The sequence below is a fragment of the Mustela putorius genome, unplaced genomic scaffold (assembly GCF_011764305.1).
Source record: "Mustela putorius furo isolate JIRA1106 unplaced genomic scaffold, ASM1176430v1.1 tig00000743_pilon_pilon_pilon, whole genome shotgun sequence".
NCBI lineage: Eukaryota > Metazoa > Chordata > Mammalia > Carnivora > Mustelidae > Mustela > Mustela putorius.
Window position 1 is genome coordinate 2,191,657 of NW_025421464.1, and position 283,780 is coordinate 2,475,436.

General features: G+C 50.9%; 2 protein-coding genes, 1 long non-coding RNA gene, 1 other non-coding gene and 1 pseudogene across 15 annotated transcripts; 1 reads left to right on the forward strand and 4 right to left on the reverse strand.

Annotated features, from left to right (window-relative positions):
- Positions 1-8,149: 8,149 nt before the first annotated feature.
- On the forward strand, positions 8,150-86,938 carry ASXL1 (ASXL transcriptional regulator 1). 6 transcript variants are annotated; one of them, XM_045084056.1, is made up of 13 exons: positions 8,570-8,725; positions 14,169-14,251; positions 14,979-14,981; positions 16,771-16,879; positions 76,932-77,052; positions 77,131-77,228; positions 77,753-77,846; positions 78,300-78,452; positions 79,727-79,890; positions 79,986-80,082; positions 81,431-81,536; positions 81,823-82,456; positions 82,994-86,938. In XM_045084056.1, exons 1-13 carry the CDS (start codon positions 8,669-8,671, stop codon positions 85,910-85,912), a joined length of 4,638 nt encoding a protein of 1,545 aa, XP_044939991.1. In that variant the 5' UTR covers positions 8,570-8,668; the 3' UTR covers positions 85,913-86,938. The 6 variants fall into 6 exon arrangements, with proteins under 6 accessions (XP_044939995.1, XP_044939996.1, XP_044939991.1 ...); XM_013053414.2 differs by lacking the exon at positions 8,570-8,725 and adding an exon at positions 8,947-9,223; XM_045084059.1 differs by lacking the exon at positions 78,300-78,452.
- On the reverse strand, positions 61,929-65,021 carry LOC106005244 (annotated as a pseudogene).
- A 4,379-nt stretch (positions 86,939-91,317) lies between the features above and the next one.
- On the reverse strand, positions 91,318-222,006 carry NOL4L (nucleolar protein 4 like). 6 transcript variants are annotated; one of them, XM_045084062.1, is made up of 11 exons: positions 221,519-222,006; positions 172,049-172,204; positions 165,785-165,896; positions 156,414-156,523; positions 119,113-119,254; positions 103,384-103,661; positions 101,279-101,464; positions 101,010-101,201; positions 100,643-100,765; positions 100,107-100,308; positions 91,318-95,958 (listed from the first exon to the last, which is right to left on the reverse strand). In XM_045084062.1, the coding sequence occupies exons 1-11, from the start codon at positions 221,837-221,839 to the stop codon at positions 95,738-95,740; spliced, it is 2,043 nt and encodes a 680-aa protein (XP_044939997.1). In that variant the 5' UTR covers positions 221,840-222,006; the 3' UTR covers positions 91,318-95,737. The 6 variants fall into 6 exon arrangements, with proteins under 6 accessions (XP_044939997.1, XP_004746704.1, XP_044939998.1 ...); XM_004746647.3 differs by lacking the exon at positions 221,519-222,006 and adding an exon at positions 180,225-180,239; XM_045084063.1 differs by lacking the exons at positions 156,414-156,523; positions 165,785-165,896; positions 172,049-172,204; positions 221,519-222,006 and adding an exon at positions 127,449-127,614.
- Positions 222,007-256,341: 34,335 nt separating this feature from the next.
- LOC101691924 lies at positions 256,342-271,132 on the reverse strand. Of its 2 annotated transcripts, XR_006607855.1 has the most exons (4): positions 271,089-271,132; positions 257,244-257,490; positions 256,877-257,057; positions 256,342-256,642 (listed from the first exon to the last, which is right to left on the reverse strand). It is a non-coding gene; the product is annotated as an uncharacterized LOC101691924 (long non-coding RNA). The 2 variants fall into 2 exon arrangements; XR_199059.3 differs by lacking the exon at positions 271,089-271,132 and having other exon boundaries at positions 257,244-259,181.
- A 1,113-nt stretch (positions 271,133-272,245) lies between these two features.
- LOC101691651 lies at positions 272,246-276,074 on the reverse strand. The gene is made up of 3 exons (XR_006607878.1): positions 276,043-276,074; positions 274,316-274,419; positions 272,246-274,003 (listed from the first exon to the last, which is right to left on the reverse strand). It is a non-coding gene; the product is annotated as an uncharacterized protein C20orf203 (transcript).
- Between the last annotated feature and the right edge of the window lie 7,706 nt (positions 276,075-283,780).

A 283,780-nucleotide genomic window follows, 5' to 3' on the forward strand; every position in this document is an offset into this window, starting at 1 on the left:
AATCTATCGATTTCACTTGATGGATCTTCTTTTAATTTGTATAGCATGTTTAGAAATACCTCCAGTTCCAGGATTATAAAAATATTCACTTTTTTTCCCCTTTCAATGCTTTGTTTCTTTCACGACATATAAATCTTTGATGGAGGTGGATTTTTTTCTCCAAATGGCTACCCAGTGGTCCTATGCTGCTTATTGCCATCCAGCTTCTCTCCATCAATTTGAAATGTTACTTTTATCATACGCTACAGTTCCTTATACACTTGGTTCTATTTCCATACCCTGTTCCGTTTAATTGGTTTGCTTTTTTTCATTTGTCAAAATTGCACTGTTCAGTTGGCATAGCTACCCAACACATTTTAACATCTGGTAGAACAAGTGCCAACTCACTAATCTTCAAACTTTTGGGGGTCAGTAGGGCAGAGTGGTTCAATTCATGGAGCTTGGGTTCATTCAGCCAGCCCTGAGCTTTTTTTTTTTTTTTTTTTTAAAGATTTTATTTATTTATTTGACAGAGAGAAATCACAAGTAGATGGAGAGGCAGGCAGAGAGAGAGAGGGAAGCAGGCTCCCTGCTGAGCAGAGAGCCCGATGCGGGACTCGATCCCAGGACCCTGAGATCATGACCTGAGCCGAAGGCAGCGGCTTAACCCACTGAGCCACCCAGGCGCCCCAGCCCTGAGCTTTAATTCCAGGTCAGCTGCTCACTAGCTGTGTGATCTTGGGCAAGTTATTTCCTTCCCTTTGAACCTCTCCTTCCTCATCTGCATAATGTTGATAGTAATGGTACCTACCTTATGGTATTTTTGTGAAGATGAGCTGAAATGAGGCATAGCAAGTTCATGGGATAGGGTCTGGGACGTGATAAATGGTCAGTAAATGTTAGTTCCTTTTGTTATGAAAATAATGCACCCGTCTTTCCCATTGAATTTTAGGACCACTAGGATCTTGACTGGGGTGACATTTACTTGATAGGCTAATTTGGGGATAATTGATATCCACATGTTACAGGGTCTTCCAGTCTAAGGCCAGCTGTGATCTTTCCCAGTTCAGACTTCATGCGCCTTTGTAAGGTTTGTAGCTTTCTCCATATGAGATGTGCACAATTTCTGTTAACTTTATTTCCAAATGGTTGAAGTTTTTTTGTTATTGTTACTGTTCTTGTGAATGGGATCTTTTATCCACCGTTCTGTTCAAATGGAATTATTGCTGGTCCATAAGGAAGTTATTCATTTTTCAAAATTGAGATACAACTGACACATAACATTGTATTCATTTCAGGAATGCAACACAAGGACTTGGTATTTGTACACATTGAGAGACAATGACAATGAGTCTAGTCGGCCTCCATTACCACACAGGTACAGATCTGTTTTGTTCTTAGGATGAGAATTTTTAAACTTTTTAACTTAGCAACTTTCAAATATACAGCAGAGTATTGTTAACTGTAGTCACCATGCTGTACACTGCGTCCCCATGTCTCTGTAACTGGAAGTTTGTCACCTTTACCCATTATGCCTACCTCTCAACCCCCGCCTCTGGCAGCCACCAATTGTTCTCTGTATTTGGTTATTCATTTCTCAATGTTTATTTTGCACCCTAAGTAACTGTAAATGTTGAGTTAGGAAACAATTTCTCCCCTACACAGTGTCGGCTTTGGGGGCATCCTCTTCCTTCAGCTCCAAGAAGCCTCCCTCTTCTGCCCCACCCCCGGCTCCTATCGCCTGGGTTCCTACCGCATTGTTTTGCCATCGCTTGTAATCCAAGCTATGTAATGCAGAACGGTGCCCCACTGAGCTGTTAGTCCCCAGGGCTCAGCACAGAGTTCGCATCCCTGTAGAAGCTTATGGCGGCAATGAAAGAAGGTGCTCCATAACGTATTTACTGTTTTCTGGGTTAGAGGAGCCTCTCTTCTGGGGCACAGCACAGGGCAATAAACAGGCCTACGGTACCTGACCTCGTCTGGCTGGCAGTCTAATTCAGAAGCAGACACTGAAGATTTCATCATCAACGTCAAGAGCAAATTCTATTTTCCCTCATGATAGTTTGAAGGCAGCATTGGGTACTGTGGGACCATGAAAGACTCAAGGAGCATGGAAAGCCTTGCTGAAGAAATAGTCAGGGAGGCATCCAGGATGACTCTGCACAGCTCTCTTGCTCCTCTTCCACTGTGGACCGGCCTTAGCACCCAGTCCCACTTGACTACATCCATTTGGCAATCTAAGAGCCCCCTACTCGGTATCAGGCCCTGTGTTGTTGGGTCTGGGTAAAATTTATCTGGAAAGGGGGTCCTTTGCTTTTTAGTAGACTTCACAAAATGTAAGGGCCACTCAGAAGGAAGGTACTATGTCTGTGGTAGTTACCTACTGTTGTGTAACAGATTACCTCAAAATGTCATGCCTTAAGATAGTAAATATTTATTACTTCATATAGTTTCTGTGGGTCAGGAATCCAGAAGTACTGTATTTGGGTGATTTGGGCTCTGGATCTCTCATGAGGTTGCTGTAAGGATGTTGGCTAGGGCTGAAGTCATTTGAAAGCTTGTCTGGGGTTACTGCCTTGTGTCTGGGACCGCTTATGTGTCCTCATGACACGGTGGCTGGCTTCCTCCAGAGAACAAAGTCATGTCTTTCATGACCTAGCACCAGAAGCCCCCCACAGTTATTTCCAAAATATTCTTTTTGGAATATTTTTGGGTCCACAGTTCAGCCCTCTTCCAAGGGGAACTAAAAAGAATGTGAATAATCAGGATTGGGAATCACCAGGGGCCATTTTGGAGACTGGCTACCAGTGCCTTAAGAGGTTGGAATGAGGAATTTGAGTCTAAGTCTTGACGGCCGCACAACTAACTGTGGGATCTTGGGAAAGCTCCTTTGTTCTACTGGCCCTGCCATTTTACTTATTCTTCCTCACATGGCAGTTGTGATACAGCTAAGTCTGTGAAAGCCATTTATCTGAGCCTTTAACTTCACACACAGACACTGGTGATCCTTAAAGAAGGGGAGAAAGAAAAGCCAATTGGTGGCAGGGTATAAGCTGTTTTCATTATAAAACACTGAAAAGGAAGAAATAATATCAATCTATCAGTCATCACATTAGCACTACCACTTTTAGAATTTTGATGTTAAAATGCCCTTTAAGGTTTCTTTTCCTTCTTTGCAGAGCAAGGTGAAATGGCTTAAATTGAGACCAGAAAGATTTATGGTAGGAAGGAGTACATCTCTCTGGCATTAAGAGAGATTAAAAATGGGGATGGGCTCCTCAGTGAGGTCTTGAAATCTCCATCTGCAGGGGGATGATATTTTCCACAGTTTTGGTAAAAACTAGGTCAGGTCATCCTTTGAGGCCATTTTTAGGGGGTCCCACAAATCTTCTTAAGTAAAATGAAAGGAAGAATTATTATTAAAGATGGTCTCACACTGTTGAGCATTAAAATTTTAATTTTTCAACGTACTCATATGAGTGGCACATACTCATTCTAGAAGATCTGTAAAATACAGACAGGCATAAAGAAGTGAAAAACATTACATCTGCCACCATAACCTAAATGCTCTGTTTTGTGGTTAAATAAAAAATATTTTTTTAAAAAAAATATTTTTTCAATTAAAAAATATGTAATACTTTGTAGGAAAAAAAGAAAAAACAAAAACTGACCTCAGTCTTACAACCCAGATGTAATCCTTATTAACATTTTGGTGGGCTAAATGAAATTTAAAGACCTTTTTTAGTCTCATGGGAGATTGAAAAAAAGGAGTGGACTTAAATGATGGAGAATGGCAGGTAAGCTGAGTTAGGGCTCCCCATCATGGGGGCCAATTCTGTGTCCAAAGACAACAGGGAGGTCAGGAAGTCTTTATTCCTGAGCATCTTTACAATTTGCATAGATATGTTTGGGTGAAAACTTGCCTCAGTCTTTCCCAGTTCTGCTTGGGCATGTTCCAAATAACTATTTCAGGCTCTTCAGTGGGAAATAAATCCTCAGGGATTTTGTCCAATAAAGTAATTATTGAGTAAGTTCATTCATTCAACAGAGTGAGTGCCTGCCGTGTGCCAAGACTGTGCCAGATGTTGGGAGTGTGTGTGATGATGAACCCAAGATGCTAGCTAACATGAGCACAGACATTACACCAAAAATCATACAAGGAAATGAAATGTGGGAGGGACAGGAAAGATACACATCTTTCGATCATCTGCTGTTCTGGAAGTTTAGTAAATGTGATCTCATGTAATCATCTGGGACCCGGAGGAGGGAATTTGCCTCTGAACCTCAACTTCACTTGAAAATGGAGACAGAATTATTGGAAGAGAACCTTCATTAGAGTGACAAACTCTATTCCGGAGTTTAGTTCGCTGAAGTATAAAAATGAGGCATTTTTTCTGCTTCAGACTGAACCTTCTCCGAGGCAAAGAGAGCTGGCATTTAGTGAGTCTACTGTATGCTAGGCACTTTACAAAGATCCTACTTAATCCCAGTTCTACCTTTGAGTTTATGTGTCATGTTGTTCAAATGATGGCATTGAGTCAGAGAGGTTTCAGAACTTGACCAAGGCCAGTTAGCTGGAGAATGAACAGCAAGAAGATTCAGACTCAGGACTGCTGAGGTCAAAAGCCCCTGGCAGTCCATTAGCTCACAGTGAGGTTCAAGAGGTGTTTTTGCCCTTTTGGGAATTCCTGGGTCTGCTAGCGGTGTGTTATTCAAATTCCTGAATGTGTGCGCTGCTCATAACTGTTCAGTTTGAAAACAGTGACTCATCCCCAAACAGAGCAGGGTTGAATACAGACCTGTTTATCTTAGACGGTCCTGCGGCACCTGTGTTGATTTCAAAGATAATTTGTAATCAAAGCACTGTGATTAAAAACAACACACACCAAAAAAAAAAAAAAAAAAAAGTATAGGTTTATGTTTTGGTGCTTCTGACAACAGAAATTTGAGTCTCATTCATTTAAAAAAAAAATCACATAATAAAAATAGTTCATTTTGGGGCTTCCCGTGATCTTTGTTCTCTCAGGAACATTCCGATGTAATAAAATGTTATTTTGTATAAAAAAATAAAATCACAGCTCTTTAAGGTTTAATGACTAAAATCAATTTTTCAACGTATTTTGTATAGTCCTCCGAACATACTCTTTTCACACTTTACCTATGATGTCAGTAGTTTCTGTTTGATTGTGTAAGGGCAGGGACCTTGAAATAGTCACATCTGGATTCCCCCATGGTTTGACCCAACTGTGAGAAAGCCAATCCTATTGTCTGAAAGAATTAAAGACATTTCCAGTGTATTAGCTTTTTAAAATTTTATTTTATCTTTTTTGCCACTGTAAGAAGTTACCACAGATTTAGTGGCTTAAAACAAAATCCATTTATATCTTACACTTTCTGTGGGCCAGAAGTCCATATATAGTATGGTTCAGTTGGTTTTCTGATAAGACTAAAATCAAGGTGTTGGCAGGATTGCATTCTTCTGCAGACTTGGCAGGAGTGGGCTGGTGACTACCCTGCTTGCAAGCTCATTCAGGTTGAGAGAGTCCTGTTTCATGAAGTTCTAGAACTGAGATCATGTTACTGGCTGGCAGGGCTTTGAGTTACTGGCTTCCAAAGGCTGCCTACATTGCCTGGCTACTGGCCCCCTGCAAAGCCAGCAACACTGGGTTGAGGTCCTCTCAAGCTTCAAATCTAATTCTTCTGCTCTGTCCAAAGCATCTTGTCTTGTGTTCTTCTCCTGCTTTTAAGGGCCCACGTGATTATACAGGGCTCACCTACATCATACAGGATAATCATGCTGTTTTATAGCCTTTGATTTTAGCTTCAAAGTCAATTTCCCAATAGAATGTAACATAGTGACAGGTTTCAGGGACCAGGGCATAGATGGTTTGGGTGGTGTGTGTTGGAGAGGACATTATTCTGCCCTCAGGGTCTGTACTAAACATGTAACTTAAAAAAAATATTTTATTTATTTGACAGAGATCACAAATAGAGAGAGGCAGGAAGAGAGAGGGGGAAGCAGGTTCCCCACCAAGCAGAGAGCCCGATGCGGGACTCGATCCCAGGACCCTGAGATCATGACCTGAGCCAAAAGCAGAGGCTCAATCCACTGAGCCACCCAGGCACCCTTAAACATATAAAGAGTGAATCTTTTCTAGTTACTCCTTGGAGGTCAGAGAAGGGTGAAACTACTCAAGAAGAAAACAGTTGAAACAAGTCAAATGACTTGTCAAAGGTAACTGTGTCAGCTGCAGACTAAAAAAACAACTTTTGCAAAACAAAAAGAATCAGGTGAAACAATTTTGTGGTGGTGATGGTAGGGGATTATTATTCCTTTCCTCCTTCTTGGGGTGAAGAAAGGGAGAAAGATTTTATTTTTTTAACTTTCTACAGTCTATTTACTTTGCAATATTTTATTTACTGGGCATGGACATCTGTGTGATGAGCATCAAAGCAGGAGCACTAGCTTCCATGGTGTTAGGACTAGACAGCACAGTAGGGGTCTTCTCTAACTCTGGCTCTTCCATGTGCTAACATCAGGGAGAAGGTTCTTTCCTCACCCAGGGAAACCTTTCAAACGTGGCCTTTGATTCTGTCTTTCTAATTTCGAAGAGCTGCTTATTAATCCAGCTTAAAACTGGGTGCCTGGGTGGCTCAGTGGGTTAAAGCCTCTGCCTTCGGCTTAGGTCATGATCCCAGGGTCCTGAGATTGAGTCCCCAAATCAGGCTCTCTGCTCAGCAGGGAGCCTGCTTCCTCCTCTCTTTCTGTCTACCTCTCTGCCTACTTGTGATCTCTGTCTGGCAAATAAATAAATAAAATCTTTAAAAAAAAAAGAATTTCTGGACAAATAAGTACAGAAAACCTATGTGTTCAGTACTCTGAACCTCATTTCATTTCATACTCTGCAACCAAGGCTCAGAGGGGCTCAAGGTTTCATACTCTGCAACCACTGGCTCTCAGCTTATACTAATTATTAAACACTTGTTCTATACCAGGAGCCACATTATATGGACCTAATGTCAAGGTCCCGCTTCACACCCTCTTCAAGTCTACCAAGTGTTTTATGTTAATTTTAATCCTAATAGTGCTGTGAAGTATTAGACTAATGTAGATTTTAAAAATTGAGGCTCAGGGCACCTGGGTGGCTCAGTGAGTTAAGGCCCCTGCCTTCTGCTCAGGTCATGATCCCAGGGTCCTGGGATTGAGCCCCACATGGGGAATCTCTGCTTGGCAGGGATCCTTCCTCTCTCTCTGCCTACTTGTGATCTCTGTCAAATAAATAAATAAAATCTTAAAAAAAAAATTGAGGCTCAGAGTAGTTGAACCCTTAGTTTTAGGTACCCAGGGGGTGACTTAGCCAGGATTCCAGCATAGGTCTACTTGACTCCAGGGCCTGTGTTTTCCTCAGGGTACCACCTCTAAAAAGGCCTCAATTGCATTCTGGTCAGTATGGTCCGAAAGTCCAAGTTCTTTACGCCTCATTATCACGAAGTTTGCCAAATGGTTAAGAATGCTCTAGGCTGCGGAAGCAACTTCTGCAAACATATAGTGGTATTAGCAGCATGAAAACACAGGAGGAAATGGGGAACTGTTTAGGTCCATCAAACGTGGAATAACCGTTTTACTGGTATGAGTGTCTCATTGTCTCATTATTATTCAGCGGTGAGTCATTTAGGGCAGGACCAAAAGGGAAAGTCCTGTCCCTTGTCATCTCTATGAAGTGTCGGTGAAAACCGTTTATGCGGGGAAAGGCACAAAGAGCGCACTGGGAGTCGAACTACCACCAGTTCTCTATCTCCACCCTTAACCGCCCAGGGGCCGGGATGCGAGAAGCTCCGAAAGGGTTAAGCATAGCTGGGGAGTCCAGCCACCGCCCCTTCCCAGCATCGCCTCCCAGAATGCCTCAGGCTCCCAGCCAGTTCCCGCACATCGCGAGACTCCGCCCAGTCTCTTCCCCGAACTACTGCCCGTCGGTCTTCTTTACCGAGCTCTGTATGAGGGGGAGGAAAGTAGGGGAGGGCGGAAAAGAGCCGCGAGGCACGCCGGGAAGTGTGGTCCAAGCGTTTCATGCAGCCATATTCTTCCGGAGCGGGGGAGGCCAGAGAAGCAGCCGGGACTACGATTCCCAGCCGCCCTTTCGGTTTGTTTTTGTTCAAAAAAAAAAAAAAACCCACACTCCCCCTCCTCACTCTTCACACACACTCACACACACACACACCCACGGCGGACACGCACACACCCGGGCGCCGAAGGGAAAGCCGCGTCTCGCCTTCCTGCCCCACCGCTAGTCCTGTCTTGGCCCCTCAGCAAAGCGGGAAAGCGGAGGCTGGAGCCGTGACCTCTGACCCCGTGGTTATGCGGAGCCGCCGCATTCCTTAGCGATCGCGGGGCTGCCGCCGCTGCCGCCGCCGCCGCCGCCGTGGGCGACTGACGCAGCGCGGGTGCGTGGAGCCGCCGCCACCCCTCCCCCACCGCCGCCCTCGCGCCGGGTCTCGCGCCAGCCGGTCCCCGGGCGCCCGCCCCCTCTCCCCGGCCGCACCCGAGTCCTCGCGCGTCGCCGCTGCCGCCGCCACGCGCCCCCCGCCGCCGCCGCCGCCACCGCTGCCCCAGCCCCAGCCCCGCGCCGCCGCCACCCGCCCCGCCCGGAGGTCCCGCGTGGAGCCGCCGCCGCCGCCGGGGAGGAGGAGGATGAAGGACAAACAGAAGAGGAAGAAGGAGCGCACGTGGGCCGAGGCCGCGCGCCTGGTGAGGCGGGCCGCCGAGGGGGCTCAGTGGGGGACGCGGGGGGGGGTGGGCTAGCAGAGCCCCCTCCGCGGGTAGGGGGAGGGGCGAGGCCCTGCCCACTGCAGGAGGGGGCGGGGCCACCATTTCTCTAGGAAAGGGGCAGCTTCCCCCACACCCCAGGCGTTGGGTGGGGGAGAGGTCCCCCGCCGGTCGGATGTGGCGCCTTTTTCTGCAGCTCCCCCACCCCCTAAATTCCTGCGGAGGGGCGAGCTGGCAGGCCGGCTCCTCCCCCTCTGGGCGGCGGGGCCTCAGCCTCCCCTCCCCCACTATTTGGCAGCGTCTGGGGGTCTGGGGAAGCTTCGTTTATGCACTCGGGGGAGTTAGGTTTCCGGGAAGGGTCGGAAGCTCCTCCCTCGCTTCCTGGTGGGCCATGGGGTGTGTGTTTGACTCCAGGGGTCGGAAAACACCCCCGATTTTAAGGACGCGAATGACATTTTGAGCTTTGCCAATCTAAACCAGGTGTGTGGAGGGAAGCAAGTGCTTACTCCCAGGTGGAACTTGGGAACTTTAGTGTATTGTTGGGGACACCTGGGAGGTTTTCAAGAATGTTAGTCCTGAAGTCGTAGTTAAGATCTGAGTCTGAAATTCAGACTTGAGTAGGGACCCTCAGTGTCTTCATTTTAACCAGCTTGCCATGTTGAGTGTAATGCAGGTGGCCCGGGACCACACTTTGAGAAACGCTGACTAGAGCGTTTTACTTCATAAGCTATACTGGAGATAGGCACTCTGCAGAGAACTGACTCTACTTTGCAAAGGATGTATGTGTGTGTCCTCCTCTCCTTAGTGTCCTGGTGCGTGTTTTACATGAAGTGTTGGACAAAGACCAAGTATCTGTGAAGATTCTGCTGAGGACTTAGCAAAGGAGGGAGTAATTTGAGTGTTGAAGCTGCGGTATGAGGAGGGTTGTGTGTTTTGCTTTCATAGCGTCAGAGGACTTGTAAGCGAAATACCTTCCTTTTGGATTTGCACCCACAAAGCTAAGACACTGGGAGACATGTTCTTATAAAATATTGGCAGGTGCCAATAGTAACTTCTCCCAAAGATGTCACTTCCTCAAGAGCTACGTACAGAGTAGGGTTATAGTGTGGATAGCGTACTTGTCTCTTCACACCTTGTAGTTTATATATAATTGCTATAATTCACTTTTAATGATGAATGAAGCTTTACTTTACTTTCTGATCTTTTACTTTATTGGGAAGTGAGGTTCCTTCCTCACAAGTGTTGCGCAAAGAGATGACTGTTGTGTTGGGGGTCGTTATAGCTCCATGGTACACCTTTTCTTTCTTGGAGCATGTAGAATTCAGTTATTCACTTAAAAGAACTGTTTGGTTTACAAGAGAGTGTTCACTGGTATTCCTGATTGTCTTCCCCAGGCACTTGTTGCCCAATGAACAGAAATAGCAAGTGTCTGCTCAAGTTTCATGCTTCAGTTCACTTGTTTTAGTTCGGCATATGAAATTTGAAGATTTTGAAATTCTAAATATTTTTTGACTCAGTCAAAATTGGAAGCTTTGGCTAACTTTGAGATCTCTTGGAAATTTTAGGATTTCTCCAGTGTTGTCACACCTGGAAACAAATTTAGGCCTGAAGGAGAGGAGGGGAGAGCCAAAGAATGTGCTTGCTTTCCTTTTCCTCAAGCTGAGTCTTGGGTGTTCATTGAAATTTTCTAAACTCCTGGTATGCAGGTGTTTATGACTCTGGACACCAAAAGGAAATTTGCCTGCTAGAGTTTTACTTGTTAGAGGTAGGTGAAAGTGCCTTTAAATCCCGTGTTATGTTCTAACAGAATTCTAAAGTTTATTTGTCTCAAAGCTCTTTTGGCTCTTACAAGTTGAAAGACTAGGAATTCAGTGTCCACTGTTCTGTTCAGCCGCTTTAGGTTCTTGAACTTACTGTGATCTGAACTCCAGTATCCAGGTTGTTAGCTTTGTCACTGGGTGAACTTCATGTCAGTTTATCTGAGTAAGTTATTTCTCTCTTTGTTTTATGGCTCTTCTTTAAAAAATAATAGGAACAGGAATGACTTTGTAGTCCCCTTAAACATGTGAAAGACAACTTGTGGAAATGTGGCATGTAATTGTGCATATCTTTTATTGTTTTTTATAAGAATTTTCTGTCCCTTTAGACAAGACCATTTGATGGGTGAGAGGCAACTTTTTAGAGTCATCTCCCCATTTAAAGAAAACTGCTGCAACACCCAAGTACTGGGGAGTTTGAGAGAGCTTATGCTGGACAGAGCAGCTTGACTAAAGAAAGCCTTAAGGGGAGGGCAGGCGATTAAATCTACTCTTCAGACAGGTGAATTTGGAGTGCTTGCCCTGGCAATTAGATGCACTTGCTTTGGGGTGGTTTCATATTGCTCCTGACCTTGCTTAGATTGGTGGCTAGAGTGATACTGGGAATTCTAAAAAAACTATTTTGGTAGGAAAGAGACTTCTGGAGAATTTTAGTCATGTAGTATATCCCAGGAGGTTGGCTTTTGCAGATGTTAATTATGTTGTTGAGAAGTAGATACTCTTCTTTCAAACATTTTGTAGTATTGTCTTTCCTAGATATAAGAGGTAGACTTTAGAGGGTTGGATGGTATAAATCCTACTCCTTGTTAGGAACGATTTGTTTGGGAGAAATAGCCAAGGGGATTTCCCTTTAAATTGAATGTCCTTAAATGGATTCTCCCTCGCTTTGAGAAATTCTTCATTGTCCTTTTTATCTTTCACTTTGATTGAGGACTGACCATTCTTACATCAAACATTTTTTTTTCTCTTTGAAGTAGGAGAAGAGATACTTTTTTTTTTTTTAAAGTGTGCTAGAAAGACAAGGACTAGAAATAGAACACTGCTGAATTGTTCTTACACTAAAAGCTGGAGGCATATACAATTATAATAAAAGTGAATACTTTGTATCTTTTGATGTAACTTCCTTTTAGAGAAGTTAGATTCTCAGGCTGTAGATTCTCTTAGATTCTCAGGCTCTTCCCTACTGCTGTTTAAATAATTGGTAACTAATTTTTCAGAGTCATACTGCTGCTTAAAAAAAATTACGGCACAAAAATTCGCTAGCTCAGCTCTCATTTAGAGAGAAGTGCTGTCTGTGGCAGTGAATATTAGTAGCTTCTAACGGTTTGTTGTGGGTTTGTTCAAGTCAACACTGTTTAACTTGGCACTCAGGTTCTTAGAATACAAAGATGGATAAGATTTGCTCTTGAGGAACTTATGGTCTTCTGGGAATGGAAGGTCTAGACCCATGAATAGAATTTTACTACATTCATGATAAGTGCCATCATAGATGTATGTATAATAAACAGACATCCTGGTTCAGGCTTATTGTCCAGGCTTCATTATGACTGGTTCCTCCTTGCACTCAAAAGTGTCCTACTTTGGAAGGCAAATTAACATGTGTTGTGGACTACAAGAACACTGAAAAGAGACATTTAACTCTGCCTGGCAGAGGACAACTTCCTGGAGGAAGTTGCTTTTCAAACTGAATCTTGAAGGGTGAGTAGAAATTAGGCGCCTCACGGAGGATGTTAGGAGCTGGTGAGAAGGAGCTGGTGGTGTGTGTGTGTGTTTGTGTGTGCACGCTTGTGCACAGGCAGGGTGGAGAGTGTGGGAATTGGGTAGAAGAACTACCCATAGTTATTGGAATGTGAAGTTGTGGAGTATCAGTTTGGTATTCAGGTAGAGAGACAGGCAGAGACCAGATTCCAAGGGCCTTGTGTGCCAGGCCCGTGAGCACATATTTATGCTGGGCACCAGAGGCACACACTTCCACGGTCGGTTATTTGTAAAACAGCTCTTACAAGAAGACAGCAATATTCTTCCATCATAAGTCAGGCCACTGAGGCTCAGGTTGGGTAGGTAACTTGGCCAAGTTTGGAGGGCTAGCATTTAAATCCAGGTCCGTCTGGTTCTAAAGCCTGTGCTTTTCCAGTGAGCTGGTGAGTTCTTCTTAGAAAGCTTTGGCCTTTGCTGTATGTGATTAGATTGCTGTTGAAGAATTTTAAAACGGGGAAAGTGACGAGGGCAGATTTATTTTGTTGGGTTGACCTCAGGCTATAGCAGGTAAGTTCTGCAAGAGCAGGGATTTGGTCTTTTTTACTGTTGAATTCTAGAATTGTTCCTGGCACGGGGAAGTATTTCATGTATTTGTGGAGTGAAGGATGGTGGTGGAGAAAGGATCGATTTGAAGAAAGCAGGGCTGGTTGCAGGGATATTAGCCAAGGGGCTGTGTGTTGGGTGAGGGAAGGAACTGGGGGACAGGTGAGAGAGTGAAGGGTGCTGCCTAGGTTTCTGCATTAGGTGCTGGAGGAAGAAGGGCAAAGAATTGGAGTTGCAGGTTAGATGAATTACAGCAGATGATGGGGGGGATATGGGTCCAGAAGTGAATATTTGAGTCAGAAGCTGGGTAGGCTAGAGGTGGATATTTGGGAGTTAGCAGACTATAGGTAGTAGTTGAAGCTATAGTTGAAGTTGAGAGGTGATAATACTACTTGAAGAGAATGTAGAATTGAGAGAGGCTAACAATGGGACCATGGTAAATAGGGGCTTGATTTCAGCATCTGCTTCTCCAAAGCTTGACTTCCTTTAGTGCTGGGGGCTCGTGTTCTTCTGCCAGGAGACCCTTTAGCAGCAGTCCTTGTCAGACTTGCTTCACATTTTCTTTGTGACAAAGCGGCGCTTCACTTAGTTGTTACAGTTGTAAAGGGACTGCAAGATGATGTGTGGAGTAGCCTCAGCAGCTGATGGTAGAGACAGTGCAGAGATACTGACAGCTTTCCTCCTCCCTTAGAAGGATAGCATTTCTAAAACATCTCCGCTCCATCCCGTGAGAGAGCTGCAGTTGCTCGCTGGAAAACTGCTGCCATGACTTTGTTGGAGACGATGCTAACACAAATGGGACGTTCTGTTTCTTGTTGCTTTGCCTGCACCAGTCATACAGAATCAGAGCCTCATGTTGCCAAATGGAAATATGTACTGTGGCAGTTAACACCAAAATTTCACAACACAGTGGCGAAACCATCACTTAAAAATATGGGCACTAATGAGACTTCTATGTCGGAGTGCATTTCTGTCTTGTCATTATTTTGTAGCTTGTGTATTCTGTGCTTTAGTCATGTGAACAATATGAAGTTAAGCAGTAACCAATGTTGCTAAGGCCCAGCCCCCATATCATAGCACGTGTGCTAAGAGGATGGGTGTTTTTAGAATTAAGAGTTAGAATATTTATGCTAATTTTGGTCACTTTTAGCAGCATCTTAGATAGATATGTAATTTGGTTTTTGAAGCAGGATTAACTCTGGAAAAACGAAATTGATAGCCGTGGTGCCTCACAGCAGAACAGGATATGGACTGATGGATATAAATGGAAATTGTGCACTAAAATCGGAACATTTATATTTCTTCAGGTACTAGAAAACTACTCGGATGCCCCAATGACACCAAAACAGATTCTGCAGGTCATAGAGGCAGAAGGACTAAAGGAAATGAGGTTTGTATTGTTCTTATTGTTCAAAAGCATTTCATAGGGCAGAGGCCTATCTGTAGATAGTGACATGATTAAGTGTGTAATATGCCTTCTCTCTCTATGTGTCTCTTCATCTCTCCACCCCCCCGCACTCCCCTACCCGTCCCCGGTTTGGTGTAAAGAACTCTTCTCCCAGGTGTGTGTCCTCTGAGTGGCAGGTGGGAGTGGGTGAACATCCATTTGTTTTCTTTAGAGATGCAGTGGCTTTCCCTATTTTTGTTCTCCCTTAAATCTTGACATTGAGTTTGTTCTTTGTGTACAGAATCCACGCGTTTTCTTTTGTATTCTCTTGCACATTTTAGTAGAGAAGGGGCAGACTCTGATAGACTCTTTCTTGTTTAAAACTTCCCTTCTTTCTATATCCCTGAAGTTCTTTGTTTTAGGATCAAGAGAAGGGTGGTTTCATCACCGTAACACCACTGGCTTTTTTTCCTCCCTACTGATTCTAGCCATTCATCATAGGAATATACTAAAGTTTAGCGTGACCTTGATTTTATTCTCCTATGATGTAGTTTTCCTAGAGAAGCAACAAGTTAGAGACAAAAAGAATTTCAGGCATGAAAATCAGTGGTTGGTTTGATTCTTCTCTCTTCACTCTCACCCCAGCTTCCCTCTTCTTCTTTTTTTTTTTTTTAAAGATTTTATTTATTTACTTGAGAGAGAGATAGTGAGAGAGAGCATGAACGAGGAGAAGGTCAGAGAGAGAAGCAGACTCCCCATGGAGCTGGGAGTCCGATGCGGGACTCGATCCCGGGACTCCAGGATCATGACCTGAGCCGAAGGCAGTCGTCTAACCAACTGAGCCACCCAGGCGTCCCAGCTTCCCTCTTCTTTAATGTAAATGAAAGAGGAGAGCACAACGCGTTCTCCTTCTTGGGACTTAGAACAAATTGCACATGCTTTTGCTGGTTAAGCTTTAGCTGCTTGAAATTGACCTTTTAGGGTCAAAAGATCCTCACTTTCCAGTTATCAGTTCAAACAGTCTTAAGCTGACGGTTCGTGGGGAGGGAAGATCAGGATTGTGTAGATCACATTCATTTAAATAGTACCTATGCACTGTGTAGTGTTATAATTGTGCTTTATTTTTGTTTTTATGGGCTATTTCCCATCATGCTGCTGTCTGCACTGCTGTTGGACCACTATACCTATAGAAGGTAAATTAGTCCCTTTGGGACAGATAAAATTGAGAACTTCAATTTGTTTCTGATTCTTGCTCTTACAGGAATTAATGAAGCAGTCGTGATGGCTCATGATGAGTGAGCGAGCAGTTCTGTAATTTGTAGACAGAGGTATAGTGTGTAGGAGTCACACTGTTCTGCTGAAGGACTCTGCCAGCATGCTGTCCCCCCTTGTAGCAGAGATGTTAGCACACCCACTTGATACTCCAGATACTGCACAAAGATTCTTGTAGAGATTGGTTCTTGGTGAAAATTTTTTTTAGCATCAGTGTGTTCCAAAGCAGAATAAGTAATAGGGTTTTTTTTTTTAATGGCTTTTTTAGACTCAGAATTTATTTTTAACACTGCATAAATTAAGGCTTCTGGTTCTGAAAGATCTTAAGGGGCTTTACTTAAGATATTTATGTATTTTTAACATACTTGGGAGAGGGACGAGAAGGTGCACAGGTGAATCTTAGTACTAACATACTAGTGCCAAACTCAGTTAATATTAATAATGGACATTTGTCTGTGTTTTTGACAGCTGTTCTATTTTAAGTTTCAGTAGATGGCCTTTGATTCACTGAGTTACTGTTTTGCAACCAACTGCTGCAGCAGGGAGTGTGAACTATCTTAATGAGCCATCTTTTTTTCATTATTGGGTACCAGATCCATTTGGCTGGATTTTTTTTTTTTTTTAAGTTGAAATTTAAGTGATTGCTCCTGACTAGATATAGAATAAACCCATTCTCTTCCTTTCCCAACAGAGAAAAAGCAAATGAAATATTCTTTTTGTGTGCTTATTAGCAAATATTTAACTGGGGATGAAAAGGTGTGCTTGTTTTCTTGGGACAGTACCATTGGTTCTGTGGTCTTTGTGTTCATAATGTTTTGTGGCAGTTTCTGAGCATTATATATATAAGTCAAAATACAGAGGCTAGGAAACACAGTTTTGTTTTTAATTAATATTAAAATTTAATAAAAATATTGTGTAATATGTATTTTTAAAACTCCCTGAATTTGAATATTGTGTACTTTTTCTAAATCTCTTTAAGAACTTGGTTGATATTGTCACAAGGCACTAAGGAAGTGTCGGGTGTGGAACAGGGGAATCACATACCATGTCCTACCTGGGTGTGATTGATGGGGATTTCATTCGTTGCCCTGTATTACTTTCAGAGTGGACTTGTCATCATGGGCTCTTTTCTGCTGTATTTCTTGCTCTTCTGCTTCTTGATTTAAGAATGAGTTGGAGGGTATTGGATCTTTGAGTAAGCAGGCATATAGATTTCTGTAACACTCATCTATCCTTGTATGTTTTTACAGCGGGACATCCCCTCTTGCGTGTCTCAATGCCATGCTACATTCCAATTCAAGAGGAGGAGAGGGGCTGTTTTATAAACTGCCTGGCCGAATCAGCCTGTTCACACTCAAGGTAAGTAATATCAACTCTGTTCTTAAACTTTTAGTATGAGAGTTACCTGGTATAGGTCTGGGATGAGACCCCTGAATTTGCATTTCTAATAAGCAGGCCGGTGATGATGATGGTGTTGGTCCTAAACAGTACTTTGAGATATTCTAGGGTGAACAGGGTAGTAGGAGTTCTTTAGTCATATCAGCTATTTTGTGTTTTCAGAAAGTCATATCAGCTATTCATCTTTTCTTTGTTTATATCTTTGCAGATGGTAGGCAGTAGTGGGATAAGGATGTGTGTGGGTAACTGCAAATGTGTTGTAATTAGGATTTTGTTTGTAATAGTACCATGAAAGATAAATTACTGGGCAGCTAAAATAAGACCTACTCTGTGGAATATAACTGATATGTGAACATCCTTGTGGAAAGTCAAAAACTCCTTAGCTTTTTCTAAGTGGCACTAATTACAAAGGAAGAGAACTTAAATCAGAGGTCACAGTAAAGCTTAAAAAGAGCTGAAATGAATAGACTAATTATTTTTTTATTATTTGATATAAATGGTTATCATTTAAACCAGGGGTTGGCAAACTTTCTGTAAAGGGCCAGTAATAAATATTTTAGGTTTTGTGGACCCTGCTGTGTCTATTATAATTATTTATCTCTGCCACTGTAGCAGGAAGGCAGGCATAGACAAATCATAAATAAGTGGGCAAGGTTGTGTTCCAATAAAACTTTATGTCCAAAGACGGTGAGAGGGCCAGATTTGGTTTGGGACTGTGGTTTGCTGACCTGATTTAGACAGGATGATGATGAGGAAGCAGAATTTGATGCTGACTCTTCTACTCATCCATAATGGGTTTATAAATTTTAGTAGTACACAACTTTTCCCTTTTATTTTCTTGATAGACTTACTTTCTTTAATTCACAATTAAGCACTTGAGCAAATACCACAGTGTCCATAACCTGTAGTCATAAAACTTGATGTTATGTATACTTCAAATGTATCTTATATTCAGATGTCTTTGCTGTTTTCTATATTGTATCTATTTCTAGTATTTTGGACTTCTTTTGTTAAGAGGCTGCATAATGTAATGTCAGGAACCAAACTTTGGGGAGAAATAGAGCCCTGAGTTCCAAACCTACCTTTATAACGTGGGACAGGTTTAAGCTTTCTTTGGGGTGGTATATACATTTCTAACACAGAGTCAGTCCTTAATAAATGGTAGCCTTTTTGGTATTCCTTTAGGTTCTTTATTGTCAATTGCTTGCTAATGACATTTTCCCATTGCATTTACACATTGTTGTATATAACATAGTGGTACATAGTTACATATGATTATAATTGTATTATGTATATTACAAATATGCATATTGACGACCTATTTCTATTTTAAGGGGGAGGAGAAATACGTTTTTCTGTGAACATATTGAGAGTAGGAACTGAGTTTCATTTGTCTTTATGACTTTGCCGCAGTTTGCTTTATACCTCTCTTCCATACTTTAGAATGAATGTTTTAAGAACAAGTACATTATTCTGCATAACCATAATCTTATTTTCATATTCAAGAAAATTAACATTGATACAGTAGTATATAATATAGTCCACAGTCAAATTGTCTCTGGTTCCACAAATATTCTTTATAGCTTATTTTATCAGTCGAGCATCCAATCAAGAATCATGTATTTCAAAAATAAGATAAAAACAGAGAAGGGGGCAAACCCTAAGAAAGTCTTAACTCTAGGAAACAAACGGAGGGTTCCTGGAGGGGAGGTAAGTTGGGGAATGGGGTAACTGGGTGATGGACAATAAGGAGGGCGCTTGATGTAATGAGCACTGGGTGTTCTATGCAACTGATGAATCACTAAACTCTACCTCTGAAACTAATACGCTATATGTTAATTAATTGAATTTAAATAAAAAAAATAAGAATGCTGCATTTCATTTGGTTGTCATGTCTCTTTAATCTTTGTTAATGTACAATAGTTCCCATGCCTTGTTTTGTCTTTTATGGCATTGATATTTTTGAATAGTTCAGGGCAGTTGTTTTGTGGGATTAAATACATTTTTAAAGGACTAATAAAAGTGTAGAAATCTTAGTTATCTCCAGGCTTCTTTCTATTTGCACTGCTAGATCATGTCCACTCCCCAGGCTGTAGCACAGAGCCACTCAGCAGTGAAGGATGGAACTGATGCGATGTATGGTATTAGTGGTAGTTTGGTCTGGGTCTTGCCTGTAATAAGGGCCAGGAAGGCACAAGTCATTTAATTTAATTAATCTGGAAAATGCACCTCTGAAATCCTGTGGCATTTTCTTTGCCTACCTTATCTCTCATGTGTTAAGAAAAAGCATGTGCAGAATGCCTTGTAGTTTTTCTGCCCCCTGTTTGGAAATCTCTTCTAGTGGACAATCAAGGTCAGAATTCTGTTTATTCATGTGATTTTGCTACTTAGTTGACAACAGGATTTTTTTTCAGTTCTGGATACATTTATGTGGCTTTATCTATGATTACTAAAGGTTTACAGATAAGCTGGCATCTTTTGGGGCATGCCACAGGGTTCCTTCTCTGATAAAAAGTTGTTTTGGGGAATGCGACGGTACATTTGACATTTTATATATAGATGCTTGCATCAGTCCCCAGAGCTAGTTCTCAAGGATGGACGGGATAGATGAAATCTAACCATGCTTTGAATTCTTGATTTGAATTGCTTTCCTTAGGCCTTTCTTGAAGTCATCTGTCAGTGTCCATCATTGTCTGGTTAGAGGTAGGATTCATAATCGTTTTTTACACTTGGGATTTCCCATTCTTACAAAACCACTCTGAGTTTCTTTGTAGTGTTCTACATTTTTAGGACTTTGATGCTGAACTACTATGCTTTTTCGACTTAGTGGTTGTGTCACTGGTGAGTTTAGCCTGTATTGGTCTTTGCAGTGCTCACTGTCAGGCATAACTGCAGTCATGTGAATGTCGTGCATTATTATTGTGGAATGATTCTCACATGGGTATGTCACTTACATGACTTCTGGCTCTTTCCACTTTATTGCATCTCATCTATGATACAGGGCTCAGCCTTCAACGTCTTTTAGCTCAATTTAACTAGCCACATTGGATTTTTTAAAATATATAGAATATTTTTATAAAAGTGTGAAAAACCTCTTTTTGGTAAAAGAAATAGATGACTGTACTTGAAGTATCCGTACATTAAAATCCAGTCGGCAGATAAAAGAAAGGAAAAAGCAAATGGAGGAAGAGAGGGAGGTAATTATTGCAGTCCCACAATGTTATTTTTATAACTATAATTAAAATATTCACGTACAACTCCATACTTACAGCAATTTCAAAGCTATTTATGTTACTGTTAAATACTGAGAGGAACAAAGGAAATAAGCCTAGACTTAGAGACAATAAAATCATGGAGTCTATCATTTGAAAGGCAGTATCAGAGAAGATTCTGATTTTTTTTTTTTAAGACTTCATTTATTTATTTGAGAGAGAGCACACAGGGAGAGGGGGAAGCCAACTCCCCCCAGAGCAGGAAGCCTGATGTGGGGCTGGATCCCAGGACCCCAGGATCACGACCTGAGCTGAAGGCAGATGCTTAACTGACTGAGCCACCTTGGTGCCCCAACATTTTGACTTTTGGTATGTGCACAGCAAGTAGGGTGGTCTTCCCCACCACCCATGATTTTATTTATTTATTTTTAAAAATTTTATTTATTTATTTGACAGAGAGAGATCACAAGTAGGCAGAGGCAGGCAGAGAGAGAGTGGGAAGCAGGCTCTGCTGAGCAAAGAGCCAGATGCGGGGCTTGATCCCAGGACCCTGAGATCATGACCTGAGCCGAAGGCAGAGGCTTAACGACTGAGCCACCCAGGCGCCCCATGATTTTATTTATTTGTCAGAGCGAGTGCACACAGGCGTGGGGAGCAGCAGGTGGGGGAAAAGCAAGCTCCCTGATGAGCAAGGAGCCCAACATGGTACTCGATCCCAGGGCCCTGGCATCATGACCTGAGCTGAAGGCAGATGCTCAACTGACTGAGCTACCCAGGTGTCCCAGGGTAGTCTTTTATTTATCTATTTTTAAAAAAAGATTTATTTATTTATTTGACAGAGAGAGAGAGAGATAACAGGTAGGCAGAGGCAGGCAGAGAGAGCAGGGGAAGCGGGCTCCCTCCTGAGCAGAAAGCCAGATGCGGGGCTCGATCCCAGGACCCTGAGATCATGACCTGAGCCGAAGGCAGAGGCTTTAACCCACTGAGCCACCCAGGCTCCCCCTAGAGTGGTCTTTTAAAAATGTAAATCACATCATGTCACTATCCTGTGTAGCCCTTGCCTACTTCTGTAATCTGTTCTAGCACTTTCCCCTTGGTCATTCTACTAAAGCCACTCTGGTCTTCACTTTGTTTTTCAGACACCTCCACTTTGTGTCCACTTGCTAGTCCCTCTGCCTAGAAAGCTCTGTGGTCACTTCTTGTCGTTTGGTTCTTAATCCAAAAGTATCTTTTTCAGTGAACATTATTTCTACCCATCTAATTCTACAACATTAGGAGGGTTTTTGTTTGTTTCATAACCCTACCTGTATCAGAAACTACTTCGTAGTTAGCCTCTTTGCACTAGTGTAGGAGTGCAGGGACTTTGTTTTAACTGTATCCCCTGTGGCACACAGTAGGTACTTGGGTGTTGGCTGGATGAGAAGTAGTTGATTAGGTTTCATCAAAATCTTAGCTAGTCGATTCTCCTTGTAATTCGCGTTTCTTCTATATCAGTTTTATTATGGAATATGCATATTTTGATTTTTCCTTTTTTTTTTGCCTGCTCAGCAAGTTGACTTCTAAGAATCCTTTTTTTTTCCCTTGCCCTCTTTAGAGCAGTTCTACATAAATCTGTGCAAGAATCTGCTGACACTAGAAGTAAAAATCTGTCTGTGACTGTGGCCATAATCTGGTTCCTCTTAATTGCTACAGGCAGAAACTGAGCCATTAGATACAGTTTAAACATTTTAGGTATGTTTCAGATAAAATGTTATTATTCCTTTTAGAGTTTTGAACTTTGATCATCTTGTTAGAAAATAGAATCTCTAAACAGTAGTGACATTTTAAGACAATGTCTTTGATAGTCTGTTAGCCTTAACAAATATATGATCTTTTAAAATGCTTAGAATCTTAAAATTTTAGTGTGGGAGGGGCTCTCAAATCATCCAGTTCATTTTCCTTTTGCAGTTAGATAACTGAGCTTCTAACAGGTTAAATGATGTATCTGTGATTATACATCTGTGAGACAGATGCATATAGCCAAGTTGGGACTAGAATCCAGGACCCACACCTTTGGATTTAATTTCTTTTCATTATGCTAATTTAGAATAAAGAGTTTTCCTGTAGGTTTTATGACCTTTGGTCATTTCATCTTTTTGAAGCATCTTGTGAGTTTTTTGATAATGTCTTGAAATGTCAGTTTTACTCTCTTTAGTGAAAAAATCCGAAATGTCAGTTTTACTCTCTTTAGTGAAAAAATCCTTATGATTGTTAAGCCAAGTAGGTTTTCATGTCCTTAGATATGACTCTTTAGTCATGACTGGTTGAATTTCTGCACTCTGCATTAATTATGTTGGCATTTTGGGTCGTAGGTGTTCTTTTCTGTATTAGAATAAGAGGTATGTTGTGGACTAGGTAGGAGTCAAGGTCTGGGTTCCAGTATAGGACCTCATGTCTTACTGATTATCTCCATTTATACTTCATTGTCCCTAACTCTCAGAAGTTGAAATAGATTGGTCATTTAAATACTTGAGGTGTAAAATCCTTTTATGTCATGAAATGGAGCTCCAAAATACGAATAGAGGCTGTGAAACTGCTCTGGTTGAAGCAAGTTGTGAGGGACCACCTGCTCCATCTTTTGTGAAATTTTGCTGTCCCCACCCCTGCCTCAAGCAGTGGAGGATCTTTCCTATACCCTGGAACTCTGTTGAAAACCTTCTAGGTAAAAATGCAGTAAAAATCCTTCCCATGCTCCCATTCTAGCATCTAGACTATGTTGTATGAAGAGTCAGCACGGGATATTTTTCTTTTTTGTTCTTTTGTGATGCATTTGGTATTTCCTGGAAGCAGACAGTTTTATTGTGAGCCCTGTTCCACTCTGAACTGTAGGAGGTCTGCACAGAAGGCCCAGTTAGTAGAGCAGTACCATTTGCTCTGGTTAATAGTAGCAGCAGTTTGGTTTTGATGGAGGCTTTTGACCTCTCTGTTGGTAAAAGCTTCCTTATTTGTTTGAATAATTCTCAAGGGATGTCTGGATCCGCCTGTGGAAAAGGGGGGTATTCTGTTGTTTGACAGGATTTCCAGCCAGCTCAGGGAGAAGAGAGAACTTGATTGTTCTTAGAGCCCTAGTCAGACTCTGGTTTCATGACTAAGAGATGAGCTGCCTTTTGTCCTCTTCTACTTCCTGAAGTTCAAAGCCCTGTAATAATGAAGTATGGTAAAGGTCAGGTACCAGAGGTTTTGAAAGCACTGCCACTGGAATGATTTTTGTGGTTGTTCAGGGGGGTGGGCAGGATGATAATTTCAGGAGTGCTAAAGTGATGTGTATTTTTAAAACAAAAAGGTTATACTTTTAAAGTGTGATTTTTAAGGCACCAGGGTTCTAGGAAAATGAAATTGTTCCAGGCTTCCTTGGGATTGTGTTTGAAAAAACACTTTTCTTTGGATCACCCAGTCTGAAAACAGTATGATCTCTTCTCAGTCCTTCAGATCAGACTTTTTGGGAGAGTTATTTGAGGAGCTTGTTTAGTCTAAGAAAGTTTACTTCTTCTAGCTTAGCTAAATCTGGAAGGAAAGCTGGAAACTGATGTTTGAGTGCTAACTGTATCCAAGACAGTCATCATACTTGTCACATTGGTCTGAAACATAAATATGTCTCCTGCTCCTGTAATAATGGGGAAGCAACCCAAGAGAGTTTAAGTAAAAGGGACCAAGTCATATTTTTTTGATTGTTCGAGAGATTTGTATTCAACACATGGAAGACAGGTTTAGGAGATTTGAAGTTTTGACTATATGAGTTGGTTCTCAAATGTTTGGGAGCAATTTTTAAATTCTGTGTGTATCACAAGGTAGGAAAGGGATAAGGGATGGGGAGCAAAAAAGATGTCTGTCTTCTGTTCCGGGAAATGTTTTTGATTTACATGTACTAGATGGGCTTTTATATGTGTGCCTTTATGTGTCAGCTAATCCTTTCTGTTTTAGTCTCTTTGACTCTGCGTGCCAGTTTTTCTTGGGTCAGTTAACTCTGGACAATACTCCTTTGACTTCTGACTTCTTGTACTTTTTTTGGTCTCCATTCCCATTGCAACCACCTTACTCTTAAGTTACGCTCATAGGCTGGATACCAAAACAACTCTTGCCTGGGCCCCTTGCTTTCACGTTTGCCCCCTCAGCATCATGTTTGCCCACTTTGCTCCTTGGTAATTTACACAGTAGCCACTGGGATTTTTTTTTTTTTTTTAAATCATGATTTGACCATGACACATTTCTGTTTAGTGTCTCTTAATGGCTTCCTATGGCATTTACCAAAAAAATTCAAACCTTGCCCAGCCACACTGCGCATCTTTCTGTTCTTTGAATTTCTTAAGCTCTTTCAAGTTTTAGTGTCTCCCATTTGGAACTGTCTTCTCCTTTTTGCTGGTTACAGGTCTCAAGTTAAATGTCAGTACCTCGGAAACTTTATCTCTAAATTGGATTTTCGTGTTGTGCTCCAAACTTTACTTCTGGTCACTTACGAGTTAATGATTACTTAATTATTTAGGTAATTGTTTGATAGATCTCTTCTGACTAGACCTTGGGGTAGAGAATAAGTATTATTTTGTCTTTGGCTGTGTCCTCAGCGTCTGTCGTAAGAGGTGCGCAATAACTGTTGGACAAATGCAGTGGAGGGGCACCTGGGTGGCTCAGTGGGTTAAAGCCTCTGCCTTTGGTTCGGATCATGATCCCAGGGTCCTGGGATCAAGCCCCGAATCAGACATCATCAGGCTCTCTGCTCAGTTGGGAGCCTGCTTCCTCGAACTCTCATTCTCTGCCTGCCTCTCTGCCTACTTGTGATCTCTGTCTGTCAAATAAATAAAATCTTCAAAAAAAAAAATGCGGTGGAAAAACTCGTAGGAGAACGTTACTCCTTGACTGGTAGTAGTTCTCTTTGACAAACAGTTGAATTGGTTTAGGACAGTAATTTTTAGTATCAAAGTTGAAACATATAGTAGTATGGAATGTTCATCAGCATCTCTTTTCTGTAAAATGAAATATTTGAAAATCTCCAAAATATAAGCTTTATTTTCTCAAAAAAAAAAAAATTAAGGTCCAGTGTTGTTTTTGAAATTCATTGCCGATTTGATTAGTGCTCTCCCTGCCCTTGCCCCTCGCCCTATTTTCTACCTCCTGTCTCTCAGAGTTTTCAGAATCTTTTCCATGAGTATATCCTTTAGTGTAGGTCATTTTTCACCCTATGGGCCTTACCCAAATGTCTGATGATCTTGGTTGAGGGACTGTTCTTTACTTAAGAGTCAGGCTCTTAAACACTAGTGGGAAATTCCGCACATCGTGGTCTTTGTGGCTTCACTTGTCTCCTGCAGCAGTGAGAGTGGCTGTTGCTTAAATGCGTGGTGCTGGAGTAAGTATGGATGTCTCCTCCTGATGTACACTTCTTTTTTTTTTTTTTTTTTTTTTTTTTTTTTTTTTTTTTTTTTTTTTTTTTTTTTTTTTTTTTTTTTATTTATTTATTTGACAGAGAGAAATCACATGTAGATGGAGAGGCAGGCAGAGAGAGAGAGGGAAGCAGGCTCTCCGCTGAGCAGAGAGCCCGATGCGGGACTCGATCCCAGGACCCTGAGATCATGACCTGAGCCGAAGGCAGCGGCCCAACCCACTGAGCCACCCAGGCGCCCCTGATGTACACTTCTAATAATCCCCATATTCTCAATCCCCTACCTCATCTTTGCCGTGTTTAAATTCTGAGCCTTTCTGGAATTTAGGGGATAAATCCACTTGGTTCTTTTCAGTACCTCTCTCTCTGTAATTCTTAGATTTCATCTTCCTTTGTTTTGGTAACTTGTTTCCTTTGCCTGTTTCTTTGTGACCGACAACTTCCAAAGTATTTCTCCACCCTGAATATTTTTCCCTGGACATTAAACTTGTATCTCTCCAGGTGTCTGTTCAGTATTTCTGTTGGGATACTGATGGCATCTTAGAACTAACATACACAAAACCGATTTTGATTTTCCCACCCCAAACCTTTCACCCTTGTCTTGCCTATATCACCTAGGGGGAATTCCATGTTCTAAGTTGCTTAGTTAGAAATCTTTGAGTTGTCTTTGACTCCTTTCTTTTGTTCTCATGGCACATGTAATCATCAGTAAACCCTGTTTGCTTAACTTTCAGAATATGTCCATTTTATCCGCTACCCCGGGCCACTTTCCTGGTTTAAACCACCAATCATCTTTCTCCTTTCTCCTAGATTTTTTTTTTTTTTAAAGATTTTATTTTATTTATTTATTTGACAGAGATCACAAGCAGGCAGAGGCAGGCAGAGGGAGAGGAGGAAACAGGCTCCCCGCTGAGCAGAGAGCCCGATGCGGGACTCGATCCCAGGACCCTGAGATCATGACCTGAGCCGAAGGCAGCGGCTTAACCCACTGAGCCACCCAGGCGCCCATCTCCTAGATTTTTATAGTAACTTCTGAACTGGTCTCCTTGCTTTCCACTCCTGTCACTCTCCTCAGCCCTGGAGCCAGGAAGATCCGCCCCCCCCCCCTCCCACTAGGAGTAGAGCCCATTATGGGCTTGAACTCACAGCCTTAAGATCAAGATCTGGGCCAAGATCAGGATTTGGATGCTTAACCAACCAAGCCACTCAAGTTCCCCAGGAAGATTTTTTTTTTTTAATGTCAGGTCATGTCATTCCTCTGCTCAAAACCATCTAGTGTTTACCCCTCACCCCCTTCGGTAGGCTGAAAACCTTAGAGTTGCTTGCAGGACCCTGATGAGATTTGCCTCCCCCCTCTCTCCTCCTACTATCTTCCCAGGTTCACTCTGCTGGATAAACACAGTGGCCTCCTTGGTGGTCCTTGAACAACACACTGCCACTGTACTCTCTCAGGGCTTATGTCCTTGCTATTTCAGCTGTCTGCCATGCTTTCTCCCCACAACATGCCTTGCTCCCCCACCACCTTCAGGTCTTGCTCAGATCGCACCCTAACCCCTCTGTACCCCTCAGCATTCCCCTCTTCCCTGCCCTATCTTTTTCTTCTTGGTATTTATAACTGTCTGATAATCTGTGTATCATTTGCTATATACTTATTGCTATTGTCTGTCTGTCTCCTTTGACTAGGACATAGACTCTCTTGGGGGGGGTTAATTTTAGTTACTGTTGTCTCTCAGTAAATAATTTGTGTGAACAAAGGTATCATTTGATTTGGTAAAACAGTGTATTATATTAATAGATTTTTTTTCCCAGTGCTCAAATATCCTTGTATTCCTAGGATAAATGTCACTTCGACCTGGGTTTCTTTTTGAACATGCATTGGATTTAGTATGAATCATTATTTAGAATTTTTATATCTGTATTCGTAAGTGATCTGTGATACTTGGATTTCAAACCTTACTCTGTTTTGGTATCAAAACAAGCTGTGCTGGTTTCCTGCTCTTAATATGCTGTATTAGTTTAAGACAGAGATTTGTTCTGTTAGAATACACATACAGGACCTACTGGGCATGTTGAGAATATATTGCTTTTACTTTTTTTTTTTTTTTTTTTTTATCGTGAAGTATATAATTTACCCAAAAGAAAGTATGTAGTTTGTGGTAAAGAATAGCTGAAAAATAAACCGCATACTCCTATACTTACCAGCCAGCTCAGGAACAGAATACCTTTTACATTCTCTGAAGCCTCTGAGCATATCCTTTTCTGTCTCTGCTGAAGATAACCAATATTCTGATTTCATTGGTAATCATTTCCTTGCATTTGTTTCTGGGTTTGGCCATAGATCTGTATTGCTGTACTTGCCTTTTATTTTATTTTTTAAGATTTTTAAAAAGATTTTATTTATTTATTTGACAGAGATCACTAGTAGGCAGAGAGGCGGGGGTGGTGGTGGTGGTGGTGGTGGTGGTGTGTGTGGGGGGGGGGCGAGGGCGGGGGCGGGGCAGAAGCAAGCTCCCTGCTGAGCAGGGAACCCGATGCAGGGCTGCATCCCAGGACCCTGGGATCATGACCCGAGCTGAAAGCAGAGGCTTTAACCCACTGAGCCACCCAGGCGCCCCTCATTTGATTTTTTTTAGTTCATATTTGTTTTGAGATTTTATTGGGTTATTTAAAGGTATGCTGTAGTGGTTGAATGCAGTTGCTCCAGGAAATGTTGGGTATTAACATGCTTCTTTCTCCCGTAAAAATTCATCTTCACATTCACATACAGAAAAATTCACCCTTTTTAGGTTATAGTCCTTTGAGTTTTGACAAAATTGTATCATAATTGGCATTTAGAACAGTAGTACCCCCCCCCCCCGGAAACTGCCCCCCTGCCTCGTCCTTTTGTAGTCAGTTCCTCTCCACCCCAGCTCTTGGCAGCCATTGATTGGTTTTCTATCCTTGCAGTTTTGCCTTTTCCAGAATGTCATATAAATGGAAGCATACATTATGTAGCCTTTTGAGTCTGGCTTCCTTTGCTTTGTATGAGGTATTTGAGATTTAACCATCTTGTAAGATATATCAACAGGTGGTTCCTTTTTTATTGCTGCATGAAGTCCCACTGTGTGGACCTACCACATTTTGCTTATCCATTTCTCAGTTGATGGACATTTGGATTGTTTCCTCCTTGTGGTTATTAAGAATAATGCTGGGGCACCTGGGTGCCTCAGTTGGTTAGGCGACTGCCTTTGGCTTGGGTCAAGATCCTGGAGTCCCCAGATTGAGTCCCACATAGGGCTCCCTGCTTGGCCAGGGGTCTGCTTCTCCCTCTGACCTCTCCCCTCTCATTCTTACTCTCTCTCAAATAAATAAAATCTTTGAGAAGAAGAAGAAGAAAAGAGTAATGCTATGAACATTTGTGTACAAGTCTTTCTGTGGACATTTTCATTTTTCTTCGGTAGATACCTTGGAGTAGAATTGCTGGGTTGTGTTGTATTATTATTATTATTTTTTAAAGATTTTATTTATTCATTTGACAGAGCTGACACAAGCAGAGGGGGAGCGGGAGAGGGAGAAGCAGGCTCCCTACTGAGCAGGGAACACAATGTGAGGACTCAATCCCAGGGCTCTATGATCATGACCTGAGCTGAAGGCAGATGTTAACTGACTGAGCCACCCAGGTGCTCTAATTTCTGCTCATTTAAGTTTTTTTTTTTTTTTTAATTCTTTAGTAAAGTTTCTTCTTTTTTCCTTTAGCAGTTCATTTTTCTTTCTTTCTGAAATTGATTTTGCTATTGACAAAGGTGATCCAGCTATTTCAAAATCAGTTTCTGCATGTTACATTTTTCCCCATCCTTTTGCTGTTAACTTGTGTCTTTGTGTCTAAGGTTTCTTTATATTTCTAGTTGGGTCGTGATTATTTTTTTTTCCAGAATAATAATTTCTGCCATTTATTTATCAATCAATCAATCAGTCAGTCATTTGACAGACATAGTGAAGGAGGGAACACAAGCCAAGGGGAGTGGGAGAGGGAGAGGGAGAAGCAGGCTCCCTGCTAAGCAGGGAGCCTGATTTGGGGCTCGATCCCAGGACCCTGGGATCATGACCTGAGCCAAAGGCAGATGCTTAACAAGTCTCCTAGGTGCCCCAATTTCTGCCTTCTAATTGGGATGTTTGGACTATGTATGTTTAATGTAATGACTGATATGGTTAGATTAAGTCTCCTGTCTAGCTAGCTGTTTGTTTCCTTTTTGTCCTGTGTGTTCTTTTCTTTTTCCTTCTTTTCCTATCTTCTTTTGGTTTATTTTTTAATATTCCCTTTTATTACCACTGTTAGCTTATTAGATATATTTCTTTGTTTTCAGAGGTTGCTTTATCTTTTACAAAATGCATCTTTAGCTTAAATAGGATTAAATAGAATTACAGCCCCTGAAACAAATAATATGTTATATGTTAATAAAAAAAATAGGATTACAGCATTTCACATGGGATACAAGATTCTTAGGTTGCTGTTCTTCTGCTTACCCCCTTCTTGCCTTTGTGCTATGCTTTTCATACATTTTACTTTCTATATTTTGAAAAAGATTATTAATACCTTTATTTTAAGCTGTTCTCTTAAATTTTTAAATGAGAGGAAAACCTTATTTTTACCCATGTTTACCATTTCTGGAGTTCTTTATTCTCTTCGTCTTCCAGGTTTCCATATGTTACTACTTTCCTTTCTTTGGAAGAACCTTCTTTAACACTTGAACGCTTGTGCAGATCTGCTGTGACGAGTTCTCTTAGTTTTGCTTCATTTGACAGAGTCTTTATATTTGCCTTGAAGGCTATTTTAGCTAAACACCGATTTCTAGGTATAAAAAGCAACCCCCTATAGATAGATGTCTATTCTTTGTCTTCTGGTTTGCATAGTCCTGACAAGTTTGTGGCAATTTTTACGTTTTTTTCCTGTCGTTTCTGTTGAAGTCTTTAAGATTCTTCTCTGTATCCTAGGTTTTGACAATTTGATGGTTGTCATGTACCATGGTGAACTCAGATTTGAGTCAAATCTGAAAATTTGAAAAATTTTTAAAGATTTTATTTATTCATTTGAGAGAGAGAGAGAGAGAGAGAGAGAGAGCTCAAGTAGGGAGAGAGGCAGTAAGAGAGGTAAAAGACTCCCCGCCAAGCTGGGAGCCTGACATGGGGCTTGATCTCAGGACCTGGAGATCATAACCTGAGCCAAAGGCAGAGGCTTAACCATCTGAGCCATGCAGGTGCCTCAAGTCTGAAAAAATTTTAACCATTATTTCTTCATTTTTTTCCCTGTTGTCCTGTTTCTTCTGGGATACATGTATGTTTGACCGTTTTTTATTGTCCCATAGATCTCTGAGGGTCTTTTAATTTTTCCAGCCTTATTTTTCTCTGAGCTTCATTTTGGATACTTTCTGTTGCTACTGGCCTTTTCTTCTGCAGTATCTAAATTGCTGTTCATCTCAGCCAGTGAAATTTTCATTAGATACGGTATTTTTTATCTTTAGAAATTCCATTTGTTTCTTTTTCTGTATCTTTCATTCTCTCATGTTGTCTCCTTTAGTCCTAGATCATACTGCATGCGTTGTAGTAGCTGTTTTAAGTCTTTGTCTTTTAATTCCATTTCCTCTGTTATTTCTCAGTCTGTTGGTGTTGACTGACTGTTCTCCTCCTTATTAGTCACGTTTTCCTGTTTCCTGGCATATCTAAGTAGTTTTGTTTGGGTGTGAACAATGTGAAATTTACATTTGGGGGGCTATACTGTATCTTCCTTTTAAGAGTGTTGTGTTTTATTTTGGGGGGTGGTTAGGTTACAGTCTTGGAAGCTTGCTTTTAAGCTTTGTGCAGGTTTAACCTTTAAGGATAGTTTAACTCTACTACTAAGGGATTTCCCTTCTGGGGTCTATCCTATAAATGCCTCAGATGTTTAACAATGGCCCTCCCCTCTGGCTGGTTTTAACTTTGTCCCTGGGCTTTCTGCTCTTGGAATTATTCATTGGCCTCCCTGTTTCAACGTATACATATGCAGATTTATGGAGGTCTTTTCCTGCTTCTCTTCCTGCCGCCTGTAATTCTGCTGTGCAGCTTTCAGCCATCTCAGCCTTACCGAACTCTGGTCCCTGTCAGCTCTGCTTTGCATGGAATCCGCATTCTCTCTGTTGTCTGCATTGTACCTGTAGGCAGAAAGTCAGAGCAATGGTAGGACTCAGTTTGTTTTTCTTAAAAATCCGTCTTCAGTGCCTGTTTTCTAATGTTGAAAACGGTTATTTGATGTGCTCTGTCCACTTTTTTAGTTGTTTATGGTTAGAGTGTAAGTTTGGCAACTCTTAGTCTAGTGTGGCCCAGAGCAAACATTTGCTTCCTTACTTAAACATGTATAAATGTCTGTATGTGTGTGTATATGTATATATATATATTTTTTTAAATCTTTTTTTTTTTTTTAAATTTTATTTGACAGAGAGAGAGATCACAAGTAGGCAGAGAGGCAAGCAGAGATAGAGGGGGAAGCAGGCTCCCTGCTGAGCAGAAAGCCCGATGCGGGGCTCGATCCCAGGACCTGAGATCATGACCTGAGCCGAAGGCAGCAGCTTAATCCACTGAGCCACCCAGGCGCCCCTATATATTTTTTTTTTTTAAATGCAAAATATTTAATGAATTCTTACTGATAATCCCGATTGAAATTCAAGACTGTAGGTTTTTGCTTGAACTTTTTCAGTCTCACATACGTACCTCCTTTATCTCATGTGGAAGTTCTGGTTGGTGGTGAAACCACATACTCCCTCATTTGCTTCTTCCAGCAGTTTCAGAACAACAATACCAGCAGCACCGACATCAGCAATATGATTCTCTAAAGTGGTTTTGTTGTTGTTATTGGCCTTAGGGTATATATCTCATGAGACTACAGTTTAAAATCGAAATAATTCATTTGTGGTTATGCCATCAACTTGATACTCAGTTTGATATATATATATATATATATATATTTTAAAGATACTTATTTATTGGGACGCCTGGGTGGCTCAGTTGGTTAAGCAGCTGCCTTCGGCTCGGGTCATGATCCCAGCGTCCTGGGATCGAGTCCCACATCGGGCTCCTTGCTCGGCAGGGAGCCTGCTTCTCCCTCTGCCTCTGCCTGCCTCTTTGTCTGCCTGTGCTCGCTCTCTCTCCCTCTGTCTCTGGCAAATAAATAAATAAAATCTTAAAAAAAAAAGATATTTATTTATTTGAGAGAGTGAGAGAGAGAGCATGAGAGGGGAGCCTGTTAGAAGGAGAAGCAGACTCCCCGCCGAGCAGGGAGCCTGATGCGGAACTCCGTCCTGGGACTCCAGGATCATGACCTGAGTGGAAGGCAGTTGCTTAACCAACTGAGCCACCAGGCGCCCTGGTATATTATTTCTATCTACTTTTTGTTTGTTTTGTAGGGTGGGAGGGATTGCTTTTATAAATTTTAATTTTGGGGCATCTGCGTGGCTCTGTTGGTTAAGCACCTGAGTCTTGATTTTGGCTCAGATCATGATCTCAGGGCCGTGGCATAGAGCCCAGCATCATCAGGCTCTGCACTCAGCAAGGAGTCTTCTTGAGAGCCTCTCTGTCTACCCCACCCCCTTTTGTGTGTGTGTACTTTATTCCTCTAAAATAAATAAATCTTTAAAAAAATTTTAATTTTGCTTTATTATGATGTAAAATGTTTATGTGTGGTTAGATACATTCCACATTCCACAGTCTTTATCCAGTGAAGTCTAGCTCCTATCCTATCCCTTGCACATGTTCCTTCTTCTATAATTAAGCATTTTATTATTTTATTGTTTTTTATTTCTTTCCTTTTTAGAAATCTAAACAACACATTGTATTTGTATCTTTTTCTTTTCTTGGAATGGTACTGTGGGAGAAAAAATAAATTTCCCTCTCTCCTTCTACATTCTTAGCTGAGACACTCTGTAATAAAGGAGAGATTAATAGGAGGAAAGCTAATTTAATTTAGCTTTTGGTCAAAAGTGACCAAAGGATGGCAGCTTTTGATACTTTTAAGACAAAGAAGCAATGTATTTGTGAAGAATTGACAACACAAAGAAATTTGGACCTAGGGTAGCAAATTAATGAAGAAGTAACACAGTTTGTTTATATAGCCTCTGGGCCCTGAATTTCCTATCTCTGGTGATAAGGATGCCTCTGCCCTCCAGATGCCAGAAGGTTAACCTTCACTTGGGGAATTTATTTCCTGCTTTCAGGGGTACAGAGGTGAATGGTGGATTAGTGTGTCCTTTTTGCACCTTTGTCAAGTAACTTTAGTCAGAGTGGTCCACATGCCAGGCACATCCTGGTCACCTGCCCGTTGGCAACAACACATTTTCCCCCATTTTACTTTTTTCACTTAGTGGTATGTCCAGATTACCACTGGCGGTATAGAGTCTTCATTCCTCGGTGTAATGGTATTGTACTATATTTTGTGGGTTTACCATTGTCAGTGCTAATCAAAGTGTGATCCATAGACCAGTGTCCGTTTGTAAACTTTCATTCCTGTCTGTGTTAAGTACAGAAATTGGGAGTATTTAGAAACTTCTATTACAGTTTGGCATTGCTACAACATATGAGCATGATTAGTGGACTTAACTCTCCTCTAGAACAGGGTGTAGATCAGCTTGGGGAATTTTCAAGCTTGCACAGTGAGTCACGTGTACTGGTCAAGTGCCAGTACGACCACATGCTGATCTTTGATGGGTCGGGAGAAACCCCAGACTGATGATTTAACCCAGAGAGACTGAGGAGGAGTATATTTACTCTGTATACCCTGTTGGTGGACATGCCCCACCAGTTTTGACATGTATGCTTTTATATTTTTCCAGTTCTAAGTATTTTGGGATTTCTATTATGAAATCTCATTTAATTCCTGAATTGAAGTTTGTTTGTTTGCTTGTTTAAATTTTTATAGGTATATTGTGTCACTCTCCCATTTTACCCATTTTATGAAATCATTGTCAAAGAAATGATGTGTGTGTGTGTGTGTGTGTGTGTGTGTGTGTGTGTTGGATTCTGTTGAAACGTCTTTTCTGGCTTAATACATGGTTGGGTTTTGGGGCACCTGGGTGGCTCAGTGGGTCTGCCTTCAGCTCAGGTCATGATCTCAGTCAGGATCCTGGAATGGAGCCCTTCATCTGGGCTCTCTGCTCAGCAGGGAGCCTGCTTATCCCCCTTCCCCTGCCTGCCTCTGCCTACTTGTGATCTCTGTCAAATAAATAAATAAAATCTCAAAAAAAAAAAAAATATATGGTTGGGTTTTTAAGTGTTTAAGATAAGCTTTAATGGTATTTGTAGTTTGCACTTCTTCATCACAGTATTTTATATATGTATTATCAGTCAGTTTTTAAGTTTTTAGATTTCTGTCTTTAATTTTTAATCTGCTTTATGTATCAGTTTGAGAGATCGCCCCCTTTAATTATGGATTTGCTAATTTCTCCTTGAGATCAGATAGTTCTTCCTTTATATATTTTGAGACCATGTGATTTGTTTTGGTTATGTATTATGGTATAGTAAACCGCACCAAAGCTCAGTGTCTTAGGACAATAACCATTTTGATCATGTCTCATGAGTCTGTGGATTTACTGGTCTCAGTAGAGTGGTTCTTTGGCTCTATGTGATGTCAGGCTGGTGTTACAGACATGTGGGACTTGTATTAGGCTGAAATGTCCAAAACAGCTATCATGTTTGGCAGCTTGGCAGTGTTTGATGGAAGACCGGGCTTAGCTTGGATGGCTAAACTTTCTTTCCATGTGGGTTAGGGCTTTTCCCTCTTCCCCAGTCCTTTCTATGCTGTTTCCCCAGCTGGGGTAGCCAGCTTTTTTCCATGGTAGCTCAGGGCTCTCAAAAGTACAAAAGTAGGAGTTGCTAGGCATTTGTAAGACTCGGGCCAGAACTGGCATAGGGCCACTTCCACTACCACATTCTGTTGTGCAAAGCATATCAAGGGATCAGGCTCAGATTCAATAGGAGGGGACTGTCCAAGGACAGAAATACCAGGCGACTTCATTCATTGGGGCCATTTTTGGAGACTAGCTACCAGAGTGTGCGTCCCGATGATTATCACACTTTTGGATTGCTTTGTGTGTTGCTAAAAAATTCACCTCTTTATCCACAATAATTTTTTTTTAAGATTTTATTTATTTATTTGACAGATCACAAGTAGGCAGAGAGACAGGCAGAGAGAGAGGAAGCAGGCTCCCCACTGAGCAGAGGGCCCTATGCGGGGCTTCATCCCAGGACCCTGAGACCATGTATGACCTGAGCCAAAGGCAGAGGCTTAACCCACTGAGCCCCCCAGGTGCCCCCACAATAATGTTTTTTGCTTTAAATTCTTTTGTCTTTTGAATGGAATATGTTTGCCATATCCTCTTCTTTTACTTTGGACTTTTTTGTTACTGTTTTGCTGTCCTTTTTAAAAAAAAATTTACTGGGAGAGTGAGTGAGAACATGAGAGGGGAGGGGAGGAGGGAGAAGCAGACTCCCTACTGAGCAGGGCCCAATGTGGGGCTCAATTCCAGGACCCTGGCATCATGACCTCAGCCGAAGGTAGATGCTTAACCGATTGAGCCACTCAGATGCCCCTTCTGTTCCTTTTAAAAAGCTTATAGCTGAGGGGTGCCTGGGTGGCCTAGGGGTTAAGTGTCTGACTCTTGCTTTCTGTTCAGGTTGTGAGATCGAGCCCCCACATTGGGTTCTGTGCTGAGCGTGGTATCTGCTTAAGACTTTTTTTTTCTCTCCATCTGTGCCCCCCCTCCCCGGGATGTGTGCATGCATGCCCTCTCTTTCTCAAATCCTTAAAAAACTTACTGCGGAATTAAAATATTTAGTTTGGAATTTATGTATTTTAGTAAGTGAATTATTGTGAATGCTGTTATATTTTTATTTTCTGTCTTCTTTTAAAAGCTACTTAACGGTGCTCTTACATTGTTGCTCTTTCTTACTTAAAAAAATGTTATTGTTGGGGTGCCTGGGTGGCTCAGTAGCTGAAGCATCTGCCTTTGTCTCAGGTCATGGTCCCAGGGTCCTGGGATTGAGCCTCCCATTAGGCTTCCTGCTCAGCGGGGAGTCTGCTTCTCCCTCTATCTCTTCCCCCAGCTTATGCTCATTGGGTCTTTTTCCCTCAAATAAACAAAATCTTTTTTTTTTTTTTTTTTTTAAAGATTTTATTTATTTATTTGACAGAGAGAAATCACAAGTAGATGGAGAGGCAGGCAGAGAGAGAGAGAGGGAAGCAGGCTCCCTGCTGAGCAGAGAGCCCGATGCGGGACTCGATCCCAGGACCCTGAGATCATGACCTGAGCCGAAGGCAGCGGCCCAACCCACTGAGCCACCCAGGCGCCCAAACAAAATCTTTTTGAAAAAGTCATTTCTCTTTTATACATAACACAATATAAACAATTTTAACCTTTTTTTGGGTGGGGGTTACTTTTTTTTTTTTTTTAAATAAGTGTACTCTCTGGGAGTCTGGCTGGCTCATTTGGAAGAGCATGTGACTTGATTTCACAGTCATGGGTTCAAGCCCCACATTGAGTGTAAGAGATTATTTAAATAAATAAAAACTTATAAGGTATTTTTTTAAAGATTTTGTTTATTTATTTGAGAGAGAGCAAGTGAGCATGAGTGGGATGATGAGCAGAGGGAGAGGGCATGGGAGAGAATCTCAAGCAGACTCCACACTGAGCTTGATAATGGAGCTGGATCCAACCCTGAGATCATGACCTGAGCCGAAACCAAGAGTTGGTTGCTTAACTGACTGAGCCACCCAGACACCCTGATAAGTGTAGTCTTAATCTCCTTTAAATATTTCACCAGTCCTCCGACCCACCTCTCTTCTGGTAACCATCAGTTAGTTCTCTATAGTTAAGAATCTTTCTTTTGGTTTGTCTCTTTTTTTTTTTCCCTTTGTTTTGTGCCTCAGATTCCACATATGAGTAAAATCATATGATATTTGTCTTTCTCTGACTCTTTTCACTTAGCAGTATACTCTTTAGTTCTCTTCATGTTGTAGCAAATGGCACGATTTCATTCTTTTTTATGGCTGAGTAATATTTCTGTGTGTGTGTGTGTGTGTGTGTGTGTGTGCCTCCATTCATAAATCAGACATTTGGGCTGCCTCCATAATTTGGCTAATACAAATAATGCTGCAGTGAACATAGCTGTGCATATATCCTTTCAAATTAGTGTTTTTGTATTCTTTGGATAAATAGAAGTGTGAGTGTAATTTTTTGAGGAACCTCCATACTGTTTTCCGGTGTGGCTGTACCAGTTTACATTCCCACCAACAGTGCGTGAGGGTTCCTTTTTCTCCACATCCTTGCCAACATAAGTTTCTTGGTGATTTTAATTTTAGCCAATCTCACAGGTGTGGGGTGATAATCTCATTGTGGTTTTGATTTGCATTTCCCTGATGAGTGAATTGAGCATCATTTAATGTCTCTATTGGCCATCTGCATGTTATCTCTGGAGAAATGTCCTTATCTTATGACCATTTTAATCTGATTATTTGGGTTTTGGTGTTGACTTCTATAAATTCTTTATATATTTTGAAATACTCATTCTTTATCATATATGTCATTTGCAGGTATCTTGTCCCATTCAGTAGCTTGTCCTTTAGTTTTGTTGATCGTTTCCTGTGCTGTGCAGAAGCATTTTATCTTGATGTAGTTCTAGTCGTTTTTTATTTTGTTTCTTATGCCTCAGGAGACATATCTAGAGAAGTGTTGGTACAGCTGATGTTAGAGAAATTACTGCCTCTGCTCTTTCTAGGATTTTTATGGTTTTAGGCTTCACATTTTTGTCCTTAATCCATTTAGAGTTTGTTTTTGTATGGTGTAAGAAAGTGGTCTAGTTTCATTCTTTTGCATGTAGCTGTCCAGTTTTCCCACCACCATTTCCCCCTTGTGTATTCTTGCCTCCTTTGTCAAAGATAAATGGACTATATGGTTGTGGGTCTATTTCTGGGCTTTTCTGTTCTATTCCATTGATCTGTGTGTCTGTTTTTGTGCCAGTACCATACTGTTTTGATTATTGCAGCTTTGTAGCATAACTTGAAGTCTGGAAATGTGATACCTCCAGCTTTGTTTTTTTTTCTTTTTCTAGATTGCTTTGGCTCTTCGGGGTCCTTGGTGGTTGCACAAAAATTTTAGGATTGTTTATCCTAGTTCTATGAAAAATGCTCTTGGTATTTTGCTAGGGATTACATTAAATCTGTAGATTGCTTTGGGTAGTAAGACCATTTTGACAATATTTGTTTTTCCAATCATGAGTATGGGTTATTTTTCCCTTTTACTTTTCTTTTTTTTCCTTTTTTTAAAGTAGGTTCCATGCCCAGGTTGGAGCCCAGTGCAGGGATTGAATTCACGACTGTGAGATTGAGACCTGACCTGAGATGAAGAGTTGGTCACTTAACCAGCTGAGCCACCCAGGCACCCCTGTTATATCTTTCTTATTGTGTTGGGTCGAGTTTCTTTCCTCATTGTTTTATAGTTTTCAAAATGCAGGTCTTCACCCCCTTGGTTAAGTTTATTCCTAAATATCCTGTTTCTTTTCTTAATTTCTCTTTCTCCTGCTTAGTATATAGAAATGAAACAGATTTCCGTACATTGATTTTGTATCTTGCGACCTTACTGAATTCATTTATCAGTTCTAACAGTTTTTTGGTAGAATCTTTAGGGCTTTTTAAAAATTAATCTTCTAGAATATTTTTTGAGTTTATTTTTTTAGTAATCTCTACACCCAGTGTGGGGCTCAAACTTGCAACCCTGAGGATCAAATTGAGTGCTTCTCTGACTGAGCCAGCCAGGCTCTGCTAGGGCTTTCTGTATGTAGTGTCATGTCATCTGCAAATAGTGTAAGTTCGTTTTCCTCCTTACCAGCTTGGATCCTTTCATTCCTCCTCTTTGTCTGATTGCTGTGGCCAGGACTTCCAGTATCATGTTGAATACAAGTGATAAGAATAGACATCCCTGCCTTGTTCTTAACTTTAGGGGGGAAACCTCAGTTTTTTGTTTTTTGTTTTTTGTTTTTTTAAACCATTGAGTATGGTGTTAGCTGTGGCTTTTCACATATGGTCTTTATTATGATGAGGATTGTTCCTCCTAAACCTGCTTTGTTATGGTTTTTTTTAGATTCTATTTATTTATTTATTTGACAGGTAGAGATCACAAGAAAGCAGAGAGGCAGGCAGAGAGAGAGAGAGAGGGAAGCAGGCTCCCCACTGAGCAGAGAGCCCGATGTGGGGCTCGATCCCAGGACCCTGAGATCATGACCCGAGCTGAAGGCAGCAGCTTAACCCACTGAGCCACCCAGGCGCCCCGCTTTGTTATGGGTTTTAATCATGAATGGATGTTATACTTTGTTGAATGCTTTTACTGCATTTATTGAAATGGTTGTATGGTTTTTCTCCTTTCTCTTATTGATATGATATGCCATATTGACTGTTTGGTGAATATTGAACCACGCTTGCATCTCGGGAATAAATCCCACTTGATTGAAGTGAATGGTTTTTCTAATGGGTAGATTCAGTTCACTGATATTTTGTTGAGGATTTTTGTATCTATGTTCATTGGAGATAATGGGCTGGAGTTCTCTTTTCTTTGTAGTATTTTTAACTTGTTTTTGTATCAGGGTCCATTCTAACCATTTTTAAGTATTCATTTTTGTGGCATCAGTAAGTACACTCACATTGATGTGCCACAATCACCACCATCTATCTCCCGAACTGTTCCCAACTGAAACTCTACCCATTAAACACTAACTCCTCATTCCCTCCTCCCCCAAGTCCCAGGCAACCACCATTTTATTTTGTGTTCACAAATTTGGCCTCTCTAGTACTTCATGGAAGTGGAATCGTACAGTATTTATTCTTTGTGACAGGCTTATTTCACTACCGTAATGCCATTAAGGTTCATCCATGTTGTAGCATGGAATCATTTTATAAATTTCCCTTTCTTAATAAAGACTCTGATGGCTTGGAAGTTATTTATTGTATTTCTGTCACACTGGTTACCTTTACATTTTTCAGTTGAATAATTACAATCTAAGCTGAATGTCTGTCTCTCCTCATGAACAATAGGTGCATTTTTAAAGTGTTTTAATTCTGAATATTTCACATCTTCCATACTCTTCTCTAGTTTTGAAGTTCTGCCTTTTAAATCTGTAAAAGTTGGGCATTAATAAAAGTGTTTAGAAGTTAATATTTATGATGATAGCCCGATGCGGGGCTCAATCCCAGGACCCTGGGATCATGACCTGAGCCAAAGGCAGAGGCTTTAACCCCCCAAGCCACCCAGGCGCCCCTGAGATCTAGCCCCGCATCAGGCTCTTGGCTCAGCAGGGAGCCTGCTTCCCTTCCTCTCTCTCTCTGCAGGTCTCTCTGTCTACTTGTGATCTCTCTCAAATAAAATCTTTAAAAATATAAATATATATATATATTTATGTTGATAAGTTTCTTGGTTTACCATTCTTGCATCCCATTCCTTCATTCTGTTTTCTTTTGTACTGATACATATCATTTATCAAAATCTTTCTGTATGGATCTGTAAGTTATAAATTACTTCTGTATGTATATCTTCAGGCCTCTGTGTTACCCTTCCTCTTAAGTGGCATTTTAGCTTTGTAATGATGTGTAGTTGACTGTTCTTTTCCCTCCTAGGAAGAGGTTGCTCCCTTGTTTTCTGGCAACTGTTGTTCCATTTGACAAGTCTGAGGTCTAATTATTCGTACTTGGTAATGATTCTTTTTCTTTTCGGTTGCTCTTACTATTTTTTTGTATGTCTCTAATCTGCAGTTTTACTCTGGCAGTTTGAAGACTAATGTCTTCAATTTTGGCTAATATGTCTTTTTTTTTTTCTAAGATTTTTTCTTTATTTATCTGACAGAGATCACAAGTAGGCAGAGAGGCAGGCAGAGAGAGAGGAGGAAGCAGGCTCCCTGCAGCGCAGAGAGCCCGATGTGGGGCTCAATCCCAGGACCCTGGGATCATGACCTGAGCCGAAGGCAGAGGCTTAACCCACTGAGCCACCCAGGTGCCCCTAATATGTCTTTTTAAAATTATTTTATTATTATTATTATTTTTTAAAAATTTTGAGTGGGGAGGGAGGGGCAGAGAGAGAATCTTAAGCTGGGTCCATGCTCAGTACAGAGCCTAACATGGGGCTCAGTCTCACAACCCTGAGATCATGACCTGAACCAAAATTGGGAGTCAGGTACTTAACTGCCTGAGCCACTCAAGCGGCCTCTGCCAATATGTCTTTGAATGTTACTTTTCCTGCTTCCTCTTCTGATACTAGTATTTCACCGTGTTAAAAGCTTCTCCTGGTGTGTTCCATACTTCTCTTTCATATTTTCCAGCTGTTTATCTTTTTGTGCTAAATTCTGTGAGATTATTTCAGAACAAGAATACAGTTTACTAATAATCTAGCTTTTACTAAATGCTCTGCTTTTTAAAAAATTTTTTATATATTTTATTTATTTGAGGCAGAGTGAGTAAGAGAGCAAGCCTGCGTACACATATGTGAGTGGGGTCGGGGGAGAGGGAGAAACAGACTCCCCGCTGAGCATGGAGCCTGTGACTTGGGACTCCACCTCAGGACTGAGGGACCTGAGCCAAAGACAGACACTTAACCGACTGAGCCACCCAGGCACCCCAATGTTCTGTTCTTTAATCACATAATTTTAATTCTAGATTTTCTACTTGATTGTTTTTAAAATTTGTCTATTCTTTTCTCTTTCTCTCTCTCTTCTTGCCTTTTCTTGTGCTGTGGGCTTTTTTTTTTTTAAGTTTTATTTCATTTTACTATTTATTATATATTATTTGTATCTTTTATTTATTTTACTTAAGTAAACTCTATTCCCTATGTGGGGGCTTGAACCAACAACCCTGAGATCAAGAGTTGCAGACTGAGCCAGCCTGTCTTGTGTTGCCTTTTTTTTTTCTTCCAAGTTTTTATTTAAATTCACGTAAACATATAGTGTAGTATTGGTTTCAGGAGTAGAATTTACTGATTCATCACTTATATGTTAACATCCACTACTCATCACAGGTGCCTTCCTTAATGCCCATCACCCAGTTAGCCCATCCATCAACCCTCAGTTTGTTCTTCATAGTAAGAGTCTCTTATGGTTTGCGTCCCTGTTTTTATCTTGTTCTATTTTTCCTTTTCTTCCCCTGTGTTCATCTGGTTAGCTTCTTAAATTTCACATTTATATAAAATCATATGGTTTTTGCCTTTCTCTGGTTTATTTGGCTTAGCATGATACATTCTAATTCCATCCATGTTGTTGCAAATGGCATGATTTCATTGTTTTTGTTGGCTGAGTAATATTCCATTGTGTGTGTCACATCTTCATCCTTTCTTCAGTTGATGAACATTTTGGCTTTTCATAATATGGCTGTTGTTGATTGTGCTCCTGGAAACATTGGGGTGCATGGGCCCCTTTGAATCTGTGTTTTTTATCCTTTAGATAAATGCCTAGTCATGCAATTGCTAGGTTGTAGGGTAGTTCTGTTTTTAACTGTTTGAGGAACTTCCGTAATGTTTTCCAGAGCAACTGTACCAGTTTGTATTCCCGCCAATAGTAGAAGAGTGTTCTCCTTTCTCAGCATCCTCGCCAACATCTGTAGTTTCCCAAGTTAATTTTAGTTATTCTGGCAAGTGTGAGGTGGTGTCTCATTGTGGTTTTGATTTTTATTTCCCTGATGATGAGTGATGTTGAGTATCTCTTCATGTGTCTGTTGGCCATTTGTATGTATTCTTTGGAGAAAAGTCTGTTCGTGTGTTCTGCCCATTTTTAAACTGGTTTATGTTTTGGGTCTTGAGTTTGTTAAGTTTTTTTTTTTAAGATTTTGGATATTAGCCCTTTATCCTGTGTGTCATTTTCGGATGTCTTCTCCCATTCCACAGGTTGCCTTTTAGTTTTGTTGATTGTTTCCTTTGCTGTGCAGAAGCTCCTTTTTTTTTTTTTTTTTTTTAAAGATTTATTTCTTTTAGAGAGAGAGAACATGGGAGGGAGGGGTAGAGGGAGAGAGGGAGAGCAGATTCCACACGGAGTGTGGAGCCTGATGTGGGGCTTGATACCACAACCCCCAGGATCAGGACCTGAGCTGAAACCAAGAGTTGGACGCTCAACCGGCTGTGCCACTCTGGTGCCCCCAGAAGTTGTGTTTTTGGTGGAGTCTCAATAGTTCATTTTTGCTTGTGGTTTTTATTTCTAACTTCATTTCTGCATTTAAAAAGTTTATTTTATTTTATTTTTTTCAAGTCCAACTTGGGGATCAGATTCACAGCCGACTGAGCTCAAGAGTTCCATGCTGTGCTGACTGAACGAGCCCTGACTGAACTCAAGAGTTCCATGCTGTACATTTTAAATATGATTATTTTAAAGCCTCTTTATTATTCTGCTGTATCTGTGTTTTGAGGTCTGAGTTTGCCTAGTAGTTGTATCTGTTAAAAACCCCCTCCTCTTTCAATAGTTCCATTCTTCATATACTTTTTTAAAATTAACATATAATGTATTATTTGCCCCAGGGGTACAGGTCTGTGAGTCATCAGGCTTATACACTTCACAGCACTCACCATAGCACATACCCTCCCCAATGTCCATAACCCAATCACCCTCTCCATACCCCCCAACCCCCCAGCAACCCTCAGTTTGTTTCCTGAGATTAAGAGTCTCTTATGGTTTTTCTCCCTCCCCAGTACCATCTTGTTTCATTTTTCTCCCTCCCTACCCCCCCTCAGAATTCCTCATATCAGAGAGATCATATGATAATCGTCTGTCTCTGATTATTTCGCTCAGCATTATACCCTCTAGTTCCATGCACATTGCTGCAAATGGCAAGATTTCATTTTTTTAATGGCTGCTTAATATTCCATTGTATACATGTATATACCACATCTTCTTTATCCATTCATCTGTTGTTGAACATCTAGGTTCTTTCCATAGTTTCACTATTGTGGACATTGCTCCTGTAAACATTCGGGTGCACGTGCCCCTTTGGATCCCTGCATTTGTATCTTTAGGGTAAATACCCGGTAGTGCAATTGCTGGGTTGTAGGGTAGCTCTATTTTCAACTTTTTGAGGAACCTCCATGCTGTTTTCCAGAGTGGCAGCACCAGCTTGCATTACCACCAACGGTGTAGGATGGTTCCCCTTTCTCTGTATCCTCGCCAACATCTGTCGTTTCTTTACTTGTTAATTTTAGCCATTCTGACTGGTTTGAGGTGGTATCTCACTGTGGTTTTGATTTGGATTTTCCTGATGCCAAGTGATGTGGAGCACTTTTTCCTGTGTCTTTTGGCCATTGGAATGTCATCTTTGCAGAAATGTCTGTTTTTGTCTTCTTCCCATTTCTTCTGTGGGTGTCGAGTTTGATAAGTTCTTTATAGATTTTGAATATTAGCCCTTTATCTGATAATGTCATTTGCAAGTATCTTCTCCCATTATGTCAGTTGTCTTTTGGTTTTGTTGACTGTTTCCTTTGCTCTGCAAAAGCTTTTTATCTTGATAAAGTCGCAGTAGTTCATTTTTGTCCTTGCTTCCCTTACCTTTGGTGATGTTTCTAGGAAGAAGTTGCTGCGGCTGAGGTAGAAGAGGTTGCTGCCTGTGTTCTCAAGGATTTTGAGTTTATTTTTGTGTGTGATGTAAGGAAACTGTCCAGTTCTGCATGTGGCTGTCCAGTTCTCCCAACACCGTTTGTTGAAGAGACTGTCTTTTTTCTATTGGACATTCTTTCCTGCTTTGTTGAAGATTATTTGATCATAGAGTTGAGGGTCTGTTTCTGGGCTCTCTGTTCTGTTCCACTGATCTGTGTGTCTGTTTCTGTGCCAGTACCGTACTGTCTTGATGGTTACAGCTTTGTAATAGAGCTTGAAGTCTGGAATTGTGATGCTGCCACCTTTGGTTTTCTTTTTCAACATTCCTCTGGCTATTTGGGGCCTTTTCTGGTTCCATATAAATTTTAGGATTATTTGTTCCATTTCTTTGAAGAAAATTGATGGTATTTTAATAAGGATCACATTAAATATGTGGATTGCTTTAGGTAGCATGGACATTTCCACAATATTTGTTCTTTCAATCCATGAGCATGAACGTTTTTCCATTTCTTTGTGTTCCTCAGTTTCTTTCATGAGTATTTTTTTTTTTTAAAGATTTTATTTATTTATTTGACAGAGAGAAACCACAAGTAGACTGAGAGGCAGGCAGAGAGAGAGAGAGGGAAGTAGACTCCCTGCTGAGCAGAAAGCCCGATGCGGGACTCGATCCCAGGACCCTGAGATCATGACCTGAGCCGAAGGCAGCGGCTTAACCCACTGAGCCACCCAGGCGCCCCTTTCATGAGTATTTTATAGTTTTCTGAGTACAGATTCTCTGCCTCTTTGGTTAGGTTTATTCCTAGGTATCTTACGGTTTTTGGTACAGTTGTAAATGGGATCAACTCCTTAATTTCTCTTTCTTCTGTCTTACTGTTGGTGTATAGAAATGCAACTGATTTCTGTGCATTGATTTTACATCCTGATACTTTATCATAGCAGTAAGAGGCTCCATTTTTGATTGCACCTCATTAACAGCTTTTTTTAATTTCAAGTTCTTTCATTGCTCCAGAGAGGGATTTTCTAGTATCTTCCATGCTTTTTTTGAGCCCAGCTAGCACCTTGATAATCGTCATTCTGAACTCTAGTTCTGACATCTTACTAAAGTCCATATTCATTAGGTCCCACACACTTGATTTTTGGGTGTATTTTGGTTAGAAGAAACTACCTCCCAAAATTTTAAAGAAGAAAAACATATGTATACAAAAATAAGGGTAAACACAATGAAGGGATAGAATATGGCTATAAAGATGAAAATTTAAAAAGATTCTATAAAAGGAATTGATAAGATAGAGGAGTTGGTTGATACAAGAGAAAAAAAAGAGGAAAGAATATCAGGCTGGAGACTAGAACAAAGCCATGTGCTAGATTTAGAGTATATTTTGATTATTAGAAGAAACAGTATCCCAAAATTTTAAAGGAAGAAAAACTTATATGTATAGAAAAAATAAGGTTAAATACAATGAAGGGATAGAATATGACTATTACAATGAAAATTTTAAAAGATATTTAAAAAGGTATTGATAAGATAAAATAGTTAAAAACTGTTAAAATAAAAAAGAGGAAAAATTTATTTAAAAAAATAGAATAAGAAATAAAATTTTAAAAATTTAACTTTGGAAGACTAAAGAATCAAGGGGGGAAAGCTGTGAATTCTGTGTGTTGCTTTCCCCTCGCCCTGGAGTTCTGCAGTTCTCATTGATGGGTGAACTTGTTGGCTGGATATTCTTGCTCATCTTCTGGGGGTGGGGCCTGTTGCCATGATTCTCAAAAGTCTTTGCCCAATGCAGAATTGCACCACCCTTGCCAGGGGCCAGACTAAAAAATCTGCTTGGGTTCGCTCTTGGTAGTTTTTGTTGCGTGAACGCTTTCTGTATAGCTTTTGAGAATGGGAGTGAAGATGGTGGCCTCCTAATCTCCGGCCCCATAGAAGCCAAGAGCTCAGGGTCCCACTCTTCAGTGCACCCTCAGAGAAAAGCAGTCACTCCTGTCTCCCTGGTCTCCAGCTGCACTCGGAGCTCTCCCGGCTTATGACTGAGTGTTTCTGTTTCTGGCGCATGGCCCCGTTTGGAGTCTCCAAACCCAGCAGATTCCTGCAGCACGCTCCCACGCCACTCCTTGTGGAGGAGGCAGGAGGGAGGGGTCTTCCCAGATCTGCCACTTGTGGGGTCCCTGCTTGAAGGGCAGTGTTCTGACTGTGCCTTGGATCACGGTTTAAGGTAACCCCTAACTGAGAGCCCCTTCTCGGCTCCATCTCTGCAGCCAGCTTCCCCGCTTCATACCTGGGAGCTCTGCCACACTCTGCCACCCCTGGTCTTTCTGTGTCTGTATGGGTCCTGAGACTACACTGTCCCCAGGAGGGCTCCACCCCCTGCCCAGCCTCTGGAATGATGTCCCTCAGTGGAGCAGACTTCTAAAAGTCCCAGTTTTGTGCTCTGCTGCTTGCTGGGAGCTGGCCCCTACCCCTGCGGTCTATCTTCCCACACATCCTCCCTTCCAGAAAGTGGTTACTTTTCTGTTCCTAGCATTGCAGCTCTTCTTCAATCTCCTATTAAGTTTGTAGGTCTTCAGAATGGTTTGATAACTGTGTAGCTGATCTCCTGGGACCTGATGACATTTCGGTCTCCTACTCCTCCTCCATCTTGCTCCTCTCCTTTGTATACTTGTAAATTTAGGCTTACATTAAGTTTATCATCTGTAGGATTTATTTTTTATGTGATTCAGGTTGTGGAGGTATCCCTCTGGGGAGATTTTAAAGTTTGTGCTGAACCTGAGAGGTTTCCTTAGTGACATACCTACTTGTTCTTAGGCTAATTTCTTGGCTTGGAGTTTATGAACCACTTGGGTAGAGTGATTTTGGAAGCGATATCTGTGATAAAGGAGTTTCACTTTTTCAGAGGTAAAACCTTTTTTTGTGGGCTGGAAATTGGAGTTCATGTTATTCCTGTGTAGTTCTTTATGGCTTTTTGATATTTTAATGCATCTAAGTAATTTTCAATTTTTGGTCTCTTAGTTTCTTGCAGGCATTAAGAAAAAACACCTGTCTCAAGCTCTAAGACCTGCATCTGGTTTAGGTAGCCCTGAGAGTTACCTGGACTTGAGTAGCTTAAGTGTTTCTAGCATCAGGAAATTTCCCTTTCTTGCTTTTGGGCTTGCCTATTTGCGTGGGTTACATTTGCCTACCTTTTCTATGCATTTGTACTGGGAGTTGAGTGCTTCTGTATCTGTCTGCCATATTCCCTGTGCGATCTATGATACATTTGCTTGCTTACTTGCAGGTACATCCTGTAAAACAGGTGTAACTCCCTAGAACCTTAAAATGCGTGAGTTTGGGGGCACCTGGGTGTCTGAGTTGGTTAAGCATCTGCCTTTAGCTCAGATCCTGATCCTGGAGTCCTGGGATTGAGCTCTGCTCAGTGGAGAGCCTGCTTCTCCAGCTCCGCCTCTCACCCTGATTATGCTCTGTCTCTTTCTTTGTCTCTCTCAAATAAATAAAATCTTTAAAAAAAAAGTGCCTGAGTTTTGTCATAACTCACCTGCTGCTGGTGGTGTAGCTGTGATGTCCCTAAGATTGTTATCTCTTGCCCATAAAGCATTGTGTGAGGCTGCAAGGATTTATCAGGTGACATCACAAATGGGTCCTTTGCAGCTTGATAGATCATAGTGCCTAAGGCACAACTCTTTCTCATCAGCAGTTCTTATGGGAAAGAGTTGCTGCAGTAGCCATCTTGTTTTCTTCTCTTTTCTTTTTTAAAAGATTTTATTTATTTATTTGACAGAGAGAGATTACAGGTAGGCAGAGAAGCAGGCAGAGGGGGAAGTAGGCTTCCTGCCAAGCAGAGAGCCCTATATGTGGGGCTTGATCCCAGGACTATGAGATCATGACCTGAGCTGAAGGCAGAGGCTTAACCCACTGAGCCACCCAGGTGCCCCACCATCTTGTTTTCTGAGGAGTTTAGGTATACCTGGGGATAGAGAAAAGATTCCTCATCTTTTCCTGTAATGTTCTAATCTTTAGGTATCCTTCCTGAGTAGGCAGATGCCTAAATCTCTGTCTCTAATTCCTGTACTCCAGATCTACATATCCAGTAGGACATTTCCCCTCAAAGATTCCACTGGTATCAAAAATTCACCTCTTCCTTCATTTATTGTCATCATCGTTGTCGTTGTCTTCTTTTTAAAGATTTTATTTATTTGAGAGAGCAAGTGCTGTACCAGCAGTGGTGAGGGACGGAGCTCGGAGAGGGAGAAGCAGATGTGCTGAACAGGGAGCCTGATGTGAGGCTCGATCCCAGGACCCTGAGATCACCACCCAAGGTGAAGGGAGATGCTTAACCACTGAGCCACCCAGGTGCCCCATTCTGCTGTCTTCTTATTGATATCACAAGTCAGCCCTTCCTCTTAGATTTCATGTTTCTGTCTGTTTTGTCCCTGTCTCCTCAGTAACTCAGATGCAAAACCTGACTTACTCCAGACTGCTTTTTCCCCCTTCTGTGTGCAGTCAGCTGCTAAATCATATTACTACTTTACATAGAAGTCCTAGCCTTTCTCTTTCCATGACAGCATCAGGGTGGCATATTCCAGATTAAAATCTCATTCTCTCTCCTAATGTCCCTCTCTGATGAGTCTGTCTGTCTACTATATATCTGCTTACTCAAACCAAGTCCTACCTTCTTATTCTCCTTTCTCATCCTAAACTTTTGGTGAAATTCCACAAAATGTCTTGTTTGTGTGGTTGGGATATTTTTTCTTTAGGAATATTAGGACATAACTAGAAAAAGAACCAGAAATTTATTACCTGTTTTGTCCTGTTTTAAACAAGTTAGTGAGCTGTTGTTACGAAGTTGTGTGTGTGCTGGTTGGGGTGGGGGAAAGGCTGATCCTAGAGACTTGAGTTTTAGTCATTAACTAACAGAGTAACTTGGGTAAATTAATGATATTCTCTGAGCCTCAGTTTCATCATCTATAATACGAGGGGTTGAATTAAGTGATTATTATAGTTAGCATTTATTGAGCTTTTAATTTGTTCCAGGAACTGGGCTAATAGCTTTTCATGTATTGTCAGTTTTTTTAAACTCTATTTGGAAATAATTCTCAATTCACAGAAAAGTTGCAAGGGTAAAACAAAGTAGTATAAAACATTCTTACTCCATTTACCCAGATTCAAAAATTGTTAATACTTAACATTGGTTATCATGGATATTGTTTTTTTTTTTTTTTTTTTGAAATGCATTGTCTGTATCTACTGAGGTGAATATTTTTTCACTTTTAGTCTGAATGTTAAAGTAACCTCTGGGATAAAATACATTTATTATGATACATTGTCCTTTTTATGAAATATTACTGGATTTGATTTGTTAAACTTATTAACAATTTTTATATCTATATTCATGACGTATTACAGTATAGTTCTCTTGTAATATATTCGCCTGATTTTCATGAACGTAAAAGTAATGCTGTCCTTGTTGAATGAATTGGTGTCTTAATCTGTTTGGGTTGCTGTAACAAAGTACCACAAACTGGGAGCTTACAACAATAGAAATTTTTTCCTCAATCTGGAAGCTGGAATTCCAGGGTTAAGGTGCAGCATGGTCAGTTGTAGACTTCTTTTGTTAACTCACCTTAGTTGTAACCTCTGTCGAATTTTTTTTGTAAGAGCACTAATCTACCCTCATGATCTAATCACCCCTAAAGGCCCCACTTTCTAACACCATTGCATCAAGCCTAAGGACCTGTGAATTTGGGGGGGATACGTTCAGACCATAGCAATTGGGAAATACTTCTTCCTTTTAGATTTTCTGAAAGAGTCTTTATTAAATTTAATTACTTCTTCCTTTAATGCTTAATTAAATTCACTAGTGAAGCCATCTCAGCCTGGAAATTTTTAATTTCAGATTCAGTTTATTCTACAGATATAGAGGTGTTTAGGTTATCTGTTTATTTTGGGGTGAGTTTCAGTTTCTGTCCACTTCATCTAAATTGTCACAAGTGTAAGGATATTCATGGAGTCTGTAATAATATCTGTGCTCTCTTCCTTTTATCAATGATTTGTGCCTTCTGTCTTTACCTGATTACTCTGGCTAGTGGTCCATTCATTTTAGTGATCACCTCAAAAATCAGCTGTGGATTTCAGTGATATCTCTTGTTGTCTGTTTTATTGATCTCTGTTTTTATTTTTGTTATTTTCTCTATTTATGCTTGAATTGGGTTTAATTTGCTCCTTTTCTCTTTTCCAGTTTCTCATTATAGAAGCCTTTCCATTTTTCCAAGATAAGCATTTAACATGTACAACAAAATTTGATATGTTGTATTTTTATTTTCATTCAATTCAAAATACCATTCTAGTTTTTCTTTTGATTCCTTCTTTTTTTTAAAAAGATTTTATTTGAGAGGGAGAGAGAGAGAGTGTACACACACATGCACACGAATTGGAGGAAGGTAAAAGGGAGGGGGACAAGCAGACTCTCTGGTGAGTGTGGAGCTTGACATGGGGCTCCATCCCAGGACCCTAGGATCATGACCTGAGCTGAAGTTAGGTGCTTAACTGAATGAGCCATCTAGGTGCCCTGATTTCTTCTTTATTGGCTATTTAAAAGTATGACATTTAGCTTCCCTATATTTGGGAAAGAGAACTTTTCTGCTGTTGATTTCTAATGTAAATCCATTGTGGTGAGATAATATACCTTGTATGATTTGATCCTTTAGAATTTTCTGAAGCTTGTTTTATGGCTCAGAATAAGGTCTGTCTTGAAAAATTTTCCATGTGTACTTGAAAAGAATTTGTATTCTGTTGTCACATGGTGTTGATTAGTTTGTTGGTTATAGCATTGTTCCAATCTTATGTGTTTTTTTTTTTTTTTTAAGATTTTATTTAATTATTTCACAGAGAGATAGTACAAGTAGGCAGAGTGGCAGGCAGAGGGAGCCTGATATGAACCTTGGGATCGTGACCTGAACCAAAGGCAGCTGCTTAACCAACTGAGCCACCCAGGCGCTCCCAATCTTCTGTATTTTTATTGATTTTTTAATCTACTTTTTCAGTTATAGAGAAAATTGACTAATTGTGGATTTAATTCTTGTTTTAGTTTTACCCAATTTTACTTCATGTATTTATCTTGCAGTTAACTTAAAAGGTACATAGACATTTAAGATTGTCTTCCTCCTCATAACCTGACTCCTTTGGCATTTTGAAATGACTTTCTTTAACCCTGGTAATATTCTTTGATCTGAAATCTACTTTCTCTTATAATAACACAGCCCCTTCTGCTCTCATTCAGTTCATATTTGCGTGATACATAGTTCCGTCCTTTTATATTTCAAGTGGACTTTGTTTGCAGGCATCATATAGTTGGATCTTGCTTTTTTTTATTTAAAAAAAATTTTTTTTTTTTATTTGATAGAGTGAGATCACAAGTAGGCAGAGAGGCAGGCAGAGAGAGAGGTGGGGAAGCAGGCTTCCTGCTGAGCAGAGAGCCCAACGTGGGGCTCGATCCCAGGACCCTGAGATCATGATCTGAGCCGAAGGCAGAGGTTTAATCCACTGCGCCACCCAGGCACCCCTGGATCTTGCTTTTAACCAATTTGATAATCTCTGCCTTTTTGTTGGGGTATATAGACCATTTACATTTAAAGTGATTACCATGGACACTGGGGATGGTATGTGTTGTGGTAAGTGCTCTGTGTTGTATAAGTCGGATGAATCACAGACCTGTACCCTGAAACAAATAATATATGTTAATAATAAAAAAAATTTTTAAGTGATTACTGATGTTGTAGAGTTTAAATCTACCATCATGTTACTTGTTTTCTTTTTGTCCCATCTGTTTTTTTGTTTTTTGTCTTATTTTTCTGCCTTCTTTTGGATTAAGGATTTTTTTTTTTTTTTTTAAAGATTTTGTTTATTTATTTGACAGAGAGAAATCACAAGTAGTCAGAGAGGCAGGCAGAGAGAGATAGGGAAGCAGGCTCCCTGCTGAGCAGAGAGCCCGATGCGGGACTCGATCCCAGGACCCTGAGATCATGACCTGAGCCGAAGGCAGTGGCCCAACCCACTGAGCCACCCAGGCGCCCCTGGATTAAGGATTTTTAAAAAATATTTTCAGTTCCCTTTTTGTCTCTTGTTGTTCTATTTCTTGCTTTAGTGTTTACTAAGGCAAGATATTTAATTTATCACAATCTGTCTTCAGATAATATCCTATCACTTTACCTGTAATAAGAACCTTACCATATAGTACACTTCTATATTCCATCCTCAGTCTTTGTGCTGTAGTCGTACACCTCACTTCCACGTTTTAAACCCTGCAATACATTATTATTTTTCATTTAAACAGTCCATTATCTTCTCAAGATATTTAAGAAATCAGAAAAAAGTTTTACTTGTACCTGTATATTTTCCATTTTTGGTGCTCTTCATTGCCTGTGGGTTATATCCCGATTCCCATATGGTATCATTTTCATTCTGATAGAAGGACTTTTCTCTAATATTTCCTGTCATGCTGTGTACCTCTGATAGTATTTGATTGTTTGATTAGAGAACACATGAGCCAGAGGGGCAGAGGGAGAGAGTCTCAAGCAGACTCTGCACTGAGCTCAGAGCCCTACTTGGGATCTTAGAACCCTGAGATCACAACCTGAACTGAAACCAAGAGTTGGTCACCTGACTGTGCCACCCAGGTTCCCCCTACTGGTGATAGTATTTTAAAGTGTTTGTATATCTGAAAAATAATTTTCTCTTTTTAAAATAATTTTCTTTTTATATTCTCTTATTTTAAAAATTATTTTTCTCTTTTTAAAAATTATTTTCTCTTTGTAAAGTGTTTTATATCTGAAAGATTTTCTCTTTTTCCTCTCTTTAAAAAGATAGTTCCTTGATACAGAAATCTGGGTTGACTGTTCTTTCTTCCTTTATTTAAGGAGTTGCTCTACTGTGTCTAGCTTGCATTATTTCTGATGAGATATCTGCTGTTATTTTATGTTCCTTAGTGAGTAACGGGGCTTTTTTCTCCTCCTTTCCGGCAACTTTTAAGATTTTCTTTTTGTCATTATGTTTCAGCAGTTTGATTATAATGTACTTTGATGTAGCTTGCTTTCATGCTGCTTGTGCCTAGGTTTTGTTCAGCTTCTTGGATCAAATTTGGTAAATATTTAGCCATTACTTTTTCAAATATTTTTCTCCTACCCCTTCCCTCTCCCTTTGGGACTGTAATTACATGTATGTTTTGCCACTTAAAGTTGTAGCTTACTGATGTGCTGTTCATATTTTTTCAATCTTTATACTCTATTTTGGGTGGTGTCTACTGGTATATCTAAATGCTCACTCATCTTTTCTTCTGCAGGGTTCAGTTTGTTGTTAATCCAGACATTGTATTTTTTTTTTTCATCTCTAGAAGCTCTGTTTGGGTATTGTTTAATATTTTACATGTCTCTGCTTAATGTGTTCAGTGTTCAGCACATGAAATACAGATACAAGACTTTTTTTTTTTTGAAGACTTTATTTTTATTTATTCAACAGAGAGAGAGCGATCACAAGCAGGCAGAGAGGCAGGCAGAGAGAGAAGGGGAAGGGAAGCAGGCTCCCCACTGAGCAGAGAGCCCTATGTGGGGGTCAGTCCCAGGACCCTGGGATCATGACCTGAGCTGAAGACAGAGGCTTAACCCACTGAGCCATCTATGTACCCCCAGATACCAGAACTTTTTAAACCATCTTCTAGTTCTGTCATTTGTGTCAGTTTTCGATCTGTTTCTTTTTTCTTGTCAGTATGGGTTAAATTTTTTGGTTCTTTGCATTCCTAATTTTTGATTGAATGAGAGACATTTGTATTTTACTTTGGATTCTATATATTTTGGTACTTACGTCACTATTTTTGAGCTTTGTTCTGGAATGCAGATAAAATTACTTGGAACTATATCCTTTTGAGTCTTGCGTTTTAAAACTGTTAGATGGTGTTTATCCTTACTGTGTCTATAAAGCTATACAGATATATGTTTTTTAATTTCCTTTTCTTTCTTTTACAAAAATAGCTTTTATGTGTTCTTTTCATTCATTCTTTCTTAAATGCTCATCACAGTCTTTTTCCTTACAGTTCTGACATTTTTTTTTTTCTTTTCAGTTTTGACATTCTTACTCAGGCAGTAATTACTTCTAGCCTGACTACAGCATTAGTCTCTTAATGTTTGTCTGGTTTTCACATTCTCTGCATCTCTGATGCAGTGTTCAGACTGCTGTTAGAATGATGCTAAAGCACAATTCTGATAACTAACAACTTTCAATGCCAGCGGCAGTGGGATTCACGGTTTACGAATTATTCCCCTGGGGCATCTGGGTATCTCAGTTGGTTGGGCATCTGACTCTTGGTTTTGGCTCTAGTGATGATCTTAGGGTTGTGGGATGGAGCCCATGCTTGGCTCCGCACTCAGTGCGGAATATGCTTGGGATTCTCTTCTCTTCTCTCTCTGTCCATCTCTTCACTCGTGCATGTGCCCGTGCACTCTTCTCTCAAATAAATAATCTTTAAAAAAATTATCCCCCTAATGGCAATAAAAGTATTTTGAGTTTTACACTTGTTTATACATCATAACTGGAAATAAGTCAGCATATAGTCTTCTATAATTTGTTCACTGAGAAATATACTCTAAAACAAATTTAAAAATATTTTAAAATTATAGTATATTTTAAAAATAATTTGTTAACAAAAGTGTATTCATGATAGAGGATATATTATGTTTCAGTTAGTCTTACCTACTTTTGAATAGTTTGATCTAATTTCTTTTCAGATCTTATATACTCATTGATTTTACCTTGTAACATACCTGATGAAGAGTTGATATATTCGGTGTAAAAATGGAAGCCCTGCTGTTTTTTTTGGTGTCCTTTGTATTCGTTTCATCATCATCACTCACATTTTTCATGTTCTCTCAGATCTGCCATTTTTTATGGTAATGTTTTTAAGCCTGATTAAAATTAGATAAGAAAGTTGTTTATCTAACAAGGCATATGAAACATGTTGAGAACAAATAAGTAAATTTCAGAATACTGAATGTGAAGTTGAAATGACCTACGAATTGAGAAAGGGCAGCAATGTCAATCCATATACCAAATAGATGAAGCTTAATTTAGTTTTAGATTAAAAGTACGTGTGTGAGGGTCTGTGGGTGGCTCAGATGATCGGGCGTCTGCCTTTGGCTTGGGTCATGGTCTCGGGGTCCTGGACTCAAGCCCCATGTTTGGCTCCCAGCTCAGCAGGGAGTTTGCTTCTCCCTCTGCTTGGTATTCCCCCTGCTTGTGCTCACTCTCTCCCTCTCAAGTGAATAAAATCTTTAAAAATAAAAAACAAAAAAATTTAAAAATGCACGTGTGTGTGTGTGTGTGTGTGTGTGTGTGTGGCATTACTGGCCCCATCAGTAGATTCATTCCTGCCTGAATAATCCCTCCTGATTATTCCGTATGGTTAAGTATTTCATCCGTGCTGTATCCGTTAGCTTTTACTGTATAACAGATCATCCCAAAACTTAGTGCCTTAAAATAATTGTATACTTAATTCACAGTTCCTTGTGAGAATTGGTTGGATGGGCTTTTTGTTTGGTCTGGCCTGGGTCAGATTATCTAAGATGATCTAGGCTGGGTTCTCCTGTATCTGGTCAGCTGGAGGGATGGCTGGTGGCTAGATATGTTAAGCAGAATTCTAAGATGATCCCTGATAACCTGTTCCTTTTATCTCTTTATCTGTCATGGGGGTGAGAACTTCCATTTGCTTCTCACAATAAATATGGCAAAGGTAAGGAGATTTTACAGGTGTAATTAAAGTCCCTGGTCAGATGACTTTAAGTTAACTCAGAAGGATTATCTTGAGTTGGCCTGACCCAGTTGGGCAAGCCCTTTAAAAGAGGACCTGGAGGTCTGAGATGGAATAATTGAGCAATTCTTGCTTACTCTGAAGAAGCAAAGTGCCATATTGTGAGAGGGCCATATCACAAGAACTATGGGGAGCCTTAGGAGGTGACTTCAGGCCCCAGCTGACAGCCAGTAAGAAATTGACCTTAGTCCTACAACCGTAAGAGATCGTTTCCTGCCAATAGCTCGGTGAGCTTGGAAAAGAACCCTGAGCTGTAGAAAAGGAAAGTAGCTTGGTTAACACTTTGATTTGAAACTTAATGAGCACCTGAGCAGATGACCCAGCTAAACCATGCTCAGATTCCTCACCTCTGGAAACTTGAGATAGTAATAAATGTGTGTTGTTTTAAACCACTAACTTCGTGGTAATTTGTTACATGACAATATAAAATTAATCTGCTGGATAGTTTAGGATAGCCTTATATTACAATTTTATACTTTTCAGAATGTAGTAGAATCATATAATGTGTTCCCCTTTGAGACTGGTGTTTTTCACTCATCATAGTACTTGGGATCCATCCAAGTTGTTGTGTTTATCAGTACCATTTCCTTTATTGTTGAACTGGTATTCCATTTTACGAGTATACCACAGGTTGTATATCCATTCTTCCATTGAGGAACATTTGAGTTGTTATTAGTTTGGGGCTATTAAATATAAAGATACTGAAAATTCATATACAGGTTTCAGTGTGAAAATGTTTTTATCTCTAGGATAAATACCTATGATTGGAATTGCTGGGTGATATCCATGTTTAGCTCTGTGAGAAATTGCCAGTGGGAAAGGTATCATCTGCTAGGCTTAATCACCATGAAACTCTGTTCCCATGTCTTCTAAATTTCAGTTTATTTAGGGGCACCTGGGTGGCTCAGTGGGTTAATCCTCTGCCTTTGGCTCGGGTCATGATCTCAGGGTCCTCGGATTGAGCCCTGCATTGGGCTCTCTGCTCGGCTGGGGGCCTGCTTCCTCCTCTCTGCCTATGTCTCTGTCTGTCAAATAAATAAACAAAATCTTAAAAAAAAAAAATTCAGTTTATTTAGATCTACATAAAATTGTGGCTTTTTATTTTATTCAGTGTGTTATAATCTATTATTTATTTAGCTGTTCAAATTGTTCCTAATTTGGCTGCTAGGGATTTTGTCAGTCTGGCTTCTGTGTCCCTTTGACATATTCCCATCATTCTTGGAGTGCTATTGCCAGAAAGGTGATATAGGTTCACTGTGTACTGTGTACTTTCCTTGTTCCAGCCCTTAGTATTAGTCATTCCTCCATGGAGCCCTGGTTCTTTGAGTATATAATAATATTCAGAATCCATGATTTGGGTGCTAGATGTGCTTGCTGCTATTGGGGTGTTCTGACACCAGTTCTTCCCAGTGACAAGAGTCTAAGGAAAATTTGGGTGTATTTACGTAAATATATGTATATGCACTTACATCTATATTTATGTTTAGCTTTATCTGAGCATGTTAAAAGCCACGAGTTTACACCAGTACCGCAAATTCCAATGCAAGCCCAGAGGGTTCTTTTCTAAAGTTTTCTCCTTTTCCATATTTGTAACTATCTTCTCCAAAAGTAAGAGATCTAGCTCCTGTTTTTCCTTTTATTTAATGTATTTACTTGTTTAACCCTCCCATCCTCTTATATAATTAATCTCCTCCCCCATCACTACTGCTGTCTTTCCCTGACAAAAATGTCCTCTTTATCCCTCTCGGTCTCCCAACACCCTGTATTGGACTGGTTCCCTGGGGTTGATTGCCTCACCTGCTTCAGGCTCTGATTGCCTGCACCAATGCCCTCATATAAATGCCCTCCTCACCCAGCTTGGCTTTGATACCCTGCCCCTTGTCATTCCTTGTTGGGGCATTTTACCCTTGAACTCCAACTCAACACCATGCCACCCTTTTGTGCTCCACTCGGGGTCTGATACCCTACTGTCAGTCACCAGGGCTCCTCTTCTCCCTCTGGTGTAAGGAAAGATTAGTTTGGGGAAGAATATGGCAGCTTCCTCCTTTTAAAAAAGAATAGTTTGCCCTAGGCATCTGGGTGGCTCAGTCAGTAAGGTGGTAAACTTTTGGTTTCAGCTCAGATCTTGATCTCACAGTCATGGGATGGAGCCCTGTGTCTGATTCTGAGCTCAGTTCGGAGTCTGCTTCAGATTCTCTCTCCCTTTCTCTCTCTGACTCACTCTTTCTCTTTCTCAAATAAATAAATACAATCTTTTTAAAAGTTTGTCTTTTTGTTTGTTATTTATAGAATTTTTTAAAAAATAAACTTTCGATGCAAGTCCTTTGTCAGATATATGTATTGCAGATATTTTTTTCCAGTTTGTTGGCTGCCTTTTCATTTTTATTTTTTATTTATTTTTTAAAGATTTTATTAATTTATTTGACAGAGATCACAGGTAGGCGGTGGTGTGGGTGAGGGGGCCACAAAGCAGGCTCCCTGTTGAGCAGAGAGCCCTATGATCCCAGAACCCTGAGACCATGACCTGAGCTGAAGGCGGAGGCTTAAACCACTGAGCCACCCAGGTGCCCCTGCCTTTTTATTTTTATTAAGGTGTCTGTGATTAGAAGTTTTCTTTTTCTTTTTATTTTCTTCTTTTTTTTTTTTTTTTAAAGATTTCATTTATTTATTCAACAGAGATCACATGCAAGCAGAGAGGCAGAGTGCTGGGGGGGTGGTGGGAAGCAGGCTCCCTGCAGAGCAGAGAGCCCAGCATGGGGCTCAATTACGACCCCAGGTTTACGACCTGAGCCGAAGGCAGAGGCCTCAACCCACTGAGCAACCCAGGCAACCCTATAAGTTTTCAGTTTTGAAAAATTTTATCACATTAAGAAATACATAGTTAATGTTTTTAGAAAACTGTCCAGTAACACTGATTAATTAGTTAAAATAGTCTTCATGCCCATCATGTAGCCCAATGCAGGAACCCTGAGATCAAGACCTGAGCTGAGATATAGAATTAGACACTTAACTAACTGAGCCACTCTGGTGCCCCAACAGAGAAATACTGTATTATATTTCCTTCTAGAAATTTTATATTTTTGGCTCTTACATTGAGGTTTGTGATCCAAAGTAATTGTCGAGTATAATTGGAGATAGTGGTTCAAGTTGTGTTTCTGTTTATCTAGTTGTTTCAGCTTCATTTAATGACTTACCTTCTCCATTGAATAGTGTTGGTGTCTTTGTCCAAAATTGACTATGTATATGTAGATATGTTTTTGTACTCTGTTCCACTGGTCTGTTTATCTTTATACCAATATCATATCCTCTTGATTTTAATAAGTCACAAAATCATGTGGTGTTGTTAGTAGCATGAGTCTGCTAACTTTTTCGAGATTGTTTTGACTGTTCCTGGTCCTTTAAATTTTCATATAAACTTTAAAAGCATCTTGTCAGTTTTTACCAAAACAATGCCTATTGGGGTTGCATTGACTCTATAGTAATCAGTTTGCAGAAAATTAACATTTTAACATTAATTTTCTCCCCCAATCCATGAACATGGTATGTCTTTCCATTGATTTAGGTCTTCTTTGATTTTTTTTTTTTCCTTTTTAGCAGTGTTTTATAGTTTCCATTCATGTCTTGCCTGTCTTCTGAAATTTTTTAAGTTTCTTTAAATTTTGATGCTATTGCAAGTGGAAATGATTTTCAAATACTTTGTTTTTTTCTTTAATGTATTCAGTTGATCCTTTAAAAAAAAACTGCAAAAGTTCTTACATTATCATATTTGCTTTGTGATTCTTTCCATATTATTTGTTCTGTACCAGAGTAAGCTGCAGACATAATGTCCCTTTATCTCTAAATACCTACTAAAAACAAGGAAATTCTCTTTATAACCACATTGCAGTTATCAGAATCAATTAACATTGATAAAGTACTGCTTGTTGGCTAATCTGCATACTTAATTCAAATTTTGCCTATTGTTTTACTAATGCTGATTATAAAATTCTGTTTGAGGGCACATCCAGTCCTGGATCACATGGTGCAATTTTTTTGGTCAAGTCTCTTTCATTTCCTTTAATCTGGAAAAGTTCCCACAAATTTTGTCTTTGGTGACCTTTGTATTTTTTTAGTACAGACTACTTAACTTACTTTTTTTTTCCCCCTTAAACAGGAAGTTTATTTAAACAAAATGCTTGACTTGAAGGGAAAATGATGTAGGAATCATTTCTTTTAGAGTAATTTATCCTTGCTTAAAGACAGATTGCCATATGTAACAGCTATGTACAGAAATGTTATAAAATTGTTTTTGGTTTTACAATGATAAGTGAAAAACATTAAAATTCTACAACATGAACAAGGAGTGCGAGGATTTTTATGTTCTTTTTTTGTTGTTTTAACAGAGCAAAATAACTTACTGGAATATAAAGATAAGAGCTGAATGAGCATGCTACTAATGGAGAAAGGGGTATTCTCACAGAAGCAGTATTTTCCTCTACCCCATCTGTACTTTATATTGATCAAAATAAACCATTAGCCATTTAGTTAAACCAACAACAACAATAATGTGCTTGTGCACATACATGGTTACTGTATGTATAATAAGGAATGGGGAAGGGGACAATGAAAGAATCAAGAAAACTATACTGTAGTAGTCAGGATATGTGGACCCAAATTGCAGCTTTCTCATTGAGAATGTCGTCTTGGTCTGTAGGAAGAGGTTTTTTTTGTTGATTTTTGAAGATTTTACATATTCATTTGAGAGGGAGAGAGACATAGCACAAACAGACAAGAGGGAGAGGGAGAAGCAGGCTTCTCGCTAAGCTTGGAGCCCCATGTGGGGCTCAATCCCAGAGCCTGGAGATCATGACCCGAGTTGAAGGCACATGCCCAACCATCTGAGCCATCCAGGTGCTCAGAAACAGAGTTTTAGAATAAAGTAGCACATTCCGTTCTTAGTAGACACCTGTCTGCTGCTGGAGTACATCCAGCATTTTTTGGTTTGGTCATTCTCCATTTCCAACTGTGCAGGTATGTCTGTCTCATTGACTGGATGCCCATCGAATCGGAACCTGATCTGCTGCATAGACAAACCCTGTTATTGACAATGGGCTTTCATGAGTTTACTGAGTGGTGGTGTGTGCCTTTTAAGCTGCGCTATAGAACTGTCCTGCTTTGTCACCTTGAAGTTAATAGGATTGTTGTTCTCAGTCTTGACTCCATTCCTTGGGCTTTTCAGTGGTCCTGGTGAGTGCCAGAGTCTCAGGTGTCACTTGACCAAAGATGTGTCCCCGGTCTTCCCTGAGCGAGCACCCAAGCAGCACCAGGAGTGGCAGAAGAAGGGCCATTTACTTTCTAGAAAGCTCCCCAGGTGGAGCTTTCTAGAAAGCTCCCCTGGGTGGCTTAGTGAGTTAAGCCTTTGCCTTCAGTTTAGGTCATGATCTCAGGGTCCTGAGATCGAGCCCTGCATTGGGCGCTCTGCTCAGCAGGGAGCCTGGCCCCTACCTGCCTGCCTCTGCCTAGTTATGATCACTCTCTCTGTCAAATAAATACATAAAATGTTAAAATACATATATAAAAATTCATTTGATATTTATGAATTGGTGTTCTGCAGTAAGGAAAAGCCACCTTTTTTCCGTCATTTGTTTATTCATTATGGATTTGTGTATTCTTACTTTACTATTGAGTTGTTACTGTTAATAGCTTTATTTTTTATTTATTTATTTTTTAAAGGATTTATTTAACAGACAAGATCACAAGTAGGCAGAGAGGCAGGCAGAGAGAGAGGAGGAAGTAGGCTTCCTGCGGAGCAAAGAGCCCAGTGTGGGGCTCCATCCCAGGACCCTGGGATCATGACCTGAGCTGAAGGCAGAGGCTTTAACCCACTGAGCCACCCAGGCGCCTCCTGTTGATAGCTTTAATGCATGAAATTGTGCAAAGGCGGCCCACTGGACTCCCTTCACTATGGCTTTTGTGTCCTGACAGGTTCCCCCTTATTCCACACATTTTTTTACTTTTTTGCTTTCTGGCCCAGCAAGATGTCTGGGCTTACTAGCTTACATTTTCCAGCCCCAGCTTTGGAATCAACCATATTGCCAGGGAACTCAGGATCCTCTTAGTTCAGAATAGTGTACCTGTATACATCTATGTTTGTTTTTGTAGTTGTCTGTCTTTACATATTGGTTCAGAGTAATACCTTCAGTTCTAGTCTCTTAACGGCAGGGTTCATCCGAGCTTTACCCCTTTCCATATTTATGATTTGCTGCTCCAACTGGTGAAAATCCTGGCTCTCATTGTCTACTTTGTATCTTATCATTTGCTTAGTTCAGAATAAACATTTAATAGTTTCGTAATTTCAGGCCAATTCCACTGTGAAAAACAAATCTGTTAAAAGGAGGGCTCACTGTTTATGGTTTATTTAGTTCTTGAACCCAGTGTATGTAGTTAAAATAGTGTGTTCACAAGTTACTTTGGGCTAGGTCCATCCCTTCCCTCCTGCAGTGTGCTTATATTAGTCATTTGAAACACTTTAAAGTTTTCTGCTAGTGCCACAGTACTTTGTCTTCTCAAGGGTCTGGGAAAACAGGTACTCCTAATATATTGCTGTTAGGAATATAAATCCATGCAGCATTTTTTGAGGGGGATTTGGCATTGTTAACAAAATTAGTGTTTACATTTCACCTTTAACGCCTTTCACCTTTCTACTACAGGAACTTACCGTGAAGATAGACCTTTAACAATACAAAAGTAGAGATTCACGAGGTTATTCAATACAGTATTTCTGGGGCACCTGGGTGGCTCAGTCATCAAGCATCTGCCTTCTACTCAGGTCATCAGGGAGAAGGAGAAGCAGGCTTCCCATAGAGCAGGGAGCCTGACGCGGGGCTCCATCCCAGGACCCTGGGATCAGGATCTGAGCCGCAGGCAGAAGCTTCACGAGCAACCCAGACGCCCCAATAAATAAAATCTTTAAAAAAAAAAAAAGGCAGTATTTTTATTTGTGAAATGTTAAAAGCCACCTAAATGCCAGTCCATGGGTGAATGGGTGTGTAAATAAACTTTGGTATCTGCATCATGGAATTTTATGCAGCTGAGAATGAGTGAAGACTATCTATGAAATGATAGAGTGATTTGAAGGATATATGGTTACATGAAAAAAGCAAGTGCAAAATAGTGTGTATGGCATCCAGTTTGTCAAAGGAGAAATAAAATAGATGTGTATATAATCATCTGTGCAAAAAGAACCCCAAAAAGAAACCAGAAACTAATGAAACTGGTTACCCAGCAGGGGGGGTGGGTAAGAGTGGAGTGCGCAGTTGGGGTTAAGGTGGGAAGAGAAGGGGTGAGGGCAGCGTCAGTTCTCTGAACCTAACCTTCTGTGTAGTTTGGGCTTTTATAACCATGCTGTGTCTCATACTTAAAAATTAAGTAAAACAAAAAAGATGAGTAAAAACCAAAAAGGTTTACAAACAGAAAAGATGAAGCTAATACTGTTAATGGTGATAAAATGCTTGCTATGATCAGACACATCAGTTTCAGTCTTCCTTCTGAAGGTTGGTGTGGGAGCCATCCTTTCTTCTGTTGTTTCTCCTGGTCTGTTTGTGTGTGTGTGTGTGTTGGGGGCAACTGTCCTGAGAAATTTCCTGGGGCACAGAACTGTTAGTGCTAAAACTGGCAAAGTCCCAGACAAATTGGGGTGAGTTGGTTACCCTGTTTGACCTACATCTGTCAGTTTTCAGGGGCTTTCCCTTTATCACCACCTTGGGAGTTCTTTTCAACTATCTTCTGTGATGAGGTTTCTCTTCTAGATCTTGTGTCGATTTAATTTTTGTTTTAGTTTAGTTAGGTTTGTTTATTGTTGTTATTATTTGTGGAACAGATTCACCAGTTACTTCTAGGAGGTAAATTATTTGAAATGTTACATATCTTTATCCTGTGTTCCATGCTGGATTATTGGTTTGACTTAAGAATTTTAGAAGAAGGGTGCCTGGCTTGTCCAGTCGAAAGAGCGTGTGACTCAGTCTTGGAGGCATGGGCTTGAGCATCATGTTGGGTGTAGAGATTACTTAAATAAACCTTAAAAAAAAAAAAAAAGAATTTTAGAAATTAATACATTCTGGGGTGCCAGGGTAGTACAGTCAGTTAAACGTCTGACTCCTGCTTTTGGCTCAGGTCGTGATCTCAGGGTCATGAGATCGAGCCCTACGTTGGACTCTGTGCCCATTGAGGAGTTTGCTTGAAACTTTTCTCACCCTCCTTCTGCCCCTCCCCACCCCCACTGACACATACTCTCTCTCTAAAATAAATTAAAACAACAACAACAACAAAAAACAACTACATTCTCCGAAACTGCTCTTGAGAAGCGTGATGCCATTCTGATTCCTTGGTGAAATGTTCTCTCTGAATGGAAGATTTTAGGATATCTTTTTCAATTCTCTTTCTGAAATTTCATGGTGCAGTGCTGTGGAATGGGTCTTTTTTCATTCATTGTGAGGGCATTTTGCCTTATTGAATCTGGAAACTCAGATTCATTCCTCAAACTCATTTGGGGAAAACATCTTGTATTTTGGCCTTTTCTGTTTTCTTAGAACTTCTGTTTGTTGTGAGACTTTCTTTCTTCTTTTAAAGATTTTTATATATTTTTCAGAGAGAGAGAGCACAGGCAGAGTGGCAGGCAGAGGCAGAGAGAGAAGCAGGCTCCCGGTGAGCAAGGAGCCAGATCCCAGGACCCTGGGATCATGACCTGAGCCGAAGGCAGCAGCTTAACTGACTGAGCCATCCAGGCGTCTCATGTTGTGGGACTTTCTTAATGCAGCCTATTTTCTTTTTCTTCTGAGTCAGTTCTTTGGAATATTACCTATTTGTTGTTGTTTCTGGGAGTTTTGTTTTGTATCATTTTGTGTTGCTAGTGGATTGCTCACATTCACTGATGTTCCTTTATTTCTTATTATTTTTTAAAATAATCTGTACTTTTTGTTTTGGGGCTGTCTCTTTGAGAACATTTACTGTGAAATCTTCATTATCTCTGTTTCCTTTCATGTCTTTTGGTTTTGGTTGCTGTTTAATCTGACAGTTGTGCTATTTGGTGGCCCTTGATAGGTCGTTCAGGGGAGAGAACTGGCAGATTCTGTGCTTGCGGGCACTGTTGTTGGATGTGATGGAGAAGGGAGACCCAGATCCCTTTTGTTTGTTTGTTTTCTTTTTTGAATCCCCAATTCTCTGCCAGAAGGTGTTTCCTCTTAGGCTGGTCACTTTTTCTGGGAAGAGAAATCCTTTCCTCTCTTACTAGCAAGCTGAGAGCAGGCTACGGATGAGGTTGTAGGGCTGCCACTGTGCAGAGAGCTTTGGGAGCCAGATTGGAAAAGGGAGCTGTTGGTGTTACTGTTTTTTATGTCATCTTTGACTTACTGGTCCTTTTTAGAGCAAGGCATCTCACATCCTCCCTCATTCCTTGACCTGGTATCTTCTATTCTGGACCCTTTCTGGTTCAGTACAACCAGAATTAAATCTCCTATTTTTTTCTGAGGCTAGAGGTGGATATTGCCTGATTGTTTGGGGACAGAGAGGAGACCTTGAGGGGTCTTAACTTCCGGCTCACACTTCCAACAAGTTCTCCTATTTTCATTCCCGTGTCTTGTCCCTGTGTGCAGTGATTCCTGGACCTTTAATCACTGTCCTCTTGAGCGTTTTGCAGTACTCACTGGCCATATTTTTGGCTTTTCCCTCTGTAGCCTCAGACTTCAGTTTTTCCCTGCTGAGTCAGTTACTACCTGTCTTCCTGCTATCCGTTTTCCAAAATTCTGTTGACGTATCTCACCTGCCTTTTCCTCCCCCTTTCCCTTTTCCATCTATACCTTTATTATTCCCTTAGAGTCATTCTTTTTTTTTTTTTTTTTTTTTAAAGATTTTATTTATTTCTTTGACAGAGAGAGATCACAAGTAGGCAGAGAGGCAGGCAGAGAGAGAGAGAGAGGAGGAAGCAGGCTCCCTGCCGAGCAGAGAGCCCGATGCGGGACTCGATCCCAGGACCCTGAGATCATGACCTGAGCCGAAGGCAGCGGCTTAACCCACTGAGCCACCCAGGCGCCCCTCCCTTAGAGTCATTCTAAAGAGGCTTCAGGAAAGTGCAGAGAATTGTGTCCATTTCACCAATGTTTAAATGGAAATTCAGGCCTTTGTGCAAAGAAAATGAGTAACGACTTCGACTTCCACACCACCACACCAGAACCTACCCTACTCCTGTCCCTTCACCTGCCACCCAGACCTGTGGCCCTTGTTCTTTCCCAGTAGCAACCACTATCATCAATGTGTATCCTTCCTAGTCATGTAGATCCATTAAAGATGTGTAGTCTGTTTATTAGGCATATTTTAATTTCTTTCAATTACTGTTTTCAGTAGTGTATCATACCAATATACCTGATGTTATTTATCCAGTCCCCTCTTATGGATGTTTAGGTTTTTTGTTTGTTTGTTTTTACTATTACAAATACTACTACAATAATCTCCGTTTACTTTTGTAGTCACCATTTGCAGATGAGTAAGAGTTTTTCCAGAGAACTGTTTCCTTAACATTTTTAATGGGTAAAATGGAGATGATTTAGAGGCTTTCTTTGAGGCTTGATGAAAACATTTCACTGATTTTAAAAAGGGGGGATTTATTTATTTATGTATTTGAGAGAAAGCACACATAAACAGGAGTGGGGGGAGGAAAAGAGGAAGAGGGTGGGGAAAGGAATCTCAAGTGGACTCAGTGCTGAGCTTGGAGCCCAGTGAGAGTCTCCATCCCACAACCCTGAGATCATGACCAGAGCTGAAACCTAGAGTCAGATGCTTAACTGCCTGAACCACCCAGGTGCTTCTGCAACCATCATTTTTGACCACAATTTGATTTTATCCTATAAAGTTGAAGATATGCCTCCCCTCACATTCAGTAATTCTACTCTTAGGTATATAACCTAAGGAAATTCTTACATATACAAGGAAGTTCATAATCTCATTGTTTGTAATAGCAAAACATAATAAACAATATATTGTAAGCAACTAATATCCATCGGACAAAAGAATGGTAAATAAATTGTGGTGTATCTATAGAATGAATAACAGAAATGGAAAGAAATGCACTTGTATGTATCAATAGGTAGGGAGGTCAGGAACATAGAATTGGATAAACAGCAAGTCTCAGAAGAGTATGTAAGAGTATGTACAGTATGCTGTTGATACAAAGCTAATTCAAAAGCATGTAAAATTTAAAAATATGTTATTTAAGAATCTATACATATCTAGTTGAACCATTACAAAAAATAAAAGTCAAACGCAAAATTCAGAAAACTCATTAGCTGCGGAGAAGAGAGGATAGAATCCAAAGTGGCAACCAGGAGGATTGATGGGATTGGTAATGTTGTACTTATTAAGGTGGGTTTTTATTGTTCTTTATCCTTTAGTTACGTTTTTTTTTTGGGTTTTATTTTAATTTAAATTTAAGTAATTAACGTATAGTATATTATTAGCTTCAGAGGTAGAGGGCAGTGTTTCCTCAGTCTCACAGAATACCCAGTGCTCATTACATTTATGGGCCCTCCTTAGTGTCCATCACCCAGTTACCCTATCACAACCTCTCCCCTCCAGCAACCCTCAGTTTGTTTCCTAGGTCATTAATATTTTTTTAAATTTTATTTTGTACCTGTGATGAGAAAAGTAGAATTCTGAAACTTCCAGATCTCTTCAAAAATTTTACTGAGAGACATGTTTTCTCTATCGTCCGTAATCTCTTTAACAATTCTGAAATCTAAAATATATTTTTTAAGGATTTATTTCATAGAGAGAGTGCTCATACGCACTGGGAAAGGAGCTGGAGAGGGAGAGAGAAAGAAGCAGACTCCCTGCTGAGCACAGAGCCCAACTTGGGGCTCCATCCCATGATCCTGAGATCCCAGCCTGAGCTGAAACCAAGAGTCAGAGGTGAAACCAACCAACTGAGCTACCCAGGCATCCCTAAAATCTAAAATATTTTGAGAACTGAAAAAAATTTTTCCTAACTCATTTGGCAGTAAAACCTGTCTTGTACTAAACTCATTTGGTGGCAGAACTCTGATCCGGACTGACAAGGCAATTTATTTTAGTTGATATATGCATACATGTTATTTGAAAAAAATGTTAAAGAGTGTTTAATATATGATATATTAAAACTATATGCACTGTATTCACCCCCCAAATTCAAGAAATCCTGAATTCTAAAGCACATCTAGATCCAAGGGTTTCAGAGGAGGGCTCATAGACCTGTGGTCATATCACCATTGACTAGAAACTTTGCAGTGATGGGTGACAAATCATAGATGAGAATTTGTTTTATTTCTGGTTGATGGAAGCTTCTTTTTTGTCTTTAAGAAGACAAAAAACTCAGTTTTTTTTTTCTTTTTAAACTGTATTCCAAGAGTGTGTTCATTTTTAAAATAACAGCTCTTTTCTTTCTTTGACAGCTATAATGACTGCTTGTGATAATGCAAGTGAAGTTCAAATTCAGTAGAACTTTTTAAACATTAAGTATTTTTTAAAATGAAGTCTTTTCTAAACCATACACAGGTTGTTTTGCTAGTTTTAATTCCTCTTCAGGATTCATATAATAAAATCAAAGCATCACTTATGGACCATTTTCTTCCATTGTCCAAAGTTGAAGTTTACCCTTGGATCTGTAAACTTTTTGTACACATTAATAGTTTGTTTTTTTTTTAAAGATTTTATTTATTTATTTGACAGAGATCACAAGGAGGCAGAAACAGGCAGAGAGGGAGGGGTGGGGAAGCAGGCTCCCTGCTGAGCAGAGAGCCGGATGTGGGGCTCAGTCCCAAGACCCTGAGATCATGACCAGGCGCCCCACATTAATAGTTTTTATGTGGTTTTTACAAATTCTGATTAAATTCGCTATGTTTTCAGAACTGTCAAATTCGGTAAGGCATTTTTAACCCAGCTTTATTAGGATGGAACTCACAGAAAGTGTACAGTTCAATGGCTCTTAGTGTATTCAAAAGTCATGTAGTCATCGCTATAATCTGATCCCAGAACATTTTCATCACTCCCAAAAGAAACCCCATATCCTTTAGTGGTTACTTTCTGTTCCTCTTTTATCCTGTTCTCTTGTTGCTCAATTACTAGAGCTTTCTAAAAAAGTGGGTCCTCTCTTTTTCTTTTCTTTTTTTCAAGAGTGTCTTGGTTCTTGTGGCCCTTTGCAGAGTCAGATTGTATTAAAAAAAAAGTTTCACTGAGATTTTACTGAATTTACAAATCATTTTGGGGAGAATTGGCATCTTTACAATGTTGAGTTTTGTAATACAGAAAATGGTGTGGCTCTTTTTAAAGTTTAAACCTTTCTTTATAAAGTTTTGTTTTCTTCATAAGATGATTGTATTTCTTTTGTGAAATTTGTCCTTGAGTATCTTATATTCTTATATATTACATTTTCTAATTGGTGATGTTATTGCTGAGTTTTTAATGCGCTCTTGAATCTCACAACCTTGCTGAATTTCTTACTAGGTCTGAATCTCTTGGCTCTTCAGTGTAGATAATTATACTGTCTGGAAAGGAGAACACTTTCTCTTTTAATCTCTCTCTCTCTTTTTTTTTTTTTTAAGATTTTATTTATTTATTTGAGAGAGAGAATTCTGGTATACTGTTGAATAGTTGGCATGCTCTTAGTTTTTAATAATTTATACTCAATAGCTCTCAGATCAGCCTTCCCTAAGAAGCCATATGCATTTCTTGCTCTGAATTTGTTTTATCAGCTCGACAAAGAAAGAAAAGGCATAGCTGAGATTTATTTTATCTGTTTTTCCAGTTTAGAATCTAATCTTGGGCAATTGAAATTTCATCCATTGAAATTTTAGTGTTCGGGTCTATTCATATTTGGGGCTTGTTACGTTCACAGGGCCTTTTATTATTGTTTTTTAAAAATATCTGACTTGGGGGGGGCCACCAAGTGGGTGGCTCAGTTAAGCATCTGCATTCTGCCTTAGGCTCAGGTCATGATCCTGGGGTCCTGGTATCTAGCCCTGTGTTGGGCTCCCTGCTCATGTTTTTTCCTCTCACGGCTGCTCCCCCATTTGTGCTGTCTCTCTGTCAAATAAAATCTTTGAAAAAACGATCTTTTAAAAAAAAATTTGCAAACCTGACTGGGGATACCTGGCTGGCTTAGTTGGTAGAGCATGCGACTCTTGATCTTGGGATTGTAAATTTGAGCCCTATGTTGGGTGTAAAGATTACTTAAAAATAAAATCTTGAAAAAAATCTGACTTAGGGGAAAATATTCAGGTTTATTTATTTAGTAGTAGTATTTTCATCAGTAGCTTCTTTTCCAGTTGCCTTGCCAAACTAATATACTTTGTATATTTTAAGAACACTTACTTGTGTTAGGGGGTGAATATGGGTAAAAAGTATAGGCAAGTATTCTTTGTGCTGCTTTTACTCTTCCAGCTTTTCTGTAAATACGAAATTATTTCCAAAGAAAGTGTTTAAAATGTATTTGTTTTGTAAAAGTAACACATGCCCATGATCAATATTTAAAAGGATACAGAACAAAGAACTCCTGCAACTGGGGGCACCTGGGTGGCTCAGTGGGTTAATAAGCCTTTGCCTTTGGCTCAGGTCATGATCTCAGGGTCCTGGGATTGAGTCCCACATCGAGGGCTCTCTGCTGAGTGGGGAGTTTGCTTCCCCCCCTCTCTCTGCCTGCCGCTCTGCCTACTTGTGATCTCTGTCAAATAAATAAATAAAATCTTAAACAAACAAACAAAAAGACTCAATTTAAAGATGTGCAAAAGACTTGAACAGATACTTCAAAAAGGAAGATAAGAGAATGGCCAGTAAGCATATGAAAAAGTGCTCGATATCTTTAGTTATCAGAAAAATGAAAAATAAAACCCCCATGAGATACCAGTGGATCTCCTGGCATGGCTACATATGATGAGGATTTGGAGCATCTGGAACTCCATACTGTGCTGCTGGGAGTGGAAATCTTTGGAAACCGCTGGACGTTTTTTTCTTGTTTATTTTATTCTATTAAGATTTGTTGAATGTTGAATGTCATCAACATTAGACTGACACAAAAGAATATACCGTATGATTCCATAAAGGCCATAAATAGGCAAAATGAATTTTTTGTGATAGAAATAAGAACAATTGTCTCAGTGGGGTGGTAGGGCAGTGTAGAGTCGGGGTTGACTAGAAAGGGGAACAGTGGAACTTTTAGGGATGTTGGACATGTTCTATATCTTGATAAGCACTTGTCAGACTCATCAGATAGTGTATTTAAGATCTGTGCATTTTACTTTATAAAGTTATACCTTATTTTTAAAAGTAAGAAAAAGGATGCACGGGGTATACATTGATCCAAGAGCATTCCCCTATATAAGTGCAATATAATTATCACACTCAGGAAATTTAGCATTAATTGCAACCCTTCTCTATCTACTATGCAGTTACATTTAAATTCCCCAGTATTGTCTTTCATAACATTTTATATCAGGTTTCAACAAAGGATCACTCACTACCTATTAACTTTTTTAAAAAAGTTTCTTGATAGAAAATACCCTTGCAAAAAAATCGACGTCTTGAGTTTGAGAGCATAGTACGTGATTCCTACAATTCTCAGTAGCCCATTTCATTTGTTTCAGATGTCTACAGTTAATGTTTGGAAATTTATGATATCAGATGTCTAAAGTTTATATGGAAAGATTAAGGATCTTTAAAAAGGCAGAATTAGAATTGCAGATCTTGCTTTCATTTTCTTAAATGTTTTGTTCTGTTTGCTTTTTACTGAAAATACATGGCTTTGGAAATTTGGGGTAGCTTGAATTGCAAACAAGTGGGCAGTATTTCTGTTCAATAATGAGATTTGTAGTCAACACTAGGTTCCCCTAGACTCTCTGGGACCTAAAGAATGGAAATTTGCTTTTGTGTTTAGTGACTTAGCTGTCAAAGAAGCAGTTAGTATTATAATTGTTTAAATGTTATTTTTTGATCACAAAAGAATATACATTAATTGTAGAGAATACCCCAAACAAAAAGAAAGCCCTCACAACTCTGCCACCTAGAGGTGCAGTGGCTAACACACGTGAGGAGTATCCCTCTTGTCTTTTGTCTGCACACATGCTTACACAATTTTGTTTTTTAAATAGATGATGTAATCATAATGTATGAATTTAGCTGCTTAATTCACTTGGTGCATCAACAGCATTTCTCATTAAATAGTCTACAGTTTTACTTCAAATGACTGTCCATAGTAGTGTTAAAAATTCTGGAGTTACTTTTTATTTTAAAACTTTTTTATCGTAAAAATGTAAGAGTAAAATACATGCAGCATAAGTGTTCAGCTTAATGAATGTCATAAAGTAAAACACCCTCATACCTGCCCCTCGTACACTTTCCCATTCACAGCGCCCTTCTTCCCTTAAAGGTTGGCTACCATTCTGTTTCAAAGTTCTGTTCTTGGCTTTTCTTGATTGCTTCCCAGCTGTGTTTGCATCCCCAGCAGTGTAGTTTAGTTTTGCCTGTTTTTGAACTTCTTACAAATGGAGTCATTACAGTGTGCATTCTTCTGTGTCTGGCTTCTTCCAGGCAGCATTTTGTTTTTCACATTCATTTATATTGCTGTAGTTCTTTTTTTTTAGATTTTATTTATTTATTTGACAGAGAGATATCACAAGTACGCAGAGAGGCAGGCAGAAAGAGATGGGGAAGAAGCAGGTCCTCTGCTGAGCAGGGAGCCCGATACAGGACTCGTTCCCAGGACCCTGAGATCATGACCTGAGATGAAGGCAGAGGCTTAACCCACTGAGCCACCCAGGCATCCGCAGTTTATTTTTTATTGTGTGCTACCATGTTTTGATTCTGCTGATGGTGGGCACTTTGGTTGTATATGGTGCAGGTTTTATAGATGTCGCTGCCATGAACACCGGCTGTGCTTTGAGGTGTGTGTGTATGTATGTGTGCACGTGCATGCATGCATTTCTCTAGGGAATCCAACTGTAGGATTGACATTGCTGGGTTTTAGGCTGTTTCTGCCTTCAGCTGTGCCAGATGACGCCAAACTATTCTCAAACGGTTGGATCCATTTTCTGTGTACCTGTTTCTCATCCTCATTAGCGCTACTTGGTATTGTTTTTAAACCTTCTTTAAAATTTTTATTTATTTATTTAATTTATTTGACAGAGAGAGAGACAGAGAGGGAATACAAGCAGGGGAAGCGGGAGAGGGAGAGGCAGGCTTCCCTCGGAACAGGGAGCCCGGTGTGGGGCTCGATCCCAGGATGCTGGGATCATGACCTAAGCCAAAAGCAGACGCTCAACTATTGAGCCACCCAGCCACCCACTGCTTGGTATTGTTAAACTTTAATTTTAGCTGTTCTTACGGATGTAGTCATATCTCCTTGTGGCTTCATTTGCCTTATAGTGTGTTCTCCTTATATTGTTCGTCACGTTAAATAGGTTTATATGTGAATGTCAGCCATTTGGATATCCTGTTTGGCGCAGTACTTAATTCATGGTCTTTTGCCTCTTCTTTTCCTGGGTTTCCTTTTTCTTATTGATTTATGTAGTTTAGATACATGATCTTTATCAGTTACATGAGTTGCAGATACCTTCTCCAACATTGTAGGTAGCTTGCCCTTTTTACTCCATTAATGGTGTCTTGTACAGAACAGAGGATCTTAATTTTAATGTAGTTCTGTTGATTGACTTTCTCCTTTCAGAGATTAATGCTTTCCATGTCCTGTGTGAGTCTTAGAAATGGAAGTGTTGGCTTAAGAGGTTTTTAGATTTTCACTTACAATGTACTGTACTCTGCCACTGGCAGTGCGTGAACCTTTGTGTTGGCTTAAGAGGTTTTTAGATTTTCACTTACAATGTACTGTACTCTGCCACTGGCAGTGCGTGAACCTTTTGATACCATTTTCACTCTCCCTGACAGTGTGGGCGTGACTCCCCCACCTTCTCCCCGGAACTGGAGTGCTTTGTCTGTTCATTAATAAGTATTGTATCTTAGTTTGCTACTGAGGCTCAAAGAATGAGTTTGTTGCATCATTCTGTGCACATGGCAGCCACTAAGCTTAGTTTCAAGGTTAATACTAAAAACATTCTTTAACTTTTGATTCTGAGGAACATTTACAGCTGGTAGGAAAAGATATAAAGATCCAAAAAGCTGTTTTCTTTTTCTTAATTTAAGTCAGCATGATTTGGGTTTAAATTAATGACAGTAAATTAATGAAGACTTAATATAGTGGATCATGGGACCCATGAAATTGATGAGTTAGAATTTTGTAGATTTCCTTTTTAAATTCCTGCTGTGTTTGTAAGAGGTAGAATATGACTTTATCTACTCTTCTTCACACCTTTTATTTTTTTTTATTATTTTTTTAAGATTTTATTTATTTATTTGACAGACAGAGATCACAAGTAGGCAGAGAGGCAGGTAGACAGAGGGGCAAGGGGACGCAGGAGCAGAGAGCCCGATGCGGGGCTCGATCCCAGGACCCTGAGATCATGACCTGAGCCGAAGGCAAAGGCTTATTAACCCACTGAGCCACCCAGGCACCCTTCACACCTTTTATTAAAGAAGACATTCTTAGGGCGCCTGGATGGCTCAGTGGGTTAAGCCTCTGCCTTCGACTCAGGTCATGATCTCAGCATCCTGGGATGGAATTCCGCATCTGGCTTTCTGCTCAGCGGGGAGCCTGCTTCCTCTTCTCTCTCTCTCTCTACCTGCATCTCAGCCGACTTGTGATCTCTGTGAAAATGAATAAATAAAATCTTAAAAAAGAAGAAGAAGAAGAGGAGGAGGAAGAAGAAGACAGTTCTTACCCTGACTTATCTCTGCTTCTCCTCTCCCACCCCTTAATATTCAGAGTCCTTTCTAATTGCAAGGTGGGAGGTGGCCCCTTGGTTTTCCCTGGGAATGGGTGGAGTTGAACTCAGACTGCCACAGAGCCCATTGGAAGGAGTTTCTTTTAGGAGATGAAATCTGGAGTGGTGCTTTCCTGCACCCTCACCTGCTTTCCTCTGTCTTCCAGTTTGGGTTGCTGGCACTTTCCCGGGCCTCAAAGATACTCAGAATCTTAGGCCCCCAGCACAGTGTCTCACCATCTATCCCGCTGTTCAGTCTTGACCCTCAGGCGCCTAGGGTCCCTGATGAAATCTGCAATTTCCTTGTATTTGGAATGTTCTTCCACATTTGTTTATCCCTTTATCTAGAACTCCCTCTGCTCCTGTCTGCTCCTGCCAAGCTATCCACCTGCTATCTAACTTCTTTTAAAACTCAGTTTAAGGGGCACCTGGGTGGCTCAGTGGGTTAAAGCCTCTGCCTTCGGCTCAGGTCTTGATCTCAGGGTCCTGGGATTGAGCCCTGCATCGGGCTCTCTGCTCCGCGCGGAGCCTGCGTCCCCTTGCCCCTCTGTCTACCTGCCTCTCTGCCTACTTGTGATCTCTGTCTGTCAAATAAATAAATAAAATCTTTAAAATAAAATAAAACTCAGTTTAAGCAGCACATCTCTCTTCAGGCCTTAGCCCCATGCCCTCTTTTCTCCAGCTCACTGAGTTAGCTGTTCCCCTTCCGGACTGCTGCAGCTCTCTCTGTAACTCTGTTGCTGTGCTTTGTATTGTCATAGATTTGGTCTTCTTTCTTACTCAGTTGAACTCCCCGATTTCCACCTTCTGTCTCGCAGCCAGGAACTAGCATGATGTAGCTTATAGGAGGCACTCCATAAACATTTACTGAGTGGACTGAATGGGAAATTATGTCTAACTTTTGTGATGTACATGTGAAAAGATTTTGCAGAGAAAGAGGTCAATTAGAAGAGGGATAGGAACTTACCAGTATTCCAAACCTCTTCTAAAGCAGCGTGCATTTAGGAGTGACTGCTGTGCCTGTGGGATCTGTCAGGTTTTGCTCACCTGAGTTGTGCCTTGCTGTCACAGAAGGATGCCCTGCAGTGGTCTCGCAGTCCGGCTGCAGTGGAAGGAGAGGAGCCAGAGGACACAGCCGACGTGGAGAGCTGTGGGTCTAATGAAGCCAGCACTGTGAGCGGTGAAAACGATGGTAAGTACGTCTCTCACAGGATGGGCCGAGAGCCACAGGCGGCTATTGGAGACTAACCTATATTTCCCTCTCTGCCAGTTTCTCTTGACGAAACATCTTCGAATGCATCCTGTTCTGCAGAATCTCAGAGTCGGCCTCTTTCCAGTCCCAGGGACAGCCACAGGGCTTCTTCACAGGTAGGGAGGAGAGTTGGTGGCTAGGCTGGGGTAGGTAAGGCAGGTATGAGACAGGACTCTGCCTGTGCAGCTGACTGTGAGCATGTTGGAGGGGGCGTGGTGGTGGAGCAAATCATTGTGGTCTCCACCTGTTAGTACAGTTAAGATGGGCAGTGGATCTGAGAGCAGAGTGATTGGTTTTTCCTCATTACCACAGATGGATAGTTTTGCTCTTACATCCGACAAACACGGAACGTGGATAGAACAGTGCAGAGTAGGGGGCATGCAAGCTTGGGAATCAGCACTTGGAATGATGGCCTTGGCGCTCGGTAGCTTTGGGATCATGGGCAAATTCCTTATTTGTAAAACAGGGGCCAGCGCCTGCTCAGTGACATGAGTCCGTGCTGCTCTTGGCAGGACCCTCTTGAGCGGGTTGAGTATGAACTCTGTTGTAGCAAACAGTGGCTGGGGACATAGTGGAGAGGGACTGCTCGTGCAGCCCTGCAGGGGATTCAGGCTCCTTTTGTAATCCCTCGGGCCTCTAGGCAAACAAGCAAAAGAAAAAGACTGGGGTGATGCTGCCACGAGTTGTCCTGACTCCTCTGAAGGTAAACGGGGCCCACGTGGAATCGGCGTCAGGTACGTGCAAACTTGTGATGTGAGGCTTCTTCCTCAGGTCTTGGGGCCTGCCCCCATCTGGCAGCAGCGTGTGACCTAGGTGGCGCAGTGCCCGTCAAGCCAGGAGGCCCTCCTAGTGGGCAGCACGCTGCGGTGGTGAGGCCTGAGCTCAGTGCTGGGCTCTGCCGTGCGCATTGCCCTTGGCCTCGCAGGGCAGCGTGAGGGTCCTATGGAGGAGTGTGCAGGAGCTTGGTAAAGGTGCAGTGCTGTACAAATGAAGATGGCGGTTTGGCGTTCTCACGGGATAATGTAAAGCCAGACCGTGAGGTGGTGATCTCTGACAGCCCAAGTTGGGCCACGGAAGCACCGGCTATTGCTGGCAGTGTCTCAGGGAGAGCTGGGAGAAGTAAGCTTGTCTGAGAGCCCTGGGCGCGGCGGGTGATGCTTTTGACCAGTGGAATGCTGTGCCTTCAGGGTTCTCGGGCCGCCACGCCGATGGCGAGAGCGGCAGCCCGTCCAGCAGCAGCAGCGGCTCTCTGGCCCTGGGCAGCGCTGCTACTCGTGGCCAGGCCGAGGTCGCCCGGGACCCTGCCCCGCTCCTGAGAGGCTTCCGGAAGCCGGCCACAGGTGAGTGGCTTGGCACTCATTTCCCTGCCTGTAAGGGGGGCCCCTGCAGGCTTAGTTAGAAGACACAGTCCTCTGTTCCACTTCCTTTACCAGTTTATTTTGACCTCTTGGGTGGCCCTCTGTTTTTTTTGTTTGTTTGTTTCTTACCTTATATTTTGGTTATTTCACATGTTAGATCTTCTCTGCTAGACTGTGAGGGAACTTGTGGGCAGAGATGGTGCCACATTGTTCCTTGTATATCCCTGCAAAGCATGGCCTGTGCCTGCCTTGGTACTGCTTAGTAAGTGTTTGGGGTGAGTGAAAATTGCTTTTGAGCTTCTCAGTGAAGAATTCCAGGATCCATTTTCTTTCTTTGGTAGCATCCTGTCACATTTGTTCTTAACATCCAAAGTTTCGGTCAGGCACCCTTTTTTCTAGTCTTGTCATAACGTTGAGTGGAAGGAAGCCTTTGTTGAATTTGAGGTTGCAAGCAAATTCAGTGGCATGCTCCTCCCTGTTCTCAGTAGGGCTATTTGCAAGGCCACAATGCTGCCTGCTAGTTCAAGATTTATTTCTCAAAACCCACAGTCTGGTTATTTGTGGATGGGCCACATGAAACCATTAAGAAGACTGGCCTTGGCTTCTGAAAGTTAGAATTAACCATTGCCTGAGTAGGAACAGGGTTTTCCGTCTTACTGCTTTTCCAACTCATCAGCAGCGCTTAACCTTTAGGTCTTCGTTCTTAGTGATTTTTTTCAAATAAAAGTAACATCTACTGAGGTTTCTGTGAGAGAGTTATATTGACATCTCAGTGGCTTTAAACAGCCTAGTACCTTTCTGTGTGGAGATCATAGCTCTCCATCCTGGTCAGGGAAGGCTTCTGCAGAGTGTTCTGTAGTATACTAACTAGATTCGCTTTTAGACAACTTCCATTGTTTCTCCAGTTGGCTTTGTGGAGCCTGTTCTTCTGCTTTGGAGGGACACTCACAGCCTGCCCCCCCCCCCGCCCGCCTGCTTTTCTTTGGGAAGAGTGTCCTCTTCAGCCTGTGTCACAGCTTGGTACAGTCTTCTCTGAGAGGATGCAGGCCCAAGTGTTCTCTTGGGTTGGATGGAAACAGCAGTAACCTGGACAGAATAATTGTGACATGTAGGTTAGGGTGGACTGGATTTGTGTGCAGATAAGTTCTGGGTAGTTTGGGTGCTGCCACTAAAATTTTTCCCTCAGTTGGCATTTGCTCTTTTGCTTTGAAAAGCTGAAAATCTATACCTTGCTTCTTGCTGCTTCAAAATCACAGGTCAGATGAAGCGCAACAGAGGGGAAGAGATAGATTTTGAGACGCCTGGGTCCATTCTTGTCAACACCAACCTCCGGGCCCTGATAAACTCTCGGACCTTCCATGCCCTGCCAGCCCACTTCCAGCAGCAGCTCCTCTTCCTCCTGCCTGAAGTGGACAGACAGGTGCAGATGGGTAGCCACCTCTTTGCCTCTCTCTGGGTGGGCTTCTGTTCTCTTTCTGAGTTTCTTTATTGTGCTTTTCGCCTTGATCCTTCTAGGTGGGGACAGATGGCCTCTTGCGTCTCAGCAGCAGCGCACTGAATAACGAGTTTTTCACTCATGCGGCTCAGAGCTGGCGGGAGCGCTTGGCTGATGGTGAGTGGATGTTCTCAGATGGCTTGAGAGGCACCTGCCATGTGTGGCGGCACTTGTCCTGGGTATTTAGAACCTACACATTCATTTTGCACCAATCTCCCCCCCCCCCACCAGGGTTATTTAATAATATAAGGCAGGCTTTCCTCACTATACCGATGAATGTGGTGGGTGTTACTGTGTCTGTAGCTTTAAAGAAGGTACAGAGTGTTTGGGCTTTTGCTGTTTTGAGTTTATGTATCCACCTGCATCACCTCATCACCATTATAGCTCCAGACTCACGGTCTTCCCAGTAATGCTGGCGCTGTCTAGATGGGTGGAGGAGAGGGCGCCATGGCACGGACTTACACGTTGAGTTCTACCAGGTGCTCTTAGACATTGCCATTTGGAGTGGAGTGATAGTCAGCTGCTCTTAATTTAATTTTATGGGGAAGCTATGTGGGGAGTGTGCTGGGAGGTCCCTAAGGCAACTTCTAGGTTTGATGATTCACTGGGAGGCCTCACAGGACTGCTCCTGCAGCTGTACTCATGGCTATGACTTATCACAGTGAAGGAATACAGAGCAAAATCAGCAAAGGGAAAAGGTGCTTGGGGTGAGGTCCAGAGAAACCCGGCGCAAGCTTCCAACGTCCTCTGTTAGAGGAGGCACACAGGATGTGCCCACGTCTCCCAACAGTGAGTTGTGACAGCACATGTGAAATGTAATCTGTAGGGGAAGCTCAGTAAGACTCGGTACCCAGGTTTTTTTTTTTTTTTTTCTTTTTACTCCGAGCTGATTGTGTGGGAAACCTCTGCCTGGCACATAACTACATTCCAGATTCCCTGAAGGAAAGCAGGTGCTTGCTGTAAACCATCTTGTTTGCATAAACAGTTTAGGCACAGTGAGCCATTCATGTTAGTTAAGGGGCTGGGAACCCTCCTGAAATCCAAGCTCCCAGATGTCAGCCAAGGGCCAACCTTGTAAGCAGGCCTTTCCAAGAACAAGCCATCAGGCCTGCTCTGTGAGCCTGGTTCTGCACAGGGAGTAAGAATGGTTCTTTTCTTCATTTGTTTCTGTTTTGATTTTCTGATCGATCGATGTGTTACTTGTCGAAGACTGATTATCCGAGGGAAAAGTCAATTTCCCTCATCATGGAACTGTTCTGTCATGACCGTGAACATGATGTGGCTCTGGAGAAGACAGGAATAAATGTGAAGAAGACAGCGTTAAAAGGAAAAAGAGCTCCACACCCACCAAAGTCCTGTGTATTTTGAAAAGTCCTGATGTGGTGGAATTGTAAGCGTTGGCTTTCTGTAAGACAGACCTTAGCATCCTGAATGCACACACTCCAGAAACTTTATTTCTCTTTAGGCGAATTCACTCATGAGATGCAAGTCAGGATCCGACAGGAAATGGAAAAGGAAAAGAAGGTGGAACAGTGGAAGGAAAAGTTCTTTGAAGACTACTATGGACAGAAGTAAGGCCCTGGTGCTGCGAGTCCTGGTCTGGGCTTTGGGGGGCAGAGAGGCAGATGCTGTCTGAGTTCTGAGTTGCACTTGCCAACATGTGGGGTGAGAACAGGTTGGCCACCGTGGTTTACCCGGCTTGTTAAGCTTAACGCCATTCGTAGGAAAGCTAACATACATTTTTCTGTGGTTAGTGCTTGTGTAGCATGCAGATTTATTTTGTTCTGATTTAACAGCTACACTAAAATAGGCATGCTCTCTCTGCCCTGTAACTGATGGTGTGAGTTTGGTTTGCAGATTGGGTTTGACCAAAGAAGAGTCGTTGCATCAGAACGTGGGCCATGAGGAGGCTGACATCAAGAGTGACTTGCGTGTCCCGGGAGAATCAGCACGGCCACAACGTGGTCCAGCCACCCGGCAGCGAGATGGGCATTTCAAGAAACGCTCTCGTCCAGATCTCCGAACCAGAGCCAGAAGGAATCTGTACAAAAAGCAGGAGCCAGAACAAGCAGGGGTCGCTAAAGACACACAGTCTGTTGCCCCAGACATTCCTGTCTATAAGGATGGGGAGGCTGAGAGTGACTCAGCAGAGGCAGGCAGCCCGCATCTGCCTGGCACAGCCTCTGTAGTACCTGACCCAGAGAGTCCTGAATTCCTGACCCAACCGGTGGCTTCCCGGACGCAGACTGATCCAGGCGACCTGGCACGGGCCTCTGTGTCTCCAGACAGGATTCCCAGCTTGCCTCAGGAGACTGCGGATCAGGAGCCCAAGGATCAGAAGAGGAAGTCCTTTGAGCAGGCGGCCTCCGCATCCTTTCCCGAAAAGAAGCCGCGGCTTGAAGATCGTCAGTCCTTTCGTAACACAATTGAAAGTGTTCACGCCGAAAAGCCACAGCCCACCAAAGAGGAGCCCAAAGTCCCGCCCATCCGGGTAGGCAGCTGTTTGATTCCTGGCTGTCCTGTGGCCAGGTTCCCTTCAAGGGTCAGGATATGTGCAGAGCCCCTTTGCAGAGACAGAAGTCTCCAGGTGCTTGTGTTAATTACATGAGAGTGTAGAGCCCTGTACAAGAGAGCCATTCATGAGCCTGACTTGATGGCCGGGGGATAAGGTTCTTTTCTTCCTCACTGCTTTGTTCACTCTGTTGAAGTTCTCTCTGGAGGTCAGAATCCTTTGCGGTTTTTAAATCTTTTATTAGGTGGTGTAGATTCTTTGTGCAGTGACTCACATAGTCCCACCAGAAATTAAATTTAGATAGAAGCGTGGCATATGACAGCCCTTGAGTGGAGTCGTCTAAGAATGGTGTGGTGTCACGGACAGCCATTTTACTGCCAGTATTTCATTTTTAAAGGAAATTATTTGATTCTTAAGTTCATGCCCCCTAAGCTACTAGAACCTTGGTTTAGTTTTACAGTTCCTAAGTCGGATCACCCAGTCAACTAAAACTGTTTTCCCATTCCTCTCTTGCAGATTCAACTTTCACGTATCAAACCACCCTGGGTGGTTAAAGGTCAGCCCACTTACCAGATTTGCCCCCGCATCGTCCCCATCACGGAGTCCTCCTGCCGGGGCTGGACTGGTGCCAGGACCCTCGCAGACATTAAAGCCCGTGCTCTGCAAGTCCGAGGGGCGAGAGGCCACCACTGTCATCGAGAGGCGGCCACCACTGCCATCGGAGGGGGGGGTGGCCCGGGTGGAGGTGGCGGCGGGGCCACCGATGAGGGAGGTGGCAGAGGCGGCAGCAGTAGTGATGGTGGTGAGGCCTGTGCCCACCCTGAGCCCAGCGGAGCCCCGGGTACCCCTGGAGAGTGTGCGTCAGATCTACAGCGAACACAACTACTGCCGCCTCGTCCTCTGAATGGGGAGCATATCCAGGCTGGGACTGCCATGTCCAGAGCCAGGAGAGAGGACCTGATTGCTCTTAGAAAGGAGGAGAGCTGCCCACGGCAGAGGGTTCCAGATGTCCTCACAAGTGGGCTAGAAGATGCTTCCCAACTCCCCATTGCTCCAACTGGGGACCAGCCCTGCCAGGCTTTGCCCCCACTGTCCTCCCAAACCCCAGCCCCAGAGAGATTAGTTGAGCAGCCTGCTTTGCATCTAGATGTTAGAACTGAACATGAGCCTGGTACCACTTCCTGGGAAAGTGATGATGAGGATCGTGGACCCTCTCTTCCCCCAGACAGTGGTCCTGTGCAGTCTCTACTAGGGGATGTTGTATTGGAAGGAGGACCTGGCCAGGCTCTAGACCGAGACGATCACCCCACCATGAAGGATCCTGTGAATGTGACTCCTAGTTCCACCACTGTATTGCCATTGGCTGGTTGCCCGCAGGATAGACGGTGTGATGAGGAATTGGGACTTGGTGATTCATGCCCACCCACGAGGGAAAGTGCTACTAGACAAGAAGACTTGACAACTGAGGCCCTCGTCTCTGATGGTGCTGCTCCTTGGGTGCTTGGCCTGTCAAAGGATGAGGCAGTGGGACAGCCTGGACCAGACTTGAGGGAACGTGTCCCATCTGTTGAGCCCCAGGCTGTAGAAGAGTGGGAGAAAGCTGTGCCCATCATTCCTGCGTTACCTGGGGAGTTGACAGCTGGGGAAGGGCTAGACCCCCCTAACCACTTTCCTTTGCTCTGGACAGTGCCGTCTCAGGGGTGTGCTGATGATGGCGCTGGCAGCGACCGCAACCCAGTGGAAGGTGAAAAGTTGAGAATCAATGGAGACTCGGAGGCACTGAGTCCTCATGGCGAGTCCACAGATACAGCTTCTGACTTTGAAGGCCACCTGTCTGAGGACAGCAGCGAGGCTGACTCCAGCGAGGCCACCATCGTGAAGAGACCCTTGGTGGTGGACACGGATGAGAAACACTCTTGGAACCACTCTGCCTCACTCTCCAAAATGAATGGTAACCGGAGTCTGGTTACAAGGACAGACAGCATGGCTACTCCTCAGAGCTGGGTGTCTCGTGTATGTGCAGCCCCCCAAAAGATTCCAGATTCCCTGCTGCTGGCTAGCACCGAGTACCAGCCGAGGCTCATGTCTCTGGGCAGGCCTGGGTCCTCACTGGAGGCCACTAACCCACTTGTGATGCAGTTGCTGCAGGGTAACTTGCCCCTAGAAAAGGTTCTTCCTCCAGCCCAAGGCACCGGCAGACCAGAATCCCCACGACTCCCACTTATGAAAGAGCAGAACCTTGGCGGCTCCCTGGGAGTGCGATCTTTGCAGGATTCGGCAGAAAACAGTTGTGTGGTTGGCAAGAGCAGCTCCCGCCCTGTAAGAGCTTCAAAGGAGCCTCTTCTATCTGAGAGCCGTGAAACAAGCCTTGGTCTTGCCAGGCTGGAGCCCAGCCAGGCTCCTGGAGCACCCCAGAAGATTTCCAAGACAGTCCCAGGTCTGGACTCCCTCTATGCAGGGACACAGCTGACGGCTGCCTCTGGGAAAGCTGAAGTGGATTCCAAAGAGCAGTTTTCTCCTGCTAGTTTGGAAGATAAGGAAGCCAGTGACGTGTCCCAGTGCAGTAATTTGAATGCTACCCCAGCCAGAAGCCCCGGAAATCTCACTACCTCGAGAGCCCCTTGTTTCTCATCTCCAAATGCAGTCTCCCTGGATCCCGATCAGACAGGTCGGGCCCTGGGTAGTCAGAACAGTGCTGGAGGCCAAGGGAAGAAGCTCTTTGGCCCCAGGAATGAGGCTGCAGCCCTTCAGCGCCCCAGACCTGTGGAACCAATGCCACTGCCCGCTGATGCCCCTCCTGGTTTTCCCAGTCGGAAGTTGGGGCCAAGCAAAAACTCTGTGTCTGGTGGGGTACAGACCGCCAGAGAAGACTGGGCTCCAAAGCCACCACCTGTCTCTGTTGGTGGCATCAAGAGCGAAAAGACTTCTGGGGGGAGTCCTCTCAAGGCAAATGCCGAGAACAGAAATGCCACTGGGCCTGGTCCTCGGGAGCTAGTGGATCAGTTGCAAGGGATGCCCTTTGTCCTTGACCTGCCCTTCTGGAAATTACCCCGAGAGCCTGGGAAAGGGCCTGGGCAGCCTCTGGAGCCTTCCTCCATCCCCTCCCAACTCAATATCAAACAGGCATTTTATGGGAAGCTTTCCAAACTCCAGCTAAGTTCCACCAGCTTTAATTATTCCTCCAGCTCCCCCACCTTTCCCAAAGGCCTTGCTGGAAGTGTGGTGCAGCTGAGCCACAAAGCAAACTTCAGTGCGAGCCACAGCACATCCCTTTCCTTGCAGATGTTCGCCGACAGCAGCACCGTGGAAAGCATCTCGCTCCAGTGTGCGTGCAGCCTGAAAGCCATGATCATGTGTCAGGGCTGTGGCGCATTCTGTCATGACGACTGTATCGGACCCTCCAAACTCTGTGTATTGTGCCTTGTGGTGAGATAATAAATTATGGCCATGGGAAAAGTTGTATATTTAGTGTGCGTATTTTGATAATGATTGATCTTACATCTGTATACAGGATATCATTGATATAATAGACTCTGTTTCTCCAGGCAAGAACACTCTTGCCCCTCCCTAAGATTTGTAGTGCTAAAGCCCCTCTGTCACTTACCAACTCTTCTGGGTCTGCTGGAAGGGTTTCCTGTGGGGCAAGGCATTGGGCTGCCCAAGGTCAGCCGGCCAGCTTGAGCTCTTGTGCAGACAGAGTCTGGTGTGGTGTGGGGAGCCAGCCTTGACACCCAGAGGGACTTGAAACTGAAGAAAGACGGTTGTGTTCTCCATCAAGGGAACTAACCTGCTTGAACTGAGTAGGCATGTCAGTCTTCCACTGCCCCCTCCCTGCCATCTTCCCTTCTGCTGCTCCCTCTGGGGGAGCCCATGGCTGGGGAAGCCAACACAGGGTTAAAGTAACTCCCAGCAGTGCCCACTAGGGGGCCCAAGCACCTGCTGACCTCAGGGTCACAGTTCAGTCATTTGACAGTTGACAGGAGCCAGTTTGACCTTTGGTTCTGTTGCTGAAGCAAATTTGAGACCTTGCTGTCTCAGTACAATTCACTGGCCTGCAGGAGCTTTTGGAACCTTGAATAGACTTGCTCGGACAATGGGGTTGGGCATAGGGTTGTCTTTCCTTTTAAAATGCCACCTGTAGACCTTGTGAGGCAGATGTCCAGACGTTTGGCAGGTGAATTCCTCTGCTTAACATACTCCCTGTCACTTTGGACTCGATGGGAGTGGGCATCTCCACGCACCTGTGTATGTGAAAGTCATTTTACATTTCAAAGCAGTGTGTGTTTCTTATTTTTATATTTTTAACTCTTTATCCTTGGATGTATAAAGTGAATTTTTTGGCTTCTGTAAGTATGCTCTATGCACCTCTAATGTTTTATCATGTATTTATATGTTGTACACAGTACTGGCCGATTCTGTAAATGGATGTATTGTACAGAGAACACAAGTATGTCTCCCTTATTAACCGTCTCCGGCGTCATCTCATTAAAGTGGCGCGTTTCTTTCCGCTGGTGTCAGAGCCACCACGTGCTGTGCTGCCTGACAGGAGGGCGGAGCAACTGACGTGTGATCTGCCAGCGCAGCCCCGTGCCCTGTCCTGGTCGCCCAGTGGACCCGCCATGGCCTGCAGAACTGCGGCCAGCCCTCCCGCATTCTGCCGAGCAGACATGTCTCGCCCCTCACGTCTCTTCTCTTCTGACCTTCCACTGGCCGCTCACTGCCATACGTGACAAATCACCGCCACCAGTGTTAAGTGCTCTGGAGTCAAGGGTGAGTGCTGTGGGTGGCCCCAGGCAGGGCTATCCAGATCTGGCTCCGGGGTTCCCACCTTCAGCAATATCTGCCATATCATGCACTTCTGACAGCAGGTTGGGGAAGAAGCAGTCACACCTGTTGCCTTCCTCTCTCTCCACACACCTCCAGCGCATAGACATCTCCGTAGTTGTCTGCCCTGGCCTTGCTTCCTGCCTGATTTCTTATACCTTGACTTGTTTCAGAGTTGAGAGCTCTCCTTTTTGACTTTGGTTTCCCTGTGTGAGTGCTTCAGTGTGAAGTAGAAAATCAGTGTGACCTCAGCAAGTCTCGTTTTACCTGAAAAACCTCCCCCACCCCCATTTCATCTGCTTTGGCATTTTTGTCATTGGAAGCGTGGGTGAGAAGGTTGGCAGTCACGTGGTGGTGTCAACGCAGTATTGGCCCCATCTGAGTTGTCAGTTTTCAGAGTCTGTTTACCAAAGACAGGGAGCTGAGGCTCAGGTGTGTTTGATCCTCTTCCTTCTGCTGGGACCTTCGGCGGCATCTAGGCTACAGGTGGAAACAGTTCTGGTCCATCAGGCTGCCCAGGGAAAGCACTATTCTTGTACGTCTCTTGTGGTTTTGGAAAAATAAACCTGTACAGCCAGCGCTTGTGGTCTCCCATCATCTTGCGTGGCCGCCCCACTGGGCTGGGAAGGAAGGCCAGGAGCACAGAAGCTAGCTTGCTTCACCTTGCTTCCTGAGCCCGTGTTCTCGGCCTGGATGCTGTATTGTGAGGTTAGTGCTGAAGGCCCAACTTGCCACTTTCTGTGGTCTTTAGATGCTGGGTGTGGCGGCATGGACCGGGAGCAGAAATCTCACGAGAGTGGTGAGGGCACTCATCCCAGCTGCAGTCCCCAAGAGATTCCTGATGGCTGGTGATCGCTGGGGGTGGTGACCTGTTCCAACAGGAAAAACCTGTCAGTATAAGTGCCTTGTCTCCCTGCACAGCAGGCAGCTGGGAGGGGGCTGCTGGCATCGGAGGTTACCTGTGGAGGGGGCCTGAGGGTGACAGGCTGCAGTCCCAGACTTACTGGAGTACTTATGTGCACGATTCTGGGCTTAGCAGAAACTACCTTAGCATAGAAATAACACGTTGAAAAAACACACTGGAAGTATTGGTGAATGCAAATACATTCCTGTTAGCTTGTGGCCTGTGAACTGGTGAAAGTAGACTCTCTCTGGTGCCTGAGCTTCTGGGGAGCTGTTTGCTGCTGGTGGTGGTGCTGTGTGTGTACTGTTGCCGTTGTGGCGCGGCCCATTTGCTGGTCCTTGGGAGCTTTATGTTCGGATCCGGGGCTGGTTACTTGTCAAGGAGGCAGCAGAATACAGGGCGGTTGCATGCAGGCCTTGCTTCCCACCAGCTCTGTGGCCCCAGGTGGGGCAGCCTCTCTGAATGGGGACAGTAATTCCTGCTTCATCGTTAGCACCTTGCACGTAGAAAGTAGCCCAGACTGTTCGCTTGCACCTGGTCAGTAGCTGCCCAAACTTGGAGTAGAAGTCTGCATGGCTCCTGACCCCTGCCTGTCCCTTGGCCCAGAGGACGGCTGTGGAGGGGTGGGCCTCATGCACTGAGGGGTGATGCGGCCTCTCAACGGACATCTGGCTTTTGACCTCACGCTTTGGTTGTTGAATATGCGGTCCTCTAAGTTTAGAGATTGAGTTCCTTGCAGGGGAGACTGTTTTAACTCATGATCTGAAGGATGAGGAAACCCTAATAATGTTCAGAATAGGGAAAGGATATTATTCTACTGGCCTGGTGAGCATCGTGACTATTACGTCCATCCTGCTCTTAAGTCAGATCCTGCTTGAGAGGGATGTGTGGGTTGGGTGTGTGTGAGCTTAATAGAGTAGCCGATGATGATTGGGGCCTTGGGGGACCAGAGCCTTTGCCTGCTTGCCTCCCAAGAGGAGGTGGCACAGGCTGTGTTGTGCTTCTGTGTGGGCACCGACTAAACTGATGGGGAAAGTGAGTTTGTGACCTTGGAGACGAGGACTTGAAACCAAATGTTGACAGTGCCCCATGCTTCCTCTTGTCTTGGTGCATCAATTTGAAAGCCTGTACTAACTACCAAAAGATGTAGATGAAAGCCCTACAAGGAAAGTAACAGTGAAAAAGAGACAGCTGTCTGTGCAGTGGCCCTTAACCTTTCTGGGAACACAGACTCCTTGGAGAGCCCGATGGGTACTCCAGACCTTCTCCCCCAGGAAGGCACATCCACATGAAGTTGGGCAAACTATTTCAGAAGGCTCATCGGCTCCTGAGGCAGCTGGGACCCCGCATTTAAGAGCCCCCTGACTGGTAATAAACTTCATAAAATCTGGGTTTATACAATAGATCCAGGAGGGGAGTGAGGACTTTGCAAAGGATTCTTAGGTTTCTGGTAAACTGGGCTTCCCTAGTGCATGATCATTTTATTTTTTTTAAATTTAAGTTCAGTTAATGAATATTAGTTTCAGAGGTAAATTTCAGTGATTCATCAGTCTCATGTAACACCAGTGCTCTTTCCATCACGTGCCGTCCTTAATGCCCTCGCCCAGCTACCCATGCCCCTACCCCTTCCCCTCCAGCAGCCTTGTTTGTTGAGTTCAGTGTTTCTCAAAATTTGTCTGATTTCATCTAATTTTATTTTTCCCTCTTTCCCTATGCTCCTCCATTTTGTTTCTTAAATTCCACATGAATGTGATAATTGTCTTTCTTGGATTTATTTCGCTTAGCATAATAATACTCTTCATCATTACTTTAAAATTGCACTTAGGTGCATGTTCTCCCCTTCCCCTCCCTGAGTACAGGGAGGTTTGCCTGTTTTTTGTCACCGAATAAATTTTAGTTCACCATTCCTGTGGGGGCATTCCTGTTTGATGATGTCCTGTCCACTGCTGACAGCGGTGGTCCTGGGGCCCCATGTAAAGAAGCCAGGGATCAAGCAACGCTTCTCCGTCCTTGAGGAATGTCTCCTCCTCATCTTCGATCCTGGAGCTTCTGTCCCATCCCATCCTGTCCTGTCCGGTGGAGCTGCCAGTCCTTCATCTGGAGGTAAGTGCTTTCCTGGCGCCGGTGAGCTCTGCGGGCAGTGGGGCTGGGCATCTGATACGCTGGCCCAGGTCCTGGGGTTTTCATGGTCCCTTGGTGATTCTCAGCGGGGATAGTTTGGGTTAGGACAGTCGTTTCATGAAATCACTGAGGCATTGCTGCCCTTGGTCCCTACATTGTTTGAAGAGAGGCACATAGCTGCTGTTTTTGGCTTTAAGGTTCCTGCTCATCTTAAGAACCTTGGCCCCACACTGTGTTCCCTGGCTGTGGTGGCTTCAAGCCACCGCCCCTCTCTTTTTATCTATTTCATATATTAGGGTATTGTATAGAGTTTGAAAGATTCTGCCACTACAAAAAACAAACATCGTAAAAACTGCAATGTAATGTATGTCTGTGTATTTGAACACACAATTTTAAAACTAACCTTTATGCTTGTAACTTGCAGAATTGTTTTTTCAAACTCAATGACAGGTTTGCCCCCAGCCATATTCCTGGAAGTTATCCTCAAGGTGTAGCCTAAATGATATATGCAGGATAAAAAAAAGTCTGTGTACAAGTAAACAGCCCTTTTCCCTTAAGGAGGGCTCAGGAGTTTTGGGACAAACGGAACATCAAGTGTTGCAGGTTAACAGCCCTCAGTCTTCCAAGCCAGCACTGAGGGGCCGGTGCGCATGAGCCTGGTTTCAGTGGGGCCGGAGGAGCAGGGGGGGCGCATGTCTGCAGGGGTACTGGTGGGCATCCCCGGGAATGGGCCACCTGCGCCTGCCACCCGGCAAGAGTTAGTAAAGTTTCGTTTCCTTCTCTTTCCAATGGGCTAGGTGTGAAAAGAAATGACAGGCTTACTCATTTGAGGAAAGTTTACCGAGGGCCTTCCATGGTGGGCTAGCGCGCCGGCTGGGAAAGGTGGTCTCCTTACTAGCAGAAGGGCAGGTCGGTGCCGCCCTCCACAGGTGTGCAAGGAAGAGAGCTGGCTGGCGGGGCTGTTGAGAGGACACGGTGGGAATGAAGCATCTGGTTTGTTATTCAGTGTTTATTAAGTAGATTCAGTCTTATATATGATATACAGATTCAAAAGAAAAAGGATTCCACATACTTATGAAATCAGTGCATTTAGCAAGTAATACCATGGAGATAACAGCTCGATTAACAGCTCATTGGTCTTTTGTTAAGTGAGGGAGAGGGACTTGGCCTGTGCTAGTCATTCCACAAACAAACAGAATTTAGTTGCATCACATAGAGAAGACACATTCTAAGAATTAAAATATTAAGCCACATTTACTGGAAAAAACTCACTATATAGAACACAATTTTTATAGAGCATCGAGGAGGAAGTCATCACCTGCTTAGAAGAGCCACGTTAAGTTGCATAGGTGCGTATCTGTAAAAATATAATTTAGAGGTGTAGCCTTTGATTAAGTAATAAAGAGTCACCTTTAAAAGTTGGTGCCATCCGCGGTTTGTCTTAAGTGCCATATGCTTACCGTCTGGAGCCCCCTGCCCCTCCTCAGAGGTCAGGCTTCCAGAGCAAGCTGCCTCCAGGGGGGAACCCTGAAGGAATGCTTGTACCATCTGCACGGGGAAGTCCTAAAACCTCATCTCCAATAAGAAACTCACACTCTCCCCAAACATGTCTAATTTATACTGGAGGATTGACAGCCTCTTGGGTTATCCCTAAATCCTAGGTGGCTTGACCCTGAAGGTCCCCACGAGTCACCTCGAACCACCTCCCTACCCCCACCCCCACACCCCAGCCAAACTGCTGGGAGACCTCCACTACCCCACAGCTCTGCCGTGAAGTCCTGCTTGCATGCTCCTGGAGTCCACACAGGTCCCCCCGCCCCCCGCAGCTGCTGGGACATCTCGGCGCTGCCCCCTGCTCCTAACGGACCACACCACAAAGGCATATGGGCCATCTGCCGCACGGAGATTTTTCTGAGCTTAGAAAAAGTATTTTTCAGCAAATCTTGAGTTCTGTGTGGTGTAGGGTTTTCGTTTTTGTTTTTAGGTGGAAACACAGGTAAAAAGAGAGGTTTTTGTTTTGTGGCTTTGCTAAGCAGATGAGCTTAGTGAGGTGCACCTTCCTCCTCAAGAGCGAGTCTTGCAGAACACACAGGGACTGGGGCGTCTGTACATGTAAACAGTACACTTTCACTGAGTCCAAAATTAGGAGCAAAAATACAAAGGTTCACATTGGTCTTAGGTAGATACAGGCGAAAAAGGATTGAGCTGTTTAGCTCAGAAACAACAAAAACAAAGTTTCTAAAGCACCACTAAATTATATAAAAATCAGACCATGGACGGATTGAAACTGGTATTCTGGTGAAATACTTTACTATCTTGTAAAAAGTTTTACAAAAAATTACAAATTAAAAGTATCAACCCTCTGAGTTCAAAGCAGCATTTTGAAAATGAACTGGTAGTTAATCCTGTAACCACCCCTGGAGTCGTAAGTGGCCCTTAGGAATAGGGATGGCCGGGTTCCACCTGTTTGAAATCCTTGAAAACCCTGCTAGCCCCCTCCTGTCCCCCTCCCGCCCAACACGGTCCTGGGGTACAGACTGTACTGGAGGTGACGGTAAAATGAATTTCAGATGGGTCACACCATTACTGGTCTATAGATGTCTACCATGAAGACCAAATTCCCATTTCTCCTGATTCTACCCTTCTGCTGGATTTAGCCCCCTGCAAAGACTGAATTGGTGTCTTCTACTCTTGAGTTACCTTTTAGCTTAGGATCCCCAATGGAGAATTTGTGCCCTGAGGCCCTCTGTGAGAATTTCAAATGGCTGTGGGGCAGGGCGTTGGAAGCTCCCTTTGGGAGAAGGCAGTCCCTGGGGTGAGGGTGAGGACTGGGATGGGGGTGGGACAGCAGTGAGCTAGGTCCTGCAGACCCAGCTCTTCGGTGCTCTCCAAGTCAGGAGCAGCGGGGAGGGGTCGAAACTGCATCTTTGAAAACTGAAGCAAAACAGAACAAGTTCCCTGACTGAAAGAACTAACAGAGTACTGTTTGCACACAGTGACTTGCTCCTGATTCTGCCGTCACGGGGAAGGAGCCCACAGAGGTGGCAAGGGCACTGTGGCAGAATCCACTGTCCCAGAGGGGCCGTGGGGAGCCCCGGCCCGCAAGGCCTTCCTCTCACACCAGTGCGCCTGCGCAGGCTGAGGTGGCCTGCTCAGGAAAGCGGGACTCTCACACCAACATTTAGGATGATCTTGCGATCTAATCCCTCCTGTGGGGTGGTGGCAGCAGCCCCTCCCAGCCCTTCTCACTCCAGTCTGTGAGGAAAGCACTGCATCCTAGCCTGGCTAGGGAGCCTGTTTCTGGGAGGGGGAATGACAAGTTAAGCAGTTGGTATCAAGAATTCTAAGGTGGCGATTGTCTCTGCCAGTTTTTAACATTAAGATTCTCACAAATTGCCTGGGGTAACATTTTGCAAAAGACCTACTGATTACTTTGTAGTATTGTTCACACACACAAATATTTACATAAATTGAGACGTCCGGGAGTAGCACTGAGCAGGTGGGGCTGAATGTGTGGATGGTTGGGGTGGGGGACAGGCCTTGGGCACTGGAGCTTGTGCTGTGCTAAGGGGGGAGACTCGGGTGTCCTGGTCCTGACCAGAGAGGCCTGGAGATTGGTCAGATGGAAGGCAGAGGTGGTGTGGCTGGGTGGGGCGTTGGAGGCCACTTGAGAAAGACCGCCCCCAACTACTGGGGGCTGGAAGCAAGCACGGGGAGGGGCACCCTACCTTTCAGTGACTCCAAGGCCCACAGCTCAGGCATGGGTCTGAGGCGGGGTGGGGCATCCATGCAGGAGCCCCTCCCTGGCCCTCCTGAGGGTGGTCTGCCATAGTGCTGGGGAGCAGGTAGCTGCAGGAAGCTGGTTTGGGAAGGGGTACCTGCTCTGGGGTCTAGTGGCTGTGGCCGTCCTAGGGTCCACGCAGCCCTGGCTCCCCTGGGGCCTCTTTGCTCTGAGGGAGGAAAGGCAACAGAGGGCTTCTGCTGGCTCTGGGCAGGGGCGGGCAGCAGAGAGCTGCTGCCATGGCTACGGAGTGTTGCATGGAGAGGCCCCGGGGGCCTTCTGAGGTCCGGGTGAGTCCCTGGTTTTAGCAGCACTGGTAGGTATTGCACTGAGCAAGAGGAAGTGCCTACTGGGGAGGAAGGAAACCAGGCCAGCCTTTTCTTTCTGCCCTTTTTCACACTCCAGGGATTGTGGGTTTCTTCCAGGACTGGCCCCTGCAGAAGGGCAGGTCCTCGGAGAACCCAAGTGGCTTCTCTACTTCTATCGATGTTCCCTTTACTCCAGCTCTGGGGGCAGAGGACAGGAGTTGCAGTCCGACCAGGAGCTTACAGCTGCTTTTCCTATTCGGTGGCTGCATGACAGCTGGGGGCCCACCCTGAAGAAACAGGCCCTTTCTGGCAGGTGTCTGAGGGCCCTGGGTCTGTGTGGAGAAGTGTTCAGACCTGGCTCCCTGGGGGCAGGTGAGAGCAAGGGCCCTGCGGAGCAGCTGCTCTCCCCCAGCACTCTGTCCTGCCGAGCAGCCAGGAGGGTTGGGGCCAAGGGGCTGCAAGTTGCTGCTTGTGAGGGTCGCAGCCCTCTCTGGGCTCCAGGTCCTGGCCACCCCTTTGGACTTACCTCCCAGGCAGACACCTTGTGTGGGGGAGTCGGGAGATAGATAGCCATTCAGAACGGGCTCAGGGCACATCCTGGAAAAAGCCCACGCTGGAGTGTGAGGTAGAATACAGGAGACCATGTGACTGGGGCATCTGTGGAATGGGGGTACGGGAGCCATTTTTGTCTTTGCTTCGCATTGGGTGTGGGTGAGGTCCTCCGGCTTGGCGGTGCTGGGCACGCGGGAGGACAGCCCGCTCGGCGCCTGCCTCCCCGCACCCCGCCCTGCTGGCCCCCAGCCCATGCCAGTGTAGTGATACGGAATGTTAGGGCACAGGGATACATCCTTCTGATCAGACAGACATAGACTGGCAATCTGTACAAACACAAAAGAATCCATTTTCAGAAAAATAAATTACTAAGGGGAGAGGAAGAAAGGGTCCACTTTGTTTTTCTCAATAAATATGCAATTCTGCTCACCTAAGACTTGAAAGGTAATTATCTGGGGGTGGGATTCTAACATCAGGGTCCACGAAGATGATTCTAAATAGAGCTGCGTCCCCAGCGCCTTGTCAGGGGAGCCCCAGCCCTTCCAAAGCTGCCCCATTGGCCTCTTCCAAGCAGGTCAGAGCACCCGTGTGGTGAGATTCCAAAAAAAAGTGTCCTTGTGCCCAAAGTCGCAGGTGCTTGGTGTGTGGCTAGAAACAGCTCTTTTGGATCCCACCTCTTTCAAAAAAACAAAATATACCAAGTGGTGAGGCAAGAAGCCGGGCCGGGACAGCCTCCTTCCCCAGGGTAGTGCACTCCACGTGCCGCGGGGTCAGTTCTGCTGTAAAATGAGGTTTTCCAGTTCGTCCGCGGAGCGCAGCAGGAAGGCGGCAGACTCTCGGTAGCCGGCGATGAGCTGCCGCACGGCGCTGATCTCTGTGGGGCTGAGCTGGGCAGCGGGCATGGTCCTGCTGGTGCTGTTGCTGGAGGGCGTGGGCGTGGGTGTGCTGGAGGCCGTGGTGGCCCCGCCTTTCATGCTGAGGTCGGTGGGCCCTGTGGAGAGGAGAGCGTAGGTGAGGAGGGGAGCTGAACACTCACATGGCATCCGGGAGGGGATGTCCCTCTGTGTGTCGTCTTGGGGGCCTGCTGTGGCTCAGGTGCTCTGGCCTCAGCAGCTGAACCCTAGTGCCTAGAATGGGGCCTGGTACCAGCAGATGAGACGTGGGGTTCTCTGCGAACCCTCAGGGCAGTCCGGCGGGGAAGGAGACCTTATGGTCGATAGGTGGAAGTTGGGGAGGCCTGGTGGTGGGAGGTTTGCCCTGGGTCACATGAGCAGGGTGGCCCGTGGCCAGGGGCTCTGACTCTAGCTCCCTGGCCCCACTCATACCTCTGCTTACAACTGTGGAGCTTTCTGAGGACCGCAGGTGGACGGTGCTCCCCAGACTCCCCTCCCTGGGGTAAAGCAGAGCTTCCCGTGGGAGCTGGCGGCAGCTGAGGGAAGTGTGGGCCCGACCCCGTGAGAAGGGCCCTTGGTGGTGGCCTGTGCCGTGCAGATGGCTGTGTGCTGTTGGTCCCCTGACGGGGTGGCTTTCCAGGGAGAGGGTATTCAGGACACCTGCAGGTAAGCAGGCACCTCACCCCAAGAGGCATGAGTGAGTGGAAAGCTCTAGAGGCCAGAGTGGAACCACAGAAGACTGGGAAAAGAAATAGCAGTGTGTGTGCTCAGAAAAGGGAGGGGAGAAGAAATGCCAGGTGCCTTGCTTGGCTGGGGAGAGGTTAGGGCTAGGCCAGCCGGAGAGTGACTACATTCTGAGGGGGAGTGACTGGGAGTGCCAGGTTGGGGGAAGGGGCCGTGGATGCTAAGCCTGTTTCTGATGAACCATGGCACCCTGAAATCTCCCCCACCCTCCTCTGAGGGGGTCTTCCATGGCCGAGTGAGGGGAAGGCTGATGCGGTGGGGCAGGTGTGTGAGGGCGGGGGTGGTCAGGACAGGACCCAGGGGTGCTATCTGGAGAAGTCCCCTCTGGCCTCTGAATGATGGCAGCAGCAAAGGAGCCCAAAGTCTTCTGAAACATCCTAGGAGTGTGTGTGGCAGGGGACCACCAGGTTGTCTCCCTTTGCCCCTCCCAGGCTGCTCCATAGCTGCATGGCAGGCTTTGGATTGGGACCCTGAACTCAAGGCCTGCTCTGGCACGCTGCAGGCACCTGTTCGACATCCCCGAGTCTTGGAACTCGAGGAGGCTGCTGGGGACTGAGCCAGGCCTGTGAAACTCAGCACGGCTGGGAGCTGCCAGGCCCACAGGGAACGGGCTTCCAGACAGGTTTTAGGGCTTTCTGAATGGGCGCCCAGGAGGCTCCTAGAATTTGAAACACATTCTTTTGAGGTGTTGAGCCAGGACACAGCCAAAGAAGAGCATGTCTGGGGGTGTGGGAGCTGGAGCATCCTCGGGGAGACCGTCTGCCCACGGCTGCCCATGCTCCCTAGCCGTCTCCCCACGACCCCTTGGGTTCAGGCGGCCAGTGCCACTACTCACTCTTGCATCTACAGGGGCACTACAGGGGCCCTCTATGCCACTACAGAGAGAGATGGATGAGCTCTGGTCACTGGAGGCCGCTAGGCTGGAAGCCTCACGCTGGGAGAGACCGTGGAAAAAACTGTCGCTGAAAAGAGCTGATGCAGCCCCTCGTGGGGAAGTCTGGAGTCTGCGATGGGCCCATCCATCACCGCGGCTGTTTCCTCTCTGGCCAGAGCACATGGACATCAAGGAGGAAGCCTTGGAAACGGCTTGCTAAGTAAGGGATGTCCTTGGAATTGAGAGTCAAGGGAGCAGCTAAGTCTGTTAAAATGAAATGCAAGTGGAAGGAACAGGGCTGTGATTTGGCTGGAAACAGCAGCCAAGCAGGCGGTAAATTCCTCTTTGGGTGGCCAAAGGGCCACAGGGACAGGCTGGGAGCAGGGGTGCCTCTGCCAACTCTTGGATGCTGCAGGGCTGGCCCCGGGGTGGCTCCTCCAGACACCAGAGGAGGGCTGAAGCCACCTGCCGTAGATGGTGTGAACCAATACTGGGGTTCCTCTTTCCCTGATCCCCAAGCCTTGTCCTCTTCCGCCCTGTGCTCAAAGCTGTCCTTCTGTCTCTCTTGGATGGTAGCTCGGGCCTGGGCAGGAGACTCCCTATCTCCCGCAGCTCATCTGCTCTGGAGCCGCCATCCTGCAGGCTTGGGTGCTGACATTCAGGGGTGGTTGCTGGAGGAGTGGGAGGGGGCGCAAGTTGCCCAGCATCCCCAGGAAAGGCAGGCCAAACAGATTCTGTGGAAGCTCAGATGGATCTCCCACTGACCGCCACCGATGAGCACAGTAAGGTGCTCTGGGCCACTAGCAGGGCGGCCCTGTAAAAGCGGCAGTGTGACTGAAGGATGGCTGATGGGGCTGATGGCCGCAGGACTGGGACAGCCACCGGCGGTCTTCCTCCAGCTGCTGGTCTGTGAGCCAGTGCTCCCAGGACAGGGGCTGCCCCAGGTGAATGAGCAGATGCCTGCCTTAGTGACTTCCCTGCCCACATCTAAGGAAGCAGGGTGCTTACACAAGGCAGCAGAAGCCCTGGGAAGCACAGAGCAGAGCCAGCTGCCTCCCTAAAAAGGGAGAGCCGGGCGCTGTTGGAGCCTCTCTGGCAGGTGTGAATAGGGCCCAGAGGGCAGCAGGCCCACAACCTTCCCTGGCGGCTGCAGCCCTGAGACAGGCCGTGCTGTGGGGCACCGGGCGGGGCGGGGGGCTGTGGTCCCCATCGCTTGTGGCCTGGGAAGTGTGAAGCCTCAGGCTCGCCATGTCGGTCCAGGGGCCCTATCCTCCCTGCTCTGGGGCCTGTCTTCGGATACTCATAACAGGGTCCCCTTTCGGCAGGGCTGTCAGATGGCTCTTGTTCCTGGAAGAAAAGCAGCCCTTCTGGGACAGCTGTCCCTGTTCTTGCTGCGGCTGGTCGCTCTGGCTTCAGCTTCGGGGATTAAGGCCAGGCAGCCTCTTATTTTAGGTTAAGAGGCATTAGGAAGGGATGAGAAGTTAAACCCAGGCAGGAGTCTTCCAGGGACCTGCACACACTTCCTGGTGGTAGGGGGCAAGGTGAGCAGAGGGGGCTTTGGGCTTTCTGCCATGGGTAGGGGGCCAGCCTCTCCCTTGATGCCCAGGAATAGTGAGGGGTCTCCTGCAGCCAGTGACAAGGGCTTAAGAGGAACTCTCAGGCACGTTCAGCTAAGACCTCAAACCAATGTTTCCTGGCCTGTGAGCAGCACCTTCTTCCAACCTACTCAGGCAACCTGAGGTCACCCTCAGCTCTCCTCCTCACCCCCCTTCGTCTTTGAATGACTCTCCATGCATATAACTTCTGCTTCCTGTCCTTCCGATTCCAATCTCATCACGGGGGCAGGCAGAGTGCAGTTCACAGCCTCCTTTGCTTAAAACCTATCAGCGGCTCCCATCATACACGCAACAGAATCCAGCTCAGCCCAAGAGGCCCTGAGTTCATCCCCACCCACCCCAAACTCCAGAGGGGCCCACTCTAGTTCCCACTCAGGGCAGCACCTGATACCACAGGGAGGTCTGTGTCCCATCTGCATCAGTGGCACCTGGGAAGTACCATGGGGAGCATCCAGGGTATCACCAGCTTCAGGGGGTGGAGTAGGGAGAACGGATGGTTCACTGAGGCCCCAGGGGACCTAGAGGGGGCTCCACAGTGCAGGGGCATGAGCTCAGGCCTGGAGAAGGCAGTGACCTGCCCAGAGCCACTCGGGTGCGCCCTCTTCCCCACCCCCCCCGCCCCCGCCCCCCGCCAGGCCACAGCGGAACTGGGCTGTACCTGGGCTAGACGCTGGCTCTGCCACCAATTCCCAGTGACCACCTCACTAAGCCTTGGTCATCGTGGGTAAAGCAAGGGTGTGGAGAGGATGCAGCTCAGGTAGAGCAGGGCTTTGGCTGCAACTCGGGGCTCATGGTGGCCCTCGAGGAGCTGAGGCAGGGAGAGGCCCGGCAGGGCATCCACTCCAGCACTGGAGCTAGCTGCCTCGGAAACAAGAAAGGACGGGCAGGCTTTGTGTTTTAACCGCTTGAAGTTTTCCTCACCTTCCCATCTGGCCTCCGCTTCCCTGCCTGCCTGGCCCCCTTCCCTGAGGCTGTGCTGTGTACCCAGACAGCCTGGGTCCCCAACACTCACCGTTACTGTGATTTCCTGTTTGGAGGGAGGCAGGGGGCTGCAGGTTGCTGCCCAAGGCCCCGTACCCGCGGTAACTGTAGTTGAGGCCGCCGTTGACGTACACGGGATCCTGGGAGTAGGAGGAGGCTGGCAGTGAGTAGGTGGAGTGGGTGATGGCTGCGGAGTCCCGGGAGTGCTGCTTGTCCAGGGCGATGGGCTCGTCCTGCAGAGGGGGCAGAAAGCGTGAACGAATCAGAGGGGTGGCAGGTCCTGACCCTTGTCGCTGGGACCCTGCGCCATGCCCTGTAGAACTCTGCTCATGTGTCTGGGGGCCAGAGTTGATCTGTTCCCACCCAGCTAAAAACACCTGGAGGCCACACTTCCGAGGCCTGCAGGGCCTGTGTGCCGGGCGCATTCACCCCACCACCGTTCTGTCTGTCCGTCTGGCTCTGAGGATCGCCCGCCGTCCCTCCCCACTCCCCCGCACTCGGCTGGCCTGGCTGGGGGTCTGCAGCATGACTGCCGGCCGCGCCCTCACCCTGCTGGAGAGCAGGTACCTGGGAGGACTGGTAGATCTCCAGGCGCATCCTTTTGGCTGCTTTTCTCGTCTCGCTCTCACAGGCAGCTGCCAGGATGTTTTCTGCCATGGCCGAGGTCAGGTGGGGAGGTGTGGGTCTAGTCTGCAGGCAGAACAGGGAAAGATCCTGAGTCAGGGCTGACCTAGACCCTTGCCCTAACGAGTGCTGACACAGGGCTGGGCTGTGGGCTCTGGGCCCGTAATCTCTGTAGCGGAGTAGCTGTTCTGGGCCCCAGCTCCCTGTGTGTGTCCGGGATCGCTGGATGGAGGGCAGTTGTCTGGCCCAGGGGCCACCCAGGGGCCCTGGGGCTTGGCTGGAGGCCCGCAGGAAGGGAGGAGGGGCTCACCATTTCCATGCCGTTCTTCTTCATGCGCCGGCAGGACTTGAGGTACGTGCGGATGCGCTTGCGGGCCCGCTCCTGGAACTCGGGAAACTGCCGGCTACAGGACTCGATGATGGCCTGGATCTTCTCCTTGGGCTGCTTGGAGATGGGCACCATGCGGTCCAAGTTCTCATCCACAAAGAGCCGCACGAACATCTGTGGGAGACATGGGCTGTGGGAAGGGCTGGCCGTGGCTGTGGTCCCCACCCTGCCCATCCCTCACCGGTGCTCACATTGAAGGCCTTGAGGCGCTCAGGGTCCATGCCCTCAGAGTCATTCATCTTGTCATTGTCCTCGTGGTCATCATGGTCGTCATCGTCGTCATCTGCTGTGGGGGCCCGGCCGACTGTCAGGTCCTCAGGGCAGCCACTGACCTCAGTCTTAATAGAATCATAGCTCCCAGAGCTGTAAGGGGGCGACTGAGAGAGGCAAGGGCCAGAGGGTCAGACTGGGCCCGCTTTCCGTCTGACCACCATGGTGAGCTTAAGGGACTGGGATGGTGAGCACACCTGGCTGCCGCACAAGCCACAGTTTCGAGGGCCTGTGTCGCCTCCCCTCCCTGCGTGGCCAGAGGCAGGACTGCCTGCCCACAGCAGTGCCAGCAGAGGCCCGGGGCCCCGGAGGCGCCAAGCAGGGGTGTCAGCGCTGTCCTGGGCAGCTGTGCCCACACCAGGACCCACCACATCATGCAGGGAACAGGCAGACACAGGAAGGGGTCCCACCACCAGCCAGCCTCTTCTGGTTCTGCCAAGAATGGTTCTGGCTTTAGGGTTTTCCTCCCTGATCCCAAGGGGCGGCAACCCTGAGCTGGCAACCGAGCTGTCACGCAGGCGGCAAGCATGCTGTCAGGGAGGAGGAGCAGATGGGCTGGGAGAAGGAACCAGCCAAGGCGACAGGTCCATTAGGCAGAGTACATTCCCGAAGCTCCCAGGCTGGGGTTCTCCTGTCTGTTGCCGCCCCCCAGGGAGCCCTGTGAGGCCCCACACAGAGGGTGTGTGGAGGAAGGGGGAGTGGGAACCAGGCTTGGCCCACCAGCAGAGAAACCCTGCTGTCTTTTCCCACCACGGGAACTCCTCCCAGAATAAGCCTCTTCTGGGGAACACCGCTCTTGCTGTAGAGCAAACAAATGAAGATGGACATGGACAGGCGCCCAGACCCACAGTAGCTGCCACCATCGGGCTTCCTGTGACTGTCCACAAGGGGTCAGCCCTCCCAGGGCCCCAGGCCTGGTGCTCAGCTCTTGATCTGTACACAGAGACACCCAGGTCCTCCAGCCTCCTGCTGGATCATGCCAGACTTGCCGTGGAAGGTCAGAAGACCTCCCGGGCCTTGGGCAAGTCACATTCCCAAGCCATTCCCTAGCCAAGCCTCTGCTGGGGCCAGAGGAGACAGAACCACAAGACACAAGCTGCGGGTGGCACCGATGCCCCTTCTTATTTCCGTGGCCCACATGTGGCCTGAGGTCATGGCAGCGGACTCCCCCTCTGCAGCCCTCTGCTCAGTGCAGGGAGCGGCCTGGTCTGCGCCTGCTCCGTGGCCTGAGCTCAGACACACAGTGACAACTGAACACGCACTCATCTGTAAAGAATTCTCCCGTGAAACAGGCCATCAGAGGCAAGGCCTGGCCCCCACCTCATGCTCTCTGCAGCAGCAGGCGGCCCAGGGAAGGGGAGGAAACTGTGTAGGGGTACATGGCTGGGTACAGGGGTGCAGGGCTCCCAAAGTCACCTCTGGCCCTGCAGCCCTGGCAGGAGAAAACTGCTGAGAGAGTACCTGTGCCCAGTGCTTCAGCGTACCACTGCAGGAAACCTTAGTGGCCCAGAGGCAGCTTGCAGAAGTGTGGGGGAGGGCCTGAAGGCAGGGGGGAGTGCTTGGTGGGGGGGAGCACCGGCATTGGCCGCCCTTCCCCCATGTGTACCCATCAGCCTGATCTACCTAATTTCAAACAGTCACATCCCTGGGGCTTCAGAGGCCTTGTTCTTTCTCTGCACCATCTGCAAAACGGGGAAAAACATGCAAAGTAGCCACGAAAGGCAGGGCCTCCGTGCTCAGTACAGCCCCATGCTGCCGAATTTGCAGCCGACTTTGTTCTGGGATAGAGGGGACAGGCCACACATCACCCACCACCTCCACTAAGGCTTCTTCACAGCTGGTGACACATGCTTAAAGAAGGTCACACCCTGTGTGATCTCATTCCAGAGCCTCCACAGAACACAGGGCATAGCAGCCTCGGCATCACAGCTCTGGACACAGATGATTTCATGTCAGCCTCCACCACTCTGCCCTGCACGGGAAGGAGGAGGCTCATGGTTCTGGGGGGGCCCACAGCCCCACACACCTCAGGGGTGGTCTTCACCCCATACTTGACACGGCTCCGCAGTCCATCGGTGCCGCAGCCATCGGAGGGGTAGGAGGGTGTGCCGAGCGCCGTGCCTGGAGGGAGCTTGTCGCACAGATTGATGGGTTGATCTTCGGAGGTGGCGGTGAAGTCCATGGGGGCCACAGCGCCGTTGCCATTCATCTCTGGGAAGGCAGGGTCGCCCTGCGTGCTGCTCGAGGTGGATGGGTTCAGGGTGGAGGAACCATTGCCACTGCCACTCTCAGAGGAGGAGTCATCTGGAACGAGAGGCCTGGGTATAAGGCTCCAGCGCAGCACCTACTGTCCCCTAAAGCCCCCAGGGGTGTCATGGCCACAGCAGCCACAGGGAATACTGGCCCCATCTTGTCTACACCAGCATCTCTGGGTAGGAGGTGAGCACAGCGGTCCCCTTTAGGGGCTCCGAGCAGCTAGCTCTGCCCCCACCTGATGCAGGATCCCCCTGCCCAGGTCGTCAGGGCAGGAGCAGCCATGGGGGGTGCAGGCCATGCTGGTCTCCCACACTCCACCCCCACGCCACTACACCCAGGCTCCAGGGAGGCCCAGCTTCCAGGGCCTAGCCATGAGTGGCTGCAGCCTCAAGTCCGACCAGCCTGCTGCTTGCCAGAGGTCCTTGGACTCCCCAGAGGTCGCTTGGGGCCGGACCAGCACCACCGCTTCCTTTAACTCACCACTGCCTCGCCCCTTCACACCCTCTCCCCCAAGCAGGCTTGCTAAGGAGAAAGGGTTAATGCCCCACTGTGCGCCCCACCCCTCAGTTACCCACTCCATGCTGCAAGCAGGCCCAGTAGTCCTGCCAGCCTACCCACACACAGCCTGTCCCCCACAGCCGCCTCTGGTGCCAGGCCATGTGGCCTTGGACAGCCCCAGCCAGGGCTGCAGTGTCTGGGGTCTGCATTCCCTGGACCTCAGTGGGCCACCACTGCCTTCCAGAGGTGACAGCCCAACAAAGCTCTGCTGCGGGCGCCCCCTGCTGTGGAGAGCACAGCACTGCCTGGGGAATCCGGAGAGACAAACTTGAACGAAGGGGCTAGACATTTTCCGATAAAATTCCAGGCCCCTCTCCCGAGTCCAGGCCCAGCCTCCTGCTTGATCAGCTGAGACGGCAGAGGCAGAGGCCAAAGCTCCTCGAGCTCCCGGGGTCACTGTCAGGTGAGTACCGCGTGGTTCCCGGTGGCGCCCAGGTGCCCAGGCTACTCGGCACCAGCACCCAGGGTGGCTGGGGGAGGGGCTGCCACGGCGAGACCTGACCGCCTCCCAGGCCACCCCTTCCCCCAGGCCAGGGTCGCTCAAGACCCCACCCCCACTCTCCCAGGCAGCAGATTATGAAGATTTAGTCCCCGGGGTTGGGCATTGGGCACGCGCACCGCCAGAGTGTCCCCATGGCGACCGAGCGGCTCTAGCGCCCCAACCAATCGCTGGGCTCCCGGCCGCCCGGGGGCGGGGCCGAGCTGCCCATCAAGCCGCCGAGCCCCGGGCAGAGGGGGATGGGAAAGGCCGCGGTGAAGTGGCACCCCTCCCCCTCAGCTGCCGCAGGTCCCCTGGGCCAGGCTGCCCCTCCTCCTCCTTCTCCTCTTCTTCCTCTGGGCAGCCACTGCTCCCCGCATCCTCCTGCAGGTCAGCTTCAGGCTCACCGCCCCACAGCTTCCCTGCTGGCCCCGCTTCACCCCAGAGTCCGTCCCCACCCTACGCCCGGCCTGCAACCTCTGGGCCCTCACCACCCATCCGCCTCCCCCTTCTCCTCCATCACAGAAGTGCCAGGTTCTCCTCCCGCAGCATCTCCAGCGACCGAGCTAGATGGCTGTGGAATGAACAAATTACTCAGCAGCATTTACTGAGCACCTACTGCAGGCTGGTCCAGTCCCAGTCCCAGGCTGGGAAACAGAGTCATGATGACAACCCAGGTGCCAGCCCTCCTGGAGGGACCAAGGAACGTTACTGAACCACAGGGGAGTCAGCGGCTGCCCTCCCTCCCCTCAGCCCCACTCAGGTCTCCACCCCACCTTTTTCATCACCCCAAAACCTTCCTGTTCTCCACAGCCCAGAGTAATACACAACAACATAGGACAGACTCCCGGCCCGCTGAGTTCTTAGTCCCAGGACTTCTGAAGCCCTGTCCCCCTCTGCTGGTCACCGCAGGGCCTCGAGTCTCCAGGCCTCTGCTTGGGCTCTGCTGTCTGCCTGCATATATTGCTTCCAGCTCAGAACATTTGAGTCTGCTTTCTAGGCCTGGCTCAATGCTGCCTCCTCAGAGTAGGCTTCCTCCACTGTCCCTAGGAAGGAAGCAGTCACAGCCCTGAGGAAGCTGGTGTCCCTCCCTCCTGGGGATACTTCAGGCCTCCTTAGCCTGGCCTGGGCTGAGTCCTGACAGCTGCCCACCTCCCACCAGGACAGGATCTGGTGCTGGAGAAGCCTTCTGGAGCTGAGGAGTTGGAAGGCCAGGACGGACACCCAGACTGGCTGATCACATGAGCTCCTGTTTGCTCTAGCAGGAGCCCATTCTTAGCCCACCCTGGAGCTGAGACTTCACGCCCGGCACCATCTCCAATAGGCCAGCTATTTGACCTTGGAGGGCTTCGTCCTCCTCCAAGAGAAGGGGTTACTAGGAGGGCACCGGGCCTGGCACACAGTGAGCCAATGTCCCAGCGCTCAGCATGGGCATTGGGCTCACAGCCTCTCATAGTGCCCCACCCCTGTACAGGCTCAGAAGTGGCCTTCCAACCGCCTGCCACCCTGACCACCTTACCTCCTGGGAAGAGGTAACTTCCTTGCCCTAAACCTCTCTGGGAGGGGGTGGGGGACAGAGGAGGGATGCCTACTCCCCAGCCTCTTGCAGCTCAGGAGCCCAGGGTGGTCAGCAATCTTGGAGCTGCGGAGCCCCTCACCCCGGGACTGTGCACCTGTGTTGCTCAGCCGGCCAGCCCCAGGTATGAGCTCTGCTCGGAGCACCCTGCTTCCCTCTGCTCAGATGCTGCCCTCGGCTAGGCAGGGAAGTGGCCGGGCAGGTAGGACCGTGAGCTACCAGGAAACCAGATCATGCATTCCCAGTGTTTAGAAGAAACCGGAAATCTGCACCATTCTGTAAATATCCAGATTGTAAACGATTAATGACTGACTTACATTGTTTACATTCTGAAAAACCTCACCAAGTAAATGGACAAAACAAGATGGGGTCTTATGCGTGCACTGAAATATCACTTAGACATAAAAAGGAATGAAGTGCTGACATGTGCTACACCATGGAGAAACTTGGAAAACATCACACCAAGCGAAAGAGGTACAACAGGAGGGACACAGACGGTCTGCTTCCACGCAGTGTCTAGAATAGGCACCTTCCCAGAGACAGGGAACATCTGAGGGCTCCCCGGGGCAGGGAGGAGTGGGAACGGGGAGCTGCTGCCTCATGGATGTCGAGTTTGGGGTGATGAAAACCGCATTTTGGAAATAATGGGGCTGCTCGCACAACACCGTCAAGGTACTTAATGCTGCTGAATTATATACGGAAAAAAAAATGGCAATTTTTACATTATACTTATTTACCACAAAAATCCCCCCAAACAAAAAAACCACCCAAGACCTTGAGCAGGCCACCGCTCTCCTGCCTCCACACCACAGCTGGGCCGGGGAAAGCCAGCCACACGCAGGGCTCACCGGAGGGACAGAAGAGTCACAGCGCATGTGCCCCCAGTCACTCTGCTCAGGCCACCTCAGCCTAGCATGCCCACCGCGTGTCTACACTGCCTGCCCAGGCACCGGCTGCTCACGGCGCTGCAAAAAACTTGGGTCCACTTTCTGCCAACCAGAGAGGCTGCGGATTTTAGGCAGAATGCAGACGGGATGGGGAGTGGGGCGGACAGGGGCTATGTGAACTTGCAGATGCCACTTTATATCCCTGAGCCTCAGTTTCCTTTCCAAAGGGGTGTCATGCCAGTAAAATAGGATTTATAAGGTATAAATACCTGGTATAAAGAGTAGGTGCTAGGAAAAAAAATAAAAGCTAGTTCTCTACACCCCACACTCTCTCACTTCATCACGCATCTACACACACACACACACACACACACACACACACACACACACGGGCCTCCCTGGGCCCCCCAGAGCCCCTCATAGTCCAGCCCTGCGGGAAGGAGTGAGATCTGGGGTGGGCACAGTGAGGGGGAGGAGGGAGCGGGCAGCGCCTGGAAGATGCCCGGCCTCCCGGCCCATGCAGGACACGGGGACACAACAATGAAGAGAGGAGTGGTCGCTGTCCTGGGGGCTCAGACTCCAGGGGTTCTGGAAGAGATGGCTCCAAAAGGAGAGTTGTGAGCTTTCCGGCCTTTGATCCCTGCTCCTTTGCCCCCAGCCCCGAGGCAGGGCCCTTCTCCAGAACTCACCCTGAGGAGGGCCGGACACGGAAGCGGAAGCGGAGAAGACCCCGTGGGGGCAAAGGTGCTGCTGGGGAGGGTGAGGTGGGGGGAGTGGATCTGTCCTTCAGCCCCCAAGGCAGTGGCAGCTGCAGGGACTGAGTTCAAACCCTAATCAGGCACCAGACTCCCTCCAGAGGCAGCCCCCTTGCTGTCACCCGACTCCAGACTCCAGCTGTACATCTTTCCACCTGCTCTTCCCTCGAGGACACTGTCCCCCGCGCTCTTTCTGGTGCATCCCCTCCACTCCAGGGATTTGCTTCAAGGTCACCTTCTCAGTTAGACCTCCCCACCCCCACTCTGACATGCTGACCCCTTTACCTACTTTTTTCCAGAGCCATTTTAATCACCTTCTCACATACTGTGTCTGTGGCCTGTGCCCCGCCCCCTCTCCCCTTGCAGACCCAGACCGAGTAGGGCTGTATTGGGGGTGGGGGGTGCAGCAGGTGATTCCTGCCTCTCCAGAAACCATACCCTTTCCTCCAGTGAGGGCACCTTGCATCTTCCAGGGTGACCACATGCCCCACACCTGGCCAGTCAGTCCAGCTTATCCCAGTGATCAGCAGGCATCTGACCAAGTGGGACACACAGAAGTCAGTCCTGGGCTCTGGCTGAAATGTCTGGAGAGAAGTGCTCCTCTGCACCCCCCCAGGGCCGCCCAGTCCGCGGGGCAGAGCTGATAGCTGGCTCGGACAAATCCCACCAGCCCCACCCCCACGTCCATCTGTGCCCCAAGCCAAGGGACACCTAGTCTTTCTGGTTATAGGAGCCAACGGTTTCCTTAGTGGAAGCAGGTTTGCATCACTTGTGTCTGGTTTGGTCTCTGAGTGGTCCATAATCTTCCCTCTGGGAGGAGTGGAGGGACTGGTGCCCGAGCCAGGAGCCAGGCCCACCACAGGCCCCGGGTCTGCTCCCCTGGCTCCGTCCCGAGGTGACTGACACCCCCAGGAAGGTCTGGTGGCAGCGCGTGGCACTGTTCAGGGAAAGAAGGAAGAGCGAGCAGGGTCAGCACCCCAGGCTGAGGCTCCCGTCCACTCTGAATCCTTTCCTCCTCCCCACCCCTTCCAAAAAAGTGGGACTTAAAGGAGCTATAGACGGTACTCAAAGCCCAGTGAGAGCAGCAGGGGGGTGGGGGAAGCAGGTGCGGGGCCTCACTGTCTCCCGACCTTGGGCACAGCCCGTCTCCTTGGCTCCTCTTATCTGCAGTCCAGGGAGTTGCCGCTGACGCCCTCTTGGGCTCTGACACTTTATGACCCTGTGAAAGCACCCAGCTGGCCCCATGGGTAGTGGGGCCCGACCTGCAGGGTGCAGGAGTTGGGCCTCCCTGGGCACAGGCCTCCGGCCATGAGACTCTCTGGGCAGGGCCGTGTGCCAGTTGAACCCACCCCACGCCCAGCTGGAAGGGACCCTCTCATCTCTGCCCCGGCCTCATTGGGGCTGCCGTGCCAGGAGGCCCCTTGGGGACGGGCAACCCGCCCGAGGCCAGGCTGTTGGAGCCTAGAACAATACCGGCGGGGACAAGACTGCCCCCCACCTGGGACTGTCTTAAGTGACGGAGAAAAGGGTATGCTGGGCGGCCACGGGGAAGCAGCTGGGGAATGCATCCCTTCTGAACATTTCCCCCCAGCCAGGCCTCCCCAGCTCTGGCAGAGGGCAACACCCCGATCTGGGCAGGACACAGAGCCCACCACCTGTGCCCAGAGTGCCCAGGGCAGGGAAGGACTGCGGTGCCCGTCTATTTACCGTGGGGCAATGTGCTGCTATTCAAATGGGGGAATTAGTGATGAATGGGGGAAATTGTTCCTCCTTCTGTCCCGTCTCCAGAAGGAGACAAAAACCCCTTTTACCTCGGCAAACAATGCCCTTATGTGGGCGCCAGTGCCCCGCAGCCCGCACAAGCCCGGCTCTGTGCGAGCCGCCAATCGCCACACCGGGCTCTGGGGCCCCCCGGCCAGCGGCGCCCTCTCCCTGTGGGTGACCCATACCAGCTCCCACCGTGGCCTGGGCCAAGGTGGGAAGACACACCGTGCCGGGGGCCGGGCACACAGCCCAGGGCAGGCTCCTCCTGGGGCCAGCGGTGCCGCACCTCCTGTACTGGGGGCTGCCCTCGGCGGGGCAGCCCTGCCTGGCTGGGGAGGGGGCATCAGTAATTCACACATGAGAGCCCGACAGGCTAGACTTAGGGACGGAGGAGGGAGGGCAGAGTGCTGGAGCCGGGGGCCCTAGGGCCCCTGCTGTGGGCCGGGAAGTGGAGATACCAGGCCTGGGAGACAAGCTTCAGAAGAGCAGCCCTTCCTGCTTCTGGGCTGCGGGAGGCTCTGGGCTGCAGTCGGGCAGTGCACCGCACCGTACCGCACCGGGGCCGGGGCTCGCCTGCTCTGACAAAGGCCAGCGGCTCAGGCCCTGTTTACATGATGCATAGTTCCCAGGAGCACCAGGCTCCTGGCAGGCTACCCTGCTCTTCCTCCCGGAAGGAAGGGGGAGGGCCTCAGGGTCAAACGGGGGACACGGAGGAGCTGGAGGCAGCAGTACCCCCGGGATCCCACTCTTCCCACATGATGGGGCCACACTGGGTGCCCAGCTCATCGTCTGGTGTTCAGGACCCGGCTGCCCACCCTGCGGGGCCCTCCGCCCTCATGCTTCCTGTGGAGGGCTGGCCCCTGCTCCCCACCAGGCTCCTGGGGCCACCGGCCCAGGGACGCCAGCACCTCTACGCCACAGCCCCCAGCTTCCTGCCCTACCAAAGGCTGGTGGCCCCCTGAGCAGCACGGACACCCAGACCCCCGGGCGCTCAGAGCCGCGAGCAGAGACCACAAGTCACACACGGATCTCCTACTTCCTAGTGGCCACAGTTAAAAAGTGAAAAGAAACAGGAAGAATTTTAATAATCTATTTTATTTAACCCAATATATTCAAAATCTTATTTCAACAAGTGAACGATACTGTGCTCAAACGGAGCTATTTGACCTTCTTCTTCCTAGGAAGTCTCTGACACCCAGCGCGCCCCCGACACGCAGCACACCCCGTCCCAGAGCCTCTGCACCGGCTGTCCGCGGCCACAGCACCACAGTGCAGACCTAGGCTTTCCAGATTCTCCCCTAAAACTGAAACCCTTTCTCTCAGAGCAGGAACCCTGGATCCAACCCAAAGAGGAGTCTGGGTGCCGGGAGTCGGTGGCCAGCACCCCCCGGGCAGCAGGATGGATACTGAGTGGGTGTCAGAGGCTGGGCACACTCATTGTCCCTGACTCTGGGGGAACCAGAGGTTCCCTGAGGGAAGTCACTGCTGTCACACAGAGTGAGTGGCAGAGCCTGGATGGGCCCCTCATTCCCCAAAGCACCCACCCTCTTTCTTCTCTCGGCCTCCATTTGCCCATCTATGCTATGGGCTGGCCCCACCTCTACCACTGCCCTGTTTCCGACTGCTTCTCCCCCAACACACACTGGTCCAAACTCCCCCCCCACCCGCCCCGGGAAGAAATGCTCCCACTCTGGACAGGCTGGGTCTGTGTCTTCCCAGGCCCTACATCTCCCTGGCCCCACCCTCTAAGTCAAGCTCAGGCAGCGAGAAATCAATGTTAATTCAATGAACAAAGCTCTAGCCAAGATGCTCCCTGCACCCTCCCCTCCCCCCCAAAACAAATCATGTGTTCTGAGAGCAAACAGAGCCACTCCAGGCGACCGTGTGAATGATTCACGGGGCAGGGCCTGGGCCCCAGAGCCCATGTGTGCCCATGTGCTGTCTGTGGGCCCCGGCAGGTCCTACTCCAGCCCTCCCGGAAGCCAGCCCCAGGGCTGGTGCATCCCAGTCCTTAGGTCAGAATGATGACGCCAGCGTGGCTCCGGTCACTTCCTGGTTCCTGGGAAGGTTGTCCTTGGACAGGCCAGGGGTGGCAGTGTCTCTCCTGCATGTCCCCCCTGCCAACAGCCCTGGGCCTTCTCTCCAGCACAGTGGGGGTTGTGTCCGCAGAGGGTCAACAGGAAGCTGGGGGCTAATGACTCCTAGACTGCGGGGCGGGAGCAGCGGGAGGATTCCTACTTCCTCACCCAGCAGACCCAGGCACATCTTCCAGGTGGATGTGTGGTGGGGGGACGTGGGGGGGTCTCACTCTTCCCTTCTTAGCAGGTGAGCCTCACCTCAGGCTCTGGAGCCTGTCTTACTCTAATGTCCTCCCCCGGCATCTGGGGGCCCAAGACCCTAGCAGCCTGCACAAGGCCCGGCCTAAGCCAGGGAATAAAGGGATCTCTCGGTGCTATCTCCCAGCCTCTCCTATCCCTCAGTGGCCAGAGGCCAGGACAGCCTAGCATTGTCCGTACAGCCTGCAGCGCAGCTGATGATGGATACTTTCCTGTGACCCGGGACTGCCAGGGTGGCCCATGGCCAATAACCGGAAGGACTTGGGGCCCAGTTCTGTGCCTTGGGGGAGGGCAGGGCACAGGGAACATTCGGTGAAGTTGTCTGGAGCCTTGAATAGGAACAAATAGCTCTTGCTCTGGAGGGAGGGGGTATGACCTGTAGCCAGAGACCAAGGCCCAGACCCACCTTCCAGCCTCACCTTAGACAGGTAGGGTTGGAGGCGGGGGGAGGGGCAGGGTGAAGATCAACAGTATGGAAGAGAAAAAGCTCAGTATAAAAGCTCACTGCTGGGAAGGTCCCTTAGAAGCCATCCCTGGGAGGCCAAGGTTAAGGGGCCATAATCCTCCCCCTGGACAGGACGGTGAGCAGGGTGGGTACCCAACCTTGAACGTGGGGTCCACGGGGAGTCAGTTGCTGGCCCTGGAGCTCTAACCCCAGCCATGGGCCTGTGGGAGGGCAGGTGCCACCTACAAAGAACACTAAGAATCCAGGGCTCGGGGTAGTGCCGGTGACCGAGCCTGTGTGGCCTGGTCCCGGCTCCTCTGCACCCCCAGCCCCCTCGCATGAACAGCATCCCCCCTGCCACCCGCCAAGAACACGCCTGTGGCATCCTCGGCGGCCCACACAGCAGCTGGGACACAGGCGGCAAGCGGCTGCCCAGAAGCCTTTTCCCTGGACAGCAGAATGATCTCACAGTGGCCTGCTCAGCGGCCTGCCCGTGTGGAGGCCTGGGCTGCAGGCGGCCGGATCCAGAAGTGGGGTCCTGGCGCACATGGGTGGGGTGTGGGAAAGGAACTCACAAAAGGCCAGGACCCGTGGTGAGTACCTGCCCTCCCGTTCCAGCCCTCACCCAAGAAGCAAGACTGGGGCCCGGCCGGGGGGAGGGGGAGAACAGGAGCTGTTCTTCTGTTCTCTGGGGATACTGGTGTGATGTAAGGACCACCCAGGGGTCCCAGGGCAGAGGGGACCTAGAGGGACCTGAACAGAGAAAGACACAGGACTGGACTGAGTGGAGCTCAGGAAGGGTCGGGGAACAGGGAGCAGTGCGGAGGAGACCCCCCAGCCTGCGCATGCCAGCTGAGAGCAGGGAGCGGGCCCCGGTTGCCCAGTACCACTCTCGGCACCGGGCTGGCCACTGACGAGGAAACGCCCCAAGACCACGCATCGCGCCTCCCGGTCACAGGCGTGTGCGGAACCGGCCGTGTGGCAGGGGGAGCGATCCGCCCTAGGCCCCAGAGCAAGGAGTAAGGAGCAAGCTGAGGCAGGACTGAGTCTGGGGCCAGGGCAGCGTGGCCATGCCGGCCCACTTCCCCGGCACATGGCCCTGCGGGGACAGGGGAGGTGCTTGGGGAGAGGCACAGGCCGGTGAGGAAAAGAGGGACGGCCCCTGCCGCCCAGGCTGCCTTTCTGGCCAGCGGAGGGCCCTACCCAAGGCCACAAGAGCCAGCCGGCAGGAAGCCTTGGGCTTCTCACAAAGAACTCCCAAGGACCCCAGGCTCGATGGTCACAGTCACCAGGCTACAGTCAGCGGAGCCGGGAATCGGAGTGAACAACTCGCTGAAGACCATCTTGCGGGGCCCGGGCAGGGCAGGCCAGAACCAGCTCACATACCCCAGGCCTGCCTGCAGGGAGCCGTGTCCAGCCGGGACCTGGCCCACAGAGGTGACCCCACCTCACTCCATCCTCCTGGCTGCGGCCCTCTCTGCTCCAGCTCTCCTGTTTGGAGCTAGGAGTCAAAGGGAGCTTCTAGAGATGCAGAATGCAGGCAATCCCCAGCCCAGACATCCAGCGTCTTCTTCCCTGCCCATCCCGCACCGGACCGGCTCCCTGAGCTTCCCGGGCATGCCTTGGGCCCACTCTGCCTGCCTTCAACATCACAGCAAACACAGCCTGCCCAGGGGACTCCGCTGGCCCCCTGGCTCTGCCCCTGGCCACTGGAAGGCCATCTGTGGAGCACCTACTCCACGGTCGGGACTGGGGAGAGAGCCCAGAAGAGGACACTTGGGCAGGTGCAGGGCCTCGGCCCCAGGGAGGCCCCCTGTGGCTCCGATTGTGGTAATGAAAAAGAGGGACTTGCATGTCCTTCCCACAAATGACCCTAACGCCAGCTGCAGGGTCAGAGAGACCCTTGTGGTCGCTTGCAGTCTGGGCAAGGCACTTCCCCTTAGGAGAGGACATGTCCTTCCCTGTAGGAAAGGCTCGGTCAGAGCTCCAAGCACTCGGCTGGCTTGGGGATGGGGATTCCAGCCACTGGGATGACTGGGCATCTTTAAAAAGCGCCACATCACCGACAGGAGAGGCAAATGACATTAGGAGGAAAAAGGGGGTTGCAACACGACACGATCTCCCTGCCTTTTTTTTTTTTTTTTAAAGAAAACAAGACTTTTATTATATCCACAGAAAAGACTGAGAAAAAGATGCCCCAGATATTGGTCATTTTGATTTTTTTTTTTTGCTCCTTTTTTTCCTAAATTTTCTACACTAAATCTAACACTTGTGAAACCAGGGGAAACAGAAAATACATTTCTCCAGAGGCACACCTGCCCTCAGGCAGCTTCAAGCCCACCCGGATCCTGGGTCTTTGCCCCTATCCCTCTCTGTCCCAAAGGCAGAACAGGGCTTATCAGCCTTCGCATGACAAAACCGATTAAGAGCCCCAAGAGAACCAAAGGCCCCTCATGGCCTGGTAATCGGCACAGGAGGAGAGGCAGGAAGGGCTGGCACCCGGCACTGGAGGGAGGGAAGGGGGAAGTGGGGGGTGGTCCCAAAGGCCTGGAGGAGTGGTCTCATCTCAGAGGCACAAACCAGAGGCTGTGAAAGGAAGGCCCCAGGACAGCCCAGGGATCCGGCCCAGCCAACCCCACCCCCAAGGCCCTGCAGGAAGACGACAGTGCAGGAAGAGGGAAGCGGGACCCTCTGCTCTCCCCTGGCGCTGGCTTCCTGTCTGCCGGGGAGGTGAGTAATGTCCGCTCCCCACCCCCTCGCATCCCTTCTGGAGGCCAGGCCTCACATTTTCCGTTCAGGAAGGGGCAGAACAAGAGGCCAGTGGAGCACATCAAGGGGAAATCAAGGAGTGGGCCCTCGGCTGGCTCTGCCAGCAGCAGCCCCAGAGCCGGGCCTAGCCCCGCAGGTAAAGTCCAGGACACCTGCTGGCTCACCGCACAGGCGCTTTTCTATTCACTCATTCATTCAACAGACACTTCCCCCCACCTGCTCTGTGCCAGGCTCTGTGCTGGGCGCTGGGGTCCTAGCTTCCAGGGAGCTGTGCTCTCGTGGAGAGGTGGACATCACACAGATAATCCCAAAGACCGGGTATAATCGCAGACAGACCTACCATCTGGTCCCAAGTCAATGCTAGACTACAGTGTCTCTGGACAAAGTCCCAACAGTTGGCTTCTCCCAGGCATTCTCTCTCTGCCCCCAGAAGGCAGCCCCAGGGCCAAGTATTTTTCTAGGCACTGAAGATGTGCACAGAGTTCCGCTTGGACTCAAAGCCCAAAGCCTCAGATAGGTAGGGCTGAGCAGCAGGTCTGGAAAATGTCTGGCCCCACATGGGCAAGAATCAGCAAGAAAAGCCTGGTGCTCTGAGTGCATGAGGGAGACCCCTGTGGCTCCCAGGGGGCCCTGCCGGTCTCTGGGGAACTACATGGCCGACACCTACCAAGGCGGAAAGAGGAAGGCCGCCCCGGCGCCACCTCCTGAGTTTGGTCCGATCACCCCCATTGGCTTCATCTCCCACATCTTGGAGGACAAGAGTGATGTGCGCCCCCCGCGGCAGCTACAGCCCCCAGGGAGGAAGCCCCGTGCGTGGGGTTCTCCCCAGCCCCAGGCCTGCTGCTATGATGCTGGGGGGCCGTGAATGGCACCCTCATGAGAGACCCGTGGTGTGGAGGCTTGCCAGACGTGGGGGAGGAGGCACAGCTGCGTGGGGCTTAGGGCAGGACACTCCCACTCCAGGGGAGCCAGAGACAAGCCCCCCCGGGGTGGGGGGCGGTGGGGAGGAGCGGGGGCACCAATTCATTTCTGGTCCCTGCCAGACTTCATCTGCATTTGTCACAGTTTGAAAACTGGGGGGTGGGGGGGCCGCCGGGGAGGAGGAAGAGGAGGAGAGCCAGAAGAAGGATGGAGAAAGAGGAGGGCCCCAACACATCTGCCAACAGGTGTGAGTCATGTACAAACCACCTGCCTTCCTGAGATGCTTCTGGGCCAGAGGGGGTTACTCCCTGGCACAGCCCTGGGGGCCCCCACACTTTCTCGCTAAGGGAAAAGAGACCCAGGTACTCAGACTGGGGATGTCTTTAGGAACAAAGAACCCAACTTGTCCCCAACAAAGGGTGGACCTATGTCCCCTCTGGATGGTACACAGGGGGGCAGGTCTGGATAAATGTTTCTTTCTCCATTCAGGCAACAACGGTCAGTGGGCCCCTGTAGTGTGCCAAGCATGCAGCTGAAGTCACTGGGGACAGAGCAGAGAGCAAGACTGACATGGGCTGTGCCTTGCAGAACTCACAATGGGGGCTTCAGACCTCATCTTTCCAATTTGCCAGTTCCGCAGAGGACTGATGGCCAGAGACCACACAGCAAGCCGCCCCAGAGCACTGCTGGTTGGGTTCGGAGTACACGGTCAACCTGAGCCCCTGCCAGGCCTGCCCCCACCCCAGCCCATCATTAACAACAGGGGGACATGAGAACACTCTGCAGTCTGGCGGTCTCCCGTCAACTCAGTGATGGGAGCCGGATCTCGGCCTGTGTCCACAGCGTGAGGAGCTGATTATATGCCTCCCTGGGGCCTGGAGGGTGGGACGAAGACTCTGGGCCAGCTCTGGACCCAGCCAAAACCCTGCAGGAACCCACTGCGCTGGAGAAACACCGCAGTCACCTACAGCTCTAGAACCAGAAGGGGCAGCAGAGACCAGGCTGGACAGCTGGGCCTTCTCAAGCCCTGTGACCCCCTGTGCCGGGTTTAGGTCCGCCTCTGGCCTGCCCATCAGTCCACAGCCTCCAGACACAGACTCTGATTAAATAATTAAATTGATGGTATCACAGTCAACACCAACCTCCCTGTCTCTAGCTCTGGCTGCCCGCCCTGATAAACACCCTGGTCCTGAAGGCAGGCCAGCCTGCCTCAGCCCTGGGACCAGCAGGGGGACATGCAGGACCACGCCCAGGCGGACCCCGGTCTGAAGCTCCCATGGAACTGGCCACAGGATGCGCTGCCCACTCCCACCACCCCCACCCCCAGCTCCGCAGTCTCACGGCTTCTCTCCACTTCATCTTCCCGATCAACCAAGCCCCAGACAGCTGGGAAACTGATGCTGAGGAAGCCGTGACCCCCACAGAAGCACTCCCTTCTGCTACCTGATCCTGGTAGACCAGGAGACCACCACCCACCACCACCCAAAGTGCCAAATCTCCCTGGGAAGTGTCTCCAACAGAGATCAGACTCCCAAAAGGTGGTTTTGAGCAACAATAACTTAAGAACTTTTTAAAAGAATGAGTTGAAGAAATATGGCCCCCATTCAGTCCTATTACTCAGGTTTTTAAAAAAATGTTCTGGATCCTTCTTGGGAAGGTCTAACCCTATGCCCTTGGCTGAGCTCTGCAGGCTTGGCTCTTGGTGTGGCCTTCGCTCAGCTCAGATGAGGAAGGAGGTCAGCTGCCGGGCACTTTGCAGCCCTGAGCCCCCAGCAGCATGTGGCTGCCTCCACCCGTGGGAATAATGGGAGGTGGTATTGGTCTGGGACGCTCTGGTGGGGAGGCTCACAGCACGAGGGGGTCGTGCTGACCTCACGAGGTGTCAGGGCACAAAAGTCTTTTCTTTCCCAGCAGCCTTGTACCCCAGTCCTGGCAAAACCACCCTCTGGGCTCCCCAGCCCCTGGCCCAGCTTCCCCAGCTGCCTCCAGGCTCCGTCTCCTCCCAGACAAAGCCGGATTCAGGCCTGCGAGGGCAGGAGGGAGGCAGGCGCGGGTTCTGCCATGGAGACGAACTTTGACCCAAACTGCAAGGCTCCTACCCCTTATTTACTCTTTAAGGCTAACCCGTTTCCCAGAGTTAACATTACACCCCTTTTTAACACTGCACTTCCCTCCGGCATTCCAGGCCCCAACCTTTGACCCCTCCTAATTGCAGACTCTACACCCCACATCTCTGAGGCTCAGCCCTGGGCTCATCCCCCACCCCCATCACCTCCCTGGAAACCAGACGGAGCCCCACCACAGACGCTGACCACGGGTGCCACCCCACGCCCATGACTGCCTATAACTGACAGAAGGCGTTGGTCCCCGCAGAGCCCTGGCCCCCTGGGGGCTCTACAGAGGCCCTCCAGAATGGACCCCCCTGGGATCTGAGTTCTGAGCCCAACTCTCCCTATCCCAAGGAGAAAGCGTCTGTTCTGAGAGAGGCCAGAGGAGTTTGCCTGGCCAGTTCTGGAGGGCAGGGGGGCCAGAGCTTGGGGAAGCTCCTCAGCCAGGCCACTTCCTATCCTAAGAGGCTGGGAACACACAGTGGACAAGTGCATTGCCTGCTGGCTTACAGGTGACAGGCACGGAACCTGTCCTACAGCCTCACATCTTCCTTTCACTGCTGGGCGGCTGGACTCTTCCGGGTCCCTGGCTAATGACCTTCCCAGCCCCGAACTGGGGTAACATCCACATCCGACATCCGTATTCCACCAGCCTGCGAGCATCAGGATACACAGACAGGACACCTGCCGGGCTGCGGGCCCCCAAGAGCTCTATCCTGATCCCTTCAGGAGGACTTGCTCCCCTGGCACCAGGGGCTGGGGCACTGGCGGAGATACCAGGACACCAAGGGCAGCTGGAAGCCACCCCTAGAGCCCCCAGCCCAGATTCCACTACCCTAGATTCTAGGCCTCCGGGTCCCAGGTGCGGCCCCTTCCCCCACCGGCCACCAAGGGACACTCACCATCCTCTTGGCTGTGGAGGTTCTGAGGGCTCCGCATCCTCTCGTCCTGGCTGGGACTCAGGCTGGAGGCCAGGTGTGGGTCAGCTGACATCCATGTGGAGTCGTTCATATCAAAATCTTCACTGCTCACAGAAGTTTCATCCTGATCGGGGACAAAGAAGGCGGATGTGCAACAGGCCCGGGCCTGATGCAGCCCCAGAGCAGCCCCAGAGCAGCAATCTGGCTGAGCCCTGTGGGCTGTGGGCTTTGGAAATGCCCAAAGGCCACAGGGAGCCCCCAAACCTTGCAGTAGGGCTGGGTGGCTCCCTTTACCCCCCATGGAAGTGGTTTGGGCTCTGGTTCCTGTTGGAAGCCAGGGCTGAGGGCCGGCGCTGTCTGTAATTGAAGACAATTATGAGGTCTTGCATCCTGTGAGGGCGGATAGCAGGGCCTGGCTCTTACCCTTGTGAGCCAAGGTTGAGACAAGCGCTGTACACAAGGGCCACCGCTCCCCACTGGCGGCCCACAGCCGGGAGAAGAGAGCTCACTGTACGCAGGGCCCGGCGGCCAGAAGGCGAGGCAGGACCAGCTCGCACTGCCGAGGCCAGGCCGATCGCCCCCACTAGGACTCCCGTTCCCGGGGAGCGTGCATGGAATTCCTTTCTCCCACTCCCCCAACCCAGAGGACATTTCTGTCTTCCTCCTTCCTAACCTTTGCTGTGCTTCAAAGATATGCTCTTGGGCAGCTTCCAGGGCTGAAAAGGCCAGGCCCAGAAGTGCAGAGAAGGAAGGGGGTGGGGCAGGCGAGGAGGGTTCGAATCAGACCGCAAAGGGGGTTTGGCTCAAGGACCTGGGGGGCCGCCAGGGCCTTCCAAACAGCCGGAGGGCTTGCTGGAGAGGACCACGCCTGCCTCCTCTCCCCTGGCTGGCTTCAGTGAGCCCCTGGCCAGTCATCTGGGAACCCCCAGGGCGGGGCCCCTGCGATCCAGCAATCCAGCCCTCCGGCGGGAAGGGACCCCACCTCCTACTTGGCCCAGCCTCTTTCAGGAGCTTCGAGCAACTGTGTTTGGGAGTTGGCTGTAAATCGCAAGAAAGATGACCCAGCAGCTCCCACACCCCGAGCTAGCTTTGCCCCCTCCCCTCTCCCCTCTAGCAAAATACAATGGCATTTGTGGGCCCCCAGCAAGGACCTCTGGCAGAGCCCCCCTAGTTCCTCCTCCAAAAAAAGCCTCCCCTCCAGGGCCCCCTCACAGACAACTCTTTTATAACGAGCAAACACACTTTGGTTGGAACTTTTCTTCGGAGGCTGTCCCTGAGGCAGACACATCTGTTCTCCAAGTGCGAGGGAACCAGCGTGGATTAGCCTCCGCCCCTCCCCCGCCACGCTGGGCTGGCAGGGAGTTTCCTGGAATTTACAGCTTCTGTGCAGCAGCCAGTGTGCCCTCGGTGGCTAGACCTGGTTCTCGTGGCTGGACCTGGTCCTCGCGACTGGACCTGGGGCACGTGAGCCGGGCCACCACGCTGGCTCTGCCCAGCTCAGGGGTCCCCACGAGGCCTACCTGGAGCCTCAGGGGACAGAGGCCATGTGTCCTCTTGTGCCCTCTCCCCCTCCTGCCCACACCCACACTTATACTCGGCCTGCCTTCCCCAGGCTGCCCTGCTCCCTACACATAAACACAACCGCCCTGGGGTTCCTGGGGTGAAAACACACTCACTCGTGTTCGCTCAGACCCTGTTCTACACCCGGAGGGACACACGTGTTCTGCACAAAGGGACAACAAAACTTTCCCCTGTACTCCCAGGATGGACCCTAAGAGTGAGGGGGAGGCTGGCAGGAGAGAGCACCCTGGGAGGTACAGAGGCCACCCAGGCTCTGGGAGCCAGGAACAGGGCATCCTTGCTTGGGCACCTTGCTCCTTCCTGGCTGCCCAGGGCACACCGCGCTCAGGGTCAGCGCTGAGGGAGGGAGGCCCTCTCCTGGCTCTGGGGTGTTGCTGAAGCACTCAGGATCTAAAAGACTGAATCCATTAGCACCGGAAGCCCCACTGAGTCAAGGCGCTTTCTGCCTTCAGTCCACAGGAATTTACTGAGCACTTACTATGAGCCCAGCACTTGCTAGGTGCTGGGTAGGACAGAATCCTGGCCCTCGCTGCCCAGCAGGAGAGGGGATGACAATCAGCAGAAAAACACATCAGCCCTGTGGGGAGGAGGGACCAGAGCAGGACAAAGCAGAGGCACTGGGAGAGGGGCCCGTGGCTGGGGAGGGCCTTGCTGCTTAGGAAACACCTGAGCGGAAGCCCATGGGAAGTGAGGAAGGTTGCCCTGGAGGGGGAGGGTTCTATACAGGGAGACTTCTGGGCACCAGCACGTGCCGGTGGGGAAGTGGGGGGTCTGAGGAGCAGCCTGGAGGCCACTGTGGCCAGGGGCTAGGCTGGGGGCAGTGGAGCCTCATGGGAGGGTCCCCAGCCCATCACCCCGGGTGGGGCTGTCTGCAGCCCAGAGAAAGGCTTGTGGACAGTTCCACCAAACATCATGTCCTCACGGAGGAGCAGGGAAGAGGCAGAACGGCTGGGTGCAGTGCTCCCGGTGCCCGCGCTCTGCCCACACTCAGCCAAGTGAAAACAGTCACAGACGCCAAGTTCGTCAGGTGCCAAGTGCTCCCCTTGGCCCCTCCTCTCATCTCCCCTGCAGGCCCACCAGGTAGGTGTACTTATCAGCCCCATCACACGGGCGAGAAACTGAGGCTCTGAGGGATTAAGGCACTTGCCCAAGGTCACAAGCTTACAAACTGCGCAGCCAGAGGTGTTCAAACCTGAAGGCCCAGACACCTTCCTTCCGGCCGCCCAGGCTCCGCCCCCCTGTCCCCCTCAGCTGGAGTACCGCCCTCCTGTGGCACTCCACAACCCAAGTTCTGAACACACACCTGTCTCCCCCACCAGCTCCGGCTGCGGCCTCAGCTTTCATTCTCACAGCATGGAGGCGCCCGACCCCCCTCCCGACAGCTGCGCCGTGTCAACCCACGGTGGGGCTCTGCCCTATCTGTCCCTGGATGATCTCAAGTCCTTCCAGGGGTGGGGAGGAGGCTGGAGGTTTCCCAGACCCCCCCATGCAGCCTGTGAGACGCGGTGGAGTGGCGGAGACACCTGGCATGGTGCTGGTGTGGAAGGAGGACGTGGCCCGAGTTTGACAAGTGGGGACCCGGTCCCACGGCACACAGCTCCTGAGCGGAGACCAGAGGAACAGCCAGGCAGGGTCTCCCTGCTGTGCCTGTCTCCACCCCTGCACTGCCGCCACACTGCAGAGCCTGGGGTTTCTCCTCCTGTGGCCAGCCACCAAGATGACCCCCTCCACCCTTCCCTGCCCGGAGAAGTCTAATTGGGAAGAGGTGAGCTGCATTTCCCACTGACTTCCCAATCACCCGATAATGAAGAACACCAAGGTCCACACACAAGGGCCTTTGGGACAAGGGTTTTAGGAGAATTCCTCACAACTGCTCCGTAACAAACCAACCAACCAACCAAAAACTAAACTAAATAAAACAAAACAGAACCAAACGGCGGGCACCCACGTCAGGCCTGCCCCTTGGAGACCTGTCCCGGCCGCATAAGGGCCCCATGGCGAGTGGAAGAGTAGGGCTCCGGAGGCTGGCGGTCTGTGCCCAGAGCCCACCCCACAGTACTGCCACACCTCTGCCCTCCGACCGAGAGAGCCAGGCTCCTGAGCGACACAGTGTCTCAGGGTGAGAACCAAAGCACACTCAAGGGAGATGAAGCTGTATTTACACACACTCCCTCAATGAGGCTGCACACATTTAGTGAGCATCTACTATGTGCTCATGTTGTGCTGGGGACAAAGATGACTGAGGTTCCTTCCCTCTAGGACCTTGTTACCTAGAGAGAGACACCAGCGAAAACCTGTGACCTGCTGGTAAGGGCCGAGAGACGGGGCTGTGCACGCTTTCCCCAGTTACCCACGGACTCTCAAGCAGGTCCCAGAGAGTGCCCCCCCGCCTGGGACTCTGCTCCATGAACCCTGACTTGGAAGGCGGAGGTTCTAGTCCACATTTTGACATTACTGCTATGGCCATTTTTTCCAAGAAATCAAGTGTGGTCAACCCGACTTACCAGCAGAAAAAGAGCAAAGTCCCGGCCGAACTTACACAGCGGCCACAACTGGACTTTCGGGGTGGTCTTGGAAGAGAAGCATGCCCAGACCCCTCTGCCAGCGGCCTGCGACAGCACAGCCCACAGCTGCGGAGGGCAGACGGAAACCTCACCCACTCCCACGGAGCCAGGGCTTGGGGAACGGGCTAATTACACAGGCAATTACCAGCACTCACAGCGGCGAGCCCATCAGTGGCTGCGCAGCACGGGTAGGGGGAGACGCTAGAGTCTGGGCGGGAAGCTGCGGGAAGCAGCCAGCACAGGCTTGCGAGTGGTGGGGTCTCAGGCCCTGACCTAGGGTGCTCTCCTTGCTCAGCCAGAGGTCCCGAGTCAGGCACCTCTTGCTTTGGCCTCCTGGACACTCAAGGGAACTTGGTCTACTCATTTCTGCCTTTCCATTCGCAAACTTCAGTAACATTATCATTAGAAAATTAGAGTATATCTGATCCCCTATTTCTGGGCCCTCTCTCCCCAGTGACCAGGCAGTCGCTCCTCTTACCTCTGCCCTCAGACACCTTGAAGCCTACAGCCTTGCCACCTGTTGATAAAAGTCCCTCATTCAGCCCCCAAAGGGCCTGAGCCATTGTGGGTCTCAAGGTGACAGCAACAACTGGCTTCCTGAAAAGGGAACTCCAGAATGTGTGCGGAGCAGGCGGGCAGCACCCAGCCAGCTGCTGGGACACACCCCAGTCTGGGAGCCCTGACTCTGGGCAGAAGGAGAGGAACCGACCGAACCCTCCCTGCTCTTATCTGCAGTCCAAAATTCATGGGCAGGTTCAGTTTCTCTCCACCCAGGTTCTGCGGCCCTTCCTTCTCTGCAGGCAAACCAGCACCAACCACTGCCCAGCCTAGGAGGAGGAGAAAATGGGAGAGCAGAGGGAAAATGGTGGAAACGCGCCTGTATCCATGGCGGGTAACTAGGAGCAGGTGCTATCAGTAACCTGATTATTTTACAACTGGGGTCAATTTCTTGGGAACTAGGTTCCTGGTGCCTCTGAAGCTGAGCCATTTGCATCCTCCAGAACAGGGATCCTGGGGCGTGCCTCACACAACATTTTCCAGGCCTTTCCTCTGAGCTGTAATTCTATCTCTACCACTTGCTTTGGCGGGGGTGGGGGGGAGGATTTGCTGAGAATTTCGTGCAATTCTAACCCCTAAGCCCTGACCAGGAGCCCTGGGTGTGTATTTCAGGGAAGGGGTGGGAGGGAGGGCAGGGATGTGCTGGAGGTGTTTCTGGGCCAGGCAGGAGACCCCTCTGTCTCACCCCTGCAGTCTGTTTGATGAGACGCTGAAGCTCTTGCCAGAAAGATCACCAGGCTGGGACAGTTGCCCCGGCACTAGCTCTACCCCAAGTAGGCGGGCACCAAGATGTAGAAAGTGAGCACCTCCTTCTGGAACACCTGCAGGCTCCTTCCAGGCCCTGGAAATTCTTCAGTACAAGGCAATTCCTCCCCCTGTCTCCATGTCAGCAAGCATTACACACACACAGCCTGAGCGTGCCAAGAAGGTACTGAACCGCATTTGACCCCAACTTAACCACTTCGGCTCATCAGATGGCTTATTAATGGAAGACGAAAAACCCCCAGGATTGAAAGCAACAAGGGCTCAAATCCCCGTAGTGAAAGGATTGCACAAATGAAATCTTAGGGTGGTCTGAGCAGTAGCTCCCGGGAGCTGTGGGGTCGTCCCGAGGCAGCAGCTTCTTGCTACACTCCAAGCCCACCTGACCACCAGAGGAGGCGTTCAGCCTCTCAGGGACACTCCCTGCACAATTCCACTCCTTCCTGCTAACAGACCTCCTCTGCTCACCAGTCCTAAGTCATACAGGCCCTTCTGGGAAATGCGGAGAGGGGAGGGCTGAGACAGCCAATCACCTACCACCTTCTAGGTGTTCTCAATCACACACATAGGGTCTGTCAGAAACACACGTATCTGTGGGGATGCTCTGTTGTCCTTGCTGTCAGGAACGCCTGAATGCTGGGAGTGAGCATTTTCAACACCTTCCTACTAGTGTATCGAGTGTAAAATGGGCTTTTGTTTCCTAGGCAAAGGCAACTGGCTGTTTTCCCAGCACTCCGCACCAAGAGGGCCTCACTGACACCCCAGGCCCTGGCATTAACAGGGGTCTCTTTAAGAGGGTGGCTGGAGAGATGAGCTACAGCAGACGGGGTTGTCCCAGCCAAAAGGAGGGCTGGAGAGGAACCACTCTGAGCTAATCCCCTGCAGGAGTTTCCTTCCAAGAAAAGGACCCAGACAAGACAAAAAAGTTCTTGAGCAACTCGGGGTGGCCCGGCTCCACAGGGGCCAAGGGTGGCTGAGGCCACAGAAGTTCCCCCAGATCCACCTCCCTAGCTGGGAGGAAAGCTTCCGGGGGGTGCTGTGCTCCTGCTGTTCTGCAGGAAAGTGCTGAACGGGGTCGTGTCACCCAGCCAGGGTCCAGTGGGTGTGGGAGGAGGTGCTGTCTTAAAACCTACTCTATAAAACAAGGCCAGCTTGAGCTGGGATTAGACAAGAGCTTGATATTATTTAAAGACACATTTAGGCCCTAATGGTTTTCCAATGAAGGGGTAATTTACTATGTAAGGACTAAACTGCCACTGGGGCCTGGGCCATCCACGGGACCCGCAGACCAAACTACAGCCCAGAAGCAGGGGGCAAGATGGCACCCCAGTCCCATCACACAGTCGCTTCTCCCCAGAGGAGCTGTGATAGCCCCACACACTTCTCCCCACAACCCCTACCTGGTAGGCTGGGGGCCCCAGGCTGGGGTTTCCAGCTGATTCTGGGATAAGTAGGGCTTTATCTCAAGGGAGAATCTATTTCAAGCCACAATCCTTCTCAGAAAGAGGAGGAAATCACAGAGTCCAAACACCATTTCAGGTGAAATCAGGAGGTTATTAATCTCCCCTCAGAGCAGACAGAAAGAAAAATCAATGTTTTAGAGGGGGGAAAAAAGGTTCCATTTGAATTAATGGGTTTGTGGCTTCTCCATTGATCTGCGCCTCTTCACACTTTCTTTTTGTGCTTTTGTGCTCTTGGGGAGGGGGAAGGGAGAAGGGAATAGGGAGGAGGGGGGTGGGCCTCCTGGTAAGGAAAAGGACGGTCTAACCTTAACCTTTCTCCAGGAATAATGCTAATTAGCCAGGCTTAATGAGAACTTCCCCCAGGAAGCGTGGCCCAGTAGGGGCGGCCGGACTCTGGCAAACGCCGCTCCAGGTGTGTGTGTGTGGGGGGGGGGGGTCACTTCTGAACTCTAGCAGCTGGAATAAAAAATGTGGACTGCACACCCCCACCCTGCCCCACGAGAAAGTGTCCGGTCCGGGAGGGCTAGGTGGAGGAGGCTGGAGAGCGGAGAGCGGCAGGCGGAGGTGCAAATCCAACTTAACCCGGACGCGCGCCCTCACTCGGGACAGCTGCCCCCGCCCCCACGCGTCCACTTCATTAAGGAATGCCCCCTCGCCAGGGGCCGTCGCCGCCCCCGGCTTCTGCTCCCGTGGTACACCTGAGAACGGCAGCCGGTCCCCTCCGGGGAGGGACAGGGGCCTGCAGAAGTGGGCTCAACTCTGCAAACCCCGTCTCAACTCTCCGCGCCGAGGCAGGGAGCCCCTCCCAGCCACTCAACGCTTCCCGTCCTCAGATCCCCAAACACAGTCCACTTCCCTTCTCGAGGCGGCCGCGGTGGCGGCAACCCGAGCCCGGCCCCCACCCCGCCGCGGGCGAACGCCTTCCTCCCCGGGACGCGGTGCCCAGCCCGCTGCAAACAGTGTGGCCGCCGCACAATACCGCGGCGCGGCGCACACAATCACCGCCCCCCAGGACCGGCGGCGCGCACCGCCGGGTAGTGGGGTGCGCCCAGCTGCCCCCGGCACTCGCGGCCAGGCACACCTCTCGGGCACCCCACGGCCCCCAGAGTGCACCTCCTCTGCCGGTGCCCCCCCCCACGCAGCCGCCGCCGCCGCCGCTCGGTCACACTCACCCGCCCCCCGCCCCAGCCCACTCCGCCCAGGGCGCAGCCGCTTCCCTGCGCCCCCCTCCTCAGCCCCAGCGCAGGAAGCTTCCCCCCCGGTCCCCCTCCCCAGAACCCCCCAGCCCCCCCACCCCCTAACCGCAGCTCAACGGCCGGCTGCAGGAGGGGGGCGGCGACCGGGGGCCCGGAAACGGCTCGATCGCGGGGATCCGGGCCGGACTCCGTACCTGGGCGGGAGGCGAGGCGGAGACGGGCGGTCAGGCTCGGCGAGTGAGCGGGGCGGGCGGCAGTGACAGCCCCACAGCTCCAGCTGCTGCTGCTGCTGCTGCCGCCGCGGCCGCCGGGGGAGAGGGGCTGGCACCGCCGCGGCGCGTCACTGCCCGGCCCGGGGGCGGGGGTGGCCAGGGGGAGGGCCCAGGCGAGCGGCGGCGGCAGCGGCGGCGGCGCCGCGGCCGGGAGGGAGGAAGGGGGGGGCACCGGGCACGGGGAGGCGGGGGACGGGGGGAGGGACCGGGCACGGGGCGGGGGCCTGGGGGGGAGGGGAGCGCAGGGAGGGCGCACGCTGGGGGAGTAGGAGGAGCAGCAGGAGGAGGAGGTGGAGGGGCTGACGAGCGGGAGGAGTGGGCACAGGGGGGAGGGGGAGAGAGAGGAAAAGGAGGCACCCTGAGAGAGGAGAAAGGAGGGAGAGGCCGGGAGGCGGGGAGAGGGGAGAGGAGGTGGAAGGAGGGGGTGCTGGGCCAGGTAGTGGGGGAGGGATGAGGGCGCACTGGACGCGCTGCAGGGCGCTCCGGGGGGAGAGCGCTCTTAAGGGGGAAGCGCTTCGAGGAAGCTTCTTGCCCGGGGCTGAGCCCTGAAAAGGAGGCGGTGGGGTCTGTGCCTGCCCCTCGCTCCCCGGAGGCCGCAGTCTACGGGTCGGAGGGTGGGGGTTGGGGGGGCACCCGGCCCGTCAGCTCTCCGCGTTCAGGCCGGGAGAGGAGAGACTTGGCCCAAAGAAAGTGACTCAGGCACCATTAGGAACTCTCTGCGCCCTGGGGCCTTCGGGCAGCCCTGGACCCCCTCGCGTCTCCTGGTTCCCCGGGGACGCGGGTCCTCGCTGGGCGGGGCTGCTGGGTCCCCGGGCGGTCTCCGCGAGACCCTAGTCTGGAAAAGCCAGGCACGTGGCCGGCTCTATGCCGGCCCCCCACCCCCATCTCAGGGCCCCCCTTTTCTTGATCAAGTTCAAGCTCGGTCCCCTCCGCGCGCTGCCCACCCGCTGCCCCCTCCTCTCCCCTCCCCCTTCCTATATACCGTACCGTCTCGCCTCTTTACTCTTCCTTTGTCTCTTTCCCACCACTTAGTTTACACCCTCCCGAGCTCCCCTTCTTCCTCCCCGGCTGGCGCCTGAGTCTCCGGGATGCGTTCACCTGTCCGACCCAAACATTTCAGCTATCTCGAGCGTTCGCCGCGGACTCTCTCTGCTCCCTCCCCACCCCCCCACCCCCCCACCCCCCACTCCTCCGGCCGGTCATTGTGCTCCTCCAGACCACCGGGTACCGGCTCCCTACGGCGCGCTAGCTCCAGTTGTAAAGTAATAGGATAACATCAAGAATGCTGCTCCATCCCAGACCTGGGCGCTTACTGTCCGCGGAGACACTGCATCACAGGAGAGGGAAAACCCATGCGGATCTGAATCGCCCTTCTCCTGCACGCAGACAGACCTCGTCCGCCTGGGGTGCAGGGGAAGACCGCGTGGGGCGCCGCGGGGTGGGGATGGGGGTGGGGGGTGGGGGACCCTGAACCTGCAAGCAACCTCAGACTCAGGCTACAATATAACTCGTTTGTCCCCAAATAGCACAATTAGACCCCAGCAGAGAAGATGGGTCAAGGGCAGATGTCCCCCTCCTCAGATTCACAACCTCTGTCACAAATAACAGATCAGCCTTCTGAAAAAGCCTGTGCTTTAACAGGGATGAGGAGCTGCCCTCGTGGAATTCTGTGAGGAAATGGTCAAAAACCAAACCAAAACAAAACACCAACAACGATCCCACCTCCTGGTACCTCTAGTCGCATCCGAAAAAGAAGGGCAATTTCTCCTGACTTTACGCTACAACTCATCCACAGTGGAACCAGCAAAGAAAAAAAAAAAAGAGGGAGAGAGAGAGCCATCACGATTGTTTGCAATTTTGAAACAGACTGCCTTTAACCCTCCAACTTTTTTTCTCTAAAAGCCTTTTTCTTTCTTTCACTGAAAGCTTTGCATTGTGAACAATCCGAGGTAAACAAGGCTCCCTCTACAGGTGGGAGTTGGAAGTACACCACCACAGGTTCAGAGCTCAGTGTTCGCCCATTAGAAAAATAAAAAGATGGCAACACATCAAATTAAACGCACGCAGAACAGACTTCCTTCCACACATGCTAAAGGTTTTTCTGTCAATATAGAACTTACACTCCCTTTTTAAAAGGGGCTCTAAGCACGTTATTCATTAGCACCTTTTATCTATGAAATTGAATGTGTTTTCAAACCAAGGCACCCTTCCCAGTTTTCTCTAATAGATCTTTACTTATCGTCCTCTGTGGTGGGGGACGGTTTGGAGGCTTTGCACATGTCTATATCCATACATGTTGGTGCCCAATAATAATTTTTAGGATTTTAATTAGTGGCCGTGACTCTTCAGTTCATCCAGGGAGAGGTGGGCGTTTCCAACGTGGGAAATGCCCTTCCTCACTCTGAAAATGAAATCATTTAGGCCCCCCGGATTTCCCATCGCTTCCCACCACATTTCTCAAGACCTTTGACTTCTCCTGGCCTGAGTCACTATCTCACAGCCGTGGTGGACATCTGGGTTTGAAATATAAAGCCAAATCCAACTAAGTTCAAAGGTGGAATTGAACCCAGATAACCCACCTCTTCTCTGACTAATAAGAGAAAGCCAGTACCGCCTGGGAAAGCAGAGCAGTGATTTTCTCTAGGCATGAAATGTGAACTCATTTACCATCCCTGAGATAAAACAGCCTCAGCCCCACTCAGCCCACAGAAAGCAATTGGGAGCCCTAGAGAAACTTGGCTGTTTAGCAGCACTGAAAATTAGGTGAGTTTTCTTGCGTGCTGAAGCTGCAGAAAGCTCCCAGCCCCTCAGTCCTGCAGGAGCTGCCACTCCTCGAGTAACCTTGTGCCCGTTGCTTTCAGTGTCCTTGTGGCTTTGGACAACTCCCTCGATCCTTAAAGTGGCCACAGCACGGGTCCCAACAAGGAAAAGCATGACCTAGTTTCTTGGCCACTAATTCTCCCAATGATGGGTCCCTTCTTTCAGCCCCAGTCTGGTGGGAGACGAGGGCAGAGAAGGCTGCTCCCATCTGCTTAAGAGGACAGTACTGTCCTCGTGTCCCCTTCATGTCAGACTCTTCAAACAGTGGGTGTTTTTGTAAATGGACAATTGGCAGGGTATTTGCTCTGTAGAGCGCTGTAGGCAGCAAAGCTCTCCAAGCAGACTCCTATGTGAAATATAGGAGTCTCCACAAGTGGAGATCTGGCCAAGGGAACCAGGGGCTTGCTATTAGGAATAGCAGGATCTTAGTCTGATCAGAGGATACTGTTCAAGCATCTCAAAGTATTTAAAAACCCATTGATGGGGCTCCTGGGTGGCTCAGTGGGTTAAAGCCTCTGTCTTCAGCTCAGGTCATGATCCCAGGGTCCTGGGATCAAGCCCCACGTCGGACTCTCTGCTCAGCAGGGAGACTGCTTCCCTCTCTCTATCTCTCCCTGCCTCTCTGCCTACTTGTGATCTCTCTGTCAAATAAATAAATAAAATCTTAAAAAAAAAGAAACCCATTGACCCCTATAAATTAATTACTAATGACAGAAGGGAACATATACCTGCACAATGGGGAGACCCGCAGACACCCTCCAACCACGTGATCAAATTCAGTTGCCCCCAAAGTAGGGTCACCTGACATAATGCGCTCACGTCCCGATGAGATGCAGTCACCTCCCACATTGTGTTCTCCCTGCAAATGCTCAACCTGAATCTGATCATGAAGAGACAACCAGACAAGAAATCCAGAAAAAGAGACTCTCCACAACACAACAGTCCTGACTTCAAAAGATTCACTGTTATTAACTCAGCTGTTCTAAATCACGAGACTAAAGAGAAATACCAACTAGATGCAAAGTTCGAATCTTGGTTGGATCCTGGAAACAAGGGGTGTGGTGGGGATGGGGTGGAGAGGCTCAGGAAGAGGGGGGTGGAATGGAGACAGGGGTTGAGGGTGGAGACAGGGGTGGGCTCTGGGCTGAGTGGTCAGGGAAGGTCCCTCTCAGGAGTAAGTGTGGCTGAAGTTGACAACTGCATGAAGACCTGGGTGGGGGGCGGGGAGGGGTGTGCAGGTTTCCAGGCAGAGGGAAGAGCTGGTGCTAAGACCCTGAGGTGGGAAGGGACTTGGCATGTTTGAGGAACAGAAAGGTGACCAGTGTGGCCAGGGTGAGATGGGCCAGGGTTGGGGCAGTGAGAGCGTATTTGGGGGTGGGAGGTGAGAGGCTATTCAGTGGAGGTGGGGAGGTGTGAGACGGTATTCACGACCAAGCACGCAGGGCCATATGCCTGACTGTAAGGTGTGTGGATTTTATTCCAAGAGTGAGGAAACAATGCAATCCGAATTGTGTTTTTAGACCAGAGGAGATGAGATTACAAGGAAGCAAGAGTGGCAGCACGGACAGCAGTGGGGAGGTCGGATAGGTTCCAGCCACATGGGACCAGTTCAAATTCTGACTCTGACACTAGAAAAATGACTACCCTTAAATCTCTCGGAGCCTCCGTTTCCTGATCTGTAAAGTAGAGAATAAGATAGTGTGCTTAATGTAGTATATGACACTAAAAGTTCCCCTTTCAGGGGAACCTGGGTGGCTCAGTGGGTTAAGCATCCAACCCTTAATTCCAGTTCAGGTCATGATCTCGGGGTGTGAGGTCAAGCCCCAAGTCAGGCTCTGTGCTGAGCACTGAGTTGTCTTGAAATTCTCTCTCTCCCTGCACCCCCCACCCCTTTGCTTGCATGCATGGGATCTCTCTCTCTTTCAATCTCAAAAACGTTAAAAGGTTCCCCCTTTGAAGCTAGACACTGTGATGGCCAGCCTCTAAGGTAGCTCCCCACCTCCCGGCATCACAGCCCTATCCCCTGTCACAATGAATAGGGCTGTGGAAGCCATGAAATACCGTGGAAATGAGAGTATGTGACTTCGGAGGTCAGGTCATAAAATGCAGCTTGATCTCCTCCCCGGGGGAGTACCTGGTAAATGGCAGCTTTTATCATCATTATCAAGATTCTGGATTTTCACAGCAGTGGACCACCCCCTCCACAAACCCTGCCCCAGTTCTCTCAGCCTCCAGCAATGTGCGGCAGTTCCCATTTCATGACAGGCTTGTCAGTGCTTAGTATTAGCAAGCTCTTTTGTCTTTGCCCATCTAATCGGTAAAAAATGGTATCTCTTATTTTCCTTTGACTCTCTTCATATGGGAGTGTGAGTGTTATAATTATGTGTGCCATGTGTATATTGATCACTTGCATTTGTTCGAACAACCTGTTCATATTCTTTGCCCATTTCTCTATTTGAGTTGATGGACTTTTTTTTTTTATGAAGGAAATCTAATCTTTTGTCATATATTTTTGCAAATATGTTGTCCTTTTGTTGCCTTTTTATTTTATTTATGATGGGATTTTTTTTTTTTTTTTTTTTTTGGCCATATGGAAGTTTTACATTTTTAGACCCTCAACTTTTTTTCTGTTAGGGCTGAAGCATTTCAGGTCAAAACAAAGATTTTATTCCACTCATAGATTATAAAAGTAATTCATCCATATTTTCTTGTAGAGCATTTATAGCTTCATTATACTTAAATCTTTTTTTTTAAAGTAAGCTCTCTGCCCATTTATTTCCGTATAAGTGGTGAGGTAAAGACCGAGTTTGTATTTATTTTATTTTATTTTTAAGATTTTATTTATTTACTTGAGAAAGAGAGAGTGATTGAGAGAAGTGGGAGGAGGGGCAGAGGGAGAAGCAGAATCCCTGTCAAGCAGGAAGCCTGACATGGGACTCGATCCCACGACCGTGGGATCATGACCTGACCCAACAGCAGACGCTTAATTGATTGAGCCACCCAGGTGCCCTAGTTTGTATTTTTTTTAAAATGGTTATCTGAGTTGTCCTAGTACCATCTTTTCTTTTCAATGATTTATTTATTTAATGTTTTAAAAAGATTTTATTTATTTATTTGACAGGGAGAGAGAGTGAGCACAAACAATGGGAGCTGCAGGGACAGAGGGGGAAGCCAGCTCCCCGCTGAGCAGGAAGTCCAATGTGGAGCTCAATCCCAGGACCCTGAGATCCAGACCTGGGCCAAAGGCAGAGGCTTAACCGACTGAGCCACCGGGTGCCCCTTATCTATTTATTAGAGAGCACAAGCGAGTGGGGGCAGGGGCAGAGGGAGACACTCTTTCAAGCAGACTCCCCACTAGGTGTGGAGCCCCACAAGGCCTTAATCCCACAACCCCAAGATCACAACCTGAGGGGAAACCAAGAGTCCAACAGTCGACTGACTGAGCCACCTAAGTGACCCCTCCATACCATCTTTTAAATAATTCATCTTTATCCACAGATTAGAAATGTCAAATTATGCTGATTGCCCATTATTTTTAGAATCGTCTATTCTATTTTATTGATCTATTCCCATCCTAATATTATAGCTCTGGAATATATTTTAATACTTGGTAGAGCTAGCACTCACCTCTACCCTCCATGAACTGTCAAGTTAAAGCCAGGCCATAGCAGAGGTGCTCTAGGTGCAGACAATTGCAGAGAAAGGGCTTAGCGTAGGGGGTTCCTGGAAGAGGTGACATCTACTCTGAACCAAGGAAGGCAGGAGAAATGTGACAGGTGGCAAATAGGGAGGGCCTCTCAGCAGGAAAGAGGAGCGCGATGGAAGCACCACGGGCTTCACACATGCCTGAATTCAAAATACTTAATCTGTGGGTCAGGTAGTACCTGCCTTAACCATTTATTCCTCATGTTTGCTGATCTTTACACAGCTGGCGGCAATCTCATTGTCAGTGTGACACCTTTGCTGAGACCTAGGAGAAACTGTCCGAGACTGCCTCCTCATTCCTTCTCTATTTAGATAGATTTCCCATTACAGATATGACTAAAAGAGCCTGACTTGTTGAAATGCACTTTCCTAACAACCACAATAGGTAAAAATTACAATTTCATCAATCTCCTTTTCAGTGATGTGTTGCTTCAAAGTATCATCAGTTCGTCTGTTCATTTCACTCTCCTACTCCAAAGCCTTCAGTGGCTTCCAGCTGCTGGCAGAATCGAGTTGCGGCTCTTTGGCCTGGTGTTTGAGGCCTTTCACAGCCCTGCTGGCCTGATATCCTTCCGTTCCAAACCGTGACCTCTGCTTCAGACAGACTCACTCTCTTTGGTTGCCCCAATCACCCATGTGTGGCCCCCTCCATTCCTTGGACTATGCATGCTTTTGGGCACATGTTCTTTCCACAAATATGTCTAGATCCTTTACCCCATGCCAGATGCCATGGACCCAGCAATGAACAATACAGATACAGGTCTGCCAGCAGGAGAGAGAGAGAGAAATTAAATAAATGATCACATGGTTTCTGGTCACAGGATGTACGTTCAGTTTGTACTTGACAGTTGTGGGACCTGCTGGGAAGAAAGGGCCTAGCACTTGAGAGGGACATGGTGGATCCCAGAGAGCTGCATGGAAGAGGTGACATTCAAGGTGGGCGTTGCAGAAGGCATGGGTGTTTGCTCAGTAGAAAGATGCTTTCAGTCATCAAAAAGGCACCCTCCACCCCTGCCAAATCTGGACCCCTCCAAACCCAGAGCACCAATCTCTCAGACCACTGGGCTGGCTCCTGTGGCAGGTCGCAGCTACTCTGTTCCCTCCTTGGCTTGTGTACTTTCCGTTTCCTGCATTCTAGCTCATTTCCCCGACACGAGTGTGGACTCTTGGGGCTGGGACAGGCTCTGCGGCCGCAGAGTCCCTGGCAGCGTTGCACATACGGTAAGAACTCATCACTGCGTCACTCGGGACCCTGTCCGGCCCTTCGCCCAGCACAGCATTGAGTTCTGCAACGGAGCTCTGGATTAAGCACACTGTGGGTGACACAGGCCACACTTTGCCATTCCCACAGAGCACGCACCTCACCTCTTCTCTTTTCCTTTTTTCCTAGTGTCTTTGGAGAGGCTCAGCCAAAAAGCCAAGGCCAGTCCACAACCTAACACTTGCACTCCCAGATATGCACATCACCAAACAAGTACAGGGGAGTCCTAAAGCACACGTACTAGCACTGTTCACGGTAGCCCCCACCCGGAAACCAGCCCAGCGTCCGCCAGCAGAGGATGGCTTGCAGTGGCACACCTGCACACCTGGGCTGTGGAATACCACTCAGCCACAGAAAAGAAGGAACCAGGGAGCCTGGGTGGCTCAGTGGGTTAAGCCTCTGCCTTCGGCTCGGGTCGTGATCTCAGGGTCCTGGGATCGAGCCCTGCATTGGGCTCTCTGCTCGGCGGAGAGCCTGCTTCTCCCCCTGCCCCACCTGCCTCTCTGCCTACTTGTGATCTCTCTGTCAAATAAATAAATGAAATCTTAAAAAAAAAAAGAAAGAAAGAAAGAAAGAAAAAAGAAAGGAAGGAGCCAGAGGTGTGTGCCATGATACACATCATGCTCACAAACTTAGGCTTGTGAGCAAAAAAGCACATGCCATATGATTCTATTTACAGAAAGTTCTAGAACAGGCAAAACCAGTCAATGCTATTAGAGGGCAGGACAGGAGTCACCCTGGCTGGGGAGAGTGACTGGGAGGAGGCACAGCAGGTCTTTGGGGGTGCTGACAGTGTTCTGTTTCTTGACCTGAGAATTGGTGGATTCAGTTTGGAAAAATTTACTGAGCTGTCCATTTAATGATATGTACTCTTTTCTGTTCGTGTGTCATACTTTAATAAAAGTGTGAAAAAGGAAGAAAAAGCCGAAGCCAGTTACCGTGGCCGAATGGCCTGGAGCTTGGTGCAGTCAATCACTGTGACCCGCTCAGGGCCAGCCACCTACCTGGCAGGGTGGTAGTGTATGTCCCCTTATTTGATCAGCCAAATAATGAGGTTGATATTAATTGCTGTTTTGCCCAGGAAGAGTAGGGGCTCTGGAAGGAGGATTAAATGACTCATCCAGTCACCCAAGAGTGAGGAGACTGGCATTCAGAGACTAGGGGACATGCCCACAGTCATAGAGCTAGAAGCTACAGGTGGTGCTGGGCTTTGAACCAGGGTGTGTTGGTCCCCAGAGTATGTGGTGGGCCCTGCTAAGGGGGGACGCCTACGCCAGACCATGTGCAGTCACACTTCCCCCATCTCTGGCAGAGCAGACACAAACCCACCAGAGCAGGGGTGGGCCCTCTGTGCAGCCAGAGGTTTCCCTCAGGTTGGGAACTGGCAGCGGGCTGGGGACTGGTCTGAGCCAGCCAGCCTCTGGTGGGACCCTAAGTCTAGCCCCCAAGAAAGGCTAGAGAAGGCTTCTCCATGCAACCTCTAAAGGAAGCTGGGCTTGGGGAGTTTTCAGGGATGGAAGTCTTGCTGGCTCTTCAGCGGATGCCTGGAGGAGGGCTGAGGACCCCCTTGCAATCCATAAGACACCACAGCCACGTAGTGCTGCTCCAGGGAAGACATGCTGGGACGGAGGGACAGGCTGTCAAGAGAAGGGGGTGGGTGGCACTTCCCGATTTCACCCTAAACCTCTTCATGGCAGAGCCCACAGTTGGGGATGTTTGTGGGTAACAGCCAAGTGTGCAGGGGGCAGAGTTAGTGCAAGGAGGCCTTTCTTTCTTTCTTTCTTTCTTTTTTAAAGATTTTATTTATTTAGGGACACCTGGGTGGCTCAGTTGGTTAAGCTTCTGCCTTTGGTTCAGGTTATGATCCCAGGGTCCTGGGATCGAGTCCCATATTGGGCTCCTTGCTCAGCGGGGAGCCTGCTTCTCTCTCTGCCTCTGCCTGCCACTCTGCCTGCATGTGCTCTCTCTCTGTTGCTCTCTCTGACAAATAAATAAAATCTTAAAAAAAAAAAAAGATTTTATTTATTTATTTGACAGAGATCACAAGTAGGCAGAGAGAGAGGGGGAAGCAGGCTCCCTGCTGAGCAGAGAGCCCAATGCGGGGCTCCATCCCAGGACCCTGAGATCATGACCTGAGCCGAAGGCAGAGGCTTAACCCACGGAGCCACCCAGGCGCCCCAAAGAGGCCTGATGGCTGGAGTCTTGTGCCTGGTGGGCAGCTCCAGGGCCGGAGAGCGCGTGACTGGGCTGTGTTCTGTTTGCATTCAGACCTTTCCTCAATGTAACCTCAGGCACTCTCTTGAGCCTTGGTTTTCTTATTTCTAAGTTGGGGAACAACAGGAACTCTCTCTGAAGGCTTCTGTGAGGCTTAAATACAGAGCCGCCTACAGGGGGCGTCTGGCGCTCAGCTCCGAACACTTGCCCGAACCACCTGCAGGGGGCGTCACTAGCGCTCAGCTCAGAACACTTGCCCGAGCCGCCTGCGGGGGGCGTGGCTAGCGCCTAGCGCAGAGCACTTGCACGAACCTGAGTAACCATAATGCCGATGACAATGTGAAAGTAGTTGTAACAATGACATCAGCCAACAAACGTCTACTGAGCGCCTACTGTGTGCTGGGTCCCACCCCTAGCGCCAGGACTGTGGGGCTGAGCTAAGCTGACCTGGGCGTCCCCATGAAGCCGATGGTGCTGGGGCCGCTGGAGACCTTGGCCTGTCCCTACCTTCACTATCACCTTCTTTTTCCTTTCTCTCTCTCTCTCTCCTTCCCTTGGGAAATAATAGCATTCATGTGTCAGGGAATGGAGCTCTCTCACACTAGTTCTATGACTTTGGAGGAGTTGCCTAAGCTCTCTGAGACCGAGCCTCAGTTTCCCCAGACATGTGGGGCACCTGGCACACAGAAGGCCTCCAACAACCATTCCTCCTCTCTTCCTTCTTCCCTGCTTCTCCTCTGCTTCTTTCCCTATTACTCTTTTCTCCTACGCAGTCCTTTGGCATCTTAATACCAAAGGCAAGCTCAGTTGATGGCACCCAGGCCATGGGAGATCCTTTGGACTAATTTATCTGCTACCCAAACTCAACATTTCTTCCTTCCCTTTCTCAACTAGAGAGAGGGGAAAATTCTTTCTTTCTTAGCTTCCCTTACAGCTGGGGGTGGCCATGTGACACTGGCCAGTGCTATGTCAACAAAAGTCTACTGGTAATTTTCTGGGAAAGATTTTACTTCGCTGGACTGAGCTTATACCACCCCTTCCCATCTTCCTCTCAGTTTGAATGAGGACAAGATGGTTGGGGCAACAGCGGCCAACTTGCAAACATGAGGAAAAGGTCAGCAACTTCACAGACGCATCAACAACATTAACACCAACCACAGCTCCTCTATCCCTCTTGTTTCAGGAGTAATAAAACTTCATGTTTGGCTATACAGTCAGCTGAGTTTTTGTTCTTGTACTCAAAAGCATCTCTGACAGACTCATGGGATTCCTGAGTGAGGATGCGGATGGATTGGACAGCAAGGACCTCACTCCTACGTGGCCTTTTCTCTAGAATGTCAACTCCTTAAAAAGACTAAGGAAGAGGGCTACGTCCACGCATGGTGCCTGGGAGAAAACAAGCATTTATGTCCCTTCCCTAAAAACTCCGCAGGAGGGAAAGGTGCCAAGGCTTTGCACAGTTGTGCCGGGACACTTCCCGAGCCACAGCAGTGCACCAGTTAAAAAGTATCTTTTGCTTCTATGCTATTTTTCTCTTGAGGCACTTAGAGCCATTCCAAAGATGTACTCCTTGAAACAACCATAGGGATAGCAAGGCATGGGCTCTGTTACTCATTTCTACTGAGGAGGAAACTACAGGAAAGAGAGAAGGGCTGGCCTGAGGCCAGGCTGCTTGTGGTCATGCTGGGCTGAGCCCTTCTGCCTGTCTCTAGCACTCCAGCTCCAAGCTCAGGGCTACCCAGGCCCTGTTATTGGGGTCCTATGGAAGGGTGGAGGGGGTGCTGCCTGGGCATAGGAGGGGAAGGTGGGCAGAGCTCTGGTCCCTTTGCCAGCTTTGCCAGCCACATGCCTGCCTACTGCTGATTCCTGAGATGCTAGGCTTCCCCCTTGGAAGAATTTCCTTGAAAAAAGGGGTTCCTCTGTCAAAGAGCAAACTTTGGAAACCACTGAAGTCTGGCCAAAACCTGCTGTTTCAGTAACAGGGAAGCTACAGCATGGAGAAGTGAAAGTTAGATAGTTGTTCAGCGGCAGGGCCACACCTAGAGCCAGAGCCAGAGTCCCTGGGCTCTCCCTTGGGTGCTTGTTTCTGTTCACTGTCACCCCAGTTAAGCTCCTGCTCTCCTCTGGTGGAGGAAAATGCAGCATGAGGTTTCACACTGCATAAAACAAACTTTGAATCCAGCTGACGGGCCCAGAGAGAGCTGTCTTCTACAGACTGCTCAAGCTTATCATAAGCATGTCTCTGCCTTACTCCCTCTGTCCTGGCCCCCTTGTTGTGCCTCCCCAGGGCCTTTGCACTTGCTGTTTCCTCCACCTGCAAGGCCTTTTCTCCTTCACTGCCCCCAGGTCTGGCTCCTTCTTATCATTCATGTCTGGGCTGGGATTGCCACCTCTCCAGAGAGGCCTCCTCACCCAGAGGTGCAGTCTATCAACTGCCCCTATTTTATTTATTTATTTATTTATAAAGATTTAATTATTTATTTGACAGAGAGAGATCACAAGCAGGCAGGGAGGCAGGCAGAGAGAGGTGGGGAGCAGGCTCTTCGCGGAGCAGAGAGCCCAGCGTGGGGCTCAATCCCAGGACCCTGAGATCATGGCCTGAGCGAAAGGCAGAGGCTTTAACTCACTGAGCCACCCAGGCACCCCTCAACCACCCGTATTTTAATTCTCTGTCCCAAACTTCTCACTTTCGCATATTTTTTCTTATTGACTTCTTTATCGTTGCTACAGCCTGTGAGTTCCCCAAGAGCAGGCTCCTTGTCTCTTTCACTGCTGTACCTTCTGTGCTCAGAACAAGGTCCAGATCATAGTAGGAACCTCAATGATTTTTTTTTTTACCGACGAAGGAAGAAAAAATTTTAAAACTATACAAACACGGGGTCACAGGGAGGGCAAGGGTCTGATGGGGCAAGGGTCCGGTAGGCTGTGAGCAGAAGCTGTGAACCTCCGTCTCCTCCATCCGAGGGGAGCTGGGGGAAGCTACTGGCTGCCTGGGCTCCACGCCTGGTCACCAACAGCTAGACAAAGCAGCCGACACAAATTCACAGTGCAACACTGTGCCATCCCACCCTCAAAAAAGAAAAAAAAAAGGCTGCTAATGAGGTAAACACGATCATAACCAGGAAAATCTTGGCCATGCTTCTCTGCGTCCACCCAAAGCCATTATCTCTAATTGATCTCCAGACATCAGCTGCTGAAACGTCTGAAGCCCTCCCGCACCCCCAGGTCTGGTGACAGAGGCCCAGCTCCCCCACCAGCCCGCCTGCCCGACGCCTAGGGTCAGATCTCCTCCAGCAGCTCTTGGCTGGGGTGCTGAGAGCCAGCTGCACCCCTCGTGAGAAGGAGCCAGAGGGGTGGCAAGAGTTAGGTGGGTCAAGAATCTGTGGGGAAGCCACCGGCCACAGATGCTCAGTCTCAGGGGGCCCAGAGACCTGTACTTCAGGGTCTTTGGTGGAAGGCTCGACAGAGCCACCGAGGGTCCTGGCCTCCAAAAAATATGGCAAAAGACAGGGAGAGCTGGAGAAAGTACCCTGTCCCATACACCCCAATTGCTCCAGATGAAAGAGATACTCTGAGAACTGGCGTTAGGAGGTTAGGTGTTTAAAAACTGCAACAACAATCCAACAGGACTGAGTCACAAGGCAGGGCCCCCGTGGGTCTCAGTCGGGCTGGGGCGGGGGTGGGGGGGAAGGTCACAAGGTCAGCTGCCGGTTCAGGGACCATCTGGATGTTTTGAGTTGCTCCTTCCTGGCCCAGCCCAGGAGAGACACCTCCTTTCCTGCCAGATCTCTCTAGTCCTTAAAAGACAGCTGCCGCCTCCCGTTTATGGAAGCGCAGGTAAGCGGCTCCTGACCTTGCCCCCAGTGTTTCCCCTGACACAGATAAAGCATCCGCGGCGGGGCTCCCGGTGCACACAGGAATCTGCTTGTGGTACCAGGCGGCTCTCCTGCCTGCACCAGTAAATTATGGGCACTGTGTGCATTTCTTTCCTGGATAATGAGGTTGAAAGGCCAGGTCGGCCTCCTCGAGTGTATGGGGGGCGATGTCAGCAGCCCGGAAGGGGACTGAACCTTTCAGGACTGATGGGGACAATGAGCTGTTCAGGTTGGGAGTAGCTACTGGCTCCATCAGGCAACTGGCTTTTGAGACAGGATGCTGGTTGTTTTCTGCCTTTTTCCCCATGCAGCTTCGGGGAAGCAAGAAGAAAGAAGAGATGCAGATCTCTGAACCAGGCTGTCCTAGCCAAACAGCCATTATGCTCATTTTCTTTGAGTATCTGGAAACTGCAGCAAAGTTTCCAGAAAGTACCTGCGTATTCTCAATAATGTGCATTGGTCCCTAAAATAATGCCCTGTAACAGCGATACTTAGGGGTGCCTGGCTGGCTCAGCCAGTACAGCATGCAACTCATAATCTTGGGGCTGTGAGTTCGAGTCCCACATTAGGTGTAAAGCTTACTTAAAACAAAACAAAACAAAATAAAATTTAAGAAGATGCTTGACCATGGTTTTTTCCCTCCCTACTTTGTCCTCTCAAAGAGAGGTTTCCAAGAATACTGTCCCTCTATAATGTAGAAATGCCTTACTTTGCTTAATACCATCCCTAGGAGGCTGGGAACCCTGTTCATTATTTAGCGCCCCCAGATTCTACCCCTGGGATCATGATGCTCCTGGCTCACAGTCCACCCTTGTTTTTTGGTAAACAGAAAGGCCTGCAGTAAAAGTGTCCTGACTTCATATTTGCATGGTCAGATCAACAGTGCCTCAGTGTTACCTTTACCCCACCAACAAGGAGAGGTCAAAATTTTTAGGCATTAAACGACTTGTTTTCAAATAACTTTCTTTACAAGCTCAGATAACTCTGAAAAGGACAAGGAAGGGAACCATTCTTACTAGATACGAAGACATATTAGTCTTCACACTATAAACAGTTTAGGGCTGGTACGTGAATAGACAAAGAGGCCCATGGACTGAAGTAGATTCTGTTTCAGACGGATATTTAGTGGATTATAAAGGTGGCATCTAAAATCAATGGGGGAAGAAGACAGATTCTTTAAGAAATGATGCTGCAACAGAGGGTAAAGCAGGATCCATGTCTCACAGTACATCAGGATAAGCTCCAAATGGATCAGAGATTAATTGAAAAATAGAAATGTGCTTATTTTTGGCTTTTTTAGCCCAAAGGGTCTAAAAGGAAAGACACCTCAGTTGCAATAAGCACGCCTGCCACTGACATCATGGTTTTTAATTCCTTCAGTAAAAGGAATCAGAGCTCCTTTGAGATGTGGTTGATTCTAGCATTAGGGCAGGAACTACACAAGATAAGCCCAGAGCATCTTACAGTGCCAGGAAGTAAAGAAACACTAAAACAAAACATACGAAATGAAATGCTATAAAAACAGACCCCAAAACCCCCCAACCGCAGCATGTCAACAGAGCACAGGAGCCAACTGAAAGAGCTCCCAGTGGCCCAAGCTGGGATAGTTTCAGCATCGAAAGAAATAAAGTAGTATTTGAAGGTGGAGGGGCACCTGGGTAGCTCAGTGGTTTGGCCTGTGCCTTCGGCTCCGGTCGTGATCTCGGAGTCCTGGGATCGAGCCCCGCATTGGGCTCTCTGCTCAGTGGAGAGACTCCTTCCCCCTCCCCCTGCCACCTGCCTCTCTACCTATTTGTGATCTCTCTCTCTCTGTCAAATAAATCAAATAAAAATAAAATTTTTATTTGACTTATTTTATTTATCATTATTATTTTATTTATTATTATTTATTTATTATTTTACTGTCAAATAAAAATAAAATATTTTTTAAAATGTGCTAAAAATAAAGTAGTATTGGATTATAACCCAAAGTATAAAATAAATAGCCATATAAATAAGTTATTGAATGATTAAATAAATTTATAGATGAGGAGAGAGGCAAATGCAAAAGAATTCCAAATAATATATATAGAAACTTTGTCCTCAAGTAGGAAAATTATAAACCCCACTCCCTAAGAGTGGGCTGCACAGAGCAACTTCCTGCCGAAGTGTACAGTATGGAGAGCAGGGTAGCTTTACAGTTCTGAAACCTGACGTGATCGCGGCCAGGTGTGACCCAGGTCAATGCCAGTGCTCGTGAATTGTACTGATAGTACGTACCCTTGATTCGATGTATCAAGCGAGGGTGGCAAGAGCAGGGATGGCACTCTATGTCTGGGGTCTTCCGCTAACTAACCCCTAACTCCAGTTTTATAAGAGAAAAATATCGGACAAGGGGCCCTTGGGTGGCGCAGTGGGTTAAGTGATGATTCTTGGTTTGGGCTCAGGTTGTAAGATCACGCCTCTCCTCGGGCTCCGAGCTCAGTGCAAAGTCTGCTGAGGATTCTCTCTCCCTCTCCCTCTGCCCCTCCCCACCCCCCCCCTCTCTATCTCCCTATCTCTCTATGTCTCTCAAATAAAAATAAATAGGGTGCCTGGGTGGCTCAGCTGGTTAAGTCTCTGCCTTTGGCTCAGGTCATGATCCCAGGGTCCTGGGATCGAGTCCCACATCAGGCCTCTTGCTTAGTGGGGAGCCTGCTTCTTCCTCTGCCTCTTCTGCCTGTTCTGCCTGCAGCTCTCTGTGCTTCTGTTCTCTCTGACAAATAAATAAAACCTCTAAAAACAAAACAAAAAAACAAACAGGGGTGCCTGGGTGGCTCAGTGGGTTAAGCCTCTGCCTTTGGCTCAGGTCGTGGTCTCAGGGTCCTGGGATCGAGCCCCGCATCAGGCTCTCTGCTTAGCAGGGAGCCTGCTTCCCTTCCTCTCTCTCTCTGCCTACTTGTGATCTCTGTCTGTCAAATAAATAAATAAAATCTTTTAAAAAAATAAATTAATTAAATAAAAATAAATAAATCTTGAAAAGGAAAAGAAAAATGAGTGAAATTCAAATCAATCATTGAAAAAAGAAAGAAAGAGAGAAAGGAAGGAAGGAAGGAAGGAAGGAAGGAAGGAAGGAAGAAAAGGGGTGCCTGGGCGGTTCAGTCAGTTGAGTGTCTGCCTTCTGCTCAGGTCATGATCCCAGGGTCCTGGGATCAAGCCCTGCATCACTGTCATCAGGCTCCCTGCTCAGCAGGCAGTCTGCTTCTCTCTCTCTCTCTCTGCCCCTCCCCCGACTTGTGCTCTTTCTCATAATAAATAAATAAAATCTTTTTAAAAAATAAAATAAGAATGGGAGAAGATATTTGCAAACAACATTATCAGATAAAGGGCTAGTATCCAAAAATCTATAAAGAACTTATCAAACTCAACAAATGATCCAATCAAGAAATGGACGGAAGACATGAACAGACATTTCTGCAAAGAAGACATCCAAATGGCCAACAGACACATGAAAAAATGCTCCACATCACTTGGCATTAGGGAAGTCCAAATCAAAATCACAGCAAGATACCACCTCACACCAGTCAGAATGGCTAAAATTACTAAGTCAGGAAATGACAGGTGTTGGCGAGGATGCGGAGAAAGGGGAACCCTGCTACACTGTTGGTGGGAATGCAAGCTGGTGCAGCCACGCTGGAAAACAGCATGGAGGTTCCTCAAAAAGTTGAAAATAGAGCTACCTTACGGCCCAGCAATTGAACTACCGGGTATTTACCCTAAAGATACAAATGCAGGGATCCAAAGGGGCACGTGCACCTGAATGTTTACAGGAGCAATGTTCACAATAGCCAAACTATGGAAAGAGCCCAGATGTCCATCAACAGATGAATGGATAAAGAAGATATTGTATATACACGTATACAATGGAATATTAAGCAGCCATCAGAAAAATGAAATCTTGCCATTTGCAGCAATGTGCATGGAACTAGAGGGTATTATGCTGAGCGAAATAAGTCAATCAGAGAAAGATAATTATTATATGATCTCACTCGTATGAGGAATCTGAGAAACAACACAGAGGATCATAGGGGAATGGAGGGAAAAATGAAACAAAATGAAACCAGAGAGAGAGACAAGCTGTAAGAGACTCTTAATCTCAGGAAACAAACTGAGGGTTACTGCAGGGTGGGGGGTGAGGGATGGGTCATTGGGTGATGGACACTGGGCAGGGCATGTGCTATGCTGAGTGCTGTGAATTGTGTAAGATTGACGAATCACAGACCTGTACCCCTGAAGCAAATAATACATTATATGTTAATTAAATGAATAAAATAAAATAAAAAAGAAAAATAGCAGACAGATTCCAGATTTCTACAAAATACCTGACCAGTATGTTTCAAAACTGTCAAGGTCATCAAAAACCAGTAAAAGCCGAGGAACTGTCACAGACAAGAGGAGCCTGAGGAAACATAACAACTAATATGTAGTGTTGTATTCCCAAAAGGAATGTGAAACAGAAAAGAAGAAATTAGGTAAAATCTAAGGAAGTCTAAATAAAACTATGGACTTTAGTTAACAATAATGTGTCAATATTAGTTCATTAATTATAACAGATGTACCACAACCACATAAGATGTGAATAATATGGGAAGCTGTGTGTGTGGGCAGGTGGGTCATGTGGGAATTCTGGGAAATCTTCTTGATTTTTCTATAAATCTAAAACTTTTCTAAAAAGTAGTCTATTAAAAAATAAAAACATTGGGGTGCCTGGGTGTGTCAGTTGGTTAAGCATCTGACGCTTGATTTCAGCTCAGGTCATGATCTTAGGGTCATGAGATTGAGGCCTGCATCAGGCTCCATGCTCAGTGGGGAGCCTGCTTAAGACTCTCTTTCTCCCTCTCGCTCTTCCTCTCCCCCCTACTCACTCTCATAAGCACTCTCTCTCTCTAATAAATATATATTTTTTAAAAAGATTTTATTTATTTATTTGATAGACAGAGATCACAACTAGGCAGAGAGGCAGGCAGAGAGAGAGAGAGAGAGAGGAGGAAGCAGGCTCCCTGCTGAGTAGAGAGTCCAATGCAGGGCTCAATCCCAGGACCCTGGGATCATGACCTGAGCCGAAGGCAGAGGCTTAACCCACAGAGCCACCCAGGCGCCCCAATATATCTTTTTTAAAAATGAAAGTACTGGGGCACCTGGGTGGCTCAGGGGGTTAAAGCCTCTGCCTTCGGTCATGATCCCAGGGTCCTGGGATTGAGGCCCGCATCGGACTCTCTACTCAGCAGGGAGCCTGCTTCCTCCTCTCTCTGTGCCTGCCTCTCTGCCTACTTGCGATCTCTGTCTGTCAAATAAATAAAATCTTTTTTTAAAATTTAAAAAAATAAAAATGAAAGTACTGAGAGAACATGGAAGGTAGAGTGGAATCCTTTAGTTTTTTAAGGACTCAAGCACAGAAGCCGTTAAAGAAAAAAAAAAAGAAATCCGCACCCATAAAAATAAATATGACAAAACATAAGCAAGACCAAAAGATAAAGGGCTAAGTTTGAGGGGAAAAGAGGCAATGGCTAACTCTGGAGAATCAAAATAAAGGAAATGTAATCACAGTATGTTAATTGGCTCAGCTATGAATAATGCATGCACAGTCATAATAATAAAGATATTGAAGTGATTTATCCAAATAGAGAGGTATGGATAATATTGAGGGATGGAGAAAGAGGAAATAATACATGCACTTATTTAAGGGTGTAATAGTATAAACACTTATCTCCTACAGCAAGAAATTAAACAACATCAACAAAACAGCCCAAATTAAAAATTTAGAACAGCATAAGCATATGTTATTTAGAAATAAAAGGCAAAACCAGAAGGAGAGAGCTAAAACATAAGAAAAGAGGCTGTCTCTGGAAAAAAGAAATTAAATGGGGGAGGCCAGGGCAGAGTCTGCTGTTGTTTTTCAATATGATTTTTAAAAATATATATTCAATCAATAAAAATAAAAATGCATACAAATAAAAAAAAAGAAAAAAAGCAAAAAAGATAAAGGGCCATTTGAGATGCTGTCTCTGAGCGTGAATCACCCTGGAGTTATGGGGGAGAGTCTGAGGGTCATAGGGCAGAGAAGCTGAGAGCAACTGCCACACCTGCACACCATCTCCCAGCAGAAATGCTCCAAGGATCATTCTTTGCCTGGAAAAATCCAAACAGCAGCCTTGGTCAAGGTCAGTATTTTAGTTGCTTTTTGTTTTCCTCGCCGCAGTGCAAAACTTCCACAGTGCCAGGGATTTACTGAGACAGAAAAAGGTTTGGGCTATAGCTTCTCAGTCTTGAAAATGGAACCAAGGCCGTTTCAGGTCCTTTTGGGGCTCCCATGGAGGTAAGCTGTGCCCCCTCGATTCAACAACATTAACAAGTAACAGTGGGCTGACCCTAGAGGCCTGTTGAGGGTGTCTGAGAGGCAGGAGGCAAGAGATGGAACAAGAGAAGGAAACCAGGAAGGCCAGGAGTTGGGAGAAAAGAAGGAAGCTGGGAACTGGGAAAGTGGTCCCAGCATGTGTTGGTGGATGAACCCAGTGGGGAGAGTAGAAGGAATAAACTCCAGGTAAACAAGGCAAAAGACCCACATTCTCACAATTTCCACAGGGTCCACTCCATATACAACTCTGTGCTCATTGCTGAGAGCAAAAACAGAGATGCTCAAAGTTTGAAGATACTGGTCCAGAGAAGTGGCTATAGTAACACAAATTAAAAAGGTGAAGAGACTGATGATGGGGCATTGGAAGAAGGGTGCTGCCTCTCATGGCGAAGCCTAAAGGTGCTACTTATGTTCCACATCACCAACCACCTCATCAACCTCCCCCAAGGGCAGACCTCCAAGGTCAGGTCTGAAATCTTACTGGGAAACTGCCTGTAATCAACATAAAATATCTCACTTTGCCCTATTTAGTGCATTTTTGCCTTGAACATTTCCATGTTTGATAGTCGCAGAACTGCCTTCTCTTTCTCTTTTTGTCTTTGTTTTTGTGTCATTAAAAAAATGTGTCTTGTAAATACCAAATGGATTTTGCCATTAAAAGACCCTCATTGGAGGCTTTTTTTACTCTTTGAAGCAGAATTTAACCCATTTACATTTACTGTGATTTACTGGTATTTGGTCTTACTCATGTTAGCTTATTTATATTTTCTATTTATTATACCTCTTTTCGGTTGCTTCTTCTTTTATTCTCTCATTTAATTACTCTTATTACATTGATCAGGTTTTCTTTGTTTTATTTTTTCCCTAGGGGTTTAAAAGTTCTAAATTCTATTTCTATTCCATAGAGATTATGGTTTAATTTTAAAGAAATACATCAGAACCTCTGCTTCCTTAATGGACTGTCAGAGATTATATACACTGAGCCACAAAAGGGAGCATGGAAACATCTCCTTTCTGCTATTTCTCCTTTGAGCTCACACCTTGCCTGGGCTGCTGTGTAGCCTGAGGAAGGGTAAGGAGGAGATTATTATTTTGTTTTGTTTTAAAGATTTTTTTTTTAAGTAATCTCTATACCCAACATGGGGCTCAAACTCAGGATCCCAAAATCAAGAGTCACACGTTATTGGGACTGAGCCAGCCAGAGGCATTGGGGATCATTACTGTTATCAAACTCTCATTCTGGGTACCAGAGTCAGTGCTCATGGGTTCTCCACAGTAAGAGCCCTGGGAATCAGGCACTGTTTAGGTGAAGTGACAGAGTCTCACTTCTTCTTTGGGTCTACCCATTTCTTGGGGTCCTTCTGGGGCTGAGAGTGCTCATGAGAAAAGAAAGCCACAAAGAGGGACAAGGACTTAGAGAGAGAAGGAACAGAGCCCTTCTTTAATCCTTCCCTGTTCTGCAACCTGGTCCAAAAGATTAAAAAGTGAAAGCAATTAGCCAAAAAGTGGAAATGACCCAAATGTCCATCACTGGGTGAAGGGATAAATAAAATGTGGGTTAGCAAGGGATGGAATAGTACTGAGCCGTAAGAAGGAATGGAGTCCTGGCACCTGCTACAATGTGAGTGGACCCTGGACACATCACACTAAGTGAATGAGCCAGACACGGAAGGACAGATACGTGATCCCACTTATTTGGTCTCTAGATAGTCACATTTATAGAGACAGAGAGTTAAACAGTGGCCACTAGGGGCTGGAAAAGGAGAGAACAGGAGTTACTGCTTAATGGTTGCAGAGCTCCTGTTTGCGGTGATGGAAACATTTGGGGGATAGTGAGTGGTTGTGAGTGTACTTAAAGACACTGGATGGTCTACTTTAAGATGGTTAAAAGGGGGGCACCTGAGTGGCTCAGTTGGTTAAGCGTCTGTCATCATGCTCAGGTCATGACTTCAGGGTCCTGGGATCGATCCCCATGTGGGGCACCCTGCTCAGCTAGGATCCTGCTTCTCCCTCTCCCACTGCCCCTCCCCCCATTCATGCTCTCCCTCTCAAATAATTAAGACCCTTTTTTTTTTAAGATTTTATTCATTTATTTGAGAGAGAGAGAGAGAACATGAGAGGGGAGAAGGTCAGAGGGAGAAGCAGACTCCACGGGAGCTGGGAGCCTGATGTGGGACTCGATCCTAGGACTCCGGGATCATGAACTGAGCCGAAGGCAGACACTTAACCAACTGAGCCATCCAGGAGCCCTAAATAAGATCTTTTTTTAAAAAATGGTTAAAATGGCAGGGCGCCTGGCTGGCTTGGTCCAAAGAGCATGCGACTCTTGATCTCAGGGTTTGTGAGTTTGAGCCCCATGTTGGGTGCAGAGATCACTAAAAAATATAAATAATTTTTTTAAAAAATGTTTAAGTGGCAAATTTTATGTTGCACATATTTTATTGCAATTAGGAAAAAAGTGGACGTGGAGAGCTTTTTTGGAGTGGATTAATTCCTCCTACACTTAGGGAGATTGGAACCTGAAAAAGCCCCACACTTGGCTTGTGTTCGTTTCCTGCCCAGATCCTCGCCCAGCTCTCCAGCACTGGCCGAGGACAGGGCTCTCAAGGAGCCTCACTGCAAGAAAGGCCCATGCTCTGCGCCTCCTCCTTGCCATCATTTTTTTTTTCCCTCCTCCTTTCCCCAAACTGTCTCCAGCCTTCATCAGCTCAGGTCCTCCTGGAGCTGTCATCTCTCAACTTCTCTCTTTACACGAAGCACCCAGATCTCATTTTAAGAGAAGTGAACGTCCTCTGAACCACTGGGAGGTTACTGGCCCCTTCTTGCCTTAGTCTGGGTCACTGTTCCACAACTGCTGTCCCACCTACCAAGAAAAGCTCCTTGAGAACAATTATATCTTATTCATCTTTGTGGCCCTGGTCTCTTGTACAAGGTCATTCACGGAGTCTATCAGACACCAGGTGCATAGGGCAGTAGAGGTCCCCGAGACTCCCCCCATGCTTCCAACATGCCAGGCACCACGCTAAATCCTGAGCTTTGCTTTGCATCATTTAACTCTTGGAATGACATTATGAGTTAGGGGTATTTTTATCAACCCCAAGTAGGAAAGCACAGAGAGTGAAGTCATTTGCCCCAAGTCACACAGCTGGTAGGCAGTTGAATTGGTACTCCCGGGGCCTCTAGGGTCTGGGCTTAGCAGGGTGGGCTGGCGTCCGGCTAGGAGAGTGCTACTACAGGCTGGCCGGCTGCAAGGAGCATGGGGGCCTGAGCTCTGGAGACCCCAGGGGCCCGGGGGCAGGGGGTGATGGAGCTTGCAGGCCCCAGGCTGGGGAGAGGAGAAGGGGAATCCTCCCCGGCTCTCCTACCCTGCAGGACCCAAGGCAAAAAACTCCGGGCCAGGACAGAGGCAGTGGAGAGGGAGGCAGAGGTTAATGGAGACAAGTAAAAGTGTCCGTCACTGGGGCTTAAACAATGGAGCAGCCCCACTTCACACGCTGCTGGGAGGACCATTAAAACCATTAGCGGGACATTAGCGCTGCTTCAGGAACTAGAGAAAGGGGAGGCTGCAGAAGGTGCTGACAGCCTTCCCGCTCTGGACAGAGCAAAGGAATCTACGGACGAGGTGATGGGGGAATGGAAAAAAGAGCAGATCTCGGGGTCTCAGCCTCCGTATCTATAAAATGGAAGTACGTGCCAGGGGAAGGAGAACAGACGATGTGTCTCTCTCTTTCCGGATCTGGGTATGATTTCTATGTTAGGGTCTTGATTCAAACATGCGGATCTCAGGAAAGATCAGGATAACATCACCCATAATATGCATATCAAATTATATGTGTACCCCCGCAGACCACTGAACATTCTCGCAAGGTAGGGGTGACCCTCCTCCCAACCCCAGAGCCCCACCCCACCCCCTAGCCAAATTCCTCTTGCGGTATTTCCTTAAGCATCATATATGTATGGCAGGTCCCAGTTCCCAGGCCAAACAAAACCCTTGACGTGCTCTGTCAGCATCTCCACCAAGGACGTGTTCCCTCCACCCACCCCATGGGCGGCCCATCTGCTCCAGATTCTCATCAGGAGAGAAGCAGGGCTTGGGGCCCTGCGGGTGCACAGGTTCAGGGATGGGAGGGATCTGAATTTCATTCATGCCAGTGGTTGACCTTGAGCAAGTGCTGAACCCTTCTGAGCCTTGGCTTTGGGATCCGCCAAATGAGGACAATGGGACTTTGCAAAGCTGCGAGGGGAAGGGGTAAAGGGTGTGACATGCTCCGCCCGGAACAGGGGCCAAATTTTATTTACTTATTCATTTTAGAGAGGGAAAGGGTTGGAGGAGAGCAGAGGGAGAGTGAGAGAGAGAATCTTAAGCGGGCTTGAGAGTTGGATGCGTAACCGACTGAGTTACCCAGGTGCCCCAGAACAGGTGCCTAATTAATAATAACCCAGTGCCTACAGCAGCACCCACACAGCTGACCTCCCTGTCCTTCCTCTGTTCTTCCTCTAAGACCCCGGAGTGTTGATTTCGGTTTTCCTTGTCTCTGTCCTTGAACTGTGAGGGTAGGCAGGGCACAGACTCACTTCCGTTCATCCCTATCTCCTTAGCACCTGCAACCGTGCCTGGCCATGGTGAGCAATGGGTAGAAGGATGGATGGATGGATGGATGAGTGGATGGGTGGGTGGATATGGGTGCAGGAGCAAGTGAGTCACAGGAACATTATATGACCAGCTTATTTGCTAAGTAGAAACATCTAGGCCCAGAGGGTAAAGAGGCTCTGATAATACAGAAAATCAGCACTGGAGGAGCAAAGCAGGTTGTTTGTAGAGGATAACCCCCTATCTATTCAATAGTCTGGAAGGCTGGACCCCAAAATATTCACAGTGACCTGAGTGGTCAGATGATGGTGATTTTCATCACCATGATTTTGCTTTTGGCTACTGAGACCAGGTGTTACCTATGTAATTCAAAGAAATAAGAAAAGAAAACCAAGTTATGCAGAAACAAAACAAAACCCCAGTGGCTACATAGAAAAGAGACCCTTGCCCTCCTCTTTGGTGCACCTTGCACACAGCCCTATGGGGGATTGGGCAGCTCAGCCACCACAGAGGACCCTGACGGCTGCCTCTGGCCCTGTGAGTGTGGCACCCCTCCCTGGGACGACATGTTATCAGGGAATGCTACAGAACATTCTTCAAGGCAGTCCACGTCTCATCAAGTCTTCCTACCCTGCCCCCAAGAAAATGTATTCCTCATATGTTCCTTGGTACAACTAAATGTGATTTCCATTTTATGTCTTTATAAGAATTTTCCCAAGAAAGGGGGAAGAAAGAGTTTATTGGACTACACTCTCCTATGTTCAGCTCAGGGTGGCCAAGGTGATGATAGCTCCTGGGCTCTGTGCCTTGCAGGGAGGTGCTGGGAGGCTGGATTCTGACCCCCCCCCCATGTCTTGCATATTGAGGACACCATACATATTTACTCCATAGAATCAGCCCTCAAAAAGAATCTTTTTTCTTTGTGTGAATATTATTAGATTTTCATAATACCTAATGTCATCTGTGGAGAAGGGCCCGTTTCCCCGCATATTCATTTGACACAACTGGACAAGGAACATGGTTCTGTCTGGTTCACGTGTCAACTCTTCCCCCACCCCTGTCCCGTTCTGTTTGCCTTACTATTTGTCCCCAGGCTATCTCATCCTGGAAAAAATGAATTCTCGGGATTTTTCTCACCCAGACTTTTTAGATATAGAGCTTTGTCTGGCATTAATAAAATATCACTTATCCCAGCTTCTGTTCCTTTAGAATTGGGTTTATTTTCCATACGGCCTGCACGAGTGGTTTGCAAACACGACAGGTGTCCTCTGTCAGCATTTCGGGGTCAGAGGGATGCTTCAGGAAACGAAGCCACTTTCAGAGCCTCGTCAGCACACGGGGTTTGACAGTGGCAGAGCTGGGCCCCTGGCTGCGTCTGTACAGCAGGGCCATTCCTGGACCCCAAGGGGAGCCCAACTCTGACTTCTCTGCAGGGGAGAAACTACCACTTCAGATATATGTATTTTTCGTTCCAACTCAAGCTGAAGAATCAGAGACCTCTGGGTCCTTGGCCTTTCCCTGCTCCTGCACAGAAATAATCGGATGAGCACTGGGATTGCTTGCTTCGTCACATGCCCAGCTATAGAACAGGGACTGCCTGAGGGACCGAGGCCTGGACAGCTCAGGGCCATGTGGCAAGTGCCAGAGACTGGCAGATGAAAGGCCACATGTGCAAGGTGCGATGCTGGTTCTCCTGCCCGTTGTGCGCAAGGCAGGTCTACAGGGAAACTATGAATGAAGGCGAGGAAGACACAGTTGACTCTGAGATACCCACTCTCACCTCCAGCCCTGGCTGGACTCTCAGAGCCCCCTGGGGAAAAGCACCTTCCTACAATCTGCCTTTCCTCTGTGAGTAGCCCAAACCTCAGCAGGGTGATTCATCCATCTTGATTCATGAACTTCAGTTCATTCACAGATACTCATCGAGTGCTTCTTTGCCCAGCACGTGTGTCTTCTCCCCTTTTCTTCAACAACAGAATACCTTACACTTTCTGCACCAGCCATATCAGTCTGATTCTCAGGGGTACTATCCTTCCTTGAGCCACAGGGCCTTTGCACAAGCTGTTTCCTTAGCCTGGAGCTCTTCCATTCAGACCTCTATCTCAGCTCATGTGTCTCTCTCTGAGGCAAAGCCCTGCTTTGACTCATCCCTCATGCCCATCTAAGAGTACTTACAGCACCATGTGTCCTAACGCATGGCCTTCATCACAGCTGCACTGCGATGACAGACTCATCTTTCCCCCACCTGTTCGTTGTTACTTGCTCTGAGCTGGGCATTAATGTGTGTGTTTTTTTTTTTTTCATTAGTGTCTGTTTCCCCCAAATCATAAGAAGAACCAGTAACAGCAGTTCCTAAGACTTGTTCATCCCTAGAGCCTGGCTCATGGAGAAGGGCTCCATAAATATTTGCCGAATGACTGAATCCTTGCCAATGTACCTAACCCATAGTTTTAATTCCCCACAGACAGTAAGAATTTGTACAACAAGACAAACTACAACAGGATCCAGTAATGAGGGATCACAACGTGGCCTACACGGACCACGGTTGGTTCCGGGGGTGATATGGATCTAGCGCCATTTTGTAGGAAAGAAAGAGCCGTGAGGCTGGACGACCAGCTGTTCCAGCAGCTCCACACTTCCCCGGGACAGATGAGAACGGTGATAAGAGTGTGTGAGAAGCCGGGCGCTCATGACCGCGTGGACGGTTATAGGAAAAGAAATGACTCTGGAGTGGAGGCAGACGTCTCAGGCAGAACGTGCACAGTGGTGTTCAGAGTTTATAACTAGTAGCGAAAGCATCCTTATTACCGACGTTCCTGCGCAGAAACAATCTTCCCGCCATGAATTCGAGACCCCCACGCCATCGTCCTCACTCACATTATGTTCAATCACGTGACAACTCTTAGGGGTGTCACCATCATAGAATAGAGACCACCTCAGGGGAGAAGACGTAGGAGACACAGAGACACAAACGACTCTACCATCCAGAACAAAAGCTTACTTCCTTCAACCCTTGGCGGCTGAGGCGAGGGGCTGGGAGGACACACCACCCCTCCTTGCTTAGAGGAGGGCGGAACCGGCCGTGTTCAAGCCAGCCAGCTCCACTCCTCGAGCTGGGAGCCACAGCTTCTAGATGCTACCTGGACGCATCCCCTTACTTCACCTCGGAGCTGGCTGTGGCGTCCATGCCCACCGCGTGCACATGCTCGGGTTGTCAAGGAGACCGGCAGTATGTGGGACAGCATGCACCCAGGGCTGGGAGTCAGACCGTCAGTTGGGGGAGGGGGGCGGAAGACCCATTCCCCTAGGTAGGCCTCCAAGATACGGCAGATTCATATGTCACAACAGATGAGAAAATCTGAAGCGGGAGATAAGAAATTCTGACCCTGGTTTTAGGCAGTGGCGGAGGGAGGCGGGTGGCATTCACCTAGTCCTTCCTTAAAGGACAGTCATGCTACTTGCTCTGCAAAGAGCTAGAAGGTAGACTGTGTGGGGAGGCAGGCAAGAGTGGTTTTCTTTTCATAGCCTGTTTCCATGGTGCCTGACAGCACTTGGCAATCTATAGCTGGGAGTCTTGGACAGCCAGGGTGCCCCAGGGCCTTATCTTATGCAGGCCACCCTCCAAAGCCCATCCTTCTGGCCTGCCTGGGCCCCCACAGGCAAGCAGCCAGGGACCCTCTCTCACCTCCCTGGGGGAAAGAGGTGAGCGACATTGCAGACAAATGGCAAGCAGAGAACAACCGAAGAGCCAAGGTCTACAGCTCAGGCACACCCCCTCCCTCCATGCCCTTGGGGAGAGTTCATAGAAGCATGAGCTTCCCGGGTTTCACTGAGGACCTCATAGGGCGGTCAGCCCAGCCGACCCCTATCCAGGAACACATTCTTTTTCTCCCCTCAGCCTGGATGGCAAGGCCCGGATCACCAGATAAGGGCCTCTTTGATTCCCAGTGTGTTTACACACGCTGTGGCCCCACACCTTGGAAAGAACCAACCACATCCAGGCAGGTTTGCACACTTCCGGGCCGGGTGAGGGAACGTGGCGCCTTACCTGTTCCTGGGAGTTCATCACTCGCAACTTCATCTGCTTCAGGTACGTGGAGGTAAGGGGCATGTTGTAATCGATGATCCCGGAGACCAGGGGAGAGGGAGGCTCGTTTTCTGATAGAAAGAACAAAAGGAAGCCACTTTGAGTCTGTGCCCAGGGCCCCCTGGCAGGTACCACACCCTGTCACCCACACTGAGAACACAGAGCCTGAGGAAGAGGAAGGAACAGGCCTGAGCTCATAAGCTGGCGGCTCAGCTACCACAGCTGGCCCGTGGATGGGGACCAAAGGCACTGAGGAGAGGCTGCAGTGGGGTGGGTGCTTGTGTTTGGGAAGAGAGCACAAGTTAAAATTCCAGAATATTTGGCTGCTTTGAAAAATGGAAGTTCTGGTCACCCAGGGCCCATGTGGCCATGGGGCCACCCACCAGTGCGGCTCTGCCACAGCTCCTTCTTGCAGATGGGGCAAGAGCTCTCATTTCCTATGCCCATTTTCAGGTGAGTACTTTTGCCAGGCCCTCGAAGGCATCTATGCTTCCAACCCCAGTCTGAGCCAGCTTCCTGCGGCACACATGCCACCACCACCTGACCCCATCTCCCACCCCCACTGCATCCTCCCAAAAGCACGGGCAGGTACCATATGGATCACGGGTCTGGCCCGGGCCTCCAGCGCCCATCTCCCAAAGTCTGGTCCGTCCTTAATCACATGGAGAGGAGGCCTGGTCCTCCCATTTATTGCTTTCTCGTCCTGAAGATCAAAGTAAGCCATGCTCCTTTTGTAGAGCATGTGCAAAGTGTGGAAAGATGTAAAGAAAAAAAAACAAAACAAAACAAACAAAAAAACCCCCAATTGCAGCACCAAGCAGCTTGGCATATGCTTCTGTTTGTTTTTTCTTTCCTTTGATTTCTCTTCCTTGTGTACTTGATATTAAAATGCATACAGAAAATTATGTAGTCCGCTTTAAAAAATTTGTTTTTCATAACATCATCATAGTCATTTCACCCACCATCAAAAATCTTGTTTTCTGGGTATTTACTCTAAAGATACAAACGTAGCGATCCGAAGGGGCACGTGCACCCGAATGTTTATAGCAGCAATGTCCACAATAGCCAAACTATGGAAAGAACCTAGATGTCCATCAACAGATGAATGGATAAAGAAGATGTGGTATATATACACAATGGAATACTATGCAGCCATCAAAAGAAATGAAATCTTGCCATTTGCGACAACGTGGATGGAACTAGAGCGTATCATGCTTAGCAAAATAAGTCAAGCGGAGAAAGACAACTATCATATGATCTCCCTGATATGAGGAAGTGGAGATACAACATGGGGGGTTAAGGGGGTAGTAGAAGAATAGATGAAACAAAATGGGATTGGGAGGGAGACAAACCATAAGTGACTCTTAATCTCACAAAACAAACTGAGGGTTGCTGGGGGGAGGGGGGTTGGGAGAGGGGGGTGGGGTTATGGACATTGGGGAGGGTATGTGCTATGGTGAGTGCTGTGAAGTGTGTAAACCTGGCGATTCACAGACCTGTACCCCTGGGGATAAAAATATATTATATGTTTATAAAAAATTAAAAATTAAAAATTAAAAAAAATTTTAAAAAATCTTGTTTTTCTTTGCAGATAGCATTTTCATAGCTGTGTACTATTTTATCATAATTTATTTTAAGTCATTCACTTGCAACTGGCTGCTTAGGTTGTTTCCTGTTGGGGGCTATTGTAAACAATACTAAAGGGAACATCTTCATCTGTGGATATTGGTATGTATTTCTGATTGTGTCCTTTGTAAAGATTTTATTTATTTATAGCATGGGCATGCGTGCAAGAGGGGCAGATGGAGAGGGAGACAGCATCTCAAGCAGATTGTGCACTGAGTGTAGAGCCTGATGTAGGGCTTGATCTCATGACGTGAGCCGAAACCAAGAGTCAGACACTTGACCGACTGAGCCACCCAGGTGCCCCTGATGGTGTCCTGTTTAGACAATCCCAAAAATGGAATTCATGGGTCAAAGAGTAGGACTGTTTCGTGACTTAAAACCTCCAGCTAAGCTGCCTTCTGCAGAGGCTGCCGCAGTGGACACTACCCAGCCTTCGTGTTCTGCACCTGAGCTGCCCCTGCAGGTGCCCCCAGGGACAGACTAAAATGGCACAGAAATAAATCAAGGAGGATGGGGAGCGATTAAAAGGGAGCCTGTCACACCACCTCCCCCCCCTTTCAGCTTCCTCTTCAGATGCCTTCAGATGACCAATCTCAAAACGCTGGAGTCCCCTGCCGGAGTCTGTCACCCTGAGTGGGGCCTCATTTGATCCATTAGTCACTTGACCCTGCTTCACCCTCTCCCTGGGGATGAGTCTTGGTTACCTGTTCTCTGGCCTCCTCTTTCTGCCTCCAAGACTCCAGGCTTTTCACCCAAAGCTCCCCCTGGTGCCTAGTTCTGTTCAGGGGCCGGGATTTGAGCAGTCCGAGGAGTCGCAGTCTGGACTGGCCAGTGCCTGTCCTCCCCCATCACCGCCGGGCTGGAGAGATGGGCTGAAGGGCAACCGGGTGCCGGGGCCCCTGTGGAGGAGCCAGAGGCCAGGCCAGAAAGGTCCCTGTGACCTTGAAAACACTATGCCATATGAAAGAAGCCAGACGCAAACGGGCAAGTACCATAGGCTTGCGCTTGGATGGAATTATCTAGACTAGGCAGACTCACTGAGACAGAAAGTGGGACAGAGTTTATTAGGGACTGGGGCTTGGGAATGGGAAGTTATTGCCTCATGGGTACATGGTTTCTGTTTGGGGTGGTGAAAATGTTTTGGAAACACAGCAGGAATGGTTGCCCAATGGTGTGAATATAAATAATGTCACCGATTGTATACTTAAAAATTATTAAAATGACAAGTTCTGTGTTATAAATGTTTAACAATAAAGAAAAAAAAGTCCCTTGAAACAAGGGGGTGAAGCTATGCAAAAGGGACAAGGGAGTCCCCTGCTTGATATGGATAAAACGGCCCAGAAAATAGAGTCCGTGTAGACTGCAACTGGGGGACTAAGGGGTGTCCTTTTGAGGTGCTATCCTTCTGGGAACCATCCAGCTTGAATAACATTTCTTACCAAGTTGTATGAAAATGCAGAACTAGGGGTGCCTGGGTGGTTCAGTGGGTTAAAGCCTCTGCCTTTGGCTCAGGTCCCAGGATCCTGGGATCGAGCCCTGCATCGGGCTCTCTGCTCAGCAGGGAGCCTGCTTCCCCTTCTCTCTCTGCCGGCCTCTCTGCCTACTTGTGATCTCTGTCAAATGAATAAATAAAATCTTAAAAAAAGAAAATGCAGAACTATGTTTTGCTTTTTATTTATTTTTTTGAAATATTTTATTTATTTATTTGATAGAAAGAGATCACAAGTAGGCAGAGAGACAGGCAGAGAGAGAGGGAAGAAGCAGGGTCCCTGCCGAGCAGAAAGCCCGATGTGGGGCTCGATCCCAGGACCCTGAGATCATGTCTCGAGCCGAAGGCAGAGGCTTTAGCCCACTGAGCCACCCAGGCGCCCCTGTTTTGCTTTTTAAATCTGTGTTGTGGGACGCCTGGGTGGCTCAGTTGGTTAAGCAGCTGCCTTCGGCTCAGGTCATGATCCTAGCGTCCTGGGATCGAGTCCCACGTCGGGCTCCTTGCTCGGCAGGGAGCCTGCTTCTCCCTCTGCCTCTGCCTGCTATTCTGTCTGCCTGTGCTCTCTCTCCGCCCCCCCTCTCTGATAAATAAATAAAATCTTTAAAAAAAAAATAAATCTGTGTTGTCACACTCAGAGTTTTTGTGTTCTTGAAGATTTTTATTCTTCGAGGAAGAACTAAAGGTCACTAATATCTCAGAAACTGGCTTAAAACGGGCTGAACTTTTTTTTTTTTTTTTTAAATAGAGATTTCCTCTTGGTTCTGTGGCGGAGGGATCTGGCCCAGCTGTCCACTGGCACCTTTGCCCAGACGCCTGGCGTGGAGGGAACTAAAATCCATTTCTGTGGCCTTGGGTCCTCTTCGTGCCGCCCCACCCTCAGCCCAGACTTGACCTCCTGGAACCCAGGGGCATGCTGGGACCTGCCTCCTGCCCCAGAGTGACGGGGCTAGAAGCATGTGTGAGGCAGACATTTGAGCAACCCCACTGAGATGGTGTCACTCAATAGGGCCCTGGTTCCTGTTTTCAGATGCTGGGTCTTCAGACGGAGAATTTGGCCATTTCTGTTTCATTTCCTCAGAGACATGGCTGTCTGGTGAAAAGCTGCGGGCAGGGCCACCCTCGCCCTATGGATGGCTGGTCAGAGCCGCAAAGGAAGGCCTCATCGAGTGTCATGGTGATTCTCCGTGTCTGGTCATCCACGGAGGCCGGCCACCCCTGGCCTGCCTAAATGCCATGACTGCTTATGAGCATGTATCTTTAATAAAGCCAGGTACAGGGACTCCTGGCTGGCTCAGTGGGTTAAGCCTCTGCCTTCAGCTCAGGTCATGATCTTGGGGTCCTGGAATCGAGTCCTGCATGAGGCTCTCTGCTCAGCAGGGAGCCTGCTTCCCCTCCCCTTCCCCCCACCTGCCTCTCTGCCTGCTTGTGCTCTCTCTCTCTGTGTCAAATAAATAAATAAAATCTTAAAAAAAAAAAAAAAGCCAGGTACAGCTTGGTTTAGGGAAGAAAAAAGCAACGGCTAGGATGGCCCTCTCAGGGCAGAAAAGGGATCTTCCTTGGCCTGTTCCCACCCCAGCATGTCGGCAGCTCTGAAACCATCTCTGGCGCCCAGAGGCAAGCTAGGAGGGCTCAAGACCAGGAGCCAGGCTCCCCTGAGCACGCGCACACACACACACACAGACGCGCACACACCCCCACTGAGACCCAGGTGCAGTGAAATGCTCCCGCCTGCGCCTCCAGAAGTGAGAGTTCCGGTGGGCGGGGGGCATTCCGGGTGAGGGAAAGTGCTGGCAGCTGGTGGTGGGACCGCGGGAGAGCCCCAAGTTTTGGGGCTGTGGGCAGCCCCAGGGTTCTGGAGGTTCGGCTCCCGTGAAGAGGATCCGCTTGGTAGAAAGGAGGCGAGGAGCAGGGGCCAGCGGGAGCCCTAAGGGGTCCTGTGCTCACAGGACAGACGCATGCCAGGCTGGGAAGAATCTAAGGTGACTAGCAGCGGCTTCCTTGAGCTCTGTGAAGACAGGCCGGCCCCCGCTATGGTCAACACACAGAGCGGCCATGCCTGAGCCACGCTGGGGTGGTGGGCATTCGCAGGGGTCACAGGGCCGCCATGATCCAGCAAGTGGCTGGGGAGAGAGGCAGAGGAACCTCTCAAAGAGATGTCTCAACACTCTTTGCCAAGGACAAATGAAACCAGCCCAAGAGCTAGCCCTGGGTTTACGGGCCTTGGAAATAATCAGTGATGGGGCGTCTGGAGCCAGGCCAAGCCAAGCGCTGACCTCCATCGCTAGGCTCCAATGGCATGCACCCATCAAGGCAAGCTTCAAGGGAGGCAGCGGGCCTCGCCCCTCCAGGTGGAGCACATGGGGGCAGTTCTCGGGAGCTTTCACCTATAGTATGGAAGAACTCAGTCCAGGGACCCCCGTGGCTCCCAGGGCCAGTGGCCAGTCTTCCAGGCGAGGCTGGGTGTTCAAGTGTGTGGGCATCAGGAGGGCCCAGAAGAGCCATGAGAGCCACCAGACTGTGGGGGTGTTCAGATCTGGAAACAGATGTGGGGCCTGGGGCTGGCTCAGGGGGTGCTAGAAAGCCTCTGTCCTAGGGATGTGAGTCAGCAGACCAGCAAGTATTGAAGAAGCACTGCTGTGTGTGCATTCGGGGTGGGGCAGGTGGGGGGACCCTGTAGGCACAAGCCATGCTCTCAGCAGGGGGAACTGATGGCCAGTCTATTAGAGCTCAGGGGAGGAAGAACTCAGAGGGCTCTGGAATAGCTCAAGACGGCTTTGCGGAGAGAGGATCCGAACAGTGTTCAATCACCCAGCCAGCAGCTACTCAGCACTCCTCAGGAGTTCCACGCAGACCCTCCTGCTCCAGAAGGCGGGTACTAGTATGAGTACCCCCATCTTTCAGATGCGGCACCCTCCTCGGGTGGTACAGCAAGGGAGTACGAAAACTGGGCCAGGCCAGGCCAGCAACCTGGCTGAAATGGGAAAGACTGCAGGGGCAAAGGAAGCAGCTGGAATGGGGTCACCTGAGGGAGGACAGGATCTGGGGAGCTAGGCACAGAGGGGGTTGGAAGTAGACAGAGCAGTCTGGGCCTGGTGCGAATGAACCACCACCGGAGTGGATGATTCTGTCTCCGAGGGAGGGTCCCTGCTGTAGATAACTTGGTGGCCCACTGCTAATCCTGGTTCGTTGCCATGCAATGTATATTTTGTCACTTCAGAGGAACCGGAGTGTGTCTGCAGAGGCCCCTTTCCCCAGGAGCTAGGGCTGGCCTGAGGGCACACTCGGTTCTCACCCTCTGTGCTCTCTACGCCTGGACTCACTCAGGGCTGTGGAAAAGGAGCGTGGAGCCGGGAGGCCCTGGAATTTCCCATCCTTGGACTTCCTGATCCTCAGCAGCCTCCTTTGTTTCTGCTCCTGGCGCTGGGGGAGGGCACGGGACTGTCCAGGCCCCCACGCTCCGCCGGGGACAAACTGCTGAGCAGGGGAGGCTGCTTTGCTTCCTCTCTTTCTTTTTAACACGAGGCCAGGAAGCCAGGCATTTTCCCAACAGCCCCTCGAGAAGTCTCCATCCTGTTCCCTGTCCCCCTCCAGCTCCCCCCCCTTCCTGGGACAGGAACACGGCCGGGGTCTGGGGCCTGGGGCAGAAGAAGGAGGGGGGCGGCTGGCATGGCAGGGGTGCCTAGGAAAGAGCAAGCAGTATGGCCGCACCCTGAGAGGCCAGTATGGCGGGAGGAAATCAGATCTGCAAGCTCTCAGCTCGGGTAGGGGAAGGGACACCCTGCCAGCTGGTGAGGGTAGCCCGGGCAGCTAATGCCTCTGGCCATTAAGCAGACAGGGGAGCCTTTTAGACTCCGAGGCTCTCCACTAGCAGCTTCCAGAAAGCAAGCACTTCCTTTTTGCCCAGCATCCAGGTTGCATACCCAGGGTGTTCACCTAGGTGGGGTGGTTGATCAGCTGTCTCCCTGTGGAGCCCCTGAACACTGGCATTCTTGTGTCTGGACACCGGGCACAGAGGGCAGGGGGAAACAGGCTGGTGTTTCCCACGTGCCTGCTGCACCAGGCGCCCTCCAGAATGGGCTCCTTTAATTCAACTCAGAGAGGCAGGCATTCCTCCCATTTTGCTGATGATAAAATAAGTTCTCCTGTCTTCTGGAGGAGCTTGGACAACTGATTTCACAGTGACACTCGTGCCTCATTTCCTCAGCTACAAGCTGGGACAGATCCCTCATAGGATCGTGGAAGCTATTATGAAGAGAGGTCCCCAGCCTGCCATGGGATACTCAGCAGCAACCGGGTGCCACAGCCAGGCCCGCTGGATGCCCCCCACCGTACTTTGCCATGGGCCACACTGTCTCCAACTCCCTCAGTGTCTCCTCCTCCTTGTGGGGCAAGCTGTGCACCTGGGGCCCGAGAAGCAGCATTCTGTCTGCCGCCAGCAAGGACGTCCCCGAAAGCTTTGCACTGCCTGCTCTCCGGCCCTAACCGGCCTAGAACAAAACCCTGGAAAGAGAGGTTCCTCTGCAGAGCCCACAGAGCTGGCTGAAATTCCAGGAGGCTCCCTCCTGGTGGGAAGTGCTCACATTCTCTCTCTCTCTCTCATTCTCTCTGTCTCAAACTCCCCCTCCACCCCCCAATCCCTCCCGTCGTCGTCGTCCTCCTCCTCCTTCTCCGGGGCGGGGGTGGGAACGGTGGGGGCAGCTCAAAGAAGAGACAGGCTGCCTCCCGGCCAGGCCAGAGCCCATGGATGAGAAGGAGTGGAGCTGCCACCCCAGAGACCTGGCCACCATCACCGAGGAGTGGGGGAGGTGACAGTCGTCTTCCACCCTGGCAGCAGCACAACAGAGGGAGCCTGCGGACACCCCAGAGCAGCCCACAAAGCAGGCCCCTGGTGGCCTCGCCTTGCCTCCGTTCCTCTAGGCTAGCGCTTTAGTGTCTGACTCCGCCAGTTGCTATGGAAACGGTTAGGCCAGAACAGGAAGGGACAGGCAGCCACCAGCAGGGCACGCGCCTGGGGACCCAGACCCTGACAGGGTGGGGGTGCAGCAGGGAAAGCCCTCCTGGCCTATTTGCAAGCACCAAATACCAAATATCCTCTTGGCCCAGGGCTTGGGGGAGGTGGGGGGAGCTCCGAGGCATTGGCAGCCTTGCAACAGCCCCAGCCTCCTCCTCCTCCGTGAGCCCCGTGCCAGGTATGGGGTTGAACCCTCAAACCTCAGGGGTCCCCTGAAGTAGGCACCACGATTAACTCTACGCATGGATGAGGAAACTGAGACTCAGAGAGCTGAAATCGCTTGTTCGGGACACAGCGCTGCTGAGTGGCAGAGCTGGGATTCAAACCCAAGTGTGGCCTGGGGGGGCTCTGCTCTTAAACCAGGAACCCAGCATTTACGAGGTATGAGCCACACTTGTTCCCATCCCACAGGCTTTAGAAGCCACCCATGTACCCGTGGCCTGATGACCCCACAGACGGGAAGGTTTCTGGATTTGGTCTGTCAGCTGGTGTCAGTCATTCACGGGCATTGGAGACCACCCAAAAAACCCACAACAAAACAAAACAAAACAGAAAAACACCCCACCTGGCACCTACGCTATGATTTCTTTGTCATCATCTATTTGAGCTTTGTTGATTTGGAGGGTATGGACATCTGTCCAAGGGACCCACTTCGGCTGGTCACAAGTGCTCCGGGCATTTAAATTCTAAGTAATCCCCACAGATTCCCTGGTTGTTTGTGGGGAGGGAAGGAACACTCAGGGAGGACCTCCTATCGGTAGGTGTGGGGCTCGAGGGTAAAAAGGCACAGGTGGCAAGAGGCGTGCCCCTGTCTCCTGAGAGCTCACAGACCGGTCAGTGCGACCAGACCCATGAGGACACCGCTCAGGGCGAGATCTGGGTGACAAGAGTGAAGGAACTTAGGGAAGAGGGCGAGATGATCTGTTTCCATCAGGAACCTCAGTGGGAGAAGAGGGTCTTGATGGGCAGTAGGAACGTACCATTTGCTTTTCAAGGAAACTTGACATTTTTCTTACAGTTAAGAAACAACAACAACAAAAAAATGAGGGTCTTTGGGCAGGGACCCACACTGGCCTCTGGGAATTGTGACAACCACTGGCCATGCACTTTTCTGTCTGTGCCAGCAAGGGGCGGGCCCTGCTGGTGGGAGGGCCTCTCCCTGCACAGCATCCCAGAACCACCAGCATCCCCTGCCTCCTCCCCTACCTTTGGGCTCCAGGCCGTTGGAGTTAAAGTGCATTCTCTTCTGACACTCGGTGCAGCTCATCAGGAACCGGGTCACGGCCTCTCGCGGGAGGAAGGCATAGGTCTCCGCAATCTGAGGACAGAAAAGGTTTGCTCATTATATGGGACCGGGGGAGGCCGCCTGGTCACCAGGTCACCAAGATCTGTGTGCTGGTGGCAGATGCTTGGCCCTTGAAGAAAGGGAAGGGATTCGAGGAGCAAGGAGCAGGTGTCCTCAGTTCTTAGCCATGGAAATGAGTTAGTAGTCTTATGGAAAACCACTTTTTAAAAAAAATGTTGAATAAAAGAGTTAGAAATTGAGAAAGCACAAACAACGAAACATTATCTAACCTATGTTTTAATAAGTAATACTCCTCTCAGAGCATTTAATTGTTGCTGCTGAAAAATGAGTATATGAACATTGCTCTAGGGGAGGGTGAAACAATTTCCATTCTTACGGATGGATAAACCGAGACCCATGAATTTACCAGCTCTGGGCCTATGGACGGAGCCCGAGGTTCTAAAAAGGTCTTTCCTGCAGTCATTCACAGATAGAGAACATTTTAGGGAGCGCTGTGAGCGTCTGATGACAAATTTTCAAACTGGAAACGCTGTTAAGGACGCCCACGTTCCAGGTGAGGTCACAGGGCCCAGAGAGGTCGACCTACTTGCCTAAGGCCACACAGCTTGTGAGAGGCAGTGGCAGACTAAAGCCAATGCTCCAGGACACACCGAGCCAGGACTGCCTCCAGGGGGCCTCACCTAGCCAGGGACTCGGGATGGGAGGAGAAGTAGGTGGGAGGGAATACAAGAAACAGGCTGGGAGTGGAGGAGGGGGTGTGGGCCCCCTTGCTCTGGGTTTCGGGGAAACGTTCTTGCCCTGGTTTGGTGGCCTCTTAGGCCTGGGTTCGCTGGCTGAGACTGGTAGTTGCCCAGTTGCGGGTTTTCGCCCATTTCCCAGAGCGCAGGCCGTCCCGCTCCTCTCCACTAAGGGGCAGCATCACCCCAGCATTCCACCATCCTCCCTGAAGCCCAGCCAGGGAAAGTTGGCCGAGGGCTCTGGTCAGCCCACGGAGGGAGGGGACTGCTCTCCAGGACAGCACAAGGTCTGCTCCTTTGGGATGCACGAGGGCCCCGTGCCATCTCTGTGGTGGTCAGGAGGTGGAGCAGGGTAGGGCGGAGTGGATGGGGGGCTGGGGCTGGGGAGGGAGGGCAGGAGGGCGGGGCAGGGTCCCAGGGCTATGGCCAGGCCCTCCGAGGACCAGCTCAGGCTGTGCCCTCCGCTCAGCTGGTCTGTGGAGCTCGGGGGCCACCCCTGCTTGGTGGCCGGCTGCAAAGGCAGAGTTAATTTTGGTGACACAATTGTTATTTCTCAGCTGATTTGATGCTCTGCGGAGCAGGCAGGCTCCTTGATGAGTTATCTCCCTTCCAAATTCCCTGTCTGATTGCCTTCCTCTGGAGGTCAGGGACAAGGGCAAAGCCCTGCGCTCTGATTGGAGCTGGTGGATGGGAGGGCAGGCGGCCCGTCCTCCTCAGGTCTAAGGGCTCCGGGATGGGGGCTTTCCTGCCACACACAGAGACATCTTCATTCCCAGCCCAACCTGCCTGGAAGTCTCAGGGGTGGCATGTCCCTCTCAGGCCTTTGGGCCTGAAGGGCCGATAGCGGCAGGAGCAAAGAGGCAAGGGTGCAGGGTGTCTGCCAGGCAAAGAGCGGGACCTTGGCTGAGCTGGGCAAACAGGTGAGCCCTGCCGCCGCCACCGAGGCACAGCAAGGTGTGGCGTCCCAGGTCAGACCTCCGGGATGAGTTGAGGACCTGGGGAGCGTCACAGTCCGCTGGGAAAGGAGGGAAGTTGCTGCCATAGGAACAGCCTGACTTCGCTCTGCGGAGCTCACCGGCTGCTGGGCAGAGAAGTCATTTCTCCAGCGCTCACGGAAGCCCTTCCTGACCTGGCCGCTCTGGAAAGGGTGGCCGGCAGCACAGGCAGAGGCCCCACTTGCCACCTGACCCGCCGAGGAGGATCCAGGGGCAGTTCCCAGAGAGGGCCCGGCCCAGGGGCCAGAGTGGCAGCCCCAGCTCTCCTGGCCTTGGCAGGGATCCCAGCAGTGTGCCAAGCTGGCTGGCGGGCCACGGGGCAGGGAGCACCGGGCATGTGGCTTCCGGCCGCACAGGAGCAGGTGGGGTGGACTGGAGAAGGCTGGGGGAGAAGCCCTTGGAAGCCCTGCCCTGGGGGGCTGGAAGGTCTGCAGCCTCGTGAACAGGTGGTGAGTGGGGGGAGTCAGTTGGGGAGGCAGAGGCCTGCCCAGCTCCATGCTGCTGTAGAGGCCGGCATGGAGGGAGGGCCCTGTGGGGCCTTCAGCCTTCACTCTCCTGGCGTGTCCACATAAGAAATGGGACCTCCGTTCCTGTTCCACCACACAGAGGTCCAAGGCCACAGGCCCCCAGGACGAGCTGAAAGGAGGAGGAGGACAATCCTTGCGTATGCCCTCCCTAGTCAATTGGCGGCTGGTTTTCAGATAGTTTTGGAGCTCCGGACACAGTTCTGGAAATAGTCTCTTGTGTGAAGCCAAAATGTGAAACAGGTAAAGACAGAGCTGCTGTGTTCAAGGAAGGGAAGCCCCAGGACCCCTGCCCCCACCCCACTTCCCCCAGCAGCCTGCTGCCTTGCACTTGGGGCCTCCTGCCTGGACACTGAGACCTTCCGCGTTTTTCCCGGTGGTAAAACTGAAGGCAGATTTCCCCGGGCAGGGAGAGCAGAAGCTATTTGCAGAGTCGTTGACTTGTAAGGCCCCATTTTCGCTCCCTAGCTCCAGGGCCGACAAGGACAGATGAGGCCAATTGGGGGGATTTGCACCACTTTACAAGATCCTCCTGCTGCCCTGCGGTGGATTAGCACGTGGTGGGCCTGGAGCAGCTGCTGACCACATCTGGCCCCAACTCCAATGTGGTCTGGGCGGCCAGATCCAGACTCTGCCGCTCAACCCAGCCTACCAGCACCCCGGGAGAGAGGAAGGAAGCAAGGAGCTTGCTCCAACCCAGATGGGTACAGACTCCAAAATAAGCCCCTTGAAAAAGGACCTGTCCTCTGTGTAGGATCAGGGAATTTGTAGAACCACCTGGAACCCTCCCCAGACCCTGCGGGCGGGGGCAAGTCCCCCCTGGGGATCCTCTGGATCGCCTGGTCACACTGCATCAGAGGCAAAGTATGGCAGGGACTTCCTGCCCCTAATGGGAATGCCCTGCATTACCCATTGTAAATGGCCATCTATCCCTGGCTCATACCCTCAGTTTCAGAAAGCTCATTACCTGCTCTCTCTGATCTACTGCTGGATAGTGGTGGGTGCCAGAAGCTTCCTTTTCCCACAGAAGAATGTGCCTCCTTTAATGCCCTTGAACAAGTCTGCCCATCTCCCTTCCAGCCCCTGTTTCCTGCAGGCACCTCAGGCCTGTAAGAATCTGGAAGGCCCCCAGAGGCCTAGAGATGGCAAGGCAGTCCCAGGATTCAGGTCTGGCAAAACACACAGAGAAAAGTCCAAAAACCCGCAGCCAGGGGCCCGATGCAAACCCCACGGTGCCGAGCTCAGCCTCTCTGCGGCCGTCGCGGCACAGAGTTTCCTTGGGGGCTCTTTCCCAGGAGGGCAGGGTGGGACTGAAGAGCTAGGCCTGGGTTGAGGAAAATGGGATCAGATGAAAAGAAGGGGGACAAAAGCCTCCAGGCACCACCCCCACCCCCAAAAAAGGAAAAGGGTGGCAAGAGAAGGGTGACAGATGGGGAAGAGGAGGGGGAAGGGAGAGGAGGCACACCGGGGAGGAGGGAGGTGCAGCAGCCCCCTTGGCCTTCACACCCACGGCAGGAGGGCCCTGGCCTGCTCCACTCAGCCTTGGCCCTGCTGCTGAAATTCCAGCTCTGTGCGCAGCCCAGCTGGCCCGCTGCCAGTCATGTGCCAGCTCCAGGCTGGGCAGCGGGAAGTGGGGCACGCGGCGGGCATATGGACGAGAAGCCAGGAAGTGCAGAGCAAAGGGCTGGACGTCCGCTTGGCCCAGGGACACAGAGGCTGGTGGGACCAGTCCAGCTCTGCCTTCTCTACAGCACTGAGGCTGCAGACCCTGCCTTCCGAAATACCCAGGGAGGGGGCCCTCGGTGTCCCAGTGTGTTAAGCCTCTGACTCTGGGCTCAGGTCATGACCTGAGGGTTGTGAGATGGAGCCCGGCATCAGGGCTCAGGCTCAGGGCTCCTCGCTTACCAGGGAGTCGTTTGAGATCCTCTCCTCTGGCCCTCCCCTCCCCCACTCATTCTCTCTTTCTCTCTCAAATGAATAAAGCTTAAAATTAATAAGTAAATAAATACCCTGGGAGTGCCTGTGGCACGGGGCTGGGTGCTGGTCATCAAGGAGACCAGGGAAATCACGTGGCCTGGCTGGCCCTAGCCCATTTACCTTGACAACAGCAAGTCATCGGGCTTACTAGCTGACCACAGCGGGGTTTATAGAGAGGCAGGAGTGGGAGTTGGCCAGGGCATGGGCTCTGGGGCCAGCAGCCTAGCTCTGAACACCAGTAGGGCGACCTCAAGGCAGATTATGAGTCCCTCTGAGCCTCAGTCTCCTCATCTGTAAAATGGAGAACACAGGAGCCCCGGCTTCATATATGCACCCCTGGTCCACGTGAAGGCTCAGAGGGCTGTGGCTGGGAGGTGCTAGACTGCCCAGCACCGGCAGACTGAACACTGAGAAGATGTGCTACGTCTCATGAATACCAAGGGGCCACAAAGGCTCTGGCTCAGGCATCTCTCCCTTCATCTATGACCCTCTGGGGGTAAGACCTTCAGGATTCCCTGTTCCATCACACATGCACTGAGAAGCAGGAGGGGGAGGGCGAGTGGTAGAATCATCTCCAGCCTCCCTCAGCCCAGCCCCTCATCTTCTGAGGTTCTTGGGCACATGGGTCCATCCATAAGACTCATTTAGGGCAAAGGCCACCTTCTGGGGACAAGGACAAACCAGATGGTTGGAATTTAAAAAAAACAAGGCCATATGGGAAAATATACAGGCCACCTCCACAGCAGTCCAAGGCTATTTATAGGAAGACCTTGGGGGTTGGGGTGGGGGTGGGGTTGGAGTTCACAGCTGCGTTGGGTGGGGAAGGCCGGTGAGAGGGGCAGTTCTCTAAGAAGCCAGAGAGAGAGCGTCAACACAGAGGAGACAAGAGGATACCAGCTGACGGCCACTGAAGTGCTATGTGACCTTAGACAGGTAGATCCACTTTCAGGCCTTGGTTTCCTTAACTGCAAAATGGGACCATAGTGCCTCTATCCCAAGAGATGTTTGGCTTTACTGGTTTAGTGGTCAGAGTGCTTGGCTTTACTGACTTAGTGGTGGGTCCCGGGGTCAGAGCTCTGCCTGAGTCGTGGCAATGGCAGTGAATAGGGGGATGGGAACAGAACCCAGGTAGGACCCTCCTGCTCTGGCCCTCGTCTCTTCTACCTCCCCATGTGTGACGTTTCCCACCGTCTCAGCTCCCTTCTGCCTACCCAAGCTTAGAATGCCAGCTTATATGCCATCTTCTCCATGAAGCGCCCCCTGGTTTAGCACTGAACGTCAGTGTCTAGAGACGCCTTTGCGGAATGCCCTGGGGGTTCTTGTTCCCTCAAAGCTAGTCTTGGAGACATTTCTGGTTCTCATGTCTTGGTTTTGCTCTCTGCCTCCCCACCCCAAGTCGAATTGTGATCTCCCTGGAGGTAGGGCCCATGTCCCCAGACTTCCCCTGGGGAACTTCCAGTCCGGACTTCACACTGGGGTAGGGAACAGAATGAACTCACACACTCAGGAAGCATTTAGGGGCAGGCCTGGCACATGGTAAATGCCATGGAAGCATTCGCTCTTTCGAGCCTTGTTATCTGGCCACCCCTACCCCCACAGTCCCAGAGCCGGCTGCAGGGGGCTGGGGGGAGGGAATAAGTGAAGCAGAAACTGGGAAGAGGAGGGCTTTGCTCCTGCCCTCATCTCTTGCCTTCCCTCCCTCACCCCCTTCAACCTGCTTCTCCTTTGTGCTCAGACCACAGAACCCGCCCCCTCGCCCCCCTTGAGCCATCTCTGGCTGCCGTGCCCTTGCCCTGTGCCCCCCTGGGTCCCCAAAGGCCGTTTCATCACGCCTCAGCTCCCTGCCCTGCCCCCGCCCAACATGTGTGGAGCCCGTGGCCTCCTGCCAAGGCCCGGGGCTGCCCGCAGAGGCCCAGAGACAGACATCTCACCGCTCGGTAGGTTTTCTTCTGCCCAGCGTGCTTGGGGGCTTTGCCTGGCTCCGCCGAGCTCTCCACGTGCATCGAGTAGATGATGTCAAAGAAATCTTCCACCACAGCGACCCGCTTCAGAGAGATGCCCTCCGGCTCCGACAGGCCATCTGCCCCCTGCGACAGGGCGGACAAGCTGTGTCAGTGGCGGGGATGATGGCGGGGCGAGAGCTGGGCCCTGAGGCCTGGCAAAGGGTCGGGGCGGGGGGGGGGGGGGCAGGGATGGTGCTGCTCCCTGACCCGCAAGGCCTCCAGTGGTAGGTCTGGAGGGCCGGGGGCGTGGAAGGAGCCTGCTGAGAGGGCCCCAGGGCTGGGGGCACCAGAGTCAGGGTAGCCACCGATACCAATCTCCCAGAAACAATGAGCAGGGAACGACAACAACGAAACTACAAATTAAAAAACCAAGAGGCTCCATGTTCACAATTTCAGACAGATTGTGCCAGACTCAGGCGGGGAGCTCTCACATCACATGCTGTGCCAAGACCATCCTGGAAGTCTCTGGGGAGGGGGTGCTAAGTAGATGTAGCCCATCAGGGGCTCGCCAATTAGCAGCAACCTTCCACTGTGGTCCTGGGCTGGGGTCCCCGGGGAACGGCTTGGATCACCTGGGTGACTCCTGCCTCTACCCTGGCCTTTCTGAAAAGCTCGTCACCCCTGCCCACCCTCCCCGCTCTGGCAGCTGAGCGCCCGCAACAGACCCAGGCCCTTTGTGTCTGGAGATACAGAGAATAACAGACACAAGGCCACGTGGAGGTGGCAGGGCCTCGTGAGCAAGGGGGCCCCCTGAGCCTCTTATCAGGCTGGCCTGAGTGCTGTCTGCTGGCCCTGAGAAGGTGCGCCGGGGCTGAGATGGGGTCCTACTGCTGGGCAGACACCTGCCATGCTCCCACCAGTGGCCCTGGGTGGGAGCAGGGAAATGGCAGGGCATGAGGCTGGGGGATGAGTTTGGGGTCCCTTAGGGAGTGGACTGCTTGGTGAGGTCTTTATTCATAGGGCGTCAGAGACACACAGACTCGGGGACACCCGGCTCTCCGCCATCATCTCCCTCATTGGAGAACTCTGGTGGGCTTCAACAATGAAGAACAAGCAGGTGTGTGTGTGTGTGTGTGTGTGTGTGTGTGTCGGGGGAGGACTGGGGAGAAAGGAGGCGGGCTTCTCTCTAAAAGTGTCCAAAAACAAACCTCCCAGAGAATTCTTTCCTAAAGGATCTTGCTCATGGCTCAAGAACATCAGCTCTGGGAGGGTGTGGGCTTCGTCTGTGGGCTCAGGCAGCCTCCCTAACACCTAGAGCAATGCCTGATACTTAACAGGCTCAAAAAATAGCTACCAAATGACTGACTGCTTTTAAGCGGCAGGCAGGCAAGGTTGCTTAGACATCAACTCTCCCTCGGTCGGCATGGGGCCCATCACTGAAGTGGTTGTGTGATCCGGAGCAGTAACTTTGCTTCTCTACTCCTCAAGTCCTTTACCCGGAAAATGGGGCCAAGAGAAGCACCTTTCTCATATAAGCTGCGGAGAGGAGTAAAGGAGATACCCTTGCAGCATTTAGCTGCCTGCCCGGCCCATAGGACCTTCTGGATAAGTATTATGATTACAGAGTGCCTTGTCGTTTGCAAAGTTTCCCCCAGCTCTGAGAGGGCCGAACGTTGCAACAAGCCTGGGAGGTTGTCAGGGTCAGGACTCTCCTGTGGCACAGGGGCTGGTAAGTGGCAGAGCAGGTTTGGAACCTCCGTCTTTGTAGTCCAAGGAAAAGAGAGGTGGTGCTAAATGGGACACCTGCTCACAGAACATTCTGGCCATAGACAGGGTTTGGTTTCATCCAGCAACTTTCCCAACATGCCATGATGGGTGAACAGGGCTGTCTTTTTGCCAGTGGCCCCCTTGAGAGCAGACGGGCATCTGAAGTGAGGGAGCCAGGTCCTAGAGCTAGTAGGCAGCCTCCATGGGGGTGACCTCACCAGCCCCGTACAGACCCTCCTGCCAATGGCTTCCTTCCTAGTCAGGATCCATTTCAATGGGGACTTCTCAGATAACATGCATGGGGGGTTGTAAGCGTGTGTGCACGTGTGTGTGCACACTGTGTAGAAATCGCCGCCTGCTGGTCCTGCTTCCTTGATGTGAGATTGTGGGCAAATTCTTCAGCCTCCCTGAGTTTCACTTATGAGATAAGCTGTTCTTCTGTTCTTAAACTCTCTTAGGAGTTACCATTACCTCGTTCCTGGGAGGTGTCTGAAGTCCCCTTTGAAGTCCTGGGCCATCTATAAAGAGGACTCACTAGTGACAAACAGACTCATTAGCTGACTTGTAACTACCCAGCATTTTAGGGGATCTTCCAATACTGCCATGATGGAGTTGGGGGGGGGACAAATATTGTGACAGCCCAGTTAGAATATAAGTCTAGCCAGAGGCTCCCGTTGGCAAAAACTAAGAAAAGGATCGGAAGCATGAAAATGTAACTGGGTTTTTATTTCTTAATCTGGGTGGTTGTTCTACCAGTGGGTTCATTTTATAAAAAGCCATTAATCTGAACACTTTACAATCTGTGTACTTCTCTGTAGGTCTGTTAAGCTTTAATTTAAAAAGTATATTAGGGGTGTCTGGGAGGCTCAGGCTGTTGAGCATCTGACTCTGGAGGCTCAGGTCGTGGTCTCTGGGTGGTGGGGTTGAGCCCCGCACCGGGCTCTGTGTTTTGTGCGGAGTCTGCTTGACCCTCTCCCTCTCCTCTCCCACCCCCAGCTGGCATGCACACTCCCTCTCCTAAGTAAGTAAGTGAGTAAATAAATAAACAAATAAAATCTTTTGTAAAAATGTATTTTAGAAAAGTATAACGGGGTGAATCGTTGCACAACGTCTTGATCATCCTAATCTAGAGGCATAATAATGGGTCTAACTGCTTAAAAGCAACTAGATCTCTCTGCTCATGAAACTGTTTCAAGCCAGAACACAGATGCTTCTGGAAAAGGGAGATAAAGTTTGGTGGGAGGGAATAGAGAAAGAAGAAAATCTGATGAAAGACAGTATTTTAGGTAGGTGAGATGGGAAGTGCGCCCTAACCAGCTTGGTATCCTTGGGCAGATCACTTCTTGACTTTTTTTTTGTTTTTTTTTAATAATCTCTACATCCAATGTGGGGCTCAAACTCACAACCTTGAGATCAAGAGTCACAGGCCCCATCAAATGAGCCAGCCAGGTGCCCTACTTCTTGACCTCTCGAATCTCAAGTTTCCTCACCTGGGAAATGGGCCTAAAACGTCCTAGTTGGCTGTTTCAAGGATTATGTTAAGAGCGTATGTCAGGCATCTGGCTTATCAATGTTCATCTCTTCCCTTTGGACTCACTGAATTTGGACATTCTGGGTTTAGGGAATCTGCTCTTAGCTCCTGCCCTTCCGATCCATTCAGGTTACAGCACGGGTCCCCCAAGGTAATACCCGCTATCAGAGAAGATGCTTAATTCCTAAGTAACACACGAAGGCTGTCACACAAACTTGACATAAATTTTCCTAGAGCCAACGTGTAACTAACCAAACCAAATTAAACAGCAAAATATACGGCCCAGGGCCGGGCCTCTGTCCCAGCCTCCCATCTCCATTCGAAGGCAGACATGGGTACCCACCAGCTTTGCACCTGGTCCAATGTGACCATAATATTATCCCAGAGAAACTCTCCGGGGATCATTTTTAGTAACTCCCTCTTTGAAAATTTACTGTGATCTCCCCTGATGTTCAAATCTGGGTCCTCGAATTGGTCTGTCTCAGCTGCAGGGACATACACAGGAAAGGAGCGGCTTGTAGCAACCCCAGTGCAAACCACACAAGGTCTGCAGAGCCACACCTTGAACTGTCCTCTGGTGAGTTGTGGCCACCTGGACGCCATGTGTGCCACACCCTAAGGGAAGAACACCAGGATATCTGCCTGTCCTTCAAGGAGAACCCTGGGCAGAGAACAAAGGGATCCCACGGCAGTCACGTGCGACAGACATCTCTGCCATGCCTGGCATCCTTGGAGATACTAACCTTCATGCTAAGTGCTGCAGGAGAGGCATGCCTTCCTTAGCTGAGAATCCACACACAGTGTTACAAGAGCTGCTAATTAAAGGAGCAGAAAGCACCTTCCCCATGGCCTTGGGATGCCCCTGCCAACCACTTCTGCTTTGTACCCAAATTAGCTTAATCTGATCCACGGCCCTAAGCAAGCTGGGCCTTGGTTTGACAAAGAAAGCTCACTTCATCTATAGGCTGAGTGAAGAGGGGGCCTAGAGCCTCCTGACTCTCCCTAGATTCCCAGGAACACCAACCAGGAGTGACGGATCGGAACCCTGAAGCTCCCCAAGGGAAAAGCCACAAGAAATATACGGTCAGTTGTGCAGGACCAACCTCGGGGGCCTTCCTGCTTGGAGAAGAATATTGTCATGGCAACACACTACATCCTTTTGAACCAGCCAACTCCAAAACAGCCAGCCAGACCCAGGCCAACAAAACCAGACGTGACAAGGGCTGTAAAAATTTCATGGAGTTTTAAAAATTTCATACTACCTTTCCTGGACATCACCATCTTCCTTGAAACCAGCCCATCTGGATTCCAAACTAAAGGCCAGGTTGCAAGTTATTGAGGAAATCACCAAATGTCTGTTTACATACTACTCATGTTTCACAGTATTTAGAAGGGCCGTCCTAGAGTGTGGTGCTTAGACCTTCAGAGTCGGCATCACCTGGGAACTGGATAGAAATGCAGATTCTCAGGCCCCCACCCCAGACCCACCAAATCTCATTCTCTGGGGGTTTTACTAGGGTTTCCCCCAGATGATTAAGATGCACCGGATTTTGAGAACTGCTGATTAGAATGTCTCCATAGATAGGTAACTCGTTGGCTCATTAAATAGATGCTTGCTCTGTGCTTCTAGGCCTAATATATTAATATTAATATTTTTCCTCTCCTTAGCTGAAGGCCAATTTTTCTAATGGTGGGAACAAAAGAATCTTACTGGGCAACATTACTATAAATTCAAAACACCTGCCCAGTGACTTAATGCAGATTATGGAAAGAAAGGGCAGGAGTGCTCAGCAACCTGACACCAGATTTTTAGGTTCTCCCTGGCAAAGTTAATTAATACTTAAGCAGGTCATCCCTTGACTGGTCTTTTCTGGCTTCCTCAGTTTCCTCAAATGATCTGAGCACTCAGCACAAGCAGGATTGTGACCCCCAGGGCTTCAGGCCTAGACGAGGGAGATGAGCAGACCTGGCCAGGTTGAGAGACAGGTCTCTGCCAAGGTGGCCTCCCTCAGGTGAGCTACTTTGCCTGTTTTCCCCCTAAGCCAATTAAACAGACCCCTGTCCAATGGCTAATGGATTTCAGTTCCGCTGGAACTTTGAAGCCACTTGCTGGTAGTAAGTTACACACTTATCAAGGTGGGCTCACCGGTTCAGGCCACCAGGGGGCCAGTTAGCCCCCCCCTCCATATTAGCAGCATATGCCTTCCAGCAACGACAAGGCCATGATTGAGAGGATGTGGCTAAATAGCAGGGACATTTCTCAACTGGGTTCCTAAGGCAGAGGAAGAAACCACACAGAAAGTCCTCAGGATGTGCCCTTCTGGTGCATTTCAGATCCAGCTCTTGATAAGGCATAAAAATCAACAAGATTGCCATCAGCGGAGGACATACCTTTGGCTACCACTTATGTGGGAGAGCCCGGGACTTCAGGGGGCTGATTGCTCAGGCAAATGTGAAGCTGTCTCTCCATCCTATCGGGGCCAGCAGGCTAAGTGGCTGCCATCACAGGCCAAAGTTACTGCAAATATCATCAGCTGCATGCAACTTCCAGTTTCTGGAACTGTGGCTGTTCCTCTAGCCTCTCAAGCCACACTGTAATACATTCAGGCAGGGCTGAGGTTTTGCAGGTGCAGGTACCAGTTTTGGGGGGGGGTGGTTCTTACAAAGTCTCCTTCCAGCTCCCGGTAGGGCTGGAAGAAGACCCAAGGAGAGGAGTCAGACTCCCTCAAATGGTTCTCAGAGAGAAAGGAGAGAGGCGGAGAGGAAATTTATAAGCCACAATGAGCTGAGGGACCAAAAAGAAGAAAACCAGAAGGAAGACCCACACCCAAATATCCAGAAATTTCCTTCTTAGACTCCCCAAGAAAAGCTGGTCATCATTTGTAAAGCCGGGGAGTCGGGTGACTGAGGGGAGGGCATTGCCTAAATAGAACAAGGACAACATCTGAATATCTCTCAGTTATAAATACTACCTACTGTGCACTGAAAACCAAAACCAAAACCAGGCAAAAAAAAAAAAAAAAAAAAAACCAACAAAAAAACCCTCCAAAACAGAGATCTGCACCAGAATGTTGGGACCCATAGCTGCCATGAGCTCTGGAGGCTGGGATGGGCGAGGGAGGAGACCACACCCCCGATAAATAAATAAATACATAAACAAGGCGCTGAGGACTCAGTGTAGCACCTGCCTCTTCTCCACCCCTGTGCACAATCTCCAACTGCTAGTGCCGAGCCGCCACCGCGGCGCACCTGCCATCTGGAACAGGCCTCACATATTCCAAGACCTCCTTTCTGCTTCGCTGAACCTCCATCTTCTTTCAAATCACGCTGGGGACCGAAATGCATACCCCGGGCCACAGGAAGATGCCTGGGATCAGCCCCCCAATGACAGCGCTACCTTTGAGGGATGCCATATCCTTCCAACAGCTCTGAATATTTCTTTTTCTTTTTCCTTTCCCTTTTTTTTTTTTTTTTTTTTTTTTGGTTAGCTCTGGAATATCTGGAAAGGATGGAGGGAGGGTGGGAAGAGAAAGGGGTGTAGCAGCCCCAAGTGTCCCCCTTTTGGCAAGAGAGGGAGCAATGACCCCAGTTGAAGGGAGGGAGAGAGCAGCCAAGGGCACTGTCAGGCAGGACAGGGTAGGGGCCCTGGCTGGGGTTGTGGCCTGGGGGTGTCCACAAGGCACAAGTGCCCCAGGGGTGAAGTCATAGGCCTGAAGACAATCCAGCCCTGACCCTGGCCAAACAGCTGGCCTGAGCCTCAGTCTCCTCCTGTGTTGCGGTGACACAATGTGACAGGATGGCTGCAGGAACCCAAATGGGGCACACATAGCGCCCACCCTGGGCGAGACACCCATAAATGACCTCTGTCGTTACTACTCTGAAGGGGCACGCTCCAGGACTCTGGGGACCCGCCTCCCTCGGGAGCCTTGGCCAAGGACAGGGAATGGGGTCGCTGAGGGGTGGCTTCTAGGTGGAAGGGGGAGGTCCTGAGCCAAGCAGGCCCAGCGGGCCGGTCCCTCCGGGGCCGCGGCGGGCGGCGGGGCGCGCTAACGAGCGGAGGCCCCAGGTGCGGGCCCCACCCAGCGCTAGGGTGGGGGTCAGGGGGAGTTGGAGGGGGAGGGGAGGGCCCGCGCGCTAATGACTGTTGACAGCGCGCGCAGGGGCTGGCCCGGCCGCGCGCGCCGCTGACAGCTGCTCGGGCGGGGGGCGGGGCGCAGGGCGGGGGGTGAGGCTGCTCCCGCTCCCCCCCAGGGCGCACGCGCGTGCGCCTAGTCCGGGAGGGGCGGGGAGAAGCGGGGAGGAGCGGAGTGGTGCGCGCGCGCCGGGCCCGGGTTCGGAGGGCCTGCTGGAGCGGCTCGCGCGGGCTCCTCGCGGGCAGGCAGGTAATGAGAGTAACCATGGCAACCCACCAGAGGAAGTGTATTCTGCAGGAGACGTTAATCCCCTCTCCCCGGAGCTGGGACAGCCTGACTTTCCATTCTCACACAGTAATTAGATACCAGCTGTCAGTGCAGGGGGGACGGCTCCACGGCTGCAGCCCTGCTTTGGGGGGGGGCGCACAAAGGGGGCGGGGGGGGGGACGCGGGGAGGAGGGCGTTAAAGACACAGGGACGCTTTCCGGCGATGGGCCAGGGCGGCGCGCCTCCCCCTGTCACCAGCCTCCAGGCGCGCGTCCGCTCACCTGGAGACCCCGCCTGCGCGGGGCCCCGCCCACTCCACACGCACCTGCTGCGCGCCCGCGCGCCCGCCCTCGCTTTCCCCCTCTCCCAGCCCCGCCTTCCCACTCCCCGCGCACCTGCCCTGCGCCTGCCCCGTCCCCCGCCCTCCTCCTCCCCTTCCCCCCCTCCCCCTGGGGACGCTGCCCACCTGTCCTTTGTGCGGGCCGGTACCATTCGATCTGGCCAGCTCCCCTTCAGGGAGCGCCCGCTATGTGCCAGGCGCTATGCCAAGACCGATCTGTGTAATCCTCACAGACCCTGTGTGGTAGGAGCCTCTGCTGTTCCCCGCCCAAGGCGCAGTGGGGTGTGGCTATTTGCCCAGGGTCACGCAGAATTGAACCCCATCCCGATGCCCATTTCACCATCAAGCTACAGCGCCTCCCCATCACATCCACATCCGTTATAGCTGGAGGGGGGGAGCGCGGGCCTCCCAAACGCTCAGGGAGACAAAACAGTCACACTGGTAGCTGGCATCGTGGTGCACTTCATGTGTGCCAAACATTCACTGCCTCATTTCACTTTCCCAGCAGCTCTGGGAGGTTTATTACCCCCATCTCAGAGGTGAGGAAACTGAGGCACAGAAAGCTGAGGCAACTTGCCCAGTCGTGAGTGGTAGAGCTGGGATTCAAACCCAGGCAGTCAGACCCCAGGATCCATGCTCCCAGCTACTGGGCACTATTAACTCCACCCCCAGGTTCCTAGTGGCGGGAATCCAGCCCAGGTCTTTCATTGTTCAGCCCACCCACATCCCACATCAGTGAGGAGCCCTCCTAGGCCTAAAGCCACTGCCACATCCCTAATTTCTATCAGGCCTCCCAGAAACCCTTGCTCTCGGCATGGGTAGCCACTTGGAAATCATTCTAGGCCAACCTCTCCATTTCGCAGGTAGAAAAACCAAGACCACCAAGGTTAAAGTCTAGCCCAAGGAGGAAGCAGACTGGTGGAGCCTTTGGGGGGACTTCAGTCCCCAAAGGCCCAGCTGTACCTCCTGCCCCCACCCCAGAATCAGATCTCCGGTGGGCACATGAAGGAGGGGCAGGAAGTGCTGAGAAGCAGAACAGGCTCCTGTCCCCAGTGGCAGCCGGTGTCTGGGGCTGGAGGAGGCTATCTGATCCCTTCCCCACTGCCCTGGCCATGACCTCCTCCCTCCCTCCATCTCTCCCTCCTCCCTCATAGCCAGAGTAGCCAGCACCCTGGGCTGCAGTTGAGAACCCTGCGTTCCCCAACCTGGCCTGCATTCCTGTGGGAGGAGGGACAGGGGGAGGCTGGGCCAAGGGCTTTAGGGACAGGGGTACCCCTGGGGCCACCCCACCCTGTGCAGGGCCAAGGCAGGGCTGCCTCCAACCTCACCGTTTCCTGCCTCTGCTCTCCCCATCTCTCAGTAGCAGAGCTGCCTAAATTTGGCTCCAGGAGGGAATGGGGGAGGCGGCAGCAGGCGGGTGCTGTCAGAGGCCAGGGCGCAGCTCCCTGTCTAGCCGGCTGGCATTTTTGCTGTCTGGAGGAGGGCAGGGGGGCCCAGCAGCTCTCTCTGGAGAAGGGAGATGTTCGTACCTTCTGACATGCACTGAGTAATGTGCAAACGACATACAAACTGAGCTTCAAATCAGCATCCTAGCCAGGGAACAGCTTGGGTGCTGCTTTGGGGATGAGAACAGAAGGACCAGTGGCCCACTCCCTAGGGGCTCCAGTGGGGGCTGATTGGAGGGGCCCGAGAGTGTCCAGGGCCAGGAGTTGGGAGATTCGGTTTCTCTCCAGGTGTAGCTCTGGGGCTTCAGATCAGCGACTGGACCTTCTGGGTCCCAGCCTGAGGGCAGAACCCTGGCTTTCTCTGCCTGCTTCTGGCACACCCGTCACATGGTTAAGCACGTGGTTTCTGCAGCCACTTTGCGCAGGTTTGAACCCTGACTCTCCATGGGCCAACTGGGTGAATTCTGCAACAGGATACCCAGGAAAACAGATTGGGCACCCCTTTTAGTACAGTCGCTTCCCTTCCCTGGAAGTCGAGCACAGGGGCATGGGCTGAAGGAACATGGGCTTTGGAATCAGACCTAGATTCCAGGTATGGCTAAGCTGGCAAGGCTCTGGGGGTCTCACTGCCCTTATCTAGGAAATGGGTTCAGGATCAGGATCCGAAGGTCAGCTGTGATGTTCCTGGGAGGGCCTGGCACACAGTGGGCACCCCAGAAATCTTCCCATGGCCTAGTCTCATTATTCTCTGCATTTCTTCAACTACTTGCTCTGTCCTGTCCCCATCTCCCCTCTCCTCTTTGCTCTCTGTCCTGGTTTTTCTCTTGTCTCTAGGTAGTTACACGTTTCTTGCAGTCTCCCTTCTCCTCTTCTCCCCACTTGTCTTGGTGACCTCAGGCCAGCCACTGCCTCTCGGAGTCTCAGTCTGCACATCTGCTAAATGGGGGTCACAGGAGGTGGAGGAGGAGCTCCGTCTGGGATCTGGGGCCTAGTAGCACGTGAGAGGCAGCAGGTCTTCTTTACAAGGCCTCCCTCTCCCCACCCATCATCCCAAATGACCAGGAGGGGTGGGCTGTGCCCTCTGCTCTATCGGGTACAGGGCGTTGGGGCCCCGCTTCTCGGTGACTCTGTTTAACCCCAGATAACTGCTCTCCTGCCCCTCGGCCGGGGCTGATATGAGCTGAATCCAGCTTCCTGCCACCCAAAAGCCACTTCCTGCCAAACTCGAGCTGATACCAGAAGAACTTGTTTTCCGTGCACAGAGCAGTCCTTGGTAGGGCAGCCACCCGCCCGCCTGCCCGGGGTGTGAACGTTTTTTCCATCTGCCTGTCTGCCTGGCAGGGCTGGGTGGGGGAGGATGGGGCTCTGCCCTCTTCACCTCTGAACCTGCCTGTCCTGCCCCGCCCCACAGTCGCCTCCAGACCTGCCAGTCCACCCGTCCCTGAAAGGGTGCCAAGTGTCCCTGAGGGCCCAGACAGACATATGTAAGCAGTGACATACAGTCTGACACAGTCACACACACAGTCACTCTGACAGAGTCCCCACAGCCACCGGACATTTGGGCAAGTACTCCAGGAGACCAGTGTGTGACACTGTCAGACACAGTCCTTCGAGCTCAGTCATCGGAGAGTGTCAGTGGAGTCACATTCGGAATCCCACCATCACACGCAGTCGTGGAGATGCTCACACACATGCACACAGATAGGAAGCTCCCCTGGAGCTCCCTGCTCTTGCCCAGCACCCCCTTTCCAGATGTGTTCACTGATTCAACAAACGCTCCATGGGGATCTGCTCTGTGCCAGGCCTTGGGTATCCCATAGTAGGAATAAGGGAAATAGTAACAAATAATTAGCTGACCAGTGGTGCTGCCTCAGTTTCCTTATCTGTGAAAGCCCCACCTCACAGGGCTGTTGGGAGCTAATGCATACAAAGCCCCTGAGCCGTCACCCCAAGGGACCAGGAGGAGTAGGAGGAGTGGGCTGTGCCCTCAGACTTAGGGAGCGCCATCCAAGTCAGGCTATCTCAGTTAGCCAGGGGCATCCTGTGCCCAGCGCCAGGCTAAAAGCCCATATACATAATCTCCTGCATCCTAGCCCGAGCCTTGGCGGGCTGTGGCAGCTAAGGTCATTGTTCCTGTTTTTGCAGATGAGGAAACGGAGGTTCAGGGGAGCACCCCTAGAGTCCTCAGGGTTCCCCATTGACCTTGTCCACTGCCACACTCTCCCTTCCCTGCTCCAGCCTGCCCCACGACCCGCCCGCGCCCCTACCCACACATACTGTTGCGTCTGCCTGGAGTGCCCTTGCCATGTGTCTTGGCAGGACCAGCTCCTTCTGAACTGCCTACGTACACAGCAAGTCCCCAAATCCCATGTCAGGCCCTGTTCGTGCCCCTCAGAACACTTAACATTTGGAAAACGGTAAACCCTTTCTGGACATTAAGGGCACGACCAAGGACTGTGTTATCCCATCCTCTGGCACATAGTGGGTGTCCCACAACTTCAGAACTCAAGGAGTCATCGAAGTAGCCTTCTCCCCACAGCTACTGAGGGCAGAACCTGGAATCAAACCCAGAATACTCCGAAGCCGGTGCTCGTTTCTACGCTACTGTGCGGCTCACACCACCAGCAGGCTCTTAATAACTTGTGAATGAATGAAAGAATGAATGAATCTGAGCTCTTGGGATCCCGGTCCAGTGCTCCCCGGGTGAAACCTTCTTCATTTCACGGCCGTGTGGACAGGAGCCAAGCTCCAGCCGCCCTGGATGGTGGCAGGGCTGACGGGCCGCCCCAAGCCGGCTGTCAGGAGCTCGTCTGGCCACAGCCGCCAGCAGGGGAGACCAGCTGGCGGGGCAGGGTCCATCGGCCCAGGCCTGGAATCCGAGCCGCCCTGAGAGGCCCAGCTTCTCTCCAGGCCCCCACAAACTGGCCTTTGTTCCCCAGGCCGGCCGAGCCCCGGCAGCTTGGGCTCTCTCTCTGCCTGCGGCACCCGCGCTGAGCCGGCGGGGTAAATGGGCCAGCCTCCCCTCTGTCCATGCCCAGGACGTCGCTTCAGGACTAAATGGAGATGTAATTTTCTATACAAATCCATGACAATTTAGATGGAGTGATTGTAATTGGCTTTTCAATGGGGGTTTTGTCCAGCGCTGGTGGCTAGAACTGGGTGGCCTGTTTAAGGCAGGCTCCATTTAAATGACAATAAGGCAATAATATTGAGGACTTGTACAGTGCCCAGAGCCCCTCCTGCGCCCAAGTGGAGCCTCATGTTTATGGATCTGGTCCTTCCCCGGGGCTGTCTGGACAACTGGGTGGGGGGAGCTCCGAGCCTGGGAGAGGGGCTGCCGCATCTTTGAACTTCCAGACACAACTCTGGGATGGCTGGGGCAGGGTCCCATGTCCACCACTTACCTACTTCCTCCTTCATTACGCACTCACTAACTAGTGGCGCCTGGGGGCTGCCTGCTGTTCCAGGTGTCCCGGGTGCCAAGATACAGAGAAGCCTCCAGGCGGGTCAGAGGGAGGAGGATCTGATGGCAAGTGCAGCATGAGATCTGCGACCACAGCTCAGTGCCAGACAGCGCGGGTTCAAGCCCTGCTTCTGGAGCTTCACAAAGTTACTTACCCTCCCCGTGCTTCGGTTCCCCCAGCCACACAGTGGAGTCAGGAGCAAAGGCACTGTGAGGTGGAAACAGCTGGGGAGACCTCAGCCGGCGCCTGGCCTGTGGGAGACATTAGACGTACGGTATGGCCCTTGCTCCTTAAAGGCTCCAGCTTGGTGTCAGACTTGTGGGTGACGGTGGGCACGTGACTTAACCCCCTTCCAAGCTCCACTGGCTTCTCTTCAAAGTGGGGCTCTTGGGGGCTCTGACCCCACAGGGTCATGAGGATTCAAGCAGAAAATGCAGGAGAGTGCTGAGCACAGGGCCTGCGCTGGTTTGATAACCGTGAGCTCCCTTCCCCGTGAGGCTCCTGGGCCTTGAGGAGCTCGCCATCCAGTGATAATTATAATGTTGGGTGTGGGAGACAGAAAGAGAGAAAAGAAAGCTCACAGGAAGCCAGGATGGAGCCGTCTCCGCCGCCAGCCGGGGATGCCAGGAGGGAATGATCCAGAACAGGCTGGGGCATGGGGCTGTGTTAAAGAAGGAAGGCTTCACCCGGCAGGATGACAGCGGGCTGGGCCTTGAAAGGTGAGTGGCGTTTTTGCCAACAGAAAGGGCGAGTACCAGTGCCAGGCCCTGCCTCCCGAACAGGTGATTCGTACCTGAGGGGGGAGCTGAGGTGGGCGAGATGTGGGCCGGCAGGTGGGGGTTGGTGGTCAGGGAGGCCCTCCTGAAGGAGCCGCGTGGAAAGCCTCTAGGAAGGGGAACAGCATGTGCAAAGGCCCACAGCGGGCGCCTGAGGCCATGGGGAGCAGACAGCAGGGAAACCGTACACCATGGCTAGAGAGATGGGCCAGGTCTCGAGGCTTCGCTCACAGAGAAACAGGCAGCCACGGAGGGAGAGGTCTTAAGCAGGCAGGTGACACCATCCAAATTGCATTTTTCTCAGGATCCCTCGGGCTGCTTGTGGAAAATGGGCTGCAGAGAGGAAAGGGTAAGAGGGAATGTGGGGAGACCGTGGAGAAGCCATCGGTCACTGCAGGGGGCAAGTGGCTGGACCCAGGAAGGGGCAGCGCTCAGGAACTGGCGGGTGGATTGTGGGCGGGCAGAGCTGGGTGAGGGGCCGTGTGCCGCCCGGGCGGAAGCAGGGTTGGTGAGAGGACAGAAGAGCGGTGAGGGTGGTCGCCCACCTCCTCATGCCAGGCTGAGGTTCTTGGGCTTTTTCCTAAAGGCAGCAGGGAGCCAACATGGTTTTTCTCCAGGCAGGGAAAGACCATGCTGAGATTTGTGCTTTTGAAAGACCATTCTGGCTGCAGGGTGGAGGGGTGGGAGGTGGTGGGTGGGTGAGGCTGGAGGGAAGAAGGCAGGGAGCGGGAGTGGTAGGTGAGGACTCAGAGGCCTCAGCCGTCCTGCTGGCCATTGGCCAACTCCAGAAACAACGCACTTCTTTCTCAGAGAGGTCTAAAACCTGGTGCTAGGTCACAGAGCTTGTCACAAGAGAGGCAGGATACCACCCCAGAGCCCAATGCTCTTTCTCAGCATCGTCCGCCTCGCTCGCCAATAAAATCCATCACAAATAGCACTTCATCCTCGCTGTCAGCTAGAAAGCCCTTACTATGAGCCCAGGCGGTGAGTACTATTATTGTTCCCATTTTACAGTTGAGAAAGCCAAGGCTCTGAGAAGCTAAGTCACTTGCCCAAGGGCACCCAAGCTGGGAAGGGAGAGCCAGACTCAGACCCTGGCACTCGGAGTCCAGACCCACAGACCAGATGTCCTAACCAGGCCATAGGCCAAATGGGGCCTATGAACATATTTGGGGGGCGGTATGCGGAGATTTATTAAAATTTCAAATTTATCACGATACTTAAAAATTGGGACATTTCATGGAAGGAGAAACCTTGAACTTTGGATGGAACCTCCTGATGTTGGTGGTCTCAGGACCCGATCCTTGAGCCTCGTCCATTTGTAGCCTCCGGCGGGGAGGTCACACCTCCAGCCTAGGCTCTCCTCTGCCTCCATTTGGCTAGCTGGACAAACCTGAAAGCGAGTGAGTAGGGCGCCTCTGGAGGGCCGGGGAAAAGCGTCTGTCCATCCGTCCATCCACCCATCCAACCACCCACCCAACAAGTGTTTGGACCACCCCCACAACCTCCATTGCCCAGCCAGCCCCCAGTTCTCCCACAGCAGAAACTACCTCTATGCCCACTTGCTCAGGCCAAACCCTAGAGTCCTCCTGGATTCCTGCTTTCTCTCATGCGCCCCCCACGCCCTTCCCACCCACCAGCAAATCCTGTTCACTCTACCTTTAAGCTATAGCCAGAATCCAGCTGCTTTCTACCAGCTCCCCTGCTCCTGACCTCCTGTCCCAGTGCCTGCAGGGCACTGGGGAGAGGCCCACACCAGCACTCGGGCCCGAGGCCTGGCTCCTGCTTCCCGATTCTGGGTCTCAGTTGCTTCATCTATAGGAAGGGTGAGGTAAAGCGGGTCATTTTGACTCCTCTTATCCTTTTGTCCAGGTTTTGGACACTTCATGTTAAACTCCTGAATCCTTTTTGGCCTCAGAAGGGCACGCTGTGAGCAGGTCAGAAGTTCTCTGGGGTGGAGGCTATCTTGTTTACCACTGCCTGGATCCCTAGTATCTCCCAGAGCCTGGCATAAAGTAGGTACTCAGGAAACATTTACTGAACAAATAAAAGAATGAATGAACCCCTGAGTCACTCCAAAGTGACTGGGCATTCACACTTGCAGAGGGCCTTAATTTTTCCCATCTGAGAAACAGAGTAATCTAATGCCTTGCCTTCTTCCTTGTAAAAACTAACATTCATTAAGCACTTACTGTGTGTCATCACTGGTCTAGGTGCTTTACATATAATAACTCATTTACTTTAAAAAATTTAAAAAAAAATATTTTTGAAGTAATCTCTACACCCAGTATGGGGCTCAAACTTACAACCCCCAGATCAGGAGTCGCATGCTCTACTGACTGAGCCTTCCAGGCGCCCACCCATTTACTCCCTACTGTAACCCTAGGAAATATGGACAACTCCTTTCCATGGTTGCAGAAACTAAAGCCCAGAGAGGTTAAGTGGCATGACCAAGGTCACACAGCTCATCAGTGGCTGGACCAGAGACCAGCCCTGGCAGCCCAGCCCCAGAACTCTCATTCTTAAACACTGTTCCAGGCTGCTTTCAAGAAGAAATGAGGTTTGGGGAGTCCTGCTCCAAGAAGGTAGCCTGGACACCCATGGTATCCTCTGCCTGAAATGCCATCACCTGGCTCCTGAGCCATCCCTCCTCCGAGTTCCATTCCAATGCCCTTCTACCCACTCCCCCATGAAGACTTCCCTGATCCTTCGCCACATTTCTCTTTTTTTTTTTTTTTTAAGATTTTATTTATTTATTTGACAGAGAGAGATCACAAGCAGACGGAGAGGCAGGCAGAGAGGGAGATAGAGGGAAGCAGGCTCCCTGCTGAGCAGAGAGCCCGATGCGGGACTCGATCCCAAGATCCTGAGATCATGACCTGAGCCGAAGGCAGCGGCCTAATCCACTGAGCCACCCAGGCGCCCCACCTTCGCCACATTTCTTGTCTCTGATTTCCCACAAGCACTTTGCCAACAAGGACAATAGAGTCAGTGGGGTCTGACGCCAGGAGGTACTACCCACAATGCCATTTTACTTGATGAAACGGAGACACTGAGAAGGGACATAACTTGCCCAAAGCTACATGGGGAGGAATCAGAACTGAACCCACATTTGCCTGACCCACAGCTACACCCCTGAGCCCCTGAGTCAGACCACATCTCCTTAAGTCTGTCTTTGAGACTTGGCTGCCTTGCTTACGTGGAGGGACGCAGCTGGAGAGCAAAGGCCACTTCTCACCTCTGGGGACTGTGCCAAGCATACCTTGGTTGCTCCTTCAAGACTCCCTAGTGACCGGCCAGCCTCTGCCTTCTGCACAAGTGAGCGTGGTCTTAGAAAGAGATGTGCCAGGCCCCACATGAAGAGTGTGCATTCCTCCAGGAGTCCCTCTGGGAGGGGTGTGAGGCACTCTGAAGGCACAGGGAGGCGCAGGAGGAGTCTGAGGGGCAGGAGGTGGACCTTAGGTCACCGAAAAGGTGGGTTTCAAATCTGACCGTGAGGGTCACTGTGAGGGGATGCCGGTGTCCGTATATAGCACTCAAGTTACAGTAACCATCGTTATTCATTAATGGTTCCTATTCTAGACATTGCTGCCAGGAGTGGAGGGCGCTACGGACCAAAAAACATATCGCCCTCGGACCTGCAATTCTATTCCTTGATATAAACCCACATGTGTGAGGAATGGCTATCTATAGTCAAGGCTGTTCCCTGAAGTATTTTCATGAGAGCAAAATATTGGAAGCAACCTAAATGTCCATTAGCAGAGGGCCAGGTAAATAAACTAGGGTCCGCCCATGAAAGTGAATACTATGCAGCTGTAAAAAAGAAAATGGAAGGGGTGCCTGGGTGGCTCAGTGGGTTAAAGCCTCTGCCTTCAGCTTGGGTCATGATCTCAGTGTCCTGGGATAGAGCCCCGCATCGGGCTCTCTGCTCAGCAGGGAGCCTGCTTCCTCCTCTCTCTCTCTCTGCCTGCCTCTCTGCCTACTTGTGATCTCTGTCTGTCAAATAAATAAATAAAATCTTTTAAAAAAAAGAAAAAGAAAATGGAAGTTCTTTATGTTGTGACCTACTTACGCACTGACACAACATACAGAGATTTTCTGTTTAATGGGAAAACCACCTGAAGAACGTAAGCGCTAAAACCATGAAACTCCGAGAAGAAACCATAGGTCTAAGTCTTCATGTCCTCGGGTTAATCAATGGTTTCTTAAGTATGACACCAAAAGTGCAAGCTACAAAAGAAAAAGTAGACAAGTTGGATTTCATGAAAATTAAAAAGTTTTGCACCAAGCCTAGGACACCATGAAGAAAATGAAGAGAGGGACGCCTGGCTGGCTCAGTCTGAGGAGCACATGACTCTTCTGGGGGTTGTGAGTTCGAGCCCCACACTGTGCATAAGGCTCACTCAAAAAAAAAAAAAAAAAGGGAAGAAAGTGAACAGAGAATCACAGACTGGAAGAAAATACTTATGAATCATATATCTGATGAGGGACTTTTTTTTTAAAGACTTTATTTATTTATTTGACAGAGAGAGAGATCACATGTAGGCAGAGAGTCAAGGAGAGAGAGAGAGAAGCAGGCTCCCCGCTGAGCAAAGAGCCCGACTCGGGGCTCGATCCCAGGACACTGAGATCATGACCTGAGCTGAAGGCAGCGGCTTAATCCACTGAGCCACCCAGGTGCCCCTGATGAGGGACTTTTATCTACAATATATAAAGAAGACTTACAAGTCAGTAACAAAACAACAAATAATATGATTAAAAATGGTCAATGAATTTAAACAGATATTCCTCCAAAGAAGATACACAATTGGCCAACAAGCACATAAAAAGAAGCTCAACATCATTAATCATCAGGGACATGCAAATCCAAACCGCAACGAGATACCACTTCACACACGCCAAGGACGGCCTTCATCAAAAAGATAGTGTTGGCGAGGATGTGGGAAAATCAGAAGCCTTGTCCCCTACGGGGAGGACTGTAAAATGGTGTGAGCACTCTGGGAAACAGTCTGGCACCTCCTCAAAAGTTTAAACATAGAATTACCATATGACCCAGCTGTTCCACACCTAGATGGTAGAGAATTGAAAGCATATCCCTGAGAACTTGAGTACTTGGAACAGCATTGCTCATAACAGCCCAAATGTGGAAACAACCCGAATGTCCATCAACTGCTGAATGGATAAATAAAATGTGGTACGTCCAATACATGGAATATTATTTGGTAACATAACGAACAAGATACACGCTATAACGTGGACAAATCTTGAAAAAACTATACTAAGAGCAGTCAGACACAAAAGGCCCCATATTGTATGACTCCATGTTCAGGAAATGTCCAGAGAAGGCAAATCTACGGAGGAAGAAGCAGATTAGTGGCTGCCCAGGACTGGGGTGGGGTGGGGATGGGGGGATCAGGGAGAGGTGAAGAGTGACTGCTAATGAGTATGGGGTTTCTTTCTGGGGTGATAAAAATATTCTAAAATTTATTGTGGTGATGATGGTTACACAAGCCTGAATATACCAAAATCCATTGAATTGCATTTTTTTTAAGATTTAATTTATTTATCTGACAGGGGGAGAGACAGCAAGCAGGGGGTGTGGCAGGCAGAGGGAGAAGCAGGCTCCCCACTGAGCAAGGAGCCTACTGGGGGGCTCGATCCCAGGACCCTGGGACTATGACCTGAGCTGAGGGCAGATGCTTAACCAACTGAGCCACCCAGGTGCCCCTGAATTGTATTTTAAGTGGGTGAGTTGTGTGGTATGTGAATCATATCTCAATAAAGCCATTATAAGAAAAAAGCAACCTACATATTTGCACAACATATTTTGTGTAAAAATAGAAAGAAAACCCACAAATATATGTGCATATGTTTTTATATATATGTATAAAATGTCTCTGGAAGGATACCCAAGAAATAATAATGGTTGCCCCTGGGGAGGGCAGCTAGGAAGGAGACAAAGCTAGGAAGGAGACTGTATACATTCGTACCTAATGATTTTTTTTTCTTTTTTTAAGGAATGAGATTCTACTACTTTTGCAAAATGTTATATTTTAAAACAACAAACAAACAAACCCAGCGGTTTATTACTGGCCCTCAGCCAGAGGATGGGCTGGGCCAGACATCTCTGAACAAGGGAGATGGAGAGGGAAACCCAACTTGACAGTTTTCCAAGCCTTGCTAACATCACCCTCTCTTATTCCGCATACAAGCCCTGCCAGAAGGATTCGGCACCAGCCCTGTTTCCACCAGCAAATCCTGTGGCTCCTCCTTCAACCAAGCCTAGAATCTGCCCACTTATCACCCTCTACGGGCACCATTCAGGCCCAGGCTGCCATCGCCTCTCTCCTGGCTCACTTGGATCATGGCACCAGCCTACTCCCAGCTTCCACCCTTCCACCTCCACACAGATCTGTCCTTGCCACTTACCCCCACACCCTGGGCACCAGCCCACTGACCTCCTCACTGCTGCTCACACTCCTCAGACACTACCTGCCTCAGGGCCTTTGCACTTGCTCCGCTCTCTGTGTAGATAACCTACCACCAGATACCCATGTGGAGGCTCCCTCACCTCCAACATGTCTCTGCTCTAATGTCTCCTCATAAGAAGGCCTTCCCAGACCTCGCTATCTAGAACAGCAGCTCCTAGCCAATCCCTTTTCCCTATTTTTCTATATAGTACCTGACATATTTAATATTTACATTTGCTTGTTTGTGACCTGTCTCCCAACCCCCAAACATAGGCTCCAAGGAAGGAAGAATTCTCTCTTTCCCCAGCACCAAGAACAATGCACATTGTAGGTGCTCAAAAATATTTGTCGAAATAAAACTGGGTCCTAAGAAACTGTCATAGATCAGTGGTTAAGGACACGTGCAGACTGAATGTAATGTGGTATCTTGGTTGGGATCCTGGAACAGAAAACAGACATTAAGGAAAAACTAGTGAAATCTGAAAAAAGGATGAATTTGGTTCCTGGTGATGTACCTGGATCGGTTCCTCAGCTGTGACAAATGTCAACATAATGTCAAATGCTAACAAGATGGGAAACTGGGTGAGGGCTTTACTAACAGGAACCCTCTGGACTATCTTTGCATCTTTTCCCTAAATCTAAAATTGTTCGAAAATAAACGGTTTATATAAAATTTTTCAAATATGTCAAATGAAAGCACAAATGTACAAACTGAGGCTCAAACGGGCAGGCACAGCCTTGCCACAGCCACCCAGCCAATGAAAACCAATGACTCGTGGGCAGAGAGACCCAGCAAACAGGCCCCAAGAGAAGGAGGCTCCTAGCACTGGAGATTCATTTATTTTGCAACAAAGGGCAACGTTATATTGAGGGAGGGTGTTTTTTCTCTCCAAATCTCACAGGAGGCTCAGACATTTTATGGAGAATCCATGCCTGGCCCTCCAGAGCTCAGAAGTCAGGCATACTCAAACAGCCATCTCCCCAGAAAATTGTCCTTTTCTCCTGGGTTCCCAGGAGGCCCAAACAGCTTTTCTGAATCGTGACAATGTTTGCTAAGGCCTTTCTTGGGTCTATAGATCAGAATCTCAAGCTGGGTCATATAAATCAGGGTAGTGGACAAGGAGGAGACGAAGACCAAGAGTGGTCTAGGCAGGGTAGAAAAAAGGGGTGACTCATCTTGAGTGCCTACTAGGAGCTGCCATGGGACAAGACATTTTAAGCCTTTGTGACCTCACTCCAGACTCCCGGCCCTGCAAGGCTGATTTGGTTACTCCTATTTCACAAGGGAGGAAACCAATGACTAGAAAAGGATGCAGTCAGTGTGCCATGGAGTAGCTGCATGGGGACTCCATCTCCTGGGCTTCATTCTGAACATCTCTCCACCCCGTCCCTGCACTCTACCTAGGCCCACCAAATGCTCCCTCCTACCACCCAGCCTGGGCCCACATTGTACCCTCTACCTGAAACACTCTTTCCCCTCCTATTACCAAGCTAAATTCTACTAGACTTTGAGGATTTGGCTCAAGTATGTACTAACTGTTATGGGCTGACCTGTGTCCCCCCACCCCCACTCCTCCCAACTTTGAATTTCTATGTCAAAGTCCTACCCTATACCTAAGAGTGTGCCTATACCGGGAAACAAGGTTTTTAGAGAAGGAATTAAGTTAAATGAGGTTATTAGGGTGGGGGCTCATCCAATCTGACTCGTGTCCTTTTAAGAAGAGGAGATTAGGACACAGAGACAGCAGGAGGAAGGCCCAGGTGAAGACACAGGAAAGACAGACGCCTGTAAGCCAAGGAGGAAAGCGTTGCAAGAAACCAACCTCCAACAACTTGGCCTTGGATTTACAGCCTCCAGAACGGGGAGCCCCCAGGCTGCAGTACTTTTGGATGGTAGCTGTAGCAAATGAATCCAGACTGCCTCAGAGAGGGCCTCCCAGAGCACCCCCCCACCCCCCCTCCACGCCAAGGCTCAGCTCGGGCCCTTGTGAGCACTGTCCCTTTCATGGCACCCCTCACAGTGGCAACACTGTTGATGTGTGTGATAGTACAGTCAGTGAGCCTCTCTCTTGGTAGATGGTGACCATCGCGAGGACACAGACGGGGCCAGCCATGGTCTCCGCCAGAGCCTAGCAAGGCCCACAGTAGGTGCTCCAGAAGCAGGTGCTGAGGGAGTAAAGGACAAGCAAAGCTCCGTAGTCCTGGGGAGTTTTCTTGCCTCTCTTTGTGCCTATTTCCTTGGTCATGAAACAGCAAGTCCAAGGCTTCTGGAACTTTCTGAAGCAAATATTAATTTATGGAGTCAGGGGGCCTTCCCTGGGGCCCCTCTGCTCTGCCGGGCTTGGTTTTGCCCACAGCTTTAAATCAAATCCTTGCTGAAAAAATGTAATATTAATTTCCAGAGTCAGCAAAAGGTGCCTCACCCTTGGCCACCTGTCCCTGTGTTTCCTTGAATCCTGTTCTTCCTGCTCCCCGGTTCCGGTTCGTGCTTAAATCCTGCCAGTTCCCTTGGGTACACCCCAAAACTTCTCTCCCCAAAAAGCTCACCCTCGGAAAATCTGGAGACACGAACTGGAGACTCAGAAAGGGAAAGACAGTGGCCTGAAGTCACACAGCCAGGCAGGGACTGGTACTTCTGTGAACCTCAGCTCAGGGCCCAGTTCCGTCTCATGGGACAGAAGTGTTCTCCCCCCTCCCCCCTCCATTTGCCCCACCCAGCAAGTCTGCCTGGACTGAGAAGGGACTGGCCAGAGCCAACCTCAGGCACAGCAGATGTCCTGGTACATGGAGAGAACGTGGTCTGCTCAAGGTCACACAGTCAGGAAAGAGTAGGGCCAGAGCTGGGAGTCCCAGAGCCCAGGCTGCAGACCCCATGGCCATCGTGCCCTGGCGCGCAGACTGCACGAGCTAGAGTATGGAATACTGATCCAGCTCCTCCTGCAGGCCAGAGTGGGGCATCTTAGGACTCGGGCAGCCCTGAGTTCAAATCTAACCATGTGATCTTGGGCAAGGGACTCTTTGGCTCCCAGATGTTCCCCTCAATGGTAACAGAGTTAATGGCATCTACCTGGTGGGGGGGATATGATGAAGGGTAAGTGAACCCACGTTAAGGTTAACATTCATAAGTGCATGCCGTTAGGGTGAAGCCGTTAGCAGAGCCTATTACTGCTTAAGGTGGGGTCCACCCACTCAGCCCAGGCCGTAAAGTGAAGTCCACCCTCACTCCCCACATCTCGCCTCCGCTGGCTGAGCTGCCCTGTGGCCCCATCTGCTGAGTCACAGCACCAAAACCCTCTGTCACTCGGCTTGTGGATGGTGCGAAAGGGAGTCGACATAGCCAATTAGAACATTCTCAACATCTCCTTGGTGTCTATTTACTACTTCTACAGAGACCGACTTCGAAAGCAGGATCCTTGGCCTCTTCTGCAGGAAATTCGGGAGCAAACCAGCCAGCTTCCCAAATCTTCCCACTAAGGAAGGCCCAGTGCTTGGACTAGTGGGAGGAACGGTGGGAGGCTCTTACCCCCTCCCCTGGCGACTTCCTCCCCAGGAAGCACTGGGACCTCTGGCAAGGCCTGAATGATGGACAGGGGTCACTCTTGACACAGACCTCTGTAGCTCTAGAAACAGGTTCTGTACATCTGATGCCTTTGTGTGCATCAGAAACTGCTGGAAAGACAGACAAGCTGGTCGCAGCAGTGACTTTGGAGAAGGGAAAGAAAAGGGGCCGGCCGGGAAGTGTTACCGTGCCTTTTGAAACTGTCAAACTTCTCATCATGTGAATGCACTGTGTATTTAGACAAAATTACAAATACAACAGAACTTAGGGTTCTGGGTGGAAGGATTAAAACCCCCAGCATCCCAAGTTGATACAACCCTTCTGTCTTCCCTGGGGATAACTGACAACAGGGCCAGAGAGCTGTCATTTCACCTTATGGGCCTCAGTGTCTCCTTGGGATCAAGACAGCTGTTGAAACCCATGTCATCATCTAACCCCTATTTGCAAGTCTCTAGGGATCAGTTCCAGGAGGGGGCACGAAGCAGTCTATCATGGGAGCCACAGGCTGAGGGGGTGAGCTCCTAAAAGCCCAATGGTCCAGCCCTGTGAATGAGACTCTCAAGAACATCACCCAGGCAGCCCCCTAACTTTACAGATGGGGAAACTGAGGCACAGAGCTGGCAAGGCATGATGCCTCAATGATACCACCAAAAGCATGTCACCTGCCCATAGCCCAGAACCACTTGTCTCCAGACAGAGGCATCTGGGGGGCTTCATCTGTACTAAATTCGCCCCTGCACTCTCCAGAGGCTGTGTGGGCAAGTGGAGGGCCTGGCCTGGACACGGCCCTTTCCACAGCCCAGGGAAGCTAGAGGGCCGGCTGCACCAGGCCTGGTCAGGCCTTGCAGGCTGCGGTAGAGTCTGGTCTTTGTCCTAAGAGCCCCTGGGGAACCACTGAAAGGTTTTAGGCTAGGAACTGATGTTGTCTGATTTATGTTTCAGAAGATTGTTCTGGCTGCTGGGTGGGGAATGCACTGGATGGGCGAGGAAGGGAGCAGGAGATGGATGCAGAAGCCGATGTAGCCTGGACCGGATACGGAGAAGTGGGAGAGCCGTGAACCGGTCCAAGGAAGGTGAGCTGATTGCAGATGGCAAAAGTATATTCCTCCTTGGGGATTAAGTCCCCTATCCCTGGACATGTTTATACGGAGGCCAGGCCACACCATGACAGAGCTATTACAGCAGGGACTTGTTAAATTGAACCACAATGCCAAGATTCCAGGTCAACTCCTCCAGGAAGCCTTCCCTGACTTCCAAGGCTCGGTCAGCAGCTCCAGAGCATCCCATGTCACAGCACTAATTATCCTGGGTTATAATCACTGGTTTCCAGATTTCTATGTCCTTCTAAAACCAAGAGGGCAGGGGCTACTTTCCTCCTCTCTGGATTCCCAGTCCTCAGCAAAGAGGCTGGCATACAATAGGACCTCATATATCACTTCCCCTCCCTTTCTTTTCCTTCTCTCCCCTACACCTCCTGTCCCAGTTCTTTCATCTGGGTACCCCCAATGCCCAGCCCAAATGCTGGCATACTGTGGGTGCTCAGTAAACAGTTTTCTTTTTAAAAATAATTTTTTTTAAAAGATTTTAAGTCACCTCCACACCCAAGGCAAGGCTTGAACCTACAACCTCGAGATCAAGAGTCGGATATTCCACCAACTGAGCCAGCCAGGCACCCCTCAGTAAATGATTCTTGAAAAGGATTGTCTCTCCTGCAGATGTAGCACACAGTAGGAGTTCAGTAAAGGTCTACCCCTTCCTCTCAAGGGCAGAGTCGACAACACCAGCACTAATGCTTCCTGAGTGCCTGCTCAGTCCACGACTGCCCTAAGCACTCGGGCTAGGACAGTGATGTTTATTTTGCAGACGGGCTAATGGAGGCCTAGAAGGGTGTGGGCATTTACTTGGGCTGCACAGGCTGTCAAACAGCAGAGCAGGGATTCGAACCCGGGCTGTCAGGCTCCAGGACCAAACTGTGTGGTCTCATTCTGAAGGCCAAGTACTACACTGTCCCTGGCAGGCAGCGGGTGCCGACACACGTCTGTAGCAGACCTCAGAAGGCCACAGTCGTACCCAGACCCGCTGCTACTGAGCGCTATAGCACGATCCAGCTCTCTGCCCAGGCCTGGGTCTCCCTCCCACCCAAGTGGGCCAGGCCATCTCTGGGGGCTGCTGCCAGCCCGGGCCTGTCCAGGCCCTGCCGCCCACGCGGCTTTCCCTGAGCCGCCAGCAGGCCGGCAACGTGGCCTGCCCCGGGGGACTGAGCCCCGGCCGCCGGGCAGCCCAGACAAAGGCCGGCAGCGTGCCCGATCCCCTGGCACTCGGTCTGCTGCTGCCGCCTCCTCCACCTCCTCCTCTCTCCAGGGCCCGGGCTGGGGGCACTGGCAGAGGTTGTTTTCAAAAAGGAGGTGGAAGGAAGGATGAGGGACAGGACTGGGCAGCCCTGAGGGCAGAGGCTGGAACAGTTAGAACGTCGGGCAAAGAACAGGGCAGGCCTGCAGGCCTGAGCGGCCCAGAAATTAGGTGGCTGGGGGTGCTGGCACCCTCCCCCCCACGGGCACCCAGCAGGTGCCAACTGCGGTTTGGGTACTGGGGACAATCGGGGGTGGGGGGCGTTGTGGATCCTTCCAGCCAGAGATGGGGCTTCAGACTTCTGCCACAGAGAGCAGGTATCAAACTATGACTTCTCGCCCTAATTTAGCTCAGAGGAAACAGGGTCGGAGAGACAAATCCACTTGCCTAAGGTCATAGAATTGCAGGTGGGGCAAACACGAACCCCACCCCGGTAAATGCGATTGCAACAGGCCACATGCTTCCCACTGCCCCTGTGGTCTCTTGGCAAACAATTGATAACAAAAATAGAAACAACAGTGAACACTCATTGAGCATCTAATAGGGACCAGGCACTGTGGCTAGGATATTACCTACATTAAGTCATTTCATCCTCAGAACAACTCTAGGAGGTAAGAGCTATTGTTATGCCCATTTTAAAGATGAAGAAAATGAGGCCCAGCAAGGTAGAGTAACGTGACCAAGGTCAAGCAGCAAGTGCATGGTAGAGTGGGGTTTCAGCCTGCAAATTAAACTACTGTTCCATCCCGAATAGATGGACAGACAGATGGATGGACAGAGTAGCTCATGGAGGTGAGCTCTGCTCTGTGTGCACCGGGCCCGCAGCCGGGCACCTAGTAGGCGCTTGGCTTGCAGTCGCCATGACAACCCCAGCCTTTCTCCTTCAGTCCCTGTGGAAGGGGCCTCATGTCCCCAGCAGGGCTGAGCTCAGGGCCGCGGGCCCTGTGCCCGGGCTGCTGGGGCGGCCGAGCTCCCTCGCCGAGCCGAGCTGCTGCATGACGGATGTGCCCGCCGCCGCGGGGAGCCCAGGGTAGAGCAGTTGCCTGGAAACAGGCTGCTCTGGCGGCCCACACTCAGACCTTTGTCACCATCTCAAGGACCTTTTATTCCTCCTCCTTTCTCGCTGGAGCCAGACCGGGCACACAGGTGAGAAGCTGCAGCCAACACCACCCGCAGCCCCAGGCACAGGGGACCTGTTGGGGGGGGGCGGTGGGGGGCGGCAGTGGCCTCAGGTGGGGGAGAGGGAGGCAGATGCGGGAGAGAAGGGGGGAGCCCGTGGCGGGGGAGATGGGGCTCCGCGGGCGGCCCAGCCGGGGCTTGGAACAATCCTGACGCCAGGATGTTTCTCTCACCGGCTTTATTTCTCCCAGCTTCTCTGACAAAAAATGAGCCTTCGTCCCTTTTTTTATGGCGCAGTACTGGAAACCTCAGCTTCTGGAGCTTGAGGGAGGGGCCCAAAGAGACCTGGGCAGAGCTGGGCCTCTGGGGGGAGGGGGGCGCCAGGGCAGGGGGACAGGTGTAGTGCCCCCCAAAGAGCACGTACTAATTGGCCCTTATGCTGGTGGGCCCTGAGAGGGGATTAACGGGGCCCCAGGGAACTGGCTGGGGACCGAGCCACACCCAGCCAAGGCCCTGCTTGGGAACGGGGTGTGGAGGGGCTAAAAGAAAGTCCTGTGGGGCCAGGCCAGGCAGGGCTCAAGTCCCAGCCCTGCCCCTATGGCGGGTCATTTCGCTGTGCCTCAGTTTCCTCCTCCATGGGGTGGGGGGCTGCCTACTAGGGCAGCCGTGAGAATAAGACATATAAAGCATGCATACCAAACACCGGCATTGAGTGAGTGCCCAAAGAAAGATCCCATGCGCCTTGAGTGAGTCGCCTTGGGGTGCCCAGCCCCAGGTGGGTCACAGGGACGATCTTGGTGTCCCCCAAGTGCTCCAGGAGGCAGGTGGTCCACGGCCTTCTTACTGGACACACACAGGTGCTGGGGCTCCAAGAGGGAATGGGGCTTGCCCGGGGGGACCCCCCAGGAGGGTCAGGCACCAAGCTGACACCGTCAGGTTTCCAGATGGCAGAACCACTGTCTCAACCACCCCAGGCCTCAGCTAATGGGGCTGCAGCCAGACTTTGGGAAAATCAGATCTCTAGTGGCTGCCCCAAAACTTCCTTGGCTCTCCAGTGCCCAGAAAGAATCCAGGCTTCTCTGCTGGGCCTTAGAGGCTTCAGCAGTGCAGCCCCGCTCACCCCAGCGCTGAGCAGTGCTTTGTGCCTTTGCCAGCCCGACCCCTCTGCCTGGGATGCCCACCCTCTGCTTAGCTCCAAGATGAGCCGAGCCTTGGCTCCAAGACTGACTCTTCCAGAAAGCCGTACCAGCCCGGCATTTCCCACACCAAGCCAGGGGCACCTTCTCCCGTGCTCTGAGACACTCCGTTCACCAACAACCCCACCCCCTACCCCATAGTCACAGGACATCTCCTCTCTGGAGTCCCAGGCCTAGGGGGGAGGTTTGGGCGGCTGTACCTGGCCTGACATCTGAGACCCTACAGGCAGGTGCCATCTCCCAAGCCCTGCTCCACCTCAACCTGCCACAGCTCCCTGGTCACTGCCTTTGTCCTGGGCCGCACACCTCATGGTCTTGTCCCCTGAGCAGAGGACTCCTTGGTGCTCTGCTCCCGTGCTCCCGCGCTCACTCACCATGCCGCCTTTCCCTGTCCCACGGGGTCCAGTTCAGACCCATGCCCATCAGGAGCCTTTTCCTGACTCCCCCAAACCGCAAGCAGCCCTTCTTCGGCTTTTCTTGCCTCCCTTCTGTATGTTCCTGAGGCGGGAGGGGGGAGGGAGAGAGGGAAAGGAGGCAGGGGGAGGCACGAAGAGAAGGGGGAAGCAGAGAGAGGGGAAGGAGCTCTACCTTTAGTATCAGGTCTACGGGCCCAAGACTAGGCACAGGACCATGCAGTATCTCAGTTATTTCATTCCTTCACTTAGAGGCAAGCAAAAGGAAGCTCGCAGCTCAGGGAGATTAAGCCTCTCGATCACTATGGGCCCAAGGCCTAGCTGGGCTTCTCCTGCTGCCCAGGACATTAAGGTGGCACTACAAGGTCCCCAGGGGCCGCCACCGGGCTGACATTCCTTGCATTCTCCCACTGAAGCCAGCACGTACCCCAGGCAATGGCAGTGGTGACAAGAGCAGCGGTAACACTACCCGCTGATAATAGACACCGCTTAGGTGTGGGGCTTCAAACCCACACGGTCCTTCAGTTAAAGACAAGGAGCCTGCGGCACAGAGAAGCAGAGCAACTTACCCAAGGTCACACAGCTAAAAAACGCTCTGAACCTCGTGACTGAAAGGCCCATGATGTTCCAGAGCCCAGGACATGGCGGGGTCTCCCAGCTGAGCCGGCACCAGCGGCAGGCAGCTGCAGCCCCAATTCTGGCCACCAGGCCCCGAGCCCGTCCCCAGTGGCCACCGGCTAATTAGCCAGGCGGCTTCTGCTTGCTCAGTGGCTGCTGTGCATAATTCTCCTAGGAAAGGCCAAGCTTGCAGGAGCAGGAAAGGTAATTGCTAATTTGCACGAGAGGAGACAAAGGGGACAAAGGCACCCGTGGCTGCCCCCGCACAGCCTGAGCTGGTCTCACATTCATGACCTGGGGCTACCCACCGACCACCACTCACCACCCACCATGACAGGCTCTCTGGATGCGTCTGTCCACAGAACACATCCAGACAGCCCCCGGCCAGTCCGGGTCACGGGGCCAAGCCCCGGGAAGAGCAGAAGAGAGCATGTACATGCCTCCCTCCCACCCCCGGCCTCTTTTCTAGCTCAGTGATTTCAGAACGAGTGACCCCTGTAGGGGTTCCGTCACTCTCTGGGCACCCTGTCCTGCTGCCCACCAAGCCTTCCACCAGCTTGAGGGGGATACTGCGCTCAGCCCCATTTCCAGGCGAGAAAACCAATGCCCTGGGCGCAGAGGGGACTGCCCCCAGTCACCTCGCTGGGAGCCCGAGGCAGCCAGGACCCGCACTGCTCTGCGCTCCAGGCTGAGACTTTCCGGTCCCCATCTCACATTTTGCTGAAGAACCCGAGGGCTAGAGGCTATGTTACATCAAGAGTACGGGCTTTGGAGTCTCAGCTCTGCCTTCACGGCCTATGAGCTTCAGGATATCACCTCAGGACAGGCCTCAGTTTCTTTGTCTAGAAAATGGGCCTAGAAACCCCTGAGTTGTGTGGGCACTAAGGAAACGCACTGGGGCCTTAGAGGTGCTCACCATAGCTGGGCTCCCTGACCGCGCCTTCCCAGGGTCATGCGGTATGCCAGGGGCCGGGGCAGGGTGGGACTCGAACCCACGTCCTGGACCCCAGGTGACAAGGGAGGAGGCCACAACAACTGAGGACCAGAGCCTGATGGGTTGGGTCTGCTGTCAAGGGCTAGGCGGCCAGCCTGTGGCCAGAAAGGTGGGCGGGGGAAAGAAGGGGGCCCCTGCGCAGAGCCTGCCTGCCAGTGCCCCTGCTGGGCTGTGACCCGCTCCCTAGGAGGACCGCTGGGGCTGGAGCTAGGACAGGCAGACCTGGTCCCAACCCTGGCCCTCCCGTGCCAGCAGGGCATGCACTCTCCTCCGCTCAACTTCCTCATTCATGATGCTCCCCAACCCCAACCAGAGCTGTCCTGAGGGTCAGGGGCTGATCAGGACGGGTAAGGCGCCAGGGCGGGCTCCGGGGAGACCAGTCTGGGGACCCAGTCCTCCCTGCCCAGCAAGGCCAGACACCGGATGGACAAACAGGCCTAGTGGACAATCACATGAGCTCAGACCTCTTCCTCTTCTTGAGGACCCCAGACTCCGCCTGCCTGTGGCCTGAGCTTCCCCACGCTTTGGGCCTTTCAACATCCTTACAACAGACCTCCTGACCCACCAAGCCAGGCCTTACAAAACCTGCTCTGGGACCACAAATCTCAAAGTTACTACTATTTCACGGTGTCAGTGATATGCATTCACGTGTCTGTGCGCTCATGGAGGGTGGGGGCAGCAGGTTCTGGACAATCTCCATTCCCCCAGATCCCCAGGGTACCCCAAGCTAGGAGGCCCACATCTTAGCCTTCTAGTGGCCCCGCCGCACTCACTCACTCTCTCAAGTCACTCACTCTCTTCAGGCCTCAGTTTACCCCTTTGTAAGTTGGGGCTATTATTTCTGCCCCCCCTCGTGGAGTTCTTAGAAGATTCAAATGATGTGGCAGATTCCAACAACTGTGAAAATAGTTCAAAGTCATATAAATGTTAAGTGCTGGTTTTAAACACTTACTGAGCTCCTCCTACAGGCAGGCACAGAGCTGGGCACTTAAACAATGCTTTCTGGCATGTTACCTGAATCCCACTCCATCACCCCTATCAGACAAGCATTACGTCTCCATTCTGTAGATGAGGACACTTGCCTAAGATCCTGTAGCTAGAAAGTGCTGGAGCCAGGATTTGAACCCAGGACCACCTGAGAGTCAGCCACATGGAGTAAGGAGTGAAGACCATGGTGTACTCTGTTCCAAGCCCCATGGGCCTTAAAATCCACCCTCCAGGTTGAACAAATAGGTATCAGGACCCCTTCAGGCATCACTAACTCTCACTGGGATTGGCTGTGAGGGCTCAGAGTAATTTTGTTCTGGGTCCTAAGGTCCCGAGAAATAAACTGTGGTCTTTTGGTTCCCAAATACAAGGTGTGGGGGAAGCTGTGGACACTGGTTTCCTTGCTGTTCCTTAAACCCATTGGGCATACTCCTGCCTCAGGGCCTTTGCACTTAGAGTTTCCTCTACCTGGAATGCTTTCCCCCCAGATACCTGCATAACTTGTTCCCATACCTCCTTCAAGGCTTTGCTTAAAATGTCACCTACTCAGTGAGGCCCTTTCTGACACCCTGATTAAAATTCCAATACCTCCCTCCCCAGCACCTCTGATTCCCCTAACTCTGCTTGATTTTTCTCTACAGCACTTAGCAGCATCTGACAAGCTGGGGCACTCTCCTCGTTTATTATGTAGTGTCAGCCCCCACCCCAATGTAGGCTCTCTGAGAGCAGAGATTTCCATCTGTGTCTCCAGAGCACAGCACAGCACCTGGCAGAGCGGCCGCTCCAGAGATACTTGGACAACAGAGTAACACTGAGGCTCAGAGAGGGACAGCACTGGGCCCAGGCCACACAGGGCGCACAGAAGTGGTACTTGTGCCCAGGCCACCTTCTCCCAGTGCTCATCTTCTGTCTCCTCACTTTTGACATGGGATTGGCTCAGATTTGCTCACACTGGGGTACAGAGGCATGGGAGTCAGCCCGGAGTGGCAGAAGAAAAGCCCCTCCCCTGGGGCTTATGTAGCAGAAGCAGCAAGGCGGGTATGTACAGTGTGCCCATCCAGGAGCCCCAGGCTCCCTCCCTGCCCCTCCCCATCTCAGGTCCCAGGTGCAGAACCCAGAATAGAACCTTCGTTTCCTTCTTGTCTCCTGATTTGTGGAATGGAGTCTCCACCTGGGAACTTCAACTTCTACAGTGAAGGTCCGGTTCCTTGCCTCTCCGGTGGCCTCTCTGGGGGACAGTTCTCCCTTATCCCAGGTGAGGTGCTAGGGGCAGAGGAACGAGGGCACTGTTTGCTTAAACTTGCTGGAGCCAAGCCAGATCTTAAGCCCCACTCAGGAAAGTCAGGCTCAAGCACCTTCACCTGGACTCGACCCGGTGCTAGGAGCTAGGTGCTGGGTGCTGGGTCCAGGTCCAGGAAGCTGGCTGCGGCTAAGGGAGGGAGCTGCCTGCTGGAAGTGGCAGGTGGCCACATCTGGGGGCACCTGCTGGTCAGCCAGCCTGCCTGGTCTTGCATCTGGGTGTCGTCGCCCTTGGTTCTCAGTGGGCCCCAGGCGAGTTGCATAAGCCCTGTGCCTCATGGGGCTGTTTCAGGAGCCCAGCGTGCGAACACACAGGAAGCCCTGGGAACAGGCCGGCGCCTGGGGACACTCGATACAGACGCGCCAACACACCTGCAAGCACACGGTCCCCTTCTCATCCTCATCACAATTCTCCCCACTGTCACCACAACCTCACCGTCCCCAGCATGACCAGTGCTGCCACCGACCCTCGGTCCTACAGCATCCAGGCCCCAGGATGCAGCCAGAGCTCCGGCAGGACAGAAGCCAGGTCTGTGGGGGCTTGCCGCTGTACCCCAGAAGGCTCTCCCCAGGTTGGTGAATGAATACGTGAGCGAACGAGTGCATGGACGGTGAACTGGCTTTTACAGAGAACGAAGCAGCTGACGCAAGGAGGAGACAGACCCAGTCCTTCAGCCCCTCTCCGGGGCCCCTGCCTTCTTTCTGTAGCTTCTGCTCCCATGTGGGCTACTGTCCACCCCTGGGCCTGAGCCCCCAGTCTCCACTTGGCACACACCAGACCAGTTTCAGCTCCCTAAACGCCTCCCTCCCCGTGGTCCCCTGCTCTGCCATACTAAATAGCTCCCGCCGCCTGACATCTGGCTTTCCGGGGCCCCATTAAGGGACTGGTCACCGAGCTACATCTCCTAGCCCCAGACCTCTGTACAGACCAGCATCTCTTCCCCTCTTCCCACAGCTGTGTCTCTGCCTCACCTGGGCTTCTCAGCATAGCCTGGAGCGAGCCCAAATGTGACCACCTGCCGACCCTGTCAGCCTCCTCTGGCTCTGGGGCAGTCCTGGATGGGACCCTGACCATTAAGCTGGCCCTCAGATCAGCCCCCCAACAGCCCTGTCCTCCCATTCTGCAGAGGAGGAAACGGAGGCACAAGAAGGAGAATTAAAATGTTTGAGACGCTTGTTTAAAGAACATTTACGGAGTGCTGATGGGGCACTAGGTGCTAAAAACACAGCAGTGAGCAAGACAGCCACCATCCCCGTCCTTGTGGAGACCAAGAGAAACATGCACACAGATACAGCATGGGTAAGACGGTAACAAAGGCTCTAGGTGGCTCAGTCAGTTGAGCGCTGACTCCTGATTTCAGCTCAGGTCCTGATCTCAGGGTGGTGAGATCCATCTGCACTGGGCTCCACGCTCAGCAGGGAGTCTGCTGGACTAGCTCCCCTGCTGCCCCTCCTCCCTCGTGCTCTCTTTCTAATAAATAAATAAATAAATAATTCTTTAAAAAAAAAAAAAACAAAAACCAGCCTCCAGGGGCGCCTGGGTGGCTCAGTCCACGAAGCTCAGGTCCTTTGGCTCAGGTCATGATCCCGGGGTCCCAGGATGGAGTCCCGTATCGGGCTCCCTACTCTTGGGGTGTTTGCCTTTCTCTGCCACTCCCCCTGCTTGTGCTCTCTCCGTCAAATAAATAAATAAAAGCTTAAAAAACAAATGAGTGAATAAATAAATTAATTAAAATGCTCCAAAGTTAGGGGAAAGGGCTGAGAACACGGGGTCAAAGACCACTTTGAAAAGGCAGTCAGGGGGCACCTGGGTGGCTCAGTTGGTTAAGCGTCTGCCTTCAGCTCAGGCCATGATCTTGGGGTCCTGGGATGGAGCCGTGCGTGGGACTCCCTGCTCAGCAGGGAATCTGCTTCTCTCTGTCCCTCTGCCCCTCATCCCTGCTTGTTCTCTCGTTCTCTCTCTCTCAAACAAATAAATAAATAAGTAAAATCTTAAAAAAAAAAAAAGAAAAAGAAAAAGAGAGAAAGAAAGAAAGGGGTGCCTTTGTGGCTCAGTTGGTTAAACAACTGCCTTCGGCTCGAGTCATGATCTTGGGGTCCTGGGATCGGGCCCCAGTGATCTTTCTGCTCAGCGGAGAGTGTGCTTTTCCCCATTACATTCCCTCTGTTGTCTCTCTCAAATAAATAAATAAAATCCTTAAAAAAGAAAAAGAAAGAAAGAAAAGGTAGTCAGGAAGGGCCTCCCTGAGGAGGTGACATTGTAGCAGGGCCCAGTGAGGGTTGGGGGAGCAGCCTGGAGGACAGTGAGGCTGAAGGTAGTGAGCCGGAGTCCAGAAGTTGGAGATGGGGGGCCAGAGCGGGGCCTTGTGGGCCTTGGTGCTTTTCGCTCAGAGGCTGATGGGGACCCACAAGGAGGTTTAGGGCAGAGAGAGAACACGGTCAGGTTTGCCTTTTTAATACAGCAGTTTGGCTACTGTGTGAAGGAGAAAGTAGGAGGAAGGACAATGAGCTTTCCCTGGGGGAGGAGGTGACGAAAACTGGGGTGGGGGGTAGAAAAGGCCCAGAGCTCCCCACACCCCTCAGAGCTGACTTCCCTGGGGAAAGGGGGACCCAGGGGAGCCACCCATGGGGGTCCGCAGGGCCAGCTTGGGCACACCAGGCAGAAGCAACCCTGTTAATTTCAATAAGCCTGGCACAACAGGGACAGGGGCCTGGCTGCCAGAGCCGACCAGCTGGATGGCACGTTGGGCCCGAGGCTGTCCCCAGCATCCCCCAGGGCCATGCGGCTACCTGAGGTTCCCAGCTCTGGGAGGGCGAAGATCAAATCCATCCTGTTTACCCCTCCCAGCACATAGTAGGTGCTTAGTAAATCCCAGTGGTGTGCCTGCACAGGACTTGATACAAAGCAGGTACCAACGCGTTGGCTGAATAAGTCCGTGAATGAATGGATGGCCCGTAGCCCTGCGAGGTTTGCGGAGCGTCCTCAGATTAGTCTGGGGGGCCTTAAAATGATCGCAGCTGCTGCGGATCACGGCTTCACCCTGAGCCAGGCCCCCAGCTCAGCCTCTTAAGCTGCATCCTACAAGCCCCCACAGCAGGTTCTACTATGCCCATTTTATAGAAGAGGAAACTGAGGCCCAGAGCTACTAAGCAACAGAGCTAGGATTTGAACCCATGGCTGTGTGCCTCCTAAGCTGGGATCTTATCAATGGCAGCAGTCTCTTAGCTGTAAGATCCCCTGAGGGCAGGGACCTGCACGTGGGGTCCCCCACAAACAACCCCAATGCTCTGTCACTCTTGCGGTGTCATCTTGGCCCCTCACCACCGCCTGGGCCACCATCCTGATAAGGAAACCAAGGCTAGGAGCCGGGAACTTTTTCAGTAACGGCAAGGCTGAGAAGGTTCAGAAGTAGCAGAGGAGGGCTTCGAGCCCCCCCCCAACCTCACAGCCTGGACAAGGGCTGTCTCCACAGCTCGCCTCACCCCTCCTGTCCCCGTGGCCACTTTACGTCCCCAGCACCGCAGTGGGGGATCGAGTCCCCGTACCTCCAGCCCTGGACAAGGCAGTGGTTAATCCTTGAGGGCCAGTCAACGTCAGAAACCAGAAGATCCAGGGCCACTGGGCTGAACTCTCACCTCTGCCTCTTGCCTCAACCGACAGAAGCTCGGAAAACCAAGCTTCAGGCCCCGCAGGGGACTTAAACATCCCGCTGGGTGTACGGGGGTGCATGGGCACGCACACCCAGCAGAAAGCCCAGCAAAGCAGCAGCCATGGCAGCGACCATCACAGCAACCATCCCTGCCTGTGGAGCACTCGGCCCCGAGCTCGCTTCTGCTGGGAGCGAGGCCACAGTCCAGAGAAACAGGCCCTAATACCACCCCCGGTTTAGAGGCAGAAACTCAGACACGGAGATGTGGAGTAAGCTGTCCAAGTCTGCAAGTACACAGGGCATTCAGGATTCAAAGCCAGGCAGCCCAGCTCAGAGTCAAGGATATCTGGCCTGACACCTAAGGGATTGGACCTCCCCTAGGTGGAGGGGGACAGCGTGGGCTGGTCACTGTTCACCCCCTTGCTGGCTGCTGTTTTGTTGCTGTTGCTTGAAGTCTTGTATGCATTACCTTGAAAAACAAAACTTCTCTTGGGCTCCTTTGTCCACCCTTGCCCCCTTCCAGGGAGCTCCCAGCCCCTCCTCTCCCACTTCTTGGCTCATTTCCTTATAAGAGCTGCGCCCCCCCTGGCCGGTCAGGTCTTCCCCAGTCCTCATGGTACCCTCTCCTTGCCTTGACGCCCCTCAGTGCCACCCGGATTAGGCACCGGCCACCTGCTTCCTCCTGGGGCTGCTGGCGGCCAGCAGCTGGCTGTGACCTTGGCGATGAGCTCTGCCCTGCCTCGTGCCGGTGAGCGTGGGGCTCCCCCTGCCTCAGCTGGAGTGCAGTATGCTGGCTGTCCTCGCTGGCTGTGAGGCCCCACACCACCACGTGGCCCTCCCTGAACCAAAGAATCCCTTGGTGACCCCGAGGGTCAACCAACCCTCCCCGTAGATCCCGTCTGCACCTTAGTAGTGCGTCCCAGGGTCCGCACGCTCTGCGGGAGAGACTCGTGCCCGTCTCTCCATGCTGGGAAGAAGAACGTATGGGCCAAGGGTGTGTGGTACCACAGGGGACCCCGGGATCTGACACCTGCTGTCGGGAGGATGGGGGCTAGAGGGAGCCAAGGACATGACACTTCCCACTGCACAGGCCCAAGTCCCTGCTCTGCCTCGTATCAGCTGTGTGGCCTCGGGCATGTTAACCAACCTCTCCGAGCCTCGACATCCTTGTTAGCAAGACGAGGATTGCAAAGATAGCTGAGTTCGGACCATCGCACGGAGTCACGGACATAGAGTGCTTGGCGGTGTCCAGGTTTTCATAAGTAATCCCCAAATACCGGCTGGGTAATGACTGTCACTGGTTTTGCTCAGTAGCAGGCAGTCGCTGCTCACTTTATGGACTTCAACCCTAAAAGGTTTATCCCACAACCCTATTATCCCACAACCCTAAAAGGGTGCGGAGAGGACTCTCCCCATTTTACAGATGTGGAAGTGGAGGCTCAGAGAGGAGGTGGAGAGGTATCCGAGATCCCACAGCTGGATGGTCAGGCAGAATTTAAATGCAGGGCTCTCTGGCCCAGGAAGCATGCCCACTCTTAGCCCCAAAATGGGCAGCCTGGCCCTGGGCAGCCCACTGCCCCCCTCCCTGAGCGCCAACTTCTGACTGGAGCAGTGGGATTTCTATCCCCTACTTCCCACCTGCTTCAGCTCGCGGTGCCTTCCCTCTGCTCCAGCTTCTATCAGGGTCTTCTCTCATCCAGACCTGGGGCTGGGGGTCTACCCATCCCCGGGGGCAAGCCAGCTGACCACCCCTCCTGTTGGAAGTCTCCCCTTCCAGTTTCCCTGCACATGCTCCTGCTGCCCTCACTCCGTTCCAGCTCTGGCCACTGGTGCTCCTGACCCTCTCCGCATCCCCCGGCCCCTTCCCAGGCCCCAGATCTGAGGCCCAACTGCCATCTGCCATGCTAGGGGCACAAGAGACAAAAGCTCCCGGTTTCTGGGCCAAACCCTGATGTGGAACCTCTCTTCACCTTCCCACAGCAGCCCTGTGAGATGCGTGATACCACTGGCCCCATTTTACAGAGGAGGAAACTGAGGCTCCAAGAGGGGAAGCGACTTGTTTTAAGGTCATCGGGCTAGCAAGTCACAGTGCTCCGCTCGAACCTGGGGCTGGTCTGTGCTCCGGAGCCCAGCCCGGTGGCACTGCTCCACACGGCCTCATCACAGACTCGAGGGTTACTGGTTCAAAACCAACCAGAATCGTCATTATAGCCCCCTTTCAAGGAAGGCTTCGCAAAGCCCACACCCTGCTATGGCTGCCACCATACCATACCATGTAGTTTAGAAGTCAGATGTCTATGAAGCCACAGCTGGCATTGCCCCCATTTTATGGATGAGACAGCTGAGGCTCAGAGAGGGGAACTGACTTGCCCAAGACTGCACAGCAATAAATGGCAGAGCCTGGACTCAGCCTCTGCCTCCACACTCCCCATTCCTCCTCTGACATCCCCCATTCAACATAAACCCCTTTGTCCCCAGCCAGCTTCTGTCCCAGCTCCAAATCTCCCAGAGAAGCCCCATCCCCCATGGGACTTCCCAGGAGGAACTCTCTGAGCTGGACCCCCTTTCTTTCCCCCTTGGCCCAGGCTTTTCTGTCACCCCACAAAGTGCTTCTTAGCCTTGGGAGGATGATGGCTATCTGGTTTGGGGAATCTTTGCAGTAGAGAGAGGGGTCAGCAGCCTCTACTCTGAGGTCTGCCTGTCAGGCTTGATTTCAGGGCATCTTCCCAGCTACCCCACAAGGGTGTGGGTTACCACTACTGACACACAAGGGGTTCAGGGATCAGAGCAGGCAAGCCATTTGCCCAGAACCAGAAGCTGGTGGCAGAACTGGGGTCCAAATGCAGGCCTGTGGTTGGCCATGTTACTCTCCTGTCTTCCCTAGTTTTGCTCTACCAAAAGTGACAAGCCACTATTGAAGCATTTCACAGCATGCTCTCTCTTGGTTTTCCCATCAAACCCGCTGGGGAGGAATAATCAGCAGACCCATTTTTCAGATGAAGAAACTGTGCCACGAAGTGCTGACTTAGCTAGGCGCTTACGTAGGCTGTACCTTGGTTTGCTAACCTGTAGAATGGGGTCATAACAGCCTCCTCCCAGGGTGGCTGAGGGCTGCACAGGATCATAGAAGCCAGGGGCTCATGGAGACACGCCCTCAGGCCGCTCGGAGATCAGGCCTGAGTGCCCTTTTCTCCACCCGCCAGCATCCAGTCAGGGCCGGGCCTGCCAAAGGAAGGGCCCCATGTCTCCTTGAACATTTCCTCAGCCCAGGGATGCCGGGATGCCGAGAAAACGATGAGTCATCCACCCAAGCATAGGCCTCCCCGGAGCCTGCAGTCGGGTCCCAGACGGGGCGCGGAAGGTTCCAGGCTCGGGAGGGGGCCCCATAGGCACAGTGACTCCCAAGCTGGCCCCACGGAGCCCAGAGTCACCACAGGCCCCTACTGCCACATGCTACCAGCCTTAAGGCCAGCTCTTAGACTCCGCCCACAGGCCCCTGCCCCTGTCCCCCAGATCTGTACAGCTGTCCACGTTCCTGTCCTAACCTCCCCTCCTTCCACCCAAGAAAACTGGGCCAACCCTGACCCTCGAACACCATTTTCCCCACTCCTCCCGTCACCTATGCCCAGTCCCTTGTCCTATGAGAGAAGCAGCCCATCTTCTTCCTCCCAGGCTAGCCTTCTCTCTCTGCACCTCGCAAATCCTTTACCTTCTGTCTCACCTTTATGGACTACGTCTTTCTCTTACCCAGTAGTCTAGGGTTCATTCTAGAACCCAAATCTGACCTTCTCTCCCTCCACTAAAAACCCTCCTGTGGACTCCTTGCTTTCCCTTATGATGACACAAGCAGATAAGGACACACTAGTTCCTCTGCCTGGCTTTCCAGATCCTTCTATTCCATCTGGCCCCAAGCGATTTCACCAGCTCATCCTCTCAGGACCGCACAGTGGTTTTCAAGCTGATTTACCCATCCCCACCCCATCTGAAATGTTCTGCAGAACATGCTTCCTCGGGAAAGTGGCCCCAGTCACCATCACACAGAGTCTGCACTAACCTGTGAAAACCTGTCCCACCTCCGAGCTCCTGCTCACATTCCCACCCCCTGGAATGAGATTCCCCATGCTTTGCTCTTGCTGAAAAATTTGGCTGGGCTCTCAAGGTCCAGCTCAAATGTCGTCTTCCTGAGAACTCCCTGGACACAGTTGAGCAGGAGGAATGATCCAGTCCCAGACCCTGGGACTCCTGAGGCCCTCCGAGTACAGAAGTGGATGGGCAGTTCTCAGACTAGCTCTGAGGCATCTGCTGCCCCCCACAGTGGGGAGTCCCTTTAGTGCAGCAGCTAGTCTCTGTCCTGTGGACACAGCAATGAACAAAACAAACTGGTTTGCCTTGGCAGAGACCACCATCTCATGGGGAGACAGGTACCAAACTTATAAACTAAAACCCATCCATAATGTCAGGGGTTAGTAAGAGCTAGAGTAAAAAATTAAATAGGAGGGGGGTGGTGAGAAGAGTCCAAGGGACTTAAAATGGTCCTGACTGGGTGATCCAGGAGGACTTCTCTGAGACGGTGACTTCTCTGAGACGGGTCTTGAGCAAAGACCCAAAAGAGGAGAAGAACCAGCCATGTAGAGATCTAGGGAAACAGCCTGGGGAAACAGCCAGTGCAAGGGCCCTGGGGCAGAGTTGTGTTTGGTAGTTTTTAGAATAGCAAAGAGGTCAGTGTGGCTGAGACCAAGTGGGCAAGGGGAGAGTGGAGTGGGTGAAGCAACAGGCAGCTGGGGCAGATCGTACCTGACTGTGGAGGCTTCAAAAAAGACCAGCTCTTGCCTTGAGTGAGACAGGAGTCTTGGAGGGTTCTGAGCAGAGGCAGGGGAGAATCTGGTTTGTCTTCTGCAGTTTTCTCTGGAGTGTGGGTTGGAAGGGATTACAGGGGAGCCAGAGTGGGCACAGTGGGGTGGCTGGAGAGGGTGGAGGTGGTGAGAAGGTGAAATCTGAGATGTATTTTCGAGGTCAAAACAACAGTATCTGCACACAGTTGGTTGGGGACGAGGAGCTATAAGAGAACCATTAACATGACTCCCAGGTGTGGCTGAGCAGGGACAGGACGGGGCTGCCGGGACGGGGATGGGGGAGAGCAAATGAAGGGCGAGTCACCTTGCCTGTTTGCACCCAGCTCTGGTGCTCTCTGGGACCTTGAGCGAGTCTCTGCCATTCTCAGCCTTAGTTTACCCCCTTCCTGGCTGACCTAGAGGACCTGAGGGAGTGGATGACTTTGTGAGAGAGAACAGGCCCCACCTCCCAGCTGCTCTGTCTCCGCACCCCTGCAGCCTGCCCAGGTCGGGTTGGGGTCTGGAGCTGCAGGTGAAGTGAGGGGGAAAGACGGGGCGGGGGGGGGGGGCGTTGGGGCATCTGTCTCCCACCAGGCTGGGTCTTAGGCAGGTAAAGGGCTGCCTTGAGCTCTGAGAAGCTTTTGTGGGGTGTCCCAGATGAGGGGACCCCCTAGGCCTGGGGTGGGGAGGTGCAGAGAGCTAAGGCACCCATGGGTCCCAACTCCACGCCCTGCGGCTGAGAGGGTCAGCCAGCCACGGAACCCAAGCCTGGCCACTTCCTCACTGTGGGACTCGGGCGGGTTCCCTGGTCTCCCTGATGCCAAGTCCTCATCTACCACACAGAATCCAGGGCGATTAAATGAAATAAAGTCTGGTGCGTGGCAGGGGCTAGAAAACACGGTAGACGGGCTCAGGCCCCTGACCAGGGAAGGCTGTCATTACAGTGGCCTAACTGTATTCCAAGGTCCTGGAGCCCAGAACTCGAGTTCCTGGCCAGAGCCCGGAGCAGGGGTGGGGATGGGGATGAGGGGTTAGAAGGGAGAAGGCCTCCAGGATGCCCATCCTATTACCTTCCTACCTGCTGGACTCCTATAGGCCTTGGCAGAGTCCCTAGCTTCGACCCTCTAGCACCCCTCCCGGACTTCCAGGACCTGACACAGCACCAGGAAGGGATTCAGAGGCAGGAGGGACCCAGAGGGCAGTCCTGTGAAATAAGCAGGGAAACTAAGGCTCAGAGCAGGACAGAGACCCCCTGAGCTTCTAAGTCCCCAGCTCTGGAGGCTTGTGCCACATCTATGCCCTCACTGAGCCCCTTGTGGTGTTCTGCGCAATTCAGTGCAACACCACCCAGCCCCTAATGGCACCGGGGACACACAAATGACTCTGACACAATCTCTAGGGAACCAGTAGTTCCTGTCCACTAGCTATGTGACAGGGACTTGGCTGCCTGCTTTCTTTCCATGGGCCCATTTAATACCCACCATGGCTCTCATCATCACCCCCATTCTCTGGATCAGGAGACTGAGGCTCAGTGAGAACACAGAGCAGCTAACATTTCCTAGGACTTACACGTTCTTCAGGCTCTACATTGCTTAATGTCTTAATCTTCACACCAATGCTATGAGGGAGACAGAATGATCAGCTACATTTTACAGATGAGCCAACTAAGGTCAAACTGGGTGAAAGGGCAGAGCTGGTATTTGAGCCCAGGGCCCCGCAGCTAGAGACCCCAAGCCCTTCCCCACCCCCACCGTGTGTCAGGGCCGGCCAGGGGCAGGGAGTGGACTCAGGAGTCCTCGTTCTGACGAGTTGTCCACTGTGACAGGCCCTTGCTCAGCTCTCTTCTGCTCCCTGTCCTGTTTAGGGGCCCAGGGTCCAGACCTGGCTTTGATACAAGTCAGGAGACAGAACCCCACTTCATGGGGATAAGACCTTTTTACAGGCACAGGCACACGGTAGGTGACTCAGAAGCGGTCACTGTGGTGATACTTGGAGAAAAGCAGGAAACATTCAGGAAGTGACAGTGGAGCTCTTCCAGCTTGCCAAGCGTCCTGGTGATGGGGCTTCAAGCCCATTTTCCAGATGAGGAAAGTAAGACCCTGAAAGGTCAGGCAGGATACTTGCCCGAGGTCACATGGCAAGGAAGTGGTGGAGTTGGGCTCTGTCGGTCAGGACCCCCTCACTTCAAGTTCAGAGCCCTGTCTTCCAGAAGGGCACGCCCCCCACGCCCCCCCCCCCGCCATGGTGCTTGGCTTCAGGGGCTCGGTAAGGTGCCTCAGAGGGCAGGGAGCAGAGGAGGAGGAAGAGGAGGAAGGCTGGAAACAAGGAGGTGCCTCGGACATTGTCATGGGATGGGGACAGGGATAGACACAGCATTGCTTCTCACACCCACTCCCTCCCTGCCACGTCCTTCCCGCGGCGATAGAGGCTCTGGGGGGCAGCTCGGGCTGGGGTGGCAGCTTGGGCCGCCTCTGTGATGACGAAGGACACCCCTGCCAGCCCTGCACTGCCAGACTGCTGGGATTTCTTCAAGAGGATCTGGAACATGTGTGCCTGCACACACTCACGCTCGTGGTCTTGCCAATGCCCACGCCCCAGGTGCTTGCACATCTGCCAGCACAGACGCCCGCAGTCACACACGTCCACCGGCCTGTAGTCTCCCTTTCACCTGTACACATGCGCGTGCACACATGCACCGCCCCAGGCACACGAGCATCCCCAGCCCGCACATGGACAAGACAGGCACACTCACACCCACACAGTCACACTGCTGCATGCGTGTGCACATACACACACACACACACACACACAGCCTCCTCGTGCACACACATGCTCTATCCCATGGGCACACACGCTCTTGCACGATACTCCATCAACCCCACAATCTCTAAGGCTAGAGAAGCCCAAGCTTGCCTGAGGCTGGGTCAGGCTCTGGACCTTTGTCCCTGGTGGGCAGCCACAAATTGCCCACTACCCCCCCTTAGTCTTCCCCACAGCATTTTTAGGGTCCTGGATGGGCCTCCTATCTTTCAGACACCCCAGGACAAGAAGGCAGTCTTGGGGGCTGTGCCAAGTTTTACCCAAGGAAGAAGATATGCTGTCCCCACGCCCAGCGGAGAGTGACCTAGGATCTGGAGGGGAGGCCCTGGGAAGACAGAGCCTAATCCTCCAGCATCACCCAGGCTCTGAAACACAGCCCCTAGAGTGCCCAAGACCGCATTCACCCAAATCACTGAGGCTTAATTGACAAAATAGCCCACTTCTGCCACTCAGGAGAAATCCAAATGGGGCTCCTGCCAGATGTCACTGTCAGGCTTCCCCTCAAAAGTCCCCCAGGGACAATGGAGCTCTCCCTTCTTCTCACCCCTTACCCATCCTCGCAAGCCCCAGTTAAGTCCCCAGATGCCTCATGCGGAGCCAGTCCTGCCTCCAGCACCGGTCTGTGATCCCAGACATCCTGAGCTGAGGGATTCTTGTAAACTAATTCAGACTAAGGTGTAATAGACTGAAAGCTTGTCACGAAGGACCTAAGCTTTCCAAGGGATCGGGCCACGATACCTCTCAAATGGGGTCAGAACGGAGACGTGTTCAAGCAGTAGCCAAGCTCACAGACTGCCCCTGTCAGCAGTGAGGCCTAGTACCGCACCTTGCTAAGCCTCAGTTTACTCATCTGGAGGGGAGCGCAAATAGCAGCATTGACCTCTAGGGGATGGCGAGAATCTGACGATGTGTGTCAGCCCCTCGGTACCGGGACAGGCACACGGTAGGTGACTCAGAAGCTGTCACTGTGGTGATAACTTGGAGAAAAGCAGGAAACATTGAGGAACTCAAGCGAAGGTCACAGCATACATTACACCGGGCTAAGTCAGAGGCCGTTTCCCGCCCAGACCAGTGGCCGCAGGTGCCAAAGGTTTTACACAAAAGCTCTGGGGAGAAAGAGCGAAGACTGAGAAAATGCTCTCCGCTAAATGAACGTTGTCTGCAAACTGGGAAAAGACCACCATTAGTCAATTTGGCCAGAGGAACACCTGGGGTCCGGCTCGCAAAAGCCTAATGTTGACAGTGGGGTTTGGCAAGCTGGCGTTTCCCCTTAGGGAATGGGGCTGTAATGGGGGGATTCACAGCCTGTGATGCACCCACGACGCCCACAGTGGAGCACAGAAATCCGTATTCCAGTCCTGGCTTCCTGCCAACGGAAAGCACCTCTCTCGAGGCCTCGGTCTTCCCACCCGGAAGATGGTCGATTTGAGCGGAGAACATCTATCTCCAAGGAGGTCCTGGGACTTGACAGATGGCCCGGGGCCCCGCCCCAGCCATAACCTGTGGCCCTTGCAGGCCCCGGAGGGGACAGCCCCACTCGAAGAGACCAGAGGAAAAGGAAAGAGGTTGGTTCACTTTGTGGCCGACACTGGAGCGGAATCCGAGGGTCTTGCCTCCAAGCCGTTTGCTTCCCCTGCGTGGCATCGCCCGGAGGCCAGAGCAGGCCAAACACAAGAAATAATAAATCCTAACCAGGCTTTGCCCAGTCAGGAGGCCCCGGCTGGCTCTTGTCATAAAAAGATCTTATCCCCATGAGCACCCCATGCCGCGGGTGAAGGACTCCGCCCTCCTCCCCTCAGCCCTCAGCCCTCCGCCTCCACTTCTATTTCCTGTGACAACCTGCAGACTGGAGACCAACTTGCCTCTCCCCCACGCCCAGGCTCGGCTCGACCCCCGCCCCGCCCCCGCCCGGGCCCCAGCTGCAGGAGGCCCCGGCAGAGTGTAATTCCCCGCGCCCTCCTCTCCGCCCTGGGCCCGTCCGGACAGATTAAGCCTTTGTCACACACACCCAGAAAAGCACAGGGCCAGATGGGACGGGACAAGTGGTGTCAGATCATCGACCCGCGGCCGGCGGCCGGGACTAGGGAAGGGCCCAACCACAGCACCGCATATGGCTGTGGGAGGAGGCAAGGGGGCCCGGGGAGGGGGCAGCCAGAGAACAACATGGAAGAGAGATGACACACCATGGCCACCCTTGGGACGGCAAACCGAGTGGGGACCCTGGTTCAGCCGCTGGATATGACCCAACACCCACAGCCCCTCTTCCCTGAAATCTTTTTTTTTTTTTTGCTGCTCGTCCTCCCTTGGGGGCTCCGAGGGCTTTATCACATCCTTACCTAGGCACGCCTCCCCCACCAGCTGGGTGCCTGGGAGCAGGCAGGGTCCCACCAGCCCCAGTGCCCCACACCCAATACAAGGCCTATGTTGGCCGAGCAAGTGTCTGGGACAAAGATTTACAGCCTGATGACCTTCACGAAAACCCACCCAGGACAAAACTACAGGATGTCTCCCAACTGCCACCAGAGGCAATGGCAACTTTGTGTGTGTGTGTGTGTGTGTGTGCGCGTGCGCGCACACGCACGCACACACACAAACAGGGGGATGTCCTTTGCACCTTTCAAAGACGGTCCCATTCAGCCCCTCCCAGGAAGAGGCCATGACTGGCCCAGAATTCCCAGCAGGATTTGTTCCTCTTAGATCAGTGGAAAGAAAAATGGAAATATAAAAATAATTACTGAGCCCCAGGAAGGTGCTTGGAGATGGGGGTGGCAGGACTCGGGGCAGCTCCTGCGGCTGGCTCCAGTCAGCTGGGCGGGCGAGTGGCAGGTAACTAACGGGCTCTCTGGGGACCAGCAGGCCAGGCAGGAAGGCATGGGGAGCCGGAGGAACAGGCTGTTGAAGGAGGGCACATCTGCTCTGTTGTGTTTGTCGTCCTCCTGGCAGCCTGGGCAGGGAGACCTGGGTCCCCTTTCTCTGCCTCCCAGGCAGGTGGTCCCTTGGGGAAAGCTTATTATTGGTCTGGGAGCCAGGGTGGAGGCTGGTGGGGGCCCTGATGTCAGGGACAGGTGAGGCAGGTCAGGAGGAGCCTCAGGAAGAATCTGAAGGGACTGGTTAGGCTGGGAGGAGCTGGAGCCCAGGCCTAGCACCCAATTTCTGCATGTGGCCTGGATGGGTGTGCGTGTGTGTGTGTGTGTGTGTGTGTGTGAATGCTCATGCTTGCTCTGCCTTGACAGCAGCGTTGCTAAGAGGGTAAAGGGACAGCCCATGATGCCTACTCCCTAGGGGACAGATGGACCCACACAGAACCCGTGAGCCAGCTGCCAAAACTGAGGGTCACCTGCCTCTCAACTTCAGTACAGGGTACAGTGGGGGATCCTGCTTCCTGCTATGGGGAAGGTGAACCAAGACTCTCAGCTCCCTGGGGAGGGATAAGCAGGCTGGGGTAGGAGGTGCTAGCTGGCTTGGATGGCTGAGGGCACTGACCCAGGGGAGGGGGCACTGACCCAGGGGAGGGGGCACAGACCCAGTCAACCACCTGGTGGGTCACTGACCTCAAAAAAAAACCCCAAAACAAAACCAACACTTAGACTGGGGACACTAGCCCAAGATGGGGGGAACCCAAGGGGGTATGAAACTGGCAGGGTGGGGAAGACTGACCTAAGCTGGGAAGAGGCAATGGCCCTTACACCCCGTATGGGCAAGCGGGCACTGATTTGGGCTGGGGGAGGGGTCCCTGACTCAATCAGGGGAGGGGACAATGACCCACACTCCCGGGGTTGGGGGGAGAGTACTGATTGGGGCTGGGGAGGGGGGTCCCTGACTCGCGCGGGGTGGGCCACTGCTCCAACCTCACCCTCCGGGAATCCAGCCCCGGCGCACCCCTTGGCCCGGCCCCATGCTTCGGGTCCGGCCGGAGGCGGCAGCGGCGCAGATGGGCTGCTGGCGGCCGCAGCGGCCGCGGCGCGGTTATCAGCGCTCCTCGCAGATGGGCCGCCCGCCCTCCGCGCTCACGGCTCCCCACTCCCCGCGGCCTGCAGCCCCGTCCCCTAGGCGCGGGGGGGAGGCGCCTCCGGATCCGCTCCCTGGCTCCCGCCTCCCTCCCTCGCGGCCCCCTCACCCCGCGGGCCCGGGCCCGGGCGGCCGCCGGAGGGGGAGGGGGAGGGGACAAGTGCACTTTTCGTAACGACCGAATCAATTGTGTGTGAAGAGCCCGCTCCGGCCGGGGACGGGGCTGAGCGCGGGGCGGGCGGGCCGGACGGGGGAGGAGCACGGAGGGGGGAGCGGGGGAGCGAGGGAGGGAGGGAGGCCGGCGCGGGGCGGCCCGGCTCGCTCGCTCGGGCCGGGCGAGGCCGGGGAGGGAGCGAGGGGGGCAGGGAAGGAGGCCGGCCGGGCCGGGCCGGGCCGGGGGCTGAACGCACTAATGGAGGGTCTCTGCGACGGAAAGTTCAAAGCTCAGCAGCGCCCGGGGAGCAGCCGCCCCCCCCAGCCCCCACCCGCTGCAGAACAATGAGGTCCCGGCGGGGGAGCCGCGGGGCCCGCGCCGCACGCCCTCTCCAGGGCGCCCCGGGCCGGAGGGGACGCCCCCGCCCGGCCGCCCGCCTCCTCCCTCGCGGCGGCTGCGGTTCCCCGCCCCCTCCCCCACGCCACCCCGCCCGGACCGGGCCGGCCCCGGGGACGGGGGAGGGGAGGGGATGGATAGGTCAGGCCGCCCCCGTCCCGGGGAGGGGGGAGCTAGGGGCCCGGGGGGCGGAGGGGGCGCCCCACCCACCCGCGCGAGGCTGCTCCTGCGCCAGGCTGCGGCTCGGGCCGCCCCTCCCCGGGCCAGCCCCGGGTGGGGTCGGGGAGACAGTGCCGGGGCGGGCCCCCTCCCCTGGCGCTGGGGAGCCGAGTGGACTCCCCGTCCCGTAGCGGCCCCTGCCCCCCCTCCCGCGGCACCACCCTCCACACACACACGCACACACGGACACACACACACACGGACACACACAGACACACACACACACACACACACACACACACACACCGCCCAGCCGGCCCGGGGGCGGGAGCGCGAGGCGCCCGGGACAGGCAGCCCCGGGGCGGGCGGGGGGGAGGCTCAGGCTTCGGAGCAGCCGCCTGCTGGCTGGGGGAGGGGACGGGAGGACGGAACATGCTGGGGTGAGCTACCCGGGACAGCCCGCCCGGCACGGCCACGGCCCGGGCAGCGGCGCAGAGGGGGGCAGGGACGCCCCGAACCCGGAGCGCTGTCTGGGCGGGCCGGGGCGGGCGGGTGAGCAGGGACGCGTGCGCCCCGGGCGGGCCAGACCCACGGACAACCTCAGGGACACACGTTCGGACATACATCCACACCCCCACACCCCCACACCCCGCCCCCGCCCGCCCCGAGCCCCGCGGCGGGACCGGCCCGCGGCCGCCGCGCGCGCACTCACCGAGCCCGTCTTGACCGGCACATACACCACTTGGCCCATCTTGGGTTCCCGGCCGCTGCCCAGGCGGAAGCCCTTGGAGCGCACCCAGAACTGGAACTTGCCTTTCTCGCCGGCCGCCGGGCCGCTGCCCGCGCCGGTCCCGCCGCCGCCCTGCAGGACCTCGGCGATCCGCTGGTATTTGCTGCGTGTCACCGTCTTGGTTTTGGCCGAGTCGCCGTAGGTGCGCAGGCACCAGTCCCGGAACTGGCGGCCCAGCTCCGAGTCCCCGGGGCTGCGCTCGCGCTCCCAGCCCCCGCGCAGCAGCAGCGTCGGCTTCGGCATCCTCCCGCCGCGCCCGGCGCCCTCGGGGGCGGGCCGGCCGCCGGGCCGCCCGGTGCCGGGACTGGGCTGGGCTGGGCCGGGCCGGGGCGCGCCGCGGCCCGAGCTGTCCCGCGGTGTGGCTCCGGCGCGGCTGCTTGATGGGCACGGGCGGCGGCCGGACGCGCGGGGCTGCGGCGCGCTCTGTCCTGCTCGGGCGGCGGCAGCGGCGGCGTTGGCGTTGGCGGCGGCGGCTCCGGCTCGCCTCCTGCTCCGCCTCCTCCTCCCCCCCGGCCGGGATGCGGGAGCGATGGAGGCAGCTCCGGGCCCGGAGGTGCAGAGGGGGCGGGCCGCCCCGCGGGCGGCCGGGGGAGGCGGGAGGCGGGGAGCGGCTCCGGGCGCGGAGAGCGAGACCGAGCCTGGGCGCGGGCGGCGGCGGCGGCGGCTGTCAGCTCGCGCGGCTCATCCTGCTCCTGCTCAGGCTCCCGCTGCCGCTGCTCTTCCTCCTCCTCCTCCTCCTCCCGCGCCCGCCTCCACCACGCCGCGGGATCCCACCTGTTAGAGCGTCGCAGCCTTCGCCGCCGTCCCCCCCCCTCCCCGCTCCCGCGCCCGCCCGCGGGACCCAGACCCCGCCCCGGGCCGGCCCCCGGGGGCGCAGGGGCCGCCGCGCCCGCAGCCTCCAAGAGGGCAGGAGCCGCAGGCGCGCAGTGCCCAGCCCAGGGACTGAGTTCCCTCTGGCCGGGCCTGGCCCCGAGCCTCGCAGGCCGTGCTGCGCCCGGACCCCGCGGTCTCGCAGGGAGTAGGGCGCAGACCCCGCCCGGCCACAGGCGTTCCGGCCTCCCCGGGCGGCCCCGCCCGATTTTAGCCCCGCGCGGGCGGTACAAGGCAGGCGTTCTTCCCTCCTTCCCGCAACTGGCCTCCTTTCTCGGGTGGGAGCCCAGCGCCAGAAGAGCAGTGTTCCCCTGGGAAACCCCAAACTGCCGCCCTTTGGGGGCCCAAACTTCCTTCCCTCTCCCCTCACCCCGAATTCCCCGAAGTTTGGACGGCCTTACTTCTGCCAGCCCCACTGCTCTGGGACAGCCCCAGGCCCCAGGGAAGTTGTCAACATTGGCCTTTAGCCTTATTCAGGCCAACCCCACCAAGGCTTCAGGCCACATTCAACACACCCACAAGTTCATCCCAAGACACCCTGCCTTCATGGGTGCACTGAGACCCAGAATCTCTTGCTGAGTAAACTGAGGTGACCCCCTACCCCCTTCCTCTCTGGGCAGGGCTGACCTTGGGTAGAGCTGGCCCCCTCCCCCTGAATGCAATCAGGAACATAAATAAAGGCACAGGCCGATTCCCTAGAATTTCTGCCCTCCTTTCCTAACTGGGCCTGAGGAATTACTCGGCTTCTCTCCTTAGTCTTCCCTGAGGCCCACCCCTATGTTCCCAGGCCACTCCTGCGGGCAAGTCCCCACTCAAAGCCCAGTCCCAGATTTTGACCAGGGCAGGGCCATTTCCTGTCTAGGAACCAGTGGCTACCCCGTCCCAAGATGCCCCACTCCAGACCTACAGTACGCCATGTCCTGGCATCTCAGAGGCAGAGGGTATTGGCCCATTTTGCAGATGAAGGCCTGGGGCCTGAAGAGGTAGCCTGACCTGCTCAAGGTCATGCAGGGAGGAGGGGAGGGTTTCAGCCCAGGGCTGCCTGTCTCCTGCTACCACATCACACAGGAAGTCTCTCCTTTGCCGTCGCCCTGGGAGGAATCCCGGCACTGGAGTGCCTGCCTCACTTCTCCCAGTAGACAGACAGTTCCAGATGTTCAGGGCCCATGTCTGACTCATCCCTACGTGCCCAGGCCCTAGCACAGCACCAAGCACATAGTAGGTGCCAATAAATGCTAAAAGAACCAAAGAGGTCTTTCAAGTCCCAACCTTGCTCTGCATTTCACATAGAAGATTTATTTTTAGATAATTTACATTTCCATGTTACTTTATATACACCAACAACTCCATAGTCGTTTTTCCTCTTCATCTTCCCAAGAGCTCTTTTTGGTTCCAGGCTGGCATGCCCATTTTTTAGAGATGACCACTGGGGCTCATAGAAGGGAAGGCACTGCCTAAAGGTCACCCAGCCCCAGAGGTGCAGGGGCTCCTGCATGATTCAGAAGCCTGTGCCTTGACTTTGCCAATATACCCCTTGACACTTAAGCCCACTGACTTCCTTCCTGAGAAGAAGAGTGCCCTGGCCCAGGAACGCTAATGGTCATTCTCAGCAAATGTACTGTGGTACCTACTTGAGCCTGGGTCTCTCTCTTCAGTTCCGAGACCCATGTCAGTAAACACTAAGCCAGGCCACCCATCCAGGTGATCTGGGTCTTTGCCTGCCTTTCAGAATCTAGAAACCTGGTTACCCATCTTGGGCTGAGTTCTAGTGTGGCAGAAGGTGTTAGCCCAGTGAAAAGAACATGGACTTCCGGTAGTCAAACAGATTTGGGCTGGAATCCTGACCACTATTTGCCATGGGTATTCTTCACGACCACCGGTCTCAGTTGGCTGCTCCCCATCAGAATAAACCCATCAGGGGCGTCAGGGTGGCTCAGTTGTTAAGTGTCTGCCTTTAGCTCAGGTCATAATCCCAGGATCCTGGGATGGAGCCCCTCAAGGGGCTCCTGGCTCAGCAGGAATCCACTGGGAATCTCCCATTCCCCCTGTTTCTGTTCCTTCTCTTTCTGTGTGTCTCTCTCTGTCAAATAAATAAATGAATAAAATCTTTAAAATAAAATCATTAAAAAATAGAAAATGAAATCATTAAAGAAATAATAATTACATCTTAGGGAAAGGGCCTTGTTGGAAATAGAGCTGCGAGAGCAAATGAACACAAGTGACTGCTTTTCTTAGGGGGCTCAGGGAAGACCCCTCTGAGGTGGCATATTTGAACATATTTGAGTTCACTGTCAAGGAGCCATCTATGCTACACTCTGAGGGAAGAGCATTCTGGCAAAGGGAACGGTATGTGCAAAGGCCCTGAGGTGGGAAAGAGATCGGCATTTTCCAGAAGCTGAAAGAAGGCCAGCGTGGCCAAGAGTGAAGTGAGTGAGGAGGGGTTGGAATGCAGGACACCATAGGAAAAACTTTGAATTCTAAGTGTGATGGGAAGCCACTGGTGAATTGTAAAGAGGGGAGAGACTAAGTAGTAGAGAAGAAGTGAGGTGTGGAGGGCCTGGGGTCTGTGATCAAGGGCCCTGGAGGTCAGAGACCTTGCTTTCTCCTCTTGTATGTCAGCTTACTCTATACTAGGCACATCTCAGCCTCGTGCCCCAAAAAGTACCAGGAAAACATGGAGGTGGCCGAGCAGAACGAGAGAGGCCTACAGCAGCCCAAACCCACTTCTGCCAAAACATCCCCAGACCTCTAGCCTATTCATGGTCAGTGGTCCTTTAGCCGGGGTCCTGCCCCAGAGCATGCTGGGTGGGAGCTTCAGGAAGGGGGGCAGTCGTGGTCCTAGGGGGCAACTGCTCCTCCCTTCTTCCCATTCCAGCCACCTGCTGAAAGGACAAAGTAGACCATCCCATTAATCAAGGTCAGTAGATCCCTCAGATTTTTTCTTTGCCCTCAGTACAGATGTCCAAGGGAAGCTGGGATTGAAGCACAGGGAACTCAGGTCCCCACGGCTTGTGGCCACTTGAGATGCTGACAGGAATGTCCTGGGTCACAAGAGGTTACCCATGCAGGGTCTGCAGAGAGTATCCAACACAAATTCTGCCTTTTACAGGTGGGTAAACTGAGTCCCGCAGCAGGAAAGAGACTCAGGGCCACAGGCAGAGCCTTTAGCTAATTTGGCACATATCACCCATCTTTCACTGAGCCCTGACTCTGGGCCCAGATGAGCAGGAATGCCTACAACTCAGAGGCAAGGTAGCCCTACCCCAGCCTGGCCAAGCCACCAGAAGCTGGGGGGAGCAGGAAGGCCTCGGAGCCTCAGGGAGAGGTGGTTTCCATCACTGGGAGCTGTTGCCCCTTCTGCCAAGAGCTCCTGCAGCCATTGTCACCTTCCACTCCAAAGCACCTCCTCCTGCAGCCGACGTGCGCACCCCCCTCCCAGCCCTGCTGCTCCAGGCCCACCTCACCCAGAAAGCCTTCCTGATCCCTTGGTTTGCCTCGGGGGCTCCCATGGCTGCTTAAAGACACCTGGGCTCTGAGAACCACTGAGAACCACTGCAATCTCACGTTTGCCTGGTTACCCGTACCTACCAGGGCCCGGCACACGAGCTGAGGTCTAGTGATTATTGAGTAAAGGAATACATGTTTTACAAGTGAGGGAATGAATGAAAGAATAAACGGGCTGGTTCTAAAAGGCACAGCTCAGATGGAGGTCGACGGTGTTTTTCTCCGTCCTCCTCACCACAACCTTACCGCCCAGTCTCAGCCCTCTGTCGCGTGGCCTGACACGGGTTCCCTGTTCCAAGCCTCAGTTTGCCACACTGGTGAAGTGGGGGTAATAAGTAACCCTAACTCACGGGGCTATTGTGAGACCAAGCACCCAGCGAGCGGCAGCTCTTATGGTGACAATGTCTCTCTACCATGTATTTGGATGTTCCGTTGTGAGTGTCCCCGTGCGCTGGACGTCATGCCCAGTGTTGGAAACACAGCACTAAATGAGACGGACCTGGACCCAGCCCTCCTGAAGCTCAGGGAATAGCCAACTTTTCAAAGATGAGGACAGATGGGTTGAGAATTTGAAAACAAAATGGTGTCATGGAACACAAGGCAGAGAGACTCAGACGAGCATCTCTGCGAAGCCCTACCCAAGGGCTCCTAGGACAGAGACACTCAGGACAAAGGGCAGAGGAAGAAGAATGATGTCTCTGTGCCTACAATGGCCCGGGCCATGGTGCCCAGGGAACCACAGTCCATCAGGAAGGCATTCTACCCACCTCACAGAGTTTGCAAATCTTCTGAATCCAGCATCTCCCTTCTCCAGAAATGAAAGCATAAAGAGACAAGAAATTTCATTCAAATGTCACCTCCTCAGAGGAGCCCTCCTTGACTGCCCTTTTCAAAGTAGCCCCCCCCAGTGATTCTCTCCCCTTGCCCTGCTTCGTTCACCTCCACAGACCCAGGAGCACCTTGTAATGTATGGATTTATTTGTTTCCTTGTTTCTATTCATCTCATGCAGTGGGACGCATGTTCCAAAAGGGTAGGGATTCTCTCTCGGCGGCAGGATCTCCGAGTCCAGAATAGCCTGGCACATAGTAGGTGTTTCATACATTGCTGTTGAATAAATGAATGAAGAAACCCCAAGTGTGTATGATAACTAGAGTTGCAATGAGATCCTAGCACATTTATGTCGAATTAGAAAGGAAAGAGGCTTGTCTTTCTGTTATTAATTTTGTCTATTGCTAGTCACTTCCCTTCATCAAGCCTCAGCTTCCCCACATGTAAAATCACTGTGAGGCGTCAGTCAAATGTGGTGCAAAGTGCCCAGAGGGCACCTGGCCCATAGTAGGTGCAATTCTATTATTCTGATGGTGCCCTTGGTGGGAAAGGCTCTGGGAGGGGAGCCCCTGGGCCTGAGCCTACCTGCATGACACAGAGGAAGCTGACACTGGATCTGTCCCGTCACTTGAACTTGCCAGTAATTTATTGATGCTGGATGCTGGCACCTAGCAGCTCGCCGGGTCAGCCTCGGGGAGCAGGTGTGGGGCCAGGGGGGCCTACCCCCAGCCTCATGCAGGCAGAGTAGAATGGGGACAATGGATCCACATGGCCCAGGAAAACAGATAGGTCAGCCCTTACAAATCCCCTACTATGTTCCAGGCACTGAGGGACTACGAAAAAAAAAAAACCAGGTGTGGTCCCTTCCTGGCCTGAGCTCATAGAGGGTGAGATGGACATAATTCCTAATTGAACAACTGCAAAAAAGGGTGGTGAGAGCTGCGGGAGAGCCTGCATGCCGGGAACCTTTTCCATATAACCACACTGAAGCCTCCTATGAGGCCTTACTTGTATTTTCTGTTTGTCCTCAAGGAGAGGTCAAATGATGTGCTCAAGGTCACATGGATAGTGAGGGGCACAGGGAGAATTTGAACCCAGATCTGACCAGCTCCAAGGCCCAGGCACATGAGACGGCCACCCTGCACCCACCAGACAGGTTGGTCGAAGGGCGTGTGTAAAAAAAAAACCCAACTAGCTAAATAAATAAAGGGCTCTGGGAGTTCCAGTGTGAGAAGTGAGTGGAGGCCCATTTTCCTGAAGGCCTCCTGGAGGCAGAGGCCTCTAGCTGGCTTACAGAGGATGGGTAGAAATAGCAAGCAGGGAGTGTGATTCAAGGCAGGGAAATACCCCCAGCAAAGGCTTGAAGTCTACGTAGAAAGGGAAGGATGTGTTTGCAGTGCGGTGGGCATGGCTCCCGGAGGAGCCTAGGCTCCCTATAAGGTGGCAGTGGGCATGCTGGGGCCTTGAATGCCTGGCCAGGCTTTTGACCTCACGGGAGGGTCATGGGGAGCCATGGGAGGTTATCGAGCGATGAAGCCGCTGCTTCCCCCTGACCTGGGTGTTCGAAGAGGCTGGCCGGTTGGGCCAGAGGGCCTGGCATAGGAGCACCTCTGACGTCAGGCCCAGCCTCATCCCCCCCCCCGCCCCGCCCCCTTTCATCAGCCCTCAGGGCTCCTTGTGTTCACCCGCTCCAGAACACCTCCTGCTCGCTCTCACCTCCGTGTCTTTGTTCTCACAGATCCTTCCTCCTGGAGATCCCACTCAACCCACTGCAGTCCTACTCACCGTGCCAGTCTCCCTTCCGGGCTCCTTTCCTCCGTGAAGCCCACCCTGACCACCCCCGCCCCACCCCCTCTGGCCTCAGGTGTCTGTCTAGGCCTCAAGGGCCAGGGCGAAGTCAGGGCATCCTCCAGTGACACCACCCACCATGGGCAGCTGTCGCTTTCCCCTGCCGAGCGACATCCTTCTCAGGGTCATCTGAAGTTCCTCTGAGAAAATACCCCTTCCCCATATTCGGAGCACATAGCTGGAGCATGACTGACCTGAACACTAGCCGTGGAAGACACAGCAACCCCTAAGCCCGTGTGACTGTGGCCAGATTTCCGACAGCACTACTGGAGCCCCTGGATTCAGTCAGGCTTGAAGGCCCTTTTCATTTTCATCGAGGTCTCTTTGTGCTGGATTTCTTGCAAACCAAAAATCCTTGTCAGATGGACCATCTGTTCAGTGCAGTCTGGGCCTCCTCTGGTCTGGCCCAGACAGCAGTACCAGCCCCCTCAGTGGACTCCTGGCCTATAGATTTTCCCTTCCACCCCAACTCAAAGGGTCTCTTCTCTCAATTATGACCTCTAGTATGCCCCACAATACAGTCTGAACTCCTTGGTTTAGCATTCAAGGCCTTCCACCATCCTGTTCCAGCCCTCCCCCACCCCATCCCCCACTCTGCCAACATCCCCTGCAACCACAAACCCTAACAATGACGGACTCATATATGCTGTTCCCACCACTGGGGCTGCCCTTCCTCTCTAATTCTCTTCTGGAGAACTCCTACTCATCCTTTAAAACCCTATTTGACTGTTAACTTCTCTGCCATACTTCCCCTGGCCCTCAGGCAGGGTGAGGTGCCTCTTCCCCTGGCACCTCAGGATCCCGGGCTGGTCTCCTTCAGAGCAGTGACCATACAGGGTGGTCATTACCTTCGACTTGGCTACCTTCTCTCCAGAGAAGGCACTCCTCAAAGACAGGATCATGTCTTGCCCATTGATCTCCCAAAGGGCCCGGTAACAACTGTCAACTTACTGACTTACTGATACGAGTTCAGCTCAAGGTTGTGAATCTTTAGGTAACCCTTTCTGCTGGTCAACGCTTCCAGTTAACCCCTCACTGGGTTTTCTTTACTTCAGGACTTCTCAGAACCTTTAATGTGCTCGTGGGCACTGTGAAACTCTGTCCCAGCTTTGAATCATCTCACCCAACTGCCCCATTTCAGAAATGACGAGGGACAAGAGAAGGACAAGGACTCCTAGGCATTTGACAGCAGAACAGGGCCTGGGGTCCAGCCTCTAGCTGTCTCAACCAGAGCTCTCTCCTCCATACCTCTGTTCCTGGGCACCACAGGCCCCTGCTTGGGACCAGTCACCTCCGTAGCAAAATGTCAGTGTTAAGGATCTCTGAAGCCAGACTGCTTGCACTTGAGTGTTCTACCCCCTCTCACTGAGGGTATGACCTTGGCCAAGTGACTTAGCCTCTCTGAGTTTGGATTTCCTCATGGGTACAGCATTGACCCTAGCAGCACCTACCTCCTGGGGGTAGCTGGGAGGGGTCCAGTGAAGTGGTCCATCTGGAAGCACTTAGCACAGTGGCTGGCACACCGTAGGCCCTCAGGACATCTCTGCGACCTCAGCTCTCTCAGTACCGGGCACACCAAGTGCTGACATCTTGGGGGAGCTGTGGGTCTCTCCGGAGAAAGAGGCCAACCAGAGGCCAGGTCCAGCCCAGGCTGCCCTCCGCAGGGTTGAATCTGGGTCTTAGCACCGGGCCTGCTCATCCAGATGTCCAGCTCTTGGGCCTTCGTCCTCCTTGATTTGAAAACAACATTTTTTGTTTAGAAGCATTTTCCCCCACTTCATATTGGTTCCATAAATTGGATTTTGTTGAGTGGTTTCTGACAAGCAAGTCGAACCGGCGTGTGTGTGGAAGAAACGCAAGGCCGCCTCTGACCATGGGGGTGGATCCGAGGCCTTGGGTTCCGCTGCTTGCTGGCCGTGAGCTAGTCCCCTGGCAGCTACATCCTGGGGAGAGCCTGTGTCCTTGGGGTGATCCAGAAGGACTTCTTCCCCAGGGAATTCTTTCTAGAGGTTTCCCAGAACCTCCCTGTAGAGGGAAGGCCCTTATGGCAAATGGCCTGGCTACTTCCCCCACCCCACCCAGCAAAGCATCTTCATGGGCTCAGCCCTAGGGGTCGGGGTGGGGGTGCCTCTGAGTCTCCTACCTCTAGCTCTGTGCCCTCTACAATAATAGTCAAGAACTGTGAGGTGGATCATAGTGCTTCTCCACATCTTCAGGCATCCAGACAAGGGAAAGCTGACATAGTAAAACAGGAGAGATTTCAGTTAGACAATAGGAAGGACTTCCTCCTGCCAGATAGCTGAAACCTGGGCTGTGTATGACCTTGGAAAGAATACTCAAGTGGGAGTCAAGGCAGCTTTGGCTGATGATTACTGTGGGACTTGAGGTCAGTGTCTCATTTTCTCCTCTTGGTTTTCTCATCTATAAGATGGGGATTATAATGTCTACTCACTGCAGAGGATTTCAGATGAGACAATAGGATGAAGCCTTGAAGCCAGTGGCAGGAGTCTGGATCAAATGACCTCCTAGGTTCCATTTCCTCCAAATCCTTTCTGTTTGGAAGGGATTCCTAGGGCTATGGCCCTGACTTACAGGCGAGAGCCCCAGGGTGAAGTGTGTGTGTGTGTGTGTGTGTGTGACATAGTAGGAATTAACAATTTATTTTCTCCCCATTCTCTTGGGCCACTCACCAGATGCAGAAAGAGCCACGGGCAGATGTTAGAAAGTCTGGATTCTAATCCCGGGTCTAACCCCAATTTGTTTTGACCTTGGCCATGTCCCTTACCCAGGTTAATCTCTTTTTTCATCTATATCATGAGGACTTTGGATGATTTCCAAGATCACTTCTCTCCTGAAACTGGGAAACCCATGACTGACCCAGGAAGGTCTGACCCCTGCTCCCCCACCCACCCCCCCAGCCATCGCTGGAAGTTCCAGATAACACGGATCTTCCTTTGTTTTCTTGAATTTGTCAGGGCCTTGGGAATGGGCTCAGGCCCCTCTCACAGGCCATGTGACCCTGGACATGTCACTTCCTCCTACTCCACCTACTCCAAGGTTTTGGCCCAAACCCTTCCCCTCTTGCCATGAATTCACCTGATTGATTCCAACCCATCCTTAGAGCTGCTAGCCTGGGTGGAGCCCCAGAAGGAGGCCCTGGGCCCCATGGGCTTCGCAGGTTAAGGAGAATGAACCTGGGCAGTGGGTGTCAGGGGAAGGTGCAGCTAGAGCCCCCATCTCCCCTGGGCCGGGATCCTGGGTGCACCCAACTTGGTAAGCACACCATTTGCCTAGTGCCAGCTGGGCAAGCTCTGTGAGGGCCGGACTGGCTCCCCGGTACGATGGGTAGTGAGCCAGGCACTCTGCCGTCACCGGACCTCTCAGCAATCAGGTGCACCACTCTGCTGGTGGGGCTCTGAGTGCAGAAGGTCTTACCTGAGCCACACAGGTGTCTCTGAAACGTTCCTCTCCTCCAGGACCAGATCCCAGGGACCATGTGTCCCTCCTCCAGCAGCCAGCACCGGCAACAGACCCTGGAAGGCAGGTGAGACAGAGGGGAGTGGGGAATATGAAGCATCTTGCCCAGGGTCTCACCAGGCAGAAACAGAGCAAAAAAGGGTAGCTTCTTGGTGGCACCCAAAGCTGAGAAGTGTGGAAACTTATGGACCCTCATTAGGGTTCAAGGACTCCAAGCTTCCCCTTTTACAGATGGAGAAACCGAGGCCCAGAGAAAGGATGAGCCACATCCAGGCTACCAAGCAGGTAAGGCACAGACCAGAACCCAGCAGGGCAAGTACAAAGGCCCTGAGGCTGGCACAAAATATGGCTGAAGGGAGATGAAGCTGGAGAGGGGGGCTGGGACCAGGCCAGGCAAGGAGTTTGGGCTATAGGCCACAGCAATAGGAAGTGATTGGACTGGAAAGATCTATCCAGCACTGGGCCCTCAGAGGGCGGGAGGGGCAGAGGGAGGCCAGGGAGGAGGCACGGACGCTGCTCCTGTCCCATGACCTCCAGACCTGCTTGCCCACCTGCTAACTCCACGTCACTACTCCAAGCCTGAGATCCCTATTCCCACTCGCCAGTCGGTCCCTCCCACTGCCTCCCTCTCTGAGCAAACACCAACCCCATTCTTCCCACTGCTCAGCCTGGAAAGCCTCCTGTCTCTCGTCCTGCCACCTGATGAGTCAGCAAACCCCTTCGGCTCCACTTTCGAAATATAACCAGAATCTGACCCCTTCTCCCTGCCTTGCTGCCCACCCCCAGGATGGCGGCACCCACCTCTGCCTGCCCCCACCCTGGCACACAGCGTACCCTCTGTAAGACAGCTGGAGGGAGACTGTCCCTCCCCTGTTCGGAGGCCTCTTGCGGCTCCCTGCCTCTCTCCTAGTAAAGACCTGACCTTGGCCCTTGAGGCCTTCATGCCCCGGCCTCCCTGTGCCTGTCTGGCCCCATGGCCCCTAGGGCATCCCCCGCTCTCCTCTTGGCCGAGTCGGTGTTCTTGCCTCCCGACATGTGCACATGTCGCACCCTTCCTGGGGCTCTGCAGGGCTGGCCCCATCACCTCCTCCAGGTCATCCGATGTCACCTTCTCAGGCTCCTGTGACCACCCCCCTAGTTAAAAATGACAATCCCTTGTCCCACCACACACATACATCCCTTTCTCAGCTTCGTTTTCTCTGTACTTCACCTGACTTTATAAGACACTATTTACTTGACTTATCCTATGGCAAAGGCTCAGCGTGGGTGAGGATCCACCTGAGGTCATGGAGCCAGGACACTGTGGGGCTGGGACCTGGACCCCGGCAGCTGGGGCTGGGAGCAGGTTGGGAGCAGAGGCTGCGGGAGGCGGCGGGGTGGGGAGCGGCTCCGGCCAGCCCCCTGTGGTCAGCCCTCCCTGAGGAGCCCCAGCGCCCGGCACGGAGAGGGCTCCACGGCGGTGGTGTAAGAGGGGCATTGGGAAAGGCCCAGGGGCACCAGGTCCATTCTACGGTTGCCCAGTCCTCAGAGCCTGAACGGCCATGAGTGAGAAAGGAAGTCAGCAGGATCCAAAATAGGTCTGTGTTTTGGGAAGTGAAACTGGGTGCTGGGGACATGGCCAGGGGAAGACCTGGGCCTCTTGGGTTGAGGCTGTCGGGGTAGGGAGTCTTCCCCTGCCTCCTCAGTCCAGGAAGGGTGTTTCATGGGAATGGGATCAGGCCCCTCTCATAAGCATGTGACCCTGGACCTGTCACATCCGCTCTCTGGTCCTCACTCTTCTCATCTCTAAAATGGGACTAAGGTAATGGGGACCGGAAAGATACCGTAAGACTGTGTCCTGAAGCCCGAGGATGTTGCTCAAAAGACGGTAATAGTTACCGTTGGTATTCCAGATCCATCTCAGTGCCTCCTCCTCCAGGAAGCCTCTCCAGATCCTTAGATGAGAATGACTCTCTCCTTCTCTTTAACGTCTGTGTTTCTGTTCACATGTGTCTTTTCCACCAGAGGAGGCTAGGACTCCCCAGTGCCCAGTACAGGGCCTGACACATGGGAGGTGCCACAGCCTGGGACTGAATGGACATCCTAGGGCAGAGGTTTATGCAGGCCCTTGAGGGTCTGATATCTGCATGCTGAGAGCCAACACCTCAGGGAGGCCTGGAGTTGTGGCAAGAGGAGTGCTCTGAGGGTAAGTGGGTTGTGTTTCCTCTGAGGCTCAGTTTACTCACCATAAAATGGGGACACTTGGAAAATGGGCCCCACACCTCCTCTGTCCTGGATCAGTGAAACACAGGCCAATCAACATGCTACCCTAGACACCTCAGAGTGTGCCTGGGGCAGGGCTGCCCCAAAGTGAGATCCTTCAGACCCAGGTGGCCTTGCATTCTCCTGGTTCCAGCCCCTGTCCTGCTCTGATGAGAAACAGGCCTTCAAAGCTGAAAAACTCCCCAGGCATAGCTGGGGACTTGCCACTTAGTGAAATCAGGAAGCTCTAAAGAATGATGGAGTCGAAGAGCCCAGATGTCCATTCATCATTGACGGATGAATGGATAAAGAAGATATGGTATAGGGGTGCCTGGATGGCTCAGTGGGTTAAAGCCTCTGCCTTCAGCTCAGGTCTTGATCCCAGAATCCTGGGATCAAGCCCCACATCGGGCTCTCTGCTTAGCAGGGAGCCTGCTTCCTCCTCTCTCTCTGCCTGCCTTTCTGCCTACTTGTGATCTCTGTCAAATAAATAAATAAAATCTTAAAAAGAAGAAGAAGAAGAAGAAGAAGAAGTGGTATATATGTACCATGGAATATTATGCAGCCATCAAAAATGAAATCCTGCCATTTGCAATGACATGGATGGAACTAGAGGGTGTTATGCTGAGCAAAATAAGTCAATCAGAGAAAGACAATTTTCATATGATCTCACTGATCTGTGGAATTTAAGAAACAAGGCAGAGAATCATAGGGCGAAAGAGGAAAAAAATGAATCGAGATGAAACCATAGAGGGAGACAAACCATAAAAGACTGTTAATCTCAGAAAACAAACTGAGGGTTACTGAGGGGTGGGGGCAGGAAGGATAGGGTAGCTGGGTTATGGACGTTGGGGAGAGCATGTGCTATGGTGAGTGCCATGAATTGTGTAAGACTGACGAATCACAGACCTGTCCCCCTGAAGCAGATAATACATTATATGTTAATAAGAATAAATCAATTAAAAACAAAGAAATGATGGAATCATCAGTCTGCAGGGACACATGCACCATCCAGGTCTTACAGATGAAGCCCAGTGAGGCTCAGCTACTTGTCCAAGATCACAGGAGTTTCGTCAGGTCCCAGGGCTCTGTCAGCATGTCTTACAGTCACAGCATCTCCACAAAGTGAGAGTTGGGCCACTCACCCTATAGCTGAAGACCTCAGGCTTCTAGAAGCAAAAGGTCTTTCTCAAGGGCGCCCTAGGTTCCCTGGAGGCTGGGCCTTCCAATCCAGGAAGCTGAGGCTTTTCCAGGAAGGACCCAAAGGGTCTGTGCAGCCCTGAGTTTCCCATCAACTGTCTCGTGCTGTCAGGCTCCCCCAGGATCCAGCTGCTGGTGTACATTTGTGGGTGGAAGTCCCCCTTTCCTCTAGCCACACAGCTCAGAATAACGAGAACAGACCCACTACATAGCATGTGTTGGGCGTTGGGCCCTTGTCCTAAGGGCTTTACCTACATCTACTCCTCTGAGTCTCATTGACTTGGTGAGGTCGGCACCATGCCCCATGTTCTACATGGGAAAACTCACGCACATCCTGGACTGAGCTCAACATCTTCTGAAAACCTGCTCCTCTCCCAGTTCCCAGCCAAAGGAGAAGCCCCCAGCCACCTGCACTGGGTACCAGAGTCACTCCTGACGCTCTCCCTCGACCCCTCCCTCCACGTCTTGTCAAATCTACCTCCTAACCTGGCCCCTCGCCTGCTCTGAGCAGTGACGGATAACTGAACCGCTCGGGGCCTTACCTGTCAACTAGGACAACAGCCCTGCCTGTGAAGGACATATGGCAGAGTTGAGGGGATATGCCGTCACTCCTGGCTGTGTGACCTGGGCCGGAAGAACCAACCTCTCTGGGCTGCAGTTTCCACCTCTGTCAAGTGGCAACGGTAGCATCGCTCACCTCCCAGGGTCCGTGGGGTGATTCAGGGGCGCAGTCCCTCTGTGTTCCGTGAGACATTGCTCCGGCAACTCTCCCCGCTTAGAACTCATCAGCATTTCCCTCTCTACCCACTCAACCCAAGCAACATACAGACTGCTGGGTTTTCTCTCGGGGTCCACATCCCCTCCCCCTGCTGTCCCGTTTCTCTCCCACCTTGCACAGGAGCTCCTTGAAAGTGTGTCTTTCCTCATGGCTCCCTCTCCTCCCTTGAACCCTCAGGCTTTCACCTCCCCTCCCAGGAGACCAAGGATCTGGGCATGGCTAAGCCAGGGCCGTCTCTCTGCCCTCACTGCCCTGGACCCCCCAGTAGCCTCTTTCCTTGCTGCCTTTCGGAATGTTCTGTTTGCCTCCACTTCCTTGTCTGTCCTGCCTCAGCCCCTTTTCTGCGGCTTCTGCCAGCATCTCACCCCCACTGCTCAGGGTGGGGGGCCCGGGCCTGTTTCTTCCATCTACCTTCTTCCCTGGCTGATTTAAAAGACGGCTCCTCTGCCGGCAAACCACCCCCCCACACACACCGAGACCGCCAACCTGGACACCACCCTGGAGCCCCGCCGCCCCTCCCGGCCTCCCCAGCTGATTTTGGTCCCATCTCCTGATATTTGCGCATTGACCTGTTCCAACCAAAACCTTCTTCATCCCAGTGAATGGCAACTCCAGCCTTCCCACGGCCCACGCCGAAACACCGGCGGACACCCTGAACCCCTTCCTCCCTGACTCCGGCTCCAGCTCTGTGTGTGTGTATGTGTGTGTGTGTTTGTGTGTGTGAGAGAGAGAGAGAGAGAGAGAGATCCCAGATGGGCAGCACCAGCAGATCCTGCTGGCTCCAACTTCTCAATTCATCTCTGCTTCCAGCAGCCCTGGCCAGTCCCTCACCTCCCCCTGGATCAGCCTCCATCCGGATCTCCCCCTCCCCAGCTAGCGGCCTCCTGCTGGCCCCCTCCTGCCCTGCCACCTGCAGACTATTCTTCCCGCCGCAGCCAGAGGGACCCCACTCCACGGAGAGTCCCACAGAGCCTCCCGGTCCTCGGGGCTCGAGGACGAGGACGCAGTAGCGGCCCCTCAGGGAAGCCTGGATCCTTACAGACCTTCAGGCCCCATGAGCTCTGCAGCCCTCAGGCTGTCTCCCTCCTCCTGCGTGGGGCCACCCCCCTCCCCCGCCCTCCAGCTCCTGCTGCACGGGTGTTTGCTTCCTGGAACGTTCTTCCCCCAGCAGCATTCATGCAAGCAGAAAGAAGTCTCCTTCTGGGGAGGCCTTCCCCAGGCCCCAGCCACAACTGCGACCTGGACCTGCCACCGGACACTCCCTGTCTCCGCCCCATTTTCTCTCCTTCCCCTTAGCACTTACCACAGTCTCACCCACCGTGTCTTTTACTTACTGTGTTTCGAGCTGGTCCCTCCCAGGAGGGCAGGGATTTGTCCTGGGCTCAGGCGCTCCTGTGGCCTCCCCTGGGCCTCAGACTGGCCTGGCCGTGCCATCAGGGGCTCGGATGAGCCTGTAGAAGGGTCGAGCAGGAGGAGCGCTGTGTGAGAGCCCGAGTCCCCCGGTGGTAAATGCGGCCCAGTTGTGCAACCGCACTGGGCCCACTAGAGGCCTTCCAGCTCCCCCAGAGCCCTGCCTGTGCTCCCCACTGTTTCCCTGCCTCCAGCCATCCCCTGGCCCCTCTCAGACCCTCCATTCTGTTCAGGGGGTGCCAAAAGGGCTTTGCAAAGCCCGGATCTAATCCTGTCCTCCCCCCACCCGAGGCTTTGGGGGTTGCCCGTGGCTCTCAGAGTAACGTCCCCCTTCCCTGCCTGACATAGATGAGCCCTGGAGACCAGCCCCAGCCACCGGCCTGCCTCTTCCTTCCCTGCTGGCTCTCACCACCTCCCTGTGCCCCCCAGGAGGGCTCTCGGGCAGACTCCCCCACATCCTGGCCGGCAGACCCTGGGCCAAGGGGCGTGCTCCCTGAGGACGGGTGCGCAGCCCCCCGCCAGCAAGGGGCTCGGCAGCAGCCTATGTTCCCCCAGCTGCCCGCTGCAGCAACGGTGCCAGGCTCCCGTGAAGCCCCTACTGTGTGCAGGGCACCGGGAGGGAAGCATTAAGGAAGACACGCCTCCTCAGGGCCGCTGCCTTGACACGTTTCCCACAGATCTGTGAACCCTGTGTTCCTGCTCCACGGCTGCTGTCTCTGTGAGGCCCCCAACCACCTCCCCCATGAGGTACCCTCTCAGTACTTTCTTTGTCTTTATCTATGCCCCGCACTAGAACGTGCCCTCTGGGAAGGGCAGGCAGGGACTGTCGCCTGCTCTTTCCCCAGCACCTAGGACAGTGCCAAGCAGAGGAAATACGTGTTCATTCAATGAAGGCGTTCCATCCAGAAGGACCAGGAGAACACCAAGGGCCACAGAGATACAGAGGGATGGGGTGCTCTGTTTCAGCTGGGTGGTCCTGGAGGCCTCTCTGAGGGGGCAGCGAGAGCAGAGACTCAGGACGTGAAGACTGAGCCAGAGGAAGAATGTTCCAGGTGGAGGAAGCAGTCAGTTGCAAAGGCCCTGAGACGGGCTGAGCTCGGGGTATCACGAAACAGCAAGTGAGGCCAGAGCTGAGTGAGCTAGGGGAGAGTGGGCCGGATGGAGGCCAGGGCAGAAGCCTTCCTACCCTCTTTTCCAAGAGGGTCAGCAGAGGCTCAGGGAAGCTAAGTGACTTATCCAAGGCCACAAAACAAGGAAGTGGCAGAGGTGGCCCTGGACTCAGGCCTGCTGGAATGCGGGGCCCCCTCCTTAGGTGGGGCTTGCCCGGTCACTCTTGGGGCTCACCTGTGCTCTGCTCATTAATAGTTAATCCAGGTGGGGCCCTGTCGGGTCAGGAGCCAAGAAGGGTTGGCTCAGCACAGCAGCCTCTGGGGCCAAGCCCAATGAGTGAGTGATGGAACAAGGGGCCAGTCAGGGTGGGGGGAGGTGCAGCTGGAGCCATGGTCCCCTGCCCCCTTGAGAGGCCCGATTTGCTGGAGTTGAGGGTGACTGGTTGGGACAGGAGACATCACAGTCAGGGCCTTGAGACTGTGCAGAAGTCAGGCCAGTGGCTCCCAGCTCAGAACATTCCCAGGGCAGGTGGGCCCACCAGACGTTATGGGACCATCTCCCTCTGGGACCTCAACTTTTCCCTCCTCTTGCCTCTGCACTATGCCCTGATGGCTACTCGGGCTTCCCTGCTGCTCCCCAACAGTGAAGGCCATGCTCACTCATCCCCCACACAGGCTTGGTCCCTCTGCCAGGGATTCTCGTCCCCTGGTGCGGTGTGGCGGGATCCTGCTCAGCCTCGGGCCTCAGCTCAAGGGTCCCCCCACCGAGGGCAGAGTCCGTCTCTGACCACCCGTCTAAAGCAGGTCAACCCTCTACACCTCGTACTCTCCGTCTTTCATGGCACTTGACAAAAATGTGAGTCAGCCTATGTGTTGTTCCCATGTATTATCAGTGTCCCTGTCCCGACCCTGGGGTGTGAACTCCCCGTGTATCTTGTCCCCTGAAGTCTTCTCAGGGCCTGATGCACAACAGATGATCAATAAATGTTTGTAGAATGAGAGTCTACCCCCCCCACCTCATTTTACAGAGGTAGCATCTGAGGTTCAGAGAAGGTGAGTCCCTTGCCCAAGGTCACACAGCAAACCAAAGGCAGAACTAAGGCAGGAACACAGCTCAGCTCGCCTGACCTTGTGTCCAGTGCCCTTGAGCCTGCACCACAGCTAGCCACCCAAGGCTCAGCCACGCCTGTCCTGGCCTTTCACAGAGGACCTCTATCCCTCCTCACTGTCTTTCAGTTCCAAGGAGAAGGCAGAAGGGAGTAGAGAGGTTGGGAGGAGGGGCAACGGGGAAATGAGTGTCTAAGATGAATGGGTCCTCAGGAGTCCCTGAGTCCCACAGGATAGGGTCTGGCTAGGGCCTCTGGGCCCACAGTCCACTCTTGCCCTTGCCTGCCTGAGCTGGAAGGGGTTAAATTTTGTGCTGCCTCCTGGCTCACTGTGGACTGTGGCTGGGACAGAACATCTGTCTGTTGCTATGGTTGCCGTACATTTGAAGGGGATGGCTGGATAATTATGGCAAATGAGGCCGAGTGAGGGAGCAGGTGCCCAGAAGTGGCTCAGGACCCCTGCCCGCCCAGCACTAGGGCCGGCCACAGGCCCCTTGCCTGGCCAGTTCAGCATCAGCACTGTCCCCGGGTTTCAGCCCCTGGGCCAGGTGGAGGGGAGTCAGCTACAGCCACGCTGGCCTTTGCAAGATGCATGGGCTAGGCCACGGGGCTTCCAGGAGGCCTGCAACAGCACAGGCACTCGTAGCCTTGAGAACGGGAGCCTGAGGGCAGTAGGCCAGCTAGCGTGAGTGCCAGCCTGGGATATCGCCTGATGCCTCTGCGTCCTGGGGAGAAGCCCTGTCATCTGTCCCTGTCCCCTGGGGTCCCCTGGAGCCCAGGAAGCAGCAGCTGGAGGCCTCTCTGCTCTCCCTGTTCACTGGGCACCACAGGTGACCCACCGGCTTCCCTGAGCTTAAGTTGCCCGTCTGCCTACGGAGGGGAGGAGTGCCTCTCTGGTAGAGCTGAAAGGGCTCCGTGTGGGACGGGGTGGCCGCAGAGGTGCCTCAGGAAGAGGAACTGACTGCCCCGCCCTGGCCCATCAGGTAGCTGGTGACCTTAGCCGTCGTGGCTTCATCACCTGCGGTGTGTTCTCATGAGAAAGCGGGAGTCTGCTCGGCAGTGGCCCTGCTGTGTGATTTGTCCTTGGATCCAACCCGGGCCCTGATGAGCTGTGGGCAGGGCAGAAGGGCTTTTGCCAGGAAGAGCCCCCCGACCCTCTCCCTGGGCCCCCAAGGTGGGGGTCTCAGCTTCCTGAAGATTCAGCGCAGGTGTAGGCCCGCAGCTCCCAGAGGCCTGAGAGCTACTGCTTCTGACTTCCTCTGGAGCCAGGGAGAGGCGCCTTCCCCGAGGTCGCCCTTGTAGGTTCCTGGCTCTCCCCTTGCCCCTGACCCCTCTTCCTGGCAACTTTTCCCCTGTCTCCCTCTGCTTCCCTCATACAACAATTGCAGTAAGAAGACAGCCATGGCGCAGGTGCTGCGCTCCACGTGCATTTGCTTCATTACTTCTTCCAACCCTTGTAAGGAGGATGCTGTGAATGCTGGGTTCAGATAGGGAACACCGAGACACAGAGCAGTAAAGCGATCTTCCTAAGTTCCCCTAGCCAGCACTACTAGAACCCAGGAGGTCAAAACAGGGCCACTCAGAGCACCGCCTCTTCTTCTGTCTCCCCTTTCCCCGAGGAGGACCTCATGATGTAAGACATGCGTCTCGTGCTCCTGTGTTGCCAGCTCTGGGCACGGAGGAGGCATAGGCACACGTTAAACTCTCTGTCCATTCATTTATGCAGGCCTGTGTTCATTCATTCAGTAGGCACTGAGCACCTCTTACGTGCCAAGCCCTGTGCCAGGTGAATCAACACCCTGGCCCGTCCAGAGGTCCCCAAGGACATCTGACCCAAGTGCACAGAAATGGCTTCAAATGAAGGATCAGTCTGGGCAGCCCGGAAGCTCGCCCCGGCCGGAGGGAGGCTGAGCAGTGGCTGCGGCCTCACAGCTGAGGAGGTAGAAGTTCGGAGATCAGAGGATCTGCCCGAGGTCACAGTTGACCCATTTGGGGCCACCCTTGGGACCCAGGAATTTTGTAGCCCACAGAGCCATCAGCCTGGGGATTGCTCTGGCCTTGACAGAGTGCCCGTAAGAGAGAGACCACCTAACCATGGTTTACCCCCTTGGCCTCAGGCCAGCCAGACAGTAAGTCACCCTGGCTCAGGATCTCCTGGGTGCCCCAGAGTCAAGCTTTGGAGTTTCATTGCCTCATCTGGGATCCAGGCTCCTTTCCTTCCTGGGGGTGTGATCCTGGGAACAGGACAGCCCTTCTGAGCTGGGAGTGACTCCCTGTCCCACCCAGGGACCTGTGGTCCTGCCCCAGGCTGCCTTAACAGGTTGGAGTCACTAGGTCTCTATCCCCGAGACACCAGGCCTGCCCTGTTCCTAGTCCTCAGGGAATGCTGTTTGGGTAGGGAGGCCCAAGCCCTCCTTAAAGAGACAGGCACAGGCCATAGCCAAGCTCTGCATATTTAACAGGCAGCTCCTGTGAGCCATGAATCAGCATCCCAGGGGCCCTCCAGCAGGCCACAGAAGCACTTTCCCAGTCAGGCCCCTCCTGCAGCCATTGGGGTGGGGTGGGGGGGACAAGGAGGTCTGCAAGGAGAGCCTGTGGGCCCAGGAAGGTTGTTCCCCTCCCAGGAGTAGGGCCTCCCTGGGGATTGACGGGTCCCAGACAGCACCTCTGGGAGGCCTGCAAAAGGGCTGTAGTGGGGGGCATGGGAGCTCTCGGGTTCCAAGCCCCATCCTCCTGCTTCCTGGCCATGTAACCATGGATCGGGACCTGAGCTTCTCCTGGCCCCGGTGCCCCTGGAGCAACGGCATCTGGCCTCTGACCTCTCTGGCCCCTTCCAGTCTTGCTAAGATTCTCTAACTGAAACCAGACTTCCGGATTCTTAGTGAGAGTTGGATGAATGCTGGGCTTTCTGGCCCCTGGGTCTCAACACTCAGTCTGATACACAGTAGGTGCTGAGAAGGACAGAGTAGAAAGATGGATGGATCCATGCATGGATGGGTGGATGGATGGATGGATGGATGGATGGGCAGATGGATGGGTGGATGGATGGATGGAGACAGGGACCGCGGGGCCAGTGGACTCCTCAGTGCCCAAGAAGGGACAACTCAGTGGGTGAATGAAAGCTTGACTCCTCCCTTGCTCTTAGCCTTCCATCCACCCAATGCTCAGGGCCATCCATTTGACCTCTAACTTTCTCTTCATCTTCCCCGCTACCTTTTGGCTAAGGCCACTATCCTCTCTGGCCTGGACAAGCCTAGCACCCTTCTCACTGGGCTCCCTCCGGCCTCCCTCACCCCCTCTACCCCTTTCAGATCATTCTCCAAGAGCAAGAGGAGCCAGTTTGCTCGCATTTTCCCCACCTCAAATCCCCCCCTGCCAGCTCTCCTTACCCTGGTCCACAGCCCTCATGGGACAGAGCCCCCAGTCACCTCTGGACCTCCTCACCTGCCCCCCGCCATGCACCTCCCAACCTCTCCAAGCTCTTCCACACTGACTGGCCTCTAATTTCCCCACACGCACCACGCTCCTGTCCACCACCCAGCCCCCTAACAAATGCACCCACACGTCACCCACTTACCTCCTACTCCCTTCCAGAACTCAGCTCAGCAGCCACTTCCTCAAGGAAGCCCCCACGACCCCAGCCAGTGCCGGGCACTCGCATGTGCACTCCCACGGCACCCAGACCTTGAGTTTACAGCTCTCCTTACAGATGCAGGTGTGTGCCGCTGTGACTAATAACATCGGTCCCCTGCGGACGCGTGTGGGTGGGGCCCTGTCTGTCTCACTCCTTCCTGGGGCCCCTGCATTGAATGAATGAATGAATGAATGAACAGATAAATAGGTGGAAGGAAGGATGGACGGGAGGATGGCGGGGGGACGGGCAGAAGCAGAGTGAGCGAAACCGAACATAAAGGATGAAGCTGCAGCTGTTTAGACAGCGTGGTTGGGGGCCAGGGGAGCCTTGGTAAGGTGGTGAGGTTTGGGAAGGGTTACAAAAGCGGGGGAGCATCTAGGCGGAGAGAAGAGGATTGCCACCGCCCCCCAAGAGAAGCCAGCACCCACCCCACCCCACGTCCCCCGACCCCGCTATGTCCGAAGGCCATAAGAGAGAGTGAGAAGGAGCACAGGGCCGGAAAGGGTGGTGAGGGGCCGGACCTTGTCCCAGGGAGATGGGAGGAGCCTTTTGTGCTCTGAACAGAGCAGTGGCTTCGTCCATTTGTTCCCCCTGCCCCCACCCCACCACCCCGAGTGGAACATAGACTCACTGAGGGCTGGCCCTGGTCTGCCTCGCTTGCTGCTACGTACGCAGCAGCTGGGGGCTTCCAGATCACTTGGAGTCAAAGTCAAAGGCATTGCAATGGCCCCCAGAGGCTTCTCTACTTGGCACTGACGATGTTTGGGGCTGGTCACTCTCTGTTTCAGGGCTGCCCTCTGCGCCCTGATGTAGGATGTCAGCAGCACCACACCCCCAGGGTAACAACCCTGAGTCTCCAGACACTGTCACTTGTCTGTTTCCAGAGGAGAAGGGTCAAAGTCTTCTGTGCTGGGGTTGGGGGGCCTGCCTTGTCCACCCATCACACACTGTCCTGGACCTCCCTCTGAAAATAACACATCCAGCACTCCCCACCCCTACCCCAACCTTATCTTCTCCATAGCTCTCACTAGCATGCAACATTTCTCTAGCTCACTTGTGTGCTTAGCTGGTCTGACCTGCCACCTGGATGGAGCTCCATAACAGTGGGAGCTGGCTTGGGTCCCCAGTGCTCGGCATGAGGTGTTCCATGTATTTGTTGAATGATGTCTGAATTTAGACCACCAGCTCCTCGTTTAGGGCTGAGAAAACTGCATCAAGAAGAAAATAATAAACTGGATCAGAGTTTGGTGACTTACTTGAAGTAACTCAGCTAAGTCTGCAGCAACAAGACCACCCAGGGCCTCTGCCACTAAATCTGGGTTCATTTCCCTCTGTGTGTGCCTTGGAGGCCTAGGACAAGGTAGGCAATGCAGAGGAGGGCCGAAGTAGCTGAGTCCCAGGAAACAGGACTCCTTGAGGCTTGAACCCACAACTGCCTGTCTACGAAGCCCATGTGTGATCTCCCACCAGGCATCCCAGTGCGGGGCTAAAGGAAAGAGGCTTTGCTGGGTGGTGGTGGGGGGGAGATGATTAATTCATCCTAACTGACAGGGCTTTATTGAAGTCCAAAAAGGCCCCAGGCTGGACATTTTGGAAGATACGGTTGCAGCGACTCCCTGGGAAATGACCTCCAATATCAAGCAAGAAAGCAGACGCACTTTAAGATAAAAGTTTGTTGCGTTTACCCAGTAAACATTCCAGTTTGGAGTGGGGGGGGAGGCCGTGCTCAGACGGGGGTGTGATTTCCTGAAGAAGGGAATGCACTTTTCATAAATTACCAGGAGGAAAATTGTATGTGTCAGAATAAACTCTGTCAAGAAATATAGCAGGGCTGCCTGATAGTTAATAATTCAGAGCTGTTCCCCAGCACGACGAAGGATTTTAAAAATATTTCCTTGGGATCGTTGTTTAAAAATACTGTTAATGGCTGGGAACCTTCTCCTCGCATTTGACGGCCACCGTGGACCAGCCCAGGGGGCCTTCCCGGTGGACAAAGGGCAGGGACCCACTGCGGTGTGTGAACCCATGGGACAGGGACCCAGGCACTCTCCGGGAAGGCACCAGGGACACCCATCTCATTTTCTCCCAGTCCCTCACAGGAGGGAAGGTGAGTTGGGGCTCAGAGAGGGCAAGAGGCCAGCCCCCACCACACAGCTAGTAGAGGGAGGAGGGGCTCAGAGAAGAACCCAGTTTGGAGTGAGTGATTGCAGGGACTCCCTGCTGGCTTTGCGCAAGGGGTTTCCCTCCTCTGTGCTGTGGTCCTCTGTAAAATGGGGATGTGTTTCTTCGCCACTCATCATGTAGTCATGGAGCACTTGTTAAAGTCCCAGGGTTAGAATGCGTTGGACCAAGATGGACTCAGTGCTCACCTCCACGGAGCTCAGTCAGGTGGAACAGTCAGATGATGAACAATTACATCCCACCACAAATGGTAATCAGTACTATCAAGATGAGGAAAGGGGAATCAAGGGACAGGGTGGAGAGTGGATGCTTTCGTTAGGATAACCGGGAGGAGCTCTCTGGGCAGGTGCTAACTGAGTAGAGACCTGAAAAAACAGGGAACTGGGAGAGTTTGTGGAGACAGAGCGCAGACAGAACAGCACGTGCAAAGGCCCTGGGGTGAGACTGTGCCTGCTGTATTGGAAAAGCAGTGAGGAGACCACAGTAGCTGGGGCAGAGTGAGCCAGTGGGAGAGAGAGGCAAGGTCGGAGATGCTGGCAGGGGCCAGATCACAGAGCACCCTGTGGCAGTCTGGATTTTATTCTGAGAATGCTAGGGAATCCATCAGAGGGCTGGTCTACAGGGGAGGGACCAGTTAAACTGTTTTTAAAAGGACCCTGAAAATTCTCCGGATTGATTGTCAAGTGAAAAAAAAGCACGGGGCAGAACCATGCGCATGTTTGCTTAAAAAAAAACAAAAACAAAAACCAAAAATACAAAAGCAGAGATCAAGGTATGCACTGGCCTGTATATGCATAAAATTATCCATGGCGTGATAGATGAAAATAGGAGGAAACAGTGCCTGCCTCTGGGGAGGAGTTCTAGCTGGCTGGGACTGGGTAGGAGGGACACTTTCTTCTTTCTACATTTTTTTCTTGCACCTTTCGAATTTTGAGCCATGCAAATTTGTCACCTATTCAAAAAATAAATAAGTTCTTTTTAGAAGTGAAAGGAAGAAGAGGAAGAAAGGTCCCTCTGGCTGCCACATGGATAATGGATTTTCGATGTGCCCCGATGGTGGTGGCTGGGAGCTGAGGAGGAGGCCAGGTGGGGCCCCTTGGTCAGAGCTGTTTGTCCCACTTCACAGTGAGGACTGTGGGCAGAGACGGGGCAAGTGCTGAGCCCAAAGCCCACAGCTAGGACATGGAAGATGGCCCCAGACGAGAATCCATGCCTGGGTTCCCTGGGATTCCTCTCTGCCTTCTGTTCTCCGCTTCTGGACCATCGGACCTGTGATGTCCTTCCCAAGGCCCGGTGTGAGGGGTTTGGTTTCCAGGCCCTCTAGCGATGCTAAGACCTCGCCCCAAGTACCGGCCCAAAAATATTTGCTAAGGGATGAATTCCTTCTCTCGTTCATTCGCTCGACAATCGTATCACGTGCCTTCTCCGTGCCAGGCCCTGCACTAGGCCCTGGGATTCAGCCGTGAGCAAGACGGGCCCTCGCCTTGGTGGCCCTGGCATTCTTGGGGGGTGGGGCAGGGTGTGGGGAGGCAGGTGATTGGAGTAAGGGAACTCCGTATAACATAAGCGTTAAGCAGAAAACTGGAGAAGATAACAAGGAAGAGGGGAGTGCCCTAGGTGGTCATCAAGGGCTCCTCTGAGGAAGGGGCATTGGAGCAGAGGCTTTGAGGACCTGCAAGAGTGTGTAGGGATCTGGAGGAGGAGCCCTGGAGGCAGAAGGAACACTAAGGACAAAGGCCTAAGAGGGGTCCCCCTTGGGGTGTCTGAGGCCCAGCAAGGAGTGTGGAGCAGAGCAGGTCAGAGGGAGGGGCCGCCATGCAGAGCTTGCGGGAGCTGGAATATTCCAGAAAAACAGAGTCATTCTGGAGATTGCTGAGTGGGGACCTGACATGCTCTAAATGAGTTTTGCCATGAATGCAGCTGCCCACAACCCCCCCCACCCTGCTCTGGAACTGTTCATGGTATGGGGATGGTACGGGGTCTCAGCTGCACGGCCCACCTTATAAGAGATTCTGGGAGGAGAAAATCCCAGAGTGGTGAGGTCAGAAGGGATTGTCCCATCCTTTGCGGATTCTGGGATGTGCTGGAGAGGACCTGGTCATGTCGATGGAAGCCAATGACCGTTCCTGGGGACTCGGCTGTCCGCTTCATCACGGGGGGACAAGGTTACAGATGAAGAAGGGCCCCTGAAGGTAGGTGACACTTAGCGCCAAGATCAGCAGTGTGGCCACCACCACTGACCTGGGCAGCTGAGGCTCTGCTGGGAGGAAAAGAGGGTCTGGAGGCCAATGGCGCCCCGGCCTCCTCCACAGCCCATCCTGCCTCAGTCCTGGCTCTGGCTCTGGAGACCTGGGTTTGGTCTCCTGTGCTGTTGCCATCTGTGCGCACGGTTGGCCAGGCGTGCCCTGCTCTGGGGTGCCCATCTGGACACCAAGCTTACAGCACTTCAGGCCCAAGCGAGGCCTCTTACGAGCAACCATTCCCAGCTCCATTCCAAGCAAGTGGTGCAGCCTCATGTTTTGGCCCATCTCCCCTCCGGGTTGTACTGCTGGGGAATGGGAGGGGACACGGGGGCTCACACTTACTGTCTGCTCCCTGCAGGGACCCTCTGGCCTTGACAGTCATCATCTCCTTCTGTCCTCCACCAACCCCCTTCACAGGTGTAGACACTGAGGCTCAGACAAGATGGTGGCTTGCCCAAGGCCCCCTAAGTGCTAAGAGCAAAGTCAGAATTTCAACCTTGGATGACTGGATTCCAGACCAGCACTTTCCACCGAGTCCCAACGCCCTGCTGGCAGCAGCCAGCTGGAAGGGGCTTGGGATGTGGGTGGGGGGTTGACAAAGCAGTGCTTTCACCCCAGGTTCTGGGCCAGGGAAGGCCCCGGGCCATGGCTTCTCTGAGTTATGAGGAAGCGCGCCAGGCAGCAGGCTGTGTGGGAACAGGCTCCGTCCTCCCTGTGGAGCAGCCACGACCTGGGCTCAGGTGACACAGCACCTGCAGCTCGAGCCACAAGCTTGGCCTACTGGCGGCAGTAGCAGTGGGCCAGAGCAGCGGGCAGGCAGGCCAAGGGCTTCCGTTCACTTGCCCAGCCTCAGGAAGCCCAAAGAGGGAGGTCAGGAATGCTGCTACAGGGCTTCCAGAAGCTTCTTCAATTTCTAGAGCTACGGCAACTTCTGGAATGGACCCAGGGGCAGTCTGACCCCTGCCCAGACCCTCTCCCAAATGCTGTTGCTGCAAGCTCAAGGGTCACGACCACGGAGAATGGTGCTCTGTGCCGCTGGCCTTGGAGACTCTGGGGAAAACCCACAGTGGGAGTGCTGTGCCTGAAGTACCACCATCAACCAGCAACACTTTGGGTTAAGAACGGCCTCGTCCCAGCCACCTTAAAAGAAAAAAGCCGCCCATAATCTCATGAGGCAGCAAATGCCCACTCTCGCACTTACCAGTGAAATAAGAACCAGGCAGAGGGGAGGCACCAACTTCCCGTTCGGCTCGTCAGACTTGGTCTCTAGCCCTGAGCCATGCCTCCGTGCCTGCGGCCTCTCTCTGCTCCCCTGGCCTCACCTCTGCCCTTCAGCCTCCCTCAAAGGCCTCCTGCTGCCCTGGCCCAGGCCCCCGCGGCTGGAGTCCTCGCCATCTCTCACTGGCCCTGCAGTAGCCCCCTCTCAACTGGGCGTGGAGGCTCCATCTGCCCTCCACAGAGGCCCTAATGTCTTCTCTCTCAAACACAGCTCTGAGCCTCTGTCCCCCCCCCCCCACTCCAAGCCCCACTGTGGCTCCCCACGAGCCGCAGAACTGGATCCCGGTGTTAGCTTGGCCTTCAGGGCCTTTATTGGCCCAGCTGGGAGGGTTCAGTCCACCCCCACCCCCTAGCATTGGAAGGCATGGGCTCTGTGGTGGCTGTGTGACCTTGAGCAAGCGACTAGACCTATCTGAACCTTGACTCTTCTTTCTGAAAGGAGCAATGGGCCTCTGCCACAATGGGAGCAGGGTTTACATCGTGTCATTCCCTTGAGCTCATGCCTGTAGCCCGGGGACTGGACATAAAGCAGTGCTCCCTGAAGGTAGATAGCCTTATTTATCACTGATCCTATGAAAATGCTAGCAAACTCCCCCACCATGCTGAGCTGTCTCCTGCTTCTGAACCTGTGCAGATGCTGTGTTCTCTGTCTTGGCAACAGAGAGAACTCCTATTGATCCTTCAGCACCCCTCTCAGACAGTGCCCTGCCCAGGGTCAGCTCTCATTTCTTAGAATACTCCTCCATACTGACAGAACAAATGATCTGGAATGTTTCCACTTACTTGTTGGTCCTCCACCTTGTGACTGTGGACTCCCAACACATGACTGAACAGAACCAGCAAGGAAGGGCTAAAGTAATGGGTGTTGGGGTGGGGGGTGGTCACTGTGGTGGTCAGTGCAAAATAAAACTTCCATTCATTCAATCATGCATTCATTTAACAAATATATACTGACCTCCTTCTCTGATTAAAACCACTTGCTAACTTTCTACAGCTTCCAGAATCACATCCAGAAACTTTCCCCCATGGCCCACGAAGCCCTGGAGACCCAACCCTGTGTGACCTCGCTGACCTTGGTCTCCCTGTCCTGCTCTACTCCAGAACTCTGTCTGCTCCATGTCAGCAACTCAAGCAAGGCCTCTCTAGCCTGGCCCCCTGGAGAGGCCCTCCCTGCTCACTCCGTGTAAATGGGGTCTCAGCCCTGCTCGGCACACCCCGTCTCGGCCCCATGTTTGTCTCCTTCCTCACACTCGCAGCCCACACCCCAGACACTCTTGTGGGATTAGGCGATTAGCACCCGCCTCCTCACTGTGCTGTGAACTCCCCACTTCCCAGCCCGCTCGTCCTCTCTGCTGCCTGCCAGAGAGGCCTCGCCTTCAGAAAGCTGCCTGAAGAGCCCCAGGAGGCCAGAGCCAAAAGGGGCTTTGGTGAGAGTCTAGGTCCACCTCCTTGTGCTGTAACAATAATAAAAATAATCATAATTCCAACGATAACAACAGCTAACACTTCCCACATGCCAGGCGCTGCTCTTTCCATGCACTGTTTCCTTTAATCCATGCGAGCCGCCCGTAAGGGAAGGTGCACTATATCCCCACTGCCCAGAGGAGAAAGCTGAGGCTGGGAGAGGTTGACTCACATCCCCTCCCCTTCCCCACTCAGGCCACAGAGGCTGCACTCTTAGCTAACCACTGGCACGCACAGCCACAGCAAATGCCACGCCACAGCAATGGCAGGAGGGTGACAATTCTGGACTGGGTTGAGATTCCGTATTTTTAGCTGTGCGACCTTAGCCACACTGTATCACCTCTCTGGTCTCAGTTTCCCCATCTGTAAAGCAGAGGTACATGCTGTCCCTTTCCTCAGATCAAACATTCTCAGGAGGGAGGTCTACAGAGTCTTTACTATTGAGTGGGGGTGGGGGTAGGGCTGGGTGCCCTGGGGACAGGATTCTAGGGGTCCCCAAACACTGCCTCTGAGCCCAGGGCCTGCCCTGGAGGCCACCGCATGCACAAAGCCAGCCCTGTCCAGGGCAGCTCCAAGCCTGGTTCCAGGAGGGCCCCACTGGGCCGCGGGAGTGGGGTCATGAACACCTCACCCAGGCTGCGCCGAGGGACGACTCACTCCCCTTGGCGGAGGGGAGACAACACGGGGGCGGGGGGGGGTGTGCACGCACTCAAGGGTCCTGGCTGTGCAACGAGTCAAGCCCTGAGCCACGGGGACCCCCGGGCACCCCTAGTCCTGACACCTGCTTCCCTGGCCCCACGGGTCCTGGCAGCAGGAACGGAACGTCTGCTGGAGGCTCCCCTGGGCTGTGCCAACCTCCCTGTGCCCAGACAAAGCCCCCTCCCCCTGGCCTCTGGGGAGGGGGCAGGCGGGAGAGGGAGCCAACAAAGGCAGCCAGTGGGGCTGTGCCTGGGGCTCGTGCCACCCCCTCCCCGACCTGCCCAGAGCGCCCACACCCCCTCCTGCCACTTGGCCGCTCTGCTGGGGCGCCCGGCGCCGTTGCTATGGCGGCAGCTCTGGGGAGGCTGCAGCTGGGTAATTATTGCGAACATCCATCCTGCCTCCTGCCCGCCCGGGAGAGCAGGGGAGCAGGCAGCGGGGCCAGGGCAGCCCCTCCTTGCCCGCCGGGTGGCCGCACCCTGGCCTGGCATGGCGCCACCCAAGGTATGCAGGGGAGGAAAGGCGCACGGGCAGCAGGGGTCCACGCAGCCTGCTGGGAGACCCCCCCAACTTTCGCCCCTGCCCCCCCCACCTCTGGCCCACCCTTGGAGCTGACCAACCAGCCCGGAACTTGTTTTTTCTAACTATAAACACACACCACACAGAAAACCAGCCAGAGAGCCTCCTTTGTTCAAACAGAATCTTCCCTTGGCCTTTTTTGGGGGCAGAGGCAGCCAACAGTGCCCAGCCTGGGTGATGGCCTCTTACACGGGGACTGTCCCCCTAGATGAGGAGGTCCCCTTGGGGCCCCATTGTGGGCTCCGCCGCCTTCGCAGGCCCAGAAGCTCGCCCTGGCCCCGGTGTCTAAATATAGCTCAGGCTGGCTGAGCCTGAGGTCACACACACTCCCAACCGCCGGGGGTGGCCACGCACAGGATGGCGAGAGACGTCCATCCATCTGGGGATCAGGCAAGCATTTCAGGAGCCAGGCACGGTGCTGGGCTCTGAGCCCCAGCCATGAGGCAGCTGCGCCTTTGCCTCTGAGCTCACGGACCCTTCAGACTTGCTGCTCTGACATAAGGAGCTCCCTCTGCCGAGGGGACACACACAGGATCCCCTGACACAGACTGGAGGCAGCATGGAAAGAGGACCCTGAGTGAGGCTTGACGAGGTGAGGAGACATCAGGTGTGAGGGAAAGGGTGGGGTCCAGGCAGGGGGAAGGGAGCACATGGGACAGCCTCGTGTGGGCGTGAGGGTAGGATGCCTCTCAGTCAGGACCCAGGGCCCAGGAGCCGGGGCAGGACACTCTACCGGGCCAGGGGCTGGCAGGCTACAGAGCCCAGGGACACTTCTCTCCCTGGAGACTTTTCTCCTTTCTCATCTGTTGCCCCTAGGGACTCTACACGGGCTGGGACACTTGGCAGAAAGCACCTAACAGGAGAGATCTGCCTGAATCTTTGATTTCCAAAGGTTTCTGGTGGCAAGGGTAGGCAGGGAGGAGACGTGACGGAGGTGGGGAAGCTGGCAGGAGCCACAGGCAGGGCAAGGCTCCCCTGGGATAGCAGGTTAGAGGAGGAAAGGAAGACTGGACAGGACTTGGGGGCTGAGAGGGAGGGAGGGCTTGGCCTGCCTCTCCAGGTTTATCCAGGGGTTTCGGCTGCCTGTGTCTCCTCCCCAAACCTGGGTCATTGAGGTACTGACCAGGGCCCTGCCCGGGGGATGGACATGCCAAAATATTGGTTGAAAGGGAGCCCAGGCCTGGCTGGCGTGACACCAGATGTCCGGCGCTTGCGGAGAAGGTCATCTGCTCCTTCATCACTGATGGAGGGAAAGATGCCTGGGCTTCAGCACAGCTTTCTGGGTAGGGGCCGTCAGGCCGTGATGGTTTTTGGACCTCACACTTACAGTCACAGCAATAAGCCTTCCCAATGGGCCAAGTTTTCCATCTGCAAAGCTCTTTCCCATCCGGCATCTTACTCTGCCTTCAAACAGCCCTGGTGTGAGGCTGGGCAGGGAGGAGCAGCCCTTGTAGACCCCCAGAGCCTGAGGCCTGCAGAAGCGACCTGATCTGCCCTGGCAGGGAAAGGAGGGGTGGTGATGTCAAGGGCCCCTACGTGGGGGGTACCCGGCACGCTCACTAGGGCTGCAGTGAGAAAGCATCAGGAGCAAAGCTTGAACTCCAGGCTGACTCCTTGGTCCAGGGCTACTCTGTCCTCCTGAGACAGAGGCTTAGCAAAGGTCTGGGACAGGGCCAGGCTGTTTTCTGAGACTAGAAGACAGAGGAGCAGGGGCCCAAGACAAGCAGAAACACCCAGAGCCATTTTCCAGTCTGAGAATGAGCATGTCTAACTTACACATGGGGAAACTGAGGTCCTGGCTGGGATCAGACCCCAAGAGCCTACGATTTCCCAAATCCTGGAGTTGCTGGGACTGGGTGGGTAAGTCCCATGGATTGCCAGAGCTCTGCGGATCCAGCCGTCCAGCAGCTCTTGCACTTGGAATATGGGAGGAAGAACTCTGGATGCAAATTTAGGAGAGAGGGTTCCGGGCCAGCATTGCAGCTAATATCAGCCCTAGGGATTTGCAGGTCAGCCGGTTAAAGCAGCTTGGGTCAGGAGGGCTGAGGAGAGCACAGCACAGCCGGCACCAGCCATTTCAGAAATCTAGATGGTACAAGCGGTGATGACGGTGGAGTCGGGCACCCCCTTCATCCCTCCATCTGCTTTCCTCCCTCCCCGCCTCCCTCTCCTCCTGAAGGGCAGTTCCTGGGCTGCGGGCAGGGTGTCCCAAGGGAGTCAGCAGCCCAGATCCAGCCTCCTTGGGGCTTCCTAGTCAATTTCCTCCTCCGCGAAATGGGCATCGAGGTGGTCACGTCCTGGAATTGTTGGAAGAGTCAGACGACACGCACGGACAACCAGTGGGACAGCAGCTGGGTTAGTGCTGGAGAGGGACCGACCAGAGATAGTAAGCACAGTGGCCATAGTGGCAAGCCAACTCCCGGCCCGGCATTCAGGGCTCCCCTGTCTTGCAGCTTGCACGTACCTCACACCACGACCCACCCCGGGCCTTTCTACCTCAATGTGCCAGCTGCACTCCCACCTCTGGGTGGGATTTGTTCAGGCAGTTCTGCCTACCTGGAAGGCCTTTCCCTTCCCTCCCAAGTCCCACCCACCCCTCCAGAGCCCTTTCCTCACCAAGACAGACAGACAGACACACACACACCCCTTCTCCAGACTTCATTTATCCTGGGCTCCCCCAGGGAGTCAGTCAGTACTAGCTTCTGGCACACGTGATACCCCCACCCGATGACAGGACCTGGGCTCTGGGGCTGTACAGGTCCGAGTTCAATCCTGCTCCCCCTCCTTCTGCGCCTCGGCTCCCTCACTTGCATGGTGGGGGCAACTGTAGTGTGCACCACCACGGGGCGGATCTCAGGCTCCTGTGGTGCTGAGGGCCCAGGAGGCACTTTGTAAGGAATAGGCCATTATTGTGGTTCTATATCTTTTGATTCCCCCTGTGCTTTTTACCTCTAAGCTGCCCTCCTTTGTTCCATGCTGCCCCGGTGGCAGGAAGCCTTAGGAAAAAGAGCTTGCAAAGGGGGCAGGGCCTTCCCCAAACTGCCTTTTCCTCTAGATGGGGGAGAAATATGGGGACTGGAGGATCTCCCCTTCTCCCTGAAATCACCCAGGCACAAAGCCACTTAGTAGTCGGACAAACAAAGATGGCTGGAAAGTTCCCTGGAATCCAGGTTTTGAAGCCATCCCAGTGGAACGATTGGTGGCTTGGGAGGTAAGGATTATGCTGGGGAGAGACGGTCTGATAGGAAAATGTGACACACTGGGCAGCTCAGCGCTGGTGATGTGCTCAGAAACAGGCGGATTGTGTCCTGGGTGGGAGCGGGACTAGCTCTGGCTTCCCCAGGTTGTACTTCCTTTGTACATACAGCAAATGTGGTACCTAGCCCCAGCACCCGGCCCCTCTGTTAGTAGGTATCATGATGTGGTACCCAGCCCCAGCACCCGGCCCTTCTGTTAGTAGGTATCGCGAATGTGGTACCCAGCCCCAGCACCCGGCCCTTCTGTTAGTAGGTATCGCGAATGTGGTACCCAGCCCCAGCACCCGGCCCCTGTTAGTAGGTATTGGGAATATGGTACCCAGCCCCAGCACCCAGCCCCTCTGTTAGTAGGTATTGCGAATGTGGTACCCAGCCCCAGCACCCGGCCCCTGTTAGTAGGTATCGCGAATGTGGTACCCAGCCCCAGCACCCGGCCCCTGTTAGTAGGTATCGCGAATGTGGTACCCAGCCCCAGCACCCGGCCCTTCTGTTAGTAGGTATCGCGAATGTGGTACCCAGCCCCAGCACCCGGCCCCTCTGTTAGTAGGTATTGCGAATGTGGTATTCAGCCCCTCCAGCAGTGCCAGGAGGTGAGCCTGTCCTGGAGAAATCACTCAATGTACAATGAGGCCTGCCCAGGGCTGTTTGTGGAAGCAAAATGATAGAAACCATCTAGATGTTCGGTAAGGGACTGGACAAAGAAATGATGGGCCAGCTCACGTGATGGACTACTGCTCAGCTGTTAAAAAGGAGGGGGTTGTATATGTATGGCCCCAAAGCGAGATGCACTCAGTGAAAAGTAAGGCACCTTGCAGAACAAAATACACAGAATGTTACCATTTATGTGAGGAGCGCATGCACCTGTGCGTACACAGCTGGCCCAGATACAGACAAAGGTGTGGTTACAGATAGAGACAGAAGTGTACAGACAGAAGAGCTACAGATACACACATACACATGAGAGTAGAAGGTTCAAAGGAACACCCACTAGCAGCCAGTAATGTTTGAGGGGAATGCAGCTGGGGAAACGCAGGGGAATTACTTTGGTTTTTAGGTTTTTATTCGTTACATTTTATTAATGTTTGAGAGAGTACAATGAGACCATGCTCCTGAAATACGTGCATGATGCTAAAATTTAAAAGAAAAGAATCTGGCCACGTGTCTGGAAGCTCAAGGCAGGGCTGGGCTGGGCTCTCAGTGGAGGTTGGTTGGTGAGGGGCAGGCCTGGAGGGCTGACTCTGGAACTTTTTCCTAAACCAGCTGTGGCTCTTTCTCCCGGAGGCCAGAGGCAGAGGGAGCTGGCTTTGGTGGCCACAGCAGCAGATGCAGGTTGCCTAGTCTGGAGAGATGTGAAACCTGAGCCATTTAGCCTGCAGGATGGGCCTGCCTTGACCCCTCTAGTCAGGGAAGGCCCCTGGAACATGACAGACAGCCACCTTAAACATGTAGCCACCAAAGTGAGTGAGGTCCCGTGAGCCCCAGGCCTGCAGACAGGCCATCCCGTGGAGCCCACAGGTGTCTTCCCACGCCACTCCTGCCCCCAAGCCTGATGACCTCGGTGTCCCTTACATACCCAGACTGGTGATCAGCGAGGCTACGGGCAGGAGAGGGGAGAAGGCCATTCATGAACTTCTTGGCTGCTGGGCCCTGAGCGAGACACGTTTCCTACTCTGTATCTCTGGCCTTTTAATGGTTTAGAATAGTTTTTTGTTGCTTTAATTCTGGACACACAGGAGTTGAGAAGGTTTTTCACCCTGATAATGACAACAGAAGTTAAAATAATTCCAACGACGCCAAAGGATATATAGTGAACAACAGATTTTTTCCACACCTCTTCTCCCCAGCCACGCGGTTCCCTCCCCAGAGGTTCCACGCACACATGAGCACGTGGGAATCTAGCCACACCCCTCCTGTGATTCGGGGGGAAGCAGTCCACACACCTTGCTTTTTCCACTAAGAATATGTATCTTAGAGCTGCTTCCATAGCAGAACCTGCAAGTGGGCTCCTTCTTTTCCATGACTGGACTTCCACGGCACTCAGAATTCTTTAATATTTGTGTACTCGATCTGGAATTCTTCTCGGACTTTCCCGTGTGCATGCTTCAGTTCTGCACGGCAGCCCCAGGGGGCAGGCGGTTCGCCACGTTACAGATGAGGAAACTCGGGGGACCAACCATCCCTGTTTGCCTAGGACAGAACCAGTCTTAACATCAAGAGTTCCCCACCCTGGAAAGACCCTTCTTCCCAGGCAAACTAAGATGGTTGTTGACTCTAAAGGAAACAGAGGCTCGGAGAGGCCGGGGGAGTTCTCCCAAGACCTTGTGGTGGGTCAGCACAGACTCCTGATGGTGACGATGCTGGAGGAGGCCGGTGACAGCGTTCCCTCTGTGCCAGCCAGTGGTCCCTCAGCAACCTGATAGGTTGACTGAGGGGCTCCACGAGTAGAAGCTGCGGCCACCAAACCTGGGTTTCTGCTCAGTAGCAGGGTTTGCCTGTGCTGGTCAGCTCCCTCTCAGCTTCTGGTCCTGGGCCCAGAATAGACACTCAGCAAGTGTTAAGCGAGGAAGAAAATGAATGAATGAATGAATGAATGAAGTACTAACATTTGTCATCCACATTTTACAGATGGAAAAACTGAAGCACAGAGAAGCTAAGTCACTGGCTCAGGGCCACACAGCTCGTAAGCAGCAGGGTCAGGGTTTGAATCCAGAAGGGGGGGCTCCAGAGCCCATGAAACTTTTCCCTCTTCTGGAATGTTCTTGTCTGCATTACCCTGCACGGCACTGCCTAGACCCCTACTTCCAGCTCCCTTTCACAAGAGCCCTGCCTTCCCTGTTCCTTGCTCCTGGCTCAGGGGCCTTGCTCTGCACCCCACTACATCCCCCTGGACTGGACGCTCAAACACAAAAAAGTCCGATGTCTTCACTTCAGCCTCCCCCACGGACTTTGCTTCATTTGTTCAATTCATTTGTCCAACTCTCCATTCCTTTGCTCAACAAACATTTACTGAAACTGAAATGAGCCAGCTCACCCCCCCCCCCCAGTACTAGAAATTCAGAGATGAATCCTGCCTGGGCCTTGTCCTCGGGGGACAAGGAAAACCAAAGAAGCAGGACTTGGAACCCAGCGAGAAAGCACTCGGATGGAGGTGGCCCCGGGCACAGCCGCAGAGGGGATGACACTGGGGGCTCCCAGCCGTGGGGGCTCCAGGAAAGCTCCTTGGAGAACATCTTATGCCAGCAAGAGTTAGCAAGACAGAGAGAAGGAGGAAGACAGAAAGCTTGGGGCAAAGTCGGTAACCCCCGGACAAACTGGCCTGGAATTAGGAGAGAACATGAGGCGTTCAGAAAGTGCAAGTTGTTCCTTACAGCTGGGGCCTGGGCTGTCCTCAGGTGGGGACATGTGGGCCTGAGAAGCCCCACCTCCTCCCCTGCTTACCTAATAGCTCTGCACCAGGCAGGGCTTCCAAGAATCTCGTGTCTAGGAACTGATCAGAAAAAAAGCCCCCCAAATAATCAGCGATGTGGACGTGGAATTACGGATGGATGGAGGCTGTTTACCATGTTCTTTGTTTCAGCAAACAAGTGCAAACAGCCTCAGTGGCCAGCCATGAGAAATCACCACTACAGCCCAGAATCCACCACCGGCCGGAGTCGTCCGAACGGCTGAGAAACCAGGTTAGCAGAGACTGTACCGCGGCCCTAGAAAAATGCACCTGACCTAATGTTAAGTAAAAACCAGCAAGATGTAGAGGCACGTGGCTGGCTCAGTCAGTGGAGCATGGGGATCTCAGGTCTGTGAGTTTGACCCCCATGCTGGGTGTAGAGCATACTTAAAAATAAAATCATTTAGGGGCACCTGGATGGCTCAGTGGGTTAAGGCCTCTGCCTTCAGCTTGGGTCGTGGTCCCAGGGTCCTGGGATTGAGCTCTGCATCGGGCTCTCTGCTCAGCAGGAAGCCTGCTTCCCCCCTCTCTGTCTCTGCCTGCCTCTCTGCCTACTTGTGATCTCTGTCAAATGAATAAATAAGATTTTTTTAAAAATCATTAAAAACCACAAAAAGGGATGCCTGGGTGGCTCAGTCGGTTAAGCTGCTGCCTTCGGCTCAGGTCATGATCCCAGGGTCCTGGGATCAAGTCCTGCATGGGGCTCCTTGTCCAGCTGGGAGCCTGCTTCTCTCTCTGCCTCTGCCTGCCACTCTGCCTGTTGCGCTCTCTCTCTCTCTGACAAATAAACAAATAAAATGTTAAAAAACAAAACAAAAACACACAAAAAAAACAGGGGCATCTGGGTGGCTCAGTTGGCTAAGCATTTGCCTTCAGTTTGGGTCATGATCCCAGAGTCCTGGGACCGAGCCTGGGATCAGGGTCCCTGCTCAACGAGAAGCCTGCTTCTGCCTCTCCCTCTGCTGCTCCCCCTGCTTGTGTTCTCTCCCTCACTCTCTCTCTCAAATGAATAAATAAATAAATAAAATATTTTCTTTTAAAGCCCCCACACACACAAAAAGAAACCCCAGCAAGATGCAAACTATTTTATTATTCGAAGTTAAGAGATACACATACATAAATACATGAAGATATTAGGAAGAAATGCATCAGATACTTCGGAGTAGTTATCTCTGGTGATGGGCTAACCTAGGGGTTATATTTCCTTTTTAAAAATAATTTCCTGTGTTCTCTGATTTTGCAACAGTGGGCCAGTCTCACTTTTATTTTCAGAGACCGACTCAAGGAAACAAGGTCCGTGAGGCCACAACTTCCCCTTCCAGCCTCTTTCCAACCCTCTGAGCCACACAGAACGACCTGTTGCCTCCACATCCCTGCGCCTCCAGCCTCCAGGCTTTCCTCTCTGCTGTTCCTCCATCTGAGCGCCCTTCCCTTTCCCCCTCCAGCCTGTGCGACTCCCCTGGCCTCCCAGGCCTGCCTCAGGGTCCCTCCTCTGAGGACCTCACACACACAGAGCTCCCACACCACTGAATGGTGGGTTTAGGCCCTGGACCCCGCACCAGGGCCTGAGCTGCTGGCGGGAAGGACACTGCCTCATCTATGCCCTCCCCAGACACCTTCTATGCAGCCGAGAATTTTTTTATTTATTCCTCACCAACGTTTTTTGAAAATGTCTGAACCTACAGAAAATCATGGAACGAATACCCATATATACCCTTCCCATAGATGCTCCACTACTTGCTGTGTAATCCTCTCCCTGTCTTGCTGACCTAGTACAGACATGTTGGCCAGGACTGGGGGTCTCAAAGGAGCTCAGCATTTGCCGGAAGGAAGGAAAGAATGAATGCCCTCTCTCTATTGTCTGCCTCAGGGAAAACACTTTCTAAAATGCAGACCTGGGGGGCGTCTGGGTGGCTCAGGGGGTTGGGGCCTCTGCCTTCGGCTCTGGTCATGGTCCTGGGATCCTGGGATCGAGTCCCATATTGGGCTCCCTGCTTGGTGGGGGGCCTACTTGTCCCTCTGCCTGCCGCTCCCCTGCTTCCGCTCGCTCACTCTCACTCTCTATCTGACAAATAAATAAAATATTTAAAAAAATAAAATACCAGTTACCCACCTGCTTGGAGGCCTGCCACCCACAGCCAAGGCGGGCCCCTCAGCGACACCCAAGACCCCGTCATCCCTTCCCGCTCCATCGCCCACTGACCCCGGAAAGGAAGTGTTGTCCCCGAACCCGCAGCCGCCACATGCGTCAGCACTTGCACTTTGGAGCCTCTGCAATCCTTGCTTGCCTGGCAAGGGCACCCAGCCTCTCCCTTCCCCAACCCTCCCAAGTGTCCCATCCTCGGAGAAGTAAAAGGATGCCTCTGCCGACCTATCCCCGGACCCCCGGTACCGAGCGTGATCTCAGTGAGGGGGACCACTCGTCCTGGTTTGCACAAGCCTCTCCTGGTCGGCACTGAGAGTCCCGAGTCTCGAGAGTACCTCCGTCCTGGGCAGACCCCATGACGGTCACCCTAGCCTCTGCGGACTCTTTCCAGGGTGGGTGAGTGTGCTCCCACCCATTGCTGGGAGAACCTCTACCTGAGAGCCTCTCGGGGCAAGCCCACCTACCCTCACCCTGCTCTGCCAGGGCCACGTAACAGGCCCAAGGAAATGTTTGTTGATGCTGGCTGACTGCCTGGGGAACAGATAAACGACAGAAGGACGGAAGGAACGAATGCATGAACGAATAACTTCACCTCCTTGAAATCTTTGCTCAGATGTCACCTTCTCCATCGGCCTTCCCTGGCTGCCTGGGCTCCAAGGACAACCTCTCTGGCACCCTCCCTGGGGTTTTTGCGGGATTTATCACAGACCTGCCTTCTCCACGTGTCACTCTTCAGTTCCTTTGGGGTCTGTCTCCCCCATGAGCATGTCAGCTCTACCAAGACCGCGCTTTTGCCAATTGTGTTCCCTGCTCTGTCCCCACAGCCTGGGACAGCAGGTGCTCAGCCGGTAATCAGTTGAAGAAATGAATGAACAATGACTGAATGAGGGGACCCTGCATTTCCCCGCCCAAAGTGGAGCCTCTTGGATTTCTTTGTCTGCATCGCCTCTTTCGTTTAGTTCATTCAACAGACATCAGCGCTGCGGGGATCGGGAGGCCTGCAAAGCAGAGTGCCCAGTCTAAGGGGCTGCTGGTGGCAGTGGGGTGGGGAGCAGGGGACAGAGATCAGGCTGGTTATGATGCCATGGACCTGGCATTTGGGAGATGGGGTCCATGGGCAGGACCTTGGGCACTGCAACAGCCCTAAAAGGCCAGGATCGTAGTAACCATGCCCAACATATCTTGAACACTCGCTATGTCTCACCCACTGTTTTGAGCACTTCACGTATATTTTCTCGGTGAATTCTCCAATCACCCAGCTATAGTTCTTTGTCCCCGTTTTGCAGATGAGGAACCAGAGGTGAGGGAGGCTGAGTTACCTTGTCCAGGCGACACGGCAATAAGCGGGGAGTCAGAATCAGACTCTGGGGCCAGCGGCTAACCCCAGTGCTATAGGAAAGGAAGGAGGTTCTGACTGAAGTCAAGTTGCTGCTCAGACGCAGGGCTGGGCTTCACAGCCTGTCCCCAGGACTCCAAAGGCAGCCTGGGTCCCAGTCGGTGTCTGTCCTGGAGTTGGTGGTGAAGGGGACCAAAGGGAGATGCACAGGAAGCAGGGGAGGAGTCTCTGTACTCCAGTTGGGATCCATGTTCAAAAGGTACAGAACTACCCAGGATGGGGGGGTTGAATTTGGGGGGGAGTCCCCAGCCTGGGTGGGGAGATGGGGGCAGGCTTCTAGGCAGCAGTGTCCCCTTCCTCTTCTCTCCTAACGAATGGGTAGGGAAGCTGTGGGCAACTGTCTCCAGCCCTTCCCACGTCTGGCCACCCATCGGCCGGTCCAGAGAGGAACGTGCAAAACCCAGCGTGGGCAGCGGCCCCCATCCTGGGCCACTCCTCCTGGGCCCCATGAAGCTGCCTCCCTGACTTACCCCTGTGATACCAAAGCTCAACCCAGGTCAGGAGCTATGCTGAGTGACTCCATGTAACTATCTTATTCAATGCTCACACCCACCTAGGACAGGGAAATCAAGTTCAGACAGTGGGGTACCTGCCCACGTCACCAGCAGAGCGGGGGTTCCAACCCCGACTATCTGGGTCCGGAGCCTGTGTCCCTCACCCCTACCCAGGAGGTACAGCCCTGGCTCCCTGCCAGCCTGGGCATTTAAGCCCCTGCCGTGGCCCCACAGCCCAGCAGAGGGCTCAGAGCAAGGAGGCACACATGAACACACCCTTATTATTTGACATCTAGGAGCAGTGACGGGGCGTCTGGGTGGCTCAGTCAGTTAAGCACCCAACTCTTGATTTTGGTTCAGGTCATGATCTCAGGGTCGTGGGATTGAGGCCCGCATCTGCTTATCCCTCTCCCTCTGCTCCTCCCCCCTCCCGACCACATTCTGTTTCTCTTTCTCTCACATACATAAATAAATAAAATCTTTAAAAAAAAAAAATAAAAGAAAGAAATCTAAGGGCAGTGACTTCTCTCTTTGACTTCTACCCTCCAGGTCTGGGAGATAATAATCCAATCCCACATTTGGACAGGATTCAAGCCTTTTCAAAGCTGTCCCCTCCTTGAAAGAAAGAAAAGTGGCAGGGACACTGACTCTCAAACAGATGACACCTAGCCCCACCCCACAGCTGTTTGCAAAGGGGAGGTGATGGCACCTCCCTGAGCCTCAGTGTCCCCATCTGTCACAGGGGCTGATGATATCACGGAGAGGAGACCATAGAATCCTTTGCCAGACGCACACAGTGGGTGCCTGGGAGGGTAGTTTCTTTCCACTGAGGGTCACAACACTCTCCAGGGTCTGTCCCCGACCTCCCTCCCTACTTTTAAACCGTGGATGTTTTCCACCATGATGTGTTGGAAACACACAGAACCTCGGGAATGAGCGGAGCCTGGTGGGCGTGCTCGAGGGGGGCACAAATGTCCTCCTCCACCTTCAGAGCCTTCCCCTCAGGCCCGTGTCTCTACTGCACGCCCTAGGGGTGCCGCCTCCCTCCTTTCGTCCTCGCTGCTTCCTCTGGAGGTGGGTCCTTGGGTTATCCCACCTCCCAGAGGAAGAGTCCAAGGGTCTGAGGGCCAACGGGGCTGACCGGCGCCCACAGCCAGTGAGCGGTGGAAGCGGGGTGTGGCTTTCTGTCCAGGTAGGTTTGCTGACATGGAGAGATGTAAACCATGGAGAGATGTAAACCATGTGTTATTAAATGAGAAAGCAGCATGGACGGCAACAGAGTGTACGTTGAGAGAGTGTCACTAAAATGGAACAGGGGTTGTCTCTAGGTGATGGGACAATGAACCGTCCCACTGTCATTCTTTTCCTTATTTGTATTGCCTAACTTTTTATGGCCGCTTTACGGAGATGGAATTCGCATAGCATACAACTCACTCATTTAGTGTCTGATTCGATGGTTTCTAGCATATTCGCGGAGTTGGGCAACCCTCAGCACTCTTGCTAATACTGTCATCATTCCCCCCACAAAACCCCACTCATTAGCGCTCACTCCGCATTGCCCCAAACCCCCACTCCTAGCCCTAAGCAACCGTTTCTTGTCTCTACAGATGTGTCTGTTCTGGACACTTTGTACAAGTGGATTTCTACAACACGCGGTCCTCTCTGTGTCTGGCTTCTCCCACCAAGCTTGTCTTCGGGGTGCCTCCGTGTAACAGCAGGTGTGACTTCATTCCTTTTCAAGGCTAAGTAACATCCCATATTGTATTTCTCAATTCATCAGTTGACATTCAGGTTATTTCTACCTTTTGGCTGCTGTGAATAATGCTCCTATTAGTATCTGTGTAATATTTGTGTGTGGATATGTGGGAGAGAGAGAAGGAGACTCCTCATGGAGCAGGGAGCCCAATGCAGGGCTCAATCCAGGACTCTGGAATCATGACCTGAGCCAAAGTCAGATGCTTAACTGACTGAGCCACCCAGGCGCCCCTGGACATGTGTTTCCAAGTCTCTTGGATAAATAGCTTGGAGTAGAATTGCTGGGTCATGTGGCAATGCTGTGTTTAACCTTTTGAGGAACTGACAGTCTGTTTGCCAGAACATTTTACACGCCACCACAGGGCACAAGGGCCACAATTTCTCTACATCCTCACCAACCTTATTATTATCGGTCTTTTTGATGAAAGCCATCCTAGTGGGTATGAAGTAATATCTCATGGGATTTTGATTTGCATTTCCCTGATGACTAATAATGTTTAACATCTTTCATGTGTCTGTTGGCTCTTTGCGTATCTTCTTCGGAGAAATGTCTACTCACATCCTTTGCCCATTTAAAAAATTGGGTCATTTGTGCCTTTATTATTAAATTATTGAAGTGGGATCTGAACCCGGGTCCTGCTCTACGGCAGGTGATAGATCCTGTGCCCACAGTCATGCCTCCCTGCCTGCCTGTCAGGAGATCTGGAAGCATCCCCCAGAGTCCCGCCTACCCTCTGGGCAAGCTGCGGCCCGCACAGCTGCTGCAGAAGCCAGCCCAGCTGGGGCCAGGCCCACAACAGGTGTCCAGTGAGTGTCTGTGGATGGACACAGAGGGACACACGAGTCCCTCTCCAGGAATCGGTGAACTAAAGGGGAAGAAAACCCCCCCAGAACAAAAAGTCCACACCACAGAAGGAGGAAATGGTCGAGCCCTGCTCCAGAAGTTGGAGATAAGCCCCGTGGCCCAGAAGCCCTCCATGGCAATTCCTTCTTGGTGGCCGTGACCTATCTGCCTGCTTTTATGCAACTGACTGTTGGCCTGCGTGAGGCTGGGACAGGGAGGCCCAGCGAGATTAGCAGGGAACTGGAGAGCATATCTGCTGAAGGGGGGATGGCAGCAGATCCTAGGGGCCACGGCTGGTCAGAGGAGAAGGGGGCCCCAGTGGGGTGGGGCCCTGCTGCCGGACCCCTGCCCCAGCCCCAGCCCCAGAAACCCACTGCTTCCTCACGAAGAGCACTGGAACCCTCCACACCCAGTTCTGGAATCCAGCTGCCTGGGTTTGAATCCTGGACTCACTATCTGCTTGCTGGTGATCCAGGCAGTTAATATCCCTCTCTGAATCTCAGTTCCCCGCTGAGTGTCCCCTGGAAGAATGAAGATAACCAGGGAGGGATGAAATGAGACCATAACGCAGCCTCTTGGTGGGGAGAGGCTGCTGGGGGGAAGCTGGGGACGGCAGGCTCTTCTGCTGAGCTCCCCCAGGCTCCCGACTCTGAGCTGGAAGACTGCCGTCCTGTGACATGGAGCCAGTGACTCTCCCACGAACACCGCAGAGCAGCCACTGGCAGGAAGCTTCTCCCTCGGACAGACCCTCAGCCTCACCAACACAGTCTCACGGGGAAGGCAGGCAGTGTGGGGCCATGTGGGTTGCCCCTCACTCAGGCAGCCTGAGTTCAAATCCCACTCACAAGCTGTGAGCTTTGGGGAAGGGCCTGCCTCTCTGTGCCTCTGTTTACCTGCTAGAGAATGAAGATGACAACTGTGTTTACTCTACAGGATGGTTGGGAAGATTAAATGGGCCGATGCAGTAAAATATGAATTAAAGTCTCAGAATAAATCTGAGATTTATTCTTTATTTCTTTCTTTTTTTTTTTTTAAAGATTTTATTTATTTATTTGACAGACAGAGATCACAAGTAGGCAGAGAGGCAGGCAGAGAGAGAGAGAAGAGGAAGCAGGCTCCCTGCGGAGCAGACAACCCTATGTGGGGCTCGATCCCAGGACCCTGGGATCATGACCTGAGCCGAAGGCAGAGGCTTTAACCCACTGAGCCACCTAGGTATCCCAGCTTTATTCTTTCTTAATTAGTTTCTTTTTAGTCATCTCTACACCCCATATGGGGCTCAAACTCATGACCCCAAGATCAAGAGTCAGATGATCCTACTGACTGAGCCAGCCAGGGGCCCCAAAGTCTCATCTTTAAAATAAAAGTTAGAGGGGCGCCTGGATGGCTTGGTTGATTAAACGTCTGCCTTCAGCTCAGGTCATGATACCAGGGTCCTGGGATCGGGTTCCGTATCGGGCTCCCTGATTCTTCCTCTGCCTGCTGCTCTCCATGGTTATGGGCTCTCTCGCTCTCTTACAAATAAATAAATAAAATATTTAAAAAAAATAATAAAATAAAATAAAAAATAGAGGGGCACCTGTCAGTTAAGTGTCTGACTCTTGACCTCAGCTCAGGTCTTGGTCTCAGGGTCTTGAGTTCAAGCCCTGCGTTGAGCCCCACATTAGGCTCCACGCTGGGCATGGAGCCTACAATAAATAAATGGATGGACAGATAAATAATATCAAGTTTAGAGAACCCTCCACATCCTTTCAACTTATCTGGCCCCCATATTCCCTTCGTGTCCTCCAGGGCCCCAAGGTTCCTCCAGCTTTCTTACGTGGAGGAGGAGGGTGAGATTTCCAACCATACTGGCATTTCCCAAAGTGAGTTCCTGAGCCCTCTAAACTCATGAGATGCTTTTTGAAAAGATCCCTGAGAAGTACATCTCCATCAGACAGACCTGGCTGCCGGGTAGCTAGCGCCACCGCCCTTCAGCCGTGCCCAGGGACGGACCCGAGAAGCCCTGTAGCAAGGAAACCCAGCGGACGCTCATGCTGGTGTTTTCCCAAATTTATTTGACCACGAATGCCCTTTTCTGCCCAATATCAATTTAGCATCTTCCTGGAAAAACACTGATGTCAAGGTCAGTTTTAGCTCACAGTTTCCATCTTATAGAAAAGACAGAAGGTTTTCCTAAGATCACTATCCCTGCATTTGAGAAGCCCAGGTTCTCTAGTGCGGTCACGTTGGCCCAGAGGAGAGCGGCGCCCTGCCATGTGCTCTCAGTCCTGCTCTCCGGGGCCGGAAAGGTTGGAGCGTGAAGGCCCCTTTGGGACACCCAGCAAGGATGGGCCCAGCTCTCTTCCAGCCGCCGCAGCAGCCTTGGCTCTCACAGACCACACGCAACGCCCAGACATTGTCATGACAGAAGATGGCACCTTCCAGAGCCTTCTAGAAAAAGGAGTTGCCAAAAGGAAGCCTCTAGGGGTGGGGCAAGCCCCGCCTCGGGCAGGGAGAGGTGTCTCAGGCTCCGGAGTGCCCTGGCACCTGCAGAGGAGGCCCTAGGAGCACCGGGCCCCATCAGCACGGCAGCACCGCTTGCAAATCATCCCTTCCATCTCTCTGTAAACGTTCCGGCAAGTCTAACATTTGGCAACCAAAGTACATATCCCAGACGGCCGTGTGAACCTAGGACAAGTGCCAGCATTTGTCTTGAGGCCCTGTAGGGTTTGGAAAACAGGATTACTCAGCGAGTCAGTGGAGGAGAGGGACATTCATTGGGCACCTACAACAGAGTGCGTGTTGTGTCAGAAGTTCTATCTTTACCATGAGATCTCAGTTCTGATAACAACCCCATTTTACAGATGGAGAAACTGAAGCTCAGAGTGGGGAGGTAACATAGCCAGGGACACAACAGAGCTGGGAGTCAAACCCCCACCTGGTTTTGCCTCCACAGTCCTAGCACTCCCCACTCCACTGTGCAGTTCTGCTGGGATGTCTCCCTGCCTGGCATCCCTCCGAGACCTTGGTCCTTGCCTCAATCCCAGGGCCCCTTTCTCGATACTAACCCGGGTTCTCAGGGCCAGGGGTGTGAGGAAGGGAACCAGAGTGGAGACTAATGTAGTCTGGCCTCTAGGGTCTGGCCCACATTGTGGAATCGTTATTTTATTTTATTAAAGGCTTTATTTATGGGCGCCTGTGTGGCTCAGTGGGTTAAGCCGCTGCCTTCGGCTCAGGTCATGATCTCAGGGTCCTGGGATTGAGTCCCGCATCAGGCTCTCTGCTCGGCAGGGAGTCTGCTTCCTCCTCTCTCTCTCTCTGCCTGCCTCTCTGCCTACTTGTGATCTCTCTCTGTCAAATAAATAAATAAAATCTTTAAAAAAAAAAAAAAGACTTGGGATGCCTGGGTGGCTCATTGGTTGGGCAGCTGCCTTCGGCTCAGGTCATGATCCCAGCACCCTGGGATCGAGTCCCACATCGGGCTCCTTGCTCAGCAGGGAGCCTGCTTCTCCCTCTGCCTCTGCCTGCCTCTCTGTCTGCCTGTGCTCACTCGCTCTCTCTCCCTTTATCTCTGACAAGTAAATTAAAAAAAAAAAAGACTTTATTTATTTATTTGACAGACAGAGATCACAGGTAGGCAGAGAGACAGGCAGAGGGTGGGGAGAAGCAGTCTCCCTGCTGAGCAGAGAGCCCAATACGGGGCTTGATCCCAGGAATCCGAGATCATGACCTGAGCCAAGGCAGAGGCTCAACCCACTGAGCCACCCAGGTGCCCCTGGAATTGTTATTTTAGCCCCCACCAATCTGATCATAGGTTGGGGGCAAGTAGGTTGATAAATCAGTTTTCGGTCTTCTTTGGGGTAAGATTTTGTTTATTTATTTATCTACCTATTTATTTATTTGTTGGTTGGTTTATTATTTTATTTATTTATTTGACAGAAAGAGACAGCAAGAGAAGGAATACAAGCAGGGGAGTAGGAGAGGGAGAAGCAGGCTTCCTGCTGAGCAGGGAGCCTGAGGCGGGGCTCCATCCCAGGACCCTGAGATCATGACCTGAGCTAAAAGCAGAAGCACTTAACGACTGAGCCACCCAGGCACCCCAATAAATCAGTTTTCCGAGCCTGCCAAGCTGAAAGCCAGCCACCAGCCTGAGGTGACCCTGCCCTCAAGAAGACCCCCAGGCACCCAGCCTAAGCTGGCACCTGGGCTAAGCCCCTTATCTTTGGGTCATTGTTGCCCACTCCTGGCTATAGTCTCCTCCCAACATCCCCCAGCCCCCAACTCACTTGCAGGGTGCTGGCACTCAGCTGGGTGGTGGGGGTGGGGGGAGACATCACACAAACCTTTTGGAAACCTCTTTCCCCTCCCCTCTCCAGATTCCCCAGAATTCCTGGGTCAGCAACATGGCTGTGTGCTGGGAGGTAGGGGAGAGTCTCAGCCAATCTCTCATGGGCAGGCCCCCTGCTCCGTCTGCACAGCTGCAGGGAAGGAAGGCCCCACCTGAGTTCCCAGTGCCCCGAAACAGCCACCCGGCTGTGCCCTTCCTTCTGTCCATCACGGGAGGGGTCCCTGGCAAGGGGGAGGAGCGGCATCCCAAGCCTGCCCTGCACCAGAGCTATTCCTCTGCTCACACCCTTCCTCAAACCATCTGAGAGGCAGGCCTCCTGCTCTCTGTCCTCAGTGCGGCCAGATCACAGGCAAGAGGGACTTGCCCGAGGCCACGTGGCTAGGCAGGGGTGGGCATCACTCCAGGGTCTGGCAGACTCCAGAGCTGGGGTCATTTCTCCAAGTACAGTGCAGTGGTCAAGGTGTGGATTCTGGAGTGAGACCGCTAGACTCAGGTTCTGGCTCCTCCACCTGCTCAGGGGTCACCTGGGGCTAGTTACCCAAACTCTCTGTGCCTCAGTATCCTCATCTAAACAGTACTGTCAGGCAATCCCGAAGTCTGAGCCCTGGGTGAGTTGCACGGCCTTGGGTGAGCAACAACCTGCTGGTGCCTCAGTTTACCCTGACTTAAAATGGAGACCTTGATACACATCCAGCACGGGCTGGAATGAGGATTAAGAAAAGACAACCGTGCATCTAGAGCTTTCCGGCAGGTGATGCCACGGGGCCTACTTATTGTCTGGGGGTGTTATGGTCAAGGTGCTATCAGCCAGACCAGCTCCGGAAGGACACACAAGAAGGGGTCTCAGAGGGCAAGGAGTGGGTGCTGGGGAACCCTAACTTGTTCCTACATGTCACTTTATACTTTCAGAATTTTGTATTACACACATGTGTTATTACTATTTCCGAAGCAGGTTGCGTAACAGCCATACAAAGGTGCTCCCTTGCCATGATGCACGGTCTCATGCTGTCAGAGACCCCGTCTGCTGATCCTGGGTTTCCCAGCCCTCCAGAGTCACACCTTGTCCAGGCCCTTATCCAGGCCCTGTCTTTCAGCCCACTCTGTGTTTCCCAGCAAGGCCCTAGCACAACCTTAAGAGCCAGAGGCGTCTCCTTCCAAGCACAGGCGTGTGACCCAGGGCCAGCCAAGTCTCCACCCCTCTACCTGTCCCCTGGCCCACCTGTAAGTGAGGTGACCACACTGCCCCACACTGCCTCCCCAGCTGTAAGGACTAACATGAGGTACTAGAGGGGTGCCTGGCTGGCTCAGTCAGTGGAGCATGGAACTTTTGATCCCAGGGTCATGAGTTTAAGTCCATGTTGGGCATAGAGCTTACCTTAAAAAAATCAGGTATGGGGCACCTGGGTGGCTCAGTGGGTTAAAGCCTCTGCCTTTGGCTCAGGTCATGATCCCGGGGTCCTGGGATCGAGCCCCGCATCGGGCTCTCTGCTCCACAGGGAGCCTGCTTCCTCCTCTCTCTCTGCCTGCCTCTCTGCCTGGTTGTGGTTTCTCTCTGCCAAATAAATAAAAAAATATTTTAAAGAAAATGAGATATTAGACTGCTAGGTACAAAGCCCTGCTTCTTGTCCTCTGAAAGGGCAAAATGATGTTGAAGGGAAGCTGCCTCCTCCTCTGAGCTCATCTCCCCACACAGCCTCTCCCACCCCTGCAGGTGGACGGCAAACCTACCAAAAGCAATGCGCCTCTAGGCCTTGGCATTTGCCAGTCCTCTCTGGGCAGACCCCTTCTTCATCTCTGGGAGGCTGGCTCCTTCACATCACTCACTTTCTCCCAAGTGTTGCCTCTTCACAGATGCCCTCCTAGACCACCTGTCTAAAGTGGTCCCCAGACCCCCCTCTAACTTACCCCGATTTATTTTCTGCATGGTACTTGCCATTACCTGAAATTTTAAAGATTTTACTTATTTATTTGACAGAGAGAGAGAAAACACAAGCAGGGGAGCAGCAGAGGGAGAGGGAGAAGCAGGCTCCCCAGCTGAGCAGGGAGCCCGACGCAGGGCTCGATTTCAGGACCCTGGGATCATGACCTGAGCCGAAGGAAGATGCTTAATGACCGAGCCACCCCAGCGGACCTGAAATTGTGTTTTTTTTTTTTTAATGAACTCTTAGAGGTAATTTTAGATTCACAGAAGAATTGCAAAGACAGTACAGAGGGTTCCCGTCTACACATCACCCAGTCTTTCTCATGTCACCGTGTCACCTAACCTGACCACGGTACGGCTGTCAGAACGAAGACACTAACCTGGAACATCACCATTAACTAAACTGCAGACTTCGTTCCAATGAAATTGTACTTCTCCTTTATTTATATACTGGTTTTCTTTTATTGGTTTATATACTGGTTTTCTTTTTTTTTTTTAAGATTTTATTTATTTATTTGACAGATAGAGATCACAAGTAGGCAGAAAGACAGGTAGAGAGAGAGAGGGAAGAGGAAGCAGGCTCTCCGCAGAGCAGACAGCCCGATGCGGGGCTCGATCCCAGGACCCTGGGATCATGACCTGAGCCAAAGGCAGAGGCTTTAACCCACTGAGCCACCCAGAGGCCTCTATATACTGGTTTTCAACTGCCGGAAGGAAAACTCTGAGAAGCAGGGAGGTGGCCGTACTTAACTCACCACCAAGTCCCTCAGACCTGACAATAAACAGTGATCGGTAAAGGGAGGGCCGATGATTACTGAGGACTCCCTCTGCCATGCACGGTTCCGAGTGTACTAAATATTGTAATCATTTAATCCTTAGGACAGCCCACGAGGTAGCTACTAATTATGGGGAGACTGAGGCACGGCAGTTTGGTGGCAGGCCAAGGCCGCACAGGTCATTAGCGCCCGAGAGGATGGACTCTGGGGCTGCCCTCTGTACCAGAATGAACGCAAGTCCTTCTGTGTCCTCAGTCCGCATCAGAGCAGGGGGGCCAGCACCCTTCTGTGGGCAGGACACTGAGGCCCCAGGGCAACTGATTTGCCTGAAGCCCCAGGATGGACTGGGGCACAGGGCAGGGATGGAACCTGAGCCTGCGGCCTCCAGCTGCCTGCCCTGGGGTTGTGACTCTCCCAGTTCCACTCCCAGGGCCACCATCGACAGGCTCCACCCTGCTGCAGGGAAACAGAGGCGGCTGGTTCATGGGCTCTCTCCTGAACCCCCAACTTCCCAGAGGGGCGCTGAGATCCCCCATCCCCTTCCTTTGCCCATAGCCTTAGCCGGGGCCTCCAGGATCTGACCCCTGGAGAGGCGGGGGTGGAGGACGGGCCCTCTCCATCCTAGAGGAGGCCGCCTTCTCAGGGGGCTAGCTGGGCTCTGGGGCAGGGAGGGAAAGGAAGAAGTGGTCATCCCTGCCTGGATGGGGGTGTGGGGAGAAGTGGAGCAACGGGGAGGGTTATTGGGCTTTTCCCAACACCCTGGGACCAGCCGGAGAGGGGTCTGGGCACCCCCCAAAGGGAAAAGCCACTCTGGAGCCCTTGGACGGGACCAAGGCCGGCCGCCCCCATCCAGCCTGGGTTCCGCCCAGCGCCAGCCTGGCGCAGACTCGAAGCCCTAATAATGTTTGCTGGATGCTTTGAATACAAGCGTCAGTGCCCAGAATCTCCTTGAGGTTTCAGCCAGGCGTGCCCGCCCCATCCCCCCTTCTGGGGAGCAGCATAAGTATGGGGGGGGGCATGTGACAGGGGACACCATGAGGTGGTGGCAGCCTCCGTGAGAGAGGCAGGCTGCTCCACCCAGAGCTGGGGGTAGGGGCGCCTTGTGCGCGGCTAATTAAACAGTGACTGTGATGAATCGGGGAGAGGCTGCTGCTTGCTAATTAAAGGTGCGGGTGGCTTGCCTGGCAAGGGAGGAAGGCAGGAGCAGCTCTGGAACCATGTCAAGAGGCCAGGCCGGTAAGGACAGCACCGGCTCTGGGCATCCCTTCCATGCTCAGGGCCCTCCCAGCAGGGCCCCATGGCCCCCTCCCCACTTCCCTATCTCTCCTACCCACCTTGCCAGAGCTTGGGGCCTCAGACTTCCCCCTCCCCACCAGCCCAAATTGCGCTCCCGATAAGGGCCCAGGCGTTGGGGGGGAGGAGCCTGCTGGTGCCCAAGGTCTGGGCTGTTAGGAGAGCATCCTTCTGAGCCTCTGAGGTTCACTTCCTTTCGCCCCGCTCCCAAGAACCCCGAGTTGGGCGAATGAGCTCCATCAGGATGGGAGGTGAGCTGGTGGGAACGAGGCCCCACGATGACTTCTGGAATGACAGATTCTGGGCCTCACCCAGTTTCCCTGTTGTAACACACCTGACGTTAGCCGGGGGCCTGCTCTACCCGCCATGCCCCGCCGGTGTGTGAGAGAGAGAAAGACAAAGGTGGAGAGACTATGTTCCTTTCTGGTCTCAGCACACAAATCTAGAAAAGGAAGACGGGAAGCAAGGATGTCTGGTCCTCAGAGTTCCTAGATAGTAGACAATAAGAGCTCCGACTGCCTGCTCCTGCCGGGTATCTGGTCAGGGCAGGGCGTGGATCGGTGGCTAAGAGCACCCCCGCCCCGGGGCCAGAGCTCCCAGTCCCATGCCCACCACTTGCCAGCCGTGTGGCCTTGGGCACAGTAGCTAATTGCTCTGGAGCCTTGGGCTCCCCGTCTGCAAAGCTGAGGATGGCGATGCTGCTACTCAAAGGGTCGCTGAGGGGACCAAGAGAGAGAATCCAGGTGAGGCACTTAGCACAATGTCTGGTCCACAGAACAGGCCCCGAAATGCCAGCCATTATTATGTAAAAACTCAGGGGACGCCGGTAGGTGTGGCCCAGTGCCCACCACTTCCAGGTGACCTCCTTATTGACAGCACAGCTGAGTCGTCTCAGAGCAATTCTATCGGACACAGCGAGAGCATGTCACCCTTCCCACCAGGGCTCTCGTGTCCTCTCTGACCCCATAACCTTCTGAGGAAAGTAGAAGAGTCGAGAAGCAAACACAATGGGTGCTCAGAAAGCTAAGTGACCCGCCCCCCAAGTCAAACAGCTCAGCGAGGGCCAGAGACGGCCCTGGTCCCTTGAGTGGGAGGAGAAAATGGGCTCAGGGTTCCCATGGCAACATCTGTTGAGCTTCTAGTGGATGCCAAGTCCTGAACCAGACACAGGGACCTAAGAGAACAGGGCACTCACTCTTGCCTTCAAGAGGACCCAGTCTGGAAGGAGGGAAAACACACCAATAAGGGGAATGCAAGGCAAAGGTGGCAGGCATCCAAGGGGGAGCTCCAGTGCCCTCCATGCAAGGGGCTGAGAGCCGCTGCTTTGACGTGGAGCTCCATTTGAACGCTAAGGTTGCTTTCTTTTGGGAGGGTAACGTCAGCATTGGGGGAGCCTGGAGAGGGCTGATAGGGCCCCTCTGGTGCTCCCAGGAGAAGCCTTCACAAAGGCATAGATACTCAGTTCTGGGAAGTGCCTATGGTACCTGCTTCTGAGGTTTGGGGTCTGTCACTTGAGGTATCTGGGAGTCCCAGATGATGTGGTTTCAGACACTACACTGTCCAGGACCCACAGCAAGAATCCATCCATGTCCTAAAGGGGGGCTCTCTACTGCCATGCAATGCAGTAGGGAAAGGATGCAGTGCCTATAAGGGGCCCAGGGACAGTAGAAACCTTTCCAGGCTGAGAAACTCAAAGCCATTGGCCCTGATGTTGGACCTTAGGCAGCCAACCCAAAGCAGGCAAGGATGAGCACAAGGTTACTGGCCTTGGGGATGATGTTTCCATATTCCCTCCTCAGAGATCAGGACTCAGCCAGAGAAACGGGACAAAGGGCCCCAGGCAGGTCTAGCCACAAGGAAACCCAAGAAAGCAAAGCTAGCAGTTCCTTAAAAACACAACCTGCCTCAGCATCCCCAGGGCTCCCGGCGCCCTAGCTGGGCCAAATGCTGGTCTGCTGCGCCCTCTGGTGGCCACATGGGGGCAGTGGCAGACGCAGCAGCAGGTTTAAGGGTGGGTGGTCAGACTTGGAGAGGTCAGAGTGGACCACCTCAACCACTGCACAGATAGGAAAACCAAGGCCTGGGGACTGTGGGGGAGGGAGTAAGTTGCCCAAGGTCATGAGAGTAACTTGCCCAAGTCAGTAGCCAAGCCCAGAACAGAACCCAGACCTCCTTCTTCACCAGTGGCTGCTCTTGCTGGGTCTCCCCTTCCCATCAGGGGAAGGAAGACTGAGGGTTCAGGAGGCTCACTCCTCAGTGACCATGGACAACTGGATGGTAGGCAGCTGCGCCTATGATAGGGTACACAGCACTTCCCTATCTGGCTTTGGGTTCCTCACCTCCAAAACCTGGAGCTACTGGCAAGGGCCATGGGGACCTGGGGTGGCCCTCTCATACACTGCTAATAGTGAAGCTATAAGCAGCCAACTTTTCAGGAAATCCTAAAATGAGCCTTACAGTGAGTATTGGGTATCATACTAACTGTGAAAGACGATGCTTTCCTGAGATCAGGACCAGAAAATGATGTCCACTCTTGCTACTTCTTCTTTTTTTTTTTAAATATTTTATTTATTTATTTGACAGAGAGACACAGCAAGAGAGGGAACACAGCAGGAGAGGGAAAGGAGGCTTCTTGCTGAGCGGGAAGCCCGATGCGGGGAGCCCGATCCCAGGATGCTGGGATCATGACCTGAGCCGAAGGCAGATACTCAAGGACTGAGCCACCAGGCACCCCCACTCTTGCCATTTCTATTCAACATTGTGCTGGAAGTTCCGGCCAGGGCACTCAGACAAGGGAAAATAAAAGCATCCAGATTGCAAAGGAAGAAGCAAAACTATAGTTTCAGATGGCATGATCTTGTAAATAGAAAATCCTAAAGAATCTACACATAAAAAGTTAGAACTAATAAATGAGTTCAGCAAGGATACAGGATACAAAATGAATATACAAAAGTCAATTGTTTCTCTGGGTACTTGGCAATGAACACTTCAAAAATGTAATTAAGAAACTAATTTCATTTACACCACAGAGAGGATAAAACACTTACAAATAATTTAACAAAAGAAGTATAAAATTTATACTCTAAAAATTACAAAATATTGTTGAAAAAAATTAAAGAAGACCTAAATACATGGATAAACATCTCATGTTCACGAATCTGAAGACCCAGTACTGTTAAGATAGCAAGACTCCCAAAATCAATCTTCAGATTCAACCCCATCCCCCTCAAAATTCCAACTTGCTTCTTTGCAGAAATTGACAAGCTGATCTTAAAATTCTTATGGAAATTCAAGTGACCCCAAACACCCAAAACAATACTGAGAAAAAGAAGAACATTGTTGGAGGACCCAGAGGAAGTTTTCTACAAAGTTACAGTAATTAAAACAGTGTGGTACTGGCTCAGAGATAGATGCATAGATTAATGGAATGGAATCAGAGTCCAAAAATAAACCCTCACACTTACAGACAATTGATCTTCAACAAGAGTGCCCAGACAATTCAGTGGGGAAAAGACAAGCTTTCCAACAAATGGTGCTGGGGTAATTAGATACCCACATACCAAAAAGAGTCTGGGCATCTTCCTTACAACACCCCACACAAAAATTAACTCGAAACTGATCTTTGACTCAAATATACGCATTAAAACTATAAAACCTGGGGCGCCTGGGTGGCTCAGAGGGTTGAAGCCTCTGCCTTCGGCTCGGGTCATGATCCCAGGGTCCTGGGATCGAGCCCCACGTCGGGCTCTCTGCTCCGCGGGGAGCCTGCTTCCCCCCTCTCTCTGCCTGCCTCTCTGCCTACTTGGGATCTCTCTCTCTGTGTCAAATAAGTAAATAAAATCTTTAAAAAAACCAAAACTATAAAACCCTTAAAACAAAGCATAGGCCTAAATCTTCATGACCTAGGATCAGCCAATAAGAAGACACAAAAGCACAGAAAAGAAAAAAAAAAAGCAGGTAAATTGGACATCATCAAAATAACAAATTCTGGGCTACAAAGGACATTGTTAAGGAAGTGAAAAGACAGTGTGCCTGTCTGACTCAGTTGGCAGAGCATGTGACTCAGTCTCAGTGTTGTCAGTTTGAGCCCCATGTTGGGTGTAGAGAGTACTTAAAATAAGATCTTTTTAGAAAGAAAGAAAGGAAGGAAGGGAGGGAGGGAGGAAAGAAGGAAAGAATTAAAGTGAAAGAACATGGAGGGGCGCCGGGGTAGCTCAGTGGGTTAAAGCCTCTGCCTTCAGCTCAGGTCATGATCCCAGGGTCCTGGGATCGAGCCCAACATTGGGCTCTCTGCTCAGTGGGGAGCCTGCTTCCCCCTCTCTCTGCCTGCCTCTCTGTCTACTTGTGATCCGTCTGTCAAATAAATAAATAAAATCTTTATTAAAAAAAAAAACAAAGAAAGAACATAGAATGGGAGAAAATATTTGCAAACCATGTATCTGATAAGGAACTGTAACCGAAATATATAAATAATTCTTTTGGGGTGTCTGGGTGGCCCAGTTAAGCATCTGTCTTCAGCTCAGGTCATGATCCCAGGGTCCTGCTCCCTGCTCAGCAGGAAGCCTGCTTCTCCCTCTCCCACTCCCCTTGCTTGTGTTCCCTCCTTTGCTGTCTCTCTCTCTGTCAAATAAATAAATAAATAAATAAATAAATAGAATGATCTTAAAAAATAATAATAATTCTTTCAATGATTAAAGAAAATTACCCAATTTAAAAATGGGCAAATCAGAATAAACATGGATCCAAAGGAGATAATACAAATGGTCCATAAGCTCATGAAAAGATGCCGAAGATCACTAGCCATCAGGGAAATGCAAAGCAAAACCAGGAGATGCTACTTTGCACACACTAGGTTTGCTATCCTCAAAAAGACAGTGTTGGCAAGGATGTGGAGAAGTCGGAACCGTCCCACACTACTGGTAGGAAGGTAAATGCTGGAGCCGCCTTGAAAAACAGTCTGGGAGTTTCTCAAAAGATTAAATAGAATTACCATGTGACCCAGCAGTTTCATGTGACCCAGGGAGGCAGAGATCCAAGACAAATTAAAATACACACTTACCCCAAAATTTACATGAATGTTCACAGACGCATTGTTCGTAATAGCTAAGAAAGTAGAAACAACCCAAGTGCCCATCGACTGATGAATGGATAAATAAAATGTGGTCTCTCCACACACAGAAATATTATTCAGCAATAAAAAGGAATTAAATACTGGGGTGCCTCGGTGGCTCAGTTAAGCATCTGCCTTCAGTTCAGGTCATGATCTCAGGGTCCGGGATTGAGTCCCAAATCCTCTGGCTCCTTGCTCAGCGTGGAGTCTGCTTCTCCCTCGCCCCCCACAGGGGCTCGTGCTTTCTCTCACGATCTCTCTCTCTCTCAAATAAATAAAATCTTAAAAAAAAAAAAAAAAAACAACCCAGAATTAAATACTGAAAAGACCACAGATTATATTCAGAAAAGACCACACATTATATGATTTCATTGATATGAAGAGTCCATAATGGGCAAAGCTCTACAAACAGAAAGCAGACACTTTTATAGCAGTGGCTGCCTAGAGCTAGAAGGAGGTGATTAGGGAGAGATGGGGGGTGTGGAGTTCTTTATGGGATGCTATTGGATGTGGTGATGATTGCACAATGCTGACTATACTAGAAACTAATGAATTGTATGCTTTAAATGAGTGAATTGTATGGCAAGCGAGTCAAATCTCAATAAAATTGTTTTTAAAAAATGGGGTGCCTGGGTGGCTCAATTGGTTAAGTGTCTGCCTGTGGCTTAGCGCCTGATCTCAGGGTTCCTGGGATTAAGGACCACCCCCTGCCTTGTCTGGCTCCCTGCTCAGTGGGAAGTCTGCTTCTCCTCTCCCTCTGCCACTCCCCACTATTCCCCTCCTCATGTTCTTTCTTTCTCTCAAATAAATAAGATTTTTAAGAGTAAATAAATAGGAGCACCTGGGTGGCTCAGTGGGTTAAGCCTCTGCCTTCAGCTCAGGTCATGATCTCAGGGTCCTGGGATAGAGCCCTGCTTGGGGCTCTCTGCTCGGCGGGGAGCCTGCTTCCTCCTCTCTCTCTGCCTGCTTCTCTGCCTACTTGTGATCTCTATCAAATAAATAAATAAAATCTTTTTTAAAAAATAATTTAAAAAATTTTTAAATAAAAAAAATAAAAGAAAAAACACAATTCTTTGGACCCATGACTCTAATTCTAGAAATTACTTCTAGGGATTACTCAAGTGCATAAAAACTTATGTATAAAGATTTCCATCACAGTATTGTTCATAACAGCAAAAGTGTGAGAGTAACCCCCAAGTGTCCACCAGTAGGGGAACCAGTCAATTACGTTCAACCTTGGCATGGAACCATGGAATCATTAAAAAAAAGATTAAAAACAAGAGTCACATTTACTAACATGGACAAGGTCTATGATATACTTCCAAGTTTAAAAACAAAAAAGTTTAAAAAATAAAACTATAGGGGCACCTGGGTGGCTCAGGTCATGATCCCAGGGTCCTTGCTCAGCAGGGAGCCTGCTTCTCCCTCTCCCTCAAACTGCTGCTCCCCCTGCTTATGCTCTCTCTCTTTCTCTGTCAAATAAATAAAAAATCTTTTTTTTAAAAATCAATGAAATTTTTAAAAAATCTATAGATTAAAAGGGACTTAAAAGACAGATTTTTTTAGACAAAATTATAGTATCTAGGGATTCACACTGGGTGATAAGTGATGACCTTTAAAGTCATGATAACAGTGGGGTGTCTGGCTGGGCTCAGTTGGTGGACTGTGAGTCTTGATCTCTGGATCGTGAGCTCAAACCCCATGTTGGGCATAGAGCTTACTTTAAAAAAAGAAAAAAAAAAGGAGGAGGGCGCCTGGCTGGCTCAGTCAGTAGAGTATGTGACTCTTGATCTCAGGGTCATGAGTTCAAGCCCCATGTTGGGAGAAGAGATTATTTAAAAAAGAAAAAAGTCAGGAGCACAGTAACTTTTTGTGGGGAGGTCAGGGAAGGGGGCATACCGCGGGTTAGGGTGGCTGGCAGAGTTCGTCACTGGGCAGTGGTTCCAAATAAACAATTATTTTTGGGCGCCTGGGTGGCTCAGTGGGTTAGGCCGCTGCCTTCGGCTCAGGTCATGATCTCAGGGTCCTGGGATCGAGTCCCGCATCGGGCTCTCTGCTCAGCAGGGAGCCTGCTTCCTCCCCTCTCTCTCTCTCTGCCTGCCTCTCTGCCTACTTGTGATCTCTCTCTGTCAAATAAATAAATAAAATATTAAAAAAAAAAAAAAAAAAAAAAACAAATAAACAATTATTTTATATGGTCTTTCTATGTCATATTTTGCAACAAAATAGTTAAAAATCAAGTATACTCATTTCAAGTTTTAAAGCAAGCATCATAAGATTCAATTCTTGTAAAAACAATCGATATCCATATGTATATATGCACAAAAACCTCTGGAAGTTTGGGATTTGGGGTGTTCTTAATTTACGTATTTCTGAATTTTTGCAATTTTTTTTCTGCAGTGAACAAGAAATACTTTCATAGCTAGAAAAACACAATAAAGCTGTGTGTCTGTTTTGGGGCAACCCCTTGGAGCTCTGCCATTGTGTGGGCAGAACAGTGGACCTGGGGCACGGGGAGATGACACAGAGGCACATTCAGGACAAGCCCAAGAGCCATCCTCTGCTTGGCCTCCCCAGGGCTTAGCTGAATCCCCAAGGCCCAGCCTCCACCACAGCTTCCTGGAGACTCAGCCATCCCCCCTACCCCCACCCCCACCACCACCACCACTCTGTGCTCCAGACACTGGGATTGCAGTTCTGGCCTGGCAAACCTGAGGCAGGTCACTGTGCTCCCATCCACACCAGCCTCCTATGGCAGGCCAGAGGGAGAAGCCCTGGGCAAGGAGCAGGGTCTCATTTGGCTGGCTTTGCTACTAGCAGCACAGAACCCCATGATAACGAGCTAATGAGTGCCTTCTGTATGCTGACCACTTGTGCTAGGTGGCTTCCGTGGTTGGCTTATGAAACCATCCCAATGATCTGAAGCCATGGGTGTGATCATCTTTATAGCACAGATGGGCCAACTGAGGTCCAGGGAGCCCAGGTGACTGCGCCCAGGTGCTGGGAAGCCCAGGTGCTGGGAAGCCCAGGTGCCTGGGGCTGTCACAGCAGCTGAGGCTAGACTTGGCATGCGTAGCCTCAGGGGTTCTCCCAGGAATCCAGGAGGGTGGCTGCCCACATTCTGTGGAGGAGGACTCTGAGGCTGAGACAGGGAAGTCACCTGTCTGTGTCCCACAGCGACTATGTGGGAGGGCCAGATGCAGAGCCAGAGACACTCAGCAGCAACAGCTGGTGGACCCTCCCCCAGCTGCAAGCGTCCACAGGCATGCACCCCACCCCACCCCCACGCCATTTCCCCCGCCCCCAAGGCCACGGACTGGCTCCTAGTCAAGTTAGTAGTTACTGTACTGCAGCCTTGGGAGCTTGCACAGCAGCAGTGAAAGTGCGGTGTTTCACTTGTTCCTCTCATCAAACCTGTAAGTCTTCTCCCCCTTTTAAAGCCTGGAGACTGGAGATCTGGAGAGCTGAGTGGCAAGCCAAGAGGACCCTGGGGGCCTGCCCTGCACGGGCCAGGGCAGCCAGGTGGGAAAGCTCTCCTGGCAGCACAGTCAGCTTCCCTTCCCGCCCCAGGGGCGTCAGGAGAGCAGCGGGTCTGCCTCCCAGCAGAGCCCCGCCGCACCCCCCCCCCCTGCCGGCCAGCTACAGCGTGTGTCTTCCCAGCAGGGAAAAGGACAGTGAATGACAGAGCCAAGGGCAAAATGCCAGGGACAGCTGCTGGGGTCTCAGGGGATCTGTAACACTCCGTGGCCCCCTCAGGTAGCCCCAGTCCAAGATTAGCCCAGGCCCCTCCAATAGTCAGGTGGTCGCAATGTCGGGGAGCTCGTCACGGATACAGGGCCGCACCACTGGCAATGTAAGTGACTGCTTCTTGGGTACCCACCTCCTGCCATGCATCGGTTAGGCTATGCAACCTGGCACGACCCTCACAAAGCCCTTTCAATGCATCATATCTGCCTCATTTTACCGAAGAGGCAATGGGGCTCAGAGAGGTGGAGTGACTTGCCCAAAGTCACACAGTCAGAGGTTCCTGGTGGCCAACTTCAACCAAGGAAGGACAGAGGAAGGGATCATCTGGGACCCTTCAGAGGGAGGGTAAGGACCTACTATGGAGAGGAGGTAGGGAGAAGGGAGGGCTTGCCTCCTGAGCTCTGTCTTCGGGCATAACTTATTCATCAATCTTTTTTTTTTTTTTAAGATTTTATTTATTCACTTGAAAGCGATCACAAGTAGGCAGAGAGGCAGACACAGAGAGAGAGGGGGAAGCAGGCTCCCCGCAGAGCAGAGAGCCCGACGCAGGGCTCGATCCCAGGACCCTGGGACCATGACCCAAGCCAAAGGCAGAGGCTTTAACCCACTGAGCCACCCAGGCACCCCGTATTCATCAATCATTTATGATCTGCTTATGCATTCATGGACCCTCTCTACATGCCAGTGTCTTGCTGGGCACTGAGAACTCAGGCAAACCAGTCCCATTTGTGCTCTCACAGAGCTCTTGGCCGAGCAGAACAGAAAGGTAAACTGAGGGACGCCTGGGTGGCTCAGTTGGTTAAGCAGCTGCCTTCGGCTCAGGTCATGATCCCAGTGTCCTGAGATGGAGTCCTACATCAGGCTCCTTGCTCGGCAGGGAGCCTGCTTCTCCCTCTGCCTCTGCCTGCCTCTTTGTCTGCCTGTGCTCCCTCGCTCTCTCTCCCTCTGTCTCTGGCAAATAAATAAATAAAATCTTAAAAAAAAAAAAAAAAAAGAAAGAAAGGGAAACTGAGGCAGCAACAGACCACCACTTACCAGAGTGTATTAGTATTTGCTAAGGGCATACTGTGGGCCAGACCCACGGCTGGATGCTGAGGGCAGCATGTAATGAGAAGCACAAGGCTCCTGCCCTCCTGGAGCCTAGACTCTAGTGGTTTCCAGCCCCAGCCCTCCAGGAACCCTGCCTGCATCCCCCTTCAGTCCTGAACACAATGGGAAAT

Coding starts and splice junctions, on each gene's coding strand:
- ASXL1 (XM_045084056.1), top strand. CDS start 8,669: ATGAAGGACAAACAGAAGAGGAAGAAGGAGCGCACGTGGGCCGAGGCC. Junction 8,726..14,168: donor GGGCCGAGGCCGCGCGCCTG/GTGAGGCGGGCC, acceptor ATATTTCTTCAG/GTACTAGAAAACTACTCGGA. Junction 77,229..77,752: donor GCCACAGGGCTTCTTCACAG/GTAGGGAGGAGA, acceptor TCGGGCCTCTAG/GCAAACAAGCAAAAGAAAAA.
- NOL4L (XM_045084062.1), bottom strand. CDS start 221,839: ATGCCGAAGCCGACGCTGCTGCTGCGCGGGGGCTGGGAGCGCGAGCGC. Junction 172,205..221,518: donor TGCCGGTCAAGACGGGCTCG/GTGAGTGCGCGC, acceptor GCCCTGTCGCAG/GGGGCAGATGGCCTGTCGGA. Junction 101,465..103,383: donor GGGTGAAGACCACCCCTGAG/GTGTGTGGGGCT, acceptor TGCCTCTCTCAG/TCGCCCCCTTACAGCTCTGG.